This window comes from Pezoporus occidentalis, unplaced genomic scaffold (assembly GCF_034315485.1).
Source record: "Pezoporus occidentalis ecotype Australia unplaced genomic scaffold, CSIRO_AGI_Poc_V1 ctg1, whole genome shotgun sequence".
NCBI lineage: Eukaryota > Metazoa > Chordata > Aves > Psittaciformes > Psittacidae > Pezoporus > Pezoporus occidentalis.
Window position 1 is genome coordinate 624404 of NW_026912778.1, and position 288358 is coordinate 912761.

The 288358-nt window shown below is 38.8% G+C and overlaps 3 protein-coding genes across 8 annotated transcripts in view; 2 read left to right on the forward strand and 1 right to left on the reverse strand.

Moving 5' to 3' along the window:
* Nucleotides 1-27508: 27508 nt before the first annotated feature.
* Nucleotides 27509-156765, reverse strand: PDGFC (platelet derived growth factor C). Its single transcript, XM_062607472.1, has 6 exons — nt 156504-156765; nt 82104-82299; nt 63942-64122; nt 35625-35832; nt 29813-30030; nt 27509-29141 (listed from the first exon to the last, which is right to left on the reverse strand). The coding sequence occupies exons 1-6, from the start codon at nt 156619-156621 to the stop codon at nt 29025-29027; spliced, it is 1038 nt and encodes a 345-aa protein (XP_062463456.1). The 5' UTR covers nt 156622-156765; the 3' UTR covers nt 27509-29024.
* Nucleotides 156766-199810: 43045 nt separating this feature from the next.
* Nucleotides 199811-247118, forward strand: GLRB (glycine receptor beta). Of its 3 annotated transcripts, none has more exons than XM_062607790.1 (10): nt 199815-200032; nt 201399-201552; nt 211756-211862; nt 214469-214536; nt 221998-222227; nt 223122-223204; nt 225852-225992; nt 229365-229517; nt 235792-236084; nt 246215-247118. In XM_062607790.1, exons 2-10 carry the CDS (start codon nt 201431-201433, stop codon nt 246509-246511), a joined length of 1494 nt encoding a protein of 497 aa, XP_062463774.1. In that variant the 5' UTR covers nt 199815-200032; nt 201399-201430; the 3' UTR covers nt 246512-247118. The 3 variants fall into 3 exon arrangements, with proteins under 3 accessions (XP_062463930.1, XP_062463774.1, XP_062463847.1); XM_062607863.1 differs by lacking the exon at nt 199815-200032 and adding an exon at nt 200921-201053; XM_062607946.1 differs by lacking the exon at nt 229365-229517 and having other exon boundaries at nt 199811-200032.
* An 18166-nt stretch (nt 247119-265284) lies between these two features.
* GRIA2 (glutamate ionotropic receptor AMPA type subunit 2) overlaps nt 265285-288358 on the forward strand; it is a 93711-nt gene continuing 70637 nt past the window's right edge. For 2 of the 4 annotated variants that reach the window (XM_062608124.1, XM_062608045.1), the window contains exons 1-2: nt 265287-265755; nt 266058-266198. In XM_062608124.1, coding sequence (XP_062464108.1) covers nt 265668-265755; nt 266058-266198 — 229 coding nt within the window. In that variant the 5' untranslated portion in view covers nt 265287-265667. Of the gene's footprint in view, nt 265756-266057; nt 266199-288358 lie in introns of all 4 variants that reach the window. The other 2 variants (XM_062608245.1, XR_009962738.1) reach the window with 2 other exon arrangements.

Sequence of the window (288358 nt, forward strand, 5' to 3'; positions counted from 1 at the left end):
GGAGAACTGGGTTGGTACAGTATTAAAGATTTGGCACACTAATCGGTATTCTCCTTTTACTACTCTGATAGCCACATAATCCAGATCCATTTCTTCTAAATCATTTAACTTGGAATACTTTTTAGCATTGTTTTGCAAGTAAATGCCAACTCTCTTACACATTTGTCTGTATTTTGTATAAAAAGACCTGTTTCAATTAACATATTTTTGAAGTCTAGACTTCACCATTTTTTAAACACTCCAGACAGCCATTTATTATCAGCTCTCTAGTGATGGTGTTTTCTTTCACACAAGTATATTATATAGTATCTTTCCTTTGATACATAACTATTTATGTGGTGCCGCTACACTTTCGGACACACAGAACTCTGGATTTGTACATAAGCTTTCTCTATCCAAAAAATAACCTTTTTAAAGTGAAACACTTCCAGTTTTTATACTGTTTTAATTACATATTTTTATTGGATTTTTCAAAAATTATAAAAATATCTTTAAAGCCAAGCTGTCAGTTGTGTGCTTGAAAACTGGCACTGCATTTTTTTATCTGAACAAGTATGTTCCTGTCTTCTTCGTGACCTAAGTTTACAAGATATACATACAGAGATGAAAACAAAAGCACACAAATCTGTTTACAAACAAAAACCAAAGAGGGAAAGAAATAAGGTACTTTTCGTGAGCAGAGTTATATACTGAAATGCCACACAGTTAGTGAAAAAGAACACTAATGGAAAAATAAAGAGGTGAGTTATTTCTATGTGTTAGGCACTGAGCTCAGGCTCAGATTTTGATTCATACTTGGCTGTGGGCAGACTTGACAAGGGGTGAGCTATCTAATCTCCTTTCTGCCTGAGGCAGTAGTTCCCAGAGCTGATCTGCCTGCTGGCTGCCTCAGTCCTGCCATCCTCCCCATCTCAGCTCTAACCCTGCTGTGCCATTTTAGTATGAAAAGCTATATGAAAGGGTTTTGTTCTCCCCTCCTTGCTTTTCAGCTTAGTTTTCTATAGCTATAAGGCACTAAAACAGCAAGTTTGTCCAAAGCAAGGCTGGACAAACATTAGAGGTAGAAGAGAGGTTTGCTAGTTTGCCAGCTAAGACAAACAGGAACAGCTACAGGTCTGAGACTTAGTTGCATGGGACAGCAACTTCAGTTTCTCTGCCTATAACATTGGCTTAGTGTTGGTTCCCTCTTTCTTTTCTTCTTACATATCCTAATTTTTGACATGTAGCTTTGCTTTTTTTTTTTTAGTAGTGAATGATCTTTGGTTAGTCTTGAAAATATTGTGAACACTTACTAGCTATACATAAAGACCAAATGCATAAAAGCACTAAAGGAATGATGTCAAAGGCAGCAAAAGGAGGCAACAAATGGATCTCAGCCAATAATGTGTTAAAATTAAAGACTTCTGGGAATGTGCTTCAGCAGATGTATGGGAGTATGATAAATACTTGAAAGCACTGGAGGACAGTTTCATTCTTGCTCTTCATCATTACTATTAATAGGTATTTTTATAGATGCATTTACAGCACAATCTGCAATAAGAAGACCAAGCAAACCACAGGGGCTTCCTTGAAAACCTTAGTGGCCTAAAGATACAACTAGGGGTCACCAATGCTTGGCCACATTTTCATCACAAAGTGATTTGTTTGCTGTTATGTTTGGTCTGGAAAGAATATTCAGCTCCAGAAATGGTAAACTGGACAAGTTTATCCAATCCATTCTGTTTACGATTTGAGCAGACAATAACAGTATTTGGCCGTGTCTAGGTGACATTAATATTTTTTTCCAAAGCAAAAGGAACAATTAGGGATTCACCTAGAAGAAGGGCCAAGCTATCTTTGAATAAGTTAAGGATTACATAACTTCTATAGGAGAAAGAACTGGGAAAGATTTAAATCTGAACAAAACCCCACTGGCTCCCAAGAAATCATGGGACAGAAGATACTCATATTTCTCTTTTTGCAAACTGTCCAGGGATACCAGGCGTGAGGTAGGACACAGGATCAAGGTGTGTTAGCAGAAAGTTAGCTTTTTAACATGGGGTGGAGAGGTGCAATTGCCTGTAAATCCCCTTAACCTGTGGGCATGGAGGCCCACAGTATGTGTGATGTGAGAATAGTTCTTAACAGTGCTCATCCACCTTGCAGATCTCACTGAAATACATGAACAGCTAGGAGGAGCATCTCACTTATCTGTACGGGTGGACAGGACAAAGATCTGTGAAACAGCAGACAGATATGCAAGGGTCTGGGTATCTTCCAGTAAGCAACATGAGCCAGATAAGCTCCCTCACAGCAGTGGCCCTTGCAAACAAAACTGCTGTATATAAATACATATATATTCAGATAATTTTTGAAGTAATCTTCTTCAGAAGTGTATACAGGTACTTCATGTATATAAGAGGTGCCATTGACAATAGTAGGACTACTTATGTATGTTAAACTGAGCCTATCTGTAAGCCTTTGCAGAAGAAAGCTCTTGGCACATATGTGAAATATGCTGGTGACAATGAGCTGCTGACAGTGAAGTTCTTTAAGAAACTTGGATTGGAATTGAGCATTGGTTGAAATTCACTGGGGAAAGGACTGAAGATCAAATGCCATACTACCCAGCTGCTACCAACAGATGGGTAGCAGTCCTGGCACACAAAGCAGCTTTTACAATGCTACAGTGAGAACTGGTGGCAGAAAAGGGGACACAGGTAACAAAAGCATGGAAGCAAAGTGGCAGGACAATTTGCTATGAAATTTTCCATAAATAGCAATGACCTCATAAGAGAGGTTTTTTTCAGTTCTTTATAATTTGCTAGTAACTAACAAGCGCAGAAAAAGCCAACACTTGGTACCAAAGACAGGTATTTGGCAGCTACTGCTGTAGCATCAATCACTTGGCATAAAGCCTGAAATATCAGAAGAGAAGGACACAGAGTAGAAAACCTTGAAAATATATTCTTCCATTGATAATGGCTTTATAGAGCTAACAGAGCTGCAAGAATTCTGCCATATAAGGAGGTTCACTAAAACCCGCACACAGTTCTTACAAGGGACTTAAAACTGACCTGGGAAGCTTGGTGTCAGTGGCTACTTTGATTTTCCTCCACCTCAGGATAAACAATTAGAGAATCTTCGAAGATAACCACTAGATAAATTACTAAAGCACTAAAATTGCGATTCTTAGGGAGACTGCACAACAAATCAAGGTGGATGCATTATCATTAGCACCATTATCTTTTGCATGCAAGGAACAAAGCAAAGCCTCTGTCAGAGGACAGCAGGCAGATCTAGACCTGATCGTCTTTAGAAAATATTGCTCAGACTTCTTTGAGAATGCCTTGCCAACATTGATGGTGCTCACAGTTCAAGTATTACCACCAATTTATTACCACCATGTGACAGCCCTGTCACCCTGTCCTATGAAAACAAAGCAAAAAAATTACAAAATGGTGTTCTGCTACTGTCAATAATACCTGAATTATTTTAAAGTCCTCATAAGAGATTCCTAATAATTTTGTGTATAAAGTGCTCAGGTGTTACAGGGATGAGCTTAACTGAACAGTTACTCATAAACTTAATTTCAGTAACTTAAAAAACAACAAAACCTCCACCCTGACACAAATAATCCTAATAAAAGTCAATGTAGAAAACAGATGTAAAAACACAAAGGTTTTATGACTCACCCAATGACACATCCCATCTTAAAGGGATGTGAATAGCTGTTACTTCAACAATCAGACATTCAGTCTTAATTTGAGTCTATTGCTGGGTATGAAATGGCACACAAGCACAAGCATGATAATTGTTATGTGGCATTAGTTACTTATATCACAAATTGATGTTCCCTAGAACAGAAATTCAAGAAACGGCAGTACAGATCCTCAGCTTTCCATCCAATTTCCTCAAAACCCTGTAAATCTGTAAACAGAACTGTGGGTGGAGTATTCACATCTAATGCCTGCTGTTCGTGGTTATGAATGAGTCAGATATTCTATTAAGTTTTTGGTGTAGGTGGGATTGTCAATGTCTGGGTTGCAATTTGAAATACCGCAGTCACAAGAAATCAGTTGACTCTGGTATAATCACTTTGATAGGAAAAAGGTATTGGCATGGCACTGATGTATTGTAGTTGCAGCAGAATCTAATCATAACTCAGAGTGGTTAAAGCATTTTTCAGTCCTGAAGCAAGAAGCTCTTATAATTAGTTTTTTCTCTTCTCCCACAGTAATTTCTCCTAAGGAGTGACAAAAATAAGTGTGAAAGGAAAGGAAATAATCCATCATAAATTCTTATCAAATTCTTCTTTGTGAATAGAGTTTTCTAATCAAAGCCTGTAATAATTCCAATTTCTTCACAAAATAACTGAATGAGTAGAAAAAAAAAACCTCAGTTCCTCTTAAGACTTCTCCCATATCTTATTTATGGGTAACTTTTCAATTTAAATAGAGAGAAACATATTAGATACATTTATAGGTAAACAAATGTTAAAGGTCATGATCACAATGACAACATAAATTACATGCATAAATTATGACCTGTTCTGATTCCCTACAAAAGGAATTTCACTCCTTTGGTCAAATATTTAGTGATAAAAACCTTTACAAACCACACTCACATGCGTGCTTACTTAAATAATATATTCAACTATTAATTTACTGAATGTCTATTAAAAGTTCCACAGTGTTCACTGATCACAGCAATTATTAATATACGATATGCATCTGTGAAACCTGGTGTCTATATTTTGGTGCCATTAAGCTTTCTCTCAGTTGCTTCAAGGTATCCATCAATCTTCCCTGGACCCCTAAATTCCGGATTTTCTCTTCAAAAGAGGAAAACAAGTAAGCAGAAAGAGAATCTGCAGTCAGGTCCTGTGTTATTTTTCCCTTGAAGTGGTTCACTGAAATGTGCACCGCAGTGCATATCAAGGTTATCGAGTACTTTAGTCTGATTACCTATACATTTACTAAAATATAGGAAGATGAGCAATCAGTCTTAAAAATCTGACAGTATAACACTCCAACGCAACAATGACAAGCTACATCAATGACTCAGTCTCCAAAGAGGCCTGGTGTTCAGTAGCTTGAAGGGTACCATTGTAATGTCCTTGTATTTATTAATAAACTGAATATATTGAAAATACTGTGTGACCTTCAGGCTTTAGCACATGTTAAACCAAGAATCTACATCTTTAAACACTTCCCTGAAATTTCAGGACTATAATATTAGCAGTTGATGAAAAAGGAACATGCAATAATGTCCATGGAAATATAGTTGCTCGTTGTTCTGCTGGTTAGTATTTCTTTGCAGTGCAACCACGTAATTCATATTACTTATGTTGTACTTTCCTTGTTCAGTTATTGTGTCTGCACACGTAAATGGGCAAGGGATGTGTATTATGGAATGGTGAAAGGAATACTGTATTTGCCAAGTCGTACAAATACGAGTGCTATTCAGTGAGCTAAAGATGGCCTGCATGTACAACTCACAGATTGTCAGCTCTCTGTCCCTAATTAAATTCAGCCAATTCTCACAGCTTGGAAATGAAGACTTGAACAGCTCCAGTATCAAGCAAATCATCTAAACACCTACTACCTCTTCTATCTTCTTGTATCCTATGTGCTGAAAGAATTTATAGCCCAGTATTCCTTGAGTCATTTCTTGGAATAACTCTTAAAAAGGCAGCTCTGGAAATTAAAAGCAGCAGGAAAGGACACTTTACCTATCTCCCCTCTCTCTTTGTACAAGCTTAACCCTCCCACTTGTTTAATAGCCATAAAAAGCAGAATTCCCACTGAAGAGAGAAGCTTGCCATGGGCTTCCTTAGGACAACAACCTGTTGATGTGAACCCAAATTTTCCAGCATTCCTGCTGGACAGAAAGACCCTAGGCTCAGCCTGCACAGCAGTCCACAGGCATGCACTGTGGCAGAGCCTCGGGTGCATCTCTCCCACAGGCCACACCAGAGCCACAAACAGAGGCTCTGCCTCCTCTGCTCTTGAGGATGCTCACTTAGCAGGGCTGGGAGGTGTACAGCCTACTCTGAGGAAAAAGTGATTTCACAAAAGGCTAAAGGCAGCAATACAAACCCAGGACTCCCATCTTCCTATCAAAATGTCACAGCATTGCTCTTGTGTTTAGTTTTACCCTGTAGAACATGAGTTTTTTTCTTTAATTGAATGGGGATATAGATTTGGCTGAAATAGCAAAGTGCAACTTCATCCTGCTTTTGCCATTAGCCTGGAGATACAGGGCAACATCAGAGAAGCTGATGGTATCAGGAAGGATAAAGTAGCTGAAATCATTTATGTTCAGTAAGATGTGGGATCTAGGCTCCTATTTTTGGTTGAATGACCTTCCTTTATTCAAAAAATAATGTAGCTGTATCAGCATAGCCCTGTCTTAGATAACAAACCCTACCTCTGGCCATAGAAGCTCAGACATAGCATCACATTAATGTAGTTACACTGTTTCAAGACCCAAACCAGTGGCTGCACGGACATCATATGGCCAGTTGAGTGCTAAGTCAGACCTAAGTGGTCTTTTCCTACCATGCCCTGTCATAAAATGGGTCGATAATGTCAAGTAACTAACACTGGGGACCTGATGCGGAATCCTTTTGTGGATGTGGTCTTACACAACTTCTGAAAGTGGTCTGGTTTACTTCCATCTTTGGAATTTACATTTCATCAGTTTCCTAGTACAAATGTGAGCCTCATCAGTCAAAGAAGGGATACTGAAGGGTACCATACTGAATTAGTAGACTCACTTGAATGTTCTTGAGATTTCCACTTTTCTTTCAACTTAGTGAAATCACCTAGAAAATGTCTTTATCTATGTCTGTTCAACAATGAGTTCATGGCAAAACAAGGGGGAGAGAGTGACAGAGACCATCTCCTGAGAAAAGGAGAGGATTCCTGGAAACAAAAGTAACACTCTAAAAACAAATGCCACTTTTAAGAAGTAATTACTGTGAGAAGTTTGTGCAATAGCCTTCTTATTCTTTAGTTCATTTGCTTTCCAGAGATTCCATAGTCTATAAAAGAACTGGAAATTCCTATAATGAATACTATAATGGAATTTATTATGCCAGCTGAATTAATCTTGTGTCAACACTTCTATTATAAAATCATGTTTTAAAGAGTTCGTAACTTGTCTCTATAAATACTCCATGCCCCACTTTATTTCTGAATAAGTCAAAATATTATTGTCTCACAGCATAATATTGTTGCAGTGACATTACTGAATTTACAAGAACAAAGGTCTTGATTAACAAAAATTAACAAAGAGAGAAAATAAGCTTATTGCTTTATTATTAAACTTTGGTTTTGCAACATTGCATTTGAATTTTAAAACATGTAACATTGGTTTGTTGTTTTTTTATTTGGTTGTCTTGTTTCCTTTTATAATTTAATGCATCACCACCCACATTCTTTCTGTGAAGAAGACTGTGAGTGGGGTTGTTTGATTTTTGGTTTGTTTTGGTTTTTTGACCCATGTCTGTTAAAATATTTTTTGGTCCCTGTTTGAAAAATGAGACTCTATGATTAGTGTGGGAGGTGAAGAAGAAAACAGTCCCCCTACATGTGCAGAAGCAGATTAAATGGCATAAATGGTATGAGCATGGATGTACCATCCTTTTCTGTTCTACCATATGTGACTTCTATGCACTGCAGCAACAGCAAATCTGATGTTGCGCAGGAACAAAGAAATGTTCAAAGGTTTTGAGTTAATACTTGCTGGATTTATGGGTTTGCTTCAGAAATGCTGACTTTGAAAGTAGAGAAGAAACCAGGTGCTGTAAGAGCCCATGTTAATTAGATGGGAGTAGGGAGCAGCTTTCCTTTTGTCACTCAGCTTAAGTGTAAAATATACAGCACTGAAGGCTTCCATGTTTGAGACATTACTTTCCATGTAATTTGCACTCTTTACCACTCATTCTTTTGTTACTATTTATACGTTTTTTTGTTTTCATGGAAATACCAACATGATGAGAATGACAGCATAGCAAATTAATAAAAATATGTATATGATACACATGAACATATGGTAGGCAGAAAGAGCTGATTTCATATAAACGGTAGCAGCAGAAATAGGCGCAGATGCAACCAGAGATGTTTTTACAACAAATGGACGAAGTTTAGACTATGAATCCACAAATAAGGAAATGTGTATATACAGATAAAGAAGTATCAATTTTAATTTTGAAACATCAATACCAGACCCTACAGATTTTCAGTAACCCAGTGCCAATCTGGAGCCATGTTACTAATTTCATTTGGTATTTAAACTCAGCATAGTTTAGGCCTATTTTGAATTACACCACTTGAGATAACCAGCTTCAAATTTTATATTTTTACTGATAGGTTTTACATTTGTAGCTGCCAAAAGAATTGTAAAGTGGGATTTCTTGCAATATGAGGGGTGAGGAAGAAGAAAAAGGTATTCAGAAAAGCATTTGAATACTATAAAATGATTTAGATTAGTAAGAAGCACTTGTGATGTCTATAGAGAAGACTAAGAAGTATAAAATTCTTCCAGTTACTGCAGTAACAGTCCTTAAGAATGGAAACAAATGCCATTAGCAAATTCAGTCAAAAATTAAAATTGCTGTTAGTGAAATATTAAACTTGGATTTCTAATATATCAACTACATGGAAAAGCGGAGGAAAGACACCTGACCTGGCTTCTTTCAGAATTATGAGGGATGACCAGATGAGAAACAATTCATTTCAATCCCATTAACCCTCACCTGTCCAAATGATTTATAGGCAGCAAAATTATTTCCTTATTATCCTGCGGGGTGGTGGCAAGAAACAACTGCAAGAAAAACACAACCTCTGAAAGAACAGTTATTCCTGAAATCCCTTGTTTTCAAGTAATTCACACTTGAATCCCCAGGCTTTGCTGAACTATATTGTCTCCAAAGCAGTGCAGACAAAAACACAAATTGTAGAATCCACTGTAATCTTTAAATGGCATGACACTAGTGACTGCTGATTTGGAAAGGAAGCTGCAATAATGAAAGGTTTTAATGCATGCCTGGGTTACTGTGAGAAAGAAATTTCAGCATTATGAATGCTGTGTGCATCGTTCCAGCACTGTGGAATAATTACTCGGGTGAACCACAGTCCTCCCCTTATGTACCAATTCAATTACATGCCAGAAACTTCTGCAATTCCATTTCTTTTTCATTCTGTATACCCATGGGTTCATCTACATGATATTATTCCAAACCATCTTGTAAAAAAGTTATATTTAAAATAGCATCTTGTGGTCCATGTTCAGCATTCAAATTGCCTTGTAAAAAGAAGATATTATCACCTAGATCCAAGAGGCTAAATTACTACAGGGAGAGTGACTTGCTCAACATTACATCAGGCATCGGTGCCAGAAGTGTAACACTAATTTCCAGTCCAATAGGTTACTAACTTGAAGGAAGGGAAGGAGGAGATGATGTTACTGTGTTAAACCTGGAAGCACAGTCTGCTTTTAATAGAATATGCTTCTATCATCAAAGAAAATTCAATTTTAAAATCACTTAGAGCTCAGAATAGTTTAACTGCAACCTTAGCAGAGAGTACATTAAGCAAAGATCAGTATTAATTTGGACAACTCTTCCTTTATCATTGTCCTGGGTTCAGCAGTAGCAGTCATGTTTCTCCTTCGTGGTAGCTGGTGCAGTGCTGTGTTTTGACTTCCAGCCTGAGAACAGTGCTGGTGAAGCCGATGTTTTCGGTTGTTGCTAAGTGATGTTTACCCTGACCAAGGACTCTGTGAGGCTCATGCTCTGCCAGGAAGGAGGGGAAGCTGTGAGGAAGCAGAGACAGGGCGCCTGACCCGGGCTAGCCAAAGAGGTATTCCATACCACAGCACGTCATGCCCGGGGTGGGGGGTAACTGGGAGTTACCCGGAAGGACACGGGCTTCCGGATGGGACTCATTTCTTGGCCGGTGGTATCGTATTCTCTTCCCTTGTTATTTTCTCTTATCATTGTTGTCGTACATTGGTTGCTGGACTGTTCTTGTCTCAACCCATGGGAGTTGCACTCTTTCGATCCTCCTCCCCGTTCCTCTGGGAGCAGGGAAGGGGAGAGCCCTGGGGGGGGGGGCCTCGATTGCTCCCAGCCCAGCACCACTCACTGGGAGTGAGTGAACAAGCTACCTGACTGGGTTTAAACCACGACAGTTTATTTTTGGCGCCCAACGTGGGGCACGAGGGGTTGAGATAACAACAGATCTGACTGGATTAATAGTCACTCGTCACAATGCTGATTTATTGGCTCTCAAGGTTGTTCCTCTTGATCTCACAGTTTCAGTATATCGTATCTTACTTCCACCCGGTATTTGCTGTATTAGTGTTTTTCAAGTGTGGGGCTTGGGCTAAGGTTCTTGTCTCATTGTACTTTATGGTAATGACTTGTAATACAATAGAATCATTGATCATGAAACTGATCTGGCTTATGTTCCCAGTGTGGTCACCACCTTTATACTTTGGGTGGTATATAATAGAAGTGCTTAGCAATTACACATTTTTTTTCTCTTTCTCAGGTGCTCAACCTGTGAAGGAGACATCCTTTTACCCTCCCAGTCCTCCCCTCAGACCATTTACATTTGAGAGTTTTGAAGTTTTTGAACGGCCTTTTAATGCTGTTGAGACTTGTTTGCTGATGGTGATGGGAATCACCATGCTAACACGCATACAGAGTGTGTTTTGCCCACTACTAATTTCAAGAGTTAAGCAGAGTCAGGTTTGGGTCTTGTCTGGGGCCAAACGATGATGTAGGAGGACCAAGAGATTTTCCCTGAGGCTGGACAGCCATGAGTGGCAGGGTGTGTGGGATAGTATGGGCAAGTATCTAGGTCAGTGGGCCCCTCCAGTACTTTGGAATTTCACTACCGAACAACTGCAAAATCCAGAAGAATTAGTAAAACACTTAAATGAGGTGTGTGGTCATTCTGGCCATACCAGAGATGGACAAATCACGGCAACGTGCTGGGGCTTGGCCTATGCTTACAGGGCCTTGTTCAACACTATCCAGCACCTTCAAAAGGAAAAGAATGTCGGCGGATCTGGGGGCAAAGCAACAGTCAGCGCAGCTACTCCAGCTCCAGGCACAGCAGCTTCACCACCCCCAGCGGCAAGTACAGTCGCTACTCAAACTTTGGATGCAATGAACAGCACAGCTACCCCAGTGGCAAGTACAGCAGCTGCTCAAACTTCAACTGCAACAGACAGCGCAGTTACCCCAGCTCCAAGCACAGCAGCTGCACCAACCCCAGCGACAAGTACAGTCGCTACTCAAACTTTGGCTGCAATGAACAGCGCAGCTACCCCAGTGGCAAGTACAGCAGCTGCTCAAACTTCAACTGCAACAGACAGCACGGTTACCCCAGCTCCAAGCACAGCAGCTACACCACCCCCAGCAACAAGTACAGTCGCTACTCAAACCACAGTAATAATTACTGCAGCCAAACCAGAGGACCAATTCGTACCAATATCGGTTGCCCCTGTACGCAAGAGAACAAGCAAAAAAGAGGCAAGAAGGGTGAAGCGAGATGAAGAACCAATGAATTCACCACCCGGTCCAGAATCTGATCAGGAGTCATCATCACATGACGAAGAAGAAGAAGAAGAGGTAACTTCTCGACCTCGGACCTCAACCGAGCTGCGGAATATGCGAAAAGATTTTACCCGTCAACCAGGGGAGCACATCATCACCTGGTTACTCCGATGCTGGGACAGTGGGGCCGATGGTCACGAACTAGAAGGTACAGAAGCCAAGCAGCTGGTAGGATCACTTGCTAGAGAAGGGGGAATTGACAAAGCAATTGCAAGACAGAAAAAGTCCCTCAGCCTTTGGAGGCGGCTCTTGGCAGCTGTGAAAGAAAGGTTTCCGTACAAGGACGATGTTACAAGTCGTTCGGCCAAGTGGACTACTATAGACAAAGGCATCCAGTCTCTGAGGGAATCAGCCATCGTAGAGATGATCTATCACATCAAGCTGAATAACAGGGATACACCCATAGATCCAGATGAAGTTGAATGTACACGACCCATGTGGTGAAAACTTACACGGAATGCACCGTCATCATATGCCCATTCATTGGCAACAGTAACCTGGAATGACATAGTACCACTAACAGTGGATGAAATGGTTCATAAACTCCAAGAGTTGGAAGACAATCTCACCCCTTCCATCATCTCAGCTGTGGAAAAACTGTCCCAGGACCTCAGACAATTGAGGGACGATCTATCTGATTTATCCAGCTCCTCATGTGTACCAACACACGTCTCAGCTATTAACAAAAGGCGTCCTATTGCTCGAGAGGGAAGATACAGGAGGTATACGCCACGGGGTACCCTATGGTTTTACCTGCTGGATCACGGAGAAGACATGGCAAAGTGGGATGGAAAATCTACTTCAGCTTTGGAGGAACAGGTGAGTGAACTGAAGAGGGGAGCAAGGGCCAAGACTGATCATCCCATGAGAGCTACAGCTTCAGTCTCTGGTGAGCAGTTTTCCAGATGGAATGGAAGAGCTGATTTTACTCCAGCTCCTGTGATAACAAAGAATAATCCCTTTTACCGCGATTTAAGTGTCCAACGCTGTCATGACCATAAGAGGGGCCCTGCCTTCAGCCAGGTGGAGGTAGGGGACAATCGGATTTACTGGACTGTGTGGATCAGATGGCCTGGCACATCAGTCCCACAGAAGTATAAGGCTCTAGTAGATACCGGTGCATAGTGTACCCTGATGCCATCAAGCTGTCAAGGGGTGGAATCCATCTATATTTTCTGGGGTAACAGGAGGATCCCAAGAGTTGACTGTGCTGGAGGCTGAAATCAGCCTGACTGGGAGGGAATGGCAAAAGCACCCTATTGTGACTGGTCCAGAGGCTCCATGCGTCCTTGGCATAGACTACCTCGAGAGAGGGTACTTCAAAGACCCAAAAGGGTACCGGTGGGCTTTTGGTATTGCTGCTTTGGAGACTGAGGAAATTGAGCAGCTGTCCACCTTGCCTGGTCTCTCAGAAGATCCTTCTGTTGTGGGGTTGCTGAAAGTTGAAGAACAACAAGTGCCAATTGTGACCACAACAGTGCACCGGCGGCAATATCGCACCAACCGAGACTCCCTGATTCCCATCCATCAGCTGATCTGTAGACTGGAGAGTCAGGGAGTGGTCAGCAGGACCCGCTCGCCCCTTTAATAGCCCCATATGGCCAGTGCGAAAGTCTAATGGAGAATGGAGACTAACAGTAGACTATCGTGGCCTGAATGAAGTCACACCACCATTGAGTGCTGCCGTACCGGACATGTTAGAACTTCAGTATGAACTAGAGTCAAAGGCAGCCAAGTGGTATGCCACGATTGATATTGCCAATGCATTTTTCTCAATTCCTTTGGCAGCAGAGTGCAGGCCACAGTTTGCTTTTACCTGGAGGGGTGTCCAGTTCACTTGGAACCGACTGCCCCAGGGTGGAACCACAGCCCTACCATTTGCCACGGACTGATCCAGACTGCACTGGAACAGGGGCAAGCTCCAGAACACCTGCAATACATTGATGACATTATTGTGTGGGGTGATACAGCGGAAGAAGTCTTTGAGAAAGGGAGGAAAAGAATCCAAATCCTGCTGAAAGCTGGTTTTGCCATAAAACGGAGTAAGGTCAAGGGACCTGCACAGGAGATTCAATTTTTGGGAATAAAATGGCAAGATGGACGTAGACAGATCCCCACAGATGTGATCAACAAGATAACAGCAATGTCTCCACCAACTAATAAGAAAGAAACACAAGCTTTCTTGGGTGCTGTGGGGTTCTGGAGAATGCACATCCCAAATTACAGTTCGATTGTAAGCCCTCTCTATCATGTGACCCGGAAGAAGAATGATTTTAAATGGGGCCCTGAGCAGCAACAAGCCTTTGAGCAAATTAAACGCGAGATAGTTCATGCAGTAGCCCTTGGACCAGTCCGGACCGGACCAGATGTAAAAAATGTGCTGTACACTGCAGCTGGGGAGAACGGTCCTACCTGGAGCCTCTGGCAGAAAGCTCCAGGGGAGACTCGAGGTCGACCCCTCGGCTTTTGGAGTCGGGGATACAAAGGATCTGAGGTCAGCTACACCCCAACTGAGAAAGAGATACTGGCAGCCTATGAAGGGGTTCGAGCTGCTTCGGAAGTGATTGGCACTGAAGCACAGCTCCTCCTGGCACCCCGGCTGCCCGTGCTGGGCTGGATGTTCAAAGGCAGGGTCTCCTCTACACATCATGCAACTGATGCTACATGGAGTAAGTGGGCTGCACTAATTACACAATGAACTCGAATAGGAAATCTCAGTCGTCCAGGCATTCTAGAAGTCATCATGGACTGGCCAGAGGGCAAAGATTTTGGAATTTCACCAAAGGAGGAGGTGGTGCGCGCTGAAGAGCCCCCACCATATAATAAACTGTCAGAAAGTGAAAAGCAGTATGCCTTGTTTACTGATGGGTCCTGCCGTATTGTGGGGAAGCATCGGAGATGGAAGGCAGCCGTATGGAGTCCTGGAACTGAAATTGCTCCGTCAGAAACTGCTGACGGAGAGGGTGAATTGAGTCAGTTTGCCGAGGTGAAAGCCATCCAGCTGGCCCTGGACATTGCTGAACGAGAAAAGTGGCCAGTACTTTATCTCTATACTGACTCATGGATGGTGGCAAATGCCCTGTGGGGGTGGTTGAAGCAATGGAAGCAGAGCAACTGGCAACGCAGAGGTAAACCCATCTGGGCTGCTGCACTGTGGAAAGATATTGCTGCCAGGGTGCAGAACCTGGTGGTGAAGGTACGTCATGTAGATGCCCATGTACCCAAGAGTCGGGCCACTGAGGAACACCAGAACAACCAACAAGTGGATAAAGCAGCTAAGATTGAAGTGGCTCAGATCGACTTAGATTGGCAACATAAAGGTGAATTATTTTTGGCCCGGTGGGCCCATGACACTTCAGGCCATCAGGGCAGAGATGCAACATACAGATGGGCCCGTGATCGAGGAGTGGACTTAACAATGGACACTATTGCCCAGGTTATTCACGAGTGTGAAACATGTGCTGCAATTAGACAAGCCAAGCGGTTAAAGCCTCTTTGGTATGGAGGACGATGGTTGAAGTATAAATATGGGGAGGCCTGGCAGATTGACTATATCACACTGCCACCAACCCGCCAAGGCAAGCGCCATGTGCTTACCATGGTGGAAGCAACCGCCGGGCGGCTGGAAACATACGCCGTGCCCCATGCCACTGCCCGGAACACCATCCTGGGCCTTGAGAAACAGATTTTGTGGCGTCGGCACCCCAGAGAGAATTGAGTCAGACAATGGGACTCATTTCCGGAATAACCTTATAGATATTTGGGCCAAAGAGCATGGCATTGAGTGGGTATATCACATCCCCTACCATGCACCAGCCTCTGGGAAAATCGAACGGTACAATGGGCTGTTAAAAACTACACTGAGAGCAATGGGTGGGGGAACTTTCAAGCACTGGGATACACACTTACCAAAGGCCAACACCAGAGGATCTGCTAACAGGGCTGGCCCAGCCCAGTCAGAACTTTTACATGTTGTAGAGGGGGACAAAGTTCCCATGCTGCATATGAAGAATTTGCTAGGGAAGACAGTCTGGGTTATTCCTGCTTCAGGTAAAGGCAAACTCACTCGTGGGATTGCTTTTGCTCAGGGACCTGGATATACTTGGTGGGTAATGCAGGAAGATGGGGCAGTCCGATGTATACCTCAGGGGGATTTGATTTTAGGGGAAAACAGCCAGTGAACTCAATTGTATGCTGTTGCCTGCTGTGTAATACTTTTATAGGCCATCAACTAGATGTCTCCAGGTCACCAGCGACTGGCCCTGACTTCCCTCCAACCATCATCCCAACAGAGAATGAAGTTTGACAGAACCAGGTGAGTTCTGCAGTAAAGGAACGACCAGCATGAGCAGGCAACGATCCAATACTGCACACAGCCTTTCCTGCCCTGAAAGATTGTTACAAGAGATGGAACCTGACATCATGGAACAAATGGACTCGGCAGCATTATAGGGATTGGTCCATGCACCAAGAAAATGATTTTTTTTTTTCTTGGTCTGTGTGCATATGGATGTATGTATGTGCGAGAGCGATGGTGTATTGAAAATGTGGGACCTGAGCATGACGTGAATGGTATGGAATAAAGGGTGGATAATGTCCTGGGTTCAGCAGTAGCAGTCATGTTTCTCCTTCGTGGTAGCTGGTGCAGTGCTGTGTTTCGACTTCCAGCCTGGGAACAGTGTTGGTGATACCGATGTTTTTGGTTGTTGCTAAGTGATGTTTACCCTGACCAAGGACTTTGTGAGGCTCATGCTCTGCCAGGGAGGAGGGGAAGCTGTGAGGAAGCAGAGACAGGGCGCCTGACCCGGGCTAGCCAAAGAGGTATTCCATACCACAGCACGTCATGCTGGGAGTTACCCGGAAGGACATGGGCTTCCGGGTGGGACTCATTTCTTGGCCGGTGGTATTGTATTCTCTCCCCTTGTTATTTTCTCTTATCACTGTTGTCGTTGGTAGTAGCGGTGGTGATTTGTGTTGTACATTGGTTGCTGGACTGTTCTTGTCTCAACCCGTGGGAGTTGCACCCTTTCGATCCTCCTCCACATTCCTCCGGGAGTGGGGAAGGGGAGAGCCCTGGGGGGGGGGGGGGGGGGGGGCTCAATTGCTCTCAGCCTGGCACCACTCACTGGGAGTGAGTGAACAATCTGTCTGGCTAGGGTTTAAACCACGACAATCATGCTGGTAAGAAAATGTTACCATTAAAGTGAGCTCTTTGTAACAAATACTCATACTGGTAGTCTTCCATCTTTTGTGGACATACATTTGTTAAGGAGCTATGCAGGTGTAGCAAGATGTACACAGTGTGATCTGCTGTATGCAATCTGTATATTTAGGTATTTACATGCATTCCAGCTTCAGCAGTGCACTCTGCTCTGAACACTGTACAAACGTATCTATAGAAGACCAATGTGGAAAACTGAGTTGCTGACAGATTTTGATGGGACCCCATCCACTTAAAAATAGAAGAAAATAAGATGATCTGAATATCCACACATTAGGAAAAATGTCAGTATAAAGGGACAGCAAAAGCATTAAAAATGGAGTCAGTCTGGAATCTGTGCTACAGACTGAAGAAGCACAGGGTAACAGCACTAAAATTTCACTTTGCTTCAGTGGTGTCATGCACCAGAGGTGAAGAAGTGCATGAGTCAGGCAGCAACGCACAACACACAGCCCTTCCCTCAGTGGCTCCCCAGTGCGCTTCCCCAGCAGTAAAGAGGATCTGTTTGTGTTTGCTATTGGGTGAATGAATCCATATTCATATAACAGATACAACTAAACTGACAGTTAACATACTTGTAAATGGTCTTAAATTCTCTTCTAGTGTCTCCTAAAAGGATAAACGGACTGGGAGGAAGGGAGGGTGCTGCGGAGTGGGGGGAGAGGGAAAGGAATTTGTCAAAAAAGTTTTCTAACATTAGGTAAAATGGTGAATATTCCACAATAAACAAAAAATTAATTTTAAAGACCTCTTCCAGGTTGAATGTATCATGTTATTTTCCTGTTCTTCCCACATGAAGCCATTTATTTCACCCATGGAAAGCTCAGGAAAATATATTTCACAGAATGTACCTCTGGTAAACAACTTTACTGGAGTTCCAATAAAATGAAGAAGTTTAAAACAGTAGAAAATTAAATTTAATGCCTCCAATTACTGAAAATATGACACCCACAGTAAAAATGAAATCAAACACAATACATTAAGGGAAAACCAAGGAACTTAACACAGCAAAGAGAAGACTAAACTTCCGAAGTAAAGATATCCTCACAGTGGGAGAAGATTGCTAAGAGATGTACTCAAGCTAGTTTGTTTTTTTTAACAACTAATTTTCCACTTGCTAGATGTGGGTTTCATAGTACTTAAGTCACATAAATGGCAACTGCAGCACCTCCAGCTGCCGAGGTTTAGGATTTGCTGAACTAAATATGAGAGACTGTAGCTGAAGAAGAAAAGCTACAAGAATTAGGAAATAGCTGATATATTCAAACTTTTTTTTTTTTGCTTGCTTAAAGCCAAATAAGTCACAGTAAGCATATCACAGGCCTGATCCTAAGTTTTAATGTGTATCATATGTTTTAAGGAAATGCTCAGTCTCTTGAAGTCATCCTCAGCCATGTGCAACCGCAACCAGCCCTTGTCATTACACTCTTGAATGGCTTTTCAGAAAACAGCAACCAGCCACTGCAAATCCCTGCTCTACCTTGCAACGTTTCCCCCTATGCTCTGCAGATTAATAGGCAAAACACAACACAAAATGGGAACAGTCAAGAGTATTTGATTCACTGATTTTAAACACAACACGTCTCCTTTTAATCTATTAAATGCACATTCCACAGTCAGCTTGAATCTGCTACACAAGCTGTTCACTTTTTCGTTGCTGCAGTTCAGGTACCCAGTATACAGCTTTTCAAGCCAAAGAAACAATACTTTGTCCAGGCCTCCAAGAATTACAGCTTACACTCTCCAAAGTAAATCTGCTCACACAGGACAAAGTGTTTCTGCTCAGAAGCTGTGAAAGCTTTATGCCTACAGACATAATGAACTCACTCTAACTCCTCCTCTAACAGTACCCTTGCTAAGACCCATCGATCAAAAAATATTGCTATAAGTACAGAAAAGTTCACTTGCTAATTTACTTGGTCAAAAGTCAGGTTGCAGCAACCAAAAACCAAACAATAAATCTTGCCTATAATCGCACTATAAAATCTCAGAGTCAGAAACTTGCATAACATGACAAAATTAAGATTTTTCAAGTATCCAAGTGGCAGTAACTTCCACTACTACATTTCTTTAAGAAGGAAGTAACCTTCCACTGCTTCACGGATGGGGTATCACTTCCAGGCTGCAGCCTTACCCTCCAAACTCTTTCTCCACAGTCGAAACTGACTGATGTCTCTGAGCTACAAACTTTGCCATTCAACTCCAAAAAAGCAGTTGACTTCCTGACAGGTCTCTGAACATTTCATCCCCAGGAGAAGCACACCACAGCTTAGTCCTACTAAACCCCCTTTCATTTCACTGTTTTAGGAGTTCAGTCCTTCCATATCCAAGCTTGCAATTGCTAACATCAGGCAGTGGTTGACAGGCACTCTCTGCATTGCCCTCTCTTCTTCCTGCACTCTCTTTACACTGCCTGAGAAAACAATCAGGTCTTGGCAACTGAGCAAATTACCAACACACAAATTCATATCCATCAAGTGAGTTAGAGCAGACCCTGCATGCACTTGTAGCTAGCACTGAGGCAGAGCCACTATTACAGCTACGGAATACCACTGGTAACTGCAGCTCAGACCAGTGATGTACTCTTGCTGATGGCAGAATGGCAAAGACACTAAAACATACAATGAAAAGAAGAAAAGGGCAAGAAAATGTTCTGACAAAACCTTCTACTTCTTTTATGACTTGACAAAGTAATGACGACCAGAGAGAATAGTGGGAGCTGAGTTTCCTTCTACAGCCTGAGAGATGCCACACCTCACAACACATCCAGAAAACCATCACACAAGACAGTACATTTGATACGCAGGTGTGAAGGCACAGGAGGTCTCTCATACTACAGGACAGCCTCTGCCAGGATCCTCTTTGTCCCTGAGGGCATACTCCTGCAAAGCCAGTAACAGGCAGGTCTCTGCCATGCTTGTTTTTAGCATCTTACACTGCCAGGCAGACTCAGAGCAGGGTAAAACTCAACTCATTTGCCTGCAATCGAGAGGCACACCCTAGCCCTTCAGAGCTCCTCGAACAATGAACACCATTAGCTCCCAAACATGGCTATCTTCCTTTATAAACACCACCCTTAGCCTTGTGCTTAGTTTCTTCAGTCTTTCCACACCCAGGTCCCTTTCCAAAGATATGTTCCTGCCCTCATTTTCCTGTTGCTCAAAGGGAAGATTTTCAAAGGTGGTAATAAAGTCAGACCCTACAGCTCACTGCCTCCCAAGAGGTGCCAGGTGCTTACCTTCAATTCATGTCCATGAAAAAAGTTCCTCTGGCTCTTTCATTTTTCATCTGTAGAGATCCTGAGCTTTTTAATTTGCCTGGACTAACTGCTGTTCCCTGCTTGCTAATTCTGCTGCTTAACTACACTGACGCTGATCTGAAACATCCAAAAGGACTGAGTGTTCCTACTTTCTGTGGCCCATTCATACAGCTTGAAGGCAGGGAGAAATTGCATAGGCTCAGGCAGTCTAGATTAATGCTTGTATTGGGGAAGGACGTGTACAAAAAGAATATATGAAAGTGAATAAAGCTAAATATTAGATTATAAGATCCTTATTTTAATCTTACATTTTTCCTATGAGAAGGAAGGAAATTTAAGTTTTAAGAGACAAAATAATCCTAGCTGAGGAATGGGAGTCCCCTTTCTGCCAATTGGGAATGATTTCTGTAGCTGTTTTCCTGAAACGTAAAAATAAGCCTGTGCCTGGCCTCTTCTCTTGCATTTAAATAAGTGTTTTCATGACCTCACTGCTTAAAACTGTCCCACAGGTCACAGAGAAATTTTTCACTGCAGCCATCACTCAGAGCGACCTTCAAGGAGACTATGAGGGCAGCCAAAAGTCTAAAATCCATTAAGACTGCTTAAAATAGTTGAAAACTAAGCTACCATATTCAAGGCAACAATTTTACCCCACCACAAAAAGTGGTTTGACATGATTGAGTGTGTTTAGCGTAGCGGTGATGTGTTAATGTAGGTACTTTATAGAGTAAATTATTTATATAGAGGATCTTGTTCGCTGCTTTCACACTGGAAAGAATGCTGCCCTTACTGATTTAAATGCCACCCTGGAGCATGGGTTAGGGGAACTGCAGCACTGATTAAATAAATATTCTATTTGTTGTTTCAAATTCCCATGGGGCAAAAAGAATTTCTAAGTATCGGGATAGCTTAACTAGCTCTTCATTCCTCTTCTTTTTTTTTTCCAGGAAGAGACTAGGATGGTGTTATTTGCCTTGACATATTCTCTGAAATAGAATAACAAGGACAAATCAGTTTTTGAAGCAGTGGATCCTTTTCACAGTTGACTGCCAGGGATACTGGTCCCCAACCCTACCTCCTGTGAGTACTCACGTATTGGCGTATCTGTGAGCTGGTGGTTATCATCAACCTGTGTGGCACAATTCCTGGTATTGCTGCCTCTGGACAACGTGCCATAAAACTACTCTGATCTGATGCAATTTCCTAAATTACTAGCAACTCCTGATCACTATTTGCACTTATGAGGTGCTTTTTATCAGGGCAAAGTACCATTAACAAGTTTGAGAGGAAAATGGCTATGTTTTTATGAGCTGTGTAAAGCAGAACTAAAATGCAGTAGGACTATTAGGTAAGATATTTGGTAAGAGTTCAAAGGCTATCACATACAAGAAACTTGATCTTACTTGAAAAATAAAGGTGTGATTTCACACAGGATATTGGCATAGATATAGGCCTTTTCCTATCACTTAACATATGATTATTTCACATCCTTATCTTCAGTTTTAACTTGAAAGCAATGATTAACAAAGCAGATATGAACCCTTAGAAGCCTATTCTGGGAGAAAATTAAGCAAAAGAACTTGTAATCTATCAGATCATAAACATTATGAGGAAAATTAATGCCTAGGTATATCTTTATGGTGTAAGGAAATACTTGACTCTGTGCTTATTAATTTTTAGTTCTATGATGATTTGAGTATCTCAGCGTTAAGATGTAAATTTAATGTTGGTGGAAATTGTATGTGTTCTAATCCAGAGGTTGGAAGGGACCTCTGGAAGTCATCTGGTCCAACTGCCCTGCTGAGGCTGGGTCTCCTACAGCCAGTTGCTCCAGGCCATGTCCAGACAGGTTTTGAATATCTACAAGGATGAAGACTGCACAATTGCTCTGGACAACCTGTGCCAGTCCTCAGTCACCCTTGAACTAAGAAAGTGTTTCCTAATGTTCAGTGGGAACCTCCAGCTTTTCCGTTTGTCCCCATTGCCTGTGGTCCTGTCACTGATAAGCACTGGAAGGAGCCTGGCTCCATCCTCTTTGTACTTTCCCCTCAGGTGTTTATAAACACTGAAGAGATCCTCCCTGAGCCTTCTCAGGCCCAACAGTCCCAGCTCTCTCAGCCTTTTCTCATACAAGAGATTCTCCAGTCCCTTAATCAACTTAGCAGACTTTTGCTGCACTCTCTCCAGTATGTCCATGTCTTACTGCACTGAGTAGCCCAGAACTGGATACAGTACTCTAGGCATGGCTTCACCAATGCTGAGTAAAGGCTGACCTCCCTTGACCTGCTGGCAACAGACCTTCTAGTGCAGGCCAGGACACCCTTAGCCTTCTTTGCCACAGGTACACATTGTTGGCTTATGTTCATCTTGGTGTCCCCACCAGGAGCCCCAGGTCCTTTTCTTCAGAGCTGCTTTCCAGCTGGGTGGCCCCAGCACATACTGGCGCCTGGGATTGTTCATTCACAGATGCAGGAATTTGCACTTCACCTTGTGGAACTTCATGAGCTTCCTGTCAGCCCGTTTCTCCAGCCTGTAAAGACCCCTCTGGATGGCAATGCAACCTTCCGTTGTATCAGCCACTCCTGCAAGTTCTGCGTCATCAGCAAACTTGCTGAGGGTTCACTCACTCCACCCCAGCACCCAGATTATTAATGACGATGTTGAACAGGACTGGACCTACTACTGACCCCAGCGGCACACTACTAATTGCTGGTCTCCAACTAGAACATGTTCCACTGATCACCACCCTCTGGGCCTGACCCTTCACCCACTTTTCAATCCACCTCACTGTCGGCTCATCCAGCCCATGTTTCATCAGCTTTTCTAACGTAGCTGTTTAGCTTAGTTTCACAAACTGCATGGAATAATCCTTATTTTCACACATAGAAAAAGAGTTATATTACTTTGCTGTTCATGTGCCACGCTGCTAAACTACTGGAAACGCAAAATTGCCAAGGTGACTGAAAGGAATTCCTCACAGCCACAGATTTCCATTGAGGTTTAGGACATAATTTTGTCTCTTTTATTTGAGGCATTAGAGTGATGTGTTTATTTTACTGCTCTTAGGGAAATCACTCAATCTGTGACAAAGGAATAAAAAGCAATTAGCGAGGGTGAAAAGCAGCTCCTCTTCTGAAATTGCATGGAACCTTAAAAAGAGTGAAATCAAGGCTTAAATGTTATTTTCTTCTTGTCAGTCTCTAAATTAAGCCTTTTAAACAAAGTGGTGCAGTTAATTTTACCATCCTTTGATTCAAAAGGTGGATAATTGAACTGATCACTGTATGATGCTATTCTTTGGGAACCATAAAAACATCATGGCCTTCACTGGCGCTCTCTCTTCAATGAGTTTCATGTAGCAGATCCCAAGGCACATGCCACAGATATGACTGAAACAGGACAAAGACAGTTAAACAAGTTTTCTTGCTAACCTTGTTAACTTTATCAGGATTCTGTAGAGTGAAAGAAAAGCTAGTTTACTAAGAGAGATATGATTTGTCACTCATTCTGAACAGGAGAGACACCAGAAGCAAGCTGGCTTGGAACTGTCTACAGCACTGCAGAATCCGAGAAAGGCAGCATAGGCTTGAGTTGAACTAGAACTTGAGTCTTTACTAGGCAAAAAAACCACTTGCCAAATTGGCTATATCAAAAGACAATCCAGGCCATACAGCTTCTTAAGACTCTTCTTTGAGAAAGAAGTGTTTTGTTCAGAAAACAAGCCTGTAAATGGGGTATTCACATTGATTAACCTCAGAGCTGCCTCAACTGGGAGGGCCAGACTTTGACTCTATACTTGATGAAGACAGATGAGTGTTGTGAAGACTGACACAGAGCATGATTCAGAGCAGGCATTCAGAGCTTACGTGCTCTGAATCACATATTCAAAAAGCTGTCATTTTTCTCCCATGACTGAGCTGTAAACTTATTTTTCTTTCTACAATTCAGGAGAGTTCCAGTGAGGCAACTGGCAAACTGTCTTCTCTGAGAAGCTCTGTCCAATTTATGCTGAAAAAAGCAGCCATATTTTTACTCTGCGATTTTGGCAGACAAACAAACAAAACCACTGTCCCTGGGTTTAAAAGACTTTGAAAGGCAAGTTGTTTGATAAAGCATCCCATACAAAAAAATTATATGAAGCACAAGTTTACTCAAACTAATTTAAGCATCATATCACAAATAGCATCAGAAAAGTAAGGCTGTCTTCTTATCATCAGAGCTTGGTTTGAATGAGAATCTTGCAATCATGACTCTTTCAGCATCTCTCCATGAGGTTTTATGAGAGCGTTTAAGCAGTAGCACTACTACTGTATCTTCAGAAGTCAAACAGAAAGTAATGTTTCCAATTTTTATTTCCAGAGTTTGGTGCAATCAAAATGAGACTATTTAAGCAGCTGGTATCTGAATTGCAAATTTAAAAGACTTTCAACATAATCCTCCATTAGAAAGGAAACTGGGTAACAGCTTACAGCAGCTGATGTAGTAGCTACTAAATAAGCTAGCTTTGTGCTTCTGTCTTTCCCCTCTGCACACTCTGTTGTAACATCCATAATTTTTCCTTCTCCCTCCTGCTGAAAGGGAGCAGTGAGCCTGTGCAACCAGGCAGACAAAGAACAAGGAAACTTAAGAGTTTAAAAGCCAACGGATCTGCAGTTAACGCCCTTGGTGACTAAAGTTTTGGTGTTGCTCCACAGCACTCCCATGCTGGCCACAGCTGACAGGAGGGTTCCAGGAATGTGAACATCTACAGAATCCATAAAAACAAGGCTCACCATCAGTTGGCAGCTCCCCACCTGTTCCTCTAGGGGGAATAATCACTTTTAGCTGAAGCCATTTCTTTGGAATACAAGACCTACAAAAAGCAGCCTAGACAACTTGGGATTTGTCTGTTTACAGGAGCTACTTTATTCCACTCAGCTGTTTCCATTGCTTAGGCGCATTGGAAAGAGTAATTTCCCGCTTTGTTCCCAAACACTGATGCTTACATTAATGCAGTCCAGCAGCTCAGGTCTTAAAATAGGCAGCAACAATTTAAAAAAATCCCCACAAAGATGTAAGATCAAAACTTGCAATTTCTGTTCCACACTGAAAATCACAGGCTTTCTACCCAGTTTTGATAATCTCTTTTCCATGCACGCACCATCCTTGGCATTTAGCTGCGATGACCTGCAACTGTGAATGCAACATTTGCTTGTTAGTAATTCATGATTAGTATCTTCTCCTAGTTTTACCACACGATTTGCTTAGAAACAACAGAAGTAATGAAACAAAACCCTCAGAGGAGCATTTCCTGGGTGCTGCTGTGTGTAACCATAGGTATATAACAAGCCTTGGCTCACCTTAGGGCCACAGGAAGTTAACACCTCTCAGGAACACCTGACTGAAAAAAAAAAACATCTTTCAGTAAGGAAATCTTCTGAGGGAGAAATTAAAACCTCTCAATGGGGGATTTTTAAGCAAATTAGGAGAGGTGGTGTTAGGCAATTGTTTGTCTTAAGCACAGTGGGAAATAATCCCTTTATGCTAAACTGTACCTACTGTAATCACTACACTTACTACATGCAATTCTGAAGTATATTTTTTAAAGTTTAAGACCAAAGACTGGCAATGTTCAAGGCACCCCAACTAAACCCAGAGCCGTGCATCTCCCTGTTCCCTCCCTTCTGTGGGCTGGCACCACCCCTGCACTCCCTGCTGCAGACAGCCTTGTACCTGGGTCTGACAAAACCTCTGGGAGAGTAAGATGTCACCGCACCATGGGGCAGCCGGCAGCAAATTAGGAGACCATGGTCATTAGGTCATTAGCACTGTTTCTGTCTTGCCCTTTTCTGCTGTATCTGCCTCAGGGGCCCAGCATGGCCCAGCCCGGCCCAGCCCTCCCTCATCCTCTCACCCTTCATGGCCTCCTCTAGCATATTTTACCTCACATCACCTCACCCTTTGCCACCCAAGGGGAGGTCACCAATGTGATTTATTGTACTGACAGTAGCTCCCCTGCACTGTCAGGAGGCACCTTCAAAACATTTAAAGACTCTTCTGGATGCCAAGACCACAGAAAACACAGTAGGATCTCTAGACCAAGCCTACTGCAGCTCGGTGGGACACCGTATGGGTGCACCCCACCAGAGCACCAGCAGAGGTTACCACTACCAGGGGCAGCTGCTCTACCCTGCAGCACAGAGCAGGAGAACCCTTCATTGCCTTGGTGGCTGGCATCTTTTCCAAATCCCATCCTTTAGAACAACTGAGCCTGTCCATACTCTTTAAGCTACTGAAGAGGTGGAGTGCTGAAAGCCCGGAATATCCGAGGGAAAAACAAAGTCTGGGCAGTGGCAGCTTCAGCACGGAGCCATGGAGGAGGGGATGGGCTTTATGATGCTTGGCAAGAAGATGGCAAACAGCAGGGATGGTGATTTTGGATGAGATACACAGCACTGAGAAGCACAGGGATGTAAAGAGCAAAGGGATACAGAGCTCAGATGGAGGTCTACAGCAAGCAATTGGGAAGGAAACTGGTACAAGAAATTGTTAAGGAAGGAAAGGAGCTAAAGCCAGAGGGGCAACAGAAGAAATACTTGTGACATTTGGAAAACATTACCTCCCATACCCTTAAATACCCACCCTAAAGTGCATGTTGTGCCTTCTTCCACTACCAAGTCTACAGAGATGATGATACCTTCTGTATTTTCTATGGCAAAAAAAAATCTGTAATGGAATCAGAGTTTTCAAGTCTTCTTCTGAATTAGGGTGCCAGAAGCTATGATTTCTGATTTTATCTCAACTTGCTTTTCAAAAGCTCTTTAAATTACAAAAAAAAAAAGGACAATATTAATTGGAACAAAATCCCCAACATCTCTGCAAAGCACTCTTTATTCTGGTCAAAGACTCAAAATTCAGGTAAACCAGGTTTCTCATGTATCCGTAATTCTGCATTCTGATACGGGGCTAATATTCGGACTTGATTATTTTATGCTACATTTACACCAAGTATTTTTCTTAATCAGCAGGAGGTTGAGGGTCGGCAAACCAGACCATCTATGACAGAATCAGAAGCCCCCTGAGAATTTTCCAGAACTGATATCAGAAATTCACACCAACTTGCAAAAACCTTCACATTTTCATTAGAACTCATTTTCAAGATGGAAACAATAACAGATATTATTTCACTTTGATGGCTTCACATCGACACAGTTTTGAACATTTTTAATGTTTATGCAAATAGCATCACATTCCTTCCTCTTTTTCTTCATGTGGATTTACAGTAAAGCAGATTTAATAAAGTGGAAGCCTTGGTAACGCAAGACTTGTTTTCATAACTGATTTTTAAAATGGTAAATAGAAAATCACCTTCTTTAACTTTTCCCGTTACTGTATATTGAACAGATACAAATATGCAACCACACAGAAACACCTGTTCTCCCAAAATTAGCATTATTACTTTATTTGGTGATTCATTACAATCTGCAAATCCAATAGTCAAAAAAATAAACTAGGCATAATGTTAAAGCATTTTACAAGCAAAATACTTTACTGTTTCCTTTTCAATTTGCATAGGGCAGAATAAGGGTATTGGTTAAGGAATATAATGTACAGAAAAAACATATTTCATCAAACTGTTCTGAAGAGTGTTATGATCCTGTGAGTGAACAGTACTTAAACAGTTATAACTGTCAGTGGAAAACCATACACTTTAACAAGGCTGCCTTCCCATGACCATGGTGCATCATGAAGACTGCAAGCCACTGGGCTTCTTATGCTGTAGATCATTCTACTTTCAAGAAATTAAAAGAAGTTAAACAAGCCAGAATGCATCTATCTATGCTCATTTCTTTTCTACCTGAACAAAGGCCAGTATTGAGAGAGGGAATTTTCAAAGTCAGCTTCTGAAACTGCTTATAGTAACATCTGTCTCTCATATTTTCAGTGTCATGCAGCTAGCAAGCTTAGAGCTTCATCCACATGTCTCTCTGCATTATTCCTGTACATCCAGGTAAAAACTGGTGTTTTTTCACTGTGTAGTGACCAACTGCAAAGAGATCATGCTCCTTTTCCCATTGTTACCACATCTCTGTTCCTCCAACTGTACAAATCTGGCTTTAAAGTCTCACAAAACTAAAAAATAGTTGATCTAGGTTGTAATAAAAAAAAAAGAATATTAAATACCTTTGGTAAAAATAGATATATTTAACAAGTTTAGAAAAAGCAAATAGTTATGTTGTCAAAAGGAGAGTATAAAAATGTACACGATAAAAAGTAACAAACAAACAAAAACTCATCAGCCATAGTAGTAAGAATAAAGGCGCTGTTCTTTTCAATGTTTGCTTCCTTAGCTCATGTTATTGTCCAGTCTTCTTTCTAAAAGGCAGGAGCTTTACTAGAGCTTATGGAAAAATCCAGTTCTTCCTACCAGCATTAGGCAAATTATGTTTAATTCAGAACAAGGCAGTCTGTTTTAACCCAAGTTTATACAACAGAGAATGCTTTGATTTAGAGTACATAGGAGTAGTTGAACACAAAAAGAGATTTTGGGTGTTTTGAAACAGAGGCCAGATGCACTGAAGCTGTAGAAATGAGACCGTCAGCAGGATCAAGTCTCCATGATGTGAGCCTTCTAACTTTGTTTTTACTCCTAAATTTAAATCCATGTGTTGTTAAGAAAATTGTGGGGAAACAAAAACAATACATTTATTTTAAATCCCTCATTGATGCCTTTCTCCCATCCTTTTAGTGGGCCTCCAAACAGAGCTGTCACACAACATATAATCCCAGTTTGGCTTCTCCTCTTTTTAGAGCTCACTGTAAATCTTGAAGATGGAAGATCCCCGAAGCAAACAACTGAGATTACAGAAGGAGATAATGCACAAGCCCCATAATAGAATCAGCCACTGATTGAGTGTGCTTTGAAAGAAAACAGCACAATTGAATCATGTTTATCCTTCAGTATTCCCTTTGCACACACAGTCACACTCCTCGTGGTGTTCCAAGGGTACATCTGTCAACGATTTATGCAATCCTCGAACACCAATCCTTGGCTTCAGCTGAAGAACCTGAAGGAGAAGAACCCAAACATCAAGAAAACAGCAAATGCTTCATCATACACCTAGTCTAGGAGCTAGATAGCACTGGAACCATGCTAGGTGACAGAAAGCACATTAAAAGAAATAGGCTTTATTCAGCTGAATTTTATTCATTTATTCCACCCACCAATTATTTTTGCTTCTACCTCAAGACTTTACAAAACCAATTAAAACATGTTAAGCAGATACTTGCTTTTATCAAAGAAGAGTCTTGCAGTTTCATATTTCTATTTATTTAAGGACTAATAGCATACTTAACCAAATGGAATTAACAGATAATTCTACAATAAATGCTTTTAGTTATAGATTTATACTGGAAATGGACAGGTCTCTGTTCCTTCATAAAGTTCACATCTACCACTAGACAGAGCTGAACAAGGAGGTGTGGCTGCGGTGGATCTGAACTGCACCAGTAAACAAATAGCTCAGGAATGACTTAATAGTTCCACAGAAAGTATTTTAACAAGGGAGATATTGCCTTTTTTTTTATGTAACACTTCATAAAAATGGTAAAAAAAAAATTTACTATAAGCGCAATATATAAAATTTGAAAATATAGTGGTGCATTCCTATAGTAAAAATAAATTCCTTCATTGGCTTTCAGTTATTTCCAAATATGCAAATGTAAAAAAAGCACTCACCTCATGGTACTTTTTGGTGACTTTTGTTGGTACGCACTGGCATTCATTGCAACTCTGATGACAACAGGCACAGTTTCCACCACAACGTTTAACCAGAAGACACAATGGCCAGAAGATGGTGTCTGTTCGCTTCAGCTCCTCCCTCAGTGACACTGAGAAGTTACGAGGAGTACAACTATACAGCCGCACCTCCTCCTTTAGGAGGTTGAGATCAACCACTGCAAAAAAGACAAACAAACTGGTGCTTTTCAGACTCATAACCAAACGTCACTGGTGGCAAACCAACTTCAGCAGTGCAGAACACTTGAGGAAAGTTCATTTTTGTGCAGGTGGTACAGGTTCAGTACACATGTCTAATACTGCAGTTACAGAAATACCATGTAACCTAAATGGAATTATTGTCGTATAGGAATATTCACCAATTATTTTATAAGTCTGGTAGAGTTGGTTCAAATGAAACAAAAGAAGCTTTGGCTACTATGTTCCAATGTGTGTTTTATCAAATCAACCATAATGGAATTCCCTTTGTTCATGTTCATATGCTGAGCTCTCGTGTTGCTATTCTATATTGATTTTGGATTGGAGAAACACAAATAGCAATTAAGAATCCTGAAATCCTCCAAACACATTTTAAATTCATTTTCATAAAGCATTCAAACTTCTTCCCTGCTGAAATTTCAATTACTGCTTCTCTGCAAGGATGATGTAAGCATAAGAAAGAATGAAACAATTCATATCTAGGAGGAACATGCTTCCACTGACTTCAAGAAGTCATAATCAGTGAGTAATGTACAAACAACAAATAAAATCACAAGTATGTGTATCTGTATAACTATTAGCAGGTTCAATTTTCCCCTCTTCCTTCACAGCAGCATAGATACATATTTCTGTTGCTTCTGTAAGATTTATTTTCACTTAATGTGCTTTAAATAAAATAACAGCTTCTCCTTGTAAGCACCTAACTTGAAGTGCAAGTTAAAGATATTAATATTTGGCACCTGTTTCCCTATAAACTGGTTCCACTGTATCACACCAAAGTTTCACTATGCACTGGTTGAACACCAAGCTCATGAAAAGATCTGAAACAGGCCAGGCTCCTTTAGGTTCACCTTAGCTGCATAGCTGAGAAAGAACAGGTCTTCAGTTCAGACTGAAAAACACTGGACTTGTGAAAAAATTAATACTTTTTAGCCCTTTTTTTTTGGCGAAAAGCAACATATTTCAGAAAAGCTAGACCAGAATCACCATAATCTGGGATCACAATCTGGGATCATTTGTCCTCTCCAAACCTATGACCAATAAGTAACAGAAGTCATGTCTAATTCACAGGGGTACTTTATCTGGTAAAAAAAAAAAAATTAAGAAAAGAAAAAGAAAACCTGATGATAATATGGCTACTGGAATAACTGAAATAGAGGTTTTGAACAGAGCAAAGCCCTTAAAAACAACTGGGTTTGAGCTAAGCCGAGAAGAAACTAGGGGAAAAAATACTCAAGTGCATTGATATTACTTGACAAACACTTTACCATTACTGCTAGCCGTTTGTAAATAAAAAGATATAAAATAAAACTAAAATATTTTCCTGATTTGAATCACCCTCTAGAGAAATGCTTTTTCCTTCTACTGTGTGAAGAGCCTCTAGAGATCACGAAGGAGAACTTCACCCTACCAAGGCAGGATAATACCTTTCGATTCTAGTTAAACATGTAAGAAACAAAGAGAATTTAGAAGCTGTATTTCTCTAGTAGAGATGCTTAGTAGTATTGTCCCAGGAGCAGATCTTTGGGTAGCAGTTTCATTCCAGATTTCTTCAAAGATTTCTTTTGCAGACCATATCCATATACAGGTATCCATAAGTAAGGGTTTATTGTTGTGAAAGGTCAGTTAAACACACTGAAGCCTTTTCTCTGCTTGCACTTACAGTGAATGCCAAGCTGGGGCACTTCATTCCATCACTATCAGGTTAACATAGGCTCCTAAATAAACAATCGCATTTTTAAGAGCAAAGAGCCTGTAATAACTCCAATAAAGTTACTGATAGGATGCCAGCCTGCCTCCCACACTGCAAGAGCATTCCTTGGAGAAAGCTCAGAAGGGAGCGGAGGAAAAGAGAGACAAAACTTCCGGGGGAGAGATTCTCTCTGAAAATTAGAAATTATTTAAGCTCTTCTGATCAACTAATAGCTGCAGGCTGAGTCATTTAGAGAGTGGACATGTCTACTTCCATTAATCATGGACTGTGGATAGGAATGGAGGAGTACTTTCTCCTGTTATGTTTTTAAACATATAGTAAGTGAACTGTCTAAATTAAGATAAAATGCCTAATGCATAATAAGAGAAATGCTAGTTTTGCTAATCTGGTAGATTTTTAGAGAGACTGACATGCTTGGTACAGTGAATTTCAAGAAGCTAAGCCTATGTGTCCTAACACAATTGCTGCTCAGCCCTTCACCATGAGAAATTGAAAACAGAAGCTGGAAGCTGATGCCTCTTCCAGTAAGCCCAACAACCAGTGGCAGACATATGCCTGTGTGGTTGTGTGCTTCTCTGTTACCTCCTGCCTACTGGCAGCAGTGGAGGAATGTAAGCAGTGGAGTAATGCATCCATTTCCCTAGTCGTACTAGGGAAATGGATAGTTTTACTAGTTGTATGTATAACATAAAGAGCAATACACTAAAATGACCAGCGACCACATTACACAATTTGTCTCAAAATTGGAATGAATTTGAACCCTGCAAGCCTGATTTTAAATTTTAAAAAGGTTTTTTTTTTTAATTTCTAAAAAGGTTCTGTGGAAGAACACACAATCAGCTCTTTGTAAGTGTCTTTTAGTGTGCCTTGCTGTTATAACAGGCTTCAGGAGAGATGAAAAATGTCATGTTTGGTTTCCATGTTTTACAATGCACTAAGGTATACTGCTGTTCTACCTCACACTGAACCCTCGCCCTACCTTGTGTAATTCAGTTTCATTAAAAGGTCTGTGGCAAATTTATCTAGTGCTTATATAATCACTTCTTTGAAGTGTGTGAATGAAGCTGTTATTTTTTCAAAGAGTATCTGTCTGTCCAAAATTTATTTTAACACACTGCGGGCACAAAGCTAGATGAGAGAATGTATATATTCCCTTAAAAGTGTTTACTTAACCACAATAAAAGGTTATGTGGATTTCCCAAGTGCACTGAGTTACAGTACCTGTTATAATGTGAACATTTAAACACTCCTTCAACTTGGCTTCCACCCATGTATCATGTTTGACACAACAGTCAAAGTTATTTTTGTCTAGCACTAGCTTGGGAAGAATGAGAGGCTCTGCAGTAGCACATGAATGGGAAACACTAAAATAAGAGTAGAAGGGAAAAAAGGGAGAAAAAAATGTAGATGCAGGTAGGACTACAGTAAAGTGTATTTCAAAAGTGAGCTTTTACTGGCACGTACAGCTGAAGTAATCCATTTTCACACCAGTCTGAAAGTAACTGTGTTCTGCAATTGGCAATGCAATGGCCTTGCACCCTCTGGGACCACTGTAGAGTACCACGGGGAGCTCTCCCAAAACATTTTTCCAGCTGGATGCTGCTCCCAAATTCAACAAAACAAATACTGATTGGGGCACTTGCGTGTGGGCACAGATAGCAGCAGGTTGATTTTCATTCCTAAGCACCTTGGAGATGTTCCTGGGAGTGTAAGTTTCTCACTGGCTTCTACAACAGGTCAGGGAAAAGACCCAAAGGAGTGAAAAAGACAAGAGAGATATACAAGAAAAGCATCTAATAAGGACTATGGCTGTATTGTGACTCCTTTTTAAGCATACTTCAAAATATGCTGTAATGATTATGCATAGATTTCTGTGGGAAGTGATGGGATGATTTTTTTTTCACAGCAAAATGTATTTTATTTTTAAGTATGCTTAATATTATAAAGAATTTAGAACTATATTTAGACATAGAAGCCTTTGAACTTAGTGTTTCTTCTTCCTGGCTAAAAGTTTTTGGAAGCATTTTATCCAGAGAAAACATCAGATACAGAAGATCTGTGGAATTCAGGCTGTCTAAATACAGTCTTTTTCACATGAATTAAGTAGGAGTAGAAGAAAATACATAAAGTAACATATGCTATTAATTACATTTTCATTTAATCTAGACATAAACTGATGTTTGTCTATGAAAGCAGGACAGTAATTTAGGTTTTACTAAATACTGCAATAATAAAACTGATCTGATTACAGAATCAAAGACTTTGATAAAACCCAAAAAATTTAGGGCATGCACTTCTCTCAGACATTTCTTAAAAACTTTTAAAATACAGCAAACATGCTACTGGAAGGAGTAACATGTACTAAAAAAGAAGAAAAGAACAAAAAGATGTTTGAAGGTTTGCTCTCTCTCTTTACTGAACAGACCTAACAGTTCATACTATGTCATCTCAACTGGACATATTTTCCACCTCAGGCAATTACATTACACACTCAGTAATGTAGTCTGAGGGTGGTCTCTTAACGATAAATGTGGCAATGCCATGATATGTTTATTCAGTGGAAAAATCTATTTCAGCATCTAATTAGGAGTCTTTAAAAGATTTACTCTGATAGTTTCTTTCTAAGATATGTCTTGCAGGGAGTTGCTTTTGTCTATATAGATGTTATCCAACACCTGCATTTTAGTTTATGCAAGGTTTCAGAAATTATATTTTGTTTTTCTCCCACTTACTGTATGCTTATGGCATACATTTGGCAAATACTGAATCCCTTTAAGTAGGAACGTGTTAAATGACTATCTGAAAGGCACAGTCCATTGCTGAAAGCTTTTAAATAGATTTCCTCCTCTTTGGCTCTTGATTCAGTTGCTGTGCATATCGCTGTAGCAACAGGTAGGGTGGAAGGGTTGATTTTTACTCTCACATCCAAGAATTAGCTGTCAAAAACTTACATTTCAGTTATGGAAGGGTTTACTTCCTCCCTTTTTCTTGCAGATCAGATGATAACCTAGCTTGCATTTGTCAATACAGGAGTCTATTAATTTATGCTCATATGTTTTCATTTTCATGCTGAATGGTGTGCAAGGAAGGAGGTGTTGCCTGCATGCTATCCATCCACATGGTATCCATAAACATGAAGTACTGGGCAACATCTGGATGATATGGCATAGAAAATTCATGAGTGTCAAATACAGATGGAAGAAAATGTCTTGCTGAACAAAAAACAGCTCCACAAGTCTCAAAATACATAACCTACTTTACATCTGATTAAATTGATAATGCACGATCAAACTGGACATGGACACAGGGATTTCATAAGGTATCACAGAAGAGAAAGATAATTGCTCTCAATTCATATGGTGTAAGTAAATAAACCAGTACTCAATGATACAGGAAGTGTAAGAAATTCCCTACCTCAAACACAAAATCAAGTTTTTCCCCTCCACAAAAAAAAAAAAGAAGAAACTCACAAAGTTAGATATTGTCACCCAGCCAAGATGCCCTCCTATTTTGCAGAAAAGATCTCTCAGGTTCCCTGCAGAAGACTACCCTGCCTGCTTCTATTTTTTTTTTTTTAATCCCTTTGTTACTTTATCCTGCTAAATTCCTTTACATTCTGAGTTTAGTTACTGTCCTTTTTCAGATAATGTAACAGTGAGAACAGCTAATAACAATGATCTCTGCTGTATTTCCAACATATTCCTCTCATGGAACCAAAATACAAAGTTTGGAACCAAAATACGATGCTCATATTTACTGTTAATTTGTTAACATTTTAATTTGTTTCTTAAGAAAACATACCCGGAGAAAGCTGCAAGGCCAGAAAGAAGAGTAATTTACCTCTTGATTTCCTCCCATGAATATATGCCTTTCCAAGAAGTTGCCACGTTGGCCTGTACAAATCTTCCAAATCCAGTTGCCAACGATCTGGTTCAAGGTACCGGATAAGCTCTTCCACTGTACTAAATCCAGCAACGGCATTGTTTAATACATCTAACGGTAAAGATGATGGGGGAAGCAATGATGGGCTAGGTGCTTCTGTGTGGTGCTGCAATCAAAGCCAAAAGAAGAGTACCAGTCAGAGGCTTAATGGATCTGCTTTGATGAAGTGCTATACTTTATGAAGTTATGTATCTGGGAAAGTTTGTAAGTGGCTAGATTGTTTCCAATGTACAGTTTACCTTATAAGACAAATGACATGAGTCAAAAAGTACCTAATTACTCTTCAGCAATAACTGTAAACAAACTTGCACTAGACAGTTTTCCCACTTCTTACATTCCTAGCCTTGAGGACAGCATGCCACTATACCTGTTCTTTGAAGAATTTCACTGAGTGACAGACCATATTTCTATTTTAGAAACAGAACAAAGAGTCATTTGAAAATACGGCCCCATTAATGGCAATTACCGTAACACTCAAGAAATCTGAGGAAACACACATTTCACATGCTGCCTTTCCTCTGAAATCAGCCACAATTTTGTCTTCTGATCTGTCAATGTAAAATATGAATGTACCCTAGTACAAAGATTGCAAATAGTCCCACTCCCATGTAATAGATGAAAAAAATAAAAGGCACCAGTTGTGTTTCACACAGCACTTAGGTTTCTGATTAAACAATAATGAAGTAATAACAACATCTGACATTACTATAATTATTTCTCCCTTAAAAAGAAGTAAAATACATTCCCCAAGGATATCAAAAGTATTTATATGCTGAAATTGAGCACTGAAAGAGTCTATGTACTTTTCCACAGCACAGATCTCATTGAGAAACTCATGGACATGGGGTACTCAGTCTAAAGGCAATTCAAGCAAAGTGAGAATTAGGGCTTTGCTTACTCTACAGTCAATTTTAAAATTAGCATCAATTAGCCTTGCTGAATTTTCCTACCACAATCCTACAACATAATTAAGAACGAAGGACTGAATGTTCTTCCAACAAGTGAGCTAGCATGCTTCTTGTCCATTCCCTGCGCAGTGCCTGTTAGTGGTGCACAATATTTCCATATATATTTATATATTTGTCTATATTTATTATACATTTATATATATACACATATCTATTTAAAAATCCTCATTCAACTTAGTGTCAAAAATGGCACTCTCAGTATTCTAATATGAAGTGCATACACTGTAATTTTTTCCATCTGTAATGTCAGATCAATTGCATTCATTTAACTTTACAAAATGATCACAGAAATTTATATGAAATGTAACAGTTATGCAGGAAAAATAATGAAATAATCCTTGCAACAATACATACTAAACAGCAGTTTTCTGAAATACATATGCCTGTGCTAGCTGTTATTTCATACCAATAATTATATTTTCCTTTCTGTGCTCTCAATTCTATTAAATATGCATCTTAGGTTTCAGCTAATTGTGTGGTTGAAAGGGCAGCAAATGGAAGTAACCACCATGCCCTTCTTAATTTTTGCTTCAAGCTTTTTTCTCTCTCCATCTTCCAGAAATGGAGTCACTAGAATAACTTGTGCTGCTTTTTAACTGGGAGTCTTGCAAAAGCAATTAAAAACACAGATCTAGTGTGCAACCACTATTAACTTTACCGTATTTTTATCTTGCTAATCTAGCATCATTTCCAATACAGTGAGTGAAGTAGTTGCTTCCCATTCTGAATGAATGTGGATTTCAAAAAGTTAAAAGTATTTTTCCTTCTTCTCTTTACTGCCCACATTAAAAACATGTTGATCCATCCATCAGGTTATGATAATAAAGTAACAGATTCTGGTCCATAAGTTAAATATTTGCTTTTAGCAAAATATTCTACTCAGCAAGTTTCAAAATAGTGCTGCGACACTATAATTCAGATGGTCAAAAAAGTAAAAATTCCAAAAATTTTCTTCCTGTTTTTCTCCACCAGGATGTATTTGTAACAGTCACATTTCCTGGTTTGAAAGTGAAGGGTTTTGCTAAGGTGAAAAACAAAACAAGGATCAAAGGGCAGAACTAGTGACTGATGAAAAAGAAAAATAATTAAAATTGTCTTTGTTTCGTTTCCAGCTAAAGAATTTACTTTGGTGTCTCACTTCTACAGGGATTTTTTGTTGCCAATGTAATACATGGATTCCAGATGAAAATCCACTGGTCTAGAATCTATTTCCACATTTACAATTTAGGACATGCACACTTTGCAAGAACTAACTCATCGATTTACGTTATTCTGGATCCAATCAGCATTTACCCGAGTTAAAATGTTATGAGGATATGGTGAATCATTGCACTTAATGGTAATGCAATTAAAGTTGTCATCGCTTTCTAATCATTCTTACAGTGAACCAAAACAGCAAAATTGCACAACTTTCAAGGTGAATGTTTTAGAAAAAAGTAATTAAAATCTCAAGATTAAGAATGTTTTTCCCAATAATCTCTTCATTTAGTCAATTTAAGTGACAGATAAAATGTACCAAAGAGTAAAGGCAATTGGTCTCATAAAGCTATAAAAGCAGTAATTTATATTTATAGCACAGTAACGACGTTTATGAAATCTCAATTCAGTAAATTGTTTAATATAAATGGCAATTCAAATTATACTCTACATTGCTTTTACTTGCGAAGAGATATTATTTTATAACTTAGACCTTTTTGACAGAATGTCCAGGGCAGCATAAATGGTACTCTTCAACTAAAACTGTATCTTGAAATTTTACACAATTTATAATTTCACTTGGCTTTCTCAAAATTTTTTTTTTTTTTTTTTTTGCACTACATAGGCCATGTTTACATATGCAGTGAGGTTTTACTCTCAGAGACAGTACCAGGAGAAATTACTCAATGCAAGAAATTAAAACTCAGCTTCATTGATGTGACATACTTTTTAGAGCAATCAAATAAAAAACTGCAGCCTAACTCTGAAATGCAATATCATAACGGAAACTTCAAAATACTGAAATGTTCATTAAACAGAGATTTCTCTCACATTATATAGAAAGTCTATCACTTCTATTACAACCTTTTCCAATTAAATAATCTCAGATAAAAGTCTACATGCCTAGAATTTAATCTACATCCCTCCTGACATTCCTACTCTGCCCCTTGCACCCACCTACATGCCTGACACAGACTGGCGCCAAGCTACTCCCTTTGCACTGCTGCTGACATCAGTACTCAGTGCATCTCAGAGATTCAATTTCACTGCAGGACAGTGGTGTGAATGCCTCGCAAGAGGACCACCAATAAAGTCGAGCTCTTTTGCTGCACAGAGTTGATGGAGCTACACATCTATAGCTGGCATCACCTAACTTACTCCACAGAACTGTATCGTATCTCCCCTAACTGGTCAGCTAGCACACAAACAACCTCTGATGTAACAGAAATCTCTTTATCTGACAGGGGAGACATAATTGAAGACAGCAGACACTTGCTTAAGTATAGCAGCTATTCAAGTGACTTTCCTGATGGAGACATTGCTGGGAAGTGGTGTTCTCCAAGCTTTTCTACAATAACTACCAACTGACAGTAAAACATCTTTTCTGTCATAGCAGTGCATGCTCAATTAATACCAATGTTTTAGGCTTGAGACCACTTTTTTATTTTTTTGACAATGCATGAATAATTTCTGTCGAGACAGTTTGAAAAATACATCAACAAGTTCTTTATTTTAATGTGATTCCTCTCATAAACAGAACACTACGGGTTTTGTTTTTGGGCCCAGCAAACTATTTCAATTTACTTTAACAGGAATAAACATGTTTAAAACCAAGACAGAGCCAAACAGTTGCATCTTTATTGTTATTTAAAATGATTCAGGAAAACACAGGGCTTCTGCTGCCTGGCAGAACAGCCAAGAATGACAACTAGTGTTGGATCAAACAGAATTTTGATTAGGCCTGTTTATACTGTATTTCTGTAGGTATACTTCACTCTGTCAAAACAAATACCTTATAGAAATGCCCTGTGGAGTTTACAAGCATGAAAGACAGGCCAATAGACCAAATGTAGGCAACAGTTTAAGATATGTGCTTGGAAAAAATTAAGAAGGTAATATATAAAGACTAACTTCACAAAACTATCCAGATCTGAAGATTATATGTAACAACAGTACCCCAGAAGAAAATTAGGGAATAAAATGCATTTTATGGTGCTCATAATGTTAGTTGTGCCCTATTAAAGGAATCAAAGCTACATCTTGTCCCTTTCTCAAAGGGAAAAGTGTAGGATGCTCTTACAGTGTAAAATAAGAACTATTATAGAAGTATAAGAAATATTATATTTACTTCTTACGGAAGTAAAATAAGAATACAACCATCAGTGAAGCAGTAAATCTGAACAAAAGCTGCAACAAATGGATTTGAAATTACCTAGTTGAAGCTCAAACCTAAAGGATGATTTAGTAAGTAGCCTAACCTGAAGACTTGTAATTTCTTGTTCTGACACATACAGCCCGTGTGATCGTGAGCACAGTATTTAGGCCACAGCTTCATGGTGTTAAGCATCTGGCAGTAACATCTCCTTGTTACGCCAGCATGACTGTGTATACACTGTATCACAAACAAGAAATAATCTTTCTGAAAGAGTATTTCTCATTTCCTTTTCTCTTTAATCGCAATCTTATTCACAGCGCAGACCTCCAACAGCTAAGCTGTCACAACCAAAAGCACAGCAGCTGCTAACAGAAACATTTTTAGATTCACTCTGGCACCAGGGATTTCATAGCATGCAGGTTTGTGACAGCCTGATCAGATCAGTAAAACGATCAATTCCTCGATCTCACAAGTTCTGTGAAACAGTGAATACAATAAGCATTTACAGGATGATCATTATTGGTTTATCTGAAGAATCCGGAAGTATTTTACACAGATAAAGGATAAACTTTGGATATGAGACTGTATGTTATAACCATTCCCATTCTTTCACTATCCATCTGTTCTTTCCCTGCATTGAACCTGCTCCAAGGATAAACAATTCAGAACAAAACAGCACTCAACTACAATCCACACAAGATCAGCTCTTAAGCACCATCATAACCCAAACAAAACCTCTCCTTTTCTACTGTCCAATAAGGACAGGACTGTCAAGGTACTGCTATTACCCTCTTCCAGTTAAAGGAGAGGCGAAAAGTAATTTTGCTAGTTTGCTGGAGCCAGGAGTGAGGAATTTCATGTTTAATAATGCAATCACCGCGCTAAGACTGGAAAAACAAAAACAAGTGAGTCAAATACTTGGCATGTCAACACACTTACAAGTAGTGAATAATACGTCTAAAATAATTCCCTGCCCACAAAAGAAAACCCCATTTTCTTAATTTCTTGTCTTCAAGAAAACATTGTAAAGCAGTTTCCTGAGTGAAAACCTATTTATCAGTTGGCATAGTTTGGAGAAACTATCAAACATTGGTATTGTTTAATCAGACTAGAAGGGACTTTATAACAAAGAAAAACTTAGAGGAACCTCTGAAAACAAACTAGGATCAGTACTTTGAAAGAAGTAAAATATTTCTTCTAATGAAATATCCTGACAGTTGGGTTTTTTGTTTTTTTTTTTTAATTATTATACAGGAACACTCCAAGTCCTGCTTAGATTTAAAGATAGGCTCTTGAAACTAATAGTACATGCACATTCTTGTAGCACTCACAATAAAGCTTGTTTTCTGCCTTTATAATCACAGGTAGCCCTCCTATTAGCATCATTAGAAGCTATGAGGGAGAGCAGATATCCAGCTCTTCCTGAGTTTGCCCCGAGGACATAGAAGCTTCTTGGCATAACAACAGCTCTTTCTTTTCTCACGTAAGTACATGCAGTAATAACTGAAAAGCCTTTAGAAATCCTGACCTACCTGAAAAAGTACAAACTTCTACTTGCTGGAGTGTATGCTGTACAAAACAGCTAACCCGTTTGTGAAAGTCTGTGACTTGTAAAGACATCTTCTCTGTGCAACATTAACCTGCATCACTGCCATGCAAAATATGAGTCCTGTTCAAGTAGTAATGAAGAAGGAAGTGGAGACGATCTGTAGCTGGGCTGGTGAGCAACCACCTAAGCAGAGAAATCAAGTTCCAGGATCCTCTTCTTGTGCCTCCAGCAAAGGAATAAAAAAAGAGAAGGAGCAAAGGCAGATAATCTATTCAGACTGCAAAGCCCAGGAACAAGGCACAGATGTTTACTTGCATGTGACAGAGATGGAAGCCAGGAAGGCCAGCACAGTTCCCATCCGTTGCAGCACTTCTTACTTCTTTAGCTGGAGTAACTACCACAGCAGTGGGGATGGTTGCATGAGAGGCACTGCAGCTCCAGGGCTGCTAAGCAGGTAGGTATGGCAAATTAAGCTCCACTGGCACTGAAATAAACATGCATCTATTCAACTCTCCTCACTTCAGAGACTTAACCTCTGCCAGTCACACGAAATACAGGTAGGGACAGCAACTCTCCTCAATCTAATCATCTACTGCACATGAGATCTGGAATGCAGGGTGACAACCCCCTCTTTACTTACTGAACCTCCAGTTCTCTTGCTTTCACAGGAATTTTCTGTTCTTACATTTTGCTAACACTGATTATCAAAAGCTCGTTTAGCTTCCCTTCATATACATGCAAGGCTTCCCTTTTATCTCACTGAGGACCTTATTTACTGGGTATCCATGCACTTGCACCAGTCTATACCTTAAAACCAGACAGAGACAGCTTTCCAAACTCTACATGAGTATTTTTGTTACAGCGCTTTGAGGGCTGTTTCCCAAATTGTGCATCATTTCTACTCTCCATAACCACCAACAGGAGAAATGTCACAAAGGAAATGAGTATGTTCATGCCTTTCTGTCTCTGCTTGTGACGGGTGTGAATAAAGGAAGAAAGATGTGTAAAAGTAGTGTCGGGAGCACCCTAACATTTCTTCAAGTTAAAGTTTTGAGATAAAATATATTTTGGAAAAGTTTTAAATATTGCCCTGGACAGAGTTTCTGTGCAGTTCACAGCTAAGGCCTGTTACTCTAATTATGCTGGAAGCAACGGGGAGATGCTCTCAAGGAAATGAGCAGCATGGAAATAGCACAGGATGTCACTAATCATCAGCCTTCTTCCAGCAAATTGCAGCTTTTTGCCTGAAGCCTGTGCATGCTGACGCCCATCAAAATACAGAACAGAGGTGTGTCACTTCTGTGAAGACAAAGATGACACATATCTAGAGCAAGTTCATAAATGCTCAAAGGATGCTATCAATACCAATAACCTCTGGGAGCCTTTAGCGATTTCGTTAGTTCTCATCATAAACATCTATAATCACATATGCATACACATATACGTGTGTTTAGATATGTATAAAAATACATTCTGCTTGCTGGCTCTGTCATGAGCATCTCTGGCAACCGCAGAAGTCTCAAAACACGAAGTGTACAATTCCTGCAACCCCTAGAATCCATAAAGCCTGTAGATTCAGCTTGCTAGTTGCAAGGGAAGTCAAGTTTTGGTGCCTTTTTACCTTTACAATGGGTTTTTATTATATTTCCTTACATTAGGGATTTGTGGATGTTGTCCTGAATAAGATTTTAGAGAGAAAACTCAAAGACCTCTCATGACTTGGACAAATTTAGACTTAGCAGCCAAAGACTCAGCTTTATTCTGAAAGCATGCCCTGACGTACTGAGTTGAACAGGGAGCATTTAAAAGCAAACATTTAGTCTTAAATGAATCAGGTCTAATAGTACATAATCCCTGAGTTTTAGTTCCTATGAAGTACCTGCAACTGAGTAGTATCTTACCCGTAACTACTTGGAAAACCTTAATTTTTAGTGAGCACTGTCTTGTTTATGCATCGCTCTCTTCTAAATGAGACTTTAAAGACAATTTGCAGTGAGCTCTCCCTACTCCATGCAAGTGTATATATATGCCATAAGAAAAAGTCTACCTTTTGCATCCTAGTAACTACGGCAAAATATTTAGATTTCTGAACTCCAGAGAAACTTGACTTACAATATTCTCAAAACAAACATATGAAATACATTCAAAATTAATTAGACGTTTATGTACCTCATGCATGTGCACCTAGAAGGAATATAAGTACAATTTAATAAAATACAGTAGATAATTTTTTTTTCCTGTATTATATAAATGTTTAATAAAAATATTTAGTCTAATTCAGACCACAGGCAATAGTAATGTCTATCTACACATTTTAAAGAATACAAAGTGTGTGTGTTTATACAGACAAAGTACCTGCTGAAAACCCCTAGAACTAGACTGTGTATAGGCAAAATGAAGTCCCAAAATAATTTACTGAAGTACAGTTTCTTTCACCACGAAATCATCAAATCTTCGGAGAAAGTCCTGTGATGTTTCTTGTGCTTGCATTATGGCGCTAAAAGAAGCAAAAAACCCCTGATGTCTAAGAAATCATCATCTCCAAGTCTGACAGAAGCTTTTTATATGCACAGAACTGTCCTAAACAAATTAACAGCGGCAATGAACCATTTGAATGTGTGGAACATGGGAGGGAATGCACATCTTTTACAAGCACTTGCTATAAGTTTGGTTAAATCGCTTGCAGCAGATGTTGGCAGCAGTCTTCCACCTTGGGAAACCTCAGTTCAGGACAGCTGCTTAACTATTCACACCACCTGGGACTGTGACTGATTCCTCAACATTAAGGTTTGAAAACACAAGGTATTTTCCTAAATAGTAACTCTGTCCTCCCTATCTGAGCACCTTTCTATCAACTCTTTCTTACTATACAATAAACTACTCATCATAAGAACATTTAAAGTTTATCCTCTGCTTTTCTATCTTCTCTCATTGTTAAAGAGCCACCTGAAGTCTTTACACTCATTTCCAGGGAAGAACTCTGTATTAATCACTGGCTGTATTTTCCAGTGAACGAGACATTTTCCCCTCACACTGCTCTCACTGAGGAGCTAAAGTAAAACTCTACAAAGACCCTTCTAAAACTACTTCTTCATTATTCCACTACTTCATGGATTTCTGAATATACCCACTACCACCTTTTCATATTTCAACTACAAGCTTGAGGTGAACTGGTTTTTGTTTTGTACTTGAATTGTGCGGTAGGGTACCTCATGACTTTTTTTAACAGTAGTAACAACACTTTGCACTAAAATACTCTTTCATGGATGTCCAAGATACTTGAATGCATGTATGAGTAGACAGCTGAGTAGGAACTGTTTTTAAAATGCTGGTATAAATAAAACCTTTGCCTTTATTTTTGTGAACATAAAATTAAATGCAAAAATGCAAAGGATCAATAACAAGCATATATAAACATTATATACCCTATCAAGCAATTCTATTGGATGAACCTGATTATTGTTTCCTTATATATATATACAGTACAGTTGCATTACATTTGATATATTTTTGTCCATTAAATGATATTTTCTAGAATGTCCTATTTTGACTAATGTTGTGTTACACCCTGCAATTCCTTTGTAGGACAGGAACTTTATAAAGAATTATATTTCAAATACCAAAAGAAAGAAAGATAATCTATTTTATCAGTATTTGCAAGATCCTACTATATTTTTTTCCAGTTCAGATCACAAGTGATATTTAGTGTACGGAGACCCCAGGCTCCAAGAGTTAGCTGAACTTTAGCAGAAAGGAAGAAAACAATTCCACCACAGATTCATTTTTCCCTGAAACTTGATACTATGAAAGTCCTGTATACACACCTTTTGTAGGCTCCCATGTAGAATAGGTTATACTTCAGTTAGGAGAGGGATTTGCAACAGAATAATCTGAATTATGTTTAAAATGCAAAATTATTATCTAAAAGGACTAATATCATCGTAACTGAACAAGCAGTAATGCAAAAGCCTCAGTACACAAACAAGTCAATGCAAAAGGAGATTCCCACAATCAGACTGCAGTGGGCATGTAGATACAGTCCAACAAACCTTTTCTCAGATCTTGTTGCAAATGGGGTTACAGGGATTATTAACCACTGAGTTTACAAAGACCCCCAAAATTGATACAGGAAACACACTTGGATCTCTTACATTTATGATTTACAGACGGATTTTTTTGTTGTTGTTCTGCACACAAAGCTCCAGTTCTTACTCAACAGACTAGTTTATGAGGAATAAACAGTCAACGTAAGTGCAGCTGTTCTGAACAGAAGAAAGTTTTTGTATGCTCTTCTGTGACAGGGGATGTGGTCAGCCATAATTAAAGGACATCATGCTTGCAGCCCTTTTTTTAAATTACTCATTTTACTCAAAATATATGAATACTTACAGAAAGCTTAACTAAAGGGAACAACAGCAAGTTCTTGGAGTCAGGGAATGAACTGTTCTTTAAGTTCCATTTAGGTATTAAAAATGGGTAGCTGTTGTTAAGAAAATGTTTACTTATCCCAGTAGGTTCACAGGAGGTTCATCAACATTAAACACTAAGAATAAGTGTTTATTACCATTGGAAAGTGTATTTGGCAAGGCCAATGAAAATTACTTCTACAGTGCATGCAATTTTAGTTTGATCCTTCAGTATACATGTTAAATTGCATTCCACAACAGGTTTCTGTACATTTCATATCACAATAAAAGGAACACACCCAACATTCCTGAACAGCAAACACTGCAAATCAGAGCTTGTCCTGCTTTGAAGGTAGAAAGTCCTTGAAGAAAACATTACTTTATAGGAAAGAACTTCATTGCTGTCCTCATGTATCCATTCTTAGTGCCATCAAACATGTGAGAAATTACCGTATTTTAAGATTTGTGAAGACAAATACTTTACATTGTTTACTTTAAATTTGCTTTATATGTACCATACATGTCAAAACTCAGAGTGGTAGAGACTATGGCTACATTGCCCACCAAGATTCTACACTGTCTGAACAAGCCAGATTTATAATTTGTAAGCGAGATTTTACAACCCTATACTGCTAACCGTAATGTTGTCCTGACATACTCTCTACATTCAACTGTATCACTTCTACCTACATATTTTCCACTATCTGTATCTCTTTAATTCCCATCTCATTATACTTTCATATATAACACAAGTATAGCATATATGATTATACAACAACTAAAAGGCAAAATTAATTAGGAAAGTATGTTTAATAAGAGAAAGTAATGAAAAACATTTAAAAAATTCTTTCATTTAGGAGTAAAACATTAAAAGCATAAATGCAAAATCATAAGTACAGAAAGTCCTGAAATAGAATAAATGGTGTTACAGGGGACCAAAACCTGAATAGGAGGTAACGTGATCCTTTCACAAAAAAGGCAAATCTTATTCATATATATTCAGAACAGCACCATAAAGCCAGGTTACTGAGCTCCCAGCTAAGTCTCGGCTGGAATAATGCTGAGATCTATCTCCAGCACTTGTAAGATATATGCAGAGAGAAAGAGAATATTTAATATTTAATATTTAATATTTAGAGGAAAGAGCAAGAAGAAAAAGAAAACATAAACTATGATAAAATATTTAGTGACACAAGTTTCTTTAATCTCGACAAGATGAGGCTGACAGGAGATGCGATAACAAACATGTAAGAGAGCAGCAGATGATCAGCTGTTCCCTAGTCCATCGATGACAGGAAAGATTTATGTTACGTATTAGAAAAGAATTTCATACTATGTAAAGCAGCACAACAGATGATTGAGGAAATCTCTGAAATCTTTGTCCCTGAACTTCAGGAGCAGTACAACCACCCAGCAAGAATGCTCAGAGCAGGACAATGGCTCAGAATAGATCCCAGTGAGTTCCCCTGCAGCCTTGCATTTCTGTGATTGCACTGCATAGCATCCCTCTGGTAACCTTGCTGTCTCTAGAAAACATGCAAAATGCTGAGGGAAATGCTGAATTCTAGAGACAAATTAATGCTAAATCATTTTAAAATCTGTGCTATTGACTAGCTATGCCCCCAAAACTGCTCTGCGTACATAACCAAACTCTAACACGCCTTTTTTCCTCAGTGATCATTTCTCCATTTCTACATTTTCATCCTTTAGATTTACCCTATCAAGGCTGTATTAAAAGTCAAGAACTGTATGCCTGTGTACCTAAATACAGAATATTTGATAGAAATATATGCTTTGGGGGTTTTGTTGCATGTCACCCACAAGCCCTTAACTCATATGAGAATATGAAAATTAATGGAACTGCTCCAATTTTGGACAATTTAGCTTCTTTCTCTCAAAGAAAAGTAAGGAGTCACGGGCTTTTAATGAAAGTTGGCTCCATGGGAGCAGAAGTTCCTTTGGCGGTATCATTTATGATTTCTTACAAGCCTCAAAACAGTATGTAATATAATCCATTTAAGATGATAGTTTTACCATCAGCTACAAAATAAAAGTAGACACATTTCTGCCATGCTTTGCTTTTTCAGTCTCTACGGCTGCTATCTAAAATGGATCCTTCAAAGATGGTTTGAAGGCAGACTACTTCATTCTATTTACAGTAGACTCACATGAAATTTTATGCTGCTTACAGCATGAACAAATGTATTAAAATAGAACAGGTTGAATTTTAAAGCACCATTACAAGTAACTGCCTTTTTATTAAAAAATAAATATTTGAATCAGTCTAATTACTTTTATTAGAATTAATAAATATGTTTTGCTTTGTGCATGCAATTTCTTCTCAGCCCCTTCCTTGACACATGTAAAAAGAAAAAGAAGAAGGAAAGATGAACTCTGCCAAGTAATAAACCCATACTATTAACAAATCCAGTGTGCTGTGGAGCAAATCTCTTTTTTCTGAAGACTGCTGGTAGAGCAGTTGACTTCCATTAAGCCTGAAAGAACTTCAGTTATAACACTGTCACTGTCCACAGTTGTGGCCAACTTATCTCTGACTTATCTGGTCAACTAGATCAAGCCTTTTGATACATATATATATATTTTATTACATAAAATGCAGCTTGTTACCATAGTATGAGTAAGGGTGGCACTCTTTGTAGCAGAAATAATTTAAAAAATCATGCTGACTTATGTTCTCAACTAGGCCATTAATATTCCTTGTAAGGTGCTAAACAAGTCTATTCAGGCATTGATTATGGCCCCACTTCTGCAACCAGGACTAACACTACCACGCCGACTTAGAGGGATCTCCCTGTGCATGCATACAGCTGCATCTCCTTTCACATTACTTCTCTGTTTTTAAATATTCACTGTGCTGTAAGGGTACAAAGTCAAAACATTTACCTGCGCAGGAAAGGAAATGCCATACACTAACACTGCGCTAACCTTAACCCATTTATACGAACTACTCGCTTACCTTACTTCTACCTTTAAAGAATGTGATTTTTATTTCAAAGCATAATTTTAAGACATTTGTAAAGCCTACTTATTCTATTTCTCACATGTACTCTTTTTTTATCAGAAAAAAAGGGCTTTTTAATACCTGTTTGAAAATGAATAATTACACAGTGAAACATACTTTTCTGGTTGTATTTATACTTGAAATATTTTCTCCCTCATTCTCCAATTTCTCCATTCACTGATTCAGGAATACTGGGTGTTTCTGATGATTTCATGTAGAATATATGGAACTAATTACAGAACACAGACATCAAAAACTGTGGTTTTCCATGCTTTAATTGTGGTTTCACAGGCTGCTATTCATTGCAGTCTAGGAAGTGGTTAGATGTGGGGTTTATTATCAGTAAAGACCCAGAGTGTGAGGCACTGGTTCCACCTGAATTTTCCAGCCAATACAAAAATATGATTTTCTGTGAACTGCAGAAATGATTTCCCTTCAGTTAAACCCAACATTACACAAAGGTTGTTTTTTTTTTTGCATTAGCCTACTAAACCAAAAGATACTGGCTAACCACAAGCTTATCCTTTGATCCGAAGAAAGCATGCTTCAAAACCTTATGATGGATGATGCCTATCTGAATGCTTGACAAAACACTGTTTCGCAAATAAGTCAAATAAGAAGATAAATTAATATGATATTAAAAAGGCATTATTTACAAGCATCAATCCCTTGAGTATGTTTTTTCCTGGGCATAAGGGACAGTTACTACAATCTGCTGCAGAAGACGGAACAAAAGAAGGGGAAAAGTAAAAGAAAAAGGCAAATTTGCAAGGAAATACTGGTTATGAATACTCACTGATCATAACAAACATGTTAAGAGATCTGTGTGGCTGTTTCTGGTGGAATTTCTTACACCTGCCCTGCACAGTGAAGCCCCATGCTATTATCTTTTTGTTTAAAGGAAAGCTACTTGTTCTGAAGGTTCTCAGTTAGAAAAATGAAACATAATTAACACATATTGCATAAATCACACTTACAAAGCAATGACAAAAAAGTCAAGTAAATGGACTGCGATGACTGCCATGCTTTGCAGAAGAGAGTCAACATAGTATTTGGAGAAAATCTTTTCTGGTTTTGTAAATGAGTATACATTTAAGATACCTAATTGCCAAGAATATAGTATTATTGTATTCTTAGCCATCTTCCACTATTTCCTATTTAATTTGAAGCTGTTTTGCATCATTTGGACTATCTGTGCAGTCTCACTTGCAAACATGAGGAACTGAATGAACAAATCATGATGTGTTAGCATGTCCTGGTTTCACAAACCACTTGTGGAATGAGAGGGCAGACAAATTGTCATTTCAAGTATATCACCATAAGCTTAATGTAATTTGACTGAATTTAGAGGAGTAAAAATTCCCCTTGCAAGTTTATATTCCAGTTAAAAAGTCAAAGGAGGGCATTTTGCTATTTAACAATTAAGGTTATATTCACTATGAGGGTGGTGAGGCACTGGCACAGGGTGCCCAGAGAAGCTGTGGCTGCCCCATCCCTGCCAGTATTTAAGGCCTGGCTGGATGTGGCTTTGAGCAACCTGGTCTAGTGGAAGGTGTCCCACTGCAGGGGGTTGGAACTGGATGAGCTTTAAGACCCCTTCCAACCCAAACCATTCTGTGATTCTCCTCAAACAATAGATTAGTATTAGGTAAAGGTTTCCTTAGCAACTATTACGTCTTGTAAAAGAGAATTCTTAGAAGCAAGGATGTTTTACTAAGAGACTACAATACAGACAACTCTTTTTTTCTCCGACTGTTCCACTTCTCCCACAGAAAATTAAACCTTTTTCTTCTTTCTCTGAGATGAACACTGATTATGATCTCAGATTGGTAAGATCAGTACTGTTTTTAACCCAATTACCATCAGAATTAAATTCTTCCAGGAAATCTTTAGTTCATTGCTGAAATTGGTCCATGGTGTACAATTCAGTCAATTAGGAAATTACAGGAATAGATAGCAGCTGTGAAATAAGGTCTCACTCAGCAGAACATTATTCTCAGTGTAATAAATGCATACAGCGAAACAATTATTTGCCAATTAATCAATATATTAAAAAAAAATAATCTATTTAAATTTGGATAATGTGGCCCTTATCTTGTGATGCACTGGTACAGGTTGCCCAAAGAAGACTTAAATGCTACATCCTTGGCAGTGTTCAAGGTCAGGTTGGGCAGAGCCTTGGATGACGTGTTCTAGTGTGAGGCATCCCTGCCCATAGCAGGGGGTTGGAACTAGATGATCTTAAGGTCCTTTCCAACCCTAACTATTCTACAATTCTATGTGGACATTGCTTTTCAGACTTCAATACTAAGTATTTACTATTGAAGGCAATGGGAACCGCTTGTTTAAAAAAACAAATCTGTCACCAGCCATACTGTTTGACCAATAACAACTAGATTAAAAACATCCAAAGATCTCAAAAGCCTACAAATTGGAAAGTATAACATTATTTATTACTGCAGTTTCAATAGTGCTTATCACTGTTTGAATAGAAACAATGAACATTAAAATTGCATGCATTAATAAATCCAAGCTGATGTATTGTTAGAATGACTTTAAAATACAATTGCTCTCCTGACAAAAAACACAGGAATCCCATTTGTAAACAGGATGATCGAACCATGACAATTTGCCACTATAACCATTGTCACGTTCCCTCAGGTAACCTATTATTTTCTTTTTCTCCTCTAAATCTCAATATATGTCAGAAAACAGAAAAGAGCTGTCATTTTTTTACTTCACCAGAAAATATCAGTGGAAGGTACCAGCGACTTAGTGCAGGGAAGCCATGGCCCAGGACAGACTGTTCGTTATTGCATAGAGCACTGTACACGACCGAGTCAGAGCAGGGTATGAAATAGCCATACTGAAAAGCTCCCATGCTGTGCTGTGTGCCAGTTGTGTGTCTTCCTGGCTCTCTCTGGGGATTCTCATTGCTTGATTAGGAGATTACTTTTTCTAAGTATGTAAAGACAGGACAGTGCAGAGCCTTAATAAGTGAGTATACTCTTATACTTTATTAGGGAGTTAGATTTACGGAAAAATTAAGATGGAAGTAATGGCTTTTGCTTAAAACTGTGGTGTTAAAATGATTCCCCTCTGGTTTCAGATTTTTATGATGACATCAACTTAGTATTTTGCCACTCTTCCAAGTATTAACCACAAAATTTAGTCCATTCCCTATCTATAAATTATCCACTGTCATTTTTGTATGGCAGTAGCTTTATAAATTACAGCTTTGTATGGCTTGCTTAATGATGCTCCTTAGGCTCATATTAAGTTTGCAAAATTATCATTAACTTTTCTAAAACAGCCTGCAGAGAAGAGGTGATTCTGTTCACACTTGGGAAGCTTTCAAAATTATTGATTTTCCAAAGTCCCCTATAAGCCATTCCAGGTAATGAAATATCAAACATTATCATGGAAATTTTTTCCTCTTCTTTAACAGCATGACAAGTCTCTTTGCCAATTTAAAGCAGCAACTTCATAATGTAGTTTTAAATATATTAGATGCACTAGTAATAGAGACATAGTTCATTGAAAAGGAGGCAATAAATGACAAAATATAAAGGCTGCCTACTTAAAACAATGGACAGCAACCACAGTCTCAGAAAATAATCATAAAAGTCCCTGTATGTGTGCCTGTTATCTAAATGAAAATCTGCAAAACCCTCTCTCTATTTACTAGCACTGTTACCTACAAATATTGGGTGTTAATTTATCTTTTTCTGTTTAGTTTTAATTCTAAGAAAATGTATAAATAAATCCTTAACTACACAGAGATACATGCTAATGACTTGCAAAAATAACAGCTGACTTTACTTTGCTCTTCTTCAGCCATGACATCACCTCAAAGGTGTTCTCAGGCTGTAAATTAAGCAGGAATACAGCGCTGCTCTGCAGCAGATCAGTGTGGTTTACTACAGCAGAGCAGAAGGCTGCTGTGGGGTTGACAGTTGCCCAGACCTGCACTTGTGCTTCACCTCCATACAGCAGGCTTTGCATAAGGTTGAGGGTCACCTCTGTCTCACGTTTGCGAAGTGTTGGGCATTCAATTCGATCACTTCTACCACATTAGTGGTGTGCCAGTTTGTTCCTTAAGTTCTAATATTTTTAGATATGTTTTGTTATCAAAGTAGCAAACGATTTCCAAATTTCACATTGTCTTTCATCCATGGAAATACCTAGCTGAAAATGTAACTTGTTTTTTTATTCTTCATGACAATTAGAAACATAATTGAAAAACCCTTTGACAATTTCTCATTTGTCTCTGCACTGTGGACTTGACCACCTATCTTTGATTTTTGGTGAAAAGGTAGGCTGTACTCTGAAGTGTCTCATACTAGCAGTTTCAAAACACTTCAATGAGCCTTAATTCTACAATTATATTGCATCAAAAGATGTACTGCCATTTTAGATACATCTAAATTGCACAGGTTTTTTCCACATGAAAGGTACCTATGACTTACTTAAGCAGAGAGGCAATTAAAAAAAGTAAATACCATATTTAAAGTTATATATATAGACAGAGGGCAAACAAGAAGAGATCAATGACAGAATTTACCTTGACTAAAAGACAAGAATTCCAAGGCAAAAAGGCATTACACAGATGACTCGCACGGGAAGTATTTTATTATTAACTTTTGATTACCCAGAACACCTCACATTGAAAAGCCTGAAGACAAATATGCACACACAAGCCAGAATTGTTCAGAAGATCAGAGTGATTTTCAGAAGATAAGCAAGGGCAACCCTATTAACAGCTTACATATTAAAAGCCTACATAATATGTGGCTAGCTGTCCTACCATTTAGCAAGTTAAAAATGATTCGTCATTGCAAGAAATGCAGATAGTGACCAAGTGACTTTGACTAATTTGGCTCAACTCAGCCATCTTACCCTCCTTGGCTACCTAGTCATTTTGGTCATATCAGCCAGCAGGGAAGTTCAAAGTCAGAGTTAGCAGGATTTTTCTTCAGAGCGATTTTAGGTGTTTTGAAGTCTCAAAAAAGGTCTTTTTTACATTCTCAGGCAAGCACAACAGGCAAAAAAAAAAAAAATACTGAAAATAAAATGAGTGAAAATTCAGATTTAAAATATTTTATTTACAATGCCAACTATTCACAAAGCCACTGGGATACTGATATCTAACAAAATCACCTTAGCACAGCATCTGTCTTCTTAAAGACAGTTATGATGTTTAAAGGGTGTCACACTGTTAGAAAAACATTCAGAACAAGGGATGTCTACCAAGAAACTATTAGCTTAACTAAGTGCTACGAAAAGGCTACATACTGGAAAATAAAGTGTCAGATTGATTTAATTATCTACACCACTACATTGAAATTCCCCTCATCACCTGAACAGACTCACACTTATCTGAGATCCAAGAACTTGCACATGGTGTCAGGGTAGAGTTATTATGGAGTTCCCTCAAGGAATTCTTTTGCAGCTGCAAGGGAAGGACTTTTAGGAACCACCAAGTTCACAATGTCTGTGGGACTGCATGCAAAATTTCCTGCAAAGGCTGTGCCATCTGCTTTCGTACCTCCACTTTTCAAGTGCCTTTGAACCTGGTCTTCCATGCACTAAATCACTCCCTTCAACTTAAAGACTGGCATTTTATTTCTCATCATCTATAATTCTCATTTCTCTTGCTACGGTTTATTGCCTAACTCAGAACCAGAGTGAAATGAATACTCAAGCAGCCTGAGCATTCTGCCTCTGGAAATGTCTTTTGTCCTTTTCCACGAGCAAGGTTTTATTTATCTCCTTTGTTTTTTAAACAATACTTTAATAACATACACTAGCTACTAGGCGCAAACACAAATTCAAAACGCTACTGAATTCCTTCTCCACCAGCCTAGCCAGAGATAATGGAAAGAACAGACACACCAGCTTTGTGATTATCTAGACTTTCCCATGAAAACAAAACTAAAACCTTTTTAACAAAAATCCTGGCTTCTTCAGCCAAACCTTTCATCATCATCATTAAAAAAGGTTTTGAGTACTGATGAGAATCTAACAAATGACAGCTCATAATCCCCATCTGTAACACCAGAGGCCAGGTACTGCAAAGACAAGACAGGTGAAAATTTTGGTATTCCCACAGTGCTTATTACCTATTCCTTTTTAGAACTAAAAGGATTTCTCTTAACACCACTACCAATACCCCACATTAATCTTTGCATAAGCAAACTTTTACCCTGAAGCTACTATACAGTATCATTACTCCGTCAAGAATTCTTCCTCCTGATTTTAAAGCGGTGCTTCCAGCAGTCTGTGGAGTTGAAATGTGTAGTCAGTCACCTACAGAAGTTGCTCCACAGATGATTTGATCTCAACTGTATAGAGCTGCACCCATCTTTTTTTTTTTTTTTCCCTGCACAATTCTGCTGTTCCTAGGAGCCTTTCAGATCTGGACCATATATAAAAATAAAGTAGTTGCACTAACTCCATTCTGTCCTGAATTCTTTCCTTTTGTTCCTGTTCTCATCGTTTCCAACCAGAAGTAAGAAAAATCAGCACAATGCACTCCACTAACTAGTTACTGACTGCTTTGTTGGAGTGTGGGAATGGATAGGACTGTGGCATGACTAAGATATTAATAATGGATAGGGACACAACATGAATCCATCTAAAATAGCATAACTAAAAATTATGGTGCTGCCTGAAACCTAGTATCAAATGTACATTTGCTTACCTTTTTTTCCACTAGCAAGCATGTCAGACACAACGTCTCAGTATTTGAAAGCACAAAAAATCTAGGACTGTGCCAGTTACACAGGGGATTAACTTTGAGAATGGGATAGAGTCACTTTGCTTTGGAATTTGTAGAGAAGCCATCAGCGTGCTTTCTCAAAAAGCTGTGAATAACATGTTGATCCTGGAAATTGGAAAAGGGATAGTCAACTAGACAATTAGGTAATATTTAAACCATAAAAAATAAAGGAAGAAAAAAAATAAAACCGACCCACTAAACAAAACCAAACCCAGTGGAGCTAAAGGGACCTGGGAGAACAGGAAGGTGGTGGTGGTGGTTTTTTTGGGGGGATTTGTGGGGATGGTTTGGGATTTTTTTAACCAAACATGTTAAGTGAAAAGTAGCTTATATAACATTTAGTAAAGGATTAAATTAAAAAGAAATCATACACACTGAGACACTACAATTTTTTAAATAGATATGATCAATAAGATTGAACAAATAAATTTGAACCATGACTACAGAATAATTTTGAAAGACTAAAGGAACATTTGGATATCTCTGTGAAACACCTGCTGAGGTAGCATACAACAGCTCCAATTACTTGGGATCAATGAGTTCCCAGTTTAAGAGTGACACGTCGTTATACACATACATACCCTTCTCAAGTAAAGGAGTTTTTTGAAGCTTCTTTTCTGTGCAGTACTTATACAATCTGGTTTTAGCAAAGGATGCTGTGAAGGCATAAAGTTAACCTGAGTTCAAGGGGTACATGGATAATTATTTGCAAGGAACTTCTGTTAACAGATTACTAAACAGACAAAGAACGTAGGCTCAGGGAATCCCCCTCTTCTTCAGAATATAGCTAGTAAGTAGGGTAAAGGGGTGGCGAAGCATCCCATCTGCTTGACCTCCTCCTAGTGCTCCCTACCACCCATTTATGACCAGCACTGGCTGCAGGCTACAGGGCTAGACACCCTTTGGACAGCTTGACATCTGGAAAACCGGGAAGGCAATGGAAAGGCTTAGAAACTTGACATTACTGCTAATTATGCTGAATAATAAATTTTCAAATTCACATGCCAGTATACAGAACACGGACTAAAAACTTTAATGTATTACTACCGACTGATAAAGACAGATCAGCTTGATCTGATCCTCATTCATTTGTAAAGAACCATTTTAGAAGTGTCATTTTTGTGAAAGAGAGAATATCTCTTTGAAGATCAGTTAAAGAAAAGTTGGTACAAGTAGAGAATAGATTTTAGGCTAATATTCATAGTTGCTACGGAGTTGCAATATTATTCTTCCATTAGTTTCTTACGTGTAATCTCTCTGATTAGACCTAATTCAGTCCTTTTTGAGTGAACTTGATGAAAAATAAAAAACAACAAAATATTCCCCCCCTCCCCCCCAAAACCCATGACAAAACCAATCAAAAGACTCAAATATTACTTGAAAAAAGTTTATCAGATAGTATAATGGTAGCGGTTTCATTAAGTAAAACCTCACAATCTGAAATGTCCTTCAAATTCTGACGTGAAAATGCAGTAAAAGACAAATACTTATTTTTAATACACTTCCATAAGGAGGATTTCAGAATATACTCAGGACTCTTAATATACTCCAGAATATACTCAGGACTACAGTATTAAAATGGTTGAAAGTAACCTGTTAATTAGTGATGTGTTCCCTGCTTATTAGCACATGTAAGCTTCACTGTCTATTAAGCTGAATGACAAAAGAAACACCAAAAGGCTGGAAATTCACCACCGTTCACCTTCCCCATGCACCGTGTATTCTCTTCCTTGAATCATTAATGCAGACTGGATTTTCCACATTACTCCTTTTCCTGGATTTGTACACTTTTTTTTTTTTTTAACTATTTTCTCATCAGTTGGCAAAATACAGCTCTTTCAGATTGTTCCCAAACAAAAATAATGTTACTTAGGATCCCACATACACCAGCCAGACCACTCCTGGAGTCATGACATTCCAGGAGACTTAAGATTGCTCAAGAGAAGACAAAAAACACTCTTTGTTCTATCTTTAACTTCTCCTGGAGAGCTTTTGAAAACAACAGAGCGCACAACATTAAATCTTACATACGTAAGATTTATTGCAGAACACTACAATAAAATAACTGATAGACCATGTAAAAGTAATACTCATTTTCAAATTAAATAAATACGCATACATAAACTTCTGATTAAAATACTACAAGACACGCTAATAAAGTTTCCAAACATTAGATCCCCTACAATATAAATATTTATTACTAAATGGAAACCTAAGAAAAGCTATTAGCAAGTTCCAGAGGTTGAAGAAAAGAGATCGTCTCATGTATTTGAACTAGTTCCCCACATATTTTCAGAACTTTTCCACTTTTTAGGGCATTTAAAAAGGTTAAACATTGTTTGCACTGAATCATCATACTATCTGCTTTCAAGTGGGAGGAGAAGGTTATTATGTGATCAAAGACATGATTTGGGCAAAGGAGCAAAAAGGGCTGCCTGCTCTGGCAACAATTTTTGCTTGAAACAGGTTGCCAGAGTGATCCAACTTGTACATAACGCTATTGATGACTAAAAGGAAAGCAGTTTTCACAAACTTTTCTCCACCTTACTTGTTCTAACTTCCCCTAAGTAAGGTCTTTCAACAAATACAATTTTAAGACCTACATGAATGCTCCATAACCCGAATCAGTTGTGTTACTTGTTCAACACTCCTGAAATTTTCAGGAAGAAGTTCTACTGAGGTTGTTAAATAGAATAAAACGGAAGTGTGACATTGGAGATATGGTAACATGAATGCATCTAATTTTGAAAGTATTGTTGGTTATTTATATCAGTTGATTTTATTATGTATTTTGCCGCAGTGAAACAGGGTGGGATACACAATAAACTTCCAAAATCAATGAATTTAACTCTTAGTCAAATATACAATGAAAATATCTGCCAAGAAAACAAAATTACTTCATCCTACAAATAGTCAATGAAGTGATTTCTGATTCTTTTCTGCCTGAGCCACCGTAATCTAACATCACAGAAAAAATACAACAGAAATGGCATATACTACATACACAACCACACTGCACAAGAAACTACATTCAAATTTTGGCCAGAGGGAAAGACCCAGTTCTTGAGAGTACAAAACTTGCTATCATACAAACATATTAATTCCTTTTGAGAATTAAATGACAGCCAATTTGGTTCAAAATGTCTCTCTTCCTTTTAGGGTCTCCATGATGACAACTCAAGTTGTGCAGGTCAAGGACATTCTTTGATGGACTTCTGTGCAGGCCCACAATGTTGCTGGATTAATTTCTAACCCTGCCTCTGCAAGTCTGCTTCACGTACACAGATTTTATTTTTTGCTGATGTTGAAGTGAGAGAATGAGATACAGTCAAAGGAAAACAAGATGTTATGTTTTGATTAGGAAACATAATTCAGAGGCTCTTTTGCTTCAAAGGGGTTGCTTCCCCTCTCATTTTAGTCCCATGGATAATAACTAGATAATAAAAACTTAGTTTTGTACTTCTTGTGGCTTTTTTACTAACCTCAAGTGTAACACTCCCGTGTAAGTATTTTGGAGTCATCCTTAATATCTCATTTAAGAAACTTAAAAGGAATTTCTCTCTAGATTTCAAACTCAAATTTAAAGCAAAATGAAATCTCCAAGAAAAGATTTCATCCCAAAACGATTTTTTTGCCACACACACACACAAAAAAAAAAAATGACTGAACTTGCATGCCTGACCACCTTTAGGAGTTTGGTGATTTATCCAGACTTAGGTTTCGCTATACCTAATTAGTGGAAGCTCTGAACACAAAGGTTTTGATGTAAGAGTCCTTCCAATCATATAAAGGATTTTCACAGTCCTTTATCACTTCATTTAGCATTGCAAAATGCTAAATAACACTCACACTGTCCTGCTGCTTCATACTACCTTGGCTTAAACACCCCTGAAATCCTGTTATTTCCAAAATCTTTTGATTGCTTCTTAAGGAAGTGTAGAAAAACCTTTGCTTAGGTGATCACTAAAGTCCTTTATGATGTTTCTGGATGGATTTGCAGTTATTGCAGCCACAGTTAAACCATCTTGAGCTTTGGAACAGACATGCAAGATACACACCCGATATCTGTGAAATCTGTGGACTTCTCAAAGGAAGGGAATGTAAGGGGAGGGCTTTCCTTCCTCTATTCTATTAATATGCACTTTTTCTATTAGTATTTAAATTTTATTAACCTTTTTTGTCAAACCAGCTCAATTGAAAAGGTTCCACAAATAAAACTAGCACTAAAATCAACCCTAAGAGCAAAACCTAGCCAATCTGAATGAAATAAAGGAACAATTATTAGATAGCCCTAAACAGATTACCTGCACAGTATTAAATTTAATCTTCATTACTGTTAACAGCAAGAGGATTCCTAACACCATCTCTGCATCTAAAGAAAAGAAAACCCAACCTCTCTCAGATTGTAATCCAGGTAGCCATGCAGGTACTGCACCAAAATCAGAAAACACCTGCCAAATCACTTTTAAACCTGGTCAGTCTTCAAGCAGCTTCTCGGATTTTCATCTTCACTTGCATAGAAGAGAGTTAAGTCTGTTTGCAAAGACCTTTGGCATGATCTTTGATGACAAATGACATGCTACCATATGCCAAAAAAGAAGGGGAATACAGTCACCACCAGCTTCAACTTTAACTGGAGCAGCTTTGTTCTGAGTGCCCTGAATAATTAATAACTACTTTGGCAATCAGTCATGCATTCCTTAATGGCACCTCAGGCATCAAGTATCCCATTCACCCACTCCCCAAGTAACAATGGACTTTATTACATCAAGTTTTCTCTGCCAAACTTATAACTGACATAGTTTAAACAAGTCACTAGAAGACTGAAGCCCAAACATGTATTATAAGAGCATATAAGATTTCCCTCAATTGCATGTGGCTACTATATGGATTAGAGCTCTAACTGGGAACAAGTGAGAAGAAGTGAAAAAGAAATGAAATATGGATTGTTTTTGCAATAAAGTTCTAGGAGGGTTTAGGTGGTATAGCACTGCCAAAAACATGACTTCTAATAAATGGATAGCTGAACAGTCAAAATGCAGAACAACTGCTAAGCAGCCCTTAGTGAATAAAGGAGCTCACCATTAAGGACAGACTAAGTGAAAGGGCAGAGCATGAAAAGAGTGACCAACAGCTGTGATGAAAGTAGCATAATCATTTTGAAATAACACACACACTATTTTTTCTTATAGTAAGTTTTTCCAACACTTCCTTCCACTTTACGATATTCCAGACAAAATTAACTTGCAAATATACAAACAGAGAAAAGTGGAATTAGACCAGAATTAAAGCTCTAGGGGTACCCAGGATACACAATTTAAAATGGAAGAAATTCAGAATATTGAACTGCAATTAGCTAAAATCTGAAGAAAGTCTTCATGGATTTTTTCAGGGAGCATTATGTTTGCACACAGTGTGTGCACCGTTTTTATGCAGTGCCTTACAATCCCATGGTAAACCTTCCTAGAAAATGTTGTTGCATCTATTGACTGGAATTGCTGCAAGTCCTTTTGAGTGACTAACTCGTAGAAGTAATCAGATCACCAGCCATTCTCCCCCGACTTATTCATCATGTGAAAAGTTGGTTTGAAATATAATATACAAAGGAAAAAAATATATATACGATAAATTACAGCAGATTTAAACAAAGCCATTTCTCTTGCTCTTTAAGAGACCTGAAAATGTGTCCACCGCTCCTCACTGTGTGTGGCCTCCAAATACAGACACAAGCTTGCACTGTTTTATTTCAGTTTTGCTTCATTTCTCCCCAAACAAACTCTCATTGCTAGTCTACCAGGCATCTCCTCCTTCCCCCTTTTCAAAAAATGAGGGGGAAAAAAACAAAATTTAACTGTTTAGGACCAGTTCATTGAAGTGAATCACTAAGTGAATCAGTTATGTTTTTGTAAGAATTATTTAGAATTTACACTCATTTCTATAGATGACTTTTTTTACAGGGAGGAGGGGGGGGGAGGGCTGTAAATTTTAGTTTCTCTTGACATGTTGGACAAGAGAGAATTATAGTTTTAAAGACAGACATTTTTGGCATTGATTTTCAGTTGCTTTAGGTAGAAGAAGCAGGTTTAATCCTGAAACTCAGCAATATAGATTTCACTTGCAATCTGCAGTCTGAAATGTAAAATTGTATTTTTCATGGCTTATTAAGACAAAATTTTTGACAAAAAAGATCCCAGCCCTTTTAAAGAGAGATTTGGAAATCAATCCTCACAAACCAATAACCAGTTGTTACACTGAGCATCCTGGGGCTAGATCTGAATTCTAATGATGGGAAGGATGCTGCTGTTGCCTGCTGCGTATTGTGAGAGACAACATGCTTGGTTTCTAAACCACTTTGTATGTATAGTTCTTATGCTAGATGAGCTTTGTTAAATGGAGAAAAAGAAGGAACTAAAAATGCATCCTATGATGTCAGCTCTGGTTTTGTCTACTGAACAAGAAATGCAAGTATTTTTAAGATTAAAGAACTGTTTTGCAAGTGTTGATGATTCAAAGATTATAACTAGTTTTCCCCAAATGTCAAGGAACAAACTCAGTCCTTTAGTACAGCACTGCATACAGACAATTTTACATATACTCTGGTATTTTTAGGTGCCTTTGTTTAATCCATTCCACACAAATCGGATCATACATAAGTCAGATAGATATGCAGCAAGTAGGACACAATACTAGAGCTGAAACAATGAAATCTGGCATCAGCCCACAACACATCTATTTAGGGATTTTCTTTTACCATTTTTCAAAAGTAAACATACTTATTACATTCTGCCCTCAGGTGTATGAAAGTTTAAACCTGGCCATATTTCAAGTTGGAGACTGACATTTGATTTCAAAATTCACCATTATCAGGTCTTACTATTCTACTAACAAAAGAGTCTAACTCACAGAAGAGTCAAATATGCAAATCAAACCTTTTATCACTTTAGGAATAGTCATTAGTTAGGCCTAAATAGTTACAAATATTCATAGGAAAACAACAGAAAACACACACACATATATATATGTACACATAACACAACACTGCATTCACTGACAGATATATTATGTAGAAGAGTACGTATTGTTGAAAAGACATGTGGGGACTGTTATTTGCTGCTTCTCAGTAACCAGTTTTGCAAATGGGGAGAAAAGGCAAAAATGGCAAAACCAAAAAGCATCCCAAATGCATTCTAAGTGTAGTGCATGTCAGTGGGGTTACAACATAGATTCTTTAGATCAATTTTTTTATTGAGCTTGCATATAGTTTCCACCAACCAAACACCACAGACCACAAAAGTACTCAGGAGATTCACAAACTGAGTTTAGAGGACTTTCACAAAAATACTCCTTACTGTCTTTAAATATGGAACACCTATTATAAAACAAGTAAACCCCTGTTCTGCTCCACTCTTAATGCTTCAGAACATTATCTCATCCTTAAAAATCTATAACATACTTTGTTACCATAGATCTTTCATTTGGTGAAAAAAAAGTAACAGAAATCTCTCGACAGTGAAAATAGTCACATTTTTTGACCATAAATTTTGTTTAATACCTGCAATTTACAAGTGTTAAGCAACATTCCTGAGAAGTCTAAAGTAGAGTTTCCAGGGAAAATGTAGTGGAAAATGAGTATTATGCATTGTCTGCTTTGCCACTGTAATGAAACAATTTAGAAGCCTAAGAACTTCTGTGTTCTTATGTTCTGAACCAGGTATACTCATGTGGCTCTGTTTGCCTAATGGCAGCTGACTAATAAAAACATTAATTTCTTCAATCTTTTTTGTAACTTCCCCAGTGTCACACAGCTGATTCTTATGATGATTCTTCTCATCAAAGCTACTACCTTTTTATTTCCTCCTGCAGTACTGCATTAGGAATGCAAACATTTTATTGACGTTTCCTCACAAACAACTGAGCCCACAACTTCCCAGTCCAAAACCATCCAGCAAGAACCACAAGAACACTCAGTTAAAAAAACAGAATCAAAATGTACTGTTCTGGAAGACAGACTGCTCATTATTATTATTATTAAGAAATAAACGGTAATTAATCCTAAGCTATTAAAAGATTCTTTTGAGCTACCACTTCAAAAGATTTTGTTTTCCTGAAATGTTCCAATCTGAAACATGTTACTTACAGGCATAAGAAGTGTATAATGGATGCAGAATCCAGGTTCAGAAGGAAAATATTCATCAGACACAAATCTTATTCTGATCTGGTTTCCTCTGGAGATTTGTCTGCTTGGCACACTACTGGAACCACACCAGCGCCCTAAAACAGTGCCATCGCTAGGCTCTTCAACTTCTACGAAGTCATACCTGAACAGAAAAGAAAATCAAATGTTTATTTTTCTATAAAATTCCTGCTTAAATCAACAAAGTTACTCTGCAATTTGCAAGTTTTTATTTTCATTTTTTTCGATGCTAAAAGCATGCTACGAAAGCCAGCTATTTTAAACTTTGCTTCCAAGTTGCTACTGGCATAATAAAATCATGCAGTGAGGTTAAAAAAATAAAAGCAAAGTTAGCATTTTGAAGAGACCCATGAGTATGGTTTTGTTTGCTCCATTTATGGAAAGCAATTACAACATGTGGGACAGGGCAGAACAAAGTCAGAGAAAGAAAGATTGAAGTTGCCTAAGTGTGGCACAGTAATTCGTACTGCAACATCACCAGCAATATTCTGCATGACACCAGTGAAAGTTTGGGGCTTTCTGGCACAGAAAACTTGCCCTCTTGTAACACCAGTAGCTAATAAGCTTTGGAAGGTTAAAGGTGGCTTAGGGAAACTTGGAAAGCACATTCTGCTATGCATATCCCAGTGAAAAATTTGTTGAGCAAAGACCTAGACATACTGTGTGTCAGCAAGCACCTGGTATTTTGGTAATACTGACAGGAAAGATATGGGTTGGGAGCTTTGAGAAAATGAAATGTATTAAGCTCGATTTAGGTTTGTTGGGTTTTAACGTCTGGGTATCCCTGGGGATCTGTGAGCGATTTCAAATGGATCCATAAAAGGTAACTAAGAAATGCCAGTCACTTGTCCTCAATAAGCTTCGATATGCCACACAAAGGTCCTTGATTCCACTGGAAATATTCAGGGGGTTCCCAAGTCATAAAGGCATTGAAAGCCACTGCTCTAGAAGGTACTTCTGGTTTCAGTGCTTCAACCTGTTTCATGTCAGTTCCCCAGCTGCCCTCTGACAGAATAAACACTCCACATTTTAGCTGGATTTCCCCTGCTGCAGTCTGAAACCCCCCGAGCCCCAGCAGCAGCCCAGCCTGATGCTTTCGGAAGGCACGAGTGCATCAGTTAAAGCACGGCAAGCATGTGGAAATTCACAGCGGCAGCTTTCACAGTCGTCATTTTAAACCATAACTTGTACTCTAAGCAGAACCATACACCTCTGAGGAAGTTTCAAGGTTTCTCATATTTTTGTGTTCTCTTACATGTATCTCTCTAAATACATCTCACAGAATCTAAATCGGTAAATAGCATTGAATCCTTTTCAAGGGTACAAACGCTCCTACCTCTGCTGACAGCAAATACTCCTATTTATAAAACACATACACAATATACCAAATGTGCCAAGCAATATTTAATGTGAAAATTATTACCTCATAAACGTTTTCTACTGAAGCTTTTTCTGGATTTTTTTTTCAGTAAAGCTAATCTTTATAATGATTCCCAGTTCCCCAGTTAGACAGCAGGCAATAAATTCTTGTGTTGCATGTTTGTGTAAGATTGACTTGCACATTTATTATCTCAATTTAAAGGACCAGTATTTTTTCCACTTAATTAAAAATGAATGCAATGAATATGCTCATTAACTGCGTTCAAAATCCATTACTGCCATGTACCACAGTTTTAAATCTTTGTTGAACCTATGATACTAATTACTTTATCACCATCTTTTTTCCTTTCAGACACTAATTCCTTTAACTGATCCACTAGCGGTTTTACTTTCTGATCAGGTATACAACTTATTACAAAGGCAATGTGTGCATTAATTGGACTAAGACTTCAGGGCTCACACATTTATCAAACTGATTTTGAGCACTGACTTTTGTTTTTATTTTTTTTTTTAAGGTCAGCCTATTAAGTTTCAAAAGACAACCTTTATTTTCCTTTTTTAGTCAAGAATATGAAATTATCTTCTTCTCTGATTTGTAGAGAGTGAATAAATTAATCATTACGTTTATCAACTTAGGCTTAAGATATCTCAGGAGTCAGACATAGTCAGTGCTTCTAGGTAACTCATAGAGTACTTTCTATTGCATCCTTTGGTCTCCTGGTACCCCTGAATTAAAGGACAAACTCAAAATCCACAGTTTAAATACTAGACCCTTAAAATAAATGCTAATCGATTCCATTAGTTGAGAGGAAAAATAGAGGGAAATAAATATTCTGATCCACCCTCAAAAAAATTCACCTTTCTTATATACATGATAGATCCAGATAATTCTGTTTGTTGGGGTGTTTCTTCTATATTGTTCTGTTCTCCTTGATCTCTGCATGTGGTATCTGAAAACAAGCTGCCATTTGTAATCAAAATAATTTCTGATTTTTCCTTGCGTTATCAGTGTTACCCTGATTGAGAGGTTTCTCAGTCACCCTTCCCACACACCTAATGCCCTTCTGATTATCAGAAATCCACTTGTTTCCAAGTGATCAATCTGGAAACTAATCATTAATAGCACTCACTAGTACTGCACTCCAGTGTGCACAGTTACCGGTATCACTATTTAAGGGATTTAGTAAAGCTATTTTATAAACCAATCAAGTGTAATTTTCTCATGGCAACATGGCAGACTACATGCGTGGTTTGTAATGACCACTCCCTTACTGCAATGTCTCCCTCAGGACCAATTTCTGTTCTTTTATGCTCAACAAACAAGTCTGGTGCTGTAGAAAAAAATGTCTGTTTTCATAAGCAACTGTGTGAGTGTTGGCTTGTTACTGCTGAACAGAGGAGCTCCCTGCACAATACAGAAACTTCACCATCAGCAAGGGGAATCTTTAGAAATCCTGTCTATATCAACAGAAGAAAGTTCCTCATGTTTCCTGGGCATAATGACATTTTTAACCAGTAACTTTATTCCTGTCAGTTATCTAGGCTGAATGTGCTGCAAAAGCCTGATGAAAGAATCTTCTATGCAACTAAAATTCCTCACATTGTATATCTGGACTGAAGTCTGAACTTGTTGTGAACAGTAACAAAAACAAGTGGTTCAGATGCTTTAGTATTTACAAGATTGCGCTAAATAATTCTGCAGCTTCACGTCACAGGGCCAAAGAGCAGCAGGGACAATAGCATAGCCATCTAAAATTATTTCCCCATCAAGAGAAGCTTGTAATTGAAATGCAAGAAAAATAGCATAAATAACCAAGAACTGAGAAGCTATTTTCCATCTGCAATAGAGAAAAAAAAAAAAAAGTAAAATGCACAATGAACCAAAGAATCCTTATTTTCTGCGCAGTGTACAAAGGAGAGAACATAACCCTCTTTGACAATGGCTAAAGAAATCCTCGGGTGTTGTATCTATGTGCAATATATTATTCAAATATTACTAAGTAAAATTTATGACAAAGAGGTAGTCCAGTCTCCTTTCCTGGGATGAAAGATGCTTTTGCCGTTAAGTCATGATGCCCACAATGCCCTCCCCATTAGACCTGTTGCAGAACATGTATTCCTCCTCCCGATGGCTAAGGTGCCTGGGACTGTGGATTGAAATAACAAAGCCAATTTACTTGAAAAGAGCAAGGAACCAATGTAAGCAACTTTAAACTTCAATGCCTTTCCAGCCAGGAAATGTATTTTCCGAGGGAATAGGTTTTCCTCTCCTTTCTATATTTTTTTCTGTCATTAGCTAAACACATTCTGGCAGGCTGTTTACCTTGGCTTGTGGTGCTGTGACTTTTTTGTGGCTCACCTCTGCCTTTGGAATTCCACAAATATATCAATGAGAGTACGAATAAGCCCACAGGGTAAAGCACTTCGTTATATCAATGATGTTGGACCTTTTCATCTGTATATAGATGCATGCTAGACAAAAATCTAGCACACCCATTAAATCAGTTTGCAAAAGGTGAAATATGTTTTTCCTTCCCCCTTTGATAAGAACCCACTACAGTTAATTATTTTTTAAATGAAGAAATGGGAAGTTGATATCAATCCCTGTCCTTTTTTTTCCCCTTCTTTCTTGACAGCATCCTGTGGGATGCTATAATATTTCCATCCCAACTTGTTTTAAAGTACATGGAATTCCAAGGCTTTCCTGATGCTGGCATAGCACACCAGAATACCTACCTCAGCTGCAGATCAAAAGCATTCAAGGTCCCCTGGCAGTTCACCAGACAAACTACTATTGAATACAACTTAGATCATTTATATTTGGACAGCTTCAATTTTTTAAACATTCTGAATTACCAGAAACTGTCATAATAAAAATACCATTTTGATCTTTTTTTCTAAACAAACTTTTAGCACCAACATTCTTTCTAAAGGAAAATTTCCTCTCCCTCTTCTGCCTCCATTTGGAATAATTTTAATTTTTGCTAGTGAAATATTTAAATTTACTATTAAAAAAAATAAAATAATGGTTTACATTATTTAACTTAGCTGCGTATTTGTATAGGAAAAAAAAAACCTGCACAAGTATTGCTGACACCTTAGTCTTCACCTCTTAGACAGCCTTTAAATCATATTTGAAAGTAACCACCTTGCTCTTTGTGACATAAACACTGTATTTACATATAGAGAAAAATAAGGCCAACTGTTTAGGTTGAAGACATGCTTTTCAAAGCTTGTCAGCCTCACTTGCAATAGATTCTGAAGGCCTCCTCCAATCAAACCAGCTCTCCAGTAATGTTCTGATCAGCAGATTCATGTTTATTTGAGTGGAGAAGGGAACACTGGAGTGTGACAGAGGCACTTGAATCCATGGCATCTGATGGCAGATCCAGCAAAACTACATGATGGGACTAGGGGAGTTCAAAGGGGAATACAAAGCTTATGACAAAGGGTAGATGGAAAATAGGAGCACCCCAAGAAGAAGGAAGAAAACAGGAGAGTATGGCATACTGGATTAGAGAAGTGGATGTCAGGCAAACTACAAGCCTAAAGATGTAGTATTACAGTTGTCAAATGAAGAGTGTACTGCATCATTCATTCAACAAGTGGAAAACTTCTTTTCTATTGCAATACTGCCCCTCTCACTGAGACTTCAGTAAGCTTTCCTCAAAGACCAAGGCAAAGAGACAAAAGATGTCACGCAAAATGAAAATCAAAATGACACCAAAAATTAAATAATTGTTAAAAATGAAACTTCAGGTACTTGTGCACTGTTTAGTTTATGGAAGAAGAAAACTTACTTTTAGTATTTTTTTCCCCTCCAACACAGCCAGGCCAGCTAGTACAACCATATATCACCCAAATTTGCCAGCTTCAGATGTTTAACTAATTCATTTGCCTTTCAAATACGTTAATTTACATTATACTGTTTTGTATTTGTTGCCAGATAACAGTACCTATATGAATCTCAGACTAGGAAAGACTGGCCTGTTCAGTCCAGTCCTCTATTTAGCCAGTAAATACAAGATTCCTGAAATCACAAACCACTACCACTGCGCATCAGTAAAAGTTAGCCGTTAACAATTCCACCTGCCGTTAACAACTCCACTTGCCAGTCAGGCATCAGATCAAAAACCTTAAATTATACAGAAAGCAAGTTTCCTGGAGGAACAGAGAGAGCACCTTGGCTGAAACGGTGACAGCACCAGCAAATGCTCTACACAGGGTAAAAGTTCAGTAAATATGGTTCCATTCAACACTATCAGAAATATTTGGCTGGGCTAATTTGAGTGACAGTGAAGTCTGGATACTGAAAAACTGTTTTTCAAAAATACCCTATGTAAAATTTTACATATTTAAAATATTCCCTCTGAATTTTGTCTTTCCAACAGGAATTTCTGAAACAAGTTACACAGAGTCATTTGACTCCAGTTCCTGAGGCTCACTGCATGGGCAATTTATCCATAGCATTCATCCACTTTAGGAGGGTTTGGCAGTGCCTTCCATTACAAGAGGAAACTCCTTTGGGTATCATTACAGATTATCCAACATTTGAGAGTTACGTTCTGTATTTTCTGTCATGCTTTATGCTTTAACATAAAACCAGAGAAAAGATGATGGAACAGCAATGATATGCATAAATTTCCATTGTAGTACCTGTATCTGCTGATCCTACACACACTGTGTTATAACAGTCACTGGAAAGAAACAGCATACCCAGATATAATCCAAAGAAATAACTGATGAGGTCAGGTTTCTGTACTCAGAAAATTATGTTTAATTATACACAAACATCTCTACCAGCAATAGGTATCACTCTCAGCCAATACAGCAAATGAGCATAAAAACCCCAAGTATCCTGCCATGTCTACATTTTCCGTAAAATAAAGATACTCAAGGTATAAACAGAGAACATTTCTAACTGCCACTCACCAAATATGGGCTGTAGTTTCTGCGCCAACCTACTCTAAATACATCTATTTTAGAATATGCAGTACTGTACATTAGGAACTGCCCTATGGAAACACAGATTCATTCACAAATGTTAGATGGTTGCCATGGTTCTCTCTATTTAATTTTTCCTCATACTGATTAGTAACAGCCTGAGGCTTCTAAGACAACCGCACAACTCTCTATTTCTACCTTGGTATTTACGATACATGAAAAAAAAGTTTAATCCTTAGACTTCAGTTTTCTTTCCCTTTATTCACTGTAAGCCAATTTGATCATAAATGTACATTTACAACACTACAAGTGAAAGTGAAAAACAAGACAGAGTTCAAACCCCAGAATTCTAATCTTCAAACATTTGAACATTTTCATGAAGATAAAAGGATGCACTGGTTGTTTGATTTGGAGAAATTAACTGTCAGGCTGCTACTCTGCAGTCTACCAGAAAACAGATTTCCATTTTCTGTGGATCTGCAGAAAAACTGAGGCACCACGTGAAGCTGAGACCTACACACCTTGCATAATCGGTTTGCCACTTGGTGAACCATACTGAAAGCACTGCATACAGAAACAAGAAACCCTAAGAAATTCATCTCTTCACCCTCCTCCCCAAACTCCCCTCTGTATCAAAAGTTTACTTCAGTGCCAATCAATAAACCTAATATTGCTGAAAACTTATTATTTCCCTGATGACTAGTACACTGGCACTCAAACACCTCTAGGAAATAAATCACCATGACTGGCATCTAGGTGCACTACTAAGCATTTAAGTATCTCCATCTTAAGTATGTGAACATCCTGTAGTCTCTGAAAGTAACTTCTGCCTTGTAGGGTGAAAGGGAAATTGACTTTTCCACAAGACTGAGAAACTGTAAACTAGATACATCGGTAAATGTACTTCAGGCTCTAAAACAAAACTCTATATTCAGGCAGTGAGCCTGTAATTATTGATGCAAATGTTAAACTACTGATACAGATAAAGCATGTAAGGAAGTATTTCCAGGAATACAGCAACCACAGAATCCAGTCCTTGACAGCCTGTGCTACAAACTAATTAATACTGGTGTAACTTCTACTGGTACATTATTGCAAGCAATATAATAAGAATCCTATAAAAAAGACATTGTAATCCTGCATATCAAAAGTGGAGGTAAGAAGGAATGAAGATGGTTTCCCAAACTCCTCCTTTTAAAAGGCTGATTGCCAAACTTCTTAGCACCTTACTTCTTTGTGCCACAGAATGGTAGCTATCCCCAGTGTCAGTCAGGATAAGAAACATTTTTTGCTCTCTTTAAATAAGGATTAAGTTTGGTCTGAAAATAGCATTATGAGTAGAACAGAGATACAAAACAAAAAAGTGCATGAAAATTCATACCAACATTATGATTACTATGTATTAAAGACAAAGATGAATTTGGGAAAATTGCAGAGCTTGGAAAAACACACTAACATAAATGAATCCACTTGCAAATGATACCTCAGTCCATTTACTTACCTTGGCCTTCATCTTAAAATGCAAAGGAAGAAGTTCCACAGGGAGTAAGTTTCCATGAGTTTCCATCGCTCAGGGTTACTATGCTACGCTTACCTTTTTCCTATTTGACTACATATTCTCCTGTAGCCACATAAAATACAGTGAGTAAAAAAGATTTTCTACAAAATCAAAGTCACTTGAAAACGTTATTTTTCAAGGACTAGAAAATGGATAACATTTACATGGAACATTTTCTTGCACTGTTTTGCCTTCAGTCTGCCTGCTTTCTGCTCCGAACTGCATATGTGGACCATAGATTTCTTCAGCATCCTGAACATGTTATGAAGTAATAATGCATGTAACAAAAATGACAATAAGATGGATTATTCTTGCCAGTACTCCTATTCTTTGTCACTATGTGGTCCCCAGCCCCCTGAAGTAATACCCATACAAGTTGTTATTATTATTATGTACTTACAGTACACCATGTGGAAACAGCCATCAGAAATCAGAGGCCTGCTGCACTGGACATTGTACTCTCTAAATCATATTTCCATTCATAAAGAGTCAGTCCATTGCTACCAGACAGCATACCAGCTCAGTAAGTATCCTACACCATCCAGTACTACCCTCTCCAGATTTTGGATAATGAAGTGCCTGACCAGCTTTTTCCCAGTACTTCTCTGTAAAGTCTGGTACATTTTATCTTAGAAATTACAGTGCTCATAATAAATCACATGTTCTTACTGTAAAGATCAATATTTTGTATAAAACCAAAATCATCAGTGGAGCTCTGAGCTCACATCAACAGCCAAGGTTGTAAAGAATTCTTGCTAATTCACTATAAAATTTCTAACACTACTGACACAGTAGTCAATATATCTTTTCCAGCTGCTGTGGAAGTTCCATGTTTTTATCATTGTTTTTCAAGCAGCATTTAAAATATTTATTCTAGTATCCCAAATATTAAGTTTTTCCTTATGCACATTCTTACAAATGTAGCAATGACTCCAGTCCACAATGTGAAAACTACTGGTTAAGCAATTTCATAACAATATTCAAAAGCATATTTTGGAAAACAAACAGAAAATGCCCAAGGGGCATTTTCAGAGTGCGAAGATTCACCCATGGCAGTGCAGGCAGCACCCTTTCCCCTGAAGCACACTTCAATGATACAGCATCATCATGGCATCATTATGGTTGTTTCCCCTCTCCCTTTACCCTCCCTTTTGTCTACCTCAATAGAGGCTGGGGCTCCATCTATGTTTATTTAAACGAAAACACCTTTATTTCTTTAGTTCAGCAATACAATAACATATGGTCTCTTGGCTGCTACGCTAGCACACAGGACTTACCAATCCTGGACAGACCATTTATCATGAAGGCCAATATCCTGCTTCAGGACAGGCTAGTAATTGCTACTTCAACAGAAAGTGGAAAATCCCTATAATGTAACCAAGCAGTCGCATAAGACCACATGAGGCAGAAAAAAAAGTGTGTTCCCAACCCTAGCAGGAGATCAGTTTTCACCTGAAGAGTGTAAAGAGTTTCTTCTCACTTCAGTTTATCTAGCTGTAAGCTAGTGGTCATAAAATTATGCAAGCCTATTTTTAATCCAGTCACAGCAAATGAATTAAAGACTAGTATGAAGCGGTACTACTTAATAATTGCTGCTAGTTTACTGGTTTCTCTCTTCCCATATTACAGTCAGAAAAGGAAAAAATCTATTCATTTTACCTTACAAAACCCCTACGACACTTCCACATGACGATCAACCTTTTTTATAAGAGCAACCTTCCTTTCTGCAATTTCTCATCCACATACATCTTCTCAGATATGCCGATTGTCAGATGAGAACAGATTAATGTAAACTGCATTACATTTCACTTCTACTTTATCCTAATGGAGTAGTATCAAGTGAAGCCAGGACTGTTACTGATTGACACTATTTGCTGGTACGACTGCCTAACTACAATTTCATGTGAGCAACGTATTTTGTTAAAACATTGATGATGCACATAAAGAAGCAATCAAAGTGACCACAGCATCTAGTGAGAGGGAAAGAGAAAGGAACAGGACAGGGGAGGAAGAGAAGAAAGAAAAGCTGCATAACAGGTGAAGAAATATAACCATCCATCTAAGAATAGGACGGTAAATTTGCTATTCCTGCTGATCAAACAGGAGAAAGCTGCTTATAAACCTGATGGTGAGCCTATGGGCTTAACTGTACTAGGACTTTCAGTAACCAGAAAGTACTAGGAAAGGAGTGCATACTATGTATAAACTGGGATATTTAGCTACTACACAGGGTAACTTTAGATTACATTGCTGGGCCTGCCCTTACAGCTTGTGTTTCCCTTGACATCAGGACCTACAAGAGCCATACCAGAAACTGGAGGTGGCTACAAGCTCTGTCTAGATCCCTAAACTCAGGTGGTGATGGCTCACAGTGTGTTTCTGTGCCTCCTTATAGTGGACATTTCCTTCTAGCTTTTAACAAGTGGTGGCAAGGGAGCAGGGGATCTGCATCAGTAACAGCTGTTCCCAGAGCATACTAGACAGAAGCAAGACCCAGCAGTGCCACACATATTTTTGAAGAAAGTTACTTCAGTGTACACCATTAGAAGCAGCCAACTACGATAACATGGAACGATTTTAGAAGCAATAAATTAGGATTAGGATCATTTACAAAAATATTTTGATACTGTGGACATAGTTTACTTTATTCAAACCGCTTGCTTGAGACTGAGGGGACCAGGAAGGAATTGTAAGGAGCCTAAAATGTTTTCTAAGCCAATGAGTGCAGTCTCTGATGTGAAAAAGGAGTAAGGGATTATGTCAACTGCCCACTCATCAGCAATCACTCTCCTAACACTCATCTGGGCTGTGAAAATAGGTCTTAGATTACTTGCAAAATAATACCCATTAGAGTGACCCATAGCAACAGTGTGTACTACAAATGACTGCTGGATTTACTGTAAGGAAGGGAAATATGGGTGGGCAAGAATGCAGTGACAGACCCTGTTTGTGCAGCATGTCCTTCTGATCATATCATATAGGCTATGCTGTCCTCTCATTCTGCTCAGAGAATTATCTCCTCTTTCCCTTTTTTATATTGCACTTTGATTTGCTTAGAGAGTACAATTTTGCAGCTCTAAACCCTTTCTGCAGAGCTGAGTTTACTCTTTTTGAAGCTTCAGAAATGTGTGTTACAGAGTAACATCAGTTATAACTGTGCTTTGGTCTTCTAATATTTTATCTTCTTTTACTGCCTGCATTATGTACTTGGTAATATTTACAAATCTGTTATCATGAGAATGATATTAAAGCAACTTTTAATAAGCAGTAGAGAACCCAAAGGAATGAGTATACTTCTGGGTACAGCACACACCTCTGCCAGTGTGAACTGTGGACAGTAGCTAAACTAGCAAAATCGGACCAGCTGGATGATGAGGTAGTGCTTGAATTATTTGGTGATCAAAGAATCAATTTGTTCTGGAAGCATGGAAAATAAAAAATAAATAAAATTAAAAAAAAAGAGCTGTCTCTTACATAAAATAAAATAATAATAAAAAACAAAATACAAGGAACCACAATTTTGTTCAATGATATCAGAACAGAAACAGATCCAGATATTACTTCTCATGAAAGACCCAATCTTTTTTTTTCAAAGCATAGACAGCAGGATACACAAGTCTATTGGAACCTTCTGTGTTCATTAAATTGAAATAATATTGCTACAACTGAACTCACGTGGAAAAAAAGAACTTTTGTAGTTTTAATCTTTTTTTCATTATATGTAAAAGAACAATTTTTAGATAACCAAGGTCTGTCCCTAAATTAACCTAACTTCTTAAAAACTTTGAAGCCCAACCCTCACTCTCATCCTCCATTTAAATTCATTCAACATTTAAACCTCTCTTGAACTGGTGGCACCATTCAGTTGTCTTGCAAATGGACTGAGCAACTGAAAATCAAAACCAATCCAAATCAAAACAAACAATCCCAGAAACATGGGATGTATTCCACCAGCTGCCTTAACACAAGTTTTACAGCACTTTCTATGCACTGCACCAAAAATGCCACTTTCCTGCCACCAGTAAAACACCAATGTTGCTACCAAGGTCATAAATTAGCTATTTCATAGTAATTCTTTCCTATCAGTAATTTCAATTAATCTAAGACACTTGAATGCTAGAACTCATCCCAGCCTTTTAAATTATAAGACCCCCTTTCAGGCTTTGAATAGAACTGATTAACAAATAATTAGTGTGTTGGGAAAAGAAAAAAGTAAAAAAGAAATTGTGCATCGATGAATGAGAGTTCATATGCTTTTTATAATTCCATATATTAATGGAATTGATACTATAAAATGGATCTGACTTGCAGAGCAGAGCTATAGTAATTTTTAACTTCAGTATGATTTCATTTTTGCTGAAGAAGTTAAAGCCAATAATGAAAGAGACATTGACGTATCACTGATACATAGTCATCTAAACAGAGCCCAGCCCACCTATACACACAGCATCTAATAAAAACCAGGTGGCTAAAATTAAACACACTGAAATTCTAAGGCAACAGCTGTAAGAAGAGAGCATTAAGGACTGGTCTTCACTGTAACATTCATCTTTGTTCTCAGAGTCTGTGGGGTTTGGTGCTGACTCTTTTTCCTGTTTTGAATTTGAAGCCTTAGAAATTCTGTGAGACTCCTCACTGCTTTCTGAATTTTGAAACAGAGGTGGCAACTGCAACCCCTGTGTCTTCAGAGTGGGGGATGGAAGAAGGAGAAGCTGCCCAAATCCCAGCAGTCCAGCTACTTAGCCAAACAAGTCACCATGAGACTTGTCTGCACCAGTTCTTTAAATACAGAGTTCATTGAAAGGTCTTTGTCCAGTTATTCAAAGCCAACTTGAACTTTGTACTTACCCAAGAGATAACTTCACCCTCTGTAATCACAGTCCATGAGAAGCATTTAAGACTGTCTGACAGTAAGGACAGCCCATCAGTTGTCTAGAAAACAATTTTCTTGGGAACTAGACCTTGATAAAGAACTCACTGCTCTCAAAAGCCCCAGAACTAATAATTTCTTTGAACAGTTACATTTTTTCCTGAATCAGTGCTTGATTTTAGTACGCTCTCCACACATATATCAATATTGCCTCAATAATGCACTTGAAAAAAACCCAACCAAACTATCCCAAACCCTTTTTTTTTTTCCCCTGAGGTCATGTTTTGGGGTGGAATTTCATCCTTCTATAAGAAAAAGATGCTGACATTATTCTTCCGTATATGTGATCAGTTATGCTCCAAGGTACTTCCATAACAAGGGGCCAAACAGAAACAAAATATCTGTCCTCTTTTTTACTGAAGCACTTAGGAGTTGCAGTCATTCATCCATATTTTACTCTACATGCTGGATGTACAGATTTGTAATAATTACAGAAAGGAAGCTCCATGTGGTGCAAGTTACTCACTGTATCTTACATTACACAGAAAAGTCTCTTTAGAAAATTACATAACAAAATGTTTAGCCTTTTTGTGTTTACCATAACTTATCACTGCACACTTTGCATTTGACACAATGTATGTCAAAAAAAAGAAAAAGACAGCTAAGCAAATATTTTCCTTTTTCATAGCCACTGACTAAAGACAGTGTCTGTATGTTTCCTCTTAATACATTTGTTTCAGTCTTGTCAGACTGAGCCAAATCTTCTATTTTTTTAACCCTTGATAACAATTTCCTAGCAATACATTCATTAGGAACACATATGACTGTTGAAGGCGGCTGGGTTATGTTTTCTACCACAGAACCTTGATGCTCCCTGGGTGGAAGGAAATAGCTTGGGCACAGTTCAGTCATGACAGATCTGAAGTGAAGGGAAGTTGCTTACAGAGACATTAGAGGAAAGGGAAGTAGTGAATTTAATGCATGTGGCTCTGTATCTTTAAGCATCATCCTAAGAAGCATCATCCTTCCCTTAGAGGAAGCACATTCATAGTATTAAGAGTTACGTATTTAATTTGATGTGAAGAGCACAAAAAAAAAAAGTACTGCTCACATATATTTTGCTCCATGTCAGCACTGACAGCTGCCTTTGGCTGAATTAATTTTCTTCAGGCTAAAGTTGGACGCATTACACATATTAATTGGGCAAGCTTTGGGAAGTCTTTCTAAACATTATAGATAAATGCTTCACTTACACTACTATATAAACAGATTCACATATGCAGCTGCTAAAAGTCTCCTTTGCTACCACTGAAAAAAAAAAAAAAACAAAACCCAAAATTCCCACAAAATATTTTTTTTCTTCTCCTACTGCAGCTTTGTATGTAATGCTCCAGTGCTCAACCCACTCGCAGCATCAGACTACCCTTTACAGACAACTCTAACAGCCATGCTCTTTCTGTCACAGAGTTGATCACACAGCAACAAAAGCAACAGATCTGGACAACAAGCAACAATTAAGCAAAAATCAGTCCCTCCTGGTCAGACAGAGTTATGGCACCTCCTTGATGACAGCAGCTGTCAGACACAGAAGTCTAATGGCCTCGTGATTAAAACAGCACTGAGGGGCTAACATCATGAAAATAATGACCTATCTTATCAGTTGTTGTATCAGCAGAAGAAAAGCTGCTGATTCTCCCCATCAGAATGGGTGAGCATCCAGAATGTAAATCTACTATGCCTCTATTAGCTAGAAATTCTCTTATATAGGGAAAATTCACTGCCAGTTCTAATCATGTGAACAGCACTGCACAAAACAGCCAGGAGATTGCATCCTTCTCCTTTCCTGTTTCATTTGCTGGGAAATTTCTTTTGTTTGTAACCTTTTTCTTTCACAAATCACAACTGAAATTAAACAAAGTATACAAGGCTGAAAATACTGCAATATTGCAAAGTTTTATATATCTGTATTATCAACCAAATAACCTGAATCTCCCCTGAGATACATGCACAGATTTAGCTTCCATGTAGTTTGAAGTTTGTTATTCACTTTGGAAAGGACACAGTGGATTCTTAACATTTAGCCCATAGAAAGGATGCTGTGCAGTTGAAACAGAGCTATTGTTAAAAATCATTACCTGTATTTTAAGTAATGCAGAGATGCACTGCCTAAATTTCAAGCAAATCACAATTGTAAAACCAGGACAAAAATCACCTGGAGAAATGGACACAAAATATCAGAAGTTTATTCTAAAAAAAATAGAATTGAAACTTTGTTTCCAAAACTTACAGAACACCACAATTCCGCTTAGAACCAGTGAGAATTAGCATAACAATCAATACATGCTAATGCTGCTCCAGGTAAGGCTGGGTCAGGATTGCTGTTCTTAAACACAAAATTTGCTGTAATGCAAATGGTATACATCAGTAGATACTGTGAACCGAATTGCAGGAAAAAACAGAGTTGAAAAAAAGCCATGCAGGGTCACTCTGATTCAGATTCAAGAAAGTATTTAAAGTGGAGACTAGGTCAGTACTTTCAGTGTAGCTGTATAGTCATGCTAGATGAAAAGACCTCACAGAACAGCTTGAGGTGTCAAAACTGATTTTGGAGAAATCCAAGTGTGGAAGTCAGGTTAGCCAGATACAGGCAGAAACTTGCCATTGCTTCAGGATACACCTAGGACATTTCTCATTCAGCACTACTGCTGTTTTCCTGTTACAGAACTATGTTAAGAAAAAACAGTCTTTATATTGCTTTATAGCTGGATCTGGTTTTGTTTCATTTTTTTCCCCAATGTGTGAGCAATATTTTAATTCCTATGACATTTAAAAGCTGCTAATTATCTCAAACTAATACTCCAGTGTATTCTCATCAGCCCAGTGAGCTGACACTTCAGGCCATTACAGCCTACAGCAATGATGGAGAAAGCTCTGGCACTGAATAGAACATGTAGCTTAAGAAGCAGGTAGAGGAACTAAAAACTGCGAGAATGACCACTACAGGCAACTCCTGAGGTCCTCTGGTACAGTACAGACAGGATAAAAAGCTACCCTAGTACAAACTGCACACTGTTGCACAGGAAGTTTAACATTACTAGGCTGCAGTTTTTAACCTAGTTTCAACCACAGGTAAGAACTGAAGGATCAGGTCACTGTAAGGTCAGAGTTATAATACATTAAATTGAATGTCCAATTTTGTTCTGCCCTTTGTCATATAAACTTGCCTTTGGAGAAACTGTCAAGTACTCTACAGCAACATTACAGATTGTGTGTTTAAAGATGGCAGAAACAGTGGAGCAATAAAGAGTACGTGATGCAGTCAATAAAACCCCTTAGCTTTTCTACAGAAGGTACTGGAAAAACAAATAATTTTATTAGGAACTACAGGAGATAAGAAACATAAGACATTACTTATAAAGAGAGATTACTCTGATAACTGGTAGCTTACCTGGCCTGTGAGGAATTGTTTTGTGTAGTTAACCTATCTGTATTTTAATTATTTCATCAACTGGTCAATTATGTATACACCCTTCACATCAAACAAGGTACACATTCTCTTCCTTTACTGAGTTTGTTATGAATTTAAATTTCATAGGCACCCTACCTATGTTTTCTTCATTTGTCTAAAAACAACAATATAACTCCCTTTTCCAGGTCATTATCTTCCAAGCCAAAAACCCCAATGTGTCCTCAAAGGGGCATGTATCAGGAATTGCATTCACAGAACTTCCTGGTATCCCTGCACAAATATGAGCATGATAAGATTACAGCTGAGTGAAGATTATGAGCGACTTATTACTGTTTCTTAATTTGATCAGTACTTCTGTATTCAGCACATTGTTTACTTAAAATAAATGTACTCCCATTAAAATACTAGTCTAGTTGTAATATTAAAAATATTTTAGCTTATCTTACTTTTTTCTTTGCAAGTGGATGAATGAATCACCCTACCTGGATTTTCTTTCACTTGCCCCTTCACTCTGTCATATGCAAAGAAGAGAAAAAGGAAGCTAAGTTTTCATTTAGAGGAGAGAATTATTGTGCAAAGTTAGGACACTCATCTGAGCAAACATATGTTTGTAGTACTTAGTATTTTAATTATATCTGACATAGCCTTAACAATTACTTCTGCCAGAATTACCAAAGGAAGATATATGCCCATCTTTTACGAACCTCATCTCTCTAACTAAGAGTAAGTGCAGAAGTAACATTCAGGAAATTCAAATTTGATATGAAAAGTTGATACAAAAATATAAAACCGACCAAGTATCACTTAATTAGAAAAACTAAAATAAAAAATCAAATCAAATGTGTATATAAAATACTAAAAAAATAAAACCAGAAACAGAGAAGAAAACAACCAACTACTTTGAAAGGAAAATCTTGTGTGAAGTACCTCTCCAGGAACACACCAAAGGAGGATCTACCATTCAAATGACGTATTTTATCTGTTACTTAATTTACTGAAAAGAGCTCAGGCAACATACTGCTGTTCACACATTGGGTTTTTTTACAAAGTGTTGCTCTGATGGCAGACAGATACAGGATACAAGAGTTTAGGATCTCTCCCCTTTCACCCACCCACAGAAAAGCATATATAATGTCAGCCTCTACTACCTCACAAAATATCCAAAACTTGATCAATCAGATGATTTGGTTCAGAACATCCATTCTGGTACCTGCTATGTCATGGTTGTTCCCTGCTCAAGTTACAAAGCCTCCAGCTGTGAGTCATAAAAAGGAAACACAGATTCCACAGGTCCTACAGAAACCCACACCAGCAACTGAGCAGACAGAATATTAAATTATTGAAGTCCAAAAAAATAACAATACCATTCAAGAACGTCAATTAATGCCATAAGTGCTGTTTTTCATAGAAAACTGAGAACTTGACCATTAAAGGCCATTAAAATATTGTACAGCAGGGTGGTTGGTTTTTTTGAACAGGGATGTAGTACTTTGTGTCGTGACCTGAATTTCACTTCAGGTATCTTGCTTACCCAAATCTTCCCTGTAAAAATCAGACACTCATTCCTCAAACATTCTGTCAAGAGTACTTTTCCAGATGTCAAAACTTTTGAGTGAGGTATTTAATATTTCACTTTTTTTGTATCATGAAAGATCTGTGGTGTAGATACTCTATGCAGAAGGAAAAATGTGAGGATCCCAAAGCTTTCAATCATTAAATCCTTCTCTAGCACTGCAAAACAAAGTCATAAACCAATACTTTAAAAGATACATTTTAAAAATATATTGACACACAGGTGTCATTTTTGCAAAACTCAAGCAACACTTTTGTTCCATCCCCCACACCTCTCTTCAGATTTTTTAAGTTAAAGGAAAAGTAACTTACTTGCAAATGTCATCTTCTGGGTCCTCAAGCCCAAATCTTTCATCAAAAGTAAGCTGTATCCATACATTTTCATCTACTGCTACTAATCTCCATACTAGTACAGTGTTACGTGGGTATGTGTGAGGAAACTTGGGGCTGTGAATACTTCCATTAGTAGTCACAGTAATTATCTTCTCATGCTGAGGATCCTGCACCCCTATAGTAAAGACAGAAAACAGATGCATCAATACTCATTTCTTCTTTTCCTAAAGTGTTCGCACAGATAAGGACAGTTTTGTTTTGCTTTTCTTCACCTTGCAAGAAATTTCTGCTTGGAAAATCTGTATAGCAACAATCCAAAAGTGGTATTACTTTGCTGGCTAAATGTTATTCAGACCCAAGCCTCAAATGCTGTTCAGAAAACAGAACAGAAGTTCAACTGGAGATAAAAGCAATGTGACTGTAAACACCGGAATCCTCACAGAAGCCCAGCAGCCCAAGGGACTACGTCATGCAGATTCAGTTATTACTGAAGACTGCACAGAAATCACATGAGGATACAGGGAGAGGTCTGCTCTCACCTACCACAAACAGGATGGTCCAAATTTGTCTCTTGTTAATGGAGACTGCCCCATATATATTGAGTCTGGTGATAAGGATTTTGATGACTGACTCCTTCCTGAAGGTTGTGTCATAACAATGTTATCCCAGTACAGGAAAAGAAACTGGGACATGCTTGGGATACTTAGAAAGTCACCAAGTATAAGAAATTAGATGTTTACTGACAAGTCTCAACCAAGGGCATTCTTCAAATTTCTTCACAGCATTGTTAGGCTAAACATATGTAAAATTAAATTAATGTTTTACAATGCAGCAGCAAACGAATCCAGAAGAAATAAGCCAACAACATTTGATTTTTTAAAGCACACAGTAACACTTGAAACCCCTGAAAAGGTGGTTTCTCTTCAGGCACAATAACTTCAGCTATTATGCCTGAAGTCTTTCTTTGTAGACTTATGAAGTCTACATTAGCCTTTCAAAACTCTTCAGGTTATGAATTCATAACTATAAGGAGTTACCAAAAAGAAAGGACTTCTTTGGTGAGTAGGAGCTGTGCCTTTCAGAGCCCCAACCACTCTCTTCCATGAACAACTCAAGGAACCTCATTCTCAAGCACACAATATTTACATTCAGCAGCTGCAATTAGTTTATATTGGGTATTTAGCTGCAAAAACCAAGCACTGACCTAATCTGGATACATTTTAACATTGTGACATACAATGATGAGATCTCTAGACTGTAAAATTTAATTCCATAAGCACATCAAATGAATAAAAGCCTCTTTATGCTACAGCACACGACTTTTATTATCTTTGGCTTTTTCTAAAAACCTGTATAGTGTCAGTTTGACATTACAGTCAGTAAATCACAGGAATTCTCAGAGTTTCCTATTAATAACTTTAGTAACCAAATAAGTTTGCAGTTTTGTACTGGGCAGTTATTAGTATTTTGTTTTCACAGAATCATAGAATGGTTTGGGCTGGAAGGAATCTTAAAGATCATCCAGTTCCAACCTCCCTGTCATGGGCAGGGTCAGCTCCCTAGATCAGGTCGTTCAAAGTCCTGTCCAAACTGGCCTTGAACAGTTCAGGGATGGGGCATCTGCAACTTCTCTGGGCAACCTGTTGCAATGTCTTACCACCCTCACAGTAAAATACTTCTTCCTAATATCTAATCTAAATCTAGCCTCTTTTCATTTAAAACCATTCCCCCTTGCCCTATCACAACATGCCCTTGTAAAAAGTCCCTCTCCAGCCTTCTTGTAGGCCCTGTTTTCAGGTATTCATAGCCTTTTTCAGTTAGATACTTCATCTTATTTTTGTGATTGTTTTATACCTAGCATTATGATGAACATTCATCTGAAGCTATGTAAAACTATATATGCCCCAGTCTACAATGAAAATACACACTGCAATTGTACCTTATTATAGCTACATGTAAAGGCTGACAGCTAAATGAATGTAGTGCAAGAAAAGAGGGCCACAGAAACAGCATTGCTATTTTAAAAGAATTAATCTATACTTAAATATAATTTAAAGTCTGACAGATTTTTGCCTTCTACTCTTTTGGACTTGTGCCTTCTACTTGTGGCATGAAAATGGTAGATTTTCTTTTAAGCAGAATTGCTGCTTATATAAAACTGATGGAGTGTGGTCTTGCCAGTATCCACACACTGCTGCAGAGGCCTGACTGCATTGTGTACAAGTAAGAGAGGACAGCATGCAGTAATAAGAAAAAAAGTACACGTGCCAAAAGGCACAAAACCAGGATTCTTAATTTAGACACTTCATTGGGTTTTTGTTAGCTGAGTCACAAGCATTTTTCTATAATGTATAGTATGTCAACTGAGAGCTGCGTGCTAAACACAGGAGCCAACAATAATAGAAATGACTTTCCCAGAGATTAGTACACCAAAATGTTATTTCCAAAGTATGCGAAGGTCCACCATTTCAGACAAACATGTCAAAGTGTGGTGCCTGACCACACTATATTCAGTGGTTCATTTTCTCTTTAAAAGTACACACAGGATTATAAATCATGTTATGTTTCACAACATATTAAGAAAGTATTTTCTTTGTATCATCAGGACAATGATAATAGCACTGCAAGTAAGGACTGTCCAGGCATATCAAATGAGAAGTCAAAAAAGGAAAAAGGGGCAAAGGAAAGAGAAAGCATGTGGCAAACTAGTGAACAGAAGTTGTGGCATCTCCAGCACCTTCAGCTCCTCCATTTGTAAAGGAAAAATATCTATCTACTTTAGCATATAACAGTGTTCCATGAACATATCAAATTCCCACACACATCACTTGCTCCATTTCAAATATTTGCTCTTGCACAGTGGAATTTCTTCTCTTATAAAAGAATTATTTTGTATGACTACAAAGCAAAGTAATTGCCATCACTAGATAATGAAGCTTGTTATTTCTCTTCAGATAAGCTGCAATAATCCTTTTAACTGTTCAACATCAATTATACCACTGTACCCCAAAAAGCTAGCTTTTTCCTGCTGAGTTCATGCACGTTCTGAAGATTTCTCTTGAGTAAACTGTGTGAAGAGCACAGCAACCCGAAAGCAGCTGAGACCACAGTCTCTATCCTTTGCAATTCCTGGCTTTATTTTAGGGGTAAATCAGTCCAAGTTACACTGAAAAGGGAGCAACAGGTTCAGCCAGATTTACAGCGGTCAGCTGTGTAACTCCAAAGCTATATGCACTGCTGCTGTGATCTGTCTGCCTTTCTATTAACAACCATCCTTCTCAACCTCCCTCCAAAAAAAAACAGAAGAAAAAAAAAAGATCATTACTGCACAAACAGCATTGAACAACCCTGAAGAATCAGTTTCGGCAAGGACTGAGGCAGGCAAAGCACCATATCAGCCAGGGGATAACAATACCACACAAGGGAAATGGGGACAGACCAGGACCAAACAACGTATTTGAATGTTCATTTAAAAGTTTCAACAGAAGATGGGCAACTGAGGTCATCCGCAGGATGAAGGCCTGGAAACAGGGCACGCTTGATGGGGAAAATCCTTAGGCTGACCCAGGGATGCGACACGGTCATGCTTATTAGGAAAGGACAGCACAAGCTTAACATAGCCTGAAGTTGAAGAATGAGTCGCCACAGTTGTCTTTGATGTAGTACAAGATGCTATCACCAGATTTATATATCTATCAATGTAAAAAGTCTGCCCCTGAAAACTGCAAGATTCCAGGCATTCTGAAAGCACAGCAGTGACTAGCCCTTCCACCAATATGGTAACACAGATGAAAAACCATGGTATCACCAAACAGATCAGCAGATGCCACTGTAAACTGAAATTAAACCCACCGACTAGACAAGCTCATTCCTGCCTACTTCAAAGTAGGTCTCCTTCCCCATGGGCACAACACATTTCACAAAGATCAGCACTGACACTTTCTGACACTTTTTAAATATAGCAAATACCTCTTTCTTAGTACATCTACATAATCACTACATTTTAGCGAGGGTCATGGGTAAAACTCAGACAAATCACAGTTCAGGAGACAAAGAGCTGCAGAAGAGAGGAACACCACAGGTGGAGACATGGCCTCAACATCAATTCACTTAAAAAGGCTGATTTACTTAAGAGGTTGCACAGCACTGGTAAATTTGATTTTTAAAACTTTTTACTAAACCTACACGAATTTTACAACAGGACAAGATGAGAATGCTGCTAATCATGCACTGCTAATATATTATTTGGTTCATTTCATTCAATAGCTCTTAATGAACTTTTAGGCCTTCAGAAACTACATTAGCTCATGTGTGTCTACCACTGGTTTAAAAAAAATATTCAAACATAAGAAAAGTTTCAACTCTAAATATTTACCGATTAATATTAGAGCTTTTCAAGCTATACAGTAATGTTGAAGGATGTAGACATCCTCTGCTTTAGAACTCAGGGAAAAAAGGTGACAGTAACTAGCTGTTCATCACCACAGAACTTCAGAGGGAAGCAGGTTTTTTTAATTAATCAAAAGGATTTCCCGACAACATTCCCATATAATTTTTACAACACCCCACATATGTACAGAAGAAATTCATTGTAGAAGAAATGATTTGAAATGTGACATAACTGCCAATTCTTCCTCTTTCACTAACTTTCAAAAAGCGGTAAGTTTACTTTTGAAAGGCATACAGGGGTATGTCTTTCCATCCTCTGTCACCAGTTCAGCTGCCTCCAGGCAATTCTTTACTATGTAACAGTCAAAATGAAATTTAACTCTTACTGGTGCAAAGGAAAAGTCAGGAAATCATCTCTTATTGGCAGAAAATTGAAAACAAATAGCTCTGTTCAGTATTGTTTGCATATAAAATGGGGATCACGGCAAAGCCACTTAAAATCATACAAACACTGCTTTCAAGAAACCTCTGGAGGCTTGCAGTCCCAGCTCACGCCTGGGTTACAATTCCTGCTCACACCACAGCTGGTCACTGCTTGAGGCTTGGCATTTTTTAGCCAATACTCAGCCCCTCGTACGAATGGAAACTCCACAATGCCTTGGGATAACCTGCTCTAGTGCTGTACTATCCCCCAAGTTAACATGCTTTTCCTAACATCCAATTTGAACCTCTCAAGCTGCAATTTCTATCCATGGGTTTGGGGGTTTGTTTTTACACTCTTTGCCTCTACCATGAAGAGTTTAACTTGATCACTCCCACAAACTGCTCTTCAGGCAACTGGGGGTCTGCTATTAGACTGCCCCAGAGCCGTCACTTCCCCAGATAAAGCAAGCCCAGCCTCCTCACGCTCCACTCACCGCCTGCCACCACTAAGATGCTGAGCCTTCAAAAGACTGGCCATCCAGCCAATTTTCAACTTACCTAACAAGTAGTTTGTTCTTCCCAACTATTGTGCTTCAAGTACCACAAGAAATGCTTTTGAAGCACTCAGGGTTTGTTTTCATCATCCACTTTTCAAGTAGTGAGAAAACTTCATACAGGCTTACTATATCTCCTAAGATACGTTTCCTAAGTGCTACAGTTTGTGGCTTTTTGGAGTTGTATCTCTGAGACACATCTAGCTGCCTGTGGGTTTTCCATTTTAAGTTGCTTCTATGCTTTCATATAGCTACATGTCTGAAATCCTGACATGGTTCTTTAGGTGTTAGTAAAAAAATACAGAGAAATGCACATACCCATTGCACACGCACACAATATACACATATGACCTGCCAGCTACTGCAGAATTCAACTTCTAACTAGAAATCTTTTAATTTACACCAGTACTTGTTACCTAAATCAGCAAATGTAACAAGTACAGCATATAAAGTATTATATGGATGTAAAGTAACAAAGTAGAAACATGTAGGAGAACTATTACATCTTGCTTAGATTACTCCTCCCTCTGACACACTTACCTCACACACTTTGAAAGGTACATTAAACAATTCCAGTTCACACAATTCAATAAAAATGTACAGAGGATTGCCTTTGTTTTTTTAAACCCCTACAATGTAACCTGTTATTTTTTTCTACAGTTACTATTTTGAGTTCAAACTTGTACTGTTACCTTAGGCACTGAATATCATACAGCTTTTAACTGCTGGCTAAAGGTCTTTCTGCTGAACCTATGTAAAGAGCATTATGCGAAGGACTGTACACTGATGAAGTGAGCAGAGAAGCAAGAGCTTTCTAATCGATCTTCAGGAATGCTCGGTTTTGGCAGTTGTCCCGACAGGGAAGGACAAAGGAAGAAAAAGAAAGCGAGGGGGGGGGGGAGAAAAAGAAAGACATCATTGGAGAACAGAGCATGAACTGTAGAAACAGATTTAATAAAGTTTCCAAACAGCTGCATGACTTAACGTCTTGCAGAAGATAATCATGACTAATCATACACTAACAAACCTTCTTTGATTCCAAATAGCATCAAGAAACAAAAATGAGTTTATACTTCTACTTTACAAGTTTATACTTTATAACCTTCAAGCATTCTGCCAGCACTTTGCCTAGTCCTCTGGCTTCTGCTCAAAGAGGATGGCAATTAAACGGGAGGTTTTGTGCACAGTGAATCTTCTTGCTATAAAAGTAACCTCTATTGAGATCTGTTTTCAGACCAGACTCTTTTGGAAGGCAGTCCTGGTCCTCAACCTCTCAATATCTTTTAAAACTTAGATAAATACTACATTTTAGCCAAGACAAAGAATTCCTTTTGCTAAATGTTAGATGAGGTAACCTTTTGGTGTTATCACATGCTCTAAGATCTAATTTTTTGAGAGTATTTCAACAGGCATTTATTCCAATGTCCACAGGTAAAGTCTTGGCTGCACTGGAATCAATATTAAAGCTCCTGCTGACTTGACTATGAAAGGAATTCTATCTATATTGAATATATAAAGCAGTTGGAATAATTATTTGATGATGGATTGATAATGATATCATCTGCTTTTTTCAGCCATGTGCCAATTATCCTGAAATAAACAGGATGATTAGTATGTTGCATATTAATAAATATACATTCCATTACTTAAAAAATAACTAAGAGCTCTGCAATACAACAATTAGCAGTTAACCTTACTATAGAAATACCCTTTTATGGATAAAATAAGTATCAAGTTGGTCCTTTTGATAACATTTTTTCATATTTTTTCTTGCCTCAGGTTTTTTTTCCTAATAACAGTATTATACTGTAAGTAACCATCACATAACATACAGGCTCTAGTCAGCAACTGCTCCCTATCTCCCTCCTCTTCCATTAAACTTCAAGCTTGAGTGACCTGTGTCATCTCAGACAGAAAAGGCTTTACTTAAGGAAAAAAATCCAACCAAAACTATTTAGATATTAAATAAATTAATTTAGAATCACGAGTTGTTCTGGAGGTGCAAATAATGAGGCAAGGACATAACATTTCTAATACAGAGTGCTGTGGAAGTTTTATATGCACTAAATTACAGTTAATTCTAGTGAGAATAGAATTATTTGTAGGTGCACTGCTATACAGAAATGCCAAAGAATTGATAACTGTAAGAGCATACATATTTAAAAGATTTCAGACTAGAAACTCCTTGCCAAATACAAACAGAATAAATCACTGAGAAACTAATCTGATTTCACACCTGTACTTTGTTAGCAAGAAGAAAAGACATCAGGCTACCACTGATGCATGAAATTTTAATTTTTTCATGCTATTGTCTGAAGAATATTTTTCAATAGAAGAATAATTCTTATTCTCTACTTTTCATTACTCATACATGGTTTGGATAATATCTGAGCATTTGACTCTCATCTATACGCCATTACTGTATTAGACAGATACAGCAGAAGAATCATTCAAAGTTCACCAGCTAGGATGAATGAGATAGAAATAAAAATACCTGTTGCATGTACAGCAAAAGAACAGTTATTTCTTTTTTATTTTCCTTCATTTTAAGTGATTTACAATTCATTTACATTTACAGTATGGTCTCTACAGCCCAAAGAAGTATCTGGAACTGTGATGACAGAAAAAAACGTAACAAAATGTGTAACTACTGTGGGTTTTATTCCTGAGGGTGGAAGGATGTGGGGAAAAAGAATGGAAAGAGGGGAAGGAGAAAAAAGAAGAAAAGGAAAAACCCACCATTCTGAGTGAATCACTCCCCTTGTCTTTTCAAGGGCTGGCAGACAGCAAACAGCTCCATGATCAATAGTATCAAGAGCAGACAACATATTATTGATGTTTTCTGTATCCTATTCCCTCTTCCCCTGCAGAAGGGAGGTTTTACATATCCTGCACTCACAAAATTATATGAATAGATACTGAAAAGCTGAAACAAAGCCTAACAGTATACAGCAATGGATGTATTTTCCAGGTGTATCTTGTAGAAGACCAGAACAGCAGGAGGTTCAGTCTTATTTAAAAATGAAGTAAAATCAATAGCCCACAGGGATAGTGAAGCTCAGAAAGGGACAGGCTTTTGAAAGTTTACTTATCCAAGTTTTAACAAACACATGACTAAAGTGGTCTGGGACAAAAAGAATTGGAAGTCTCCTTGGAAAAGTACAACTTACTATACATGAAAAAAGTTGTCAGTAGAAAAGGCCTGCTGTAAGATTTAATGGTGAGAGAGACCAGGAAGCAAGAACAAACATTAAACCAGGAAAAGGGTCACCCAGCTGGAGATATTTATACCTGCTAGGAGATAACAAACTTATCTCCTTTATAAAGACAAAAAAAAAAATAAAAAATATGTGTTTGGGTGGAAAAAAGTGACTATTTTCAAACATGTAATCTTTCCAGTTCTTCTCCTACTCAAATAGGAGTTGTGTTGTTTGGGGATTTTTTTCCTACAGGAAACTTATTTAGCAAAGCTTTGAAGAAACTTAATGAAATTCTTAAATGTAAACAAACAGTAACAAATTACAGCTAAAAATAGTATCTGAGGCAATAACAGAAACCCAAGTAAATGTGAAAAACATCGCATATAAATGCTCAAACCCAGCACTTGCAATTTGTTTTCAATTTTTTTATGGCAGCACTTACAAGCTAAATCCAAAATCAGCTTTGTTAGTCCTAGAGACCACACACATGCCCACACGCTATCAGTCAGCCTGTCTTGAAAGACTGTACATACCCACCAAGGTAGGGACAGGGAAACAGACCAGTATTACCCTGATTTTCCAGACTATGCATAGCACAGAGCGGTTACAACTGCAAGAAGGTAACTTTAACAAAACCATGAAATGAACCTGGATCGCTTTTCACCTCACTTAAAAGCATTAGTCTCAATGCCATCTCTTAAATCCTGCTTGTATCTCATTTTTTAATACTAGCTATGACTCCTCGCGTTTAAATACACGTGATTCGTGTCCTTTAGAGAAAAATTCTTTAAAACCTGACCCATTTGAAAATTCCACTTCTTGAGCTTAAGTCAGACTTCGCTGAAAAGCAAGGAGTAATGCTATTACACCCCTTTTCTTTATGGTTCCTTCAGTTTATCTTGTGCAGCACTTGTTACGAGCAGATACTAGTGAACAGTTGGGAAAAAGATTATGGTCCATGCAGTATTAAGTCTGAATAAATAGACTCTATGGATATGGTATGTATTAAACAGCTACAACTCATTTTAGATATTATTCACAATGAAAAATATAACCTTGTCCTGATCACGTTTCCAGAGGCAGGAAAGCAAAAACAACAAACCCAACACTACCTTTAGAAACACCAGTCCTGAAATGTCTGGGTTTGCTTTTCCATGGTTTTGCTATTTGTGTGGATTTTATTTTTTTAATTCTTCACAAAGTAGAGAACTATTCAAATATTTAAGATGACCACCAGTCATATTTTAAGTTCTGAAAAGAAAGGGGTCTTTTTCAAGACAATTTTGAAAAGCATTACTGCTTAGCTATATGAAAATATAACTCTGGTTAACATTTTTAGCCAGAAAATTATAGTGATGAATTTATGTAAGAGAAGGCATAAAAGAAAACCAAAGATTTAAGGGGTTTGCACACTACAATTGATGCGTGACTACACACAGGTAGGGCTAGTTTTAACTACTGAGCAAACAACTGTAACAACGAACTCAATGTGGCATTCAGTTCACTGTAGCAGATTACTATAGTTTGTGCCAGACTCTGGTACAGAAATGACACAGCAACTGGAAACTCTAAAAGCAGCTTAAAGCTGCCTCAGGCTTGCATTACGTATACAGAAAATGCACCTCCAGCATATCTTTATGTAAAAAAGGCAAGAGAAACAAAGTACTATAAAGAAATCATTTGGCACCTGTTTTATGTATTTCCTGAACTGGACTACACTATACTTCTGAATTCAGAGACAAAGAAAACATTACATTTTTAATATCCATTAGAGCAAAAAAGATTTTAGCTGATGCTAGCCCGCTAAAACAAAGCTTTTGGATGAATAAAATGCCTTCATCTCATTAAAACTTGATTGCTAGAAGATGATTTGGCAGGAAGTGGTCATGCAATATCAATACTGATCTGCAGAAATGAATACAATGCAACTGTTATTGAACTGGAAGAACTTCAAGCAGACAGAACTAAGTACAAAATCAAACTTGAAACACTCATTTCTAGTGTCTTTGCATGGAAGATCAAATCATGCAAGACTTTAGAAAAGTACTTTTCCAGAAAAGGATTTGCAAGTCTAGAAGCAATTCAGAAAGGAAGCACAAGTCCATCACAAAAGACATTCTATCTTTCTGCAAGGAGAAAACAACTAGGTTTTGTATAGTTTAAAAATGTCATATGGAGGAATAATAATTCTCTCGGCTCCTTCTGTTAACCTGCATCTCTGATCCTGTTGCGTTATTAAACTCAGTAGTACATGAATACAAGGATACTTTTATAGACAGACCACAATGAGAAGCAATCAATATTTAGATGAACTGATGGATGAGAATTTTCTTAGCATAGGAGATTTCTAGCTTCAGTGAGAGAACTCTTGCCATTCTAACTTCAGCTAACTAAAATAATGTCATTTTCAGTTAATTACAAGTGGTACAAGCCTACCTAATCTTTCAGCCTTATTCACACCAAAGACTTCATGAAGTCAGATGAACAATCTTCTTATGTTTGTACAACATTTATCCTTTCTCTACCCTGCCCTATTTTTCCTAAGATGGACCATAAAGGCATGCTAAGCAGCAATAAGAGACCTATGTCCCACAGCATGTGCAATGCAGTAGTACATAATGGGTTCAAACCTAAACAGTGGAAGTTCAGGTTAGATATAAGGAAGAAGTTCTTTACTGTGAGGGTGGTGATGCACTGGAATGGGTTGCCCAAAGAAGCTGTAAATGCTTCATCCCTGGCAGTGTTTAGGGCCAGACTGGATGGATTCTTAGGTGACATTGTTTAGTGCAAGGTGTCCCTGCCATGGCAAGGGGGTTGGAACTAGATGATCTTAAGGTCCTTTCCAACCCAAAAGTAAAACTGCTCTCAGAAGACCCTTTTGTTAATCTATTATAGCAGGTGTCCTTGAGTAGGACTAATAGCAGGGCCCTGGGAACCATCACAGTCACAAATTATGCCATTTCCCATACGAAGCTCAAGCTTTTATCACTAGATCTTCTGACATTTTATTTGGCCTACCTTTAATATCAAAATCTTCTTCTACAATTATGTTTAACTCAAGATGAAGAAGCCTTACATGGGATCGTCTGAAAAACACTCTGCAGTTGTAAAATAAAAAGTGAGATTTGAAATTCTTAAGTCACTCCACTATTCCTAGTTTCAGGTAAGTTTCCCATTAGTCAACTTTTTTAAACTACCCTGTTTAAAACTGTCTGTGCTGTTCCAAGGTTTTGCAATCCTGTACAGTGATACATTCTTTCAACATAATTTGCTCAATCACAGCACTGCATCAAAAGCTACAGTCAGTTTGAAATCCAACATGCCAGCTATGCTGCTTTCCACAACAGTGTCATCCTCAGTGGTATTCAGGATCATGTGTAAGTAACAGATCAGTGTTCAGCCATATCTGTCACTTTACTTTTTTTTTAAACTTTAACCCTTGACACACCACCCATGAGATTCTTGAGCATTGCTCAAATTCTTTGGAAAACACACATGGGCGTATGTGATAGTTGGGAGAAATCAATGGTTAAACTGCATTTTGTACAATTCCCCTGAACTTCTGGAGAACAAGCAAACAGCATAAAATGAAATAAGCCCCTCAACGGCACGAGTTGATGACTGCCCCGAGGGGACAGTCATTGAGACAACATCATTTAAGAACAAATAGTGAGACACATCTCAGTAGTGCTCTCTTGTCCCATATGGATATTGGAAGCCCACCTGCCCATCAATAAATACAAGCTGCTTCACTGATAATTTATCCTACGTCAGCTATAAGCTTGGTCAAGATATCTGGTGAAAAACACTTTCCAGTCTTTTCACACACTTTTCAGGTGTTTTGGATCACTGTTATGGCTGAGTCTGTATCTTCACTTGAACCCCGTGCGGTGGAAGGTAGAATTAATAATTTCACAGGCACAGAACTACACTTGTTAACTGCAGTCTGGACAAGTTGAATTCAAAGTTCACTTCCTATTGCCTGAGTCTCAAGATAAGGAAGAAATCAAAACACAGGACTCTTTATTAAGCCAAGTTACATTTGGAATCATTACAGAATTACTTGAGTGTTAATCTCCATGCTGCAATCATAAAAGAGAATGATATCCTTTAAAATAGAAGAAAAGCGTAGCAATTTCAATGAGTTGAAATTGTGCCTTATATTAAGGCACAGCATTTTTCCATGGTATAGCAGCAGCTTACTATACAGCAGAGAACAGCTTTTATAAGTAACTACCTCTTGATGAACATTTCATTTCTAATTTTATGCCTAAGAATTCCAATGTATTCCAACATAAGGCATTTATCAACCGTTTCAACACTAATAGGTGAAGCTGGCAATTTAATTGCAAACCAAACAAGATAGGAACATCAAGCCCTCAAGCTTATGCTGTCATGTAAATTAGAATGAACAAAACAATTAATATATGAATAATCTAATCCAGTGCCACAATTAATGGTGTGTTTGGATCGCTTGGTGATAAATGGTGTAATAGTTAAACATGCCTATCTGAAGCACATGATGGCTGAAGAAGAAAGTAAATATTTCTCATATCTAATCAGTTCCACTCTGCAGAATTTCAGCAATACCAGTGATCATCCATGATTATGTTTACGTACTCCACCATAGCACTGTGTATAGAATTCTATATACACAGAATATTTAAGATGAAACTGAAAGTTGTTAATTCAGTGCTTATTAGGATTTCTAGCCAAGTGGTCTTAATTCCAGGCACCTTAGCTGCAGCCTATTTTATGAAAATCTTGCACTATTAGAAAAAAAGGCCCAAAGTGCTACAGAGGCTGTTTGAAACTGAAAGGTTGAAGTTAAGATTATAATATGCCACAGGTAAAGTATTATCAGCACATCAAAGCCCTACTGATGTAAAGAAATATGAAGTGCTGGATGCCAAATGTTGACTGCCTCCACTGTGAAGCTGAGTAAGAGAGAACAGATTCCTTACTGAAAACCAACTGAGAACATGTTGTGTTGTTTGGGGGTTAGTTTCTTGGTTTGTTTTTTTTTTTTTTTGGGGGGGGGGGATAGAAGGGTTGGTGGTCTTGTTAGTTTTGTTGTTGTTTTTTAATACAGCCTATTAACATTTCTTAAAGATTTCAGGTATTAACTATAGTGAACAGCCTTGGTCTTCTGCAAAAGCACACAAGTTAAATAATGTCCATGGTAAACCTGTCTTGGTGACTGGCGAGTTCACTGTTTGAGGACTCCTTTACTGACCAGATCTGAATGAAGGAATTGTTTTGGCTCTCACTGGTTGCAATTTAAATAAACACAATCTGTTTGTGTAGTGACAGAATGATGGGGTTAGCTGCTGACAACAATATTCTCTCAGAAGATTATTTTAAAATATGGGCATTACATGTAATTTTCCTAAGAATGCTCAGGAAAAAAAAAAAAAAAATCAAACAAGGTTCAGAGTAATTTTTTAAATCTAGAAGATGTCTGAAGCTCACACTGTTTAAGTGTAGGTCTTCAGCAAGCCTTAGGGCATGAGAAGATGAAGAGCAGAAAGAGGAGGAGGAGGATTGGTATTTCATGGTATTATCCATTTACACAGAACTGAATGTTACTGAAACAGTTGATTTCACTGCAAGTAGCTGGACTTGTGCTTCCTTTCTGAATTGGAGCATATTTTTTATGTATCTCTGTAGTGAGAAAAGTTTTCAAAACAGTGTTCAAGTTGAGGTGTCACTCTTACAAGAAGAAAGGCTGAAGAAACATTTCTCTTCAAAAACAGGACTTCTTTTTTTAAAAACTTGCAAATAAAGGCTTGGTAACAGATACACACCCCTTCATATGGTACTAACTTTACTTTGGTTTCCAATCTCATTTCCATCAAAGTGTTATTTTAGAGAGAATTAAAGTTCACGCCATCCCTGGCAGTGCTCAAGGCCAGGCTGGACAGAGTCTTGGGTGACATGGTCTACTGTGAGGCGTCCCAGCCCATGGCAAGAGGGCTGGAACTAGATGATCTTAAGGTCCTTTCCAACCCTAACTATCCTGTGATTCTATTAAAATTAGTGAGACCAACTCTTTATGGACTATGCTGCAGTAAGACACACATGCTGACACACCAAGAACTGATATTTTTTACTATTATTAGAATCTATGAAGTAGAAAAAAATCCCTGCATACACAACTTCCATCTAAACTATTTTAACATGTAGAACAGAAAACAGAATGAGTTGACATGCATCCATATACAATATATTCATTGAAAAACCGATAAAAAATCCTTAGGCTTTTCCATCAATTGAGAATATTTGTTACTTCACAGTTCAGCAGAAATAGCTCTGTGGTTTGTGAAGTTTTTTTCAGATTTCACTCTGTGGTTTGCAATAAAAAAATCTTTTTGGAATAGAATCTCACGCTAATCTTTTCAATTTTTATGGCATGTCTAATTACTGCTAAGTGCTCTTCTGGAAGTAACGTCAAATCTACTTGTCAGATCCAGCGAATTCACAGCTAAAGTGAAAATGAGAAAATAATTAAAAAGAAAAACAACAAAATAAAGTCAGCATCTCATTTTGAAGTGGTCACATCTGATGAAGGTTAAAGTGATCCCATACTCTCAGCTCATGGGAATGCAGATCTGCTGCTGGAAGAGTCTTGTTTTCCCAAATTGGAAGAGGAGAGCAGAAACAGTTTCTGATATCTCTGAAGACCAGCTGCAGACCTAAAACTAATAAAGATGAAAGTATTTGTGCCCACTTCAGAAGAGATGAATGCGAAATATATCAAATATCAGAGGCATACATGAAATCAACAATGCTAACAGCCATGTTAAAATGAGTCCATACTATTAGAATAATCAACAACAGAAAAAAACAAAAAAACAAAAAAACAATCAAAACCAACTAAGGGTAAAAAATTAAAATGTGCCAGATTCAGACTGGCACATTCCCCAGGATTTTTCAAATTACAACCCAGGGATATCCTCAGATCAACATTAACCAATCTAATTATTCCACTATCTCGGTGTGGAAGCAATTTGCTACAGTTCTGCAGGGACTTTGAGAGACTCTAAATGGACTTCAAGAGTGACAAAAAGAACAAGTAAGGATGTCACCACCAGGAACCCAAGTGATTCCATTCATCACATACATGGAAAGAGTCCTCCCTGCCTCCTGCAAGTTTAATTTCCCATTTGCACCATCATTTTACCAGGGTTTACTGCACCTCTGAGAGTCCCAATGGTGGGGCCCTTCCCTAGTGTGAGGGAAGTGAGTCCACCTGGCAGTGCTGCTGGTGCTGCTTTCTCACGTCATCTTTATTAGGGTCAAGCCTGGCACCAGTTGCACCAGGGGACTTCTGCCTTTACAGTCGTTCTCATGTCTCTGTGGTACGCACACCATCAGAAAGCCAATAATATTCTGGTCAATATTGTCCTTTCCATACACTTCTAAAAAGCAATTTGTTTAAGTTTGCTGGTCAAAGGGGAGTGAACAGAACATTGTTTATACAGGTATTTGTTCGCCCAGGCACAGAGCAAATCGGCTATTCTGGGTGCAGTTGTCCTCAATTACATCCTAATCGTCTAATGTATTAAAAGAATGGTACTTAACTGTGAGATAACTGACAGAAGATAAGTATATATTAGGGCATTTCTGACATTCGCTGTACTGACAGGACTTCCTTTGGAAGACTTTCCACAAGCACTGTAAGTTTCCACAAGGGTCTGCATTTGTACTTTGTCCAGTGTTGCTTATTATCCTCACTACTGCTAAAGAAGGATCTAGGAAAATGTTAAGCAAAAGCCCAATCAAAATAAAGTAACCTCTGCAAAGTACAAATAGTATAGATTAATAAAGGGGCCAGAAGCACATTTTCTTTTTTTTTTTGACAATTTTTCATATACAACTCTCTCCACCCCCAAAAGTCGGAAAATTGGGTTCCATTCCATTTTCTGGTATATCCTGCAGACAACAGTAAAACTGTTTTATCAATTTGCAAAAACACTTGCTTTCCTTGAGAGTGCTGTTAAAATTCAAGCCGATAACAAACTCACCCCCTTACTCAGAGACATACACACCACTCTACCAGCACATACCCCTCAAGTTCTAATGCATGGTGCAGGACCGAGTAAGAAGTCAGCAAACCCAGACATACACTTACAGCTCACACCAAAGGTGTTCATTCACACAATATTCTCAGACTCACTGAAGGCATTTAGTTATACCTGATCTGCTTTCCCATTCTAATAATTCCCTTCACAGGGCAACTTCTTTTCCCGTTAGTGCTACTGGAAAATAACATCACCTAAATACTGAGCAGCATCGATACTTACAAGAAATACCCAATTAAACAGCCCAGAGACTTGTTTAATTCATCTCCTAAAGCTTTAACTTTTACAGTTACTGTAAGAAGAGGAGAGAGAAGAGAGAAAAAAAAAAATTCCTTGGGTTATAAATTTTATATTAATATTTATTCAAATTCTTGTTACAAGCCAAAATAATAGTGTCTTGATGTGAAAAGGCAAGAGTTAAAATAACAAGTTTAAGGGCATTCTGTGTAAATATAAATGAAAAAAAAGCAACTTATGATAAATACTTGCTGTGTCTATCTAGTCATGGAGATAAATTCTGAAAGGTGATGAGAACCATCCCCTTTTTCAACAGAGCATGTAATTATCTTTTCACCAGGCTCATGTTACCAACCAGTCTGGGCTAGACGATCAGTCTTAGATTGCTAACATAACAAAATCTTACACCTTTAATACAATGGAATTTATCCTCAGCCAAAGCAAAAAATTAACTTAAAACATTTAACGACCTCCAAAGCTCAAGAAAACCCATTAAACAGCTTTTAAGTGCACTAAAAAGTTCAGCATTAAAGTTTAGATTTTACTAGTACCGAAACATCACACCACCAGAAATTCATTAAATCTTGCATTATTTATTATTACTAACATCATTATTACAGGGGTGAGGGCAGGTAGTTACTTGCTTTTCTCTCTCCCCTTTAAATTCAGAGTACTTGTACCATTATTAATACCTGGATGTTTAAATTAGCCATAGTCATTTGATGACACAGTCTACTGGAATCCTTCTCATCTGCTCTTTCCCTCTTTTATTCCATGTACATTACAGCTGGTAACATGGATGAAATCCAGATGTTATGTAAACCAGCTGCAAATATGTGCTGCTGTATCTAAGCCTACAGTGCTTTTATTCATGCACAGAAAATGCTTATCCTGTCAATGGCTGTGAGATCAGTTCACTGAATTGTCAGCTGCTATGCCTCATTAACGAAAGTCAAAAGAACCCCCAGCCAAACCCAGCTCTTGAATTAAATTTGGATACCAGCTGGCTATCAAGTTATTCGTTTAATGACAGAATGTAATATTTTGTGTATCAGTTTTGTGTGGGGTTTTGCATATTTTTCCTACAAATTCATTATTCATTGCATTGTATTTTTTCATTCTGGTCCATACATACATAACAGCACTATATAAGAGCTGGTGATCTGTTCTCTCCTGACGCGCAAAGTCTTAGCTACATCTGCAGTCCTACTTTATTTATGAAAAAGCCTTTTATTAATGAAAAGCCCTAATTTTTCTCACATTCCATTGCTTTAACACAGAACCACATTAACATTGAGTTAAAAACTAAACTGGCAAGTTCTGAAATGATCCTGTTAAACCTGATATATTTGACAGTCTATATCCAGACAGTAAAAAACTATTCCAATTTTTTCTCCACACTCACACACAAAATGATACTCTCTGTTGCCATCAAAGATGATGGAAGAAAAACATTTCCACTTTAGATTAAGCAATTTCATCTTGAAAGGCACTATGGAATCCTCCTTTTAACTACCTACACTGCTGTCCAATTTTAATCATTAGTCATCATACAAGACTTGTTCCCAGTACTGGTGCCTTTGCAAGGAAAAGTGGGTTAGCAACCAGTAAACATTTTCTGCCATATATGATGCAGAACCCAGCAAGTTACTTTGCCCAAATTAAGCGATATTCCTTTTATTTACATATAACCATATACATACACACATATGCATATAAAAAAAAACACAAAAAGATATTCTATGCATAATTCTCAATAATCATGTTTGTGAGAATGCCTGTGGGGATCTACTGTGTCCTGGGAAAAGCACCCAGTTCTGCCTAAATTTTAGCTGAGGAAAGATGACCTACCTGCCTACAGCATGCTTCGATCCAGGGCAAATTCTGAGCAAGTTATCATGTGGGGACTCTTCGTATCACAACAGCAGCTAGCTGCCCAACTCGGTATCACCAGTTCCCTTTTTTTTACTGGGGGATGGTCTTGCACTATTTTAGCAGAAGCTGCTGAGCCCTGTCTGACCCAGCTGAATAATAAAGGTGTGAGCATGAATGCAAAGAACAGCAAACCTCAGTATGAGGCTGAAGAGAAGCTCTGAATACTCAGGATTGGTGTAAGATTTCAGGAAGAAAATACTGAAGGTGTTTCTACAAATGGAGTACTACAGTATCCACTACTAAATGACTAAGATCAGACAGAACATCAAAGAACATTGTCTTGGGTACATATCTATCCCCTGATTAATAGGGATGTAAGAAAAAATAAATGCTCCCTGTAAGTTAAGATGTATAATGTATCACAAAGGAGAAAGAGGCTGACAGTGCAGCACTGACACAGCCAGGGTAATAGCCACCTACAGTTTCCAGTTTCCACAGGTCTCCACGCAGTAGGACTGTGCAAGGAACACAGATGTAATTTGTCTCAGGTTATTTTTTTTTTCCTCTATGAGACCATAACTTCACTGGGTTTGTTTGGGTTTGCAGCAGTCAACTGCAAAGATTTTCAACTGGGAAAACTATTCCATGGATATCGAGGGTTTTCAATTTTCCCACCACAGCAGCAAAACTGAGTAGCGCTCTTCCAGGACACTGCTTAACAAGTACTAACTGGCCACATATTGCAAGTGATTACAGACTTTTTATTACAGGATTATTACATATACAACATACATATACTGGACCTTAACCATTACCATAAAATATAATTGCAGTTATCAAAATGGACACCAGGTTACTTTATAGAGTAGTGCTTTACTGATACAGAATTAAACTTAGCTAGAGGTATTAAAGATAACAGGAAGGGATTCTACAAGTACATAGCAAATAAAAAACAGACTAGGGAGAATGTAGGCCCCCTCAGGAAGCCCTCGGGAGAACTGGCTACACAGGATTTGGAGAAGGCTGAGGTTCTGAATGACTTCTTTGCCTCAGTCTTCACTGGCAAAAGCTCTGATCACACCACCCAAGTCTTGGAAGGCAGACGCAGACGCAGGAACTGTGAGAATTAAGACCTTGGGCCCACTGTAGGAGAGGAACTGGTTCGAGACCATCTTAAAAATCTGAATGTGCACAAGTCCATGGGTCCTGATGAAATCCATCCGTGGGTCCTGAAGGAGCTGGCAAATGAAGTTGCAAAGCCACTGGCCATCATATTTGAGAAATCATGGCAGTCAGGTGAAGTTCCCCATGACTGGAAAAAGGGAAATGTAACCCCCATTTTCAAGAAGGGGAAAATGGATGACCTGGGGAATTACAGAGCAGTCAGTCTCACCTCTGTGCCTGGCAAAATCTTGGAGCAGATTCTCCTGGATGGCATGCTAAGGCACATGAAAAACAACAAGGTGTTTGGTGACAGCCAGCATGGCTTCACTAAGGGGAAATCCTGCCTGACCAATTTGGTGGCCTTCTGTGATGGGGCTACAGAACTGATGGACAGGAGTAGAGCAGTTGATGTCATCTACCTGGACTTGTGTAAAGCATTCGACACTGTCCCACATGACATCCTTGTCTCTAAATTGGAGAGACACCAATTTGATGGATGGACCACTCAGTGGATAAAGAACTGGCTGGATGGCTGCACACAAAGAGTTGTGGTCAATGGCTCAATGTCCGGCTGGAGACCAGTAACGAGTGGTGTCCCTCAGAGATCAGTGTTGGGACCAGTCTTGTTTAACATCTTTGGCGGTGACATGGACAGTGGGATTGAGTGCGCCCTCAGCAAGTTTGCTGATGACACCAAGCTGTGTGGTTCGGTTGGTATGCTGGAGGGAAGGAATGCCATCCAGAGGGACCTTGACACACTTGTGAGGTGGGCTTATGCCAACCTTATGAAGTTTAACCATGACAAGTGCAAGCTCCTACACCTGGGTCGGAGCAATCCCAGGCACAGCTACCGGTTGGGCAGAGAAGTGATTCAGAGCAGCCCTGCAGAGAAGGACTTGGGGGTGTTGGTTGATGAGAAAATGAACGAGCTGGCTACAGTGTGCGCTGGCAGCCCAGAAAGCTAACTGTATCCTGGGCTGCATCAAGAGGAGCATGACCAGCAGGTGGAAGGAGGTGATCCTGCCCCTTTACTCTGCTCTTGTCAGACCTCACCTGGAGTATTGTGTGCAGTTCTGGTGTCCTCAACATAAAAACAACATGGAACTGTTGGAACAAGTCCAGAGAAGGGCCACGAGGATGATCAGGGGACTGGAGCACCTCCCGTATGAAGACAGGATGAGGAAGTTGGGGCTGTTCAGCCTGGAGAAGAGAAGGCTGCGTGGAGACCTCATAGCAGCCTTCCAGTATCTGAAGGGGATCTATAGGGATGCTGAGAGGGACTCTTCATTAGAGACTGTAGTGACAGGACAAGGGGTAACAGGTTAAAACTTAAACAGGGGAAGTTTAGATTGGATATAAGAAGGAAATTCTTTCCTGTTAGGGTGGCGAGGCACTGGAATAGGTTGCCCAGGGAGGTTGTGAATGCTCCATCCCTGGCAGTGTTCAAGACCAGGTTGGATGAGGCCTTGGGTGATATGGTTTAGCATAAGGTGTTCCTGCCCACGGCAGGGGGGTGGAACTTGATGATCTTAAGGTTCTTTCCAACCATAACTATTCTATGATTCTATGATTGTATTCCAGAAAAAGAGAAGCGTGAAAACCTAATTCAGCATTCATAAGTTTCTGTTTTCACAACTATTTGTCAATTTTAACTGTGAAAAATAAGTTATTGCTTTCATTCTGTATTAGCTAGGCTTTTTGATTCTTTTCGGCTTTTTTTTTTTTTTTTTTTACACCAAAATGCCATTTTACATGACGTAATTCCATATCGACAGCAGTCAGTCGCTACAGTAAGTGCTAACAGTGGTCAAAATTTTCAGTACAGGCATTCTAAATAAAAGGCCTTTTTTTCCTCCCGAAATTACACTTCTTCATAACCCATTACGCAAACTTTTCACTTCCATTTCCAAAAGCAGGAGTTTGAACTTCTTGCATATCAAAGATGAAGCTTTAAACTTTCTCCTTACTCTATTATGTTTATGATTTTCCCCTCCTTTCAATTTTGAAAAATGTTGATGTGAACGAGGAGGAAAAAAAAAAAAAAAAAAAAATCAATTCTGGATAAACTGACTCCCCTCTGCAGGAGGGGAGAGAATACTTTAAAAAAATATTTCACCAAACATTTTTCCTTCTTCCTTTCCTCCTCTAATAAAACAATAATAAATGCAATCCTTATAATAAGTAATTAGTCATTTTTACAGGTTGACACGTTTCTGACTCCTAAGATGACTGCTTTAAACTTTAGGTATAAGTCTTACATTTGATGTTTTCCAATTACATGGACAAAATAAAAGCTTTTCTGCAAAAAACATGGAAGAATCCCAGATATTCTCATTTAAGATCAGAGGTTAAAGACCCTTTTTTCTCTAACCAAACTTTCGCAAATAAAGGGAGAATTCTACTATCCTATCTTTTGCAGATTAACCATGTTTTCCAAAATAAAAAACCCTCAAGTTGCTTTCCATTCTCTTAGCAGATTCACTTAAGCTACTTTCACCTCTAGAGAAAGATAAAAATCTAGTCAACAGCAGGATACAGATCAAAAAGCCTTTGGCTGTCATAAACAACTTCAAATTATGGCTCATAAAACAGTAACACTCCACTTATTCACTGTGTCTTGCTTTCAGAATGGTGTTTTTAGTCACATTTCTTGCAAGTTCAGATTGTTTCTTCCTTCTATGTAACTACCACTATTACAATCTAAAAGTGTAGCAAAGCAGAACTATTTCTAAGAATAAGAAATATTAGCATAGATATCTTGCAGTCAGAATGAAGGACTAGAACACACATGCATGTGTACAGGTGTTTAATATTTCACAATTTAATACTATCTGGGTGCTTCCACCAAGAAGGTGCTATGAAGTGCTTTCTGGAGACACACAATGATGGTACCAGGTGTCTCCTTCCAGGAGGACAGGCTACCATGTGTGTGCAGTTAGATAACAGGCAAGCTAAGCAAACTATTTTTAAAGCCCATTCTTGCAGCTGTCTTCATTCTCTTAGTACAGCTGTGCAAGCCATGAAAAGTTTACGTCATAATTAACTATTTTGCTTTCACTTTTCATCTCCTCTATAAAAGGCATATAATCAGCCACTTTTATGCTGAAGCTTGTAAGTATAATTACTAGTGTAGTAATTAAACCAAACTTAACAAGTGCTATTTAGCCAGAATCATAGTGGAGCTTACAGTGTTAACGAATGTCTGCTCCTAGCGACAAATTACTCTCAGCAAATCTCATTTCTCTTTTGGCTGCATCACTATCAGAAGAGATCTCTTGTATTTATTTTTTCTTACATAGTTCCTAGCAGAAAACGCCCCAAACTCCCAAACTTTTAAGACTGAGGATACTTATGTCATGTTCTGCATTGGTGCTGTTCCTATGCTCTAAGGGGGGGTAAACCTAGTTGGATTCTAACATCCTGCTGTTACCTCCTATTTTCTGTCAGACTATATGGAAATATGTGCTGTTTTTGATGGCTCTATTATGCAAATACACTTTTTAAAAAATATCTGTATAAAATATCTAAGAGCTTTTCCAGTCTAAATACAATCCCAGTATTCTCACTATTATTTGTAAGGTTTCTGAGTTTTTAATCACTTTTGCAACTTACAACTCTTAAAGATCTGAATGACACACAAAGAGACAGCTTCTGCCATCTCCCTTGGGACTGCTGTCAGAGTAACACATTATTCATAATGGTTAAGTCTAGTCCTCCACAGGAATATAGGACAGACTGATTTTTAGCAGCATCTTCAAAGAAAAGAAGTCTTCAGAGTAAACCTGTTTTTTCAGACTATATCTGCCCAAAGCCCAGCATATGTCTAATAAAATAAAATGATTCTGTGTTTTCATGGCTCACAAATGGTAAGAGTCAACTTTCGTCTCACAGAATCCAAGTTACAGTCAGAAACATTATTATGAGCACACTTGCCATCTGTACTCAAACACTGATGGCGCAACTGGATTGACTGTATATGGACAGAAATGGTCTCAGAAAGATTTAGATTACAAAACAGATAAAACATAACAGATGTGCCCATCAGCAAGCAGGCTGGCATTCGCTCCGCAGCAGCTGAGGCTTCTGAGAGCAAGCATACCCAAGTAATTAATCTGTTTTGAGCTTTCAAGTCACAGAAAAAAAGCGCCAGTTCAAAAGTACCCTAAATGAAGGGGGAGGACGGATTTCTTTCTTGGACCATGGATGATAAACAAGCTCTCGCACTAAACCCTGTAGTATTCTACTCTAGATCCAGCTTCAGCCAAATCATTCTGCAATTCTGTTCTACAGTGAGCTGAGCAGACCAGCTACCTGCCCACAGAGACTCCAGGCATAGAAATGGACTAAAATGAGAGAAAACACCATGAAGCAAACCTTCAGTGAGCATTATTCATTTGACTCGTAGATTTGATCGCTGCAATGCCCACAGGTCCCAGTACAGCCACACTAACCAAGAGGCTGTGGAGAAAATCGGATTGTTTCGAAGAGCGGTCCTTCCCCATGGAGGAGGTCACTGCCTAAAGCTCACTAAGGGAGGCATGTAGCACACCGCTATACAGCCAAACCTAGGGTCCTGCTTGAATCAGAGCGACGCATCATGTATTTCTATCAGTATCAAAGGGCCACCTTCCTCACAGGAAAATGGAGATTTTGAAAATCCTGGAAAAATCTCCTTGGGCTAGGAACTGATCAGTTTCCTAAATCCCGTGCAAGCCTGTTAAGGCAAAGCGAAGGGAACCCCACCATCTCTTCTTCTAGTCTTGTTTCTAAATTACCAAAGTCAGTAACTTATTTACACTGCAATTACTTTTTTTCCCAGTACATTCAGATGGTGTTCCACTTGCAAAGACCATGATTTACTGGGTATGTCACAATCTTCAAAGGGAAAAAAATTTAAGAAACCATCTTTAAGTATTTGCCAAACTTCTACCAGAGTGGCAGGCACATCTGACAAAGGTTCATCCTACTTTACTAGCTCTGGAAAAAAAAAAATGCAACAGATACAAATATTGTTTCCAAACTGAAAAACAGAATTTTGGAAGAAGCCCAATTTTTTTTCCACTCTACTGATCTGAGAATGACATAATGACCTGATGAAGTCAACTGCCAAATACTTCTGAGGCAGACTTCAGGAGCACCAGATGGCATTATTCAGAGGTTCTTCTAGTCCTGGTCTTACTAGCTGGCTCAACAGCATTAAAAAAAATTGTTATTTTCCATAGGAAAACTTCTGACCAAAGTAATATTTCCACTACAAAAAGGTTACATGCTTGGAGATGACACAAGGCAGACTGGGTTTTGTTTAACAACTCTTCAGTCTTCAAACGCAATTTATATGCAGTTAGGCAGCAGAATAAGTTAAAATCAATACTGTATCTATATTAAAATTCTAAACAAATACACAATTGAAAATTAGATTTTGCAGGTAATATGCATTCCAACCTTGTCTTGCCAGTTGCAACTCTGAAAACCTCGGGTTCCCAGATAATTCAAGCTAATGCTAGCAGAGCTTCTAGTTTTACATAAAACTACTCTATTCTACCTACTTTTTCTGTCTCACTGGTAAGCATTATTTTAAGGAAAAGTATCCAGTTCTCTTTAAGAGCCTCCAAAAGTTATCTAGTTACTGTCTAGAGAGGACCTGAATGTCAGAGTCTAATGCCAGAATTTAAGCACTGTATAAATTTGCATTAAAAGTAGCAAAGATCTCAGTTTCATGACACCATGACATAACGCAATGGATGTTATATGCCGTGTAAAGGAGGTACTTTCAAAGTTGTTCTTCTCTCCTCTCAATACCAAAGGAAATAACAGTACAATCCACCTTGTTGAAACTGGAACAGGGCTGACAGAATAATGCCACATGGAAGAGCTGCAGCAACTTTAGGTTTTCTTGGGAGCTCTGACAATTGCTTAAACCAAAAAAAAAAAAAAAAGTTAATAGTGGTGCTGGTTACTACTACCACATCCTAAGGAGTGGTATCATGCCGCATATTATCTTTAAGAATCAGCACATAAATATACAGCATAAGAATTCAAGCGCACCTGATTTACAAAAGTCATTAATTGTCAATTAATTTTTCATGAGCTTGCTATACAAAAAGAAAGGTTAATGACAACATTCTGTGAGCTTCCCTCCTGTTCCTACTCCTCTTCCCCATTCAACTTGAGTGAAAGGTTTAGTTTGACCTTCCAGCAATTATGCCCTCATTCCTACAAAACTTACTGATCTTATATCAACATTCTTAACACTACTTCACTAAGATTTCTGGTGGACATTCATAAACCAGCACAGATCCACAGTAAAGATCAGAATTCGCAAACTAGCTGAACAACATGCAAACATGCACCAGCAGCCCATCATCAGACTCTTTACAGACAAATCAGTATTGTAACATCTCCAGCACAAAATACCTATTAAGAGGAGACCAAAACACAGACAAAGAACAGTTATATCCAACATTACTTGAAATATTTCACTTATTTATATAAGGTACCAAACAATGTCTTTCAAAGGTACTGAAATGAATTAAGACTGAGTCATGCAGCAGCTGGGGAAGTCTGGTACTTAGTAAGGGATCCTCATTTGCATTGCACAGCATGGGCAAAAGGCAGTGCAGGTTTTTGTTCTTTGAAGATTATTCTGTGCTTTTAATTTTGATCATTCTGAAATAAGAAAACAGTGTTGTAATGCCTTGGTATGTTAATGGCAACTTTAATAGGTTATTTATGTGAACTGTAAATTTACAAAATCCCTCAAAAAAAACAAACAAAAAAACCACATCAATGAGACACTTTTCTCCCTGTGAAACAGCTTATTATTTACAACCTCAATTTTGAAAACACTTATTCATGTGCTTAATGTTAAAGACTGACGTTAGTACCACAAAGGTCAATGAAATCATACAAGTCAATTTATATCTACACAAAAAGCATGCACATAAATGACTGAAGTGTTTTTAATGGAAATTTTTGTTTTAATGGAATTTACGTAGAAACCTTTATTTTTTATTATTTTTAGAAGACATTTATAGGAGTGCCTTAGGTCAGGAGCAGTTTCCCCAAAGGTTAGTAACTGGTAAAATACAGAAAATGAAGGACAGGTATGTGTTTTGTGGGTGTTTTTTGTCTGTTTTTTTTTGTTGGTTTTCTTTTTGTTGCTTTTTAATTAAGAGACAATCAATGTAGTCCTTCAAGAAACAGCACTGGGAATACTGTTGCTGATGTATTAGTGATTTTAGAAGGTGGCAGAAAGTGAAACCACAAAGAAGTTAATTAGAAAGTCATCTCTGAAAAACAAAACAAACAAACAAACATGAGAAGCTGAGAGAAGAGTTCACAATGGCAACTGATACAACTGCATTTGTAACACGCTCCAAGGCACACTCAGGAACAAAGCATTGGTATCACTACAGAGACTTTTTGACACTATCAGGTCAACTTCAGCTCTGAGCAGAAATGGAACTTAAAGATTGTTATGCTGAAAAAAACAGGCAAGGAGGAGGATTCAGAAGCATGGCAGACAGTCTCAGTTCAATTCCCAGGCAACAGCCAGAGGAAGTCCTAACTGAAACTATCCACAGGCACAAGAAGAGCAAGGAAGTGACATACAGAAGCCACCACTTATTTGCTCTTGAGCAACCCACTTTCTCTGTCCCTGTGGATGAGGGGACAGTAGCCCATTTCTTCTGCCTTGATTTTAGCAAGGCTTTCAACACTCCCCAACAACAAATACATCTCTTCTCCTCACAGCCAAGCTGAGGAGACATGAACTAATCAGATGGACTACAAAGTGGGTAAAACCTGGCTGGAATGTCAGACTCAAAAGGTGGTCAATGGTTGGAAAGAGTTCATACTGGGGCTGATACTTTTACCAATCACCTAGGCAAAAGGAAGCAGCACAGACTCGTCTGAAAGCGAAAAGGGGGACAGTGTGGACAGGCTGCAGAGCAGGGCTGCTCCCCAGTGGGACCTCTGCTAGCTGCCAGAGTGGCCTCCCAGAAGGCTGCAGAGGGTCAGCCCTGTGAAAAGCAGCATCCTCTCTGAACCGGGGCAGTCACCGATAGGTGGCAGCTCTGCAGGGAAGGTCCTGGGGGGTCCTGGTGGGCAGCAAAATGTACAAGACAGCAGTGCACCCTTGCAGCAACAAGGGCTAAACACACAGCCAGCTGCACAAGCCACCAGGTGATGGAACTCCACTCCTGAGGCTTCATCAAGAGACTCGTGCTCAGCGTGAGAGATGACAAACTGGAGGAAGTTCAGTGGACGGCCACTCAAAGTGTTTGCAGAAAATGATGCAGGAGGAGAGCCTGAAGAACCTGGGTTTGTTTAATCTGGAGTAAAGAAGGGTAAGGACGCACCTCAGAGCGCTCTTCCACCATGTACAAAGGCTCATAGAGGAGATGGCCTGACTTGGGCACAAAATAACAGGACAGGCTCCCAGGCAGGCTGTCAGTCTCCATCCTTAGAGACTCAGAATCCAGTTGGGTAAGACCTGGAGCAGTCTCACCTGTCTAACACTCAGCCTTACTGTAAGGAGGAGAGGGTGGAAGAGGTGACCTCCAGAGTTCCCCTCCAGACTAAATTACTGTATGAATCCAGGACGAGTGGCATACAACAGCTTCATTAAGATTCAGTGAAGCTGGGAAGCAATCATATTGCAGGTCCAAAGACTACAAATGGACTTGTCATACTCATTAATAAAACACAGTGACTTCTTTAAACTCCAGATACTCTAAACAAAAACCCCGAGCACGGATGCACTTAAAGTCTGTCCTTGATCTGCACTCTGCAGAACATCTTAGCATTACCTCCATGCAGATGCAGGCTGGCTCCTAACTAACAAAATGCTCCAGGCACAGGGACAAAGATCAGCAACGTTTAGGGCTTAATTAAGTAACGGTATGTAAGACCAGATCTTTTGCTGTGTGCTTTTCTTGTGTACTCTTTTATGATAACTACCTGGAGTACTGAAAGTAATCCATAACACACACAAAAAAATGGAATTCAGAAATGTTACTTCTGTGTATGTGCAGAGAAAAATCTGTTTAACATAGAGATAGATTACCTTTGACATTAATCCTGTAAAGTTTAAAATGGTTTCAACTGATATAACTTCTTCACACAAAACATTATATAATGAATCAAGAAACAAAATATAATGAAAAGTAAAACTTGGTAACTTGTGTTTTTCTAAACATAAGGATAACTTCAGTGCAAAAAAGAACAAGACATATTTTAACAGACAAATCTAAAAACCACATACAGAGAATTCAACTAGTGAATACCAAAAATCAAGATACCAAAAAGACCATGTACCATAGTTACTGATTCTTTTACCCTTATAAGCAATAAAAAGTTGTAACTGATGAATATATCTAGAAAATCTATGTCTACATATTAATGGTATGTACTAGCAACCACCAAATGCAGTTTATTTTCAGGAATGTGGAGTGTTCCAGCTTCTCACTATACGGACAGACTGAGCAGAACTGAAAGAAAAGCATTTCTGATGCATGCAGTAATATTACCTACGTGTAAGAACAACCCCAACTACATAATCTCACAGCTTTTGCCCATACTAAAGACAATCTGTTAAAATTATTATGTGCTCATGAAAGGAATTTTAAGTCTTTAACAGAACAATACTTAACAAAAAAAAAAAAAAACACACAAAAAGAAACAACTTCAATTCCAGTTTTCCCAAAATTTTCTCACAGAAATACAAAAAAAAGTGGCAAAAAATTTAGGGCCACTTTCTTTTAAAAATTGCAACCAAACTCTCTCCCCTTCTCTATTTTGTAACTCTACACAACAACAAATTTGAGTCAGCTTTTGGAAATAAACATAAGATATGGAAGTTGCTTTTGCTAAATATATATATTTTGCTAAATATATATATATTAGTAAATATACCTATCCCTCTGATAAGAAAAGCAGGTGTTACTTATGCTATTTGAATGACAGAGGAATGATATTTCCTATATTGATAGCATTCTGCTTAAATATTGGTGTCTGTAATTCTGCAAGAACAGGACCTGCAACAGGACTGAGTACAGAGGAAGATATAAAAACATGTGTCACATAAAGACAACTTTTAACCTGGCAAGTGCAAGACAGTCATTCCCATTTAAGATGATGCTATCTCATGCAGCAATATTCACGGATGTCCTACAAGATATTTGGTAAAGTTGTTGTAAACAGTAAAGAAACTGCTAAAAATATATATTATTGAAATCAACAGCTGTCACACTTCCACCAGCCCAAAGACTTCTACCTACATAACAATACTAAAACATTCCCAGAAGGCTGGTTGTATAAATGGGTATTCAGTAAGACTGCAGAAGAAACGAATACACCTAACCACTCCAACTCCACCCAAAAGAAAAAATATTAATGTTTTGGCTTTGCTTTTTCTCTGTTTTTGTTTTAATGTGATGTGATCTAAATATGCTTTTTTCTTTATTTTAAAGTTACTGTATTTTTCTGCTTATTCCCTGTATGGCTTTTACATTAAACTGGGCCCGACTACAAAAAGAGAGCATTTAGTTGCACTCAAAAGCATATAAAAGGAGACACAATAGCTCTATTCCTCTTTGTTGTTTGATATTAAGCATGCAGCTTCTTGAGCTGAAATGGGAATAAAGCATAAAAAACAAAAAGCTCAGTTTACATAAGCTGTCATCTTTTTATGCTCAATTTTTTGTTGAGAAAAAACTGCTGGGCTTAAACCACCACAAATTGGAAAGTGATGCTAGTGGCAGATATTAATTTCTTATTTCATAAAGCCTAGAGCTGTGACCAAACTGGCTGTGCAAATCCAGTTGATTCTAGGTGAAACACCTACAAAACTTAATGGCTCAATTAGTTACTTGAATTTAAATTCTCCATCTCATTCCATTTATCTTATTTCCTCCAATCACTTGTATCTAGTTTAACACCTACCAGCACAAACATTTACTGCCAGCAAGTGTTGCAGCACTACTCTCACAGGTTAATTTCTACCAGAATGGGTCCTTAGATAACAAGGATAAATTGTCAAGTAATTGCACAGTGCCATAAACTTAATGGCTCTCTAGGCAGTGTTAGGAATAATCAATGAATCAGTAATCATGTGACTTATCACTGAAAATACAGAAAATGGGACTGAAGAAAAATGGAAACAGCAATAAAAGTGTAAAGTAACAGAAGATTCTCTTTGCTAACTCAGCAAATTATGTGGCAATGGTGGCTGAGGAAGTCCTCTAGATGACCGTACTAAATTAACTCCCATGTGCTGCCAACCAGAAATAGTATCTTTCTTTGGATATGCTATGCCCAGCTAGCTAGCAGTAAAGCAGATTTATAAAATAAAAACAAATCAGTATTATTTCTTCCTGACTCTTGTTTTCTTCTGATTATCTTCTGAAAGCTTTGTAATAGAGCCAAAGGTAATTTATAGCCAAAGTTAAATGAAAAGAGTAACAGGAAACTGCAAAGTGTTAGATTTCTTTAGAGGGTAGCGCTCCAAAAGGTAGACAAAACAAACTGGCTAAGGGAGGCAGCTATAGTAAACTACGCTTCATTAAACACATGAAGAGTTTAATTCTGTTCAATAAGCTTTTGTTAAATTTCTGCTTCCTTGAAATCAAATCGGTCATAAAAAAGACAAAGTGAGGTAACTTTAAAGGATTACAGCAGGAAAGCATCTGTCGTCCCACAGACATTCAGTGCCTCCATACTATATTAGTGAAAGGGCTGAGAGAAGGCATGGAAACTACAATTTCGCAGCACTACAAAGTAGAGAGTTCTTCAAGCTGTCCTGCAGTGATTCTGACTTTGAACATGCTTCCCCAAAACCCTTCCTCCTGGGACCAGCACTGCAGTAAAACCATTTCCATCAAATTTTCTGCTATGAATGACTAAAGAAAAGGACCAGCCAACACATGCATACAACAGTCCACACAAATCATCCACAAACCCCACTTTTTAATACATGTATATTGCAAACAAAAAATTTCCTCTGCAAAATTACCACTACAGGGCTTCAGCCATTCTTGCCCAAAGTAAGCAGGAAGATTTCAAGGACATTTACTCCTACATTCACTCTTCACAGCGTCTCCATTTGCTGTTCCACAGATCAGGCCTCTTATGTTAACATATATTTTCACTAACCTCGCATTCCTTCCCAACAACCCACAAAACACGTTCACTTCTTTCTGCATGTCCAACCAGATTGACAAAGAAGTCTGTAGGGAGAAGAATTAAAAACAAAACAAAACACCCAAGTGTTTCTCTTCCCCCGTCCAAAGGCCACATTAGGTCAGTCACTTCAAAGGTTAAGCTCGAAGTTATCAAAATTATGCAGAGGAGAGCCAAACACAGGAACACCACATCACCAGTTAAGAGGATAGCAGGGTTTGTGTCCTTCAAGCGCTCCCCTTTCTACAGCCACAGTCCTTACCAGTATTACGTTTGTGCGGCAAGGTTTTGGTAGCAGGGGGATTACAGATGAGAAGCTGATAGAAGCTTCCCCCATGTCTGACAGAGCCAATGTCAGATGGCTCCAAGACAGACCCACTGCTGGCCAAGACTGCGCCCATCAGCTACAGTGATAGCACCTCTGGGCTAACAGACAATTAAGAAGGGGGAAAAGTTACTGCACAACAGCAGCTCAAGAGAGGAGTTAGAAAATGTGAGAGAAACAGCCCTGTAGACACCAAGGTCACTGCAGAAGGAGGGGAGGAGGTGCTCCAGACTCTGGGAAACATTCTCACACAGTCTGTGGTGAAGCCCACAGTGAGGCACACTGTCCCCTGCAGCCCATGGGGGTTAATGGTGGAGCAGATATACACCTGCAACCCATGGAGGATCCCACACCAGAGCAGGTGGATGTACCTTGAAGGAGGCTGTAACCCTGTGGGAAGCGCACAGTGGAGCAGAGTCCTGGTAGGACCTGTGAGCCCATACAGACAAAAGCCCATGCTGGAGCGGGTTTGCTGGCGGGACTGGTGACCCCATGGAGGACCGACACTGGAACAGTCTGCTCCTGAAGGACTGTACCCCATGGAAGGGACCCACACTTGAGCAGTACATGAAGAACTGCAGCCTTCTCATAAGAAGGACTCATGTTGGAGGTGTTTGTGGAGGACTTTCTCCCATGGGAGAGACTCCATGCTGGAGCAGGGGAAGCGTGTGAGGAGTCCTCTCCCTGAGGAGGAAGGAGCAGCAGAGACAACACGTGATGAACTGACCAAACCCCCATTCCCCATCCCCCTGCATCATTGGTGGGGAGGAGGTGGAGAAACTGCAGCTTAAGTTGAGCCTGGGAGGAAGGAAAGGACAGGAGGAAGGCGTTTTTAAGATTTTTGGAGTCCTCTGTGGCTCCTGTTGTACCAGTGTGCTTCAAGTCACACCAAGGTTTAAATAAAGAAAGGAAGACTGACAAGGGTAGGGAATATCTACTATGCAAGGAACAAGAAAATAATCTACAGTTCTTCAGTCTGGAAACAGCAGAACAAAGTTTCACAGGGCTCTGTTATAGCACAGGCTTCACAGAGAAAAGGTGGGGAGGGGGATACGTCCAATCACTGAGGGACCACAAGTGCAACCAGCAGGCAGTGGGCTCAAAAAAAAGAAAGTAATTCTTTACAGAAATCCACGGCTAACCTGTAAACATGTTTTCAACAGATTATTGTGAATACTGAAAATATACACAAAGACAAGGGGAAAAATGACATGTTACCAGAAGCCCACTGGGCACAGAAACTGTCTCTGACTCATGATGTCTCTGACACACAATTGCAGCCTGTGTGTGAATTCAGGGATACTATATGCTTATTCTCTTATACATTTACCAATTTGTTTACTTTTGGCCACTTCTCAGACAGGGAACACTGGCCTACACAGACCGCCAAACATGCCTGTGCGCGTGTTTTACAGAAAATGAAGTTACATGCATATTTGCAGGTTTTTCTTTTAGTTTATTCCAATATTCCATATTTCCAGTATCAAAATTATTATCCTAGATGACAGACTAACATAATGGATAAGAATTGCATTGATTTTTACATTAGTAATTGCTTCAGATCAAACTGCAATTAAAGAGTACTTTGTTCAGTATAACAGTAATATGGCACAATTCAGAAAAAGGATGAATATTTGGTTAGTAAACAATGTCTTCTAAGCTGCACGGTTAGAGACATAATTGCCTAATCATGCTGAAGTTCCTCCAAGGCATACAAATCAATCTAATCTTGAATTATCAAAAATACCCAATTTGCCCAACCTGCACATTACAATAAACGCAGTGAAATAATTTTTATATTTAAAACACAAAACACTATGTTGCTAGCAGTAATAGTAATTTTTGTCTTGATCCTCTGACACAGGCTAAAGCACAGTCTACCCAAGCTCTCTGACTAGACATTCTCCAAGACTCCAGAAGAGTATTTTGAAACAAGTATTTTGCAATTTAAGTTTCCTAACATGAACATAGGATGTTGAAACACAGAAATTAGAAGCCTACTAAGTTTTTAATACAAACTACCTGAACACTCCCTTCAAAGAGCATTTTCTTTACCCTTCCTCAGGACCTCCTTCCACACTTGTCCAGCAGAGCTCCTTCTTCTCTATTCTCCCTCCAAGTGCTGAAATGTTGAATTCTTTATTGCCCATTCCACATTCTCAGGAAGAGGAATGGGGAGCCCTCCTATTCCAACTTGTATATAGCCTGGTATCTTCTGGGATGCAAAAACAGCTGAGGAGGGCTCAGGACTACCTCCCTCATTCTAGGCTGAATACCCTGAACAGTAAGCTACCAGGGCAAAAAGTGAGAAGCAGGACCACCACTTCTTCCAGCCTTCTAACTTTCAGGAAGAACTAAGGTAACTTGCATATAAGACTGCTTCCATGCCAAAGCAAGCACCCAACCACTGCTGATTTTTATATAGGATATCATTCTTGGAAGATCAAGGCACTAAGTTTTTAACTCTAATGAGAAGAAGATCAGGAGCACTAAAGAAGTAATTCATTACTCCTATTTTTACCTAGGCAAGGCAGACTGCGCCTGTTCTTTTTTGGTTTGATGCAGATAACTAACTCCGTAGTTCCTGCTTCCTATGATAAAAACCCCACACTACCTAACCACAAAAATACATCCAGTGTTGGCAAGAAATTGAGATACAATTTACAAACAAAATGTGATACACATGACTTTGGCTTCCTTCACTGACATTTAGCTGCCAGTATATGAAAAGATCCTAAAAACCAACTAGGGAAACTGTAGGCCAAAAAACATCTGTTTTAAAAACTCACTTTATTTATAGCCTATTAATTTCAGGCAGATAGCCCTGGATCAGTATTTATAGGTTTTTTAACCAGCAGTTGTTTAAAATCAATTATTTAATTCAAAACCAACCCAAAATAAATCCCACAGGCTTGCAACCTCTGCACTTTTACCACTGCAGCACTAAGCGATTGGTAGCAATGTGAGGAATGCAGGTGTTGAAGAACAGTGCAGATGGAAATACAGTCCTTCACAGAGTTTGCCTCAAATCTATTCCGAGCTTTGAAGATAAGGTTATTTCAAACCTCCTCTGAATGGGGGAAGGGGGACAACAAACAATCTTAACTCTTCTCTTTCAACAAATGTTTGACTAATAGGGGTGGGGGGTCTCCTGTGCAAACTTAATATTTGATCCTGGGTTCAAAGTATTCTCAGGAATACACGGCCTCCTTTTATACAGAACAGACTATGTCTGCTCTGGTAGTTGAGCATACAGAGCCCTGTATTAACTTCTCAGAAGAGCAAACTAGCCCATACAGAAAATGCTGGTCCTGAGACTCTGGGATAACACTGCACAGGGTGGAAATACAGCCACTGTATCCTTACTGAAGTGCTCCATAAATTCACATTGCTTTAAAACAAAAAACAACAACAAAACGGCCCAAAAAACCTTTCTGCCATCCAACTACAGCAAAGAGACTTAACTCTGCTAACATGCATGGGAAATAATGTGCTTTCTTATTTTTTCTTGTCTCCTTAAAAGGAGGCATTTCCTTCTAGAGAACATTATCTACATGTCCCTAAGAAGTCACAGAAACCAGAGTCCGAAGAAAGCAAAGCGGTTTTCTTGAATGCTAATGTATTATTTTACTTTCTAATTTAAACAGTTAAAAGAAGCATCAAATTAAGATTTGCTATAAACACATATAATGACATTTAATATAAACAACTTGCTTACAGACAGTAAGATTCAGCATGCAATTCAAACGTATTATGCCTATCCACCCTGGCCATAAACATCCATTCTTAGCCTAAACTACTGAAGCCCTCCTTTTCACCGTAAGGAATGACTACATTACCACACACTCTTCAAACAGTAAACTTGCTCATCTCAGATACTTCTAATTAGAGGACAAAACTAACCCGCTGTCTAAATTTAACAGGGAAGGCTGGAGTTAGGAATAGTAATTCTGGCCCCAGGGGCATTCCAGTCATGTCCACAGCCTCCAGCCAGGGCCCACAACTCTTGCATCCCCCCAGTGAAGTCGGTAACACAACTTCAGAAAGCTCTACCTCCTCCTTCTGCAGGCACCACCCATCAGAAAAACTGTTCTCATTAAAAAAATGAGAATAAAAATGGAATTAGTGGCGAACACTGCACCTTATTTTAGATTGTTTGCAATTTACCTGAAAAACAGTTTTCAAATTTCTCAGGAAGATTTGTTTGTGGGTGTATGTTAAAACACGTGCTTATTCCACTAATATAACCTATCAACATGATTTGTGACATACATTTTTTGATTTAAGAGCTGCCACTGTATCTCCATACCTCAGACAAAGAAAGCATTATGTAAAAAAAAAAATAAATCAATTTGTATGACAGAACTTCCCCCCCAAAAAAAAAGAATTAAAGAGCATATCTGCAAAACTTTTAAGTCTGAAAGGAAAACAAGTACACTGGGAAGTTTTAAACTGACTGCTTGGATCAGGCAGAGTACTTGAAACATAGTTGTTATGGACAAATCAAAGATTTACACTATCAATAGAAGGTTTACAGTTGGATTATCAGTTTTCAACTATATACCATGACACAGAATCCTTAATACGATACATTTTAAACTGCTTGTTTCTACATTGAGTTCTTGACCCATCTTCTTATAGCCTGACTCATTTTGTTATCAGTCACTTTGTTTATTCATTTCATTTACATGCAAAGAAATGCTCCTCCTTACAGGATGCAATTTCTGAAGGGAGAGGTGTGTTTTACACACCCGTATCCTGGCAATGTGCCTCAAATTTCCCCGAGGTCACTGATCTTTCAGTCCTACTCACTGGTCAAACAGATGTAACTTCCAGTGCTACCTGAAGCACTGAATCTTCAGCAGGATGCGAGGCCTGTTACCTCCTACGCTTAGCTTAGCATCTATAAATACATTCAGGAATTAGTTGTAAAACCCACAATAAATTCACAAAGCACAAAAATTGACAGGAAATATTTTATAAAACCAAACTATCTTTTGGGAAGCTGAAAACACTTTCCTGCCTCCAAACAAGTTGAGACACAGTTTAAAAACTGCTGCCAGTCTCACGCACAGGAAGGAAAACACAGATGTTCTGCAGACTTATCAGTGGCGAGGATTACAACATTACCAGGAGAATTAGGTATCCAAAAGACCAAGTGTTTCTGTTTTCACACAGAAGTACCAGCTCATTCCCCTAACACATCTGTATTACAAAAAAATCTGCAAGTCTACAAAGCTTTTTCCTTAGAATCACAAATATATTTAGAGGCTAAAAATTCTATATTTTTAAGTATTAAATTTCTATAAAAATACTTTCACAAATTTTGTATATTCAAAAATGGAAAGAGCCATTCACAACAATTCAGGTTTTACCCAGCTCCACACAACCATCACTAATTTCTAAATGGAAAAAGTAAGAAGCAAGGTAAATTTTTTAAACTCAGCTACGTGATAATTATCATAAGTAGTTGTGGGAAAAATATAGGAAAGATGAGTCGATTTATAGTAATTAAATCTTGAGAGGAGGACAAAGGTTTTTCTTTGAAGTTTGAAGAATGCAGATGTCACTTCAACACTGACTTCAATAACTCCTGCTTTGCTATAAGCAGTTATATAATTCTTACAAGTCACTCTTAGCTTATCTAAGCATTTTACTGATAAAAGATAGGATAACCTGAAATTGTTCAAATTAAATTTGAATGGTCCACTGAACCCTTAATGATGTCTAATCCCTTCCTTTTTGAGATTGTGCATGTATTTTCCAAAAGGCTGTTGAAAAGACTACTTTCAAATAAGCCTGAGAAGCTTCTTAAATCTCAAAGAGATTGAGAACAAGAGAGTAACCGGATCCAACTTAAAACCAGAAAAAAAAAGGTAGGGAATAATTCCACTTAAAATTAGTATAAAACACACAAATACTTAGGTCCTGAAAATGAAACATAATGCTTTATGCACATGAAGCTTTTGTCATTATTTAAATACATATTTGATAAAACATTCCCTTGAAATAAGGGAATTATTAATTAGCATTGCCAGCATCTGAATATCTGCAAAAAAAGCATTAAAAAAAGGTTTCCAATTGAAAACCTTTTGAGTAATTTTGCTGACTGCAGTTTTAAAATATTCAAACCATTCTAGTCACAAACTATATTTGTATTATTAACCATCTTCTTTAGAAAACTTTACATGTCAAAAGGTAGAGAACCACTTAACTCATAGATAGATTTGAATTCATGTATGTGCCTACACATGGAGCATAAGCAACAATCAAAATTACACACTTCTTTAAAGGCAAAATTGTCTTTACTCCATCAGTTAACAGCTCATAAAACTGAAAAGCATACAACTAAATTAATTCAAAACATATATTTTGCTACTTACTTACTAATACTACTTGATTGCACCCAAGAAACTCTCATTTTAATGCTTCTGGAGATAAAATTAAAGGCAGCATTGCTCAAAAGAGGGAAATACAAATATACCCTGTGCATATTTGGGTGCTAAAATACTATACCAACCATATCAGAATTTGTTCCAGACTACCATGACTTCATCTGCGCTTGAGAAAAAAAGAAAGGATTATCTAAATATCAACAGTGTCCATTATAGGCATAGGCTTTGCAATGAAGTTTCCTACACAGGTGATACTGACACAATTTTTTTTATTGAAAGCTTCAGCTTACTTAGCAGACAGTAAGAGAATCTATATAGGTATACATCAGTGATAATGCACTCTAAATTCTAATGCACACCTATCTTAGTTTTTTACTCTATTACTTTTTTTTTCAGGATTGTGCTTTTAATAACTGTATCTAATGGTCTGTATATAATGGTTTATATATAAAGCATATATAATTTTAAATAATTTTTGCAGTAGGAAAAGGGGCTAAACCTTTCTTAACCAGATTTTCTATGTGCAGCAATTCATCCTATCACTTTTGAAAAATGTTTGCAGAAATCAGTTCAGCTACAGCCCAGCTTTAAAACATTCCTGAAATCATCTTACAAGTTAGAAAAATGGAATTGCCACAGTAGCCAGATTCTACAAGGCAGGATTTCTTGTATCAATTTTAGTGTAACTACATTCAACAAGTGCTCAAATTCACCTGACACATCATTTAGAGCACACAGAGAGAGGATGAACTTCAAGTTCTTTCTGCTGTCGATTTCCTACGAAAAGACAATGTCCTGCTTGCTTGGATCATGAGTAGTGCCAGCACTATCAGCTGATGACTACTGAACTTGAAGTGACTGTAATAGCTCAATCTTATTGATAACTTAACATCAAGGATGGATAAAGAGCAACAACATAGTATTTTGCATTTTTCTAGTTAACTGTATTTTAATAATGAGTGACATAAGATTGAACTAAACAGAAAGTTGTAATTCTTTCATAGTGCCCTAGGGACCAAGGCATCAACAGATGTAACTTACACAGCAAGGAAAGCTGTTAGTTCTTCAGATACTGTGTCTTATTGCTTCTGATTCTCTTTTCTTTCAATATTTGACCTTCTTACATTCTACAGCACCTTTTACCAAATCTCTAAAAGGGATGGGTTAACAGATGCTCAGCTGCCTGTACTGCCTATGATGCATGTGCAAATACCATTTTGAACTCTTTATTAAACATTACATATTTTAAATTTTCCCCAATCTAGAAGATAATGGTGAAAACATCAATCTTAGACCAGACACTGTAACATGGTATTCAAAGGACTCAGTATAATTGTGCATAGGTTTGTTTTCATGAAGACTGTCTCACATTCTGCATTTCTAAAATGTATACTAATGTAGAATGCTAGGTAATTCCTACTATTAACAAGGATCTCAAGGAAAGCACATAAACCAGTAACCTCTCAGATGACATATCTCTGTCCTAATATGAGATACTTAAATAATTATCAACATTTTCACTGAAAACAGCAGTTGATTAAAAAAAAATAAAAGAAAGCTAATGTATATTCCACTATTCTCTGTAAGGTCCCATTACCATCTTCATTTTACATCAATTAATTCACATCAAATCAATTTAATAGCACAAGACTTCCTGAACCTTCAAGGACTAAGAGGCAGCACTGAGGAAAATTATAATTTCCCCATTTAAAAACACATTTGTGTAAGCTTTTCTGCTTGTTTGCGACTCCCTTATTCTCCTACTGCAGCTCCCTAGGAACTTGTAACAGACAAACTTGGCAATGATAATCAAAAGGATTAAAACTATCCTACACTAGATAATCAAACCAAGAATTCTATATTGGTCTGCTAGCTGACTCAGGACCAATTTTGAGCAGTGCATACAGCAGGGGAAAGCAGTGTTGCAGGAACAAACATGCAAGTAGGGAAGCTTAAAAATTTCATGGTGCTACTGCACAAGTTAAAACAGCTCGTAGGCACCAGTTCATTTTTACCTAAACAGAGAGAACTTTGATATGGACGCATGTAAATTAGCTTGCATTTTAATGAATAAGAACTGTTTAGAAATCAATGGGAGTGGGAGGGGAAATCAATGAGGGTTTAAGGACAGGCAAAGTCACTGAACCCAGGCATGCATCGGTCTGCCACTCACCAATCTCAGTTATTCCCAGGTGGATTCAACAGATGAACTGGGTAAAATGCCCCTTCTCCAGCTACTTAAGTATCACACTGATAGTGTGAACTACATTTGTTTAAGATCTCTTAAGTTCTTTGGGCCTTTTTAAATAGTTACGCCTTACTGCACAGACAGAAAGTGAAGTGCTAAGTATTAATGCATTGTTACATTTTGAGATAAAGTTAACTGAACTTGTCCCTCTGCAAGTTCAGAGGGTATAACAACAGAGTTGCCCTCATTTATTTTCAGCCAAAATGGAAGCAAGGAGAAAAAAATGATTTGAAGCTGCACATGCTTTTCATCATCTTTCCAGTAAATAGTTTTTCCGTATTTTTCCCACTTCAGTCAGAAAACTACCATATTTCATGTATTTTTGCAAATTGAGCTTTATTCCTCGGAATCAGTTTCTTCCCCTCCCCCCCCCCCCCCCCCTTTGAATGCCTAAGTACCATTTCTTCTCACACCCATCTAAATAAATTTCCTTTTTCCTTAGAACTTAAGCAATTTCAATTGTTTTAACATTTATTACATTTGCTTTAGGTATTGCTTAGCTAAAATACACATATTCAGCTCATAATTCCCTATAAATAAACTCTCCAACTTTCCTTTGAGCTTTATCCAAATCATAATAGTATCTAGCTCCCAATCCAAGCTCACTTGAGTCATATATGTTAGAGGAGAGAAAGTTACAACTGCCCAGAATCTCTGGTTTCCATACAGTAAGTCGAAAGACTCTATTTGCTACCACATGGCCTCACAGGGTTTTACTTCATTCTTCACACTCTTCTCTGACACCACTATTTTCACTAGCTCTTCCTTGGATTGAATTGCCGTGTTCCCCTGGTATCAAAGTGATGTTATCTTCCACCCACACTTCTTGTTCTTGGCTAGAAATACTTTTTCTAATGCTCTACACCGCCACAAGAATGGGGATGAATTCTGAAAGGTATCACAAACAAGCTCTGCCTTGAACAAGCTATAATTTAAAGTCTCTAAGAATACATGCGGAGACTGCAGATTTAAAACCCAAGAATCCACAATACAAAGAAAAATTATTTATTCCTTTTTGCTATACTGGTATTCTTCCTATTCCAGCATTTTTCTTAACTATACATAAAAATGGCTTTAAAAAGCATCAGAAAATATCATTATGTCATTCATATGTCCATAACTAGATATAGCTAAATTTATAGTCTATAACTGTAGATATATCAGTTGACTTCAAGTGGGACTGTGTGGCATTAGGACTGAGCAATACTTCAATACTCAGAGTTTTGAAACCATGTATTTAAAATTCTGTTGTGACTGACAACACCCTACCAGAAAAGCCGACAGAAGGCACCATAATGACCTGTATTTACAGGTTACCAAATTTCTTTTCATAAATCCTAAGGGCTTCATAGAAAAAAAACCACAGTATATGATATTCTCAACAGCAATTTCTGCTTTGAAAGAAAATTCATCCTATGGAAACAACTTTAAGGAAAATTTTAGATGTGTTTATATATTTTTATACATATATATATATATATATATATATATATATAAAATCATAGAATAGTTAGGGCTGGAAAGGACCTTAAGATCATCTAGTTCCAACCCCCCTGCTATGGGCAGGGACACCTCACACTAAACCATGTCACCCAAGGCTCTGTCCAACCTGGCCTTGAACACTGCCAGGGATGGAGCATTCAGGGACAGAGCATTTATACATACACACACACACACACACACACACACACACACACTTTCAAGCCTTTCAAGACTAAAGCCACAAATAAATCCCCTCTGAGATAACATTTTGCATTAATCCAATGACAGAACTTGCAATTTTACCATACAATTTTGAATAACCCAGAAATTTGCTCAAGTCTCCACATTCTTACTTTATTGTAGTTTCATTATCCTTGTCCTACAGTAGCTACTTTTGTAATCTCTGGACTGCAGACCTAACCCACAGAAAGAAAAATAATTGAGAACACGGTAAACTAAATGACACAAATCCCCCCCCCCCGTACAATCATATTTACAGGCTTCCAAAAGAAAAAAGAAATTGTTTAAAATAACGTGAGCACTGGACAAATGCACCTGACCTCACAAGAAATATCACTGTATCCCAGTATCCCATGTTCCTGGAGATGTCAAAAAAAAACAAACCAGATTAATTCCAGTGTTGCCAAAAAAACAACTGCTTCTCAAACTGCAGTTTTGAATGAGAGGAAATTCAAGTTTATAGCGTCAGACAACCTACACAAGTACATTTCCTCTGCATACTAGGTGTATCTAGCAGAAATACAGATACACTGGAATAGCAGGTGGACTGCATTACAGCAAGTTTTAACAGAAATGTTCCAGTGCCAAAACCCCATTTTCTTACTGCTGAGGCTAACTAGCTTATGTTTGACATTCTGAGGAAATTATAAACTGTATTCCATTTTTAAAATCTCTGTCATTCAGAAAACTTCTTTGTATGTACCACAACACAGAGAAAATAACATTGTTTTAAAATCGTGAATAACACAGTAATAATAATATAATAACTGAAGTACATGTCCCAGTCATAGCTCTTGGCTGGTCTTTTGTTTCTGCAAAAAGATCTAAACAAAAGACAAAAAGCAGGCTTAACAGTATTTGCAATACGAAGACACTGAAGTATTACACAATGTGTAAAATGCCTTCATAGCACAGCACAGTGTATTTTGTCTTCTTAAGACAGGCCCTGACAATGAGCTGCTTTGTGGCACAGCAGCATACCTGCTTCTTCCAGACTAAATGCTTTAGCTTACACTAACAACAAGCTTAAAATGAATGACACCAAATTATTTCAATCAGTTGCAGACTTATTCTAGCCATCACAGTTTATCTAGTATACCTTTCCCAAGCAGATGCATTCATATTTTGCATCTGCTCTTCTGTGTCTTCCATTTCTTTCATTTTTCTATTCCTCCACAGGGGAGGAACTGATAAGCCTTCCCTTTCCTCCTATTTCCACATCCACTTTGATCAGGTCTTATATTCCTTTCCATTTCAGTTTCTTATCTATTCCCTATCTGTCTATATCCTTCTGTATGTGAAGGCACAGGAACCACACTCAACCAGCGCATTACCACTTTCTAAGATACTTTTCTCTATAAAATTTTCCTGCTGTGAATTCAAATTAGTTCTTCTTAAGCACTTTCGGATTCAGAACCAAGATTCTAGTAAGCAATCTCACAAAATTCTTCAAGCAATTCCCTATTGCACACCAAAACTTCCCAGAACAGTATTATTTACTTTTTTTTTAACCTTCATCTAGTGTAACAAAGAGACAAAGACATCCTTCAGATTCTGTGCTATGACCATTGGAAATGAGTGAATGAGCAGCGGGAACCAGGGTGGATGAGAATACAGTGTTACGAAGAAACAAAACATTAAATTATTTAGCAGCTTAACATTGGACCTATGGCCACACTAAGGAGGAACAACACAAACACGCATCTGATGAAGCAGAGAGAAAGAATCCTGTGTTTGCACGAGGAGAGCACAGAGGTTGCAGCTTAACATGCTCTTTAGCCAAATGTTTATCTACAGAACTTCAGATTTATGCAGAGATTAAATCCAGTTTGTAATTAATTTATATTGTGTACACAATTAGGAGCATTTTATCATTAGCAGGAGATACAGTACAGGCACTGTTACAGGGGGTGATACTGGAGTTATCATGCCTGCTACTTCCAGAAGAAAGTCAAAGCATTCAATTAAAAAAAAAAACAAACAAACAAACACCAAAGCACTGCAACTTTGTCCCTGTCACAAGCCTGAAATTATGCAGAAACCAGGTTTAATTCTAAAATGACAAACAAAAAAAAAAAAACGAGAAAAAAAAACAAAACAACAACAAAGCATCAAACTAAGACACACGATCCACAGTTTATTCTGCAAAGGTGAGAAGGATGCTGTTTGTTCACTGTGGTTTAGTTGCTGAGACAGCAAGGTCAAGCCAGGTGTCCCTGACACTGCTTCTGGCCTTTGTCATTTAAACCCTTCAGGGAAGGACTGCTCAGGAGCTAGGGCAGGGTACAATAGTACCAGCTCAAAACAGATAAATACCCATTATTGTATCTGTCAAGCTTTGCAGATTTTATGTCATAGACATTAATTATGAGATCTGTACTTTTCATGGCACCTCATTAAGCCTTAAACCTAACAGAGTCCATCATGATGATTACCTGATGACAGAGCAGGTGTTCTAAAGTCATTAGGATGAGTTCGGTGCTGTAAAGAGATCCTCACACAGAACACATGCAGAATACAACCACAGCCACTAAAGAGATTGAGAAAAGAACTGCTTTTTGCAGCCACTGGTAAACAAATATGCTTTACGAGTACCTGGCACAGACTTGCAACTCTTTTTTTGCTTGCCATAATTGATAAGACTACTTGTGTCAGATCAGACATAGCCATAAAGCTACAGGATTTGGCTAGGTAAACGGTGAAACCACTGGTTTGTGGCCAGAGCAATTTTACATAAGCAGAGCAGCATGTGAGGGGAAAAAACCCTGTCCTTTTATTTCCTGGGAAAGGGTCATCTCCACATTTTCCACGTCAAATCAGTATCGGATGTAAATCCCGAATAATGGAGTATGTAATGCGACAACAGCACTTTACTGAAAGCTGAGATTAACGCAGACATATAAAAAAATAACACCAGTTCAAAATATTCTTAATGAACCTCTCGCTATTCTGATGGATTTTGTGGGTGTGGGGTTTTTTTCTTTCCTTTTTCCCTTTAGAAAAAAATAAGGCAGTAAGGCTTTTCATAGTAGTTTTTGGGAAAAGCATTTATGGGACTCAACATTTGCAGGGCAGTGTGAAGTTTTGAATAGAGAAACACTAAGCTGATAAATGTGTGACTAATTCAAAGATTATTTCAATAGCATGCACAATATTACACGGACACTGCTCAGCTTTCCAGTGCTAAAGATCTGTTCATGCTCTCCCATTAAATTCCTGTTTTTACAGGGATACAGATCAATATTTTGTAACCAATCTGGAATGGAATGGTTTACGATGTTTAATTTCAAAAGCATTACTAGTTTTGTGTGTTTACATATTTATAGGGTTAAGCACTTAACCTTATGCATAAATTTAAATTTATGTGTCCCAAAATTTGTAGTACATTACACATCACAACACTTGTTATTTTTGAAAACTTTTCTTGTTCTAGCCATGTTCATTTTTCTTCAAATGATGCTCTGAGGGCTGGATCACCTCACTCACAGGGACAGGCTAAGAGAGTTCGGCTTGTTTGGCCTGGAGAAGATAAGGGTCCAGGAAGACGACAGAGCAGCCTTCCAGTATCAAAAGGGGACCTACAAGAAACCTGGAGAGGATAGGACAAGGGGTAATTAATGGCTTTTTAATGAAAGAGAGTAAATTTACAGTAGATATAAGAAATTCTTCACTATCAGGGTGATGAGAAACTGGCACAGGTTGCCCAGAGAAGCTGTGGCTGTCCAATCCCTGGCAGTGCTCAAGGCCACTTTGAATGGGGCTTGGAGCAACCTGGTCTAGTGGAAGGTGTCTTTGCTCACAGCAGGGGTGTTGGAACTTGATGATGTATAAGATCCCTTCCAACCCAAACCTTTCTATCATTCTATGAAAACCAGCAGCTAAACCTCAAGTTTTGCTGCTAGAGCATTTTCCATTAGAATATATTATATACACATATTTATGACTTATATATACACACGCACACACTCTCACATATATATACACACATGCACACACACAAATGCTTCTCAAGTTAAAAAAAAAATCCAGGCCTTGTTTTATTACTTTTTTTTTTCCAAAACTAAAATACTGCTTCTAAAAACTAACTAAAAATGGATTTTTATTCTTTTCAGGACAGTTATGCTTAAGAATATCTCTTGCTTTATTTTCCATTGGGTGTCAGCTTCAAAACTAATCTCCGCCTCTGAGGCTCCATCAATCAGGCAACTGTAACAGTGCCTCCTGATGTACCTACACTCAAGAAAAGACACTCCATAAAAGCAAAGTAGCAAGGTCTGCTAATGTTACCAGTTTTATAGACTTTAAATATCTGCAGAGTATTCTTGATCTTTCATTTGTCCAATGTATTCCACATTGAAAGACCACTCCATCAGCAGTTTCCTAATTTCCCATTATTTTCAGCATTTGTGGAGAACAGTTTTCAGAAGATGCCCAATAGCTTCTTCCACAATGAGTTGATTTTTAAAAATATAAACTTCACTGACAGTAAAAATGTAGGAACACAAAACCAGATTTTTTAACATAAGCTCATGGGCCACAGCATACACACATTATAAGATAAGTGTGTTATTAATTAAAGCAAGTTTAAAGTGAATGAGTGCGACAGAAATTTGTATCTCTGCAAGTTCCAAATTCTACTTTTAAGCCAGGAAAGCTGTTAAGGCTGGAAATGGAACTCCATCAGTCACTGGTTACATGATCCTGGGGACTGTTCAACAAGCTTTACCCAAAGAAATAATATGTAAAGTAAACCATCACCATTATTAAAGGGTAAACAGCAAAGATTGATGAAGCAATTTGCCAGGTACCTTAGAAACATACCCTTCACAGGAAAATTTGTGCTGCTGACTGATCTTGTATCCCATGCATATCCCAGAATGTTTTACAAGTTTTATCTCTCTGGTTTAACATCTCCACAATTTAAAGCAAAAGAACTCTCCTTTTATGGTATGATACAATGGGTTTATGTAATAGATGGCTTCCATGAGAACTTGGCTATAATGGCCTTCAACAAGTTGCTTACACAGAAATCCAATTTTTCATATACTTGTCATGCAATTACAGTTTTGTGGTCACTGAAGATCTACATGTTTATCCACACTATAGTTCTTAATAGGACCAACACACTAACAGTACACTTTTATACTTACAAAATAGACCAAACAAGCCAATGATATTGGTAGAGACTAGTATGCGGAAAAAAAAAAGGAGAAAAGAAACAATGCAGAAGTATCTTAGAAGCCAGTGATATTTTCACCAAGACAAAGTAAACAATGTGAAAGCAACAACTGGAAACCGGAGTTACATATCACCTTTACCAGAAGTTGCAACTCTCTTATTTATATATACCCTAAGCTTTCCAAATCTGCGGCAACCAATTTCAGCTTTGAATTGTGATAATACTATGACAATCAACTCTAACCTAGAGTTCAGCTGAACTGTGTGGGTTTCTAACCTCACGTTGTCTACAAAATTAAACTCTAGAAGCCCTAATCAGAACTGTCTCAGTTTACTTTCCGCCTAGGAAAGGTTAAAAATGCTTTTTTGCAGAATGAAAACAGATCACCAGAAATAGGTCTATCCTCCAGCTAGTGTGCATACTGAAGTTGATAGGGTAAAATGCTGCTTATCAACATTTACATGTGAGCTACAAGACTCACAAACTGTATTCCAGTATGTTCATACAACAGAAAACATTTGTTGCTTCATCTCCACTAGATGTCTGAGCAAGAGCATGACCGCATTATTTTACACTCAAATTTATAATGCCTCTTAAAAAGGTATCATATGCATCCTAATATTAAATACGGAATTATTATTTCATACTGTCATAGTAACATTCAAACTGTTATAAATACACTTACAGTTTTTCATAGATTTATTTTGCTTGCATGTTTCTAGATACCAAACCTCTAATAAATTCTCTTGCAAATTTGATGAATTCTTGAGATAGGTAATGAGTTTCTCAAGATAGTAAAAAACTTTAAGCATCAAGTAATGTTTATACTTACTACCTGTTGCACAGGCAACATTCTCTAACTTTTGTACTTTAGCTTTCATCTTAATAAAGCATAATGGCTCAGCTGTAAAACAGATTTCTGGAAATCTCCCAGCCAATGGGCCTCAGGTTACCGTTCACTGTAGGCTTTATTCAAACAAGAGAAAACAGAAAAAAAAAAAAGGGGGGGGGGGGCTTGGGGGAAAGAGAAATAGTGGCAAAATGAGGAATTCAAGAAGCTAAATTGACTGACAATCTCTGACTAGAGTACAGCTGTTTTCTCAAGTTTGTATTTAGCACATGGAATAAGATAATCAAAAATTCAGCCCATCAACAGCAATAATTACTATCTATTAATACTGAAATGTGAATTATGAAAGTCTAAAATTTTAAATACAATAAATCCTACTGTGTATTTTCACAAACTTCTGGAAAATCATGATCTTAAAGCCATGTTCCACAGATCTGCACTTTTCTTGTTACAAATGGTTCTTCCAACAGATTAGCATTCACTTACAGAGCAATATAAATGAAATTGTGTAGATTTTCCTTTTACCCATAATAATGCCAGACAAGTGCATGTGCACAAAAACAACACACAATATAATTTCACAGTAAGAAAATATAAAAGGAAATTTAAAAAAAAAAATTTCTGTGGGCTCTGCCATATCTAAATATTGGGCTCATGGTTTCCAAGGGAATCTGGAAACCTGTATCATGCTCTGGGAAAGAAAATAAAATACTTTGGTGGAGGAAGATGTGCTTTTTTGGTACAGGTTTGTTTTTGGTTTTTTTTTTTGGAAGGGCAGGGAGGTAGGTGGGGTTTGAAAGAAGTCCCTCTTCTTCCAAAGGCCTCTGTGCCATGCTCAAAGCTGATCTACTTGGATCTGTAAGTCGAAATCTACTTCTGAATGTCCAAAGGCACTCATTCCTTTTAAGACACATAATGGAAAAGAAATGGGCAATTCTGCTACCCCACTTCCACAACAGACTGATAACTAAGCACGTGGACTTAATATTTAAGCCTTGGTTCAATTCAACTCAGCCAGGAACCTGCCTGAATTCATCAAATGGCATACTCCTGGAGGGATCCTTAAATGCCACACTACAGCTTTTTTCTGGGAATGTCAAGACAAGGTTTGAAATCCCTCAGAGAAAGGAAAAATCCTGGGCCTTTCCTATGATGAACTAAGAATGAGGAAAGAATAGATTTCCTTAGTGCAAGCAAGAGGCATTGCCACTGTGTTTCATGGGGAACACATTTATGTAAGTGTGAACAAAGTACAGTCCAATTCCCAGTTAAAGCCCAGTTGGGAAGTTCAGCAGAAGAACATCACCTCATTTGGAGGCAGTTCACAATATGATAAAGCATCAGCCTGCCAGGAGCAGAGTACTTCTGGATGAAGCCAAGACCTGAGTTTTTGAGGTAGTCAGCAACTAATAGGAAGAGTATCAAGAGATGTTAGCTCTTTTCCAGGGTTAGATTATTTCTCAGCAGGCAAATGCAGAACAATCATTTTATGATGGCAAAGGTGATATTCAAACATTCCATAACTGCCTAGCCCAGAGCCACAGGAGTAAAACCCTGGTAAACCAAGAGACTGAAGCAGACTTTCAAAACAAGGTCAAATGCCTTAAATACAACAAAACCTCACTTTTCCTCATGCACATTCTGTGCACTGTATGCACTTTAACAAAGAAAGACAAAGCCTCCATCAGTTACTTCAACTTTGAATTATGTCAGTTCAAAAATACTCTTACAATTTTAATACATTAACAACCTTGGCCCTGAACTTGAGCAGTAACTGAGGATACTATTACAAATATAAAATTGGCAATAAAATCTACTTTAGTCAAGTCTAACTTACTAACACCCAAACTCAGTGTCACATTCCCCACTTCACTGGGAAAAAAAAAAAAAAAAAACACAACTTTTTTTTTTTGTCTAAAAGCTTTAAAACTTTACTTTCATACAGTTTCTCTGTATCCTATAAGAAACAGTAAACACCACAAAAGCCCACCCACAGCACAAAACCCAAAACCAATTGCTATCTGCTGGGAATGCAAGAAAGGTTGACTCTAAACAGACAAAACTGAAAGGAGTTGTTAAAGCAAAGGATGCAACAGCTCCACAGTTCTGACCTTTGGAAGGACCCAGGTTTTCAGCAAACATGAATTCTTTTGTATTGGAGGTGAAATGGCAAATATTTCCCGCTATTAAGGAAGGTTTTGGATTACCTTCTCCTCACTCAAATGCAAGACTTGTGATAGCTAGCAACAATGACAATAAAAAGACCATTAAAATGATCCTGAAGCTGAACTAAAAAGCAGTTCACATTGCTGTTGAAAAGAACAATAAAATTATACACATGGTCATCACAAAAATTGCATTAAGCTTTTTTGATGGTGCAAAAAATTTCAGGGAACTGACAGCTAAGAATTATTTCTCTTAACTTCAGGTAAAAAACAACCACCATGGAACATAAAAACTAATGACCTGCTGCTTTAAAGGTGAAGAGATCTGAAAATAAAGACTGAACTTTAATGCTTTGGTGCCACCACAACCACAGCTCCCACAAATATCCCAGGCTTACATATATCGCCTTCCTACCAGCTTAGGCTGGAAAGAGCCATGGGATTTTTTAACAGGGCTTTGAATCACAGAAAGGTTTTGTCTTCAGAGCTTTTCACTGATGACTTCACAAATGCAGAGTTTTGTTCCTTTATTCTCTATATACCATGTTTTCAGCTTCAGTGGTAACAGAGGATGCCATCGGCTTCATTACCGTTCAAAGTGAGAGGTGGCTTTTAAGTAACCAAATATTATTATGTGTGGTTCAGAGCAAGAACTGATGCTACACGGCAGACAAGCCATAAAAAAAAGCACAGATAGGATGCAACATAGCTCTCCAGTTTAATAAACAATCTGATACTTTGCATAGGTAGTCAGGTTGAAATTACTGTTTTGTATCCTCAATTTGTAATATATATTTGACTATGCAGGTATAATGCATGTTTCTATATCAAAACACCTTATTGTAAAAAGCCTTTGTATTTTAAACATGACTACTCACTGCATCAGAAGAAACAGATCTGAACCTACAAGATATACAACATTTTGACCCTGATTAAAAAGTAAAGCACATGAGCAGCAGCTTAACTTATAGCACAGAGCACCTCTGAAGAGCTTCCTGGTCAGGATCTAAGTTCTCACTATATCCAACATGAGTATTGCCTCCTATCTAGTAAGTCACAGATGAGATTCTCACCTAACACATTAATTAGCTCTATGATACTGTGTATGGCTAACTAGGGAGAATGTTTAATGTGCAATCACAGGAAAGGATAAGACCTCTGAGAAGTCACCTAGGTCATCCTCCTGCCCTCAGCAGTGACATTAACCAATATCATCTACAAAATAACACAGAAGAGAAAGTAACTCCTACAGTGGGCTACCAATAACAATTTTAATTCCATGTTAGACATGGAAAACAGTACAAAAGGTAATTGATTTGATATGAAGAGACAAGAGAGAGGAAAACTATTAAAAAAAGAAAATAGAAAAATGGTGTCCTGGTTTGTAGAGTATGACTTCACAGAAGTCATGTTTTAGTCTAACATCAATAAAAAGGCAGCTTCAACTAAAAACATTTGCAGACTAGTTCTTTGTAACTCCAGACAATTGCACATGGCATGCCCTGTGAATCAAGAGATAATTAAACACAGTAACTGACAACAACTGAGTTCTAAGAATACACTTCATTCCCTTGAGGCCCAGTTTTCTGTTTTAATCCTACTCACCTATTTCCACTTAAGTAACAGCTTTGCTTGCCTCTGGCTGAGTAAAGTTCAGGATTATGCTGCTAATTAACTAGTGGCAGTGGGATTTCTAGGTCTACACAAAGTAACGAAGAGCTAAGTAGAGAAAGCGCTCTAGGAAGTCTATTATGCCACTGGTGTTTATTTTTTTGGAATTTTCTTGGCTCATCTTGATGCAAGAGATGATCACATAACTCTTTTCTCACTTGTTAAACCTTCCTGATTTCCACACATGTAAATTAGGCAAGAAAAGAAATTACCATCTCCGTAAATACAATACGGCAAGTGGCAGGTTCACCTGAAAGTAAAGCATAAATAGCATAGATTTACATAATTATTCTTCTTGTTAGTCATACCATCACCTGTCTGCCCCCACTGCTTTTTTTTCCCCCAGTTCAGTAAACCCCCAGTGATGTTTCCCAAAAAAGTTTATTTTACAGCCAATTCTTTCTCCTTATTAAGAAAAAAACCTACAGTACCACAAAACTTTAGAGTTTGCCTGTGCAAGAACTAATAAATACAATTACTACCTAAATCATGAGAATTGTTTTACTACATATTTTCAAAGATTACATAAACACTGGATAATGCAAGAACATGACCTTGGAGGGAAAGCTTACTATGGTGTAGAACACCTACAAGGTAGACTTAATTATTGTCTGAATTCCTACTTGCAGGGACTGATTCAGAGAACTTACACACATTCCACCATAAAATTTTAAGCCAAATCCACTGACTGCAAGTTTAGACTTCTGTGATCTAAACTGAAGGATGCACCGATTTTGCATTTGCAGAGCTATATGACCAAAGGCAGCCTAAGTGAAAATGAACTGGCTATCACATACAATCCATCCTTTCTGAGTAGAAAAAAGAAAGGTTCCCAAACACTTTAAAATTACCTTTAACATAGAAGTACTATAATCCAAAATATATTCTTGTCACTTATAATGATACATACTGCTATTCTAATGTTCCCCTTGCTGTGATTTTATTTTGAAATAATTAAACAGCCCAGAAATTGTAAAACCCTTCAATAGCAAATCATCTTTCAGTGCAATGCTTTTTTGGGAAACAAAGTGAAAATTTTGAAACCTATCCTCTTTCATAATCAGCAAGTGATTGTTCTTCTTCCTGCAGACATTCTTCTTTTTCAGCAAGCATTAAAGCTTTTTCTGCTTAATCTGAAGACAGCAAGCAACTGGTTTAAAGAAAACCTATTTAAAATCTTTCAGTATAGAAGCCAGAGTGGAGTACCGTGTGCATCATGATGTAAGTACTGAAAACATTTTTAATAGCTAAAAATGTTCTTCCTAGTGTATTCCCAATGTTTCAAATTGTCCTATTTCAGATTATTTGTAGTCTTCAAAGCTCTGATTATCAGAAGTGATACAGTTGGTGGAAAATTAAACCCCACCTGGCCATATTTTGTCCTGCATGCTACAGTTTCTGTGAACCAGTTCACCATTTCACATAAAAGATAACATTCATTGTGCTCTCTGCAGCTAAATTGATTCACAAGCAAACTATTGCATTTGTGCCTTCTACACTACTCAATAAAACAGTACTTCTTAACAGCAGTGACATTTAAGTGTTCTGTATTCATCTTATGGGGCTGGATATCAGATTGAATCATCTGTTTCTCTGGTAAGTGAAATAGACCTGAAAGCTATTATTTTTGAAGTATTTCCAGAAGTCACCTGGGTGAGGTTTTGTTGATTGATTGTTAGTTTGGGGTTTCTTAAGCACAAAATCAATTATTCTAAAAATATTATTGCTAGAGTACATTGATCCATTATGATCAACTGACACTAAATATCCAGAAAGTGTTCTGGATAAATTCTGGATAGCCTAATGAGCCATTATCAACTGAATCTCTCTTGATCAGCAGTCATTTTGCAAACAAGAAACACAGTTATGAAAGCTTGATCTAAGTGTTATTTTTAGAAGAAAAGCTGAATAAGGCAATTCAGTTTAGCAAAAATACTGACTTCAAAACCTGTTTGTTTATCCTGAAGTATATTTCTACTGGAAAAAGAGAAAAATTACTTTTTCTGCCTTTAATCCTCCAAACCTCTTCATTTAAACTCAAGTTTACAAAACTATTATCTTCAAGTTTCTGAACTGCATACTTGGAAACTTGTGGTTCTCTGGGTAGCTCACAGACAGAGGGAAACACCCCTTCCTGACCATAAAAGGTCTGAGTGCATGTTCTCAAGCGGAAAATGTGTGGGATCTTATTTACAAATGTATAAATACATGCCATTCCTTTGCGCTCACAGGCACAGTTGAAAGCGAGCCAGAAAAAGAAGTACCAGCAACTTGATGTGAGATTTCTATTACATTTCACCTAGCATGGTATCACTTCAGCCTATGTTTTCATAAAAGTCTAGTCATTTTAAGTGACTGCAGGCACATAATATCCTCCAAATAAAAAAAATTATGGAACATACTTATAAGCATTTTTTTCAGTTTGTGCACCAAGCATACATTTTCCTTCTTTCTTTCCCCAGTACCTTTAGGCCCTCTAAGGCAGCAACAAGAGACTGGGAGAAAAGCCCAGGTGATCTGTACTGGATCCACCAGCAACCAAGAAACACATCTTGCAGCAAGCACCTTTTCCCTCTGAAAGGGTTACCTGCAGATGAGAACTACTGGCAAGCAACGTGCCCCTGACACCATCCTCAGGGACTCTGGTCCCTGCTGTTAATGCTGTCCACAAAGAACAAGGCTTGTACCACTATAGGCTTTATTTAACAGAGTCATCCAATACTACAGAGGAAAAAAAAAAGAAAAATTCAGTAGAGCATGCATTAGGCTGACCATGACTACAGAATTCATTCCTCTTCTCAGAATCCAAACAAACAATAAGACAACTAATAGTTCAATTGCTAGGCTATCTTTAAACACAGGAGGCAACCTTGAAAGTTATTTTTTCCTAGTCATCTCAAACACAAAAACGCTTCCCAAAATAACTTCCCAAGGTAAACTTAAAAATGACTTTCAATTCTACAGTTTAAACATAATAGTGGCGTGTCATCAACATTAACTCTAGATCTGCAAAATATAAGAATACTGCCAGAAAACAAGTAGCTGCTACTACCTAGTGCCTGCCATTTGTACTTGAAGAGGAGGTTAATGAGGATTACTAAGTGTTATTGACTGTGTGCACAATAACCAGAACTTCAGAGCACAGAAGCCAGAGGCACACAAGTTGTCACTTTCGAGACATTTCAGAGAACAAGGGTTTTTTTTTATTCTTGCAGTCAAAAACCACATTCTTAAATGCAGAATGGCATCCAAACACTGACTTGAGAGAAACTAGAAAGGTAGCCAGGTGAAGCATTTGGTACTCTGAAGGCTATGTTTTTCTTCATTTAAAAATAACCAAGAAACCCTACAACATACTGTGTTTTAAAAGGAGGGCCGAGGGGAAAAAAAAAAGTCAATTACTATCATAGATAAGGAAAACAAAGATACAAAGTTACTTGTTAAACTCACTGGTAAAATACCTTACAAATAAAATTCAAGTGAGAAAGATGGCAAGGAAAAGGATGGGAGACCAATAATTCCTTTGCAAGATCTAAATATCATAGGCTACACTGAAGAACCTGCTTACTACTAGGGTGGGTTCCCCTTCAACAGGAGAGCTAAAATAAAACAAAAAGTCTCTGCTCCTCTTAGGCAGAAGCCTAATGCAGGAGTAGATTCTGGTCCTGAAGGGTTACAAACAAACAAACAAACAAAAAAGCCTATGGGAAGAAAACCAAGGCCAAAACAAACAGAACACCATTTGACACCACAACCTAATGCTTAGGAAAGAACACTTAAGCAAGTTTACTTCACAGTCAGCACCTCAACAACTTTTCTTACTTGCATGAACAATGATACACTTCAAGTTGAACACTGAAACAGCTTGCTCCTGTGAAATTTATGGCTTCATCTCACTGTGTTTCTCATCATTCCCAGATCTGAGCACAACAGAAAGCAATTTCTTAGTGTCTTTCCCATCTGCAGAACTCCGTCTGTCCTACTGGGACAGGATTACACTTCTAAAAGGAAAACCTGAATAGTAAGAACCTGTGGCAAAAGCACAGAGAACCAAAGAAATCACCATCACTGCATAAATCTATGGTGTTCTCGTACCTCAAATATTGCTTGTCAATACTTTTTTACACTTGGAATACCAGAAGGCACCTACTTCATGTTAATTTTTATTCATTCTCCTACACTTACACACATACATATGTGCATATTTACACTAGACATCCACACAAACACTATACAGGAGAACAATGTGGCAGACTCAAACACTGGAGCAGCTTCACAATAGCAGGTCAAATCTAAAAATCATAGGCACCAGAAAACTACATGATACTGAATAAAATGATCCAATAATGCATGTAAAGCATCCAAAAGAAGATACTCATCTCTCATGTGATTAAACTTTCTCACCACTAGAAACTGTAGATAGCAAAACTTCTACCAAGTGTCAAAAAGCTATTGGGCCACCAAACCCAAAAATTCTGCCTGCACCTGAAAAACAAAAATCTGACTACTACTAAAGGTGGAAAATAGATTGGATAATCATAATTACGTTCCTTAACAGGTACTGTCAGACACAACACACTGAACTAACTAGACCTTTCATTTGGCCAGGAATGGCTGCTATTACCTTCTAGATATTTCTCAGGGAGTTGCCTTGGCACACAGGTTACATTGCTAGTGCTTTCTTTAATCTGCTGTATTGTAGATCAGACCATTACACTTAACCTTATCTCTTCCTTTTGGCCTCATTACCATTGATGATATTCAAAATGCACATATTATTCCATATTGTTAATTACCTCTCTTTGCCTACCTTTAATAAAATGATTTCATCTCAAATACAAAGCACTTCGAGTACAATCAAGAATATATTTCTTGACTTCTCCTCAGCCTAACATTTAATAAGCTAATTAACCCTAAATTTTACATCTTTAGAAATTTTTATATTTAGAAGGTAATCTGGTAATTCTTGGTAATTTTTCCTGGTCAGCAGGAGTTATGTCTGAGTGAGCTTTGTAATTTCTCTACCCATAACTGTTCTGATTTCCTTCTCTTTCTTAAGATTTCTGCTGTGCTCTCAAACCCCAGTGCCACAATTGCTACAGCTTTCTTCCTACAGTTTCCACAAGTTAAAAATGAAACATAATAAATGGACAGTCACACCTTTCATGTAAATATCCCAAACAGTACTAAAATATATCCAAAGTTGCAAGACTGGGTAAAAGAACAGCAATTACATTCCTACAGATCAAAATGGGGCACAAAACTCAAGAAGCAGTTAATTAGTGACTTCTCTAAGGCATTATTATAAAGCAAGAAAATTTAGTATTTAAGAAAGTATTTATGGGGACCAAGAGCAATTCTCCAATTTGAATTTGGTCACAGGAGTGTGTTATTCCTGCAGCAAGTGATAGATGATCCCAGTCACCATCTCAACCCTCCAGCAAGAGTAAGGGGAGAGTAATTAAAAAAAGGAATAGCAAAAAACCAACTATAAAAGTACCATTATGTCACATTCAGTACCAATACAGATGGAAGGCTACCAGAGTCTCCAAATCCTCTTCATATACCACTTTACATTTCTTTGATAACCTAGTCAAGTAGTGGCTAAACCTAATTTCAAGTAAATTACAAGAACAGAACAGGATTAACAGCTAGACCTTGTACTTTCAATTTCTCGTGCTTTATTGATACCTGAATGATGCCATGATCTTCAGAAATGTAACTGCACTGTTCTACTGACAGACTGTCACTGAGTGAAGTCCCTGGCAATATTTTTGCATCAAGGAAACAATTTAAAAAAAAAAAAATTCATGATCCTGGAAGATTTCTGCAGGTACTTCAAGAAAGTGAACACTGCCTAAAGCCTCATTACACAGCTACAGCATGAAGAGTGATAAAGTAATTGTTGGAGGTGGCATTATCTTCATTAGGTAACTCTCTGCAATTAGATTTAAGATGTTAAACTTTTAAAATGAGGTCTTTAAGTAATTCATTAAGTATTTTTGGGAAAGCTATGGAAAGAAAACAGAAACATACAGAAACAAACAGAAATTAACAACATAAAAATACTTTTCAGTGTAAGAAAGATAATGAGGTATCTGAAGCTATTTAGAGAGTTATTTTCTGGACATAATCTGAGTGTAATATTGCTTATTTGGATGGGTACATGTAAAAAGACATTTGAAGTGAGGGGAAAAAAAGAAAAAAAAAAACAAAACAGGATCATTGAACCAAGTATTCTGGCTCTGGAAGGGAAAGAGCAGCAAGAATTTTACAACAAGGACACCCATCTTAAAACACAAACATAATTGTCAGAGAATGAAAGCAGATTCTTCAAGTTGGATCTTGTTTGCTTAAAAACATTCTTAAATTTTGTGTAATATCATTACTTTTGCCTTGTGTCTGTCATTTCTATTTCAAGACAGTATTTATGGAACTGCAGAAGACACCATCTTAATAACCCTACACTGCAGAGGAAGTACCTATTTACATTACCTAGGTGAAAATCATCAGTACCTTCCATGGAAAAAAATCTCTATTGTTTGTTATAAAAGTTAGTAGTAACATAAACAGCTTGGTCCTTTGAGCAAATAATCCCATTATACCTGTGGTGTGTTCTGTGTAACCAAGTGATTTTGAAGGGAAAGACTGACTTGATTTTGATGGGACTTTGTTTTGGGGCTTTTTGGTTCAGTTTTTCAGAGCTGAACCTACATGCACGATCATTCCCTCTTCTCTGTGACAGAAAGCACATGCTAGCTGAGCACTCAAAGCCTTGTGTTGATCATTTTATTTCTGCAAAAGGTGATTCCTGGGGCTCCAGGACTGTTCAAATGGAGAAATTATCAAAGCTCCTCTTCCTCCTTTTCCCATCCATACATGAAGACATATCTAACCATTACTGACCAAAATCTTTTTGGCAGGTGCAAGCTGATGACCTTTCTACTCAAAAAAATCAATGTGGTAACCACTGTCTGGATCACACCCGTTTCCCCTAGGGCTCAGTTTATTTTAAAAAACCAAAATCCCCATACAAAAAAAACAAACCTCAAAAACAAGGAATTCATTAAGGCTAAAGTCATTGTTTTTCCAACAGCCGCAAAATGGTTCCCCTTGCATTTCTTCTACTTCAATTTCCTACTCCCATCATCTTACCACAGGAATGCATTTGTTTTCCACTACTCCTTTACTCAAACCACCCACTGACTTTTATACTCATTTGGTACATCACAACCAGGAGACAGCTTTCAATCACAAATGAAGTCAGGCTTAAATTGGTCCTTCTTTTGAGAGATCATAATTTAAAACTTTCTATAGATACTCTTGTTCATTTTCAGAAAAAGACACTTAAGATATAATACAGGGAGAGTTGGACGAATTGCCTGCCTACCTATCCAGAAACCCTAGAGTACTGTGCCTATCAGGATACCAATGCAATGGACACTGAACATTCACTTTGACAAATGAGCTACAGTTAACATTTTCTGCAATTAGTTTGACTTACCTCCTCATGAGTGCCTCTGCACCCTACAAACAGCAATTATTTACTTCCATGAGGACTGCCTCCCCATGATTTGTGAACAAAGGCACCCTTAACTGTAAACACAACTCTTGAATCAGGGCATTATGTTCCTCACGGGTTTTTTTAAGTATACCAGAACTACTGATTACCAGTATGACGTATAACACCAAAAAAAAACAAAAAACAAAAAACAAGCCAACAACCTAAAATAGGGCTACACTGAACCTATCTTGGCACCAAGGTGCCATTGCACAGTTTGTTATGTTCTCTCTGTGCTTTGAGGATCAAGTTCCTACTGGCAACATCCAAATGTGCCAGGAAAGAAAGTATATTGAGAATTTTCAGACATATATGATTTTTTCATTGTTTTCTTTTTTTTAGCTACTTTGATCTTGATTTTTAAAAGTATTATCCTTTGCTTTCGTTAAAGTAATGAAAATTATTAGTAAAAGCTTTCTCTTAAAGCCACACTTGCTAGCCACACAAAAGCGATTCAAAAGGCTATGATTGACATTGATTTTAGTGCACAAGGAGAAAACAGAGAAAAATAAAAATTGCTTAAGTTGATAATCCAATACTGACAAAAAGCCTATGAATCTGCTACTTTTATCTGTACTTTGCTACACATATAAATGCTTATATGATACTGAAGAATGTTCTAGAATGAAAAACAGCTGAAAGTATTGGTTTCTCGCTTCACTCCCTGGAGGTGAATTCTGATTAACATGAAGTGCAAGAGATAATGGCAGGGTATTCATGCCTTTCTCTGAAAAAGTAAAACCTCTACTCACATTGGTCATTACAAGATAATAACGTCAATAAAAGGCCAATGACTTACCAATGTCGATTTGTAACAAGGCAGCCTCAGGACATAGTTAACAAAGCATTAGAATCTTGCCTTACCAGAATTTAGCTGAATGACAACCATACCTACTGGTTTAAACCACCAGTGCCACTACACACATCCTGTATTTTGAGGAACAGCACCTCAAAAAAGAGCTCTTAGTCATGCTGTAGGACAAATGAAGCCAGCATATTGTAGTGTTTATGAAAACTAGATGGCAGTCTTCACTGTTTGCTTCATGTCCTGATTAGTACAGTGAAAAGTCTTCCAAACTCCACTTTTCAGTATCTTTATACGACGTAAAAATTAGATTATAACTATCTTAAAATCCCTGTACTTATCAAATAATATATCCATGCAGAACAGAATAAAAAATAAATTAAAAAAATAAACAACAAAAAAATGCAACCATATCTGCTAATCAAAGAAGTGTAACTATGCTGGAGCCCTTTTATTCAGCCCTCTACCACAGAAAGAAAAAAAAGATACACAAAAAAAGACAACTTCTGTGCAGTGCAGCTCACTGCTAACATCTTTTCTTTTTTTCCATAGATAGCTTTCAACACTGATTTCCTTTTCATATTTCTGTCTTTACCTCGCAATGTATACAACTTCTTTATATTAAAATACACCCAACATTGTTCAACTATTCTGTGAACTGTGGAAAAGACCATTTATCTCTTAGCAGAAAGGAAGAAGCATCTTTTTATTTTCTTACAGTTCTTATTATTTTTCTACAGCACAGGTTTCCATATCTGTCCATCAAGATTTTACTGTAAAAGGGGCAGAACTCCTGATATTCTACATACAGCTTGGATTCCTTAGCTGAGGAAAGGCACTGAATGAAAAACTAGAAAAGAAAATAATGCTTGAAACACAAATGTATATGAGCTTTTACCTTTCAAATACTACTTTCCAAAAATAAACTTTATTACACTTGAAACATTATTAATTTCATTTTCTTCAGATAAGAAAGCAATTCACATGCAGCAAGTTATTTTTATAGCTAGACAGGCACAACCACTGTAGCAAACACGAATACAGCTTCTGAACTTAATTTCACATATTACAGACACAATCAGAAGTCTGAAAAAGTAGTCTTGCCAGACATTTCTTTTTTCTAAGTTTTCACTCAATGACAACAGCTTGATTTTGCAAATGTGCATCACACAATTTTTCTCCTTGTAACTATATCCAATCATATCTCAACTTCAGTGGAATTCCTCTGAATTTCACTGTGGAACACACAGTGAAAGTTTTTGCATACCTTAGTGAACAACTCCTCAATATATCTTTGCCTCTTTTATAACTATCCAAAGTACTGTCAGTGAGGAAGTTTAGGGATTAGAGCTAGTAACACATTATATATAAGGAAGTATTCATGCATAAGGGAACAGTAAATACAACAAATTGCTAGTACAGAGAATAGCATGCATTATAGTAAGCAGCAAGTTTAGAATTGCCTTTATGCTAAGGATTTGACTAAAGTAGAAGCAGGAACAATCTATTACCACAAGTACTAAGTACTTTACAAAGGCCTTTAGGGTAGACTTCAAGCTTCAAAGCAATGGATATCCTGAAGAATGATGATAGAAAGGAGAAAATACAACTGAAAAAACAGATACTTGTGACTAAAAACTAACACTGTAGCTACCCCTGAAGTCTTAAACCAGCCAAGGGAATGCAGTAAAGGCAATAATACCAAACAAAAAATACAGGGTGCGGCAACACATCAGTAAAACCAGTCACTTAAAAAAAAAACAAAACAAAACAAAGAAAACAAAACCAAAAACTTATTACAGAGTTGCCTTCTATAATCCGAAAGGGCTGGGGTGACAGGACTCAGAAATCAATAGCTACTCTACTCTATTCTGTATCCACTGGCAACATCTGGGTGCACATGCACATTCCAAAACCAGATGGCATGAACCAGCTGCAGCCACACAGATCAGACATTATCCCTCTGCGGTGCGTATCAGCCACATCCAAGCTGTATGTTGGGCTACAATCCACATGTTCAGCGGTCCCTGTTGCCTGGAATTAAGTGAATGTAAGAACAGCTGACATGTAGAAAAGCATGGAAGAGTCCTTCCTTCCCAAACAGAGGAAAATGAAAGTGAAATGTAAATATTATTTGTCATGTTACCTAGCTTTAGTTGATCTTCATATATACATACAAGATTAGTATTTAAACTATATGCTATTTCATTTATTGAACATCTGGGAACCTGTTTAACATTCTGCTAACCCACTTTTAATTCAGTCAAAACAGTTTTAGCTCCAATATTCCCCATGGCTTGCCCAAGCCAACTCAAAACATTTGTGTGTTTTAAGAAACTACAGAGAACATGTTCTCATCTGTAATGCAAATACTGAACACAGTTACCAAGTACTTCCTGAAAGGGAAAAAACCTGAACAGTCAATCTATCCCAATAATATACCTCAATAAACAGAATCAGAACAAACATACGCTAAATATCCACATACATAAAAGTGTCAGAATAACTCACATACAAGTGCACATAAGTAGAAATTCAAGTAATTAAAGACCATCTACCAAGCAACTGCTGCTAGAAATAAATGCTGTACTGTTAAAATTGCCCATAAGAAAACTAAACCTCCGTTCTATTGTAAAATATTTTAAAGTGTTTCAGATGAATCAGAACCACTAACAAGATTTGGCTTTTTTTTTTTCTTAATAATGTGCAAGGGAAAACAGCTTTATGCAAAGCCACTGAAGCAACCTTGAAACAGTATTCTTAACAATAACGTTGTAGATTCTCGAACTTAATCTCAAAGAGAAGCTACAGATCCTACAAAACTGACACTGTTAGATCTGCTATGGGTATATCATGCACTACTTTCCCTAACGCAAAGAGCTAACCAGGTGCAAATTTTGATAAAATAATTACTTTAAAAGCAGTAACAACACAGAAACATCTCACAACTATTCAATTAGGTATTATCACTTCACAGTACCTTCCCATGCATCTTGATTAATGAGGCCAATCAGAGTTTTGCAAGATTCTTGCTGATAAGGCAAGAAACTGTTCTAAAGCAAGTTTCTTGCTTTAGAAACATGTTTATATCCCTATGTGACAATCACACAAAACCATCTTTTACCCCACAAGCAGTAAGACAATTTTGCAGATCAGGTAGATATTTAAGTAACAGAGTCCTCTTTACTGGTACACTCACTTTACTGAGGTGTGGCACTCTTGAGGTGTTAGGTAAGATTGAAGATGATCTCAATGGTCTCTTCTGAGATGAAAGCTGACGAGCTCAAAAACTCTTCTGCTATCTGGACTCAGCCTAGGACACCCACTTCCCCACTCACATACTACTTCTCGCAGGTACTTAGAACATGTATAAAATAAAGATCCCCAATGAAGAAACCAAAGAGATAGCTGTTCTCAATATCTCATGCCAATCTTTACAAAGAATCTTACAGGAAAAAGTAAAGATTGCCGAAAAGACTCTACTGGCCAAGACCCTTAGCCCTAATACACTGTTCCTCACAAACACTTGAGAAGGAATGGCTACAGGGCTGTATTAACACTAATGGTAACTACTTTGTGAATTCCCATACCAGCAAGTACTGTAAGAAATACAGTGGAGTGCTCAGAAACTTTTAGAGTATTTCAGGTTTTAGACTCTAGTCTGACTAGAGACATGCAGTGCTCCCAGGGGCTGGGTATTTTTGAATGACACAAAGAAAAGGAAGCAGGCCTCACAAGAATCCTTAGCCATATTTCATGAAGTAGCATTTAGGTAAGGTCATATGCAATATTTCATCTCCTCATCTAGAAATCATGTTTGGTTTTGAGACATTACTTCTTGGCTGTCAATTACAAGGCTTTACTTCACTTTCAGGTACATTACAGTTACACCAGCAACAGAAATGTTTGCAGGTATGTATCTCCCTATGCAACAACAGACAACAGTAGTACAACACTGAAGCCTTGAGATCTTAAGATAGACCACTTCCCCAAATTGTATTTTTAACACACAGCTTGCCAATAATATACATAAAAACCTTTTACATTGACACTGTACAATGCAACACTCATTTGAATCACTTTCTGAAGGACTTCTTCAAATACTGTACACATAATATTTCAAATACTATTATTACACATAAATGCTTCCCAAGTAACAGCTATTATTTTCACAGACATGGTATCAAGCATCTAGAAGATGAGTCAACAGCTCATTATTTAGCACTGTACATACAAATAGGTAGCCTCACCCATGTACAGTTCATTACAACTAACTCCAAACTTGCACTGAGGACACTTATTTTCATTCTGAAATGATCTCCGGATTTTAGTGCATGAAGAGTTTTGAAAGGTAGTTGAAATTGCATTGGTAATAGCAAAGCTGAACAACCAGATCTCATGAGAAGAAAAGCACCTCATAGCAGCTAACACCAGTTCCCTTTCCCCAAACTCGAGAAAATTGTCCATACATAAGCTTACATTTACATTGAAGCATATAAATAACCCTGCAGAACGTATTTTAACAGACAGAAGTATTAAGTTATCCTCTTTTCCATTCCACTTTTTCAGTACTCTCTGACAAATGATGAGCCACAAGGGTCTTGTGAGTTGACACACCATAATGTTCAATGCTTCAATTAGAGCTGACATAAGTTTCTCTGACTAGAGCAGTTTAACTTGGATCACAGTTGCTGTGGCTCTGTGCAAACCTATTTATACGAACAGAGCAGAGAGCCAAAACAGTTGCTTTGTAATTAGTTCAGGCATGTTTGAATCCAGAAAGGAAACTCTTTTAGTTTATTTTCCTGGGGAATACTACAAAGTTCCACTATGGCTTTACAGTGTAACCATGTGGATCAAGAAAGGCCCCTCATTCACCTAGAAAAAGATCAAATTATATTACAGAATTGTTCTCCTGTTTCTCAGCTTTACTCTGAATGCACTGAAATGTTTGAAAACACAGTTTCTGAGAATTTGTCATCTGTAGTGTCAAAGGCATTCCTGGCAGAAAAAGAAAGTCTTGTTGAGGGCAAAATTCAGTCGAGATGACTGTAAAACCTAATCCACACCTTTGAATTTGGACTGAATAACCATCACTTAAACATCTTGTAAATGACCCAATTTGTTTACACGGCCCTGTAGCTTTTTATGACTTTTCCATAAAGAAGTTATTACATCCATTGCTTTTATTTTGTTTTAGAGCATTTGAATGAGCCCCAGAACCACAAGCAAGTGAAACAGACTGTCTGCAGATGGAAGTGGCCTCATATAACTCACCACTACCGGTGAAGTAGTCAGAACAACACTTTCAGTTTGGAAATGCCATACCTTCGCACACAGCAAAAGAATTTCCTGTGCCATATGTCTTTTTTCATGTTTAACTATTGTATAAAATGAGTGCTGGTTTCCTGTCAATCTGAGAAGGAACATGGAGCTCCTAGGACTTGTGCTTCTGTTTTGAAGAAGGGTTCATTGCTACCGTGCAATGGCTCATCCAAAGCTCCCCAAATGACAATTTAATAAATGACTCCAGTCTGTCCACAACTGAATGATGTGGAAAAGGCTCCAGCTAACAATTAAAACAAGTGATATTATGCATTATTTCACAAATCAGTACCTCTTCCAGCAAAGTCATTTCCCCCATTTCATATGCTTTTATACAAATCATGCTTAAAAGGTGGCATAGAGACATTAACAGCTATGGATTGACTTGGAAGATGTGCTAAGAGAACCCCCCAGAACCATTTTTCCAGTGTAAGCTACTCTTCAAATATGACACTCCCTGGTATTTTACACATGGACTTCTTCACAGAAAATTACAACTTTGCCTATACGTGCCAAACTGAGTAACAGCTTAAAGATTTAGAATATGAAAACTACGAGAAGGACACCACTCCTTTACCTTTTACTGCCTGAACCTGTTTTGAAGCCCATTTTACCAGTTACTGACCAATTCCCTAATTAACTGCACCATCTAACTGCCATCACAATTCTTACTATGATTTGGAAATAAATTCTGTAAGAAGGTAAGAATATTACAGCAGAAGCATTGCAAAAAGGAATTAAATGTACAGAAAACACAAGCAGCATTATTTACTTTGCCCATGGCATTCTTTGCTTTTTCTGAGACAGACAGACTGAACATGTCAAGAAAAGCCACATAAGGGTGATAAGGGAGTTTTAATCCAGCACTCAAAGTTATCACCAGCTACAGTTGAAAGCTTGGAAGACCTCCCATACTTTCCTTTGGTAAAACTGTAGTGTCACAGGGACCGTAAAGGGATAGTTACCCAACTAGCACCACTGTTCTCCTTGAAAACAAGGTTACTAAGCAAAGATTTTTACCTCCAGCCTCAGTGCTACAAGAAGCGTAACCAGAGAAAAGCCTCAGCCTCCCTGCCACCACCTTCACCTGGCTTTATATTCAGAAGAGAGTATACCTGGCACTTCATGTGAAGAAACCCATGCAACCGTGATCAAACTGAGCTATGCCTGCACACTATTCCAATAGTTATTGATCTGTTTTAACAAACTCGGCGAGAAATTTACGTATTTTGAGCTTTCACGGTGTAGAAGAACAGAGATGCTCTTCGCCCTAAAGAATCTCCTTAAAATGCCTGTTTTTATAATGAGACCTTAAGTAAATTCACCGTGAAGAGCAAGATTAATGAATAATTTATGAGGATTATTTCACAAAAAGGCACACTGCCATGGAAGAAACTGTTACTGGTTACTCCTCTGCAACTCTTCAATTCTCACTACTATAAAAGGATGCCACTACATGATAAATAACCTTTGAACACTTTCTTACGTCATGTGCAAATGCTTTTTCTGCCTGAATCATGTTGGACTGAAGTACATGGGAGGTTAATTCACATTCTCCTTCTCCAGCCCTAAACACCTGCATATGAAAATGGCAATGAGGAAAAAAAAAATAAAAGTAGCAACCAGCACCATGAACAACTTCACTGCAGAGTTAATCTGCAGTGAATTATAGCCTCAAATTAGCCCAGATTGAAAGAGAACAGCCAGGGAAATAGTAAGTCAGCGACTCAAAGAGACTTAACTAAACAGCTGATGAGTTCTTTTAACATGAGTTGCAGCCAGCTCATGATGGTCTAGTCAGAGAAGGTAAAAGCATACTGACAGGGGTTGATGGGTGGCACACACTAGCAGCACTTCAGAGGAATCCACAGTAACAAGAAGCCAAGCAGCCCATAAGCTCAGTGTAAATGTACAGTCATGCCTATGCAAGGCGAACGCCAAAGTCCAAATTGTGGACACACTTAACAAAGATGTAGCATTTGGAACAGAACTAATTAAGCTCAGAAGAAAGTAAGTCCCTGCTAACCCTAATGCAGAAGGCCTGCACGAGACCAGGGAATTAAGGGGCTCTCTCCTTTAGCTTACAATAAGTTTTTTAATAGTTCCTATACTCTGTCCATGAGGGTTTGGAGTCCTGCCTCGTCTCATCCAGTCAACTTCTGTAGAAACTGATTAAGTTATGAAAATGGCTAGAAATGCTTTGTCAAAATGGGTATCTTCACATAAAACTGGTTTGTATGGTATAGGATGATGAAATTAAGCCCAAATAATCAAATGTAACACTCAGGATATGTTTATAAAATCTCAGCAGAAGCCTGTCAAGAAATGAAGATCAGAAGACAGATGAACCCCAAGGCTAGGATGTCTATGGATGGAGTCATAAATAAATTTTCCTGGCATTGCCACCTTAAAATAACATCCTACAATTTAATGACGTCTCTAGAAAAATTTGTATTTTAGCTTCACAATAGCACATTATGCATTTTCACTCACCTACTTAAATAAAAGCATTTCACATTCAAACACAAGCTGAAAAAGTTTTCCCTACAAGGGAATAACAGGGTTGAGTAAGTTTTAAGGTACAATTAGTTTCTCAGATATTCCAAAACAACAAAGCACTCATAGATACCTAAGTGCTACTAAAACAACTGCATTTCTGCATGTTAGCTCTATTCATTTTCTGTTGTGTAACTTTTGCTAAGTCCCACAGGTTTCAGCTAAAAGGCTACTTATGTATGGCCAATATCTAAGACACTTGTACACCAGGAAGGGTATTTTCCATGGCACGCACTTTGTGACTAAAAAGCAAAGTCATGGTTCTCTGGTAAAGCCAAGAACTATCTATAAAGCAACTGAAGAGGCTCGTTTCCAGCTATGGGAAGTGGACTTGCACAGTGTCCTCCTTCTAGTAATCAGGAACTGCCAGACACAGGAAAAACCAAAAGCAGCAACTACCCAACAGCAACACCCCCCCTTCCCGCCCCAAACCACTCTGCTATAATGAGCAGCCACTGCTATAGGATGCAAACCAGTCCTTTGCTATTACATGGTGACTATGTAATAATTAAATTCAAAGGCTGGGATAAAGTTTTAAGATCTAAAAGACATTATGCTTATGTGAAGACAAAGTTCAACATAAGCCCTTTGGCAGTATAGCTGTCAGTGTTTAAAAGGTACGCCCTGTGTTTCTTCTCCATTATAAAACTCTGTATCTGACTGAAAGACAAACTAAAAACCCCCAGACAACATGACATAAAGCTTTAAAGTCTGTTAAGGCAAAAATAAGATTTTACATGTTTCTCCCTTAAATTCTGCTCAAGATACTTAACAAAGATACAGGAAGGATGGGAAGGATGGAATGACTACATACTTGGGACAAGTAGCAAATGGTCTGTGCTTTTAAATCCCTTACTTTTGTCTACCAGAAGAAACTGAGGGAAGCAGCAGGACTAAGGAAAAGTCCCAAGCAGCACTCTGCTGAACGACAGCACACAATATGCCAGAAGTCAACTACAAAAGCAGAAAAAATAAATCTAAAGCTATCTTCCACTGCTATTTATTGCAGTGTTGAAGAGCTTCTCTAACTTGCCACAAGCTTTTGCTTAAAGTCGAAAGAGGATGTGGTGTAATTCTTCACTTTCCAGGAAAAGGGCCTTAAAACATTTCAAAACAAGCCTTGGACTAAACAGAAATAGATTAAACTTGAGAAAAATTGCACTGCTATCAAGTTTCCCTTTAGATGACACGCGCTCATATTTTATACTTCCTCATCTTCTCAAAATGAAGAAAATTGCTGCTGCCCAGCAGCAGTCAACAGACTGTAGTGGCACTCATCAATTCAAGAAGAGTCAGCGGAGGTGGCGTATATTCCCACTGCTTTAAAGTACGCTGGTTTATAAGAGATAATTTTGCAGTCAAATGACTGCACTCGAGCAAAAGCATCAACATGCCCATCTGCAAGAATTCAATGCATGGCATCACTTGGACATCCACAGCTTCTTTCAGATGTTCAGCCTGAGTCAAATGACCTTAATCAGAAATTCTACTGTCCCCATCCCTGAATAATCTGGAAGCTCCCTCTGGAGATACATGAACCTGGAAATCCTCTTGGCGGCTGTGAGGAGGTGCTGAGGCCACACACATGCCAACATGATGAGAGAAGCTTCCTCTGGCACTTCAGCTACTCACTTCAGTTCCAGCTGTAGTCACCAACTTTTCCCAAGGATGGCCTGAGATACACAAGTAACTTAAAAGAAAGATCTGTCAAAAGCTACACCATCACCAGTACATTACCTGTGCTGCAGGATTAACAGAAATCAAGTAAATGCTTTGATTTTCTAAAATTTACTTCAGCAACTCTATTTACTGCTGCTCATTTACTCTTGAAACTGCCTGCAGGAAAGTTAATCTCTCTCAACTGCTTGGTCCTGGTGAGTTGCTAACTGACCTCAGTTTCTTGGCTTTCTGAAGCCATGCACTGCTCCATTTAAATGCACATGCCACATAAGCTATACACATCATTGCACCCAAAAATGGGGGGGGTATTTTCTGTAAAGATATCATCTTTTTCACAGAAATCAGAACAGCTGACAGCTCAGCAAAATTACTTTAAAAATTTATCACATCCTGTCCTAAGACAGCCAAGGAAACAGGACTTAGATTCTCTTACCATTTCATGCTGTAATCAAATCTAAATTAAACTAATACTATCAAATAAGCAGGCATGCTCAGACCCCCAGAGTTAAGTCATTAGAATTGTCATTCACAATACTCCATTGACCAACAGCTCCCTCAGAGATTTCCCAAACTACAGAAACAAGATGAAGATATAAAACCAGCAGTTGAAAGTAGATTCAAAACCAGCCAGAACTATAATAGAAGAAACAAGTAAATCATACAAGTAATCAAATTCAATATGCAAGAGATACAGTTTTCTCCTCAAAAGATAACGAGTGATGAATTTTTCTTGACTCTACTTCAGTACGGAAAAACGGTAATAAGTACATCAGACAGCCATAAGAGAACTGATAAAGCCACCTAAGTATGAAAAACCCTTCAAAGCATAATCTGCTTTTCAACATGACAAAGAATAGTGGATATTAAATCTACTCAGATAAATGGGAGCCATCACTACATACACCATTTACTGCTACTTCAGCTTCCATAAACTGTTGCACAAACTTCTTTGATCCTCTAGATGAGTATTTACTCAGTTGAACAAAATAAAAACATTAATATGAATTTATCAAAGAAATCACATAAAACCCCTTACTGTCAAGCAGAGTTACAAATACAACCTGTTCTTAAAGAAAATCTGAATGTAACTGAGGGCCAGTAAATACAAGGAGGTAGTTTTAAGCGGTTTCAAATGGAGCTACTCTGGCCCCACAACAACCATCACACTGAATTCCTAGAAGGTGGCAGCAAAATACTGTGTTCTAAGAATACCTAACTTACAGTTACAAAGAAATATTTACACTAGGAAATTTCCACCTAAAATGACACTCCACATACACCAGAAACAAGAGAACTCCTTATGGCTACATCTAGAAAATAAATTGAGTCAAACTCATAATTTTGAAGTTAATAATCACTTAGCTAATAAATAAACATCATTTATGGAAAAAAAAAAATCCCTAAGCACATGCTTACCCTTTGTAACACAAGCAATCCTATCGATTTAATAACTGCTCATAGACATTTTCAGTATCACCTTGAAGCAATAGCTACAGCACCCACGTGTGCAGCTGAGTAACACTGTAATCCATTCTACTGCAAAAAATTTTGGCCATTTAGCAGTTTTACAAATAGAGGTCAGATTTTTTATTTGTAGAATGCATGAGTGAAAAATCTCCCTCTCTCCTGACCAAAGATTATTTGGCATGTGAACAGCAATAGCTCATTCTCATACTCTAGAGAATTTTAACCTGCCTCTAGCTAAAAGCTATACAATCTTTAGATTGCAGCAGAGTGTAAAAATCACCCTAATTAAATCAAGTAAGAACTGGTTTGACCAGTGTTACTGATCCCCCAAATAATTAAAATCATTTAAGAAAAGTCAAGGGTTGGTACTTAGTTATACCTAAACTTGTGCTAATTTTTAAAGTAAGTTTTGCAATTGAACAACTAGAAAGCAAACTTCATGTAAGCTATAAGAACCTCCTGGAGTGTTGTAAGTGTAAAGTACCATGGAACACAGTTTCAGGGCATGTTAAAAAAATATAATTCTCCCAGCTTTGCATTTGTTCTAAGATGTAGTGACTGTCTTGGAGCATGCCAAATTGCACTACAAACCAGTTGAAGCCTGACCTAAGACAGCTGCATTTCTGATATATGTGAATAGAATCTAGTCTGTGTTGTCACGTATACTTACTTACTTACATCAGTTTTGCTTCTATGCCATACGATCTACCTTTCACACTGTTGTGCTTCCCATTGTTGGACCCTGGAGGCCCTTCAGGGCCCAGCTGCCTTATGCTGTAACAGACCCTGTAACAAATCTCCTAGGGCAGATTGACAGCATAGCAGGTTTCTTTCCAGTTCTGATGAAGTTAAACCACAGCAATGGTGATCCTCCGTGTGTCAACTGGCTTCATATGCACTCCATGCAAATTTAACAGAAGGCACCATAACAGCATGAGACTTCAGTATATTAGTGCCAAGTCTATTTTGTTTCAAACTGGTGCCCTAAAGCCTGTAACTGCCAGGTAAGCAGGGAAGGGGTAGAAAGTGAGTGATTTCTCACACAGAGCAGATAATTTCCTGTACTGTGCACAAAGTCTGATTGGTTTCCTGTCAGAATAGCTGGGTCTCTGAGCCTTTTGATCACTTTCCTCTGGGCCTTCACAGTTGCTCTGATTAGAGATTGATCCCCATGCTGCTCTTTGATCAGCAACTCTGGCAATCCGCAGGTGCCATATATCATCACATTAGCAGGCCACAGCAGTATTAATCTCCCCCTGCTAAATTTGCTAGTGCACTGTATATTCTACCTATTCAAAGCACTGGCAGTGGTCTCAAACTTTGCTTTCTATTAAAAGATATGACGTATATCTGGGGAGTCCCAAGTTCAAAGTTGAGAGAATTGAATTAGCCTCGAAACTGTGTTTCTGCTTTATTTCATTACGGTTCAGAGAGTTTTGAGAGCTCCCAGCTCACCCTTTTGTGTTGGTTTGTGCCCAGGGAGAAAGCTTGCTCTAGCTGACATGCAAAGTACTCAATTTTTCAAACCACCCCTCCCCATACATTAAGCACCAGGGTTTCCATGAATGCATGCTAACGGCCTTAATTTTAGATATTCTACACTAAGTGTGGTTTCATGCAGTATATAACGTTTCAGTTTGTAAAATATTCTTTAAAATTACTTCATAATAGCAGATCAAGAGGAAAGGCGCTTAAAAATCTGAATAATGTAAATCATATGGAGTTCAGAGGCTAAGCAAATTACACACCCCGAAGCTGCCCTTGCTGTATGAAAGGAGTCTTTCTCCAGCTCCGCGCAGCCCCGGCCCAAGGGAACTTGCATTTGAGAGTTTTCTAAACATTTCAGGTACACTTGAAAGTTGAAAGTAATTCTCATTTCCTATGCAGGATTAGCTCGTTTCCAGCCCGCACAAAATACCACTCATTCAAGCACAGACACCCCCCCCCCCCCCACCAGCTAAGCATTTAGGGCACAAAGGTGCGCGGGTTCTTGCTTTGGGGGGAGAAGCGACGGTGGGGGGTCATTTTGCACCTCCGATGGCAGAGGAGAGAGGCTCCGAGCTCCCTGCCGACCGCGAACCGCTGCCCTTTTACCCACAGCACACCCCTGACGGCGGCGGCCGATCCCCCAGCTGCCGAGCCCCAGTCGCTCTGCCCGGCTCCTCGGCTCCCCCTCCCGCGGCCGCGCTCTCTCCGCGGCGCCGGGCAGCCCCGCTAACCAGAGAGCTCATCGCTGCTCCGCTCCGCGCCGGCCGGGCGCCTGCCCCCGCCCTGCCCCGGGCTACCCGCCGGCAGCGGCAGCGGCGGGAGCTGCTACTCCTTACCATTCTGCTCCTTGGCGCCGGAGAAGCCGAACTTGCTGCTGAGGTCGGACTCCGCGGCGGCCCCCTGCCTCCGGCCGGCCAGGGCAGATGTCAGCAGGAGCAGCCCGAGGAGGAGCATTGGGCCGACGGGGCGAGGGGCTCCGGCACTGCAGGCACTGGTGGCGCGGCACCGAGGCCCGGGCGTCTCTCAGCAGCGCCCGGCGCGGGCTGCGCCGCTGGGGAGAAGGCAGCACTGAGCCTGCTCTGGCAGCAGAGAATTGCAGGGTAGTTTCCACATAATCCCATCCAAAACTTTTTCCTAGAGCCCTTTTCTGTGTCTCCAGGTTTTGTTTTTCTTTGTTTTTTTTTTCTCTCTCTCTTAAAAAAAAAATAAAAAAATAAAGAAGGATCAAAGCAAAATCTGGACCCAGACCAGCTTCCCAAGGACTAAACAATCCGGGGTCGTGCCGGGCGGGAGCCGGGTCTGGTGCGGGCGCGGGGCGCGCAGAGGGGCCGGCTGAGGCGAGGGGGATCGGGGCCGGTGCTGCCGCGGAGGAGCGCGCACCTGTCAGCCGGCGGCGGGACGAGGGAGGGCGCAGGGGAGAGGGGCGGGCCGGCCGTCGGGGCGGGCTGTCGGGAGGGCAGGCCGCGCTCCCACTGAAGTACCTTCCGCGCTCGCGACTTGGGGTCTGTGCTGCCAAGTGGGGCCGCGCCACTCGGCTCTCCTCGTCCGCCAGCGATCCCCTCGCGGCGAGGGCGGCACCTGGCGCGGCTGTTTACACCCCGGGAAGGGGGGCAGAAGAGGCTAGCGGGGCAGTCCGCGGCCGCTGCCCCGTCTCTCACGGCCAAATGGCGGCGCAACAGGTGTTGGGGTGAGGGTACGTGGGCTGCCTCAGAGGTTCTTCCCCGCAGGGGGCTGAGGCAGTTCGCTTACCGCCGCCCCAGCCCCCGGCTGCCTCACGAAAGGGCACCCCTCACCCGGTTGAGGAACTGAGGTCACTGTGGTCCGGGGACAACTTCTGGGTTTGGTAATTAGGGTGAGACGTGGTGCTGGCTTCCCGGTATTTGTTTTCTGGCTTGTTATCCTGGTAATCGGGTTTGTGCTTGACAATCTGATGCTTAGTTAAACATTTCATCTGCAGCATGACCTTGGTACTGGGGACTAAAACACGGGGAGGAGGGTTTATAAAGTCTCTGGATGTAGGGTTTTGGCTACCCTAAAATGAGACCTCTAGCATTTATATGAACAGATGGAAACACAGGTTCAACTTTCTATAACTGTCCCTCTCTTGCTGAAATACTGTGCAGTGCTCAGTGAGGTGGTACCCTTAAAGGAGGCACGGCTGGGTTTCTTTTTGCTGTTTCACCAGAGATCACAACTATGTTTATGGCAAGGAGTATACCCCTGTTAATGCTGGTGAGGACTGAAAGGATAGCTGATACTCCGCACCAGTTAAGATGGTGCTGTGTTCAAGATTCTCTACTGGAGCTGGTGTTTCTAGATTACTTGGAAGAGGGTTTGAACCATGACTACGTGATGGGTCTGGGTAACAAAACTAAGCACTAGATACGAGATAGACCACCCTGTCATAATCACTGTCTGTGCAAGATACACGAGAGAGAAACTGAGCCTGCATTGCTGGAATCCTGAGCACACTATATAAAATTCTTATCCTTTGACCCAGCTCTTTCCATTATATAACTGAGCTGTTTCTTTGCTTCAGCCAAAGTAACCCTTGAGACAGTGATAAACATCCCCTCTGTTCCTAATAAGTGACATATTTCTAGTAGCAACTGAAAGCTGTCCAGCCAAGCTGGGCCGTCTTCTGAAAGGCAGACTTGGAGCATACCACAAATAGCAACCCTTCCCTTACAGAGCATGAAGAAAGAAATGTACTGCACAAAGCAGACTATGTGCTTACTTTTATTATTGTTGCCATGATTATTTTTTTCATGTTTCACAGTTGTTATTTTTAAATAGAAATAAATAGAAATAAAAATGCTGATTACGAGCTGTGGAGGGTTTTAATCAAATAAATGAAGTATTGCACTATAACTTAACCTTCACTGTCTGAGATTTTATGGGATTCTTTGTATTTTGGGGAACTGATGACAAGTTCCCTCTGAAAAACCTGGATCTAATGTCTCTCACTGTGCACATGAAAAGTAAAGCATCCGATGTCTCCCATAGCTTTTAAAAATCTAGGCTTCATCAGACCAATGTTTCATCTGGAGGTGCTGGAGCATGTCTAAAGAAGGGCAACAAAGCTGGTGAAGGGTCTAGAGCACATTTTGTGAGAAGCAGATGAGGAGGAACTGGGGTTGTGTAGCCTAAAGTTAAGAAGGTCAAGTGGGACCTTATCAGTCTCTACCTGAAAGGAGGTTGTAGCGATGTGGTGGGTGTCAGTCTCTTCTCACAAGTAGCAAGAGACTGGACAAGAAGAAATGACTTCAAGTTGTGCCAGGGGAGGTCTAGGTTGGATATTAGGAAACATTTCTTCATGTAGTCAGGCACTGGAACAGGCTGCCCAGGGAAGTGTTTGAGTGACCATCCCTGGAGGTATTTAAAAGACATGTAGACGTGGCAGTTAGGGACATGGTTTAGTGGTGGACTTGGCAGTGGTAGGTTAGTGGTTGGACTGGATGATCTTGCAGGTCTTTTCCAGCCTAAATGATTCTATGATGATATGATCCTTGCATTCACTTTTCAAAGGAAAATGCAAGAACCCCCATAGTGGATGAATGTGGAATAACAGTGCCAGGAGAGGAAGCTTTCATTCTAAACCTCCTGTAATAAAAGGTCAGGATATATTTTTGATCATTAAGGCTCTACTGCTTTTCAGAAATGCTTTTGTTGTTATTCCCATCTGAAATACTGTGTGCAGTAATCCCTATCCTTACAAGCATCCTGTCTTCTTTGAAATTTATGCTAAGCATTTATCACCAACTTTGCCCATTTTAAATGGCTCTCCAGCTTCATCCAGATATATGTATGTGTTTAAATTAGGAAACAGGTAAATATAAACAACTTCTCTACCTATTTCTGTGTTACAGCCCTATCACATCCCTTCCCAGATAGGCATTTTTGCTATATTTTTAATGTGAATATCTACATACCTCTAAGCTTTTCAGAGTCCCATCTGTTTTCATTACTTTTTACTTGGGCTGGGACAGAACATGACATTCCAGTGAAGGCCTAATCTTAACATATATAGTGAAGAGACAACATTTTATTGTCTTATATTGTATTTCTTATGCATGCCTTTCTCTTTTTATTTGATCTACTTATTCAATGATCCACAGAAGTATTGCCATTTTTTAAATATTCTGAATGGTTAGATAACTATGACAAACTAATGTCTGTGTGCTTCAGATCATTCCTGCTAGTGCACATTGCACTGCCAATACCAAATTTCACATGGGGCTACAGTGTTAATGCCTCTAAGTTTCTGGTGACTCCAGTGCCTGATACACATTTTTCTGGATGTTGTTAAGACTTACCTGTATTTTGCTACCACAACGTTCACATTCTTTTTTACATCCATAATAAATATTTTTAAATACACAAAGCTTTGTATTGCTAACATTTCTCTATGCTGAGAACTGCTCTTTAGTCTTCCTCTTTTGTACCAGTCACCACACCATATCTCATCTCACAACTACTTAGTTAACACTATATAGTCTTTTTGATGGTGTATCAAAGGTGTTTCTTTCTAAAGGTTTTGTAATATAGTCTGTAATAAAGATATGTATCACATATTCTTTAATTTAAATATTGCAAGAGACTTCTCCATTAACCGCCATCTTCAAATAGTTTGAGACACAGACTGTTCTGTAGGATAGACATGCTCATTTGACACGTTTTCAGATCGGTTTGTGACTCTGTTTTTTTCATCATATTCATTTAGAACTTTTTTAAGCAGTTTTTATTGTACTTGAATAAAATTTGAATTATCTGGAGTATCCCACAGGAATTTATTGTTACTGAGACCTAGCCACCAGAGAAGGCAGTGGAAATTTGGCCTGTTAGGACATCAGAGACTTCCTACTCTGGTGACGTATAGCTTTTGTACTCCTGAACTATAAATGTCCTTGAAATGAAAAGGCTTTCTCTGTGATTATTATTAACTTAAAATATGCATACATACACAATTTCCATAAACTTCTCTTACACGGACAAAAAGAACTCCCCTCGCTGAAGTCAAAATAACATCATCAGAGCACTGACAGAGGTGGACAGTTTACACACACTCTAGCCCTAGTCCCTTCACCACTTTACAAAAACAAAGATTCCCCACAGTTACTTGTGGAAGTGGGCTGGGATTAGCATTGGTTTTCACAGACTGCCCTTTATGATCTGACCTGGTACCAAGAGATCTTGACTGTCTTCAGGGGTCTGTAGATATCCCAAGCAAGTTCTGCAAGGAAGCATAATATTTCCTTTTCGTACATGATGTCTCCTCTCCTGAGGTGTAATGAGGTGAAGAATACAGTATTTGGGGGTAAAACAGAAAAAGGCTGAGATATAAATCCATTTTTATGCATGATGGACAACCAAAGGAAAATGCTTCTGGACATGTGTAGCTCCACAAAAGCAATTATTTCTGCCAAATTCATGTCTCAAAAGAGTTAGTAGGTATTTATCTACCTTTGCAAGATTAGGACCAGTGTTAGGAAAAGACAGATTCCATTCTCTCCTCATGGCTTGTTTCACTTCCTAGTATGAATGGGGAAAAAAAAGGAATTGATACTTACGTACTTTTATATTCTCATGTATTCTGAATGTACCTGTATAATCCTTGTGAGTTCATATTAAAGAAATCTAAATATTTTGCAAACCTTAGCATGTAATGTAAAACTAATAAATATCTGCTCATCCTAACACTTGGGCAAATGTGCAAGGTGCTCTTGATATCAGTGTAGTAATGTGAATTAGTTGCTGGTATAACAGGGTTGAGGTTTAAATGCTTATGTTGACATTATGGAGTTACTTTTAACCGGGCAATGTCTTAAGCAGTTATTAAGTATTATGTTTGCACAAAGTCTTTTACGGATAAGTGATCAATATGAAAACAGAAATTGCATTAGAAACACTGTCTTTTAGAAAAGCATATTCTGCTCTCAGGATCACAGAGCAATAGAAAAATAGACATTTGTGCAAATAAACATGATTTCTTGTAATCTTACTAATGTGAAGAGGCTGCATATGGAATTGACCAGAAAATCATTCCTGTATTAGAAAGTACTCTTGTAAATGAAGTAGCACTAAATTTTAGTATTTCAGGTTTAATATTCATTCCTACTGAATTTGTAAACGAGTTGAAGATTTGTGGTCCTGTTTCTATCTTACATTCAAAAATACATTGAAGAAAAAGTCCCACAAGGCTTCAATTATGTTGATGTTTATACAGTGTGGACTGCGCAAACACAACCAGACAAGAAGGTGCTCTGAACATGCTTTGGTCACTTGAATCACAACTCTAAATAAAATGCCATTTCTGTTTTGCAAATCTAAAATGAGACTTGGTACTTATAAATACACCTGAAGATAAGCTTTTTAATGCGGACTTCTAATCCTATTGATGTTGTTCTGCTCAATATTGCATAGCTTAAACAGTAAGTTTTCAAATTGACTCAAACATTTGAGAACCAAAGTCCTTACTATACTTTTGTGTGATTTCTACTTACAAGCATTGCTTTAGAGCAGTCACATTTAATAATTCTAATTATTTTGTCAACTACATACATGTACACAGTGCAAGCTACATGCCAATGCAACTTGACTTTAGGTAGGCTGTGAGAGCTATAACAGGAAGGAGGCCCACTAGAGGTCTCCCAAACTATTTAAAATAATGCTACTTCTGGCACCTGGTAGCTCACTGGGCTGGGGTCTTGATAAGCTTCCAAAGTTAATATGTAAAAAAGGAACATAGCTAAATCATTTAGGCCCTGTAACATGTTTGCTAAACTTAGCGTGGACTATGCATCTTGAAGTCAGTATTTTTCCATGGCATATGTAGGAGTGCTCTGGATGCACGTGTACTCTCTCAAGGCATTCACTTTCTTCTGTATTCATTCAGTATAGAACACTCCTATAATCTCTAAGAGTTACACTGCAGTTCAGATGCCCCTCAGTATTCAAATGTATATGCTCTTAAGAACACACTTGAGTAAGTGCATGAACGACTACTGTGCCCAGATGACAGGCTTGCTTAGGTACACATCAAATAGCTTATTTATGACTATGTGTGCAATGGTTTTGCTTCTGTCAGAAGCCAGATAAGTTTCCTGGCTGCTTTTTAACCAGAATGACATCACCAATAATGTCTTCAGTTCTATCAGTATGCATGAAATTCTGCAAGAGAACTATGAGATGATAATCAATGGCAAGAGATGTGCCACAAAAAATGTCCTTCTTATCCAGACTAAAACCCTAATGTAAACATACCTACTGGCTTGTCTGCTACATCAGTTATGACATTTTCCCTGGGTCTCTCTTATTTCAATCTATGGTGCGTACATCTGCTTATTGACAAAATCTACCTTTGAATGAGGCAGCTTCCCTGCTCCACATTGCATGGAGCCAACTGGAGAGAATGTATGCTAACAATTCAGCTGAATATAGGCTTGGCATCATCTACAGAAGCACACCAAAGTTTTATTCAGGCCATCTGGAGCATTCCCAGAGAAGAGGCAAAGAGCTTCCAAGGAACTGATCTGTAAAATTTAAGACTTTACTGATCATGTGCAAATTGTAATTTTCCAAGTTTCTTGAATTTGAGTAATTTATGTAAAATAAAAAAGCAGCAGGCACATGTTCACCATAATAGTTAATGTCACTTTCTAAAACCTGGAATCAGTAAAAATCTGGAAAAAAGCTTTAACATGGGGGGCATAGAAAATCATAAACACTGAGTCTCTCATCATTCACAGAACTATCTGAATCATTTTGGCAGAAATAAGGTTCAAGATGGAACTTGGAGGGTTTCATCCCATGCATTTTTCCACAATCAGAAATAGGAAAACTCTTTGAAAATATAAAGTCAGCTTAGTAGACAGCAACAGTTCTAATATTTTTAGAAATCTTTAACAGACCTCATTTAAACCCTCCATTTATTAATATGTTTTAAAAGCAGGTATAGATTCTACAGGATTTTTTTTTCCATGACAAAAAATGTTATTGACAAGGGTTTAGGAGCTTAATTCTACCAAATTCTTTCTGCCCATTCTTGTTCATAAATATAGCTAGAATTTCTGTAGATTATAAATATATTAGAATAATATGAGATAGTGAAGAGCTCTGCAGAAGAACATAGTCAAAAGCCTACTTTATTATTAATATTTCAAATCGTACATTAGTTTTTATATCTAGAGATCCAGGTAATGCTGCAGCAAACTTAAAAAGGGACTCAAGGACTGCCAGTTGGACAGGAGTATAAAGAATGTACAAATGATAGATTATTCATACCAGTAAATTCTCATTGTTATTTCCTTGCCAATCCACTGAATGGAAATATACTACAAAGGAAAATAATTTTAAAGATTTTTCCAGTAATTTTTCAAGCCTGTCCCACTATTAATCACTGGAGTTCACGTCATCCAGTTAAGAATGCACAATATTCCAAAGTATTGCCAACATTTTTCTTTATTGATCAAACACTGGCATCAAATCACAGTATTTCATTCCTCAACACTGTGAAAAAATAAGAATTCAGCTTCACTACCATCTGGATCACAGATCATCCCATAAAATGTACTCAGGTTGACAGTAATTCTTTGAAGTACGTATTTCATATTATGTTTCTGATGCTGTTATGTGTTGTGCCCTGTCACAATGTATTTTGAAAAGAATACCACTCCATTAATGTTTGAATTTATAAAAAATACCGTGTTCTTTTTAGACAATAATCTGTATCTAGTTAGGTATTTAGAGTGGATTTGTAGACATAAACCATGATACTGTTGTTCCCCAGTGCTCCCTCAGCCTGCTGGTCACTGTCAACAGTTTTCAACTTAACCAGGAGCTGAAAGTGCTGGAGAAGAGAAGGCTGCATGGAGACCTCATAGCAGCCTTCCAGTACCTGAAGGGGGGCTATAAGGATGCTGGGGAGGGACTCTTCATTAGGAACTGTAGTGACAGGACAAGGGGCAACAGGTTCAAACTTAAACAGCGGAAGTTCAGGTTAGATATAAGGAAGAAGTTCTTTACTGTGAAGGTGCTGAGGCACTGGAATAGGTTGCCCAAGGAAGTTGTGAATGCTCCATCCCTGGCAGCATTCAAGGCCAGGTTGGACAGAGCCTTGGGTGACACGGTCTTTTCGGGTGCAACTCAGCACCTCATCGGATTAGGCTCCCATTCAGAAAGCACATCAGCAATGCCCAGAATGAATTGTGTGAATAGGGGTGGACCTGAAGAAGCCCTTAATCAGTGCAAAATATGAATGTTATTACAAGGACATATTTTGAAAGTGTAAACCACTTTTGAGATGATAGTTCTTAATCTACACAAAGGGTGCTAATCTAAATGGATTTGTAGGATCAGATTCCTAATCCTGCCCACTACACTATTGGATGAGAGCCTAAAACTCTTCTGCATGAGGAGTGCTATCACACACATAGAATGCGTAAGCCTGTTCATGCCTAAATAAAGCAAATATGACTTGATCCTCTATAGCTCAGCACATTTCAGTCCTGTGAACCACTGAACTGAGAAATGTTAATTCCATTATATTCATTATAAAATTAAAAAAAAGCGCTAATAAAGAGTGCTCTGGCCTTTATGTAACTGGAAATTAATAAGAAAGTTCAACAGTGGGTTCTCTGCATTCAATTCAACTGTCCTGTCTACAGCCTGATGAATTAATTTTGATCTTTTTGGTTGAAGGATATAATGACAGCTCTGTTTTGTGTGACACACCTGGCCATGATCAGGCAGGTCATCCTGAGAGCTGGGTAAAGCTACAGACACTGAGCTACTGCCTTTTTTGTGGTCTAGTTTTTATCTCCCTCTTCAGTGTTCAGGAAATAATTCTTTGTCGCCCATCTTCCTCTTAACTGCATGCCTGTGTACTTATTATTGCCTACAATAATATTTGTCATATAACCCCATTTGTTATGTTTCATATATTTCAAGAAGTTTTGTGTGTGGTTAAGTTTTAATAAGTGACTATAGTGATAGCTTTTCCATGAGTGTCTTATATCTTATGAAAGCAGTAGGAATTTTACTTTGATAAAGGCAACAGAGGACAGCCAGTTGACTATCCATTTTATCCTAGTGTATATGCTGTAGTGCAGCTGATGGATAGAGAAATCACTGCTGGTTTTGTAGTAGAGACTATTATTTTGAGACAAATTATTATTTTAAGGTAATAATCTCTTCTACCAGTTTTAGAAGCATGGATCATATTTATTCTGCCAGTGTTAACAGATGCTCATATTTATGAGAGAGCTGTTTGTGAGGGCAATTCAGCCAAATTACGACTACTTTAGCCACTGAAAGATCATTTAGTCATCAGGCTCTTTCTTTCTACAAACCATGGGCAGTTAAACATCCTTGTACTACAAGCACCCAGTTATTGTAAATGTACTTTTAACACCTGCAATTTTAGTTGAGATTAATATATGACTTTAAGAAATTTAGAGAGATTAATGCTAATTGAATAGATAAGAAGAATGTTATTCATTGCACAGACTAATTCAAAACTACTAATCCAGTTATCAGACTGAAGTCAGATTTGTTGTATCAGTTCTATGCGAATATTATGGTATTAAGAATAGCTGCTTCATGTTGAAACAGTGGAAAAATCTAAATGCTTTTTGAAAACCTGTTCCATTTCTTTTTCCAAGGTTGTTAGTTTTGATTTGTAGGGGTTTTATCTAATACTAAGTGCATTTCTTTTGCAGGACAAAGTGCATTAATAACTTAGGGCAGTATTATGAGTTATTTTAGGTAAATCTGCTCATGGAACAATGTTTACAGCTGCTAAGTAATACTATTTTCATTTTCAAGGTTCTTAAATCAGGTTCTAACTTGTAATGGCACCATACAAACAAAATAAGCAATATAATAAACTATACAATATTTTGAAAATTAATAAGCTTGGGAATCTGTCAAGTATTCAGTGTATAAAATAAACATTCATGCCTCACTTTGCAGATGTGAACTTGTTCATTTTAATATATAGCAGGTTGCAACATCCAGAAGGAAACAAAAGACCTTCCAGCAACACATTCCCTTTTCTGTAGTCACTCATCACTCATCCCTGGTATATCAGGGACAGAAAGTGAAGAACCACCATGTGACATCTAACATAGATGCACTAAGAACTGCTTAAACAGCTGCAAAAATGAAAGCAGAATGGAAAATTTCATTCCAGAGAAATCACTGTGGGGATTAACCAAGGGCTAACTGCATGCAAAGTTGTGCTAGCCTCCCATGCTACTTTTAGGATGTCAGCTTGTGTATATTTGCAGTGTTGCAATCTGCCTTCAGGAGGTATCAGTCCCTCAGCTAGAGTTTTTTCATCTGGCCCAGTTCAACTTAAAACCAACTTAATCATATGCCTCCGCACAACAGGCTCCTCTGGATCCTTGGTTTGAAGATTACAAGGATAATGTCATTGTGGGGCAGTCTGCAGTCCTACATGGTACATGGCAGCACTGTGTGGGGAGGTAACAGCTTGTTTGGAACATCAACATGGGATTTTGAAGCATCATGCTAATCATAGAATCATAGAATAGTTAGGGTTGGAAAGGACCTTCATCAAGTTCCAATCCCCCTGCCATGGGCAGGGACACCTCACACTAAACCATATCACCCAAGGCTTCGTCCAACCTGGTTTTGAACACTGCCAGGGATGGAGCATTCACAAGCCCCCTGGGCAGCCTATTCCGGTGCCTCGCCACCCTTACAGTAAAGAACTTCTTCCTTATATCCAATGTAAAGTTCCCCAGTTTAAGTTTGAACTCGTTACCCCTTGTCCTATCACTACAGTCCCTAATGAAGAGTCCCTCCCCAGCATCCCTATAGGCCCCCTTCAGATACTGGAAGGCTGCTATGAGGTCTCCACGCAGTCTTCTCTTCTCCAGGCTGAACAGCCCCAACTTCCTCATCCTGTCTTCATATGGGAGGTGCTCCAGTCCCCTGATCATCCTTGTGGCCCTTCTCTGGACTTGTTCCAGCAGTTCCATGTCCTTTTTATGTTGAGGTCTCACAATACTCCAGGTGAGGTCTCACAAGAGGGGCAGGATCACCTCCTTCGACCTGCTGGTCACACTCCTTTTGATGCAGCCCAGGATACGGTTGGCTTTCTGGGCTGCCAGCGCACACTGCCTGCTCATGTTCATTTTCTCATCAACCAACACCCCCAAGTTCTTCTCTGCAGGGCTGCTCTGAATCTCTTCTCTGCCCAACCTGCAGCTGTGCCTGGGATTGCTCCGACCCAGGTACAGGAGCTTGCAATTGTCATGGTTAAACTTCATGAGGTTGGCATCAGCCCACCTCACAAGCGTTTCAAGGTCCCTCTGGATGGCATTCCTTCCCTCCAGCGTATCAACCGAACCACACAGCTTGGTGTCATCGGCAAACTTGCTGAGGGCGCACTCAATCCCACTGTCCATGTCAGCAACGAAGATGTTAAACAAAATCGGTCCCAACACCGATCCCTGAGGGACACCACTCATTACTGGTCTCCAGCTGGACATTGAGCCATTGACCACAACTCTTTGTGTGCGGCCATCCAGCCAGTTCTTTATCCACTGAGTGGTCCATCCATCAAATTGATGTCTCTCCAATTTAGAGACAAGGATGTCGTGTGGGACAGTGTCGAATGCTTTACACAAGTCTAGGTAGATGACATCAACTGCTCTACCCCTGTCCATCAGTTCCACAGCCCCATCATAGAAGGCCACCAAATTGGTCAGGCAGGATTTCCCCTTAGTGAAGCCATGCTGGCTGTCACCAAGCACCTTGTTGATTTTCATGTGCCTTAGCATGCCTTCCAGGAGAATCTGCTCCAAGATTTTGCCAGGCACAGAGGTGAGACTGACTGATCTGTAATTCCCTGGGTCATCCATTTTCCCCTTCTTGAAAATGGGGGTTATATTTCCCTTTTTCCAGTTGTCAGGAACTTCACCTGACTGCCATGATTTCTCAAATATGATGGCCAGCGGCTTTGCAACTTCATTTGCCAGCTCCTTCAGGACCCACGGATGGATTTCATCAGGACCCATGGACTTATGCACGTTCAGATTTTTAATATGGTCTCAAACCAGATCCTCTCCTACAGTGGGCCCGAGGTCTTCATTCTCACAGTCCTTGTGTCTGCCTTCCAAGACTTGGGTGGTGTGGTCAGACTTTGCCAGTGAAGACCGAGGCAAAGAAGTCATTCAGAACCTCAGCCTTCTCCACATCCTGGGTAGCCAGCTCTCCCGAGAGCTTCCTGAGGGGGCCTACATTCTCCCTAGTCTGTTTTTTATTTGCTATGTACCTGTAGAATCCCTTCCTGTTATCTTTAATATCCCTAGCCAAGTTTAATTCTAACTGGGTGTCGTGGTTTAAACCCAGTCAGGTAGCTTGTTCACTCACTCCCAGTGAGTGGTGCCGAGCTGACAACAATCGAGGTCCGTGTCCGTCTCCCCCCCCCGCCTCCCCGCACCGGGGCTCTCCCCTTCCCCGCTCCCGGGGGAACAGGGAGGAGGATCGAGAGAGTGCAACTCCTACAGGTTGAGACAAAAACAGTCCAGCAACAAATCACCACCGCTACTATCAGCTAAAACAATGATAAGGGAAAATAACAAGGGAAGAGAATACGATACCACTGGCCAAGAAAACGAGTTCCACCCGGAAGCCCCTGTCCTTCCGGGTAACTCCCAGTTACCCCTCACCCCAGGCATGACGTGCTGTGGTATGGAATACCTCCCCGGCTAGCCCGGGTCAGGCGCCCCGTCTCTGCTTCCTCACAGCCTCCCCTCCTCCCTGGCAGAGCATGAGCCTCACAAAGTCCTTGGCCAAACCAAAATATCCTTGTTATCAGCTCTGTTCCCGAGCTGAAAGTCAAAACACTGCACTGCACCAGTTAACACAAAGGAAAAACATGACTGCTACTGCGGAATCCAGGACACTGGGCCATAGCTTTCCTAACCTGGTCCCTAGCTTCCCGGACAACATCCCTGCGCTCTTCCCAGGCCGCCTGTCCTTGCTTCCACCTTTTATAAGCCTCTGTTTTCAGCTGAATTTTCCTCAGCAGCTCCTTATCCATCCAAGGAGGTCTCCTGGCCCTCCTGCTGCACTTCCTTCTATTTGGGATGCAACACTCCTGAGCTTGTGGCAGGTAATCCTTGAATATCAACCAACAGTCTTGGGCCCCCCTGCCCTCTAGGGCTATATCCCATGGAACCTTCCAAAGGAGGTTCCTGAAGAGGCCAAAGTCTGCTCTTTTGAAGTCCAGGGCAGTGAGCTTGCTGCACGCTCTTCTCACTGTCCTGAGGATCTTGAATTCGACCATCTCATGATCGCTGCAACCAAGACTGCCCTGGAGCATCACATTTCCAACCAGCCCTTCCCTGTTGGTGAGCACGAGGTCAAGCATGGCACCTCTCCTTGTCAGCTCCTCTATTACTTGCAGAAGGAAGGTGTCTTTCATGCTATTGAGGAACCTCCTGGACTGCTTGTGCTGGGCCGTACTGTCACTCCAACAGGATGTTTGAAGTCACCCATGAGAACAAGGGCCTGTGAGCATGAGGCTTTTCCTATCTGTCTATGGAGTGCTTCATCCACAGGTTCTCCTTGATCAGGCGGTCTGTAACAGATCCCCACAGTAATGTCTCCCATAGCTATATTCCCTTTAACCCTGACCCACAAACTCTCTGTTAACTGCTCACCTGTCCCCAGACAGAGTTCCATACTCTCCAGCCTATCCCTAACATAAATAGCAACTACCCGCCCCGCCTGCCAGGCCTGTCCTTCCTAAAGAGCCTGTAACCTTCCATTCCAACACTCCAGTCATAGGAGCCATCCCACCATGTTTCTGTGATGCCTATTATATCATACCCCCGTAGACGTGCACACATCTCTAATTCCTCTTGTTTGTTCCCCATGCTACGGGCATTTGTATAGAGGCATCTGAGCCGAGCTCCAAATGAAGCCGGCTCGTTGACGAGCAGCTGGAATATCTCTACATTGCTCCAAGCATTTATTATAGGTGCTGGCAACTGACTGGGTGTGTTGGGATGGAATGATGCCCCCCCCCCATCTAGTTTAAAGCATCCTTGACCAGTCTGGCAAGCCTCCTACCAAAACAGACCAGCTCCACTAGGCCCCACTAGACCTGGCCTACAAACTTGGGTCCCGTGTTCAAGACACCCAAACCCCTGACTATGACACCACCCTTTTAACTATTTATTAACCTGGCCAATCCTCCTAGCTTTTTTTAGGTCCTCCCCGTATCCTGGAGAATTGATGAAAAGACCACCTGAGCTCCAGAGCCCCTAACCACCTCTCCCAGGACTCTGTAGTCCTTTATGTTCCCCAGGCTACTACTATCTATATCCCTAGCACCCACATGTATCACCAGAAGCTGGTAATAGCCCATGGGACTTAACCTGAGCAGGCAGCCTCTCTGCCACATCCCTGATCCGTACCCGCGGTAGGTAACACACATCCCTTGAGATAGGGTCAGGTCGACAGTCAAGTGTTTCTGTCCCTTTCAAAGCAGAGTCCCCTGCTACTACAACCTGCCACTTTTTCCTGGCAGCACCAGTAGAGATCTTCTTTACCAGTGCATCAGCTTGTTGTTCATGGTGCGAATGTGTTTCCTCATTAGCCCCCTGCAGGACAGCAAAGCGGTTCTGCGTGGGCACAACAGATTTAGGAGGAAGCCCCTTGCTTTTGATTGTCCTCTTTCTCCTTTTTTTTGTTGTTTTTTGTTGTTTTTTTTTTTGTCACTAATTCCCAGCTTCCCAGGTTAACGGCCTCCTTCTTTCCTTCATGAGCTAGAGGTGAAGCTCGAGACCCTTGCACGGTTTGGGCCTGGAGCAAGCATTCCTGCTTCCTCCCAGCTTCCCTGACATCTCGCAGCCTATTAACAGCATCCCGCAGCTCAGCCCCTGCTGCAGGAGGACCTCCACCAGGGAGCACCGGGTGCAGCCCTGCCCATTGCGCACCCTCCCCTCACCAGACCAGTGCAGGCACTCTCTACACCCCGAGCTCTGCACTGCAGCCTCCCCTCTCACCGGCTCTGTCTGGGTGCCTACGCTGGCCACCGCCGGGGCAGCCGGAGCAGAGCTCCCGGACCGGGCCCCGGTCATAAAGCGAGTGCTCACCACACCTCTCGCCTGCCTGCGCGAACACAGTGGCCAAAGTGCCTCGAGCCGCCCTGGTCGCTCGCACTCCCTGGGCCAGGTTTTTACCCGCTCAGGGCTGGTGCCGCTCCTCCTGGCTCCGCCCCCTGTGAGTCAGCTGCTGCCGTCAGCTGAGCTGCCGGCTCCCGGGCAGGTCCTGTCGAGGACTCGAGGCTCCCTCGGTGGCTGTTGCCGCTCTGAGCTGAGGCTCCTGGACGCTGAGCTTAACCCCGCTCCGGTGTTGAAGGCGTCCTCTCTCGAGCTGCTCACCTCAGCAATTGAGCCAAATATGCTAATAAATTATCTAAACTTCTGGGAACAATGGAATTGGGTCCACCCAGCGCTTCGCTTGAGATCGAGACCATTCATCCAGGGAAGAGTGCTGTGCGCTTAGGGCTGTACCTGTCAGTCTGTGTGTCTGACTTCTTTGGCTCGGGTTTAGGTTTTCCTACACAGTGCTCCATTAACAGGATTTTAGAATCACACGTTTTGTCCATTCAGTGTAACTTCAGTTTATTGTCATCAAAATTATCCTGCAAAATGCTTTAATTTCAGCCTATTGAATTCTCCTGATATTCATGTCAGCTGAAAAGTAAATGCTTCTGCAATTATGGAGAAGTCTGTGTTAATACAGCATCTCCTATGGCGATTAAATATAAGCAGGTCTTACTGACTTGCACCCAACCCAAGAAATTTGTCTCAAGGGAATTTCAATATTTTTGTTAGGTTTTGGTAAAGCTTGGACTAACAGAGGAGTTTTGAAAAAACTGGGAAAGGCAAGTGATAGATTAATAAATTAATGGAGAACTAAAGGCGGTTATATTTTCATCCATTAATTGAAATCATTCAGTACAGTTTACGGCAAATAGAATTTGGCTTCTTTTTTTTTACTTGAAATTACACAGTTGCTGAAAGTGATAGAGTAAATATTATGTAATATGTAAACAAATGCAAAATGCCTCATAGAAATGTGCGTGTATGATGTAGTACAACATAGCATGTTGATTAAAATACTGGAATGTAAAACCAACAAGGAATGGAAGGTAGAGCTGTTTGGAGCCTTAGGGGCTGAAGGCAAGAACAGTATCTTAGAATAAGTGCTTAGTTTCATGATTCAGTAGATGTGTAAGAACCCTGAGGAGCAGTACTACATGATGCCATTTAAAATCTGACCTTTGAAAGAGTCGGAGAGTAATCTTGCTTTCGCTGACACTACTAAAAAGCTAGTATTGATTTATTTACAACTGTGAAATGAAGACAGGATGTGTCCCAGTGCACATTTACAAATATAATACGAACCCGCAGTGAGGAGGGCTTCTATCCAACCAGCTGGCAAATTTTAATTAATTGGAATCACAATAGCTATCCAAATTAGGAGAGTGAAGCTTCCTGCTAAAGGTCTACTCATCAAAAGAGTGCCTCATCAAAAGACAGCTGCCTCACCAGCTAATAGAAGGCTTGTTATGATGAACCACCTTATCCTACACACTCAATGAAATCCTTCAGACCTGAGTTGGGCTGTATGGCTGACTGTAGTGCTATGAATCTTGCTACTTTGGACTCAAAGAGTGGACAATTAACAAATTTGGTGTCCTTTCTCACAATACCCAGAAGCCCTTTAGTCCAGAATACAGACTTGAGTCCACCTCTCAAGACCACTTTGATGAGAAAAAAAAACTCCTTTGCCAAAAAAGCCTTGCCTAGTATTTAAAGCTCTATAGAAGAAGGCATAGATCAAAACTCCATAAGGCTGCGAAACACAGTGAACCTGGATCTCCATGTAGTAACCACTGAGTTACTGAGTAGAAAGCAGAGGCAACTGCTCTTCCATCTATCATTTAAATGGATGTGCAGTTAAAACAGAGGGATTCTGGGCTCCAGTAAGACTTCCTTTTTATTTTCACCTGTAAACACACCTATCTGGCATACTACGTGCAGGCAGAGAGGAAATCATATGTGACTCTGTGGATTTACCTTCTAGCTATCTATGGCAATTTATTTCTCAGAACACACACTGTTGAGAATCCAAATTCTATGTGCAGTTCTTCTCATGTGTCACTCAGGGGAGCCTTTGAACTTAACTCCAAGCTGTAAAGACCACCAGATGACAGAACATTTAAATAAGATACTGCAATACTCAATTCTGTTATGAATCTTCTCCTAAAAATAACACTTTCTCAGATTAGCAGGCCATTTTAAGTTGCATCACAATGTGACCATGAAGATCAGGCATCATCTACTTATTAAAGCTGACATCCAAATGCTTTTCTAAAAATAAGCTCCCCCTTTGCAGAGAGGATTTCTCAATCACCTTAATCTTTTGTGGTATTTGGGGATAAAAAGACTCTCCAGTGACTGGAAAATTTCCAAAAGTATGTCTGGAAAATTGAAAAAAAAGAGTCATATATACATGATTCATGAATTGGCTATTCATTCAGGATATTATCCTATCATACTTTCTAGCTGAGGACTGAAGGACTCTTCAGGTACTGCATCATTCAAGTTGGAGGCTCTTTGTCTCCATATATAAGATCCCTCCCCGGTACATCAGGTGTCCTCCTACCATGTGAATCACTCATAACAGATGTGCCTAGCTGCCCTGCCCTGTAGAGAGCCCCCTCCACTGCTAGCTTAGTGGTTTCAGTATGTAGCAAACAGAACATCTGGGTTTAATTATCTTCTCAAGCCGGTGGTGGCCTGATCACATCTCCTCTTCTGAGAGGCTATGAGCAAGAAACGTTCCCTACATGACCTGTTAAAGTGATATCAGTGTTTAGGAGCAAATCCCAGTTTCACTGGAGGACAGGAAGAAAGCACTGGCTCCTTCAGTCTAGTTAACGTTGCTTATTGTAGACAAGGGAGTATTAAACCCCTATTTACATATCTCTTGCTAGAGGTTAGTGGGAACTACAAGCATCAAACCAAGATTTTCCAACTCTGTTTTCTCTCTTCAGTGCCCTAACAAGTAGATAGTAGAATGATGTTCCTGTTTTGTTTTGGTTGGTTGGTTGATTTGTTTTCTCTCATGTAATCTTGCCTCCTTTTCAAAGTGACAAGTATTTAACAGGAAAGGTTTTGGATGTTTCAGTAGTTTCTATGGTTTCTTATTGGCAAGGACTCATATTGTAAGTGTAGACTGGGAATTCTCTAAAGCCATCCTATGTCCTGGGTCCTTTCCAGTTTTGCCGGAGAAACACTTGGTCTGACTGTTCTCCTGGGAGCCCAGCAATCTCCGCAGTCCAGTGTGGTCCTGTATAGAAACGGTGCCTTAGGCATCTGAAGCATTTTAAAGGTTCATGAAAAGAGACAGTAGTAAGTTTAGATGCTGCCAGTGCCTAGATTAAAGCTAGATGTTTTTGTCTTCTTCAGTTGTAGTATTAGGCAGCGTCATGAGTCATGGTCTTGGGCAGAGGCAGAGCAAAGTGTGCTTAATTCATCATTCAGACTGATGAGTATTTAATTAGCTTAATTATGTTTACAAAACTGGGAAAATAACTTTGTTGTTTCTCAGATGGGGAAACTGATGCATAAGGAAAATAAGGAGTTATTTTAATATCAGTGTTCCCTGCTCCCTACCTCAAGTCAAAAGGCCAAATGTGTTTTCCCCTGCTTTTCAGGACAGGCTTTTAGTGAAGATTAAACAATGAAATTACACAGTGAAATTTTCCAAGAAGCATAGAAATGTATACCTAGAAGAGACTTCTGCATCATCGAGACCTCCCTTACCTGAGGGCTGTATGTTAGAATTTTTTTTTCTGGAATATTGCCCACAGTATTCCAGATGAGATTTTCACTTGTTTTAATACTTCTCCATTGCTGTTTGAAACACTAAATCTATTTGGAAACCTAATAAACTGTGTATATAAATGCCACTAGTGTATTCAGACCTCATCTGTGTTGCAAATCCTAATAGGCCTAATCCTAATAGGCTCATAGCAGAAATTCTTATTAATATTTTTCTCTGAGTTTAAGTTCCATACTATTTTCCATTTCTCTATTATTTTTCTAAGCCTCAGAATCATTCTTTGTGTATAATAAGCTATTCTTTCCTTTCTTAATAATTTCCCACAGATCCACCATCAGAAAATTCTGCTAACATATACCCAAAGTCATCAAGAAAATAGAGATCACTTATGGGAAATATTAATTAAAAATCCAGTTGAAGCACATCTCCAAAGTTAGTTTAAGACAGTGTAGACTAAGTAATTATCTCTTTAACCTCTTGCCACTTACTCGACCATGTTCCGCTTGTGGGATGGATTTAATTAGGATGGATACAACCATATCTTGGAATCTTGAAATGAGCTACACATAATTAATATTCCAGGAGCTCCAAACTGCTCTCAAGAGGGTATATTTGAATACTTCTTGTTTGGGAAATAAACCCCGAAACAACAAAACAAAACACAACAAAAAACCAACAAACCCAAACACAACAGTGTATAACAGATTATTATGTTAAAACCCATATATAACTACAAATATGGAAGAACAACAAAAAAAAAATGTTGGTCCTGAAGTGCTCACAATTTAATAAGAAGCAAAACTGGGTTAGGCAAAAGTCTGGAAAAGTAGTGTCATAACTGCTGCATGATAGAGTCATTCTTAAAAAAACAAGCCAATAATGAACTCATCTGCCTAACTAGAAACTCACTGCTTATGCTACTGGAAAGGTGTTTCAGGGAGAACTGAAAGAAGCTGAGGAAATCCTTTGGAGGGCCCAAATTTTCTTTTACCCACTATTTTGAAGAGAGGCAGAAACATGATTAGGTATTGAACTTTTATTTGATATTTTCTCACCAAAACTAAGCAAATTTTCTAACTTGATGAAACCATATACACTGAACTGAACTTTAAACAAATAGGTAGAGTTAATTGTGTTCCTAAAGGGCTTGCCAGGCAGGCAGACTGGCAATAGCAATACGTATCCCTGATGCTTTCAGAGAGGGATTGGGTTTCCATGGCCCAGAGTTCTGAAGCAGATCTGGCCAGGCTGTGTTCAAGTGCCATACAGCTGTAAAACCTGACTACAGCTGTTAATATGTTGGCTTTAAAGAGGGAATCAGAAAGCTGTGTCTCACAAATGCAGGCAGGTTACACTACAAACTGGTGCCAGTTTGGCTTCATCTTCAGCTGTAATCTGCAGGAGGTCAGACGTACCTCTGCATTAAGGTCCAGCCACTCTGCTTGTCATGGAAATGAGGAGTAGGTGGATGCATGAGGAGGAATAGACTCTGTCACCTCTGCCTCTGAGCAACCATTCTGAAAGCCCAGTCCCACACGCAGGCTCAGTCAGGGAACAAAAATAGAGTGCAGCTGGCTTACCATGCAGCATGTTATTAAACACCACAAACACAGTTTCCAATAGGAAACTTCTCTGAAATTTCTTGTTGCAGGTCACTGGGATGAAATTAAAGTTACAAAATATTGGAATTTCCCACTTTTACTTACAGTATGAGTCAAAAGCAGATCCCGAAAGTAATTTGCATTTAGAAAGAAACCTTTTGCAGTATTTGCTAGTAAAACATGACCCTACCTCATATGTCAATAAATAAAAATGCTACATAGAAACTTGGAGCTGAAAGATTAGTAAGAATTAGGGCTTCACATTAGCACCTACATGCGGTCTCTTAACTAAGCTCAGCCTGGAAATGGCGTTACCTCCTGGACAGATGCTGGATTACTGGTGGAGTACTTACTTTTCATCAGTCCTGACTCTCTTATACTCTAGTTCTGCTCAAGATCTTGTCTATTGTGTAATAGGATTTAAAAATAAATCAGAGTAAGTTTTTCTTTATGTTAAACAACTTTGCAAGCATTTTCTGGTATTTTTCAAATACCTTCTCAACCCTTTGAGAACCCTCACGATTCAGAATTGTGAAATTTCCTTTGTATAAAATATATCCTGCAATAAACCTTTCTAGTGAGGAAAGCTGTGGGAGCACTGGTGCTAGGGACTGCTGCAAATAACCTTGCTATGCGTATAGGTCATCAGGAGTCTTCTGACAAAGTAGGTTTTGCTTAAAAGCCAAAATTCTGTAGAACTGAGCTGTTTTGTGCAAAAACTGACAATTATATCTTTCTGACGCAGTACAGGCTCCTTTGTCTGGTTAATGTCTGTCTATGATTATTACTCTTGTCTCCATGTGAGTAACCCTCAGTATGCAGATGAGCAGAGGGTGACCCACTGGACTTGTCCTTCTTGGTGTATTTGGTTTCATTTGTCTTTGCTTTTGTTTCACAGATCTGCAAGTCTTCTGTTCTAAGCCTGGGTTTTATGGAGACTGTTTTTCAAAACACCAGGTTTTGCAGGAATCTGTGACCTAAGGGTCTGGACACTTCCTTGTGATCTCAGACACGTGGGTAAAGGTCCTCTGCTGCAGCTCAACAGACCTGATACCTGAACTTGTATGCCTTCCTTCCCAGGAAGGGATGTTTTTGCCTGCTGTGGATTGATACTGGCCTTCCGTACCCTTTAAAAAACCCTGCATTTCTACACCTGTTCTTGCCACACACCTTTACTCTCATTTTTGAAAGAATAAAAGCAAAGGAGGTATATGTAGGGGCAAAACTAATTTTGTGAACTAATGCTTATCTTTAGCTGCTGTTCTTGACAGCTTTTTTTTTCTTTTTTCTTTATTTCCATTGCCTTTGGGACTGAGATGCAAATCATTACAGAGCTGCAAATGAAATGCACAAAACCTATAGGTTGTTTCTCTGGTGCTGTAGCCAGAAAAAACAAATAAATCAGTAAGTGACTTAGCAGTCATAACATACTATGCATTTATGTTGGTAACCACATCACTTAGACTCTGAGCTCTAAGCAATAAGGCTACAAGCATAAACTTTACATATAGAACTTTAGAAATATGTTTTCTGCCTCTCTTGCTCTCACTGAGACCTTTTCTAAGTTATTTAAAAGATTTCAGACAAGAGACAGTAATCAGATTTCCAGACCTGTCTTTACTACTTGAGCTAGAAAGAGACGTCCAGAGTGAAATGATCTAACTTCTTGCCAGAATGGAATCATAACTAATAGGAACTGGCTCTGCTTTTAGCTCCTCTAGGGAAAGGACCCTCTCACATTTATACATTGAAAAGGAGTCTGATACTCCTTTGGTTTTATACTGAAAAGGAGTCTTTAGAGATGTAACAAGAAAAGCATTAACCTTAATTACATCCTGATCTGCAACAATCATGTGCAGGACTATTCAGAATTAAAAATAAAAAAATAAAAAAAAAATAAAGGGGATCAAGACTGAGAGCAAAATGAGTGCTGACAGCTTTTTAAAGATGTAAATCTTTGTGTTGTTGATTTTAACATGACCTCTTTCTAAGACAGAAATGGCCTTTCCAAAAGCAGGCTGTCTGACATTCTGGTACTTTATTTTTCAGCAAACCTGCTGCTGTCTCAAAGTAGCAGAAATCTGTCTCCTTCTTTTTCCATCAGAAGTTTCCTAAGAATTTCCTAAGAACTAAGAATTAATTTTGGATAGAAAAGACACCTCTAGCTCCTTCACAAAAACTAAACAAAAACTCAAACCCACACAAAACAATCTTGGTTTACATGCATCTTTCTTTGATGCTCTGCAATTGAAAAACCCTGGGAAATTTTAAATGCAGGCATAAACATTCTTTTCTATGTAGACAAAATAAATTACTTCCTTAGACTTAGTGTATACTGGACTGATACGTAGAGGATATATAAGTGACTCTTTCTAATGTGCTGTTGAATGTCCACAGATTCCTCCCTATATTGAGAATAAAGCATCGTTCCAGACTGAGCTGGTATTGCTAGCCCAGGAGGTTTCTAGTACATCAGCTATAGGGCAGTACCCTTAAGGGGAACAGCTCTGACATTTTGAGGGCTCTGTAGAACTGGACACCTGAATGGATTCCAAAATACAACAGTGAAGTTCTATATCAGTGGCTTGATGTTCAAACTGTTTGCTAATACGGGAATTTCCCCATTCAACGTCTCACCAAATCCCACAAGGACTGGAGCTGAGTGGTATTTTTGGCTCAGATATAATCATTAAAAAATGAAACAGAATTATCTCCAAGTTTGAAGTGTTGGTAAGCATGAATAAACTGTTAAACTAATTCTGTGGATGGAATAGCTGTCAGAGGAAAATCTAATTTACTCTCTCAAGTTGGTCTCTTATACTAAGCAGATTAACATGCCGACAGAAAAGTAAATGTATGTTTTAATTCTGATTACACCTGGGAATACATCGCTATACTAGGCAGTGCCAATTTTATATGACTGTAAATATGACCCTTTGAGATTATGGATGGGCATAATTTTGGTTTCAAGGAGCATTTTTTTAACATATTTTTTGTGTTTTGTTTCATTTCCATCCCTAGGTTAAGAATAGAATTTTTTACCCTGAAAAATGGTAAGCAAGACACTGTAATTGTGTCAGAGAAATGTGGCATAAATGCTGGAGAAATAATGAAAAGCTGTTCCCACAGCTTTTTAGCTCATATCAATTTGCACAACCTTTGTCAATTCAAGTAAGCTTCAAATAAGCCCACTTCTTCAAATTAAACACAAACTTTGAACCTCCTTAAAACTGCCTAGGAAAAATGTATTTTGGAAACTAGTACTACATGATTCTCTGTTTGAGGGTATTAATTGCACTGACCAGTATCCAGGGAAATGACTTTGAATCTAGTCTGTTCTGAGTCAAACATGACTGCAGTGAGAGTACTGCACTCACAACAACTTGAAGTTAGCATGATATGTTAAAAATATCTTCAGACTTCCTTCCCTTCCACCCACAGCAATGGCCCTGATTATAGCATTCTTAAATCCTGTCTGAATCTCTCCTAATTTTGCCAAAATACCTGATTATGAAGTGATACTGAGTTACACTATCTATCTGGGGAAGCTGTAAAACACAATTGCAGCTATGTACTGACCCCTTCATGAAAGAATGAGGTTATATATAACATGTAATTGGTATCAAAACTTAAAACCAAAGCACAAACAGAAATAGAGATGACAGACAGATTTTCTTTTTCCTTTCTTGGATCAAGATGTTCAAATGACCAGAAAATGCCTTTGTTCCTCTTTAGGACATCCCTGAATTTTACCTGAAAACAAGTTCTATCGGGAAAGAGAAACTTTGCTGGGATGTAACACTCTTCAGATAGTTTACCTAATTAGAGCATATTTATAGGCAATCTCCATGATGCCTTTCATGTTGTTTTAATCTAGTTGTGTTCTTAATGTCTTTCTTATTTTCTAATTTTGCCTGGTAAAAAGTCACTTTGCATTATAGGATAATTTAACCTAGGCAGAATGAATGCTTATGAGGACAGTTATGTAGCCAGGTACTACATAATGGAGACAAACTCAGTGCTAACCACAAAGGGGTTTGGTATCAGCTCTCAGCTTTAGTGTCTTGTTTCTAGTTGCCCAAAAGGAGATACCAAAAGACAAATAAAGGAAAAAGGAGGATGCTTGGCAGATAATAAGCGTGTGTTGTAGGAATTCCCAGCTGAGGAAACCAAACCCGTTCTGTTTTTGTGATGCCCTTAAATTGGAAGGAAAATGGAGAAGGATGTGTATCAGTATGAGGTCTTCTTGCATTTCTAACACTGAGCCTATGAACTCAAATTCTCTCAGCAGGAACAGGTTTGTTTTACAAAAGTGAGAGAAGGGTTGTCACTCCTCAGCTTCCATACCAGCATTTGCTCTTCCATATTTGAAGATATTTTATTCTAGTTGCAGTGTTTTATTGTATTCTGTCAGTATTTGCAATTCAAATCCTCAAATATTCTTGGGTCTGCAGCGGAGAATTGTAAGACTGCAGAAAACAAATTTCCTGGCTAATTAAAAGTTTTGCAGGGAATGTTCTACCTGGTTATAGAATAAGGCTTGCCATTCAGTCCAGACTGTTAAAAAAAAAGTTCTCGTCCTCCCCTCATTCATGGTTTCCTATTCAACACAAGTCTGTTCTTTTCGAGATTAAGTGAACTTTTTGTCCTCTTTTGCTTAGTGTGCATTCAGAAATCATCCTTGAAAAAATCTTCCTGAGGAAGAGAGCTGTGTGATAGCAACCTGATACTGAGCCCTGGAATGAAATGACATTTAAAATTAAATTGCATGGTTTTTTATAGAAACATTGACTGATCAAATGCCCCAGGACTGCCAGGGTACCCCTGTCTTGATAAAATGATTCTAGAAAAATCGTGTTTAGGTAACATCTGTTTGTGTCCAGCCTGCTCTGCCAGAAGAGCCCTTCCCAACCTGCTGCAGCCAGTGCTGCCCCTCTGATTTCATCTGTTCATTTATTTGTTGAGGACTCCCCTGTTCCAAACTAAAGCACAAGGCGGTTAGTGTGGCTTAGGCAGGAGCGTGACTGCTGGTGACAGATGTGGCACCAGAAGAATCCGTGTTGTTCTTGGCCACAGCCACTTCCAGGCAGGAAAACAATAGCTTGTTTTCTTCCTTCATCTCACAACCCCCGCCTTTCAGGACAGGAATTTCATTATACTTTGGATGGGTGGAAAAGCTATAATCAACTGCCTGTTGCAGGTAGACAGGAAGCTTGCAATAGCTCATCAAAGCAGAAGCAGCAAGAAAAAGACCTTAAAGTTTCAAGAAAAACAAAACTTTTTCAAAGTGTGTATTAAGGAGCAGCACCTATTGTAGCTCAATCAGCATTCTGGGGGTTGATGGCTCTGCATCCATCCCTGCTGTCAAGAGAGGAATGAGAAGTCAGAAAGAGAGATTAGCTATGTCTGTCATTTGAAATACCAGGAAGAAATTGCTTTGTGTTCTCAAACCACAATGTCAAGTATTTGTTAAAATGAAAATCCTAGAAAAAGTGAGTCCCGGACTTGACTTACTTAAAGTGATCTACTTTGAAGTCTTCTAAACACGCCTAACAATTTGTAACTGTTAAACCCAGCATGAGTCAGAATAGGACATGCATTTTTAACATAAATGCACAAATTTAACTTCAGTTCTGTTTGAAAGCTGCTGGTTGGATCTTGCGTTATGTTTATGTTAATTACTATTTTCTTTCATTAGAAACATCCTAATTTTGCTCTCAAGCAAAAAAAAAAAAAAAAAAAATGGTAGTAAACTCCAGTACTGAAACAAAAAGAAAAAAACAAAGTAAAAATAAAAGCAACTGGGAGCACTTGTTTGCGCTATGTGCTTGTATCTGACTTTGAGGAGGAAGCCAAAGCCTGGCTTGATGCTGCCTTCCATCAGCACCCTCAAAGGTAACTCTCTGGAGAAGGAAGTTCTGCATCATGTGCTCTCTCAGTTCTTCATAAAGTATGCAAGGGAGTTATTGGCTCTTTTGCAATCCCTCCAAAAGCCTACTAAAACAGAAAAAGACCAAAAAAGAAGCTTAGTCTCCATTAGACTTTAAGTACCATATGATGGTGCATTTTCTATTATGTGCCTAAGCAGCATGGTGGAGGCCTCTTCCATGACTGAAGGTCTGTAAGCCTCTGCTTAAGAAAATAATGCTCTCATAGACATTTTGGGTTGCAAGCATTTCTAATGGCAAAAGGCATGAGATTTAAAAAAAATAATTCAAATTTCAGTTGAGTCTATGGTTTTGAAATCTGGAAAGCAGAACCTGTGAGTTACTTCAGTGTGAGGTGCTGGTTTTCACTGAAGAATGGGAAAACTTGTAAAAGGAGGTTAAACATTTGAAACAGAACACTCCTGTGTCTTCTTCCATATAGACCTCATAAGGCGAATCTCATAAGACCTAGGTCTGAAATTATGGAGATGATTCGTATTATGTGCCTTAAAATTCTAAAATAGATTGCAGCAGTCCAAGTTTCTATGTAAACAAACATCCAGCAGCATACTTACTCATCAGATGGGAGCCCAACTTTCTCATCTAATCCTTAACAATCCTCTGGACACTGCTTTGTTAATTTCTGTCTCTCCTTGAAATATTAATCACTAACTATAACTAGGAGTGAGATGGGACTCTGTTTGTTACAGACACATAGTCCAGTCATGCTAATATTGATATGTGTGTGTGAACTAGTTTATGCAAGTAATCCCACCATCACTGAGGGCAGGAATATGCTAACAGCAGTAAATGCAGAGCCAATGTATTCTCACAAAGTACGTTCCCTCTCTGATTTGAATACTCTAAAAATGCACTTTATGCTTTTACATAGAGAATCATATTTACAAGTTTAAATATTCACAATTGTAAATATAATACTTAATTAGAGAAGGAATAACCATGACCCAAACTTTCATGAAGAATTAACCCTTTCAGCTGGAAATCTTGTATCTGCTTTATACTGGTATCTCTGAAACTCTTACTTGAAATAAAAAATGAAAAAAGAAAAAGCACTGCAATACTTTTTCTATCAATACAGAAAAAAAAAAGATATTCAGTAGATGTCTGAATATTCCTTCAAGTCGGTATTTTAAAGAGGGTGTTTCCAATAAGCTTTCTTGTCTGCTTGTTTACTTTTATTGCTCTACAAGGATAAACTGGTACTTTTAGTAACTTTTACAGTTATTTAGTCTGAGTTCTTGTGAAGTGATTCAGTCTTAAGGAAATGTATTAAAAGCAATGTTTTGTTGGGGTTCTTTTTCTTCACAAAGCTTCCGAAAAGTCTTGTTGACCAGGAAATTTCTGAAGGGTTGGGTAAGGTTATGAAGTCAATAGCCTAAAGAGGAAACCGCTGCTGGCAGTTCTGGGTATATTGAGCAATTGCATTTTTGAGTAATCCTTGTTTGTTTTTAGCTTTTATAGTAACCTTTCATGAAGCTTCATGTGGCTGGTGTTTCTTGTGTAGGGGCAAAACATGGCTGAGAAATTTATTTTCACTTTTAAAGTCATTGCTTCTTTTGGGACCAGCAAGTAAATAATAATTAGCTGTGAAAGCACAATGATGCAGGAGTTCAATACTAAAAGTGGGGAAGTGGGAAGTGCAGAGTACTCATGTACATGGATATCAGCAATATACTCAATTTTAGTCACTAGTGATGGGATTTTGGCAAAGGCCTTTCATTTTTTTTAACATCCTTTTCCTTTCATGATGTTCCTTTGGGACTTGCTCATAAAGAACTCCCGGGCAAAATTTCCCTGAAGTTCCTCACAACATTTAAACTTGGATTAAAGATTTTGCTTGGCACCAAGTCCAAGACCAGTATTTAATACCAGGTTGGGCTGTTTGGCACACACTGCTATTTATCAAGGTTACAAGGTCAGTCAGCTTCCAATACAACAGAAATCTGAGATTATAATTTATCTAGTACTTTCAAATAATTTAAATTCAAAGATTCATGCCAATGAGGATCTCTAAAATGCACGTGTGATAAAAGTGAACCTTGTTTTTTTTTGTTTAAAAAGAATTTTAATAGAATTTAAGGACTGAACAATTATTTTATTATTTGTGGATGTGATCTCAATTAAAGATAATCAGGAAGGTACAGACAAAAAGATACTTTAAATTCCCATATCAGTAGAAGCTTTTCTTCAGAATTTGTAAGCTTTTGAATAAAGAAAATCAAGTCATGTTAAGTGGAGAATGAGGCTTCATAAGGAATATGTCCATCACTGTAATCTTTCAAAAACTCTTTTAGCTTATAAACACAGAAAATCCTCTGTGTGCCTTTGAAAATGTTACCTTGTAGCTTAGAAAGCACTGGAACAAGATAGTATTTCCATATGGAAAAGTTCTGTCACTGGTGGGACCTTGTATCATTCATCACTTTCTTTTTTTTCTGTGGAAAACAAGAAGAGGTAAGGAGGATTGATTTGTCTAAATAGGAGGAAAGGATAAGTGTAATATCCCAAGTAAGAAAGAGGTGGGATATATACTGATACAACATGTAATGTCTAATATGTTCTGTACATTAAATCTGTGCAATGAAACTCGGTCCTAGCAGCAAGCAAAATGGTTTTAATTTTAAGGAGAAGAAATAGATTAGAAATTAAGGAAAACCAGTTAGGGACTCAAAAGAAACTATAACACCATTAAAAAGTGAATTATCACTGGAAAAATTAACTAGCTGATGAAACACAACTCTTGTAAGTGAGAAAATCCATCAGCCGGGATGACAGCCTGAACAATAATGCTTTCTGCCTGGGTAGGACTTATCTCTAATTGGGGTCTGGTTTCTCTTGAATTCCATTCAAGACAGAAGTCAGAAAATTTGGTAACTTGAATGGGTAAACTCCCATGTTGAAGGTCAACGACATATCTTATCACCATCATGACAACTGCCTGAAAATGTCTTTCTCAGCCTGCAGTCCTGTAGGAAGGTATTCTGAAAAGTATTTATAAACTGTGCTTCTGTCAAAACTTTTTCTCATTCTCTTCCTGGGAAAGGTATGCATTGTTTATTCCTTAGGGTTTAATTAAGTAGTGATTCATACCCAGAGGAGGGGATCCCACAACTGATTTTTCAAACCGTTTTTTCTGTAACTTATTTCATATTGAAATCCTTTGAAACACAACTAAAAGAAATACTTCCAGGAGCCTTGTCAAACATGCTCTGACCTCTAGCAAGGATTTCATCAGCGCCTCTTGCGCAGTCCCACTTTGGAAATTGCTAAAAGGTGGCTGGGGTTGTATCAGAAATGTCATAACTGGATTTGCTGGAGCCTGGAAGGTTTGAACTGAGCCCATCCAGAGGACAGGGGCTGCACACTGGCCCTATGGCAGGGGCAGGCATTGTCGGTAGAGTTACGTGAATGGTGTCTTGAGCGGGCCTGGCTTTCTTTAATAAAATCCATTCTTCTTGTCCACACAGAGGGATTGGTTGGGCTGTGAAATGTGGTGAAGAAAAAGTCATCTCCTCTGTGTATACTGTTTCTGGTTGCTTTACTATGCTTACAACTCCCACAGAAACCAATAGGAGTTGTCTGTTAGCTCAGCAGCAGGGAACAGAGCAGTGAGGGAAGAGTTAGGGGCTTATTTTTATCTTATTTCATTTATCCCTGCTTGAAAACAAATCCCTTATCACATTGCACTTTGAGAACACTTTAACAAATAAATGCAGAACAATACAGGGAGAATCTGTCAGCGGAGATATGTTTTAAGGATGGAAGAAGGTATTTCCTTCTGTCTCTTTACTAAGTGAAAAGATTACAGGATTAATCACTGTCTGCCTTCCTTGGAGGCCTGCTCTTCTCTGCTCACCTACCATGCCAGTTTCCATTTTACATGTGATTTCTGCCTTATCCTTTTTCATGTAAGTGGTCATTTCTTTAAACTCTTTTATCATTCCTCATTGTATAAACAGTTGTGCAAGAGACAGTCAAAACCAATCTCTATATCTTCGTATATGGGAGAGACTTAACAATACATAATGCCATTATTTTCCCTGTGAGATGTTGTATTTTTTTATGGCAATCATCATTTTTCAAAGATGACCTCAGAGGATGAAGGAGAGGGAATGAAACTGTACTTCATCAGTCTGTTGCTAATGATTTAATCTCATAAAGTTTATAAAGTGGGGATACTTATTATCAAGCTTTTTAAAGACAAATATGAGAACTAAACATTTCCTAAAGATGTGAAGCAATTTTGGCAGAGAATTGAAGACAAAGGAAATTTTACCAGGCACTGTACTATCTTTTCCCTGATTTTTTGAGGTAGCTGGAGAGAGCTCATTGGCTATGCTCACCATGTTCTCAACCACAGAGGTTTTTCTGTCATTTTTATGTGTGAAGAATTGTGTAGAATAGTGCCATTATTTGAAAATTAAACAGGTTGTCATTCTTGCTTTAAGAGCTGTCTGCTGTGTAAGCCATTGCCATAATCCACCTGTTTGTCTAATTCAGGGATTGCGTTATAATATCTTTAGATACATGGAGATGCCAGGGACTGTGCAAAAATCTCTTTACTTTGCCAAAGCAAATAAATGAAGGGAAAATCCCGAGGGTAAGGGGTGAATAGAACAGATGTGTTAGCTTTACTTCACATTCACTCTGCCTCATACATAGGTGCCATGTAAGAGGCATAGTTTGAGCGTTGCTACACTTAGCTAAGACAGCAATAGAAAAGTCTCTTTTAGTATGTGGGCAGCTGGATTTAAGTTATATCAACCCTAAGGCTGCTGCAAATTATTCAAGATGCTGAACTCAGGATAATTTACATATGTCCTTTTGAGCTGAGCCAAGCTATCAAGTGTAACATCACTTGAAGACAGAATTGCAGTTTCATCCTTGTAATCCTGCTCTTCTATCCTTTCCACCATTATAAAATGGGATTTTTTTATTATTTTTTTTTTAATTCTGCAAAGCACAAAAAAAGAATGAGAGAAAAAGAAGTTGCCAGCTGGCTGATTTCCAGTTTATATGGGTATAACTGAATACAGAATCAGCCCAGTGTTTGGCTTTAGAAATACAGGCCCTTGTCCAGATCCCATTAAGACTGATGAAAAATGCACTTTGCTGATTTCACTGACAGTGGATTGAGCCCATTAGGAAAAAAGGGTTTCATGTCAGCGTAGTGACAGTTTCTGTGTAAGCTGGAAAGGGTGTAATCATTTGCAGACCAAAAGAACATATTTTCACAACTTCAATACGAACTCAAAAGAAATAAACTTGTTGAAAATTAATTGAAAAAGAAGCTAATGCCTATGCACAGTCATGTTTTTCTTACTGAGCAGCACTGCTGCAGGAGTATGATGTGTCTCTTGGTTATCCATTGAGAGGAAAAGGAAAGTATTCGCAAAGACTCGGATTATATTTCCAACATATTGGTCACTGTGGCTGCACTAACTTCAACGAGAAAAGCATTAGCTGTGTTAGACTTCTAATAGATTACTCCTATCCCATAGACCGGGGAGAAATGAATAAAAAGCAGATATTCTCTTTTACTGTCACTAAATGGCTAATTTGAAGTTAACTCAGAATGACTGTTTTGCTCTGAGGGAAGAATAGCTGCACATTTGTGATCTGCAGTACCAGAGGGGTTGAATTTCCCTTGCACTTACAGTTGGAGTCTTGCAGGATGTGCCAGAGCGTGTGACTGCTGTGCTGGGAAATGGTTTCCCTCCTGGTGGAACCAAGGTTGAAGGCACTCATTGGAGTGCCCCTAACTCACCTCACTTCAGCATTACCTCTTCATGCATGCACGGTGCATGCCTGCCGTCAGGTGTTTACACAAATATAATTTTTGATAAATACAAACTTGGCCATATACAGTCCTAGGACCATACAGAACTACAGTACATCAAACTCTTGCTCCTTCTGGTTTGCTCTGCACCAATCATTAATGTCAATGTAACCCTAGTGTCCCTTAAAATGGGATTGCCTCTTCAGGCACCAGAGAGGAACATGTCTAAAGAATGTCTCCAGCCAAAGAGGAAAGCCCAAATCTCAGCCTAGTCCATGAATGGAGATTGATACTTCATCAGATTTAAGGAAATGCCTCAGTTCCTTAAAGAAACAGGAGTCTATGGACAGATATATTACAGGAAAGGTAAGATTTTAACTTTTTTCTCCAGCAACACAATGTTCTTATGTCACAGTGAGTTTAATAGCTTTTGAAGAATTCATGCTCACTGAGGCAGTGAAAGCAAGGTGAGTCTTACAGAAGTGCTGGGGAGATTTTAGTAGAGAAAACGCTGATGATAACTTCATTGCTAGATCATCTCAGAAAAATTAAAAACCACAAACAGGCTTGATAGGGGCCTGAGCCTCTTCCCATTGATGTGGACAGCCACAGAAGTCAAGGGAGAAAAGGGCAACTATAGAGACTCCATTTATATTTCTGGAAAGATGATTCTTTTTCCTTTTTTCTTTCTTTTCCTTTTTTCTTTTATTCTTTTATTTTTATGTTCTTCTTTTGCATATAAAAACATTTGTATTTGATTTGTTGTTGTTCTTGTATGGTTTTGGTGTTATTTTCCCTTTCTTTTCTTTACTGTCTAAATCAGATCCCAACCAGGGTTCAAGTTCATTTAGGACATGACAAAACCTGACCTCACTTCTGAGCTGAATTCACTGCTGGGGTATGTAAGTGTTGCAACTCTGTCCAAAGGCAAGGTCAAAGTGCTTAGCTTTCTGTGGCTTTACCCTGGGACAGAGGAAAGAAGCTGTACTTTTAGAGCTAGGAATCATGTCTTACTAAAAGTCAGCAGCCAGCAGCACTGTCTCCCAGCAGATCTGGATGGGAGATGCCTGGGTTGAAAGAGCTGGAGCTTCCTTGGATAACTGGGTCTCCTTCCACGCAACTGCCACATGGTCAGAGCAGGCCAAGGTGTGGGCTGAGTTTGGGTGTTTCGTCAAAGTTCAAATGCAGCTCATATTTGGACTGAACCATCAGGAAAAATCAGTGGCTTGTTCTAGGAAAAAAAAATACATGCCGGTTCAATTCTATTAAACTATCATAAAAAGAAAGGAATGGAAGAACGTGAAATTACAGAAAGGGAAAGGGCATTACGTATTTGTTTCATCAAATTGTATACACCTAAAAGATGAGGTGCTAAGAAGCATACAATATGGGCTTGTCAAAACACACCAAGTCAACCATTCTTTGATGGGGCAGCCAGCCTACTCTATAAGTGAATAAAGTACGTGTGAAATAATTTGACTTTAGTAAGACTGGGCTTTGTTACCTATCTCAGCATAAGCAAACAAGGAAGTGTGGTCTAGTTTGAGCCTTATGAGTGCTAATTTAACCTCCTTATCATCAGCTCTTAGCTCAACATAACACTACAATTTGTTTGCTCTCCCTTAGGCAGCATTCCTGATGAGCTTCAGTAACCATCCAGCTGGGAAGGTCTCTAAATATGTTAGGTCTGCCAGCCTAAACATCTAACCTAAGTGGTGTTACTCATCTCCCTTATGCCAATTGTCTAAAACTGTTTTATCTAGAGGTCCTTAATTCCAATGGAGGCTTCACTGAGGAGCCCACCCAGGCAGTTTGGAACTGAGTCCTCCACGCTGGCAATGGGTGAAAGAGCCCTGATATCTCCCACATGCTCTGCATTAATGTCCAGGCCCTTGTGCAAGAATCAAAAAGTGGGATTGGACTGGCTGACAGTAGTCATTAAGATTAGATTACAGCTGAAAGGCTGGACTGGGAATCTCCATAATAGGAATTGAGGTATAAAGTGAGACCATAGCGACTGAAGCAAAGGCTAAAGGAAGCATAACTTGTGTAGCAGACAAGGTCTAGACAACCTGGGGTCACACAGACCAGGGCCTAGCTGGGGTTGTATACCTGAGATGTAGGGATGTAAAGCCTTGAAACAGTTCTGGACAGCAAGCTGTTGTGTAACTCCCATGGGTTGAGATAAGAACAGCCCAGTAACTAAGGTATAACACAAAACCACTACTGCTACCGCCAATAATAATAATGATAAGGGAAATAGCAAGGAGAAAGAACACAACCGCTCACCACCCACTGACCGATACCCAGCCCGACCTGAGCAGTGATCTAGCCCTTCCGGGTAACTGCCCCCAGTTTATATACTGGGTATGATGTGCTGTGGTATGGAATACCACTTTGGTTAGTTTGGGTCAGGTGTCCTGTCTCTGCTTTCTCCTGGCTTCTCCTTCTCCCTGGCAGAGCATGAGACTCACAAGGTCCTCAGTCAGGGTAAACATTAATGAGCAACAACTGAAAACATCGGTGTTATCAGCTCTGTTCCCAGGCTGAAAGTCAAAACCACAGCACTGCACCACCTACTAAGAAGGAGAAAAATGACTGCTACTGCTGAATCCAGGACAGTATCACACCATATCACAGAAGAAAGTATCCTCTGGAGACCGGTGTCTGAGAGGTACTCAGGGCAGTTTCACAGTCACAGTCTCCTAGACATTGGATTTGAAACCAGGAATAGGCCCTGTCTGGTCTGTCTTCAGACAGATCTTCACTGGAAACATATATGCCTGGATCCAGACACAGCTGTTCTATCCTAAGACCTTTCTTCACAAACTGTTATGGAGCAGACCACGGGTGAAGCAGGGAAGGATTAGGATAAGGATTGGAAAATCACTTCTGCTTGTAAGCCTGAGTGATTTTTGGTTTTCTGAAACAAGGAAAATAGGAAAAAAATGGAAGAATTGTGTTCCTGTGCACAATGGGGCAAATACTTCTGCACATATTCTGCTAGCCAAGGAAAAGCAATGACATAAAGAAGCCAGGGTTGATGGCTCTTATTTATCCAGTTCTTCTGCCATACAGCAACAGGAATTTGGTCCTTGGAGCTGAGCCATCATGCTAGACTTGACAGCCGAGACAGCCACTCTCAGACTATTTCTCTGCAGTCTGACAGTTCCTCTGTGCACCCAGGTTGCCCCTTATTCTTCTTTTTTTCTAATCTTGGAGGGCAGTACAGCAGTGCCCTTGATACGTGCCTTGTTGTAGTAAACTAAGGTCTATGTACTTTCACAGTGATATGAAGAAATCCCTTGAGTTTAAAACAGTTGAAGTTTGGAAAGGTATTTGGGTAAAGTATTACATCTGCTGGTTCTGTTCAGGCTCTTCCCTAGGCATCTGCCTTTGGCCACTGCCCCAGAGAGAATGCTGTGCTAAGGGATCCAGTGGTCTGAAGTAGCATGACTGCTTTTATGCAGTCATTTGACAGTCTTCAACAAATATTTAATGACTGTGTGTTCTTCATGTGAACAGTGCTGCAATTATATTGCATACAGAACCCCAGAATGGTACTTTGACACAATATATCTGTCTGGGCAGGCAAATCCCTGTCCTAGTCCTTTAGATGTTCAAAATGGAACATTTCCATTGAGTTCTGTATTCAGAATGACTGCAGGATCTGTGATTTTAACTACTACATTCAAGATAAGCACTAACATAAAATACAGATCCTCAGTGAAACAAAGCATTTCAAATCAAACTTAAGGACAATAGTTCTACTGAAGGCAACGGCTCTGCTGACTGGCCTAAGTTGTGCATAGTTAACCGGCGTAAAGGCAAAAGTATAACAATAATTTGATATAACCTGAAAAGGAGAATATATTTTTTCAACAGCCAGGTTGTTTTCAGCTAAAAAATAGTTCTGTCTAGCAGCACTGACGTCAGATCCATTAGCATGTATGAGTCTCTCCTAGTCCAAGACAGGAAGGATGATGTCTTAGAGGAGAGAAAATTATGCTAAGGATGCAGTAAAAGGTCAGTACATTCTTTAATAAAGAATGACCACAAATGCTAAAACCTCTGGCATCTCTGTTTATAGCTAGACATAAAAAACAAAAAGGAAGAATTAACAGCACAGGAGCTTTCACCACAACTTCTTGAACTTTCAGAGCTAGATTTATTCTTAATGTTGATGTAAAGTATGTAATTTACACTGTACATTTCAGGCACAATGTGTAAAATACTTGTTTCCATATTAAGCTGTTATTGTAGGAAGAATGGGATTTTTACAGGGATTTCTGGGTAACATATTTTTGGAAGTTTCTACTTTGGAAATTATTAATTGCTATTATGATTTCTGAGAAGCCACATAGTATAATAACTAGGCACCAAGTATATAATTATGATTACTCTGAAGTATGTTTTTCAAACTAGGAGGACACAGCCTTTCTTGCATGCTTAATTGTATTCAAACCTCTCAGAAGTATGTTCAGTCAAGAGGGTTCATATGACAGTAATTGTTCCAATCCCTAATTTTCTCAAACATTCCCTGTTCTTGAAAAAAGTCTCCTTAAATAGTGTGTCACATACCTGCCTTTGTGCCTCAGGCACCTGTTCTTCTTGCTGATTGTGTTCATTCTCCAGGACTTCCACTGCTGTATAGATAACGGTTCTTCTACAGCATATAGTCTTTGTTTCACTCCTTACCCAAAGAATGAGCAGTTGGGCATCACTAGTTATTTGGGTTTCCTGAAAGAAAAGTAACAGAACTTTAATTTCAGGGCAAATTTAACAGTGCCTTTTAGCATCTTCTAAGGTAGATCCTTTAACCTGCATGGATCCTCCACACTGGTCTTGTCAGCAGACATTATCCTGAAAACTTCATTTATTATAATGCTTTTCTGACTTGCTAAATCTGGATGAAGAAAGAGATCCTAAAGTTATGACTTATTATAGCACAAATGAGGAGAATATAATTTTTTAGACTAAGAACCAAACTAAGCCTTTATACTGAGATTCTGATGAAATAGCTATTTGAAAGGCAGAAAGGATCTGTTTTCTTTAGGTAGCAGCCACATGGAGAATTTTGGGGTTCAAGTTCTGTTTGGAGCTGGAACCCAGGGATGGGCACAATTCCTTACAACACTATGACAGTGTGCTGGAAGTGTTCCAAAGACTGTGACTGAGCATCTTGTGGGTTGTAAGAAATTTGCCCTGCAGGCCTTTGGCACCATATGTCTAGCAGGTAGCTAACAGCTGCCCAGACTGAGTGCAAAGCAAGAAGAATTTAAGTAAAGAGCAGCTATTATAGTAAAGCGTATCAGCAGTGTGATTTAGGCAGAATGGGTGCACTACGGCGGGCAAAAAGGAAATCTGTATGTGACATTGCAGGCTGTCCTTAACTTCTGTCCTTGGGAACACCCAGGTATCTTTCCAACACAGTCAGCCAGGAGGAATCCTGAATCATACAACTCTTGTTAGCTGGAATTGCCTTGACTTGCACAAGGCATCTGTGTCTTCCTTTCATTATGTAAGAAAGACAGGTACTTAATCCACTGTAGCACTTTACATGCAATAAGTGCCTTTAGAAAGTGTTTCTGTTGCAGAAAGTATAGAAAGTGTTGTTGAATGACATTTCTATAACAACTGCCTTCCTGGTTCTCTTCAAGGTTACAGCTGTATTTTTTACTGGTTTGTACATATATAGCTGTGGTACAGTTATTTGCGAGGTATGCAGTTCATGCCTGTAGCATGTTGATAACAATTACTAATCATGCATTAACTCTTCACAAGTCATTTACGTCTACCATTTATGCATGAACAAACACGGCCTCTAAGAACTTGGAAGCTGACAGGCTAATCCTTTTCACCGCTGACTTGTATCTCAATTCTTAAATGACAATGTAATCCACAAAAGAAATTATGCTGGCTCTAAACTGTGTTCAGCCAATTAATTACACAGTCATACAGTTTTATTGAAACATAGGGGCTAAATGGGAGCACATGGGTTAAATGTGCATACAGAGAGGCATCCTTTTTTTAATGATTTTTTTTTTTTTTCACCCCAAAACTGGTGTGAGAATCTTTCTGAAGTTTCCAAAAGATTATTTTACAGGTAGAAAACAAGCCTGGGTAACTTTAAATAGAGGTTTAATAGGCCTTTTAACACCAGTCTGGGTATATGATTGTGTTCAAAACTTCTTTTCAAGGACTCTATGCTGACTGTGGGTGTTACATGGTGCAACAAGAGTTTAAAGTTACTTCAATGTCACTAGTAAAATACTCCAACACAAGGAGAGGTGTTTCAGATCAGAAAACACCTTTTTTGACAGCACATTTCTCAGGCTGATTAAGCTATCTTTTAGGAACATGCAGAACTTCACATAGCAATATTAATAACAGGTCCTAGATTTATTACCATAACAACAGGAACTATGAATTTATTCACTTTGGCGGCTGTTTTTTTTTAGGTTAAACCCTCTTACAGAGTTTTTCACCCACTGATATCAGCAATGCAAATCTTAACTGTCATCAGTGACCTCAGATTAAATTTTAATCTCTTTGGCAATGACATTAGAGAACTACAGAATCAACTATGACTCACATACACCTCCCTCTTTGGTCCTTCCATACAAGATGTGGATATCTGTACTCTAACGTGGATACCTCTGCTTCCAATATTGGTCAATCCTTTCAGGGATTACAGGACGTGCACTCTGTTCTGTTGGTTCTTCTTCCCAGCTTTGGGGTCACTGCTACAGTACTTTAATTTTAGAAATCAGAGAGCAGGGGGAAAAAATCCTGAAGTCATACACACATCTTGACAGTGTTTTGAACATAGGGATGCGTGAGCAAAGGCATAGCTACATAGGAAATGCAGTAGTAAAATGCATAAGCCTGCAATGAACATATGTTTGGGGTATCTTGCACACTCCCAGTTTTCCATCCATGACGGTGATAGAACATGTGACTTCTTCCTGTGAAGTACAGGCATTATTAATATGATTATGCCCGTTATGATCAATATATATATACCATCACTGTTTTGACAAGCTACTTATCTATCAGATACATAAAGCCTAATACAGCCCCATCTTATTATACTTACCATCAATGCCATGTTTGAAGGGGCACATGTTTCTAATTGTTTTGTCATGTAATTTTAATAAGCTATATGCTCCAGTGTGCTTGCAGGTCTCTCAAAAGTCTTCTTTTAGAGCCTCCACCAAGGCAGAAGAGTCTGAATTTGCCAGCATTCAGATAAACCCTGTAAGGATCATCTGTCACATTCAGTATCCGTAAAGAAAAGAGAGATGAAAGAACTGGAACATTAAGAAGGACAGACTGTAATTTTCTTTATGTGATGATTCACCTGTTTGTTATTTTGTTCACTGCTGGGTTTCTACTTCAAGTTTCTGTATTTCAAAATAGAATGAAAATTACTAGTCTTTTCAGAAGGAAGGAAATCAGGTACCTTCCACAGTTCTGGTCACCGGTACCAGAGGGAGAAACATTTTATACCAAACACCTATTTTGTCCCTATATTCTACAACAACCTGAGGATATATACCTCTTTACAATAGCAGGAAAGGAAAGAATAGCAAAGAGCTTTCAGCATCCTTCAGAAATCAGTCTTTCTTAGGAGCCCTGTAAACCTCTACTCCTTCTGGGTGATCACCAAAGCCATCAAGATGTGACAGGTGATTAAAATAAAAAGCATCTATAATTAAAAAGGTTGCAGATCATGAATTCCTATTTAAAATTGTGTTTTCCAATTGTGTGAATTAAATCAACTCAATTTATGAGAAGAACTAGTTTGGCAAGCTTTGAAATCAATGAAATCTGATTTCCAATTGATGTGGGTCTTGTGGCTGCCTGGCTTTTGGACTGAATTACTCTGAAAGCTAAGGCATGGGGTCTTCTGTCTACAGAAATTTAAAATTACATTCTCACTTTCCTGAAAAAAAGCTCGGTAAAGGCTTTAATAAAATTTTGCCAGGTATTTGACATTAGAAGTTCTGGGTTTTGGTCGTAATTTCTCCCCTAGCAAAGCAGATGCTTTATGAATTAAATATATTTCTATTTAAAGGATTTATAATTGTTTTTTCACAGGTGGACTTTCTGTTGTCTAGTAGTCACTCATGCTAGTCTGCTTGCTTTCTCTCTCACTGTTCTCCCTTCTGCAGGAACATTAGCTCAGTCTGTGCTCCCAGCCAGCTCTCTTTACAAAACATGCAGTATCTCTGAGCGAGCTCTCTGCTGCTTTCTTTTAACATGTAGTATCAATCATTTCAAAATAATCAAGTTTTCAACACGCTGTTTGAAACATTCACACGTACAGAATGTTATTACACAAAAGCAATTCCTTAAGAAAATAGACTAAAAAGAGCAATAAACCCAAAGAAATTCTATCATATACAGCTGCAAAGTATCTGTTGGGTGACTGAACAGCAGAGCTGGATCTCCAGATCTCCATGTTCTGCTACTGTAAACTAGAGACAGGATTAATGTCCCTGGGCTGATCACTAGGAAAGGTCTTGTTATATTTTGCATATGCTTCACTAACTATTTTCTAGTGATCAGGATAATATCTAAGATCAGGAATTCCTGGGAATTATTCCTAAATTAAACAAATGAACATGGTTAGATATTGCCAATGGTGAACACAGCAGCAGTTGAAAGCAGAGGAAAGATAGCATAAGACCCCCCCTATTGTCTGAAATACAACTTGGGCTGAGAGCAAGCTGTGTCTACCCTTACCCATTCACTTACTAGTAAAAAACCTGGTTTATTTACTTATTTCTATTCAATAGGATATCAGAAATACAAAACACAACCAAAACCAATCAGCAGAACCAGAACTTATGATCATCTGGTTTGCTGGTACAAAGCTTTTATAGGAGGCTTTCTGCCCCACCCCTTCCCATTTGGACAGCACTGCTTGGTCAGCTGGTGCTACAATAGCACATCTGAATGGTGTGGGGGCTGTCCTTCAAAGTCCTGCATGGTGGCACTCTGGCTTCTTCTGGCAGTGCAAAGTGACAGGGTGGCTTGAGCAACACAGCTGTTCTGTCTCTGCTGGCCTGCCAAGAAGGTGCTGCAGGTGAGAAAGCAGCTGACTGTGACCTTGGCCAGCTTTTACATGGTGAGAGTCAGAAGAGGACTTTTACCAAACCCCCCTTACTGCAAGCACCGGCTTGAGAGCTGACACCTATTCCATTTAAGTGCACGTAAAAAGAATAAATCAAGTGTTATCAAACTATTTATTGCAATATTGGACAGTATTTGTGAGGTGAAAGACACCTAAAGATACTACAGAGAGATCTTACCGAAGCAGCTCCCTTTTCTTGTCTTTGCCATATATATCTCACTTTTTTAATTACAGAAAGAAATTAGGTGTATATTCTTATTTAATATGAACCTGAGGGGTGTGTGGTATTCATTTCTATTTTATACACTGGCCTGTTGAGTTACCACAGATATACATTTATCCTTAGGTGTTTACAACCAGAGCTGCGTCAGGAAGCACTTGAAAATGCAGGTGGCTTTGCAGACAGCACAAAGGAGGGAAGTAGGTACTTTGTGTGGAGGAGAAGGCACCAAGCAGCCAGGACGAGTGGCTGCAGGAAGCAGAATGAAGACAGCTGCAGTAGCTCAGGCTGCTGGTGTGCTGACAGCCATTTGTTCCTCTGCTGTTGCTACCACGGCACATTGTAGGTGCTTGCTCTGCTCTGCTGCGTTGATTTCTTAACACAGACAGGGGACGTGTCTGTCCACATATCTTAAGCGTGTTGCTGTCTATTTTTCATGCCCTTATCACCAGTATCACAACAAAACTGCAGAAAAATGGAAATGGCAATCAGTGGCTATGTGTTCTCAGACACGTTTGTGCCAGTCCTTCTAGGACAACTACAGCATCCTGTTTTCTATTCCTGAGAGATCTTCATACGGGTTTTAAAAGAACAAGCTTACCTTTTTTCTTCAGGGAAACAGTGTTATGGGAAGCCTCTGGGCCTTGCTTTCTGCTTCAAGAAACAGCTTCGCTTTGTTTAATTTGCAAGTTCCTGTGTTTGAGCTGGAAAACTGTGTCGTGAAAGACCGGTGGCCTTAAACTGACCCGTGGCAATAGATTTTTGTGTCTGCATGCAGATATGTGTACACACGTATGCAGGTATATGGCAGTATATGTATACCATAGGGAAGCAAATTCTGAAGGGCGTGGAATTATTTTCAGAGCATGTCTATAATTCAGCTAAAGCAGGAACATTGCTCAGAAGGTGAAGATGAGGGTACTCAACATTTGGGTATTACAGAATATACACACTGCTTGCTACCTGCCATGGTATGCACACCAGGTCCTGTGCCCACTTCCTTCTCATTTGCCAAAAAGGTGGCTTTCCTCACTTTTTATCTGCCATTATATTATGGTCCAAACTCCAAACAGAGTTTCACAAAGAAATGTGATGAGGATTATAAGATGTTACAGGAAGCATACATTGGTGTATTACAATCACTGGGTCCGTTCTGAAGAATATAAAGGGTCTTCAGGTGATGCTGCTCTTTCATCACACTGCAGACTGAAGTTCTGGTAGTGTATACTAACAGTGACACAAAATAAAGTCTGGAAGATAAAGAAGACTTGGAAAGGTCATGGTTTTCAGTGACTTGGTCACTAACAAAAATGTGAGACGTGGGGATGATGCCTTTGAACTGTAACGGCAGGGTGGGACTCCTCTGCTGTAGGATGTTGTCTGTCCAATATTTAGGCCGAATAACTGATGTAAGGAAGGAGATCATTAGGTACCTCTGGCGACGGGAGGGCCGGGGGGTGGGCTGGGGTGTGTGTGTGTGTGCTCATCGGCACCCAGCCGGACCCCCTGTGCTCACCCCGCCGCTCCCGCCGCCGCTCTCCCGCCCAGCACCCGTCTATGGGCGGGCTGCCGGGACATGCTCACTGGGAGAGTTCCGCGGCTGCCGCACATGCTCACTGGCCGCGGAGGGCACCGCCGGAGGTAGGGGTTCGCTCCGCCAGCGGAGTACCCACGCTTTCGCTCCGCCGGGGCCGCGACATGCCCCGCCGCCGGTTCCCCGGTCGCCATCGGCCGTAATCGCGGCGGAAAGGGGAGGCCGCGGCTGAGCGTCTGGCGGTGAGCGCTGGGCCGTGGCGGTGGCGGGTCTGCGGGTGCGTGCGGGGCCCGTCTTCCCTGGGGAAGGGGCCGCGGAGGAGTAAGGGGCCGGCCCGACAGCCCCATTACCACCGGGCGGCCGCATCCGAGGCCCCGTCAGCACCTCGGCCAGCGCCGGCCGTACCGCGGCGGCGGGGCCGTGACGGGCGGCGGCGGGGCGAGGGGGTTGCTGCCCTGAGGGGAGCGCCGGACCCGTCCAGTCGCTGCGGGAGCCCCTCTCGTGTCCTCCGCCCGCTGTTCCCAAGGTGCGCCCGCAGCACGGAGGCCGCTCCCTGCCGTGGTGCCGGGGTCAGTGGGAGGCCTCGGGCCGGGCTGGGGAGGAGAAGAACCCGGCGAGGCGTAGCGGGCGGAGGGGACAGGTCCGCGATCGTTACCTGCCAGGGAGTGTGGGGCTGCGGCTCCCGGGGACACTGAAGCATCCCGGTGCCCTCAGGAGGTGGGGGTAGGGAGGGAGAGGCAGCTCCTTGGAAAGAATTAAACAAAATTAAGCAAAATAAAAGTGGGAAATGCAGCTGAGGCGTCTGGGGTGTCTCTGCTGGGCAAAGCAGATACCTGGGAATTACCTGTGGGATGGGAAACAAATGGGAAATGCCTGGGCATTGTGTGTCTGCAACCAGGAGCAGCGGGGCTGTCTCTGGCCGAGCACAAACTCAGTGCCAGGCCCCTGGGGTCCGTGCTTTGTGCCAGTGAGAAGTTAAAATGTTGAACTGAATACAATGCAATAAAGCACAGTATCGGGGTTGTGTTACTAACACTATCTTTGCAAGGCCCTTGCAGAGTTGCTCAACAGCGAGAACACTTCGTGCAAAGTAGTAAATTGTGTTTAGATTCTGTATATAAAATGAAATTTGCAACCCTTTCTCATAGCCAGCACTGAAATGATTGCTATTTTGTCTGTGCAAGGTCATAGAGGCTTTGCAGTTCCCTGCCTTGTTAGATGATCACTAACCATCTTTAATGCAGTTTATACAGGATATTTTTGGTGAGGAATTCAGTTTCCAAGTTTCTGAGGATTGTTAGACAGCTTTTGAAGGACAACATGTTTATTTCTTAAACAAAGTGGAGCAAACTTGCATTTTAAACCTGTTCCTCACTGTCAGTCTCTTAACTTTGGGAAGCTTGTCTGTCAGAAAATTGCCAGTGTGGGTTCCATATCACATGTGCACCTCAACAGACTGTGTCTCTCCAGGTGACTAAGATCAAACAAAAAAAAAAACCCAAACCAAAACACAACAAAAGCATTTGTTTGTTTGCTTCCTTTTGGGGTATGTGATCCCATCTGGAATATCTAACACTACTAACATAAACCTCTTCTCTTTTGCCACAGACTGAAGGTTTCTCTGAAGCTTAATCTTCAAGATGAAGCTCTTAGTAGCAGTTTTCTTTTTCATCTCGTTCTCCTTATGGGTTGAAGAAGTCTATTCCAAAGAGAAGTCTTCAAAGAAAGGAAAGGGGAAAAAGAAGCAATACCTATGTCCATCGTATGTGCCTTGTTTCTATTATGCTTTTGTATGATGGTGATCCTGCCATTTTTTTAACAGTGGTAATTACTTGGCAACTGAAGTAGAAGGTGATGTTTTCTGCTGAAAGAAAGGGACTTGGGGTGGGGATGGGACCATCATTGTGATTAAGTTCTCCCAATGAGTGTTTTTCTGCTGCAGCAGGTCCTTTGCTTTAACAAAAGGAAATATCAAAGCCATAGTAAACAGTTACTTTCTTTGGGGAATATCCAACCCAGTGTCTTTCTATTTATGGGGTCATAGTAGTGTGGTTCCATAGTGCTGTGCTGCCTGGCATTGTGTTGCAGGTGTACTGGGAAAAGCAAGGAAGATGCAAAACTGTCGTAATGCAGTTTCTGGTTAGCTTAGTTCTGTAAGAGAAGGCTTGCAGAGCTTAATTCATGTTGAATAGAACTAAGGACTTCAGCATCTTCCATCAGTGATTTACAGCACTGTAACTTTTATGGAGGTGGATTGATTGTTGCTATAAAGCATGCTGTTATGGAACAATGTCTCTGTAAAAATGCAAAAATTAAAATCTGTCGTTGGCCAGCTGAACCGAGAATGTATTCTGGAGACCCATGATTACTTGGTGTTAAAAATACTCCATCTTTCTAATGCATACCACGTCTTAGGTTGTGATCTATAGGACAATGCAAAAGTTCAATTTGTGAGTGCCTTCTTTGTCATTTTCTTGGCCAGCCTTGCTGATCTTTATAGTGTTATGGTGTAAATATCCAAGGAAAAGATTGATGGAATATAGTAAGTTGCCAAGAAGCGTAGAAGAGAGCTATGCCTGAAATGATAAAATTTGTTTAGACAAATTTAAAGCACATTTCTTCATTGACCATAAAAGAAGAAGAGTGAAAGATGAGACTGGCTATTTAACATGAATAGACTGGAAGAAATGCCTGAATGATACTTTTTTAAGTTCTCACTCTTTTTAAATATTGACAATGATATTTATTTGTAACCCCAAATTTTTAGAAAGTTTCTAGTAGCAGTGAGTATTTTATTTTCTTTTTTTTTTTTTATATCAAACCTAAAAATGAGATCCATCTTTGGATTTAAGTACATTAAGATAAAAATGTGATCACGACAATGACCCCTACCCATTCCGTCCCTTTTGACTACTTGAGTTCTGAATGAGCTTTTGATCTGAGCTACCATGAGGATTTGTAGCTAGGAGAGGAATGTCAGAGTTCCCAGGACAGGTGACAGCACAGAAGTCCTCAGAAAGTGATTTACACAGCTGGGAACTGAGTCCAGGTCTTCCATGGTCTGCTTCAGCAGACCATGTTCTTGACTTGGTCTTAATTAGAATTTAAAAAATTAATGTCATTTTTTTATTTGTAAAGGGGTGGATTTAATTTTTATTTTTCTCTTAAGCACCTCTTAAGGTACGTTACGCTTTTGGACACCAGTTGCCATTACAACCATTAAACACGATGTCATTTGTCACCAATATACTTGAAAAGCATTGAATAAATGCTCTAATTTCTGATGTGTTACTTTTACATACCAACCAGTCGAAGCTTTCTGTGAAAATATTAGTGGAATCCAGTATTCGTCTGATGTATCACTTGTGAAGGATTGCTAGCTGAAATTAATTGCCCTAGCAATAAGCCCTGTTGGATTTTCTGAATAATGAAAAGGTTGCCTGTATCTTACTTGGCTGAAGTTCACAGTTTGAGAGACAACCACTTGTAATAGCAGGACTGTGGGACTGCTATTTTTGTGGCTGGCATCTAGAAGACATCTCATGTGAATGAGCAGTGAAAATCAGTTCTGTCTTGCAGAGAAAATAATGCCCTCTTAACTCAGGCTATCAATGGCAAACTTTCAATCATCAGCACATTTTTAAGTCTTCCACAAAACTTCTTGACTTGGTGACACTCTGCATTATACAATAGTCTGCCTGCTCTTAATATGTATTTTTTTCAGTGGAAAAAAGTAGTAAGGACTCTTTCCTCAGAAACAAACCAAAACAAAATGCAATGGACTGGGAATGAAGTGACACCATGGGGGTTGACAAAAAATGATCTTAAAGGAAGTGGTTGAATGAAAAATTTACTAGCAAAGCATGAAAGAAATCTTTTAGAAGAATGCATTGTATATGTCTAAAGGACAATAAATAGGATTTTGCATTATTTATAAAATTGAATGGGTCAACTTCCTAATGAAAACACATATTTAGAAGTTAAAATCTTAATCTGCCTTTAATTTGCTTTGGTTACTGGTGCAATAAAATTTAAAGCTTAATTGTAACAAATTATTGCCTTCTATTTCCTTAAAACTTACGATAAGCTAAATTTTACCTCGTCAAGAGCACAAAAAAACACACCTGTAATTATATAAGGAAAAAATATACTCTTTACAAACTTTATAATGAAATTCAAATGTATGCAAGTAACTTCCCAGGAAAGATTTTTACTGAATCTGATGTTACTGCCTGAGTTCCTTAGTCTGATGTTAAGAAATGGTTATAAGACTGGTTTGGGACTTCAGAATAAATTTGTTTGTATGGAAACCGAGCATACTTGAACTTTTCCTTTTATGGCACTTCAGAATACAAGCCTTTCACCAAATGTTCCCCCTGGCATGAAATTAACTACTATTAGAATAAGATGAAAACAAGCTGATTAGAAACCCCATTAAAAGTTCATTATTGTCTCATAGATAGATATTTTCTTCCTTCAATTAGGGAAATTCTATTTGGTATCTTAGAGCAAAACCTCTTGCGATTATTCATAATACTGTACTTCTCAGTGCATTGTGTGATTTTGGCTTGATAGCTTCATTTATTTCTGAAACTGTTTTTCTCAGCTTATTATTGAGGGGTTTCATGAAGTTGATGCTCAAGCACTTGATTCTTACTTTGATTTAATGCTTGCTCAGAACAGATGTAAGATTTAATATCTTACATTCAGATAATTTTCCTTCTTATCTCAGGCTTTCCAAATGAAACATAATTGTACTTAACGTCTGAGTCCTGAATGTTAGTTGATTAACAAAGAGATTGATATATTAGGCCTAAAATCCCATAATAGGGAGGTCTGCAGTGTAAGTCTGAGAAGCTGTCTTCCACAGATGGTTAGTGCAATAAAATATGAAGCTTTAGTGTAACACTTCTCTTGTCTCCATGGAAAATATATATAATATGCATATAAAGAAAACAGGTCTACCTCTTCAGGAAAATAACAAAGAATTTTGTGGATTGCAGTCTTCTGTTTACAAAGCTTGTTTTGAAATTCACTATACTGAATACAGATGATTTCATAAGACAAATGGATTTAGTCACTTGATCATAGACTACCCACCCACTGTTACTTCTTATTAACTTTTCATAATTCCTCATGATACCTGTTTCTGGTAAACATGTTGGACATTTAGCTGTGCATGTTTCTAAGAGCACTGCTGGTAAACATTTTTCCTTTTGTTACATCATAGTAAATGCTTCAGTTGTTTTATGATGTTATCCCCAAAATCCTTAGTAGCCCAGAAGGTCTCTACTCAAAAAATACTTGCAAGATCTCTAGGCAAATTAAATTGTAAGTAAAGGGAAGTTTGGTTAGAAGACACAGAGATGTAAGAGGTTCGAACAACAGCTAACAAAATCAGTTGACTGTGCCCATAATCACAACTATCCCTATTAATTGTAGTTTTACTATGACTCAGCTGTCCACTTGCACAGTGTTAATTTCTGAAGATCCCAGGGTATCTCTAATACTATGACAATGCCAAGCAGGATAACCTGTATCACTAAATCTCATTCTTTTGTCTGGATACCAAGGCTCTGCTTTTAAAATAGTGTCCCTTCTTGTCCGTTCTCATCTTTGAGCGTTTGTCCACATGGAGATTTATATCCATGTAGATGATTAACTAAATACCGCATGATATCTAGATATACTTTTTTACCCATCAAGCTGGAGTACAGATCATATTTTGGCTTGTATTCAATGAAGAGTATCAGCTACTTCAGAAACTGTGAAATGGCCCTCTAAGCCCTCCAGAAAACATGGCTTGTGCCATCTGCCGGGGCAGAGGTATAGAAAGGTCACAAATGCAAACGTTCAATAAACAGCTTCTTTTAAAAAGTAACAACGAAAGACAGTGGAACTGGAGAAAAAACGAAGTTGTTTGAAAGTCTGTCCTAAAATTTATCTTGGTTAACTTTCAGCTTCTGCCACATTCTTCCCATAAAGACTAAAGTAGAAGTTCAAAGAGAATCCTCTCCACCTTCCCATAGTCAAGGGCTTCTTTTTTTATCAAGCATTTGGTTATACGTGGCCTCTCTATCTGTAATATGTGATCAACCCCAAAATGTAAATGGTGGGAAAGTGGAATCATCTCTGTCTTCATCCCATTTTGTAGAAGGCACTGTTGATAGTATGTGGACATTTAATTTGTAAGTGTGATGAGAGGGATGCTACCATTTGTGGGAGAAGATGGAATGAAGTTGACAGAAAACCTTGAATTCGGTTGTGGAGGCAGTTTCATCTCGCAGTGGTTCTGAAGTACATTGCAGAGCTCATGTCTGGTTCCTATAAAAATTCTTTTGCCTCATGGTAGCAGCAGTTGGTCAATGATTCAATTATTCTGTATTATGTAACTCTCATGGAAAGCCATGATCCCAGACAGATAGGGCCAGATTCGAGGGGGTTTGGGAATTTGTTTTCAGAGTGGATGAATGTGCTAGAGAGTAAAAAGATAACAATATATAAGCAAACCTGGAGTTCTCTTGTAAAACAGTAATTAAGTGTGGTAGGCTGGTTCTTGTTCAGTAATTCACTGTCTCAGTGAACAGCATTTACTCCATTCTGAACACTGAAGCGATGACACACTGCAATCTTGGGGAAGGGTTACAGACTTTGTATTTCACTTACAACCTCCACACTAAAAAAAAAAAAGTTAGAGCTGCAGGATTAATTAAACTCCCCAAACCTAAGCCCAAGGAAAACCATAAGTCTAAGTTCTGCTCTCAACTCCACCAAATGAATCTTTGAAAGACAAATTATATAAAATGTATCTCCACTTACACTTTCCACTTGCATCTCCACTTATACCACCATACAGGTTGTTAGATTTTACAAAGATCCACATATTGTCTCAGTACTTACATTACATTAGGAAAAAAAGACTGGGACAAGGAACTGATGTGGATAAATAAATAATTTTTAAAATGTTCATGGTTCTGCTTAAACATCTGGATGTTGATTGTGTTTTGTGTCTGTGTGTGATAGCGAGACACAACAGGACACCCATTATGCACAAGGGTCACTTAGGTGGTGACTTCAGTAGGATGCAGAGATGCCTAAGCCAGGGGCAAAGCTAATTTTAATAAGTGGAACCACTGCTGTGAGCTTGCTGTGAGCAGTACGAGTCAGGGTGGATGAAGTACCATACTAACCAGGTTCTGCTGATTCAGGGGCTGTCATCTCTGTGGTGGGCAGATGTATCAGCTTGCTTTTCTAAAGCTTAGGGTATAACAAGGCACTTCAGTTTGCTATATAAACACTTCTAAGGTTTCTAACACTGGCAATGTTAAATGTGAAACCAAAGCTGGACTTACAGGTTTCTGATAGACAAGAACTGAAATAGTGATACTACTGAACTATTCACGCCACCCAGCCTCAGGAAGGTTCCATACATGCCCACATCAGGAGACTACTGTGCTCTTTGGTCTATCTATGGCAGGAGATGAAAGATGAGATATTTCAGCCCTGCAATTCAGGGTTCACAATTTGGGTTGCCCAGTCTGGGTTTCTATCTCAATTTCTGCTATGAAGGAATCTTTTTGTTTTCCACAGTGCATTACCTCCAAATTTAGATACCGAAGTTTCATATCTAATTTTAGGTGTTTGGACGTCAACTGCACTTCTAAAGACACATAAATAGTTACTTAGAGTTCCATAGTTCTAATGCAATTAGTGATACCACTTTGCATTGGGAACATTGTAATTATTCTTCCCAGTAATAGATGTGTCACCCAGTATGGTTTGAAAATGCAGTTATTAAGCATACTAGAGATCAAAGAGATCACTAAGGAGAGTTATATAGTATCTTGTCATTTTGTGTTAACCTGCTTTTATGCTTTGACTTATTGCACTCTAAAAATCAAATGCCTGCAAATAAGAACACTGATAGTTTACATCAGGGAGATTATACTTACAATATATGCTGAGATAACAGATACCGTGTTTCCCAAAGCTTATTTTTACCATTCTCATACATATGCTGCTGTATTATATGACTAAAATGTCAGTTTCCATCACATAGATTATATAAAGTGTACTAAAATCTGTTGTTTTCAGCATTATATAGCTGAAGATTTTTCTGGAGATAACTAACTGCGAGTAGGAATATATAGTTTTATCTGTCACACAATAATCTAGAACAATGCAAAGTCAAAGCTTAATGCTAAGATTATCCAAGCTACACTTTCTAAGCAAGCATAAGCAATAGAACAAGCATGCTACCTGACTGTCTGGACTACAGTGTCCCTGTGACATGACTGTTTTTTTCCTGATTGTCATGCCATAAGTAAAAAAATACACTCGTGTTCTTTTTTAAAATTAGAGATTCTTTAGCATAATGTGATCCTAAGACTAGGGATCAGAGCACTAGGTGAATTAATAGAACAGCAAAGGTTCTCCTTCCCATTTGTGTAGAATATTGTATATAGTCTTTATTGCCATCATCCTCCTGTAGCACTGCAACTCGTAACTTCAGTGAACTCCAGGAGACTAAATGTCATGATAACCTGCAGAGATATAATGTCTTCTGAAACATTTGCTTAACACAAATGTAACATAGCTGTGTAAATTTCAAACCAAGTGTAATATATGCTTCGCCTTGCATATCTGCTTATCTGAACTTCTGGATTTTGATTAGTGAATTAGAAAAATAATTATCCATAGTCATCAACTGAAAATGTTAATCATGTCAAAGTCAGTGGTAAAATGTGTAGAGCTGCAATAGAAGAGGAAATGGGCACCTTACTGCATATCCTATGAAATACAGAATTTGAAGTCATTCTTTTATTGACCAGTGATATCAGAAGTAACCTCCCAAAGACTGGAGAGAGGCCAGTCATATCACACAGAGATGTTATGCCAAAAGACTAACTGTACTTTGTTTTCTTTCTGGCTTTTGAGAACACTGTAGAAGTGAGAACACTTTGAATGCTTTTTTGAGAATACTGTTTGGTTTCTGTTTTTTTTTTTTTTACCCAGAAAAAAGGCAATTAACATAATTGTTAATTACTTGCTTTTAAATTCCCTGTGAGAATTCTGTTACCATTCCCTCTGGCATGCACCATATCTTTCTTAGAACTCATCAATTACTGTGAGGACTGCTACTGCATCTCCATTTCTTAGTACTTTCCAGCAGCTCCACATACGTTAAACACAAGTTGAAATAAATGTATTAAAATTACAACACATGCTGCATCTGGTGGGAACCTAAGGGAAATCTTAGGCTAGTTGTCAGCTTTTCACAAATGTGAAAATTGTAGGTTAAATAAGAAAAATTGGTAACTTCTCAGTTGGTGTGTGTGTTGTTATACTGGAATCAGACAGCCTTCAGCAAATTGAAGTACTTCTTTTCTTAGGAAGGGAGGTCTTGGCTCAAATTATTTTTCTCTTCTGTAGTCTACACTTTTGCCTATTGTTAATTCATTCCAGAATGGTCAATTAAGCAGTGTAGTGGTGGCTTTGGGTAAATGTCTTAGTGGCATAAATAATCCTAGCCTGTTTCCCCAAGCACCTAACCAATCCCATTCGTTGTTTTTTTAAGTCATTCTGCTCATCTGTCACTCTGAAAGTGGCATAACCTCTTAACTCACCGAAACACATATGATTTATTGATTTTGGCATTTTGATCAGCAATGTTCTCTGAAGGAAATCCAGTCCTTGTGACGATGTTTTAGTTGCATGAGTGCTATTCAATGGTGGTAGTTCAATGACAGCATGCTGTAAAAGTAAAAATATAACTGATACTCAGCAGAGCTTTTTTTTTCAGTAACTATTCCAGTTGCTTCATTCAAAGTCACCTTTAGAAAATAGCATTTACTGACTCTCTCTTCTTCTCCCAACTCCTAACAATGTTATTGTAATTCACTTTGTTCTTATATAAATGAGGATAAATATGTGCACATTATACTTGTATAAATTCAAAACACTACCCAACAACTTGCAGGAGATATGATTGTGAAGTTCTTTACCAGAAAGCAGTGCTGCCACATGTTCTTCCCATCACTGTCTTCCCAGTGCAGTAAGTCTCCTTTGTCTAATTCATGGGTGACCTTTGAACAAACAGCCTGAACAGATATTTGTGTTAACATACTTCTGCAGTGCGACTCAGATCTCACAAAACTACCGCTTTATTCCTCTTACTTGAGGAGACAAATAAACCTGTCAGCTGTGTTTGGCTTTCTCTTTGATGTTGATGTTCAATCATTTAATTTCTCAGATTTTTTTCCTCTTTTCCTCATTGCATTTTAGAAGCATCTGTATTTAATTTATGTGTCCATGTTATCCTTGTGGTTCAGATTCCCATCATCACTATTTCATGAACTTTGTATAATCCATGTTTGTAACATGACTAGAGAAGCCCTTCCTGTTATCTTTGACATCCCTGGCCAGACTCAATCCTGTTTGGGTCTTAGCTTTCCAGACCTGATCCCTAGCTTCATGGACAATGTCCTGTATTCTTCCCAGGCTGCCTGTCCTCGCTTCCACCTTCTATAAGCTTCTTTTATCCTTCTAAGTTTCCTCAGCAACTCCTTATCCATCTGTGGAAGCCTCCTGGACTTCTTGCTCCATCTCCTTCTTGTTATGACACAACACTCCCGAGCTTTGAGCGGGTGATCCTTGAATATCAATCAGCATTCCCTCCCTGCCTTCTAGAGCTTTATCCCATAGAATATAAATTGGACATCTTAAAATCAGGAGATCTGATACATTCATACAACTTTCATTTTAAACTCCGAAAGCCTTCAATGAATGTTTAGATAATGCAGAAATCCAAGAGGACATGAAGGTAACTGAAGGATGAGAAGAAAACTAGCAGTGAACCAAGATGTTATAAAGATTAACTTGTAGGTCTGTCAAGCAGACATTGATAGGGGAAAGAACAATGTAAACAAAAGAAATTAAGCACGGTGAAGGAGGCAACAGCAGCTGATACTGATTATGGAAAACATTTAGGAAATAAACAGGATCATATTTAAAAATACATTCATGCATTTGTTTGCTAGAGGTGATGGTCTCAATGCATATGACAAGTCTCTGGGGGGTGTTTGTCTTACGTGGCGTTTTGGTTACTACATTATAATGACAGAAAGTCAGCAGAGTAATCGTAAAATGGGTGGGAAAATGATTACAAGACAGGATTCAAAATTGGAAAACATCACTGAGGAGGTTTTACAGACAGCATACAAGTTCATTTACATGATATTATCCACCTGCTAGGTGCTTAAATACATGGGGTGGGGACTGATGCACCCTTATTGCTTTGTATTACGCTCAATTTTGTTTTACTCTTGTAGCTACATTTACCTGTCAAAGGTTCTTTTCAATTTCAGTGATGGGTTTAATTTAACACCCAGCACCATAACAGCAAGGTAAATAGAGATGTTTAAATTCCCCCTGCAAACCAGAGGAGTCCAAGGCCTTCTTTTCTGTAACAAAGCTTTCATTAGCACTTGACAATGAGATTCTGCAATGGCTCCAGCTCTCAGTGGAATAGCTGGTGCTGGCGTGGGAGAGCAGGAGACTGCCAATAGCCTCTGTGTGGCTTGGCGCCCGCAAAGTGGCTGTCAGTTTGCTTATGTCCCTAATCTGACAGTCACTAAAAATAGTTCAGGTGGATGCTTTCTACTGATGAAGAAATCATGTTCCTCTGGATACTTACATTAGAAAGAAAGGGAACAATTAGTGAATTCTGCTTTATTTACTTCCACGTTTACAGTTAAGCGTATATAGGAAAGCTTTCACATTTTTTCCAGTTTCTGGAAAAATATGGAAGCATCACAGGCAAAAGAAGACTGCACAGTGTGGAACCTGAAAATACAGAACATATTTTGCTCATGAAATGGCATTTATGGCATAACTTTAAAATTACTTAAGTTTAAGCACACAGTTGTTTCTGTCTTAATAGTAACTAATGCACTTTTTGTTACAGCCAGCAATCAGCTGAAGACCTTGCAAGAGTACCTGCTAATTCTACCAGCAATATCTTGAATAGGCTATTGCTCAGTTATGATCCCAGGATAAGGCCTAATTTCAAAGGTTAGTCAGATATTTTAGACTTTGTTTTAATTTTTGGAATTTAACTTTTGCTCTTTTCACACATAGAAAATTTATACAGTGCTAATATTCACAACCTAAATTTCAGTTTGTTTGGTAGATTTTGTTTGTTTGGGTTTTTTTTCTTTTTAATGGAAATTCCCCTAGGTAGTGTGAAACTGCAGAAGATATTTACCCTTATGAGCTGAAAGGTAATAAGTTAGGATTTCGTGATCATAATAGCATGTGATTATTATTACTAATACTATTACTATTATTTTATAAAAGACTTTTTAAAATTAGAATTAGGTTCCATAGAATGAGTTTTTTAAATGTCTTTTTATCCCTACATTTTAGTTAGACTTTTGTAGTATTTCAAATTTTCAGTATTTTATAACTGTAAAAATATGATCAAAATTCACTATTGGTGTTATTTAAGATGGCTTTATAAAAATGGGGATCAGCAGTATCACTATTTGGAAACTATATGGTTACTAAATCCTTTAAAGATATATTATAATACAGGTTACACACTTTGGGGTTTCAAGTAGGTAATAAATTTAAATTTTAAATTCTTTGCCTTTAAAACATCTCTGTGGTAGTCAGATCTTGTAGGAATCTTCCATGTAGGAAAATTTAATTTCCTTACATTTGCAGAAAAGGTTGGAATGCATCTTCCCTGAAAAGCCTCTAATAACTCCTACAGCTGGAAAAAGACATAGGCCATTTTATTACATTACAGACACTGAAGTTTACATAAATCAGTCCTTTTGCTTTAGAACTTCCATTGAATTGTGTGTGCATTAAGAGATATTTTAACATGCATATCAATAGTACGGGACATTTGGTAATCCATAATTTTTACTGGGCTTCTGAAGAGACCATTTTCAGATGTTCTATTTAACTAACTTTTCTAAATGTATTAGACTCACTTCCCAGCAAGTGTCTTATTTCTTATTCTCTGTAGAACCATTTATGTTTTCAGCACAGAGCCTTGTCACAAAGAATAAACATCCAGCCTTTACTCTACCTGTTCTTCAGCATGATCAGCTTGTAATTGCAAAGCATGCTGCAGCTTTCCTTATATTTTTGATAACCTTGCTGGCAGTCTGTAAGAATCAAGACAGAAGGAAAAGGGAGGACTTTCAACGTTAACTCCAGGGAAGTGGAAGGAAAAGAACATTTTCTGACAAGTGGTTTGCTCATGTTAAAACGTTCCTCACACATGACTGATTTTCTTAGTGGGCACTTCCTATTCAAATCTGGAAGAGATAATAATACACTCTTGGCTACCAGTGAAGTGGTGGGTGCTCTGTTACACACATCAGGCAATAAACAAAGTATTATGTTTATTGCATAATCAAAATCATCACACTTAACTAGTCTGATTTAAAAGAAAAAAAAACAACACCTGGTTTAACTGAAAAAAGTGAAATTTTATCTTAGTGATCTTCTGGTGAACCAAGAGAGCGAGTTTGAATTTATGTATTAAATGTACACCAAAATATTTCATGCAGGCAAGCAAACTATTAGATGAGGCACATATTACTTTGTATTGTATTTGCTTACCCTGTCAAAATATTCTTCATATATTCTTATATCTCTTTTGTTGCTGAAATTAGGAAGAAACCCACTGAATTAAGTATTTGTAACAGTGTAAATGAGATCAGATACATGCATCTAGTGCACATACTGACACTCAATATATAGGTGCTAAATAAAACTAGTGGGCCATAATTAGTTCTCACAACCATCAGGGCACTTCTCCTTGCTTCATGATAACTCTTTGTTAACACCAGATTAAATGACTGCCAGTCAGTTCCCCCAGGGTGACGGAGGGCAGATGTAGCAGCTGTCACACCATCCCTCTTCAACTACAGGAATCCTGGCTGTGGAAAAGAGGAAAAAATCCAGGCCATTTTAGTATCTTCACAGCTGCTGGCTTCTGGAATTTTTTCTTGGCTAATTGGTAACCATTGTAAAATGGAGCAACTTTCCAGCTCTCTTGCACCAAGGCTAGATAGCTGTGAAGGCTGAACAAAACAACTTTTCTTTCTCTGTATTCATACTTCATGGTTATGTACTTCACTTGCACAAAGAAGTAACCTCTTACCATATAGGTAAATATCTCATCATAAATCATAAACAGGTAATTTGGGATGATAGATCTTGACAGTTAAAAGTGTCTGCTGCTAGAAATGGGAATTGCCTCTATCCACTACTGTGTGTGCAAAAATAATAGTGGATTGTGCATTCTGTAGTAACAGAAAATCATGGAATTTGAAAATTACTCAGATTTATGATCTGTGATATGCTTTAAGCTTAGCACTCTGGACTAAGTGTGTTTTTTTCTGTTTTCTTATCACTAGGTTGAAAAGAGTTTCTGTGATTTCTCTTGGCTTTCAATGGAAACAGATTATACCACAGCTTTTGAAAACTGTGTATATATTAACTTTAAAAGATAACGTTGTATGACCCTATAAAAAAAAGACATTTCACATAGTGATATCAGTATAAAGGAGCTTTAAATGAAAGATAACGTACCTTTACTGGACTGTGCAGTTCACCAGAAATATTTCTCTATTTTTCTTTCTTTATTTTTTTTTAAGGAATTCCAGTTGATGTTGCAGTCAACATCTTCATAAACAGCTTTGGGTCAATTCAAGAGACAACTATGGTAAGACAAGTTATTGTAGCACACATGGAGATTTTCTCATTAAATTAAATTTCAGACTGAGGATTATGAATTGTAAAGTAGAAATGATTGTTATGATTGTAGACCCTGAGGACTGGGTTAATGGGGTTAGTGACTGACTGTGCTTTATGCCATAAACCTATTAATCTATTTCACTCTATATTTGTCCACAGATTGTTATAGCTTTTAGGATCTGATGTACATGAAAGACATGAAAGGTTTCTAAGATGCAAGGAATGCACTTATTTCCATAAGTTATTAAGTTCAGGGAAGAACACATCTGGTAGTATGAATTAGGTAATCTTGCAGGCAGTTAATATATAGGTTGCTTGGTGTATTACTAAAGAAAGTAATGAGACTGTGTATGAGAGAAAAAGAGTGTACATGCATAAGGCTGAAGCATACAGGTTCTCTGTTTTATGTAGTTCTGAGGATAGAAGTAAATCATGGAGGAATAGAAGGACAAGGAGTACAGGAGTAGACCATCAATGACGATATTCTTACTTCCATTTATTTACTGTGTGAGAGAGAGAAACTGAGGAGTTAAGATTCTAAAAATGTGTTTCCAATTCCACCAGAAAATTTCAGAATGTCAAGAGCAGCTCTAAATAATCCTCAGTATAGTTTTGATTGTTTTTGTTTATTTAGGAAATAAAACCTATTTCAAAATAAGAAGTCATTTCAGCAAAACACTTCCCAGTGTTTTGGGACTTGAAGATCTTTTTTGCAATGATATTTCCAATAAACGCCAAAAAAATACTACCCAAAAAGTTGCATTTGATTGTTGAAGATGTTCTGACCTGATCAGGGCTGTTCTTTTGTGCAAAAAAGAAGGGAGTACACCATGTCTTGCCAGCATGGGTGAAGCCACAGCCAGAGCATGCACTCAGAGTGGGAATTCTGAGGTGCTCCCTCAGCATCCCATTTAGAAATAACTTCGGTGATCTGCTGCAACCAAAGCATTGAGGCAGTTCTTAAAATCAAGCTGCTTTTTTAAATGCTGCGAGTAAGGCAGCATTCGTACTCATAATGGCACAGAAGAAATAAACCATAATACAGTTAATAAATAATAAAACACTGTTTGTTGCCGCTGGAAGTAAATACCCACTTAAAATTCAGAACCAGCTTATGATACCCTATGACATTTCAGTAGGATTGTGGAGCTGCTCAGCGTTAAACATACATAATGGTTGAAACTGCTTTTGAACTGCTTGGCCAGAAATTTCTGTTTCTTCAGCTGAGTAAAGATTTAGATGTGATTGCAAATGATAGTAAGTCAACTAATGCCATTAGTGAGAAGTGATATTAAAACAAAGAATGTAAGTATGCTGAAGATGCCCTTAGATTTATTTCTGAAAACTAAAAGGGGACGAAAGTTTAAAGAGGGGCAGGGAGGAAGAGCAGGAAAGTAGGAGTGAGATAATTGTCTAAGATGGCAGGTATATTAGGCCAGATGGCCCTTTCAAGTTTCTGAAATTTATTGCATGCTTTAAAAAGTGACTTTTAAAGAAGCTTTTTTACAATTCACCCAGATCCAAATAGTAACAAAACATGAATGTAAGGGGTATGCTTCCCCGCCTCAAAATTAGGTATACTCGCTACAGTAATGTATGCATGCTTGTCTGTGAATTCCTGATATGGTCACTTACAAGTTTACTAGGATGTTTTGTAAGAGAAGTCATGCTCTCCTCCGTATTTCAGAGCTTCAGACAGCATCCTTACTTTAATTTATGCTTTTATTTAGATTTCTACATCCAGCTGATCACCATGATAGCTCAGCATGTTCATGTGAAGTTTGGATTACTTCTTGGCTGCCTCAGTGTATCACAGGAAGCACTGACAAAAGAAACAGTCTATCTGTTCTTCATTTTATTACTTGGGAAATTCCGCCTGCTTCAGTGGGCATTGGGTCCTGCAAATATCCAGGAACCACTGCTGCCTTCAGGCTAGTCTGGTACTTGCCACCAGATTGTATGTCTAATGTCTGGCTAATGCACCAGACAGTAGAATCAAGTCCCTTAGACTATAAAAATGTTGCACCTCCAGAATCACAGGAAAAGTGTTTCCTGGAGCTGAGGCGTCAAGTCTGTGAAGGACCAGCAGGACCTTTTGCACTCAAAAAGGAGAGACATTTGCAGGCAGTAACAGAATACTGAAAAAGGTTCCTCAGTGTTGGAGAAGAGAGGGGCTGTCTCCAGCCCTGGTGTGAATTATGAAGAACATTGATTTCTTGACAGTCTCTAAAGTCTCTAAAGACCAGAAGCTACTAAACCACTTGGAGTTCTGTCATTACTGATACCAAAATCTGTGAAATCATGTATTTCCAAGTATTTCCACTGATGAAGCATCATGATGATTCTTAGCTCTGTAGCCACTTCTGGCTGGAGTAGGTGAATTCATACAATTTCAGAAAACTCTATGTGGGGATAAAGCATCCAGGTTGAGCCATGCTAAAGGGATGATTCCTTCTTTTGGTGATGGAACGGTGGGGAAAAATATCCATCGGTTCCAGGTGTTTGGAAGTGAGATGGTGGTAGAAGGCCCAACAAACGAATGCAAACAAACTTAGCATTCTGACCTCCTGTTGTTCAGAAGGATGTTAAAAGAGATGCAGAGGGAGATATCTACAACAAGATGTCCTTTACCCCACTCTTAAACCCTTCTCTGAGCTTGATGTCTGTAACTTCTAACGGGTTAGCAGGCTCCCACAGTGTTCCTTGCTTTGAATCACGGTGGCTGGTTCTGATGGTTCCTCCCATATTTCAGGAATCCCAAAAACTTATTTTCAATTATTTTTTTTTTTCTTATTTTGCTTCTGGCCCCATGCTGATTACATTCTTAGCTATGCAGTTGGCTCATCCTCAAGAAAAAAGAGTAGAGATTACCTCCCACTGAAGTAGGACCTACTTAGTTTTCAGGGGAGAAAGGAATTTCTTTATAGAAAAGCATTGACATGTTTGAAATAATATTAGTTTGAAGCAAGACAGGACCTGTAGTGTGGATCCTATGCCTAGAAGCCTGTATTCTGTTAATCAAAACCTTGTGAAGAAACTGAAGGGCACATATTTGCTCTGTATCTAGAAAAGGTAACGTTCATATTGTGTCATCGAATACTTGAGAGAACAGAGATGGTTTCACACACCTATCAAACAAGTTAGCTGGAAAAACTACACAAAAATGAGTTAACTATGGAGAAAATAAGGATTTATACAGCTAAAATGAAGAGCTTACACCAGAGCTACTACCTTCTAGTAAGCTCCCTTTATCTTGACTAACTTGTTTCCTTCTAGCTCATTAGACTGCTTGTCTAGGATCCTCTAATTCTGATTTTGCAGATGTTTTTTTAGACTGCAGATTTGTGGAATAATATGGTGATTATGTCACATTTACAAACTGCTATAGTCTGCATGACTAGTATAGGATTCCTGGGGATAAATCCTTTCTGGGATAAATATTCACAGGGCTACAGTATTTTAGCTGTGTTGATGATCTGACCCTCTGTCTACAGAATCTATATTCAAGTTTGTAATTTCAGTGTAACCTTTTGTCACTGACTCAAATGGCAAAACACCACTTCCTCCTTCTCCTTTACTTTAAAACCCTGCAGAAGGGTCTTTTTAATACTTATGTGTATAAAGGAAAATCTGGTTTCCTTATTTTAATCTTAAAAATGCCATTTTCTACTTTATTTAAAGACAGTACTACTATGCGTCCTCTCTTTGAATGAGTGCAGTTCATGTAGAAAAAACCTTTCATGATCTCCTGTGTGCTCCAGTCTGTAGAGGGAGATCTATTGGCTATGTCGAATTTCTGGCCTGAGGAGTTGTTCTGGCTACACGTCCACTGTTTAGTAGGTTGAATTTGAAACACTTCCTAGAATGCCTCATCTTTCAACCTCCCTGCAAACAACTTGCCTTCTGTTAGAGTTTAATGGGAAAACAAAGCCCTGTAGAATACTTCTCTGATTCTTTTTATCTGCCAGCTCTAATTTTTTATCTCCTAGCTCTAAAATGCTGATGAATGCCTCCTTCGTTCCCTCCCCTTGTTTCAGGCATTTTGATTGCTATTTGACCCTCCTTTATTATAAAATTCTGGTTATTCTGCAATATTCAAAGAATGTTTGTAAAATGCATAGGAAGAAGACTATATGCTTCGTGCAGATCACTTCTTCTGCCCCTCTTGAACCTCATTGTAGTATACATACTGAATCTTAAAATTCATTGCCCAAATTTGAGCGAACTGGTTGCAGAAATCTTTTAAAATAGATTTGTTCCAGATATTAGTGTATACTGCTGCCAGATGCTGTACTAGTTCATGTTCTTTCAAGAAGAAGCCCTTCTGCACATCTTTGGCTAGCCACCGTTTTGTATCCTGACATCTCTGCTTCCTTCTACATTTTCTGTGTTGTCTCAGGTATCTGGTGGCCTTCCTTTCCATGTACCCTCTGTTAGAAGCCTTGTACTGGGCTCAGCAGCAGCAGTCATTTTTCTCCTTCTTAGTAGCTGGTGCAGTGCTGTGGTTTTGACTTTTGGCCTGGGAACAGCACTGATAACACCGATGTTTTTAGTTGTTGCTCAGTAATGTTTACTCTGACCAAGGACTTTGTGAGTCTCATGCTCTGCCAGGGAGGAGGGGAAGCAATGCAAGGAGGAAGCAGAGACAGGACACCTGACCCAAACTAGCCAAGAGGTATTCCATACCACAGCACATCATGCCCAGTATATAAACTGGGCGCAGTTACCCGGAAGGGCTAGATCACTGCTCAGGTCGGGCTGGGTATTGGTCGGTGGGTGGTGAGCGGTTATATGCTCTTCCCTCGTTATTTCCCTTATCATTATTATTATTGGTGGCAGCAGCAGTGGTTTGTGTTATACCTTAGTTACTGGGCTGTTCTTATCTCAACCCCTGGGAGTTACATTCTTTCGATTCTCCTCCCCATCCCTCCAGAAGCTGAGGGAGGAAGGGGGGGGTGGGGGGGTGGAGTGAGCGAATGGGCTGCGTAGCTGAGTTTAAACCACGACAAGCTTCTAGTCATTTAGGTAGGTCTGAACCTACCTATTTCATGTTAAGGGGATTTTTCTTCTATTGACTTAAATTGGAACAAGATCAAGTTCTTAAAATATTGCAACATCCCATTTTTTGGTATATTTTAAGTTCATTTGTAATAGAGCATGGAGGAAAATAAAATAGTATCCACCTGATCTTACTTCCAGTTCTTATTTTGCCAGTGCATTCTGCTTTTCAGTGATGTAAACATCTTCTTCTGAATGGGTAAGCTGAAAGCAAGTGTTGGACACTGCTTATCATTTGCCTATGGCTTTGAGAAGGCATCTTATTTTCTTAAAATTAGGGTAATGCACTATTTATGGGGATATTAATTTTGGTGTGATGAATAATGTAATGCTTGTGAGCATGCACAGGATGCACTATTTATCTCATATGGTTTAAAGTAATTGTTTTAGCTGAGACAAGAAGTGCATTTGGAATGGGAACTTCAGCAAGAAGCAAGTAAAGAAAATTTTCAACGATATACATATAATTGAAAATACACTTTCTGAGATAATTACCTGAATTCCCTCCTGTTATGAAGCTTTGCTATGAGAGGCTTCCAGTACAAAGTCACTTCATATTAACTACTGTTTTATGCTTCATCTTTACTTTGACAAGATAATATAGGACTTCGTATAAATAAGAGTCATACTACATATATTTTTGCAAAACCAGACTGCCAACAAGTAACATGTCTCTAAGAACCATGCATATTAATAAATATTGCTTCAGTTCTTTCTACTTGTTTTTGATGCTTTGCTTTTCCTTACAATGCAGTAGGAAAAATATTAAGCGGTATAGTGTAATAAAGTAATACCTGGGCTGATCTGCCTGGTGGACTGGACATGAGAAAGTGGGCACTGTATTCTGAGAAACAGGGTAAATCAACAGGGTAATTTGTTCTGCATGAGGTCTTAGACAAGTGAACGCCTTCCTGTTGAAGTTAGCATGCCTGTCTCAACATGGCACTTGTGTTGGACTGTAAATGTGTACATTGTAGTAAGTGCAACAGGTGAGAACTCATTGTATCAGTAGAAAAATGTGTAAGAGGTCATTAACATGTAAAATAAACAACTTTATAAAATTATCTTGATATGCAGAATCCATTGACAAACAAAAAATATGTTGGGAACCTTCATCCACAGATTTCTAACATTTTGCTACAAATGTAAAGCAGAAGCAGTGTTTTCACTTCTGTAAAGGACACAGCCCTTTCTCTGGATGCTTTGTACCTAACGACAGGAAAAAAACAGAATGCACCATAGAAGACAACTAGGAAGACTGCAGATAGATAGAAGTTATCTTACACATAGAATTTTGGTTTATTTGTAGGACTTTCCTTATTTTATTTCAACAATAAATACCTGCAACAGTGAATACCTAAAAATAATACCTCAGCAATACCTTTATTCCTTTTCTGTATGCAATCTTCCTTGTTTACATATACATTAAAAAGAGGCACTGGCTTAAATTTAAATGTAAAAAGCAAAAAGATTTAGAGGTAAGACTGAAAAATTGTAACTGACATACTGGGTCAGATTTTTCCTTTGGATGCACAGAGCTTTCACTAAGGATAGAACACATGCAGGTATCATTTTGCCCTGAGACACATGCTACTTCAATTCCCAAAGGCAAAATCAGGTTCTCATTGAGCATGGCTCTGCTACTGTCCATCCTTGAGCAAGAGTCCTGCAGAATCCAGAAGGAAGTTTTCTCTGTGTGAAGCCTTGATTTTGTCTCTGTTTAAGGCCCATTCTTTTACTGCTTTCATACATGATGCCTCAGTACTTGTGTTGCAAGCTGGTATCCGTTTTCCTCAGTTACTAAAATAGTCCCAAATCACTGTTACAAAGTCTGAAGCCATATTCTGGGTGTGTATTGTAAAACCTGTTATCTATCTACCTAGTCTATTTTCTGCTTTTATAGTGTGATATTTTGCTACCAGTGTGCCACTTAACCAAATGGAGAATAAGATGGAATTTACACTCACAGGATATCCTTACTGAAGTGGTATCATGCCTGCTGCCTGCACCAATTTCATGTAGTAAAGCTATGGCCTCCCTTTGCCCTGCTGCATGATTTTCTCTATGCCTGGGTAGAAGGGGGCTACTATTGAAGGGATGCAAAAATAATTCAGGGGGACAATTTGGTCCTTTTAAAAAAAGAAAATTATGATATTCAAAACATGAGTGAGACATAATCTACCTATCTGTAGTAAAACCTATTAAACTTAGCACTTATTAATGTTGTTTGAATGTCAATTATTATCTTTGTGTAGAAAATATCAGGGCATAAATTGTTTTTCTCTTCAGAGTCCAATAGAATGGTTTTCTTTCTCCATAGGTTTTTGGCTAGACTTCGGTTAGTCTAATATTTATTTATTCTTCCCGTCAGGATTATAGAGTCAACATCTTTCTAAGACAGAAGTGGAATGATCCCAGACTCAAACTTCCCAATGATTGGAGAGGTTCAGATACACTGACAGTGGATCCAACTATGTTTAAGTGTCTCTGGAAGCCAGACTTATTCTTTGCAAATGAAAAGAATGCTAACTTCCATGATGTCACACAAGAAAATATCCTTCTTTTTATATTTCGGGATGGAGATGTCCTAGTCAGCATGAGGTATTTTATTGACCTATTTCTACTCCTCTTTTAAGTGAATTGATATCAGATATATATGCTGCGTTAGACTTAGTAATATGATACAGTTTATGACTAATATTTCAATTTATATGACAGTTTGTAAACAATACCACAATAAATTGTGTGTAAAGAAATCAGATGAAGATGTTTTAAAGCATGTCATTTGATAGCATAGCAGGTACTAGAAATTTGAAATGTATGTAGGCTATCTGAAGTAAAGCCTTCAGCAAAATAATATTATTTGCACATCACTTGAATTTCTACATCAGCCAAAGAAAGTGGTGGTTACTTAGTCAGGATAGAGTGTGTGCAGCTTAGCCATGGCACTCCTTGATGCAGGAAGCGGTGCGTGATTAAAGTGTACATGGATAGCAAAAAGCAACTGGAAGCGAAGCATCTTATTGGACATGAATAAAATCTTTCAAGGTCCTTTAAATACAGAAGCATCACTTCCGGTTTAGGAAGTCTGTGAGGTGTAACTTCTGGGAGGCTGCTGGACATCTAGCACAAAATTATTCCTGATTGCTGTAGTCTCATATTCTTCTTCAAGAGCCTGCCACTGGCCACTGCTGGAGACAGGACTCTCTTTTGTATGGACCTTTGGTTTGGTTATTCTTATGACCTGTATGTATTTTCATCACGTATTAGTAGGTCTCTGATTTGTGAACTACTATATATTTAAAACTCTGTATAAAATTTTACTCTCAGACTAATAGAGATAGCTCAATTTTAAACTGTTACTTATTCATAACTTTAATTTTTTCTGCTATTTTAGAAGCTGAAAATCAAATACCTGAATTTTGTTTTCTTACTGCTGTCTACCATTTTCATGGCAGCTCACACTTTTTTTAAATTCTGTTTCTGTATTTTCAGATTGTCTATTACTCTATCATGCCCTTTGGACTTGACCTTGTTTCCTATGGATACACAGCGCTGCAAGATGCAATTGGAAAGCTGTAAGTAAATCAATCTATGCATAAAACCAGTTGCCTTCTAAAAATGTGTGATAATCAAACAAAAATTGATCAATTCTGTATTGTTCGTGTCAACATTTTAAATGAAAATAGTCTTGAAAATAATCTTCACTGGTTCCTACCAACATAGATTTCCCTATCAAAAATGTTTTTTATGGTTATGGCACCATGCACTCTGTTTTTAGCTTTTGCTATCAAACATAATGACAACTGATGAGTTTTTCAGAAACTTCTACAATAAAGTTAGTAAAATGGAAACACTTATCATTTGGGAAAAAGAATCCATGGTTTCCCCAAGTAATTTTAACTTCCACAACCTGTGCTGCTCTGTAGGTTGTTAGGGATCAATTTATCCCCTTGCACTGAGAATGTATTGCATTGTTTGAAACTCTTTTGATATGGTGCTGAAGGAAAAGTATATGATGCGAATGCATTCAGAACATTTAGCATGAAATCTTTTGAAAGTGGTTTGAAAATGTGTTGTAGATGTAGTCAGGTGTCTCTCCTTTACCAGTCTGGTCTCTAGGTGATTTGATCTTACAATGGGGCAGCCAGGTCTTGTCTGTGAAGGGCTTCATGCCATGCTGGAAGTTGTAGCCAGAATGTTCCTGAAAACCATCTGTTTTCCTGCACCCAAGTAGAAGGGTGCCTACACAAGTAGAGCCTTTTCCCAACACTGAACCCTGATAATCCCACTTTCATGGCAATTCTGATTTCCTAAGTAAAGACAAATGTGAAGCAGAGAGAAGGAAGGTGGCTTGCTCCAGCCCATTCCTGCTATAATACAAAAACTTTGTCGAGTTGTTAATCCACCAATTCTGGTGGGGAAAAGGAGGTTAGGGAAGACAAATGTGAAGAAAGAGGAAGTTTAAGCAAAGCTGAGCAGGGCATCCCAGTAGGAACAAGGGTAATAATAAAATAATAATAATGATATCAGAGCTTTACAATTTAGTTTTTGATTGTCAGCATTTACCTTTAGAATCGTAGTATGTCCATAGCAGTTTAGCCCATCACTAATATATATATATATGTGTTAGCTGAAGTAAACTCTTACAGTAAACACAAATATGTTTGGGATTAAACTGGATTTAGGCAGTAATACTAATGGAAGAATTACTCAAAAAAAATCTCAATAACTTTATTTAAACAGCTTTTAATTGTTAATTTAACAATGACAGTTTAACAACTGTCTCCATGCTAAACTGATATATTCAAATTCAGGAGGAATTTCTTCCTTTAGAAACACAATGTGCGCTAAATTTTCTTCTACCTTTTAATGTAGTTGTCAAAAGTAAGAATTTTGTCAAAAATAAGAACCCTCCAGTTCCAGCAGTGCTTTCCCTGTTAGCCATTGGCAGTTTAATTTTACTTATTTTCAAATCAATATTTTGTTTCTAATTGCTAGATTTTCAGAGCAAAAAAGACCACCCCACCAGCTTTTGCTAGGCTTCTCTCTTATCTACAGTTATGATCCCCAGTTCTACACATTCCATATAGACAAAATTTTCACTGTCCAGTAATTGGTATCATAAAGGATCTTGGCAGACTTGTGATTTGATGTGTGTTGTAAGGGGGTGAGACTGATTTTATGAATGAAGCATTAAAACAACGAATTATATTTTTTTTCATTATTTTCCTTCATGGAGCTTTGACAAATTGTGATTTTTATTATTTTTTTCTGAATCTTAGAGAAGCTTATGAGCATTTCACCTTTTTTCATCACAGCTGTTTTTCAAAGATTAACACACCCCCCACCCCCACCCCCCAACTGTCTAATGCTTCCAGGAAAAGAATTGTTCTTTAAACCTTTTGTCAGAGACTGGAATGCATTCCAGCTCCATCTTCTTCATGTTTCCCCATATTTGTTTCCATTTAACATACAGTATCTCTATTTGAATTAATTAAATCCTTAATAAACAGAAGGTAGCAGAAAAAAGGCATGTAAAATCATTATTATTTTATCCCTATTTAATCAATATTGCTTTATGCTTGAATATTGTGAGCCTAACTTTCACTGCCTTTAACTTGGTGGTGTTGTATATATCATGATTTAGACACTCAGATGCATGCTGAAGTCTGTCGATACTCAGGAGACCATGAAGCCACATCTACTTAAATTCCTGGTCAAGTATTTCCTGAATGGCAGTGCTTTCATGAACCAGGGCCTTTAATCTCAACAATTAAGCAGAAAGGTTGTTTTACACACCAAAAAAGGTTCATCACAGTAATTGAGTTGTTAAAGTCTTTTGAAGTTACTAGGACTTGTGAGTGCTGTTAAAGTTCAGTATATTTTTCATGCTTTGCTGAAGTAGAGTTTGAATGAATAGGGAGGCTTCAAAGCTTCGGAGAATAGAGCTTTGCTTTCTTTGTTTAAACAGTAAGCACTGTAACAAAACCTCTTAATCAGTGTGATATTGCAGACAATGTAATGTTTCACCCACCGAGTCCTAATTTAGGCCTATATTTAAAAAAAATGTAGATGATTATTTCATTTTTGTATTTAATTTTTCTTTAGGAAATAGAAAGTAAAAGAGTGAAAGAAATATTATGCTTTTATGCTAGATTTCCTTGCAGAGTTTACTCTGAGAGAGTTCTTTAAATGACTGTTACTTTTATTTTGTTCTTGTAGTTGGTTACACAACTGATGACTTACGGTTTATCTGGCAGTCTGGAGATCCTGTACAGCTAGAGAAAATTGCTCTGCCTCAGTTTGATATTAAAAAGGAAGATATTGAATATGGTAACTGTACCAAGTACTATAAAGGCACAGGTAGGTAATAAAAATTATTTCCTTGGTAAAATCTTGAAGCTTTCTTCAATTACTGTTTATAGTTAATGGTTAATATTCCAGTTCAAGTCTTACATTTCATGTGATAAAATAGATTAACTAACAAGTAGTTCATATAATAGTAACTGTCATATGTGATTACTGCAAACTAATTAAAATATGGAACCATCGAGGTTGAAGATGAGATTAAATGTTTGTCTTGGTTTTGCTTACATGTCTTGTGTTCTTACTGTCACCAAGGTGTTTCTATAGTCCCAATACATATTTATGCTTGTAAGTGTCCAACTTTTCTGGAAGGCTATTCACACTGAATTATGCCAGTTGAAGCCAAGTAAGATAATTTCAGTTTTCTAGTTCAACTTTTATTACAGAAGTACATAGTGATAAAGTATAACTTCAAATGCTTCACCCTGCAGGTTCTTCTCTTCAGTGTTGTGGAAAGTCTGTCATTATAGAAAGCTGCTTACAATCCTCAGCCCTGTATTAATTTAATCCTATGATTATTTTCTGAGTGTGGGCACAAATTTATTCAATGATTTCTGTACTCTGGCTTTTAATGACATAAAAATGATCTCATTCATTTTGAAATAAAAAATATCTCAAAAGTATTTTTTTTCTTTTCTACTTTGATTGATTCCTGCCTATAATTATATCCAAACTACTCACATATTGTGGCAACTGCAAGAATTTCTACAACAGAAACCAGCAGGGTATATTTTAGTCAGTGCTTTTGCATCATATCAATAAATCTTCCATTAAAACTCAACGAAGATGGCTGTGGTGCTGCATCTTCTGAGGATCCTGTCCAAGTTTCTTGTTTACTATCCAGCTGAAGTTGAGGGTCTGTTACTTGCAGTTGTTCCTAAGCTAGTTCCCAAGTCTGAAGAGATCTCAAGTAACCTTAGCAGATCTCAGAGTTAAGGGATTTAGCTTGAAAAGAATAATGAAAATTGAAATGAGGCTTGTTTTTTGACAGCAAAATGAGTTAGTTCTTAGCCTAACTCCGTAGTTCAGAATGTCAGTTGATATACCATTTGTAAGTAATAAGAAATTATCTCTCATTAGGAAAGTTTTGCATTTGTGAAAACACAACCAACAACTGGCAATAACTGCATTAGTTAGGATATTGCAGAAGCTTGTTTATCAGTAAGAAATATTTTATTCTTAATTAAACAATGAATTCACTGAAAGAAATAGGCTACAAAGTAGTGAAAAATTAAAGGAATGGATCTTTCAATTCCCGAATAAAATTAATACAAATAGGAAAATTAGAAAACTTACTTTTTCCCTGTATTTGAGGGGTAAACCAAAACACTTACTCAGAATTGCTTCTTGTTACTGAAGTTAATTGTGATGATTTTGAGTTTTGCCCTAAATCTAAAATTAAACATCTAAAAAATCTGAAGATATTTTAGGCATTTTAGAAGCCTTAAAGAAAATAATTCTACATTTTACTATTAAACAGGAAAGAAAATCAGTAGTGTTCTCTCAAATTTAAGCACCTTGTGACCACAAGTTGAAATCACACTGTACTCAGTAAAATGGCCACATTTTGTGTGCATGTATGTGATTTGAACATTAAAGGAGGAACATGAAATTTGAAAATGTTTTCCTAATTCTTTTATTGCAAATCCTTTTTTGTTTAAAAATGAAGAACATCCTTGTTAATCTCATAATCAAGACTGGAATTAGTACTTCATTAATGTGAACGGAATATTTTAGTACTCTGAAGTATTTTAAGATTTTTTTTTTTAGTAGTTAGCAGTTGTTTCATTTACTGTAAATTCTTACATTGAAGGTATTTTAAAAAGCAGGTTTTGCACGCATAGTTAAAATTAATTCTGCTAAGGATTTTGTCAGGTAATCAAGAGGCAAATACTCAAAATTATGGCTTATGGAAGAGATTCCTGCCAATTTCAAAGTACTTAATCTTTACTGACTGTTTAGGTCAACTGACATTTTATCATACTTACCTAGGAAGAAAGAGGGTCAACAAATTTGGAGTGACTTTTTGTGGCAAAAAGTAGAATATTTAAGTTTGCAAATTGCCTATTCTTTGTTTACCAATATGTGGGACAGAAGCAAATAGGTCCTTGCAAGCCCTTGAGGGCAATAGATACTGTTCTCTGCCTGATGAATGATTATTCAAAGCCATACAGAATGTATTTCTGGTCTAAGGCAAACATAATGATTTTGAAGATCATCCCTCATTTGAAAATAAAACCTAAAAGTATCTGGGAACTATTAAGAAATTATAGAGGGAAACATTATCAGATAAAAGATCATTGAATAGAATAGAACGAACTATAAAATACCGTTTGGTATAGCCTTTTATACAATGAAATGTTTCCTTAATTTTGTTTTCTTGGCTATTGTGTGCCCAAACAGCACTTTTAAGATGACTTATCACTTTATGGCACTTAGTTGATAAAATTTAGAAGAGAAATAGATATATTTTTGACAGATTCTATCTTCTAAATCAGCACCAACTTTATTTACAGATATAGACTTATCTGAATTTTGAAGTTGCTGTAATAAAACACAAGAATGTCATTTTCTTGTGATAGAATAGTTTATGACATTGTTTTTGCAATGGCAGTTCTGCTAATTGAATAAAAATATGAACAGAATTTGTTTTCTGGTTATCAGGCTTCCTGATCCATCCGTTACCTCCAGTAAAACCTGTATTGTCTGCAGCTTTTTTTTTTTTAATTGAATTCATCTTAACAGATACCTTGGGAAATGTTTGTGTGCTTTAAATCCTTATTTTAAAAGATTTGAGGCAGTATTCCTTGTTTTCAAAATTTACAGTGTCTTTAGAGTCTTTTTGAATTTTAGAAGACTGTACCAATTTTAGAAGTCTCCTATACCAACTTTCAGTACTGGGGGAGTATCTGCTTAGAGTCACATTCAGATCACCTCTTTCCATTCTGAACTTTCTACACTAATATTTCTTAATTCCATCTTTTGCACAAATTAATGCTAAGTAGGCTTTTCAGATGAGCTTCGGCTAGTATGACTGCCAGACCCCATTTATTTTATCTGGACTGCATCTTGAACCCAACATCAAGATGAGGGTTACTTTAACTGCCTGTTACTGATGTGCTGTGAAAAGACAGAGGGTGCCTTACAGAGCACAGAGAGTAGTATATGCCTGACTACACTTGGTGGTTATACAGATGTTTTACAGTGTTTTGAACATTTTTTTCCAAATTGAACTCTTTGCCATTATAAAGAAAATCAAGTCACTGAACTTTTGCTCTTAACTTACATAGAAAAAGGCCTGGAAGATACGGATCAGAAGAGGTTGACCCGCAAAGCACATTAAACATTAACGCATTTATTTCTTTAAAGGTTATTACACTTGTGTAGAAGTAATCTTCACTTTAAGAAGACAAGTTGGATTTTACATGATGGGTGTTTATGCTCCTACACTGCTAATTGTTGTTCTGTCCTGGCTGTCATTTTGGATCAATCCTGATGCAAGTGCTGCAAGAGTCCCACTGGGTAACCTGCGTTTATGCATACTGTCACAATCCACCTTAACACCATTGAGTCATTCTCAGTTGCTTTGACAACATGACACTGGGCACTGAAAGCAACTTCACTTCCATTATCTGCTCATCACTTTCACTGAAACGTCCTCATTCCTAGTCCTGTAAAATTTGCCTCCTCACTGAGACTTCACTTGATAATGGTTACAGTGCTTGTGTAATAAGCACACTGTCTCTGCTCCTCTCAATCCAGATAAAAACATCTCATCCATGTATGAGTGGTGCTGCAGACACTGGCGATATGCAGGTTATAGGAATTTCAACAATTGAATGATGACTTAGAAAGCAAGATAATGAGCAAGGGTCTAAACAGCTACTTCTTGAAGCAGTTTTTTCTGAAGTTAAATAGAAACATAGTGATGTCTGGAAAAGAATTAGCATCCTTGTTACCTGATTGGTTTTATTTCATTAGATACTCAGTTCATGAGAGTGCTTCAGGCTTGTGTGCTTGTGCTGCTGAGCACAACACAGTAGGCAGGCCCTTCACTTATTATGAAATAGTAGGACACAGAGTTAATCAAAACAATATTATCTTGACTAATTGGATTATACGTGTGACTCCAGCTCTGGGGTGGCCAAACCTGCTGACCCCAAGAGTTCAATGAAATTCAGAGGCAGGCTCTTGCATTCTGACACTTCTATTTGCATTCCTTCCCCCATGCCATGACCTCCCCTTCCCCATGGTCTGGCCTCCCCATGCTCCCCTTTCCCTGGCATCCCACCTCCCCAAGTCCATACTTTCCAAATCATTTCCACATCCCAGGAGTTTCAGCGCACCTTTTGTCAGACCCCAGTGATGCAGTTTCAGAGTCCCTCCAGCCACCTGTCTTCCTCAGAAACATCTCGCCCAGACTTGAACCTCCTCACCCCCACAGGACATGACTCCTGTGCAGTCTCAAGTGCACAAACGTGTGTCAATAAGCACCAGAGACCCTTGGAGTCAGGACTTGCCACATCATCTGATAGCTGAAATTGGTGTGTTGAGAGCCAGCTGGAGCAGATATGATGCCAAGTTTTGTTAGGTGGAAAAGCATCCACATACCTCCTGGCCTCAGCCACATTGCTGCGGTCTCAGGTCATCTACCATGCCTCTTCCTCATGTGGTATGACAGGCAAAATAAAATGACATCCATAAATCCCCCACAGTTTAAGAAAGTTGTGAAGGTTCTTGAATGCATCCAGAGGAATGGGAGGGCCAGAAGGCATGTCCTATGAGAAGGACTTTGGGCTTGTCTAGTTTGGAGAAAAGGAGGCTGAGGGGTTGACCCCATTGCTTTCTACAGCTTCCTGAGGAGAAGTGGAGAGGGAGGTCTCTTCTCCCTGGTATCCAGTGACAGGACACATATCAGTGGCTGAAAGCTGCACCAGGGGAGGTTCAGACTGGGCATTAGGAAGCATTTCTTTACCAAGAGGGTGCTCAAGCACAGGAATAGGCTTCCTAGAGAGGTCATCAATGCCCCAAGCCTGTCAGTATTTCAGAGGCAAATGGACAATGCCCTTTACAATATGTTTCAGCTTATGGTAAGCCCTGCACTGGTCAGGCAGTTGGAGTAGATGGTTATTATAGGTCCCTTCCAACTGAAATAGTCTCGTCAATTTTAAAATCTGGAGAACCATGACTGGAGTGCTGCTTGTGGCTTGTGAGCCACAGCTGGCTACCTTGCTCTACTTAAATGTAACAAAACCATTTTGTTTATTGTATCTTTTTTCTAGGGGTCTATTTTAGAATACAAGCCTGCTTTTTTTTGCCTCTTTTTTTTTTTTTTTTTCCCCTGTTCTGTGGACCTTTACAGATATTAATAGTTGCTTGGGGAGGGGTCACAATCTGTATTAATTTGATAGCAAGTAACAAATGAAATCTGTAACCTTGAAAAGTAGCAAGGGTACATTCTATAATGTGAAACATAACACAATGTGAGGAAAAGAAAGTGTGGGGAAAATACAGCATGCATTAAATTAGAAAGATGATAGAAACACAAACTGGAAATACTTTTCACACAGTGAGCTCCAATATGATCAAAACCTGAGTTTTTATAATCCTGTACTTCCAAGAGCCAACCAGACAGGCTTATTAATTATACATTAGATCTATAAGAGGCATAGTGCTGATTTATGTTACATGGATGTCTTTGTGACTCAACATGCATGCTTATTTATTGTTTATTTGCTTTATTTATTGTAAGTGTTTATTGGTTCCTTTTCTGTATTAGCATTTCTGCAATAATGGATTTTCAACAATACCAACCATTGGCTTGGTTATGTGACTTTTCCTGAATCCCCAGAGAAGAAAAGACCTCTAAATCTCACCATCCTTTAATCATGAGTCGTTATTTAGTAACGCAAGGTGTTAAGATTGTCACTGGGGTAAGATTTATGTTTCTGCAGTTTGCAGGAGTGCAACAAGCTAACTCTTCTAGCTACATCCTTGAAGGGAGTTGACCTTGAAATTTAACAAGATTAACAGTTGTTGTGTATAAAGTGAATGACACCTAATCCCAAGTGTTCCCAATGGCCACTGCACTCTCAATAGCTAGATCCAGATCTCCTCAGATGAGAAGCTACTTCATTTGCTTACAAATATCTTAATGCAATTGTACATGGACTTAAATATAGTGGGCTACTGCTCCCCATGGCAAGGCGTCCCAAAAATTTCCAGGTGATTTAGGAATACAAGGCACTCTGAAAGCCAGTATGCAGGTATTTTTGTAGACTGATTAGTGTCCTGGGAAAAGAGTGTATGTTTGTTTGAAGGAAAAACCTGTGTCTATGTAAGAACAAAGTAAGTTACTAAGCCTTATCGATACCTGTATCATTACACCCGACTAGGTCATCTGGTGGTAAGGAAGTCCACAAAAGACTGGTATCTGGTCAAGCGACCTATCTAAGGACAGCTGTGGCTAAGCAACATGAAGACCGATACCACTAAATGCTTCTGTCAAATTAAATGCTGGTGTTTCACCTTTTAATGAGCCCAACAGAAGACTCACAAGTTCTTTACAGTTGGAAAGTGTGATATCATCCATTTAAAAAATTCTTTTCCTTCCCTCACTGCTGTGTGATCCCCAGGTGGAGTAAGATCTTCCCTGGAGCTGTAAGGATCTGGTGGATGTCAGACTTCTGTCCCCCCACAGTGTCCTGACAGGGTGGAGCATTAATCCAGGGTGTAGGCAGGGGTACAGCAATTAGCTGAAAGCTTGGAGTAGTGATCAGTGATATATTCCCCACTTACAAAGGACAGCTAGCTCTGCAGCAGACATGGCACCCCCATCACTCCTGTCCTCAGATCTGTCTTAGTTCTAGATGTTTCATTTTATAAAATTGTAGCAAATGTAGGGTCTCAAAGGAAAAAAATAAAGGTATATGCTAAAACTGCAGTATGAAGAAGGTTTAATGAGATTTTGTGTTTTACTTTATGAAGTTTAATGGCATAACATGTTAGAGTTACCAAATTATAAGGAAGACAGAATATTTTTTCAATACCATTAGTGAGATGAAGTCAGACATTTCTAAAGCAGTAATATAAACCAGATAATATTTTTTTATATATACAGTGCATAATTCACCTGTGGAATTCACTGCCAAGAGACAGTGCTGAGGCTAGGGAGTTTGATGGATTCAAAAAAGGGAGATTTATTTCTCTGGCAGCTTGTGCTGAAATACTTTGCTGGACTGGCACTTCCAGATATTATCCACATGTTACCTAGGTAGTATTTTTAAAATAGTAGCTCTCTACAGTCATGTTTTAGGCTGGGAGTTAACTAACCTCACTGATAAACTACTTTTCCATTGAGAGGGATGCCACACTAGGGGCAAAAATGCAGAGGTATTTCCTAGAAATGCTAGCACTCCCTTTACTTTGCAAGTATGTCCCTTCTCTTTAGTGCTTCCTGAGACGAAAAGGGGGAATTTTTTGTCCCTTTATTTTTATTTTTAATAAATAAATAATCTTGCAGTATATTTGCTCATTCTTCTCACTCATGTTTGAGCCTTGAGCTTTGGACTGTGTTAGATGGGTATCTAGGGCAACTACTGCCAGATGTGTGACTTACAACTCTGATGCTAGGGTCTCCAAGGCCATACCAACTCTGGTCTGGCAGCAAAGAATTGCTTAATAGAATATTTCTGTACTTCTGGCTCCCTTCATTGTTACCTTGAAAACCTAGAAGTTTCTCAGACTCTGAGAATAAACTTTCCATCCTAGGAATCCAGATAAGTGGAAATCAGCATCAGGTCACCACAACCTCAATTGCTCTACTGAGCAAATAGATGAAAGATACACTAACATCTTCTCAGCTGGTAGAATTTGTAAGTTAGTTTTGTAGGATTAAATCCAAGACTGTAAGGTCTACTATTTTAAGCTCTACAAAGTGATTGTACAATTTTTTTCGGCACCAGGCATGATAGTAATAATCACATATTAAGATAATGAACACTGTTAAAATTAGTGGGAAGAAACTGCAATATCCAAGATATTGAGCCAGTCCTTATCATTGGACAATTTGGTTATTCAGGGTAAGGGCAGAGGCTGCCTTTCAAAAGTCTAGTATAGACATGGTAGACTTGATACAGTACTTGATACATGGTACTTGATACAGCACAGTGATAGCGAATGAACAGCAAGCTAGGCTTAAACAGAGGTATCCTATATATGTTAAGAGGCAGTACGGCCTTGTTTGTACTTGTTATTGTAGATCCTTATGATCCATAATTAGTGTTCATCCCCAGACAGCTGGTGTTGGTCAGTGAAAATAAGTTTTCTAAAAAGGGGACTATTCTGTGCTTTCTGTCCTTATGGGAATGTGTGCACTTGGATGCTTCAGATACAGTACATGAAACATAAGCCAGAGCGGACAGTGAATATTGTCTGTTCAGTATTTGCCATGTCATTCTGATCTAACACATCTGGCAATTCTGTTATCCCAGTGGACCAAAAAAAACCCCCCAAACCCAAATAAAGTATCATATCAATCTCATTAAAATCCAAATGGAAACAGTAGCAATAGAATTATGTGTTATTTATGATCAATTAGAATTGAATACTTTTATAAGCCAGTACAGATACTTTCAATTTTAGTAATATTTTCACATCCTCAGTTACTTAAAATGGATCTGAAGAAAATTATCTTCTATGAATTACAAAACATTTCAAGCTTTGAACAGCACGTCAGAAATATAAGAAACGTAGTTGAGACTGAGTATCTCCTTTTGCCAACATTTTCTATAGACAACAATTACATTTCACAAAGCTGCTCACTCATAACTAAAGATTTTTATCATTAACTTTCACAAAACCAAAATGGAACTAAGTTTTCCCCACATTACAGCCATTTCTAAAGTTATCTTTTTCCAAATGTAGCTGTTCTTGCTACTGTTTCCATTTCATAGCAACCTGTGGGAAATCTTGCTGTGAGATCAGGCTTCTATTTTGTCTCTTGTGATGTGAACATTTGGAAGCCTTGTTAGAAGAAATGTTTGTAGAAACCCAGTTTGATGATGAGTGTGACCTTTCAACAGCCTTTGCAGATGTGTTGGTTTTATCATGATAAGGGCTTCCTGAAATGCCTTTTATCTAGAAAGCTTCCTCTAGATCCTTGAAGCTCCAGTAGGGAATGATGGTAGGCCCTCAGTCACCTCTGTGTTTTTATCTTCACAGTGAATTGGGAACACAGACTTATAATGTGCTATTACAGCTTTGCTTTTCAGCAAAAGCTTCCCTTTTATCTAAGGCTTTCATAGCACACTTGGGGACAGGTCATGCAGAGAGTTACTCCTGCTTTAGCACAGTTCAGATTTCTGGGACAACAGTAGTCTAATTTAAGGGACTCGGAGTCTTTTGGTTTAATTATCATGTATTTCTCTTCCACCTTCCCAGACTTAGATACGTGTTGTAAGATAAGTCTTTGGAAGTTCCATTTCACACCTGTGTGGTGTGTGACAGGGCAGGAAAACCACGTCAACAAATTTAACATCATTTATTTGTTTCTTTGCTTTTAAAATGAAGGTACTCATTATTAATTCATTCTTAACTGCAAATCCTACCTAAGTATTCAGTCTAACTTGTTCATTAACTGAAGGCATGTGCACTTCACATTTCTGCTGCACGAACTACATTGTGAAGTCCCATTCCTGTTACGAAACATCATTCAGTATTGTCTGTTTCAGAGAGCACAGCCAGTGGCAGTAAATGTAAGCTTTCTTTAATCAATACTTTGTTTTTCTTCTCATAGGTATTTTCTCAGTGCTCAGCTTGGCATCTGAATGTACCACTCTTGCTGCTGAACTTCCCAAAGTGTCTTATGTGAAGGCCTTAGATGTCTGGCTGATTGTTTGCCTTCTCTTTGGGTTTGCATCCCTGGTGGAGTATGCTGTGGTTCAGGTAATGCTAAACAATCCAAAGAGAATTGAAGCTGAAAAAGCAAAGATTGCCAAGGCAGAGCAAGCGGAAGGGAAAGGTGGAAATGCAGCCAAGAAGAACACTGTGAATGGTACAGGGACTCCTGTCCACATCAGCACTTTACAGGTAGGAGCTGTGAAGCTGTGTATGCAAAATCAGCATTATCCTCTATTAATTCAATTCCAGGAACATACTGTCTCAACAGTTTTAGATAGTGCTTAATCTTGGAAGTAGCCAAGACATTACAAACATGCTGGTAATTAATGGCCGGCAATCTGACCAATTGGTCCCTAGCAATTTGAGGTCATATACGCTAAATGAAAAATTTGCCTTTTAATATCCTAGCACCATAGTTGCTGCTGAGCTTCAGGTAAATAAAGTAGCAGCCAATTTACAGTTGGTATTCTTCTCATCATAAATAGCAGCTGTCAAACAGTAACTATTCAGAGGACAGGACTCTCGGTCAGTATTTGCTGAGAGCATACTCAAATAACACCCCTCTCATTGCTTTCCCTGGGGATGGCCACAGCTGCACTGCATTGCATGTCAAGCATCTCTGAAGACAGGGATCCAGAAGTCTTGGCATTTGTAAACAAAAGACAGGTCTGTTTGTCTGTCAAACAGTTGCTGCGTTTCTGTAGTTGTCAGAGTTTAGGGTTAAATTGGTCAGATGTCTTTATATGGATAAAGACGAGATGTACATGTTCACTTAGGCCAAAGTTTTCCATCATGTTGCCAAATTCCTGGTGTCGTAAAACCCCTTTTTTGTGTTCAAAGGGTTACCAGACATCCCAAGCCAACTGCCCTTGGTCATAAGTGATATTTAATTGATATTTATGCTGCAGAAGAAAACACATTATGCTACAATATGTGAAATATTAATTTGGCTTATAGTTTTCAATGACTCAGCAATTTTGATGTATAAAATAAAGCTATTAGGCCAGATCCAAGAGATAGTATTGGTAGCATACAATGTAACCTTAAGATTTCTTTAAGGAGGGAATAGTTTATGCCAGAATGGCAGAAACCCTGTCATAGTATAATTCTGACATTACCTCATAACTAATTACCCCCAGTCCAGAGGAGCTGAAGATATTGCAGAGCAGTGCATAGTTAAACTACCATGATTCTCACTTGGTAGCAGTCTCTGGGGAGCTGTTTTGGCTGGCAACCAGGCTCAATTTAGAGCAACCCAGTAACTTCTTTGATTTATGTCACAAGTAATTCCCCAAGCCCACTCAATATGGGAACTGAGTAGAAAGAAGTTTTGCTTCCACTGAACTGAATGTGATATTTTTGTGTTCAGTAATTTCCAGGTCCCAAATTCAGGTGTTTCTTGGGACAAAATAGTTGCAACAGTCCAGAAGAGCAGCATAAAGTCTGTTTATTCCTATATCAAGTAATTAACCAGTGTAAGCGTTCAGTTTGATCAACAACAAGATTAACAAAAAACTACACTTTTTCAGTAGTGTGAACAAACCCAAATTGCTAAATTGCTGACCCTCCTCAGCGTGTACACCCTTTAAGGGGCTTGTCATTGTCATAGCCTTAAGGAGAATAAAATGGTAGCTTTTATTGCTTATGCTATCCTTTTAATACTTTTTTTTTCAAGAATTCAAGTTTTGTGTACAGTGCATTTTAAGACTTACAGGAAGGGGAGTTACCGCCCACAGAAATTAAGCAATGTTCTCCATAAATGGTATCTAGTGGTAGGCTGAAGGTTTGGGGGATTCAGACTTCAGTCAGCCTTCCAAGATCTTGCAGTGTCTCCCCTCCAAGATCTTGCAGTGTCAGCTCCAGCATCTCATGTTTGACATGCACATTTCAGGGTTTCCCAATTTGTTATCAGAGACCTTTAGCATTCCAATATCTATAATCTGTGCAACAGTAATCTGTGTTGGATTTGTATGGGCATGCGTAGCTTCTGATGATATTCATACAGAGACTTACAAAACATTTGTTTACTGAGACATATTAGAGATAGGTATTTGTTGCTGTAAAAGCTGGCTGAGTGGTCACTTCGCCTCATGGCTAGTGGTCGATTCAGTTTGGATCCAGCCACCTGCTTTGAAATACAGCCTACCCAAGGAAGGACATCCTGGGCTGGTAATTTCTGGGAAGGTCAGGCTAAGACATAAAAAAAGGCCCAGACTGATGAATCATTTGACATTGGGATGTGGTAGGACTATATATATCTATTCATATATATAGATTTTAGATATATGAATGCTATAAATCTGCCCAGCTGAAAACCCTCTTTCTGAACCAGCTACCATGCAGGAGTACTTTCAAAAGTTCTCAGCCCTGGAGAAACCTGTACTAAACTCCTAAATCAGAAAAGATCTAAATCTTTCAGTAGCTCTGACTCCTAATCCAGAACTAGTCCTGCCCCACAAAATTTGGATTGTTTCCATACCGACCTAGAAACGATCAAGTAGAGAATGCATTTGTCATATGGCAAGTATGCAGGGAGGGAAACATTAAAGAAACAGGTAGTGGAAAAAACTGTCTTTTGAAAGGCATAAAGAATACGAAACAAAAAGAGGCCAGAGTGCTGTCCCAGAACTTCAGGAGATGTTTCTCATCAGGATTGAGTAGGATCGTGTGTGAGGAGAGAACAAATACTGTGCTAAATGTCTGGAAGTATTTAGGCAAACCAATGTATAGCTTTAGGAGGAAAGCACAGAACTGCATTCCTGCAATGAGTGTACATCCTGTAGAAATGTTTGAGGAAGTTCTCTTTCCACACAGGAGGTGATGATAAGGCAAAAGTTACTGAGGGTGTAGCTGTAAATTTCACCATAACTAGGCTTGAAACAGTATATAAACCAGATGGGACTCAATGGAAAAGCCAACAGGAAAGAGCTGAAAGCAGAAAACTCTGAGTGAGAAAAAACAGAGCATGAATAATTGCATTTATAAGTGTTTCTCCAGTTTAAATGAAGCACTTACTTATTATGAGACATTAAATGAATGGTGCTGATATTTACCTGTAAGTTATTAGAGGGGAATTGAGCTTAAAAAGGTACATTACTTTATTTCACTTTAAGATGCCCCTGATCCTGATGCCAGGTCAGTTTGCCAGTGTTCTCTGAGAAGCGAATTGAATTCTTGCTGCCTCTTGCAGCCATGCAGTATTGCAGCAGTGATGTCTCTCCAGGAAATTTGGAGAAGGGGCCATATATGAGGGTTGCTGGGGTGGAAAAGTCCAGGTCTGGGAAGGATCAGAGGGAGCAGAGAGAAGCAAGTGGGGCTGTCAGGCATCCCTAGGACCAGCCCTCATGGAGCAATTTGTTTTCATGTGCTTGCTCCATTTACGAAAGATAAAAAGTGCATCTGGTCTGTTTGATATGAATGAAAACAAGCCATAACAAAAACACGTGATCATACTTAAAAGCACAAGCAGCTATTGCTGCTTTTTATGACAAGAAATTGGGTAAAGGGATAAACTTTTCAGTACACCCTAAATATTAAAAGCTTGATGGCATTCATAATTGAAGATAAGGAGAAGAGATCCCATGTAACAGAACCTGTAAGGGCCCACCTGGAAGTTTTCAGTGGAAAGCATTTTTGTCACTGTGTCAGTGATGATGACCGATAGCCACCAACAGCCACAGTGAAGATGGAAGGATGAAAACAATGCTCACAATTTGCCAATGATCCAAAGATGGAGAAAGGCTTCTATGGATTCACAGTTCCATGACGTAAAAGCTGCATAGTGCCAGCATACGCCAAAACCCTGAATCCATGCTTTATGACTCATGCCCCCTCCAATAAAACCCCTCAAAATGTCAGTGCCATTTTAAGCCCAGATGCTCTATCGTTATGACTGTCTGATTAAAGTCAAGTGGTCCATCTGGCAAGATCACCCTGAATCTGTAGGAAAGAAGAGTAAAATCAACGTAAGCACTTCTGATGTGTTTTTCTGGGACTGTCAATGGCTATACATTTACAGGCAAAAAGCCATGAGAAAATACAGCTTGGCTCCCTTAGCTCATAGCAGCTGCAAGGAGATGCTGTTCCAGGCAGAGGAGAAAATTATGCAACCTGGTGGTAACTGCTGGCACTGGGATTTTATTGGGAATCCTCAGTAGGAGTTTGTGTGTGTTTCCTAGCAATGCAACATCATAAGGTGAGAAAAACAAGCAAAAAGGGAAATGTTTTGAAGATGACTCAGCTTACTTTTGCTTTCACTGGTGGTGTGATTACAAGGGGAGATTGCACTGTTAACTATAACAGCACCCCTCAATTTCAAAAGTCACATTTTCATCAAGCCCATTTATAGAAGCTGTCCCCCACAGATAATGTGATGCTGACTGGAGAGAACATTTGCTAAAAGAATGGCAGATGATGAATAGTGCCATGCAAGTGGTGGTAATAGCTCTAAACCCAGCTATTTTTGAAAAAAAAAAAAAGTAGTTCTTTTGCTTGCTTTACCTTGTCAGAGCCATGTCTAGACTCCGAAATGTGACATAGGCTGTGTTCATCTCTACTGATTTATAATACACCTGACCACTGGTGGTGACCTAGTCTTCCCATACTGTCTTTTCTCCTCTAGTGGCACTCCAGACTCATATTTTTCTTGTAGAACCATCAAAAACCCAGTTTATATTTTATTTTGTAGACAAAACCACAGGCTGCAGTCTATTTTAATAGTTTCTGACAGCATTTCAGGTACGGAGTAGGTGCTTTCTGCTCTAGTGACTCATGTATCCATCCCTGCAGATAATTCAGAACATGACTGTAAAAAGACCCTGAGCAATCTGCTTTGAGCAAGGCATTGGTCTAGGTGATCTCAAGGTCCCTGCCAACCTTAGCCATGCTGTGATTCTGTGATACTTTATATATAAATATTTTTTGTGCTGTACTTTGCAAGGAATATTGAATAATACTTGCAAGAAAAATTGAATAATCGAAGATTCCTGCTGAGCTGCACCAGAAAATATGCTTAGTCTTAATATACACTAATGCTAAACAATCATTATTTTGTTGATGATCCACACCTATCATTATGGCAAGAGCAAGAGAAGAGCACAAAACAAGTGCAAGAAAGGTTAATGACAAGAGTTTGTTAGAAAACTCCTCCTTCATCTCGTATGGAAGACTCATACAACTGGCAGCACTAGTGGCAAATCTGCATGCCAAAAGGAGTTTGGGTGCAAGAGACAAGGTGATTATGGCAGAGAAAACGTGTTGTGTAGGACAGAGAATGCTGCATTACAGTAGGGAGGCATTTCAGCCTGCAGGACACATGCTGAGCATGAAAGGCTGCCAGTGCTATCGCGTCTTCGAAGCTTTGCTCAAAAGTATGGGTAATATATTTCTGCTCTCAGAAATTCTTGATTTCAAAATAATGCATTTTATATTACACTTCATCCTGATGGATAAAGAGGGCTGGATCACAGGATGAACAGTCCATTGAAAAGGATCTTTGTTCTATTTGCACAAAACAATTTTAGATTAGTCGTGGTATTTTTGGTGCTGTGAAAGGACAGATTTCACCAATTTGAGAACTATTTTTTCTATTTTGGATGAATAATTTAAACAAAAAGATATGAATTATGCTGGTGATACTGATGCTATGTAACAACATCTAAAGCAGATACAGACCAGAAGGTAAGCCAGACTAATTAAAAAACAAAAAAGCCCAGCACAACTGAAAAAAAAACTCCCCAAAGACTGAAAACTAACTCAACTTCAGGCATTTCTCTTTGATAGCAATTAATATAAGTCAAAATCCAGAAAATAGGTGTAGATAATAGGTGTATGTAACAAAAGGGATAGATAGGTAGCATAACTGAGAGCAATAGGAAGTTACTTTGCATGTATAGCAAGAATACAAAAACCAGCAACAGGACTATTGGTCCAATACTAGATAGAGATATTGTAAGTATCAAGAATTAGCAGAAAAGGCAAAAAGTGTTGAACAAACATTCTGCTCTGTGTTTGGGGAGAAGCCAGATATGTTCAATCAGATGATGAAATAGCTTTCCTTGACAGGAGCTAATGAGGATTTTAAACAGCAGCTATTAATGTTAGACATTTTACAATCAAGATTTCAGCTTAAGTTTCATCTAGGATTCTTTAAATAGCTTAGTCCGTCAGTGTTGTGAAATGTTAATGTTGATTTTTTAATAAATCCTCTAAAACTGGGAGGGCTCCAGAAGACAGCAAGTAGCTAACTTTGTGCCAGTACTTTTAAAGGCTAAGTGGCATTACTTGAATAATTATAAGCCTGACATCAATCAGTGGAAAATATTGCATAGCTAACAGGGGGCTGACTGATAATTATTATTCATAAGTGTTATCACTAATATTATTCACAATTCAGCCGCGAGTTAGCTAATAGATTCAAATGGGTCAGTGAAATTAAAGCTGATCTGTGTGTTTATTGATTTAATCAAACTGAATAGAATTTTTTAAAATATCATGAATTAGGTTGACAGTGGTAATGATGTGGAGGTAAGAAACTCTTAAGAACATTTGACTTGGCTTCATATGTTGGCCTGGTTACATCATCTGAGTTATGCAAAATCAAGGTTAGATTTGTTACCATCTGTAAGTACCAGCAGTTAATCAGAGTAACTATAGTCATGCCTTTTGACTGGAAATTGAAGCCAAATAAATTCAGGTTAGAAATAAGGTACATATGTTTGTGGGGAATAAGGTCATGGAAAAAATTCTCCATCCTGGATGTTTTTAAAGGAAAATCTAGTGTAACTAGTTTGGGCTGTAAATGTGCAAGTGAGAAGAGCACCAGAAGCAGCAGAGTCAGTGATGGGAAGTTAGTTCCCCCTCCCCGCCAGTCTGCATGCATAAGCAGCTCTTCTTATCACACTGCAGCTCTGCAGCAGCAGCAGTGGCAGGTGCTGATCTTGGCAGCAAGCACTGGTCAGCCTGGATGTTGTAAAAGGTGAGAAGGGATCATTGCAGGGGTCTTCTGGCTTCTAGAAGCCATTTGTAGGTATTTTGGGTTCATCGAAATGCAGGTGTACTGCCCAACATATAAACCTAGAGAAGCTGGCCCAGTCCTGGCAGAAACAGGAACTAGGTCTGTGTTTTGGGCCAAGCCCCGAGAGCCACCTCGCTTTTCCATGCCCTCCTTGCCCCCCCCACCTCTGCACCAGGGCGACAAGAAACAGCTCCCCAGTTCCATCAGGGATGGGGGGTGTGCTGCACTGTTCCAGCAGCCTTCCTTTCCCAAACAGCTGCTCCTCATCCCCTACAGGGGAAAAGCTGGTAGAAGCACCCTGTGGGCTGGGTCTGGCCCATGGGTCGTGGTGCTGCAGCAGGATAAGGCAAATGAAAGCAAATATTTTCCAGGGCCAAGTTCTGTGTCAAGATAAAGTCAAACATTTAACAGTGTTTTACTTTCTCTACAAGTCTTCAGTATAGTGCTCTAAAATAAAGTCCTATGGTATCATTTTCCACAAAAGGGCACCTGTAGCCTTTGGTAAGTGTCAGGAATATTGTTATGCTTCTAGCACAAACCAAGACAGGATGAATAAAAAGCATATTAATATATATTATTGAAATAATCAAAAGCATATTATATATAGTAATATGTAGTATCTCACTTTATTTCAGGAAAGTTGTAGGTCAACTGAAGCAAATTTAGATTAAAGCAACAGAATAATTGAATAGTTGAAGAGATGTATGAAAAGAAGTTTAACGATACGTGTAGGCAGAAACTGAATATAGCTAATAGAGGTGCGTTAGATTTGTAAACCTAGGGAAATGGGATTATCTTTTAAAGTATCACATACTTCTTAAATAAAAATTTGGGCCAGGTTGCTCTTACAAAGGAAATTGTGTCACCCTGATAAATTGGTACTAAACTAAGCAGAGCTCTGTGTGAACATGCTGTGAAGAGTCCTCTGCTTATAAGGCAGAGGTGACCTAGAAGCCGTTCCCTCCATTCTCTGTCCTGAAAGTGAATGAGAACTGACTTATAGCTGCCTTCAGGGGAGCACTCTCTAGACACTGCAGTTGCAACAGGAATATTCTGTATTGTAAATGAGATGGCTTAGACTACAATTAGTGTCACTGAGTTTTAAAATACATCTCTGGCAGTATGAGAAATGGACTACAAGTTTGCAAATCCAAAAGGAGGCTTATAATTTCATACATGATTCTAGTTCTTAATTTAATGACCATATTAAATCTTACTCATTTTTACCATGGAAAATTGTAACACTCTGGGACTCTTCAGCTAACATGTCCTGCAAGTTAACCTTTCATTGCACAAGGCTCTGTTTTATGTCTTCATTACCCATATCACTGGGTATGATCCAATTGAAATGGACTTCTTGGATCACTGACTGACAGCCCCCATGTCACCCAGGGTCACATAATCGTGGTCATACATGTCTCTATCACCACCTGACTGGACAGTTTGCCACTGCTGGTCCAATACTGAACACTGTCCCAAGCTGTCAGCACTTTGATTACTGGGAAACAGTTGCAGGGATTTTGTATGTATAGTTTTGCCTTACTGCCATGGAACACCTATCTTGTTTTTATTTTTATAACCTGTAATCTTGGTTTTGCTGTGTAACCTGCACCTCAGTTTAGTGCATTGGTTTCAAAATGTACTGTTTTCCTGAGAAATATAGGTCTGGGAAATCTGGGGAGGTGTATTCAGTCTTTGCTGAGGGAACAGTGCCGTGCTTCTCTTCCACTTTGCACTAGAATCAGCAATGTCAGCAGTGACAGTAAAAGCTTCAGTTGAAGTTTAAGTCTCTTCTTGGCTGCTTCAGTTCTTTTCATCAAAGATACTTTCTCAGTTGTCACAGAGAAGCTAATAATATTCTCCCAAATGTTTTTACTTCCTCTGTAAGTCTGGTATTGTACTTCATTATTACTATTTTTGTAATAAAATGCGATGATGCAAACAGCCCAGACTATTAGCCTAAGACTGCAAAAAGCCAAAGGTGGAGAGAGCCGAGAGTAAGATGCCTGAGGGCATTGTGCAGGAGAGACAGGCTGCGGGGAAGGAGGGACAGGCAGCTTTTGGAAGAACCAAGTTTCCATGGACTGGTGGCTCAGGTAGCCCTAGTGAAACTTATGCTAATGGCAGTTGCCCATGTGTATAACCTCACTGTGAACCAGCGTTTTTTCCAACTAACTCTCAGGTTATTATATGTGAACAAACAGCATTATTAATAATGCAGTTAAGTTTCATAACCTCATAACCTGTATTCTTTTTTCTTCCCTTTTTTTTTCCTCTTATTCTTTTCCCCTGCTTTACTGTATAGTCCAATTGAAAAGAAACTTTGGGAGAGATTTGCCCAAGTCACAAAGTACAGTGTCTTGCACTCCAAATCTCTTCAAGCTCCCTGAACTGTGTGGGGGTGATCCTCCCATAGATTTGGTGTACCTGAAATATGAAATTTACAAAATCCAAGGAAGGGAGTATAGGAACTTTATTTTTCCCCAAAACACTTCAGTTGGAAAGGCACCAAATACTTTTTTCTTTTAAGTGTTCGTTGTCTGTGCCAGTATGATTGTCTGGTCTATAAAAGAGAGTGATTCACCTCTGATTACCTCATAGCACAGAGGTACTTGATCCCCAAAAGCACTGATGGAGCTGTTGAAAGACAGGTATGAAGCTGTTTGATTTAGAATTCCCAGTTACTCTATTCCTTAGTGTACTCATGGGAAGTGATGAGAAGGGCGTTGCATTCTTGTTACCTGTCTCTAGAAAGGCACCAACGACTGCGAGTCCAAAGAAAGTGCCTTCTCGTCATGCAAGGTTGTGACCCTAGGATCAGATAGAGGATATTGAGCTGGCTACTATGTACACTCAGAACAGACTTCAGTTATTGCATCTAACACTGGTCTTTAGGGTTAATTCCTTCTATGGCTTCCAGGCTTCAGAAAAATGTGTTGAATAGTATCTGTCCTGCAGGTTCAACAGCACAGGGCTGATTTCCAAGAATACTCTCTATAGAAGTATTTTCCCCCTTTCTATCATCTTAAAATGAAGGAATCTAACTATAGCAGGTTGCACAGCATGAGGCACCTTGTGCATGAAAAATTACACAATTATGAATGTTTGGATTAGTTTATATGATTGACTGATCATCCTTAAGTGCTTTATAATGCAACCATTCAGCAAATTAGGCTGATGTAATGTATCGCTATCAACAAGTAATTTCCTGTATGTTTGTTTGCAGTGTTCTCTAGCAGCTGCATTAAGTTTGTTAATGAAATATGGTGAGTAGATCATGATTCCCCCACTCTTTATTTCATAGGTTGGTGAGACCAGATGCAAAAAAGTTTGCACTTCGAAGTCTGATCTGAGATCCAATGATTTCAGCATCGTTGGAAGCTTGCCAAGGGATTTTGAATTGTCGAATTATGACTGTTACGGGAAGCCCATTGAAGTCAACAATGGGCTCGGGAAATCTCAAGCCAAGAACAACAAGAAGCCTCCTCCTCCCAAACCTGTCATTCCATCGGCAGCAAAGAGAATCGATCTTTATGCAAGAGCACTGTTCCCTTTTTGCTTCTTGTTCTTCAATGTCATATACTGGTCCATATATTTATGATAAATCTTTAATTTATTTTTTCATATGTGTAAAATATATCCCATTTCATTACCTCTTCCCGGTCATGAAGGCCACTGCGTGAAATAATTTGCATTTTCAAAGCAATATGTTGCATCTCGATGCCATGCGATTGTACTGAACATATGGCATCTGAAATTTGAATGAAAGCATGACACTGCAATGTCTGTGCTCCGACCAACGTTGTATATAAATGTACAGCATACATCCTGCTTTAGGAATATATATGAAGGACAATGCATACTACATTATAACGCTGAATAATGCTCTTCAGTTATTAGTAACATACAAAGATTTAAAGTGTTTCTGACAATGAAACTGATGTGCACGTTGAGTATTACTAAAATCAGTATTCTAGTATATGTAGTATTTAACAGCTTTTTTGCTGACTTCCAGAGAGAAACAAAAAAAACCATCCTGTTCTTGTATAATTTTAGAAGGCACTGTTGAAGGAAAAGCTAAGATGTAATTCATATTATTTAGGCTTTGTAAGCGAAGGCAGCATTGAATAAGCTGATCTTGTCTATGTGGAAAAATAAAGGTCAGAGAATTACTAATTTTGTAAAATCAGCTCATTTAGGGGTAAAAAGTAAAGACAATTGTATCCATCAAGCAGGCACACTTAAGTGTGTGAGGATATGCTGACAATAAAACATTGGGCCAAATCTTGACTGCTGTTTCCTTAGACACAAACTAGACACAATACGTTAAAACCAAGCAGGTTACTTTCTAGACTAAAGGTATTAGGAGTTTTGGACAAACATCACAACATGCAGTTCAGCATCAGGTTATATTATCCTTTTCTACATTACTCTGGCCTCTGGCTCATCTTCCGTAGTGCCTGGCAAGCCTGCAATATATGTCACCATTTTTTTATTGTTGTGTTGGATACATCTTACTTGATTTGTTTTGTTTATCCCCTTGAAAGTTTTCAGTTTAAACAAACCAGTTGTTGTCAAGATTAAATCCCATTTTTACCATTATTCATACATTTTTTTGTTTGCCTGTTGTAGCACAGATGACCAAAGCGAACACCTAGCCAGCAGAAGTGAAGATGTATCCAGATGTCTGAGACTCAAATATGTTATGAGCCCCTGTATCTATGTGTTAATTAGTGGCTGCCCTCACCTGCACCTCATTAATTTGGCTGCTACTTTTTGGATGATATGGTCCTATGCATGAAACAATCCTGATAGGAGACTGCTGTCCATTTTCCAGAGGAAACCCTATGATGTGGAGACTACCTAAACTCGATCTCCCCGGGGTGTGTAAGGCAGGACCTGGGGTCTCCTGTGGGTGCCAGGGTACGTGCCTTTCTAAGGGAGTCATGAGGTGAAATGCAGCCAAAAGAAAGTTACTTTTATGTGGGCATCCGAGCAGTGTGTGTTCCGTGGGAAAGCACTGGGACTGGGCCTCAACCCTTGAAAGCATGCCATAGGAAAATATGTCTCCAGTTGTTAAGCTGAGGCACGACAGTTAGTTAAAATCTGAAAATAAGACAGCATTTCATAAGAGGAAATACGAATTATTGGCTCCTCATAGGCTAGGAAAGGATTGACTGAAATGTGTGAAACCTTCTACAGCACAATCCCTTATATAGTGGGATTGTGTTTTATATAGCACAATCCCACTTGTGCTACATTTCTGGCTCATCCAGGATGTGTTGAGCCAATACAGGGCACAAGTGGACTGTTAGATCACTTGGATATTGCCCACCACATGAATGCTGTCTACAAATGGTGAGCCTGCATAACCAGAAGGTCAGAAGTGAAACTGTCAAAAGAGGGAAGCACACCGTGCTTGCTTCACTGGGCCTCTGGAGGATCTGCCACTCTGTGATCAACAGCCCGGTTGCAGTGATTCCTGTTTGGGTTGAAAAGATTTGCTCTTGGAATTATGGTCACGTGCTTTCCAGCAGCCTCCTGGCCACTTCCTCATGGAGATTTCAGGGAGTCACTTTACGAGGTGGCCACAATTTGTTCTTTGGGTTTCTTTCTGATCCGAGGAAATGGAAAGGAAATCCCAGATGTTACTGAGCCATGTTGCACGAGGCGGGGGGGGGGGAGAGTGATATCTTTAGGGTTTAGTTCAAAGTTTCAATGTTTCTGTCTGTTGAAGATGACTTGTAAGAGACTGTAAGAAGCAATAATGCTAAGTCAAGGAGATGAAGAAAGGGAGGGGTAATTTTTATGCATACAATCAGAGTGCTATATTTATAGACATTATTTATTCTCATACTTGTATTTTTTCTTACGGTACTGGAAGGCAAGAAAATAATTACCCTGTGCTGGAAACTATATGAATTTTGGAAGATCATTTTCTTGTTAGAACTCTTATTAAATGGTTTATCTGTAATTAATGTTCACATTCTATCTGTATAATCCCAATTATAGATTTTATTGTTAAATTAATCTTTGTTCCTTCTTGCTTTCCTGCTTACTTGATGGCTTTTGTGTTTTATTATAAAGCATTTAATCAATAATACACTGTAATTGCTTTCCAACTCACACGAAAGGAAGCAAAAGGAATGTGTCTTGTTAAGATAAAAGCTTTTCGTTCATTACAGTACAAAACCTAAGGACAGAAGCAAAGTTTAACAGCAAATTTGAAGCAAAATTTGCAATAGAACAGTGTCAGCTGTAAAGTATTAATTTTCTTTTCACTTACACTAGATAATATTGCAGTATCTGTATTACCTCAGAATATATTAGCTTGTCCTACTGAGCTGTAATAATTGATTTATTTTATTTTCCTTCTCTCCACTAAAGGTCATTGAGAGTTTTGCATACCATACCACATTATGGTCCTCCAGCACCCTCTAGTTGTAAAATTCTGCCTGTTGACAACAAGGTGCAAATATAAAACTGTGCAGGCAGTATAGGATGTTACTTTACAGCGATAATATAAAGAAAAATAGTATTAATAAATTAAAAATCAATGGACATAAAATCACTGGGCAACTATAGAAATTTGCCATGAAATATGAATTTAAAATCATATAAATTAAGACATTCAAGTAGTAGCAAAGGTGAGGCTTATGAAGAACACATTAGTAACTAGATTAACTAGTCATGATGTCTGAACAAACTGCATGGCAGCAAAATCTGTTTCTGAGGGAGAGACCATCTGTGTTTCAGTTGACATTTAAGTTCTTCTGTTCACTGATATTAGAGTTACAAATTTCTGGTCTACCTTTAACATAAGCCCCAGTATTTTCTTGGCTCTTAAAGACTGAGGGGTAGTATTAAAACAGTTCGTCCCTTTCTTTCATGGTGTTATGGGCATTTAGATATCTTTGTATTTCAAAGTTCTAAAACTATGTTCAGACACTGCGTCAGGAATTTCCATGGACTGTAATTAATTCATTTCTTTAGTGCATCTGCAGATTTAAGCTAGACAATAAGTATGGATGTGACTTGAAAAGTGTATCAGCTGCTATGATTTAATTCTGTTAGGATGTGTGAAATGTGCTGTGTGGAGAAATCCACACGTTAACTTTCTCGTGCTGGCTCGCCCCATGTTTGACACCTGGTTTTGGGAGCAGCTCTGTAGTGGGTTTTGGCACCTCCTCTTTTTTTCAGTCTCACAGTAATTCTAGCTGAGAAGGTGTGTGTGAGCATTCTGTCTTTTGAGTGAGGAAGGGAATTTATTCCTGTAAGTGCAGCATACAGAAAATGGACCCCCTGGAAACATTGCCAAGCAGCTTTCCAATTAATTCTTGGTAACGGGAAATGTGTGGATAAAGAGAGAGCATCTTCAGTGCCCTATTTCCCATTAAAGACGAAGTCATAACACTGCCTTTTTTGGTAGTTTCAGTGAGCATGACCACAGAAATTAATCTGGCTGTATAATCGTTTTGAAGGAAATGTACTTACAAGTAATCTTAATTTGAAAATATTTCACTCTGAACAGAGACAATAACTTACTTAAGCAGTCTGTCAGAGCTGTTAAGGTAATCTATTAAGAGACAGTATAATACAATTGAGACCATTGGTCTCTTCTTCAATTAAAGCAGCTTACCGTTATGGTTACTGGGTGGCTGGTGCAGCGGATATTTATAGAGTAGGTAACAATAAATTATTTATTTCCAAGGGAATGCAACCTGAATATATGCAATGTCCAGTGATTTTTCAGGCTACAGAGATAGAGTAGTGCTGAAATAAGTACAAATGTGGTGTGCAGCAAGCAAGGGAATGATAGGACATTGTTACTTGATGCTTCACTGTACTAATTCCAGGATCAGAGAAGATAACATGGAAAGAAAAAGAAATTCAGATAGAGACTGAACAGTAGTTTTGTTTGTGCCTACAATTTAACTTAAGTGTCTAACAATTTAACTGCTCTGTATAATGATGTTACCTTTTTTTATAACTACAAATCATTAATTGAAAAAAGAAAAATTAAGCTTATCTGTGGTGCCAGACATACAGAAATCAGTTCTTTTCATATGAAGCTCTAGACTTGAATAAACAATGGACTATAGAGAAACCAGTATGCAGTTTTAAAGACATAAAATTCTCATTGTTGTGGTTTTGTCTCTCCTGTTGTATCAAGTCGATCTGAAACAATCTATGCTGCTTTGCAGCACTCCCTCACATTTTGCCTTACTCAGGAAAGTTGCTCACCCCTCTGCCTCGCAGCGCCTGTCCTCATTCCATCAGTGGCAATAGTAGGCATTTAAAACACAGATTACATGGCTATTTTGCAATCTTTCTGAAAGTCCTTCATATTGCTATGAATATGTCCACACTGCAGCCACTAAAATGTCTGCGGCTAATGCAGGCTTAGCCAAATAGCTTCAAACTAGCTAGATTGGGGATGGCTGGCAATGTAGCCATGGTAACGGCAAGCTCTGGCTGGGAAGCCTACCTGCTGCCGTTGGAAATGCAGAAATAGACTGTGATGCTAACCCCCACAAAGCTATTATGCTCATACAGTTGGTTTAAAGTTATCTCCTGTGGGTGTTCATCATCCCATGCCTATAAAACGTAGGCGTGTGCTGTATGACGCACCCTGTGCTAGAACAGAATTATTTCTTCCCACTGGTGATGTGGAAGATGCCACTGTAAAACATTCTCTCCTTGAATCTTGATGACATAGAGGATTTCAGATATATTTAGTTCTGTGTACTGACAAGAGTGTGCCACACAGTAGTGCCAAAAATGAAACTCATTTTCCCTAAGCAATCTGCATGTAAAAGACTGAGTTGGAGTCACCCACCTGAGCATGAATGTGGTTGCCTTTTGAGTCTTGGTCATAAGCTGTCCCTTTTGCACATTTGAAGTGCCATTCTGTTTAAAGTCCCTGCCTCTAATAGTAGATATTAGATCACAAGCTTTGAAATTAATAATGACACTAAGGAAACTAGTGAGGCTAATGAGACTGACTTTCATAGTCTTATTTGGCTTCCAGTTTGTCCATGGAGGTCAGCCCTTGTTTTGAGGGGCACTGATTGCTTGTCAGCAGGGTGTTTCGCAGCACAGCAGTGCCTATGAGCATTCTGGAGCACTCCCTCCAAAGAGGGAGGGAGTCATGCCCACTATATAAACTGGAGATTTGGCTGGAGATTGGTGCTTGTGGATGAGCTGGGCATTGATCAGCTAGTGATGAGCAGCTGTCCTGTACATCACTGACCTTTGTCATTTTTTAGTTTTATCTCTGTCTTTGTTATTTCCCTTTTTTGTTATTACCATTGTTAGTAATATTAGTAGTACATTAATAAATTATTAAACCGTTCTTATCTCAACCCACGGGTTTTACCTTTTTGCCCATTCGCCTCCCCTATCCCACTACGGGGAGGTGGCGGCGAGTAAGTGAGCAGCTGTGTGGTACTTAGTTGCCATCTGGGCTTAAACTGTAACACCACCTGATGAGTTCTTCAGGCTGTGGCAGTGGATAGTGTAGGGTTTTTCATATATATATCTGTATATGTTGCTTCTTTCTAAGAATATCCACTGTGGGAGTGATTTTTCACTTAAGGAAGCAAACTCAAGAGGTTTTGCGGCCCAGGAAACCCTGCTGAGTATAGCAGGTCAAGTTGTTTTACCATTGCTGGCGTCAAAAACCTTTCAACTCAGAGGAATCCTTCTCTAGCACCATAAATTGCAAGAAAAATCTTTGCTGAAACTGTGACTGCTGCTGAGAGGAAAAGCTGTGTGTAGGCAGCTTCCACCTTCTTTCACCGTAGCGCACATCATGATAATCAATAGCACTGTTTAGCTTTTCCATTCTGCAAAGCACTCTTTCTATCAAGACTGAGTTATTTCCTTAGCAATACACTTCAGCTATCCTACCTTTCATCTCTGTACAGTCAGAGATCATGTGTTTGATGTTGACGGAGTTCATGAAGGCAAGCTAGCGCTGATGTTCAAGAACAGATGAACGGTGATATACGGGAAGGCCTGGGACTCCCTTGGTTCTCAAGTTTTAACATCACCTGTGTTATCCCATTTCAGTTACATCCCTATAACTCAGAATATTGTGTTGTTTGGATAACATCTCACAACCTGCATTATATTTTCAAGTTAAGCGTATTGAATCATTAATTTCTTGTCAAAAGCAGAATACAAAAGAGTAGCCCATGTGACATTTTTTAAAATGTTGATTTCCTCTATTAACCTTAAAACTTGCATTTGACCTAAGGCTAGGGAAATACATTTCTCAGTGCTCAATAAGCCTTACATTGTCATAACAGATTTATCAGTGTCTCAGACAGGCTCGTTCTTTCAGATTAATTTGTTTGTTTCTTTGACTCCCAAAGGCCAGCTCACTGGAAAACATTAATTTGAAGATTGGCTATTTCAAGGCATAATACTGACGGGAACTGACTGTAAAGACTAATGTTTCTGAACAATCACACTCCAGCATCAGTTTCTGCTTTTGACAAAGCCTGTCTTCCTACCTGCTCCTGCTTCTGACAAATCCTGTTTAGCTTCAGCCTACTGGAGGGTGTAAAATCTTCACAGGCTTTTTGAAATACCTGTCTGATTGTGTCAGCTTCTGAGGCAGCTCTGCTTCCATTCCTTTTCTCAATGTCCTCTAGGATCAGGCTATTAAAGAAACAACCGTTTTTCAAGCAAATACAAATAATATAGAGCATCTACTGCAAGCTACAATCTACTTCATGGAGATAAACTTTAGATTTTATTTATTAATTCTTTGTATTTTCTAGTCGTTATTTTCCTGAGGTGGATGGTTCTTAAATAAATAAAATTCTTAAATGAATGAATGAATGTGCATAACAGCAGGAGAGGATCACACTGGACCCACTTGTTTCTCTAGACTTAAAGCTCTTTGCAGTGGTCTTAAAGCCAGGAAGGCTTCAGAGGATTTACTACTGCTTAATCCATTATGGTTGCCTTACAGAAGTGCAAAGGCAAGACCCCCTTGCATGCAGTGCAACCTGGCCAAAGGAAAACACAGCAAGGTTTCCCAGACTCCACGCCTTTGCAGTAACGTGTTCATCCCTTTCTCCATTTGACGAGTTTTCTTGCAACAGAGAGACACTTTATTTAGAAAAACAACCACAGCGGTGCCATAGTAATATTCCCAGAAACTGCAGTTTCATGGGAGATTTTACACCACTACTGTGGAATATTGAATATTATGAATTTCACCGTGGGAGATTTTAAACAGAAAATGCATAACCAAGTTGGCAGCACTTTATTATCTGTTATGCAGAAGCATGGCTTTATTGCTTTATTTATCATATGTTTCCATATTGTTCCCATTTCAGGAACAGCATTTTAAAAAGGGATTTTTTTCTAAACTTATGAATTATTAAAGTATATTGTAGTTTACCCTACTTTTTTTCCACAGGAATATAGAAAAGAGAGAGTGTATTTTACATTACAGTGCTCTTGCAGCAAGTTTACTGGTCTCTGTGAAAAAAAGTCTTGATGAAATTAAATAAGTGGAAAAAATTTTCATGGAGTGTGCAAATGAAACAGTCAGGAATAAATCCATTTATGCAAAACTCACGCTGAGAGTCTGATGAGCTTTGACAATTGGAATAAATTATTTTGGCTGAAAGGAGATTCCAGACTTAAAACAGGACAACGCTGAATCGTTCAACAGGTTTCATTTCTCAGCTGAAAAGAAAAATGTAACTTTATAGAAAAGACTGGATAGTCTTGTCCATATTGACCTCGTATCTGCCCCTACCCAGGACGCTCTCCTGTAATACAGTCTTTCTGCCACTTCATGCTGCAAGAATCCAATCGATGAAATTCTTTCTTCTCTGACCAGGCAGCAAGAAGACTGCTGTTAGTTGACTGGCACATGGTGCATGGCTGAAGGCATGGCTCTGTACACAGCGTAAGTTTGAACTTCGTACGTAAGTGATGGTCTGCAGCTAAACATGTTATCCAGTAGCTAAAGCGAGCCAGGTGTCCCTTCCCCAGATCTCCTGTGCAAGTTTGGTAGACTATTTCCTCTATTTTCTTACGTTTCTTTGTGTCAAATGATAGATGATAACAAGGCGGCTTTCCTCTGCACCGAGGGCCTTTTTTTAGATTGGACGTGTCCAGGACAAAAAATAATCTGTTGCTATATGTTGCACACTGCCTTAAGGCACTACTGTAAAGCATACAAATAGCAATAAAAATTATTTCAGTCATTGCTAATCATACATTCAGTGGAAGACAGTACTGACACCTGTATCTGTCTTCTCCCAGTCTTAACATTTCGGGAGGTAGCCTGGCTCTGAATTCAAGTAACTGATATTCCCTCTCGTTTACATTGCTTTTACTTTTTAGTTCTTTTTTACTCTTTAGTTCTTCCTGATCCTCCAGAGGAGGATCAAGCCCACTGCGTGCGTACATTCTTCCCTTTAATATCACCACTATCTGATATCTAAAAAGGATTCTAAAAACAACCTCACAGTTTCCTCCTTGGATCCAAATTCTGAGGAAGAATCTGCAAAAGAATAACAAAGGAGTTGTATCTCTTAAAACTGTACATTTATTCATTTATAATTTAGTGTATAAGTATGCATATCCATATTTAATATACTGGTGTTCTTAGGACAAAGCCTTCATGAAAACAGTTTGTCAGAATTTAATAACTCACCAGTGTTTTCCCTTTCCATTATTATGATGATGATGATGTTTGGCAAGTGTTTTCAAAGTACATTCATATAATACCACATATTTTTTTCAGTTCCCTATAAAATACATGATCTGTGCCATGGCACAGAGTGAGCCATGGGATATTAAATCACATACTGGAGTAGCTCCTTCAGCTGCAAGTTCAGAACCAGTGTTGGCACATATAATGTTATCAACAAATACTCTTTTTTAGAGAAAAACTTTGATAAGTTGGTATCCAGTATTTTACTAGATTATTAATTAATATTATCAATGCCATATGGTAATTAATCTGTATATTACATTAATTACTACTAAATAAATTAATAAAACAGATACTGGAAAATGTGGGTATCTTTCCTGGGGTTTGTTAGCTAAATCCTTGAGGTGAGAAGCTCATATTAGGTGATTCAGTCTCTCATTTGGAAGACAATAATCCAGCAGCAGTGTAGATATAATCACCTAGTTCGTACACAGGGAGCTAAGAATGAATGCCACACATCTGCCTGATCAACTTACTCTTGCTTAGTGCCTTCCTCTGGATTGAGTGGGAGCCCAGCACTGCTTTTGGCAGAAAGCAGGGTTTTCTTTCATGCTTGACATTCAAAAGCAAAGGAACGCAGGACCCCATGAAGAGTGGTATTTCCAATCCATTTAACTTCACAGCCATTTCATGGGATGTGACTGTAATTGATTATCTGTATGTATCACATAATCATTTGTCAATAACACCAGATTGTCTGTTCTTCTAATGAGGCACTGCATTGAGATGAGTTATAATTAATAAAATTATAAAATAATCAGATGATGAATGGAGAAAATTCCGCTCTGAAGGATAACATTTATACTCCAGACATTTTTTTATGTGCAGCGTTGCAATAGCCGTGAAGAAGTAATACTGCATTCTGCTGTCTTGTTCAGCAGCGGCACTCAGAGTGCCAGTGAGATCTGTGATTTTCCCTAACTGCCTCAAATAACCCGACTCTTATCACTGTAAAGAAAATCTGAACTACTGCTACTATTCTGGTATGAAAACATCAATAAGAACCAGATGTTTCTGGATACATGCTTGAGGCCAGAATTTTCTGATCTCTTTTTATTTCCCTTGCTTTTTCTAAAGGAGGTGCCATGTATGGTCTGGGTAAGCTCATTTCATCGCCTTTGGCATTTATTTGCTATAGCTGACCAACTTCTAAAATTAAGGTCCTATTTGTTGGCAATACTAAAACCACAGGGCACCCAGCAGAATACAGGCAGAAAGTTAGTGAAGATTCTCCTCCAGAAAATGCCTTTCAGTACTCATGTTTACTTCAGATACCATCAGTGAAGACTTTTTATAATTTTAGTTATAGAAAGTGAGTGTGTTAGATCATGCTAGCAGACTTGTTTCATTTGACAGAAAGACATAAATGCTGTATTCACAGTAACAATAGCTGGTACTCATAGGTTGGGCACAACCAGGACTTAGGAGAGAGGATGGATCCCTGTTGGAGAGTGCCTGTCATTGGTCCACTTATTATAAAGTGCATAAACCCATTCTCTGTCCTTAGGTAGTTTTTCTTTGCAGCTGGTTTAGACCCAAGACAGCAATGTTTCTAAGTTTAAGGTGAAGTTGTTGTGCACTCTACCATCTTTGAACTGCCTTTGAAACCCCATCAGCTCGTCTTTTTCATTTTAAGCCCTTGACGCATTCCTTGTGCTGCGTATGTTGACCTGTAATGAAAGAAAACTGTAAATTTCAAATTGTTCAGAACTCAGCTATCTGCACACATCATCTCTGTGCATATGTCTTACTAAGGCAATGCAATTGGCAAAGAGTAAAGTAAATCCCATCTTAAAGTGGCAACTACATAGACTCCAGTAATGTTCTAGCACTTAATCTGTATAAGACAACTTGCCATTAAACACAAATTATGTTTCAATAAAGACAAGCAGTGTCATTTAGGTTGTCTTTAATGCCACAAATATTAAGCAGATTTTTTTCTACTATAAGCTCTGCTATTAAACCCCCTATTTAAAGCAATTACGCAGTTAGAATAATGTTATTTCTGTGCATTTACTATGATGTAGATGTATGTACAAAGTATGTAATTAAGTGCCTCATAAGAATTGTTTCATTTTTTCTTACATTTCTGCTATGTTTTTTTTTCCCCCCTGCTGTAAAAACTTGCTGTTAACACCACACTATCACAATTAATCTCTGGGAAGATAAGGCTATGCAGAGGTGAAAGTAAAAATATCTCTTATCTGTGCTGTGAACTAGTTCTGGGACTGAGCAACTGGAGTGGTTTGTCAGAACTAAAAATAAACTTCTGTTGAGCACAACTTTGCACATTTCCATGATAACCTGAGTGAGCTGTTTCCTGATAAGATGATTTTCTCAAAATAAAGATTATTGATGCCAAAGAAGTAAAGGTGAGCCCAAAAGTTATTTCTGTTGCTGCAAGATCATAATGATAAGGATAAGAGATCTGATGTTTCACAACAGTCCTTTTAACCTTACATCCTATTTTTGATGGGATTTTTCAAAGAATAGTGTAAAACGCCTGTGGTGGGTAATTGAACAAAAAACCCCCATTTTTTGGCTATTTCCTGAAGAAAGGAATTATTACCTTGTCTCATGCAACTCTTTCCATTCCTCCCACTTATTTTATTTTTAATGTTGCTAAGTGCTTCAGCTCTCTAGTATAATTTCTGCAACAGCACAATGTGTCTTACTCATTAGTGTCATAAAATATATTACTTTCACATTTGCTCAAGTGTTTTTTGTATGATTGATATAATTTTTTTTTTAAATGAAAACAAGGGAACTTTTGATCAGTGTTTAATCTCTTACTCACTATAGCTTAAATTTCCCTTTATTTTCCTAGTGACAGAATCCCTGACAAACTTATAAAATTATAAAAGTGATCTAAATAAAATGCAATGTAATAACACAACCATTTTTAAACTAAATCTGTACCATGAATATCTCTTTTCTTAAAAGAAGTGTTTATTATTCTACATTTTAAATTTAAGAAAAAGAAAGGAATAAAACCCACAGCTTTACACATTTTGCTTATAAAGGAATCTATGACCTAATTTTCAGTTACCTGTGGGCACATGAAACCTTATTACACTGCCAGTTTAGTGTAAAGTGGTTGTGACTGAGACCAGTCATGAACACTTTACACTACTTGCTACTAATGGGAACTGATGACCATGTACCTTCTGATACTTCTGCAAGATTCAAAAGGGAAACACCCTTACAGAAGAAGAAAAATGGAGATTTCATCTACTCGCTTGGTGACCACCGTGAATTTTGTTCTACTTTACTGTAGAGGGAGCTGAAAAGAAGGCCGTCGCCGTCATACATCTCACTACATTGACAGCCAGCCAAATTGCCTGTGCTCTACTAGCTTAGAAGGGAGCATCACCGCCCCAGGGACATAGGTGACAATACGGCCCTTTCCCCTCCCCTAGGGTGTCTCCTGACTCATTTGATCTCTAGGCCAAAAGCAGGGTTAACATTAGTGTTGTCATTGCAGCTTTTCTGTTTCTTCAAAGAGCTCTTGGCCTCAAAGCCTTGATCATACAGATACTGTTTCAGACAAAAAGTGAAGTCAGAGAGATTTACTCCTGCACTGTGGAATCTTTTCAGAAGCTGTTTCACTTGGATTAAGGAATTTAGCGTAAAAGTTAGGGGTTCATTAGTTATGCTGTAGTGAAAAGCATCTTTGCAAAGCTTGTGTGAATGCTATCCTGAATCCTGTGCAAGGTCATAAAACAAATTACAGTATTGACTAGCAGTGCAGGACCACTGTCAGAACTTCCATTCTCTACAGGAGTTCAGCATTCATTAACTGACTTTACTTTGTCAGGACACAAAAAGAAGTCAAGTCCCTGACATGCATTGACCTTGTCAAGGTATCAGATTTACAACAGGTTCAAAATCTGAAAAGATCAGCTGATTTCTCCAGGTTTCTAAGGTAGGTGGAGCAGGCTTATATTTATGGGTAGTGTGAGTTTTTCTGAATGAAACATTAAACCGAGAACTTGCCTTCTCCATGATAAGAATTATCATTACACAGTCCCTTTCTCACAGTCTGGTATCTGTACAGTATCCTTGTTCAAAATAATACCTAAGCATACTCACTGCAACCACAGAAACAACTTCCTACAATATTCATAAAGTTAAGTGCAGCTGTAAGGAATGTTTGGGAGAGTATATACAAAGTTTTTATCATCACTGGCACATATTAGCCTTGGGTTTCAATGTGTCTGTGATTTATTGATCTGGACCTGCTCCTCAGTGTAGTCACTTGGAATTCTGAAGATGTGAGATCACCGCATGGTGCTGTGATTGCGAAGGAAGAAAACACCCAGTGGTTTCGTGGGAAATTGTTTCTGTTGTACAGAAAAAAGGTCCAAGTCACAAGTGAGTAGAAATAAGAGAACGAGTAACAAGAGCATAACCCAGATATGTCATCAGAGAGCGGGCTACAACATTCTTGTCAGCTTGTATTTGCCTTTTACCATTTTAGCGTGTTGTTTATGAATTCAGGGAACCGAGGTGGAGAAGTGATTTGACAGGTACCAGCCATTTGACAAGTACCATACCTCAGCAGAGTACAGTCCACCAGTATATGAAATCCAACATCTTTGTCATCTCCAAGGGGCATTCCAATATGAATAATGAGTAATAGATTTCTCACAGGTGACAGAAAAGATGCAAGTCTGCAGAGGAATTTCAGTGATAAAGAACTGACCTGAAAAATGGGTGCAGGGTTCATATTTCAAACATAGATGTCGGCATGGAAAAAGGAACAAGAACATGATAGGAATAAAAAACAGTGCTGGAGTCAAGGCTGGCATTGCTCATGGAACAGATGGGAGAGGTGGCAGATGAAAAGAGAGAGGATCAAGGCTGGCTGTTACAGTGTAAAGCAAAAAACCATCATGATTGAACAAGCTGTGCTCCACAGAGGGAATGGGGATGGTAAAAACGAAATAACAGGAGAGAAAAAGATTCTGATGGTGATGCTTTGGTAAACCAGATGGAAATCAGGCAAGGAAGGGGACAGCAAGAAAAAAGAGAGGTAGCAGGTAGGCAGGAAAATATTAGGACAGGAATAAGAAATATATTCCTTGGGACTGAACCAAAGCAATGGAAGTATTTTATACAGTTGGAAAAAAAGGGAAGACCTTGCCAGACAGGAATTACAGATTTAGCAGCACACACAGTCTAATCTGACAGTGCTCTTTTTATTTTTTCCGAAGCCTTAATAATATAATAATCTCTGTAGAAAAAAAAAGTTAGTAATCTATAGCAGATTTTCCACACGTCTGAATAGTTCAGCACATACCCAAGTGATTTTATCGGCAAAATAAATACAATGTTTTTTTGCAAACAGCAAGGATGCAAGTAGCTCAGATAAATACAGTAAATCCCAATTGGCTATAAATTTCTTATAATGGTTATCTAAGCTAGTAACAAACTGCACTGTCACAGCTACTATACAGCAAAGAGAACTTAAAGTTGTCCAATTATCACTAATTATTTTACATCAGTTATACCACAGGATAGTGAAGTTGCTTTTTTTCCCATCAGAATCGCATAATAGAAGTTATCACAAGACATTCCTCAGTACGTGACACCCCTGGGTATACATACTGTTAATGGAAACAGTACGTGTTGGCTAATCAGAAGAGGAAGCAGAATGAGCATGGCAGATCAGGATGTACTTTTTATTTTTAAAAAGGCTCGTGGGATCCAGAATGAACATATGGGACTAAACAATTTAAGAAAGATTTGGAGCTTGAAACTCTCATATGTATTTCCTCTTTCTTTACATTTACAGGTATTTGCAGAAGTGCTGCAGATTTTAAAATTCCTAAGACAGTAATCTTTTTTTTTTTTTTTTTTTTTAGAGTGCAAGAATTACTTGATCAGCCATAGAACCAAAGGATTCCTATATTGGTACAGCATTTCTGCAGCCTACAAAATCTGCATAATTTAAGAAATTTTTACTAATGAAAAAATAATAAATCTGAATATAAAACCCAAATATTGATAGCATATAAGGCCAGTAGGGACCACTGTAACTCTTTAGTCTGAGCTCTTGTAAAGGGCCTTCTTATATTTAACTTTTTCAACCAGAATTTTTAGAAAAGAATCTTGATGCAATTAAGCATTTTTCAGGGCTGAGGAATTTAATACAATTCTCAGTGTCTGATTGCCATGGTTAATGGCACATTACTAAAACTGCAAAATAAAAGATAAACTTTGTTTCTAACATGATTAATATCAGCATTCAAATACTGAGGTTCTTTTTTTTACTGCATCCATCTCCTCAAATGCTTTATATTATTAAAGTTACTTCCCTGAAGCGTATGCTCCATGTCATTGAGTTGTTCATGAACGATTCTTTTGATAAGTATATGAGGTGATCACTAAATGTTTCTGAAAGCAAGACAAAAACTCCTGTTCTTGAACCATTTCTGAGTTTTTCCATGTCTCCCATGCACCTGGTGAAACACTTGCTCATTTAGTTGAACTGCAGCCACTGCCTCAAACCGGATTGTGCCAGGATGAATTGCTGAGGAAAGGTTTTCCTGATAAACTCATATTTATTTCTGACTGGCACATATGTTAGCCCTTTCCAGCTTCCTCACTAACTTCTACATTACATTCAGAATGCCACCCATTAGAAGAAACTATTAAATCAAATACAGACATGACCAAATCCTGCATTCTTTGCACTAAGTAGCAAATCTCTCCCAGACTTCTACGGAAACAGGATTAAGCACTTAGCCTTTTTAGGTGTTTGACATCTTATTATTTGATATCTGGCCTTCTGTCATCTGTCATTGTTTTCATTATTATTGCACTGTTATTTTCCTTTCAACAAGTGATTGATGATTATTATTAACAGTCCTCCTGTTGATGCTTTGTTCAGATTCCAAACTAATGCATTTTTACATGACCTTTTATCACGTATTTGAAAGAATGCATATAACAATCTTCTATTTTTAAGATTTCAATCCTTACTTAACTATTGCTAGATCCTTTTCATTTTCTCATGCAAAAAGTATTGAATGTGATTCCCAGTAATGTAGTCTGATTTTTTTATGCACAGTGTTAATGAGTATGTCTATTCTTAGTACACGGTCATAAATTACTATCACCTATAAATTTCTTTTTTTCCTCTTTTGCCTGCTTGCATCTTTTCAATTAGCACAGGACTATTATAAAAAATAGAGAGCTGAAGAAGGCTTTATTTTATTATTGGCATTTTCCCCTGCTATTAAATTCTGATTAAACTGTTTTCTTGCTGATTGACTAGTCTATGCTGTCCTTTTGTATTTAATCATCACAGCTGAAATCTTTTCTTTTTCTCTGGCACACCACCAGCAGAATAGGGTCACATAATTTGGCACTCTTTCTGCATGTTCTGATATGATGATACAAATCTGGATGCACATACGCACACACACTGTGGATGACATATACCCATATGTACTCACGACTACGTAATGGAAAAAGATGCATTAGAAAATCAGCAGCCTGGGTGGTATCAGTTGTGATTGTCATGGCAGTTGTTATTAACTCACCGCAAACAGTGTACAAACCCCTCAGCTGTAACTGGTAATTAACTTCTTACTTGTGTCACTTTTATTTTACCTGCCTGCTATGCTATAGGTCCTATGCTGAAGGTCTTTCACTTGAAATATTTTACTATCTAAGCAGATATAGTGTATATCACCATGAATTATTCTTACTGTATCTGACAAAGGTCTTGATGTGCATGTGAAATAGCACTGTTCTCTGTGACACATACACACACAAAGCAACCCAACCAACCAAAAACAAAACCAAAGCAAACAGCTTACAGATTTAAATCCTTTATATAACTGTAAAAACTGGGATTCTTCAAGATTTCATTTTTATATTTTGTGCCATCTTAATCTTTTTTATATTTTAGTTCATTGTGCAGCTGCAATGTAAATACTTGTTTGTTTTTTTTTTTCATTATTAGATATTAAAAACAATCTTCAAACTGAGATTTTTGCTGCATTTTAATCTCATTTGATATATGCAAGGGGATTCTTCAGACTGGGGTGAAAAAAAGTGTGTGTGTTTATGATTTACCTGTGCTCCTGTTAAAGATTGGTAGTATTATAGTATTTATTAAAAGCAAATGCCTGCACATCTCATTGTCTAGGGCACAGTGAGGACAACCTGAATGCCAGCTTTCCTCCGATATCTTAATCTACCAATTGTCACAGTGACACTGTTCCTTTCACAGAATTCAGCTGTCCATTGTACCAAGGGGCGCAAAACCTGACCTTTGGGAGGGACGAGGTTGGGGGAGAAAGCAAGGAATGGCTGTAGAGACTCTGCCATGCCACCCAATTAATGTCATGGGGTCTATGAGCTCATGATGTTAAAGCTTTCTCTCTTCTTCAGGATCACTTCGTTTTCTGGGGAGAGAGATGACGACGCAGATACAGACAGAAACTAGTACAGAATTTGCTGGTGAAATGATTCAAATGAAACAAAACTCATCATGAATCAGTGATGGGTAAAGGGCCTCAAACTGCCTACTTTCTGTGTGTTCAGCATATGTACTTATATTGGTATCTGAATACCTGAAGCTTCATGATTCTGCTTTGTATCTAGAAAGGGGAATTCAGACAATTTAATATTTTTTGCAAAAAAAAGGGAGATGCAATGAAAGATTAGCATCCTTTCCTGCATGGATATTCCTCATCTTTATTAACAACAACAATAAAATGACAAATATGCCAGCAAATTAGCATTTAAGAGCAAATTCATTGTCACAGTCACAGTATCACTATACTGCCTGTTCTATAAGATCTGTGCACAAGTCTGTGTGTGTCTATGTCTCTGTGTGTGTGGTGCATAGCAACAGACTTTGTGCCAACTGAAACATGTTAAATTTAGCTTGCAGTAAATAGCACGTCTAGCTAACATAGCCGGAACCCATCTTGGGAAAAAATCTCCATTGTGCATGAAAATGAAACGTCTGAACAGCTTTAAATCTTCCTGCATATTAACTTTTCTGATTTGGGTTCAGAAATTAAAAATATGCTTTTTAGATATACCTACATCCCAAAGTCAACTTGGTGAGGACTAGTGAAATAAATAAAAATCTAGGAAAAAAATTTGGGTTTTGGGGGGGGGGGGGGGGGTGGTGTTTTTTGTTTGGGTTTTTTTTTGTGTGTGTGGGGTTTTGGTGTTTCTTTCTTCTTCATTTCAGTTTTCCACCTAAGCTAACACCTCCCGCTGTCGCAGAGAGGGGTCGGCATGCGTTTGATTCATGCCTCTGACTTCCACCCGATGAAAGGCGTACAGGCGCGAGGGCTCCGCACGCGGGCGGAGGCGTTGGGGCTGAGGTACCCAACTTTAGGCGCGCTCTTTAGGGGCATCCCGGGGGGCGGTGTGGGGGACAAGACGCCCCCCGAGGCAATGGGGCTGGTCCGAGCGGATAATCCCGGAGGCTGCCGCGGGCGCTGACCCGCGCCCGTCGCCTCCCGACCCGCCTCTGTCCGTGGTGCTGAAGGCTGGCAGCGGCCGCGCGCGAATGGGCGGGGCGCAGCGCGAAGGGGGTGGGAGGGGCGCGCTCCCGCGGGCCACCGCTGCTCGCGCAGGCGCGCCGCCGCCTCGCCGGGTGCGCCGCCCGCCCGTCCGTTGAGTGCGAGGGAGCGCGGGCGAGCGCGTGTGAGGGCAGGGCCGGGCCGGGCCGGGCCGGGCCGGGCGGCGGGCGCGCTCAGACAGCACAGGAACACAGCGGCAGTGCCGCCGCTCCACGGCACGCGGCCACCCCCGTACGCTCCCTCCCCCAACCTTCCCGCTTATTTCCGGAGCCGGGACGAGGACCGGAGCGGCGGCTGTCGGTGGCAGCAGGTTCTGCCGCGCCTGTCTTGCTCCCGCCAGCCGCTCGCTCGGAGGATCTAATTAGCTGACGAGCGCGCCCCGCGGAGGAGAAGGACGACGCGGAAGAGAGGGCTGTTTCCGTGGCTTTGTGGATGCTCTACTTTTCCTGGAAATGCAAAAGATTATGCATATTTCTGTCTTCCTGGCGCCCGTGTTGTGGGGATTGATCTGGGGGGTCAATTCTAACAGCATACAGATCGGTAGGTGCCCGCGTGCCGGCGGAACCCGCTCTCCTCCCGCCGGGATCCCGCTCCGTCGCCTCTCGCTCGGGCATTCCTGTCATGTCCAGCCCTACCGCGGTACCGGCCAGGAGCCCGTCGGCTCCTCTCCCGCTGCCGTGGCCAGCCCTTTGGTCGCTAAATGGATCCGTAGACGGGATCGCTTCGGCCGCGAGTGGAGCCCACTGGTACCCTGGCTGCGGGAGGGGACGCGACCCCCATGCTGCCCGCGTTGCCGGTGCTCCCGCCCGTTGATTCCTATGTGTGTGTGTGTTTCCCTGCAGGGGGGCTGTTCCCGAGGGGCGCCGATCAGGAGTACAGCGCGTTTCGGGTCGGGATGGTTCAGTTTTCCACCTCGGAGTTCAGGCTGACCCCACACATCGACAACCTGGAGGTGGCCAACAGCTTCGCCGTCACCAACGCCTGTGAGTAGCGGGCACCGCCAGCCGCTGCGCACCCTGCTCTCCGCTAGGCATCTTCCTAGTGCCGGCGGGGCCGGGGCGCCTGCGCACGGCGCGGCGGGGGGCAGCCTGTGAGGGGGTCTCTATGTGAGGGGGGTGGGTGCGTGGAGGGAGTGCGGGAGGAGGGCACCGCACCGCCGCCGCGCAGGTGCGGGAGCGCCCGGTCCCCGTCACTCCCGTGTCTCCCCCCCGGTAAACGTGGCGCGGGGTCTCTCTGCTGCTCCCCAGCCCTCGCACAGGTTTAAAATGGTTCCTGCCGCCCCCGCCCGGCAGCTCTTCCCCGCGCCTTACGTAAGGCTGCGCGCCCGCGGCGCTATCCGCAGCGCTCTCCCACCGCCCGCGGAGCCTTCTCATGAAGCAGCGTGAGCAGGGCCGGGGCTCCCTCCCGACAGCAGTGGAGGAGCTGCGGGGTGGTCAGCCATTTTACGCCACGCTCCATCACGCCGCCCTCCCGCCTCCCCCCTTGCCGGGTGCCCGCGATCCCGCAGGGGCCGTCGCCTGCCGGTGGGCTGTGCGAGCGGGCGGCGGGGCTCTGTCCTGCCTCCGCCTCCGGCGAGGCCGGTCCCGGCCGCCCGCGTGCCGCGGGGCTCGGGGCACGTGCGTGGCTCGGGGAGGTGGGGCGGGGCCGCGTTCGTCCCGGCGCGGAGAGCAGAGCGCTCGGGCGGGGGTCCCGCGGTGATGGTGGCCGCCGCTCGGTGGCTGCCCGGTGTTCGGGGTGCGCTGTGACCCTGCAGGAGAGGGGTGGCCGCGGCCGGTCATGCGGAAAGGGGCAGCTGCAACGGGAGCAGCGGGCGTTGCCCGTGCCGGTGATGGGACCTGTGAGAGTGAAGCAGACGTTCCCAGGGCGAGGGGGAGTGCCGCCTTCCGCCGCTGAGGCGCTTGATGTGGAGGAGAGAGCCCGCTCTTGTGCGGGCCCCCCTGCCGTATCCCAGCGCCGCGCTCCCCCGAGGCTTTTCCCCTTCTCTCCTAGGGAGGTGATTTAAGAGACACACTGAATCTGGAGGTTAGCTGTCAGCGGGAGCAATTTCCCTCTATTAGCGACCTTTTTTAATCATTATCGTTTAGCTGCGGTATGGTAGGAGCTGGGGGTGATGATGAGGGGTGTCTTGGCACAGGCACTGGGATAGGTGCAAGAGCTCTACCCAAGAAGCTTTGAGTGGCATGTATGAGGGTAGGAGGGCATAGTATCCATAGCTGAAGTCAGAAAAGAGCATGTAGTCAGCCACAATAAAGGTACTTTGCTAATCTTTGCGAATTGCCTGGGGAATTCTTGTTTTCGTGAGTATTGAGGTTTTGCAGCAATCAGAACTACATGAGATCAGTATTTGCAGTATACGTTCCTGTTGGTCAAGTAAGGGGGGTTGTGTAGAGGTTTAGGTAGCATTCTGTGATACTGACGGGTCTTTCTGTGTTTCTCAATTCTGTGAAGTCAATGAACTTCTCAAAATAAGTTATATAAGGCGCCAGAATTTTTTTCTTTCTACTAATGCTAGAGACAAGTGTAGCGACTTGGTCTTTGAAAAAGTAAAGGTTACGTATTTTTCTCCACCCCCAGCAAGTTTTTCATCAGTATTTGTATGCCTGCATAAGCCTTGTTCTTGAGCTTAGCGCTTTCTTGGAGACACGTGTAGGCTGCAGACTGCAGTGATGGACTTTGAGCAGAAGGGAGCTGTACTCCGTGTTTCCCTTTGTCTGAACCTTGTCCAACGCTTCAATTTCCAAGTGGTTTGAAGAGCACCAAATTAAGATGTGAACACTTAATCACCTCAATCACAGCTGATGGTTTAGTCAAGTTATCTTGTCAATTGGATTTGACTAGTTAAGCATGTGCAAAAAATACCTATAGTATCTCCTTGATTGCCTTCCAAGAAAGGTTTGATTGGAGTTCTGAAGACAAATATTTGCTATATAAGATGCAGAATTTGGCAGGTGATTGCAGAGCACTGCATGCACAAATGGTTAAGGAGGATCCATATTTTTTTGTACCCTTTATGCTTGTTCTCATTTAAAATACAGAAAAATCTCTTTTTCTTGGTTGTTTTTATGTTTTATTTCGTTTTCCCAGAATCGTGTACAAAGAACCTGTCCAAACGCAGCACTATCAACAGTTAATGCAGGTGTAAAATGAGGTCACAGAGATGTACGATAATGTGAAACTGAGAATGCTTCAGGTATTTCACTCCAGCTGATGACTGTCCTTCACAGGAACATGGTGGCAGGCTTATATCGTAGTAGAAGTCATGACCTTTTCCTCCCTAACAATAATAAATACATTGTCTAAAATCGACCACCGGAATGTTCGGGCTTCTGCTTTAAACCCCGACCCATCCCGCGGGAGGTGCGGGCGGTCCCGCCCTGGCGGCCAGCAGGTGGCACCCGGCAGCCACCCGGGGCTCCGCCGCCGCCCCGCTGGGGCTGTGCCCTTGCCCGCGTCCCGCCCCGCGCAGGGAACACAGCCGTCCGGCTCCCTCCGCTTTGAGCGCCGTAGAACTGTGAGGGAATCTTCAAACTTATCATGTCAGCACTTGCGCTAAGTTCGTTCATGAAGCAAACAGTTTTTCAGATGGACAAGTTGTATTGCTGGTACTGCTTTTAAATTACGTTCACTAAACGTCCAGGAAAGAGTGGACTTTGTCATGTACCCCTGAGGGGTGTTTGAAACTCAGCCATTTAAAGGTGACTAGAAGATGGGTGTAGCAGAGGAAGAATGGACACGTTTTAAGTAGGTAGCCTTAATTCACATATATTTATAACAAGTAGTCAGCAGGTTTGTTGGACTGTCGCAAGTCTTGTGCAGAGCTGTCTTGAGATGTCCTCAGCAGTAGCTGTTGGAATATAATTGCAGTTTGACACCTCACAAGTCGGTGTCACTAGGAGGCTGAATGGTTTTGATTGAGAGGTGGTGCGGTCTTTCTTCAGGCTGATGGCACAGTTAAGATAAATGCCTGCTGTGTAGCTACTGTTACATCCTTCAAAAGAAATGGGCTAGCCTTAGCCCTTTTGGGGGATTCTTGGTGATTCAGAGGATTACAGCCTAGGTGGTACAGGCAAATGGTAGCAGAGCTAACAGAACCTTTGGCTTTCAACAGCTGGAGCAAAGGTACAGCACTGCAGATAATTCATAGGGTAGAACTGGAAAGTATCCAAACCACTGGACTTTATTGTCCTTCAGTGCAGTGTAATGGAGCCTAGTCTAATTGGAGAAGTGCTGACCATCAGCAACATCAGATGTTTTTTAAAATAGTTAAATCTGACAAAACAAGGAAAGAGGCAACTGGTGAAGATTAATTTTTTCCTCCAACACAAGCAGGGATAGTGGTATTTTGTACTCACATAGTTTTGCACTGAAAGGATATTGGAGTTACCTAAAGAGATGTTTCCTATGGAGTGCTATAAAATCTCAATAACTGTAACTAGTTTTTCATATAGTAGTTTCAGCACAGAGGTAATATATGCACAATCTTGTGTGTTTAATCCTGCTAGCTCAAGAGCCAGTGTTGAGCTTTTCTGTTTTAAATCAAGTCTTATAGCTCTGCAGGGATCACTGCACCGTGACATTACGACAAGGGGATGCTGATTCATGCATAAACCTTAGATCCTTTCATTATATCTCCAACCAGCAGCTTTGAAAATGTATGAATATTTTGCATGTTGCAACTTGGGAGTCATTGCAAAGGTTTTCCGAGCCATTTTGGAATATAATGCTGTAGATTGCATTCATGAAGAAATAGCATTCAGCATACTGCTGGCAAAATGATTAAAGACTAAGCAAAGAAATATATCATGTAGTGGTAAAGATGGGAGAAATTTACACGTGTTTATTTGAATTAAAATTACTGTGGACCAAGTCTAAATATATTTCACAATGAATGATTAGAACTGATTTTAAAGGGGGAATTTATTAAATGCTTATGTTTCAGTTCATTTGTATTCCTGGACCTTCTCACTTCCTTTTCACTATAAAACATTTCTCGGGCTTGATGAGCAGATGTGAAATAGGTTCTGTACCCCCTTGTATTTAAAATGGACAAGATCAGATGTATGTGTCTTTAGTAAAATGATACAGTAAAGCCAGGATGTAGCCTACAGTAGGAATTCTTGTGCTTTTGCTGGTCTCAAAACATTTCTCCCCTCAAAATAAAGCTCTGGAGCAAATTTTAAACATTCTTCTACTCCTGAGAGTTATTTGTGAAGAAACCTAGGGTATTTTTGTGTGACAGTGCTGTCCCTGCTGAGCATCTTTGCTCCTGGCTAACGGAGTATCTTCACACAGCCATGATCCAGAATGTGGGCAAATAAAAATACAACAGTTTCACTTGACTATTTGACTTTTCAGGTTTTTATTATGTGATTACTACATTAATTTTGTCCATGTATCTAAATAAAATATTACCATGCATCTTTGAATATATTTTACTCTTATAAGTGTTGAAGTGAGTTAAGTTTAATAGCAGGTTTTGGGTAGCATATTAGTGAAGCTCTTAAATCAACCAACATTTTCAGTCTCTTCAACATATTTCTATGTTTATATATGCTTTAAATTTAATATAGAAAGAAGTTGCTATATTTTAATATTTATGCTAATAAAAGCTTTAATTTACACCAGCTTTGATAGGACTATGGACTGCACGTGGCTGTGGATGTACTTCTTGCTTTCATCAGACATACTGTACTATTCAGTGTGTGTTACACACTCTAAACTAAGGTCCATTACATTAAGTGATACTGTTACTACCAATTTCATTAGGGTTTTTTATCAAGTTTCTCATGATAAAATATTTTTGAGAATTAAGACCTGTTTAACAGATAAATAAGTCTTTTTGAACAGCAGATAATTACTTGGAAAGTATATAGTAATGGAACATGTTAGTTTGAAAATGCATTAAACAGGTGAAGACTATTCTATTAACATTAGGTAGAAAATTATGATAATCACTATAATTAATTTATCAGGCATCTCCGGTGAAAACATGATTAAATTGTAAAAAATAATATTTGCTCAAGGAAAATACAATTTTAAATTAATAATTCTCTAATATGTGCTGGTAGGACTAATTTTTAGGAAACTAAAGGAGGAAATAACCTAGGGTAAAACATGGTCTAGTGTGAGGTATCCCTGCCCATGGCAGCGGGGTTGGAACTAGATGATCTTAAGGTCCTTTCCTGCCCTAACTATTCTATGTGTGTATACACACATGTGTATATATACATGTACATACATGCTTACTTATATAATCAACAATAGTTTATTTTGAATGTCACATAAATAAAAAGCAGGACACTGGTTAAGCCCTACAATTAATTTTCTGAACAGGATTATCTCAAAGCTCTTACTATTAAGCTAATTTATCACTTACTTAAAGTCAGTGTTTCATCCCTGTGAGAGTGCATGAATTACTAGGGTTTTTTTTTATATTAATGGTTCATGCTCATATTCTGGAATCAGCATCAGTGCAACTAAAGCTAAGGAATATGAGGTCAGACTGAAAAAACACTAATTGAGTAGGTAAAAAAATATTAGTTGTATATATCCAAATATATATAAATATATGAATGGGCTTATAATATGATAGTTGACTAGAACATTAATGTCTGGCATGAACAAGATTTTTCTGTTATTCTGTAATTGCTCATTGTATTTATGAGCATGAGAGCATGATTACCGTGGTATCTGCTTTTAGAAGACAGTGGACAAGCGGTTAATTCCTTTTGCCATTGAGCTTTCTGAAAAGGTATACAGCAAAAGTCTGCATGTTTTTGCACAAAATAGGAAGGTTTGTGGAGCACATTATTATTTTGTCTTGAAACCTTAAGGTTTTATTTTAATAAGTTCATTAAAAATATCTGCATTGACTACAAGCACCTGTTAGAGGTAACCTTGTTAAAACTAAACAGGGGCTTTCTTTTAAATGAGTAAGTCATTCCAGTGTGAGAATTATTCATCACAGAGTAAGTTGTAATGAATTCTGTAAGGATATACAATAAGGAGTGAACAAAAGCATCAGACAAACATAGTGAATCCATATTGTAAAACAGCTCAACAGTAAGGCGTAAAAGCAGGTTTTAAATAACGTGTTGAACAAATTCATATTGGATCTTCTAAAATCAATAACTGTGCTTAGAATACTGCTATTGTATTTATTTACGTGCAGTTAGAGTGGTATAGATGTCCTTTAAAATACTGTTTACTTTATCTGTCTCTATCTGGGCCCACCATAGAACAGTTTTTACTTTCTAGAGCACCACTGTCTTGCCCATTTGTTTAACAATTGTTCTATGACAGATCTTTGATTTTACTTTTTTCTATGAGAAAAGTTCTCAAGTGAGTTAGTTTATGTGGAAATTACTTTTTCCTCCTGAAGTTCCCATTTGAGCAATTAGTATAGAGAGTTAACGCTTCTGTCCTGAATCTCATTTAATGTGCAGACACTTAATGTATTGGCTGGTTGTTTTATGAGAGTGTAAACAAAATAAGTAATTACAAGGCACAGGCATTCATTGTGATTCTGTGGTGAGGTGTGGTTCAGCTCTAGCTACTACTGTCTCCCACCACCTGCTCCCAAATTTGACTCACATAAATGAGCAGGATTTTTTTTGAGGGCTGGAATGTTACATTCAGTTCAACTAAATGTGACAGAACAAAGCACAAGAAATGTCTGAAATGTCTTATTTCAACTCTAATCTACTATTTAATTTTTTAACAGAGGAAGGATATTCAGCTCTATATTCATTGAATCTGTATGTAATTGCTTTGTATGTTTGAGGTGCTGGGTCTGTAACTGAATTACCAACCACTTCAGCTAGCCCACGAATGACTTACTGGGCTTTGTTGGACATGGAAATAATGTCTTCATTACTTCACTATGGAAGGTAAACGTGCTTGTATTTCCTAAAAAGAAAGTGAGCGTTGCCAGATGTGTTTTAAAATAGACATTTTTTTTTTCCCAAATGTTTCTTCTAATGAACAAGAATAGGACAAAATTCTCTAAAATGCTCATATTGGCCCTGACTCTTAAGATATTAAGATATTACTAGTAGAAGAGTTTCAAAGCTTAGTAAGGGACAGTGACTAACTATATGAAATGTTCAAGGTAGCATCACAAGAATGTGTTCCTATATCTGTCTCATCTGTTCAGTTTAATTTTACTTTCAGGTAGCCAATATTACATTGATTTGATGCTGCAGTGCTTAGGGCTGTCATACCACTACAATTTATTCTCCTTATAAATGTGTTTAAAAGTTTAAAAACTTGATGGGGTGGAAGAAATGCCTGTGTTTATTGCAAATGGTGTGAACTGATTTTCTATCACACACTTAGATTCTGTTGGTTTTAATTTTCAAAGCACTAGGTAGGATGGATAATTTAAACAACAGTCTGTTAGGTAATGTGGAGATTTTCTCATAATCTACAAGGAGAAGACTGCTTTCAGAGCTCATGTCAGCAACAGGGCTGCAGAGCTCAACTGAATTGCAGCTGCTTTGCAGTCTGGAGAAAGGATTTGTTTTCTTTTCTTTGGTTTCCTGCCTCTTATGAATGTATTTGATGTTTCTAGGACTCTGGTCTATATCCATAAAATGAAAAGGCTAATGTGGTTTGCCATTCCGTGTAATGTGGATCTAAAATATTTAAATGTGTTGTGTTCCCTTGTATATGTGTAAACTATCTGAGAATGTCCGCAAATGTATGCTAATGAAATAGACTGTGCAGCTCTGAGCAAGTCAGAGTAATTTGTTCAATAATCTTATAAATCTTTGAAATTGAGGAGCTTGCTCAAAATGTTCCTCCCTGATACTAGTTACAAGTCGGGTTTTGACAAAATGTCTTCCAAGCCAAAATGCTGATTAATTTTTGGTTTTTTTCTGCTTTTTTTTTTTCCACATATGAATTTTTCCACAAATTCTATAACACTTTAATACTACAGTCTCAGCAGGGGTTCTTCATACGAATGTGGGATCCTGCAAGCAGTGAAACTTGTCTGTGTGACTGTATCTTGTGCAGATGCATTGAACTGTTAACAGGGAGTTTACTTCAGGTGTAATACTTGAAAACCAGGGTAAATAATTTGCATAACTAGTGCATACCAAGCTCATGTTTCTATAAGCTACAGCAATGTCAGTTATAGCAGAAGCAGGATTGATCCACACTGGAATTACAGTGAGTGGTTAGAAGAATCATCCAGGATTTAACACAGTTATTTTATATTTTATCCATGTTAGGCAGAGGACCTGAATTTAACCCTTGGTCCTTCACTTCCCAGCTGAATGTCCTTATTGCTGGGTTGTTTTTATTTTGACTTCAGTCTCCCTCTCTGTCTGCAACTCTGCTTCATTCTTCCTGCCTCAATTAATTTTTGGTGAAAAGAACATCTCAGTAATTGTACTTTTGTACTGATGCAGGAAGGGTGAAAGTAACTTAGTAACTTAGGTTTTGGGAGCAGGAAGACAGTGTCTTACCCTTTGTTGTTACTATGATGAAGCATAGAGGGGAAAATGACAATGTTAGGAAAATTCAGTTATAGTAATTGAGTTGTTTAGGCAACACATTAATTGGACAGTTTCATACAAAGCTTTAAAGTTTTGAAGACATTTTAAATGAACACCTGGAAACATGATCATATAATTTTATTATATTTAAATACTAAATGGGTTCCAGGGATCAGGAAATAGATGAGAATATGAGTCACTGCACATCTGAAATTGCAGTGTGGTTTTAATTTCACTCACAGCCTTTCATCTGCCCCATCTTAAAGTGCTTTCATTTGGTGAGAGTGGGTCATGCTGAAATTCCGAAAAGTCATGACTGAAAAGTCTTTCACTTCTTTTACTGACTAATGGGATTAGTTCATGTATCCAGCAACCTGATCCTGTAATATGGGACTGCAGAGTAATAAGGCCAGGATATTTTCGCTCAGTCAAATAAGCGGTCAAGCTTTCACTGATGGTAGTAGGAACGCAAACAGGTCCAAAATTCATGTTATTTCTTTTTCCGTAAGAGTGTAGAAGACTTTATTGTACATGGTCATATATGAACCCATTTTAAATTTAAGTTTCACACCTTTCTTAAGTGCTTTGTCAAGGTTCAAAATGGAAGCCTTAGAAAAATTATTAGACCATTTCAATTCAGTATAAATATGTAAATAGAACTGTTAGTTAAAAAAAGAAAGTTTTGGCCTGTATTTGTGCAGGTGAAGAGGAAAACCAATGCTTGCTCTCCTCCTTTGTTTGCTTTTCACAGAATCACAGAAAGGTTAGGATTGGAAAGGACCTTAAGATCATCTTGTTCTAACCCCCTACCATGGACAGGGATGCCTCACACCGGACCATGTCCCCCAAGGCTCTGTCCAACCTGGCCTTGAACTGCCAGGGATGGAGCATTCACAACTTCTTTGGGCAACCTGTTCCAGTGCCTCACCACCCTCACAGTAAAGAACTTCTTCCTTGTATCTAACCTGAACTTCCCCTGTGCATGTGTTTCTAGCTTTATCTTCCGTGCCAGGAACTTTCAGTATTCAATTTTTGCAGTATTTAGTTTTCATGTGCTACATCTTGTGTATGTGGCAGCACATAGAAGCCATTTCTGAAAATACCAGCTGCCTTAAAAAACAGATGTATTAGGAAAAAAGTTAACTTGGTGTGTTTTTCTCTTCATATAGTTGTTATAGTTCAACAATGTAGATTTAATTCTTTCTTTTCATGTTTCATGTTTTTTTTCCTTCCTTACTTTTTCTGTCCAAATAGTGCTTAAAATGGTTCTTCAAAACAAGAGTTGCTACTATTCAGTTACTAAAAAGACTGCAAAAGTAATTGTTCCAGTTATTTAATTTTGACACATTGGTGTTTCTGTAGCAAAAAAAATTGTGCTTTAAAATTGTCTTGTTTACTAAGTGTCTTTTGAAGCTTCCTGTGGGAAGTTAGCAGTGATTGTAGGAACATGGTTAACCTAGTTGTATCACTACAGATTGTTCACCAACCTTAAGCTTAATTTTACGCCAAAGATTTAAGTGTACTTGCTTTTAATATGATTTTCACCATTAAGAAATTATCTGTGTTTATTTTGTTGTAAGCTTCCTTTTCCTCCTTTCATCTCTGCCAACCAGCTAAGTATACTGAAAGTATCTGTTCCAGGATCCCTAATCCATTTCATGAGAAGTGACTTACGCTTTCCAGGTTCAGGTTTGCTCAGTGGCTGATTTTGTTTAGGATACCTATCTGTTGGGTGATAGTGACATTAGTGGTAGATGTAAAGTGGTTTTTCTTGTTGTTGTTTGCTTGTTTGGCTTTCAGGCCTGGCCCCAAAGGGATTTGGGTTCTATGGTGTGTAACACTGTCATGTGTACCAACTGGAAACTTAAAAGAATCCAGGAATGGAACAAGGATAGAGACATTGGTATTACCCAGACTGAGTGGTGAGAATGCTTAACAATGAAATTATCTCTGGCCACAGATAGCACATAATGGAAAGGACATTGTCAGCCTAAATGACAGAAAACTGCTATTTAGAAGCTTCTAACTGAAACAGTCAGACTAAAACTGTTCATCTCCCTTTTCGGGTGACTGACCACAGTTCTGAGGCAAAGGAAGTGGGATTAATGGCTAGAAGCTACTTTTTCAGCTGTTGTGGGTTTAAATGTTTTAGTTGTATGGTGCTCTGGGTGTTGCAGTCATCCCAGTGATGTAGAAAGAATTCAGAATCTGGGAGCTCAGAGAATGATTGAAAAGATTCTTTATGGAACACAGCTGGATTCAGGGCAAGAAGGCTATTGTCTTTTACACATGAAAACAGAAGCATTTATACTATCAGGTCTCCTTTTCTGTGGGATGCATTAACCTCAAGGTTTCACATTAGATTGTAGTTCTTCATCTTTGTTTGTACTAGTAGACGTGTATTTTTGAACCTGATATTGTAACAGAAAATACATCTCTTTCCCTCTCTTAGGAGGGATTGAAGTATGGGGTTTTTTTTAATGGCTTAATTATTATCCTGGAGTTCCAGTCTGTATTCTATGCTGTATGTTTTAGGAGGTAAAAGTTAACCCTATTTGTATTTTAAGCTTCAAGGGCCATGAGCAACAGGATACTTACTGTTCCCATGGGTCTAGTTGCTTCACTGTTTCTAGATTAAATTCAGGATAGGGAATTTAATCTGTAGAGTTCTGTGTATGTTCAGTTCTGGTTATGTGGATAGAGATTTCTTCTTGTTTAACTGTTATGGCAGCTGCATTTAGGGATACTTAAGCTAATAGGCACTAGGTTTAAAGATTAGCATGTTGTTGACAGGATGTTTTCTGTGAAAGATGCCCAATTTTCTATGTGCTTTTCATGATCTGTCAGACAATCTGTTCCATCTAAAGTGTTTGTTGAAGGAGCTGATTGGAAAATGAGACGAGGAACTGTTTTTCAGAATGGTATTTTCCTTTTGGTTATCAGATAAAATAAGATTAGCTTGTTTATTTCTGTAATATCTTCATTCAGGAAGTGATTGATTCGTATCATGGTCCATTTCTATGAAGGGGAAAGTAGGAGATGGCAATAAAACACTTGAGTTGTTTCCTTCCCTCCTCCTCCACCCTCCCATTCTTCCTCCCCCCCAGTTTTTCTGGATTACTGAGCAGAAAGAATGGAAGTTCCATTTAGGGTGAAGTGCATAAGAAACATGCGTTCTTATCACCCTTTAGAAGCACATAACATGTGCTATATAGTGTGCTGTTTTTTTAATTTCCTATGTGGAAACAGGAAGCAAACTTATATGGGAAACCTTGCTTATTACAAACAAAACAGTATTGTCAAGATCTGGATTAATCATATATGGTGTGAAAAAGTGAACAGTTTAAAGCTGGAAGCCCGAATAATAGAATGAATAACTGTAGTGATATGCTGTTGAATATCAAATGAGGGCATCAAGAGAAAAAATGAACAGAACAACCTTTTTCTGATGTGCCGGTACCTTTTTACAGGCAGTGAAATAACTGATCACAGAATCTTATGCAGCCCTCAGGAATAGGCTTACTAGATTCTTCTTCAAAATCTCTATTCAGCTGATGTAACTCATTCTGACAGCCTCTGTAGGGCTGAATCCTGAAAGGTCCAAGGTACTCAGTGTGCCAGCAACAGTTATCTAGAATTGCAGAAGTTCATCAGGGCTGTGATTCAGAACTTGTGCTAGCCTTCCCTGTGCATTTGATTACCTCTCATTCTATTTTAGCTTGTCCACGTAATTATGAAAACCAAAATATACAGAAAACATTTGGAGTTTTAAATTAAGACTAAGCATGACAGCAGGTTCACACATGGCTGAGATAAATGGTGAGTTTTCTGTTACTAAAATTACTGTGGCTGATGACAGGTAGAGGCTGTAATTCTAACCCTGTGGTGATATTGACTGGGTACCAGTGCACCCTACCATTCTTTCCTTTTTGTGTGTCTGGATTTCCTTGCCATGCAGAAGGTTGGTTTTGGAGGGACAGTCAGTGCTGTCTCACACCCCATGCCCCATTCCCCCCCCCCCCCCCCCCCCCAAAATGTCAGATGATTTGAAAGCGTGCCTTAATAAAGAGAAGTCTTGTTGAGCAGACTAGGCTAGAGTGAAGGTCTGCATATACACCCCTTTAAAATTATTGAATGACACAGTGAATGTCATGGGAGTTTTCTTTTTGAAGAAATAGTTAATCACATCCAGTTGTAATTCATAGTAAGCTGGAGTTCTATTTCTAAAAGAAATAATTTCTATTATCAGTATTGTAGTTGAGTTTTCTGATAAAATGGTAGGTAGCTGTTACTGATTTCTCTGAAAATATAACACCTTGATGGATTTCTTTCAGTGTTTTAAGTTCTTGTCACCAGCTGTTTGACAACAAGTGAAACAAACTAAGATGTCTCTCTTCAAAAAATACGCATTTGTATCATCTTGTGGTCATGATAATCTACCAGACTTTTAAGACTCAGGCAACACACAGAGCTGAGAATGGTTATTTGGTCACTCTTTGTGCATTGTCTAGAAAATACACGCAAGAAGGATTTTTTTTCCTCCCCCTTTCTCAGTGACAGTTGAAGCTCATGATGTAGTGGTTTGTTATTTTTCTCTTTTTTTAATTTCTAATTTCATGTTCTGCAACTTGGAAGACAGAATGCTCATTCACCAGAACCTTAACTTGCAGTCTGCTGGTTTGTAACTGAAAGACTAAAAACTAGATTATAGCACTTGAGAAGAAAGCTCTTCTCTTTAGCATGACCTCAGGCTTCCTTCTAGTAGGCAGAGGTTACAAGTGATTGGGTCATAAAGGTAGAGACATATGTCAGTTTAAAAAATTTAGTAAATGTGCGTGTGTAATATGAAGGGATTGAGGAGATTTGTTAAAACTAACCTTGCAAGTCATCCAAAATAGAAGTTGGTTTTAAAAGTGTAAGAATAAGGCAAACAATTAAACTGGAAAATATTTGTTTTTTTTTTTCAATAGCATATAAAAAAATGATGTTAGAATGTGTGATGGCAGTTAAACAATTCATAGTGACTGGATGTAGTATAAAGTTTTTATGAATAATCATTTAGGATTATCTGATTAGCATGAATGATTTCACCTTTAAATAAACTTTCTAACTACTTTGCAACTTGCAAGTAGTCTTCTCTGGCTGACGGTAATGCCTTTGAATGTCCTATCACCTAGCAGGCCTATATCCTTAGTTACTCCAGCTATACTAGCACTAAGGACTTTGGTCTATGCTGGTTATCCACATCCAGTGTCCAGGTGTGGGTTTAGGGAGGGTGCAGGCCAGGACCTGTTTGCATTAGGCAGTCTGGGGCTGGCCACCTTGGTTTTAAAGGAAGAGTGGCTGGTTGGTTGAGTGCAAGTTGCACAGCCAGTGGCAGTGGGAATGGAGAATGCATAGGGGCTCATCTTGTTTGCTGTGTCACTGTTGTGTTTGCTATTTTGGGACATCAGGGATTTGCCTGGCATATCCTAGGTAACTTCAAATCCTCCTGTTTTATCTCCTGCTCCTGTGATTTTGCATACCCATCTTCTAGAACAGATGATCTGTCAGAAGTACATCGTAGGCAGGAGTGAATGGGGGCATGTGTCAAGTGTGTGTCACTTTGGAACTATTTTTTACGTAGCAGAACCAGGGGGGCAAGCCTAGTCAGAATGACAGAATTAAGGACAGGTTTGAGTTCACACCAACATTCGAGATTTCCTGCCATCTACACCAGGAATTACAAATACAGGGAGGTGTCAGAAGTGTCTCTTTGACCATTCTCCTTGTATGACTTGGATTTTGCTCTGGAATATGTGATAAAGGGAACCAGTATGCTTCTACATGCATTCTACATTTCGGCAATGCAAAAGGTGACTTCCCTTGTGCAAACAAAGATACTTACAAAATATAAAGCAAATTTTATTGACTTGTGTTCACAGTTAGCTTAATAGAAAAAAAAATCTCCAGAGAAACACATAACATTGCTTTCCTAGCAACATCCCCAAATCTTTTATTTTTCTGGCTGCAATGTTTTGTGGTTTCATGTTGCATTAATTCTCACTTTTGCAAGTTTCTAAATGAACTCACCAAAATGAAGGGGGGAGGGGGGAGAAGTTGCAGTGCTATCAAGAAAACGCCATTCACTTTTCTCACAAAAGGTTGTGGATGTATCCTTCAGGGGAACTGTGTGCAGCTTTTTGTATGCTTTTCTGGAATTTTTATTAATATTAACTTCTAGCAGTGCGTTAGAGTGGCATTGCAAACCCTATAGCCTGTTTCAGATGCACATGCTGCCAAGTTGAATCCGTGTAGAAATTATAGACATGGTATTTTTTTTGGAGAACAATTCATTGCTATTTTAAGAGCATTCCTCTCTTTGCTTTGCTATGTTTCACCTTGTGTAGCATTAACAGAAGCATAATGTTTGATACAAGAAATCAATTGTTTTACTGGGTCTAATTAAGTTGTGAATGTGAACAGCAGTGTTTATGTTATTTTGAAGATCTGTTTTACCTGTCACAGTGGTGTGCAGTTGTAGTCTGGGATTTGATATTTCCCCTCAAGAAGAAACATAAATTGTTTGGAAGAATGGCTTTTTGATACCAAGCTGTAGTTCAAGGGCTTTCTAGTATCAGCTAGTCCTACATTTACAGTAATGTTTGGTAGGATTTAAGGCCTTGCAATTCTCTGAAAACAGACCCTTTTTTCAATCCGTAGGCTAGTATTCCACTAGGCTTTAAAAATGAGCTGATCTTTGAAGTGGACTTGTCTTCAAGCCTCAGCAATTCTGGGGGTGAGAGAGAGTGGGTTTTTGGGGGGTTAGGATTTTTGTGTGTTTGTTTTTTGGGGCATTTTTTTGTGCAGTTTTTCCTTTTAAATTATTTACTGCAAGGATTAGTTCACCTTATGCTCAAATTGAACAAAGGATATATGCTCTGAATAAAATGTATGGTCTAAGTATTAATCTTTAGGGAAGAACAATGGAAAGTGAAACACTTCTGCCAGTCAATTTGCAGCATAGCATGAAACAGTCAGTTACAAAGGTGAAGTTATAAATCATATATATAATCATCTAACATAACTCACATCATTACAACTCATACCATTATAAGTCAGTGTACGTAAGACTTGCAATCTGATTGTAAAGCAGAGCATTTTCTGCAGTTCTGGTATTTGTTTCAGGTTATTTCCACTTCCTCAAGGGTGTCATACACTAGTGACAAGGGAAGTGTTGAAGATGATGAGAGGCTGTTAAGAGTACTTGGGATATTATGCTTCAACTGGTCTGCATCTGTCAGTAGTTTTGAGGGATTTGAACTACAGAGATGTTTTGTCTGATACTTTTTGTATCAGACTGCTGTAAGATATGAGAGTGATAATTTGAGGCTTTTTCTGTTCAGTGTTCCAAAAGCCTGTAAGTACTTCTGTATTTATAAGCAGGTATTAAGAGCGATCGTTGTATGTTTGGTAACTGTGCAAACAGTTTCATGGTAGAACCCTTCAATTAACTGTAAATAACTAGTTTGTACTGCAGAGTATTTATAATGCGTTTATATCTGCATTTGTTTGCATTACGTTCATGTTTGGGTGTCCCTGGAGGTATTGCAGTTTTATTGTATTAGACAATGCATAGCAGTAAGTGCCAGTCCTTGGCCCCAGAAGCTCAGAACTGAAGTATGCAAGGGAGACAGAAGAACTTTCTTCCTCTTTTCACATGTAGTGCAAAAGAGGGGTGGAGAGAGATTAAATTATTTACTCAAGGTCATAATGAATGTCTACAGCAGAGCTGGAAATTACTCTAGATTTCCTGAGGGCTGATGAGAAGCAAATATTCTGTTTGACAGGAAAAAAATACTGTTTTGACATTTGTTTCCTTTTTAATAAGCGAGGGAAAACAATCAGAAATTTCTTATGGGTGAGGAAAATAAAGAAAGTTGAAGAGGGGCAGAAAGAGAAAGAAAAAATAAGTAGGCAGGAGGGAGGGGGTGTGGGAGAGATGGAAAGGAGAGAGTGGGGGAGTATGTCAGAACATCTGTGTGAAAGGGGAAGAATCAAAGTCACTTTCTCCTCTGCATGATTCAAGTACTTGAACTGATGTGTTGTTTTAAGTAAGTGCCAATTAGAGAACACTTGTCATTTTCCTTGTCATTTTTCTTTCTTTGTGGCCCAAACCTTTATTTTGGATCTCAGAAATTCTCTTTTGGGAAGGAAGAAGAAAATGGGAAAAAAATACATTTAAACAAAAAGTTTCATTTGACAGAAAATGAATGTCTGCTAAAACGTTTCTGACCAACCTCATTCTTAAATCCCACTCCAGTTATGAATATGAGAGAATTCGGGTGGGGGCGGGCGGGTGTATGTTGCAAGGAACCAGGTTGGTAGTTCTAGTTCCATTTCTCATTGTCTAGGAAGAACTCAGATTATTTTGGGTATTTTCATAGACTTGTTCATGTAGTAGCTCTTAGATGGTAAGCAGAAGCAAAGCTAAAATTGCTTCTTCATCAGTGAGAAGCTAGTGTGAATCCTTTGTTGCACAATGATATGCATCATACGGAACAAGGTTTTCTATGTAAACTACTTAGCCTCTCTTTTTTTCACTGGGGTCTGTGGATGTGAAGTACATCCCCTCTTGTCCTTGACTGATTGACCAAGCAATTGCTTCCTTCTTGTTTCCACATCCCTGAAGATAAGAAATCAATTAATTTATCTTAAGACAGCTGGCAGAAGAAATTATGTAGTAAGCCACCAATTCCAATTATATTAATAAAATTAATGGCTACTTGATGCAAAATAAAGGAAACTCTAAAAAGAGAAATAATTAAATAATGTGTAAGTAGAACTGCATTTATGACATTGAATTTGAAATATTTTTGTTCAATTTATTTGTAAATGGGGAGCATTGATTAAACAAGATAAAGATGTTGTTTAGAGGGATCTCTTAATCTTAGTCAGTTTTACCAGCTGTCTTCCTTCTAGTATCTGAACAAAATTATCACAAAGCAGAAATTCTGTTTCTGTTGCCATTGAAAAGATGTAATTGTTTAAAGGTGCTGATTTTTGCAGCATCTTATTACAACTTTTCTGTAATATTTAGACCAAATATCTGGCAGTCTAGTTAGTTTTAACTGTTAGAACTTCTGCCGTGGTCTCTCTTAATTGCGGGAAGTGTTTGTGAAAATGCACTATTTAAGTGTTTGCTTTTGGCATGCACTAGAACACCTATAGGTAAGATGCGTGCATGTTATTAAAACAAAGTTTAGCATCCTCTGCATATGGAGAACAGCTTGAAAACTGGCTTGAGAATCTAGTGATCATGAGACATTTATTATACGGAACTAGGACTCATTTGATCAGCTGTACTTTGAGATTATTACTTCCAGAGAATGACAGATTGTGTAAAAGGAGTGTAATGAAGCAGGTTTCATGTGAGATTTATGTTTCCAGGATCATCCTGGTGGGATACAGTACCTAATGATTAGGTTAAAATGAAATTTAATTTATTCATATGTAATGGTGATATGAAGGGTAGTAGGTTCTTGTGTGTAGAGAGACAAAGAAATACTTTGTAATTTATGAAGGAATAGCTGGCTAAGATGGGAGAATACAAATTCAAGCTGTCTTTTCAAGTTCCATTTTTAAACTCAGCAAACCCAATGTTAAACCTCCACCAAAAATAATTGTCTTGGGGAAATTAAGTTTTACTTCCTCCTTTCTAAAGAAGCTAATTAAAAAGTTTCACAAGGATCACTAAAGACAGAACAGGCTGTAAAACAGATTGATATGAAAAAGACCAATCTTATTTTAAGTATTACTGTTTGTAATTGGACTGGAATTAAATGTGTGTTCCTGGATATCACATCAATAATAGGTGCTTTAATTGCTAAACTTGCCTCCTGAAGGTAGGAATATGTTCCAGATAATCTTGACCCAGTGGTCAGAATTCCCTCTATGATGGTGACATGTGGAAGAGGATCAGAGTGTGCACCTGTTAAATTATTTTAATCAGATACCGAAATCAATGGTTATTCATTTCCTTGAAGTTTAAAACAGATTGGTTGCCCATATCCTCCAGAATATTTGGACAAATTTTCCTTGAGAATCTCTTGTTCTTTTCCCCATTACTTCAGTTTCTCTCAGTCTTCCTACATTTGAGGTACCTGGTTAGCCTGTGGAAATATGGGAGGTTTTTTATTTATCACTTCATTATTGTCTTCAAAGGATTGTTTGCCTCAAGTCTCATTTATTCTGTTCTTCTGCTAGTTTATTTTCAGATGCCAGCAGGTATTTTGTAATAGCAAGTACACATCTCCATAGATTTCTTCTCTTTATTTGGTCTGTCCAGGAAATTGAGTGATTGAACATCCCAGTCAGGAGTTTCTCTCCAGAAAATATTTCACTTTAAGGTCATGCATTTGTATCTCTAAGATCACATACTTAAGTCTTGGCACTGAAGAAGCTAGTGGTTTGCCAAGAAGATGATCAGTAGAAATATTACAGTGCTGCCATGTGTGTAGTAGTGTAGTGTTGAAGAATGAATATTTCTGTTTCTGATCTGAGTATAATTGTGGCTGCATTAGTGTTAGTTTTCTCAGCGTATGTATCACTGGAGTGTGTTGTCCCAAGTCCTTCTTGTGAGGTAGCTTTTGATACTATTTCCTTACTGTCATTGTGATATTTTACTTTGGGTGAAAGTGTGATGCAGTCTTTACCTTTTGGAAGACCCTGCTGAGAACGCTACTCAAGACTAGTCATTACTCCCCTTTTCCTTAGTTTGTAGTGTTCATGGGCTCATTGCAATTTTTTGTAAATGTAAATAAAAATCTTGACAGGAAGTTTAGCATTTCTTATGCTACTTAAGCGGGCTGATGCTCTGAGCTACTTTCCTCTTTCACACCACTTGTATCTGACCTAATGGCCTCTTTTTGCTCTAAAGCGATCTATATTTTGAGGTGATTCAGTAAAAGCTGGCATTTGCTGCCAGCTCAACTTGCAAGCTGGGATTTAAAGGGCTTTGATGGGTTCCTTTCTGAGACTGCCATGCACTACACTGTCATTCACAACGACTTCATCTTTTCAGGTCCTTTAGGTCCTTTAAGTATTTAATGCCTTGGTTTTGTTGTTGGGTTTTTGTTGGTTTTGTTTTTTTTTTATTCTTTTAGACATAGGCATTATACCAGAAGCACCAAATTCACTGCAAGCCCTGTCTTCCCAGAGGACCATTAGCAAAGATTGCTTTTCTGCTCTGACTGACCTGCCAGTATTTGGATAGAGCATTTAGTACCTTATGTGAACTTGTGAAAGGGGATCTGATTACAGGTAGATAGACTTACCTGAAATACTTGCTCTTTTGAATCTTAATTCTATTCACAGTACACATACAACTTTTTTTCCTCACTGAAACCACTCAACAATGTCTTCATTTATATAAAACGCGACTGAAATGTGCTGTACATAGAAGATAGTTCTCCGCTAAAGATTATGCAGTTAATTATAGTAATGGTGGTTCACTACTGTAATTACATTTGTAAATAGAATGGATTTTCCAATGATAGATATTCCAGGCCTTTGAACACAAAGGGATGTCTTTAATTTCTTCTGTTGCAAGAGTCACCCCTAGAAGGATTTCTGTTAATTTTAATGGTTTCTAAAGTGTTAGCCCCACTGTTGGTTTTACTACCGCTTAAAAATCCAAAAAGCATTTTGCTGCTCTTGTAGTCTCATGGCCCCTCTTTCTGATGTGGGTGCCCTGCTTAGTCTGCTAGTGTGACTCATCTAGATGATGCAGGCATTATGACGCAGGCTGGTCTTTTCCTGTATTGCAAAGCAAAGACACTATTTCCTTGTGTTTAGTGTCCTTAACGAAATAGTGCAAGTTCTGCAGAGTTATTGATAATTACAAATGCCACTTGCCAAGGAGCTTAACCATGCAAAGAGTAAAGAACTGTAGGGCTGGGCAACTTTAGGTGCTGAAAGTGAAAGTGATTGAGGTTATACCATATTAAAGCAAGACAGAAAAGCAGTGTATGTAAGACTTCCAGTTGAAAAACACCTCTGAGAACAGCAGCTTGTCAGCAATGATACAGCATCCTTTGTAGTACAGAAGGAGAGAAGGGACACCTTCAATGGTTAAGCTCCTTGACATGAGAAGAAAGCAAGGAATGTGAAATTAAGTCCTTTATCTGGATAAATTACACTTTTGCAGTGATGGTTTTTCAGTTGTCCCTTCTTGGCTTTGCCTTTACCTCTCACGGATTTTGATTTTTTTTTCTTCCCTTGTTTCATCTGCGTTCCTCTTCCCGTTTCCAATTAACAGGTTTCTTTTCTTACAGAAAGTTGGGTTAGCTCTGTCACTCTTCTCATAAGCATCCTTACACAGTGGGATGAGATAAGTATGAGGTACTGAAAAAAAAATAAAAACCACACAAGTTTGTACTGTCAACTGCGAGAGCATTAGGGCACAAGTCTTCTTTGATGTGTGCTGTGCTGTATTAATTTAACTTGTAGCCCACTAATTAATATTATGACTCTATGGCCTTTATTACAGCCTTGCAAATTAAGTAGTATTTCAGCTATTTTTTTTTTTACTTGTAGTCAAGGTTTTATTTCTTCAGGAGTATTCCAGAATAGGCGTGTCCATAGGAAAGTTACACTGTCACAAACAAAAGACTGTCATTCTGGTACAATTTATGCTGGCAATAACTCTATAAATACAAGTGCTTAGATACTTTTTTTTTTTTTCCCTTAAAGATAACTATTATTTTAAAGGTACTGGAAGGAGAGTTTTTTTCCCCTCGAAATACCTCTCTCTGAAATGTTACTGAGGGCTTAAACAGCAAAAACCAACCCTGTAAAAGGTGTTGCTGATCCTGTGCAGTAACTACAGCTTGGTATTCATTAATGATAACATGTAAGTTAAAAAAACTTTCCTTTTGCAGCAATTAAAACTCTTGAGATTGTGTATGCAGGCATTCCCAACAAAAATTAGGATGGCTTAACTAAAGTTGTAAAGTTTAATGTGCATTTTAAAACCTCCTCCCAACAAGGGTATGCTCTCGTGAGCTAAACCCCCTTCATTTCTGTATGTTAGTGCCTAAAGAGAGTTTTAATGTACATTGTCATTTAATGTTATAGCTTTTGTTGCTTAGTTTTTTAGTGGATATGAAACTTCCTCATGATCGGTGAAAGTGTCTAGTAGGAGATGCCAGTGGGTCAAAGACATGGTCTTGCCCTGGAAGGAGAGTGGCTTAGATGAAAAGATTTTTGCAGTCTTAGTCATTTTTACTTTCAGGGGTTTTGTATAAAACTGGTAGGAGGTTTTTTGAATCCAGTCAAAAAGTTGGCCATATGGACAGCATAGAACTCAACAGTCACTGCACTGCTACCATGGTGATAATAGAAAGGACTGGAAAATTTAAAAGGGTGAACAAAGAAGTTGAAAGCAAAAGAAAATTAACCATTACACCACTCTTCCAATAAATCATTCTTTAAATTGTCATTTTAATGCAGTTTCACAGCCTGAGTTGGTATCCCCCAAAAGGAATCTGAGACAGAGTAAGGTTTTTAATGGGGTATGTGTGGTAAACACAGGGCAAGTTGTATTTTTGTATTAAAGATAAATAATGTTTGAGGGATCCTTTGCATAAGGTACTTAGCAT

Coding starts and splice junctions, on each gene's coding strand:
- PDGFC (XM_062607472.1), bottom strand. CDS start 156,621: ATGCTCCTCCTCGGGCTGCTCCTGCTGACATCTGCCCTGGCCGGCCGG. Junction 64,123..82,103: donor CCAGAAGATGACATTTGCAA/GTAAGTTACTTT, acceptor TTTTCTGTTCAG/GTATGACTTCGTAGAAGTTG. Junction 30,031..35,624: donor TCATGGGAGGAAATCAAGAG/GTAAATTACTCT, acceptor TCTTTTTTGCAG/TGGTTGATCTCAACCTCCTA.
- GLRB (XM_062607790.1), top strand. CDS start 201,431: ATGAAGCTCTTAGTAGCAGTTTTCTTTTTCATCTCGTTCTCCTTATGG. Junction 201,553..211,755: donor AAGCAATACCTATGTCCATC/GTATGTGCCTTG, acceptor TTTTTGTTACAG/CCAGCAATCAGCTGAAGACC. Junction 223,205..225,851: donor CAAGATGCAATTGGAAAGCT/GTAAGTAAATCA, acceptor TTGTTCTTGTAG/TTGGTTACACAACTGATGAC.